The sequence below is a fragment of the Vanessa atalanta genome, chromosome 19 (genome assembly GCF_905147765.1).
Source record: "Vanessa atalanta chromosome 19, ilVanAtal1.2, whole genome shotgun sequence".
In the NCBI taxonomy this organism is placed as follows: Eukaryota; Metazoa; Arthropoda; class Insecta; order Lepidoptera; family Nymphalidae; genus Vanessa; species Vanessa atalanta.
The window spans coordinates 644453-888303 of NC_061889.1; the positions used below are offsets into that span (position 1 = coordinate 644453).

The 243851-nt window shown below is 33.9% G+C and overlaps 3 protein-coding genes across 6 annotated transcripts; all 3 read right to left on the reverse strand.

Moving 5' to 3' along the window:
* Window positions 1-18901: 18901 nt before the first annotated feature.
* On the reverse strand, window positions 18902-48659 carry LOC125071554 (protein unc-79 homolog). Its single transcript, XM_047681874.1, has 56 exons — window positions 47541-48659; window positions 45585-45704; window positions 45098-45259; window positions 44857-45027; window positions 44660-44752; window positions 44165-44350; window positions 43183-43342; window positions 41062-41134; window positions 40362-40444; window positions 39098-39229; window positions 38851-38976; window positions 38655-38776; window positions 38389-38578; window positions 38222-38321; window positions 37972-38127; window positions 37360-37459; window positions 36705-36826; window positions 36228-36333; window positions 35959-36057; window positions 35716-35885; window positions 34644-34724; window positions 33533-33670; window positions 33145-33291; window positions 32927-33063; window positions 32243-32425; window positions 31889-32045; window positions 31435-31657; window positions 31265-31387; window positions 31048-31188; window positions 30016-30148; window positions 29623-29754; window positions 28769-28874; window positions 26366-26506; window positions 26088-26286; window positions 25933-26014; window positions 25638-25743; window positions 25417-25509; window positions 24844-24923; window positions 24309-24412; window positions 24018-24128; window positions 23780-23942; window positions 23396-23487; window positions 22921-23002; window positions 22708-22847; window positions 22491-22592; window positions 21959-22097; window positions 21397-21551; window positions 21102-21229; window positions 20819-21031; window positions 20520-20748; window positions 20286-20452; window positions 20016-20203; window positions 19794-19935; window positions 19393-19581; window positions 19191-19313; window positions 18902-19111 (listed from the first exon to the last, which is right to left on the reverse strand). The coding sequence occupies exons 1-56, from the start codon at window positions 47599-47601 to the stop codon at window positions 18962-18964; spliced, it is 7551 nt and encodes a 2516-aa protein (XP_047537830.1). The 5' UTR covers window positions 47602-48659; the 3' UTR covers window positions 18902-18961.
* A 1331-nt stretch (window positions 48660-49990) lies between these two features.
* On the reverse strand, window positions 49991-54105 carry LOC125071378 (transient receptor potential channel pyrexia). The gene has a single exon (XM_047681596.1). It carries the CDS (start codon window positions 53152-53154, stop codon window positions 50239-50241), a length of 2916 nt encoding a protein of 971 aa, XP_047537552.1. The 5' UTR covers window positions 53155-54105; the 3' UTR covers window positions 49991-50238.
* Window positions 54106-66771: 12666 nt separating this feature from the next.
* LOC125071506 lies at window positions 66772-208918 on the reverse strand. 4 transcript variants are annotated; one of them, XM_047681787.1, is made up of 17 exons: window positions 208689-208918; window positions 172867-172898; window positions 142351-142529; window positions 107382-107582; window positions 102790-102929; window positions 77790-77922; window positions 75631-77283; window positions 73784-74101; window positions 73221-73556; window positions 72507-72671; window positions 71373-71438; window positions 70603-71063; window positions 69914-70034; window positions 69038-69157; window positions 68726-68817; window positions 68220-68374; window positions 66772-67948 (listed from the first exon to the last, which is right to left on the reverse strand). In XM_047681787.1, exons 3-17 carry the CDS (start codon window positions 142450-142452, stop codon window positions 67761-67763), a joined length of 4251 nt encoding a protein of 1416 aa, XP_047537743.1. In that variant the 5' UTR covers window positions 142453-142529; window positions 172867-172898; window positions 208689-208918; the 3' UTR covers window positions 66772-67760. The 4 variants fall into 4 exon arrangements, with proteins under 4 accessions (XP_047537743.1, XP_047537745.1, XP_047537744.1 ...); XM_047681790.1 differs by having other exon boundaries at window positions 66773-67948; window positions 75814-77283; XM_047681789.1 differs by lacking the exon at window positions 71373-71438.
* Between the last annotated feature and the right edge of the window lie 34933 nt (window positions 208919-243851).

Genomic DNA, 243851 nt, shown 5'->3' on the forward strand with positions numbered 1-243851 from the left:
AGTTATTGACCATAAATATTTTTTAAGGTCACACTGTGCTTAACCTAAATGTAGAGTAATTAGCTCCTTGGTTCCCCGGATTTTTCATGTATAATATTTATATTTCACCAATTATAAATTTTAAAAAAGCTCACGAGACTCTTGGAGTTTGATATGAAATATCTTGGTTGAATAAGTGACTTATACGTAAGTGCATTAACAACTGTAGCTATGTGTGAGCCTCTAATTTTTTTATCGGCCCTTTTTTACTCTTAAGTATAACGTCTGGAGATTACCACCATGCATACTTATGTATATTGGTGGGCAAACATATAAACCGTCACATACAGGCTTTCTCACAATATTTTACGTCACCTTCGAGCACAAATCAGCAAAATTAGTCACATCAATACTGAATCGTACTTATCCCGCTTTGAACCGATATATGGTTAGAGTCTACATGTTCTAACCAATAGACCAAGTAATAATATGTAACAGTAACAGTCTGTAAGTGTCCCACTGCTGGGCTAAGGCCTCCATTCCCTTTGAGGAAAAGGTTAGAGATTATTCCACCACGCTGCTCCAGAGTACTTAGTGAATACACATACGACATAATTTCATTGAAATTAGACACATGCAGGTTTCCTCACTCAAGAGTTGAATTATAAACATAAATTAAGCACATGGAAACTCAGTAGTGCTTGCCCGATTTTGAACCTACAATCATCGCTTAAGATGTACGCGTTCTAACCACTGGGTCATCTCGGACCAACAAACCAAGTGATATTAAATTAATTAAAGTGGATTTAATGTAAAATTACACGTAATAACATTATAATATTAGGTAATCAGTACAAAACCGTGATTTCTTAAATCATTGTTCAGATAATCTGATAAGCCACAGATTACAGCATCCGTATATTATTTTAATCAAATATGTGGATATTAAAGCGAAAAGATTCGCAGAAATCAGATGGCAACTGGGTAAAAATTATTAACTCGGTAAAATACCAGAAAGATGTAAAAAGATAAAATTAATACCGCATAGAAGTTCAGCTACATTGTCACCACAAGCCTAAGGTTGATGACCTCGATATATCGATCTATTTTTCAAATTCGATTTTGAAAAATGTATATATTATAAAAGTATGAAGTGGAGGTAATCAGGAGTATCTGGGATAATCGTAATCATTAAATATAGCTCGTACTTTCGATCAGACGCTGTAGTTGGAGATGGTGAATGGCGCGAAACTTAATCGGGATGCAACTCTTATAATGAGTGTACCGACGTTGTTTAAATTGAAGGTCTTGAAATTTCCACATCAATTTTTAAGATGTTCACAGTGAAGGTGTTATATGTTGTTTTTATTTGCACAAATTTTGCAAGACATAGTGCCTAAATGCATTATCTTCCAACCCTAAGAACATAGAAACATAAAACGACACCAACAGTAGCAAAGCTATTGGTGATAGAGCATTGTGCAAGCCCACCTGGGTAGGTACCACTCACTCTTCAGATATTCTACCGCCCACCAACAATACTTAGTAATGTTGTATTCCGATTTGAAGAGTGAGTTAGCCAGTGTAATTCTCTAGATAAAAAGCACAAGGGACATAACATGTTAGTCAATATTATGAAAAAAGATTATTATTTCATACAGTACTAATGTCTATGGGCAGTGATGAACACTTACAATCAGGTTTCCCATTGCCCGTGCTAGTCTGCCTAGCTAAAAAATCCAAGCTTTTGTAAAAGTAAAAAAAAAGTAAAGTAACGTTTAATTACTTTACCTCTGTTTATAAGTATTTAGCGTAAATCAATAATTACATATCAATTACATGCAAATTAATATTAATAATTAGTACATACTAAGCCGAAAGTTGTATAGTATGTATGTACATTTATGGTAGAGTAGGTATTTGTATAACTGTCTTATTGTTTTGTTTTTATTATTTTTTTAAAATAACACTACCGTCTGGAGTCTACGACTTATTTCCAGGCAGACATATATATACCTTTATACATTATACATATACCTTTTATACCTTATTGCGATAAAATGAAAGATAATAATAATAATTAGTCCTCAAACTTAAATTGTCTGGTTATAAAATATGCAGACACACAGCAATAAAAAAAAAAAAAAATTAAAGATACACCAAAGACACGGACGTGTATAACAATGAAATTTAAAAATAAAAAATTATAAAAGCCAGTGGTGAAATTTCATCCAAATATTACTATAAAATTATTAAATTAAAAAAGAATAATAATAAAATATCAGCTCTATCGCCTTTGTGAAAGGATAATCGCCGTTTTGAGCGAAGCATACGTGTTAACTTAAAGAAAAGCTTTTAAATGATGTTATAAATTTTCTTTTGCGAATAATTTTCATCGGTCCCCAAGGTCGCCTGAAGTATATCCCTGATAGACAATAAGAGTAACAGATTCTTGGTATTTTTTTATTGATTTATAAATTATATATGACTTGTATGTTAATAAATAATCGAAGGCTATATTTTTTATATTACAATTACTTTTACATATTATTATTGGTGTATGTTAAATATTCTCATATATGTTGATAACATTATTAGTCGCGATTAGCTCACAACCTTGCGCTTAACAACATGTTGTAGTCATAGAATAAAACTATGATAAATTTTAAACATCAATTTATGGATAACATTTACGGCCAGTAGACAAGACACAATTACAGTAATTGTTATGACGTCCATAAGCGTTATTGACTTTACTTGTCACATAAATTGTTAATTTAATCCCAATTTATAGTTAAATATTATAGAAAATAAACAAGTATTTCTAAGTATTGCTAAGTTTAAGTTTCTTACTATATTCTTTATTATATAATAATTTTATAATATTCGTCTAACAAATCTTAACGTCTAAATACGTCAGAAATTTCTAATAAAGACACAGAAATATGTGTGTACAACGGGAGGCTACATTGGGAGTGGTGAAATAAACTCCAAAGCCTCTCCTCGAAAAGAGAGGATGCCATAGCCCAGTAGTGGGATATTCATAGGCTGTTTTTATATATATTATTATAAAACAGCCTATTATATTATAGATATATATATTAATATATGTATCTATAATATAATACCGCCTTGGAATATAGATTCTCCTACATAGAACCGGCAAATAAAACTATTTATATTAAATTGAAGTCAAGTAAAAATACAAAACGAAATCGTTTTTTTAGTTACTTACTTAACATGTTTATATTATATGCGATATAAATAAAAACAAAATTAAGGAATAACTAAATTTATCATTGTATTGTTGAACTGTGATAATTAAATATTAAATAAAAATAATATTGATAACTGTCAGTCAGTTCACCGGTCAGACGAAGACATTGAAAGGGGCATCCATCTTGAGTTGTCACGGGGTTAAAAATTGAACTATCAGCTGCGTTCTTTATGAATTAATATATAAATGTATTTATTTTAAATGTTTTAGTAAATGGTTGATTATAATTGTAAATAAAAAATAAAAAGTAGACTTTTTAGAACATGACTAATTTCATCTAACTGCCTACAACACGTTAAGTAGACTCCAATACACTTAATTCATTGAGTTACTTCGAGCCGGAGATGACGACCTTAGCGTTAATAGGTATTTTTGTTTGTTATTAGGGTACTGTGGTATAATACGAGATTAAGGTTCTGTAGAAATTAAAATGTTGTAACTTTATACACTAAATCATTATTAAAAAAAAAAAAAAAAACATAAAACCAGTGGAGCCAACGTGCTCGACTCTAAAATAAAATCACCAACGATTTGAAAGTTCTACTCCTTTCCATGTTGCATTATCTGATCAGTTCGATAGTACCAAATTATTGTATCATCTTTTAAATTACATATCCTTGCAAAGATTCAACTCAAAACGAACGTTAGTTATTAATACTTGCTGGTAGGACGTAGTGTGTCGTCTGGGTAGATACCACCTACTCACCAGGTATTCTGCCACCAAACATCAATACTTAGTATTCTCTTGCAGTTTGAAGGCTGGAACATAACAGCTTAGTTCCCAACGTTAATGACGTATTAGCGATGTAAGGAACGGCTAATATTACTCACAGCGCTTATGTCTATGCGCGGTGGTGACCATTTAACATCAGGTGGCCCATTTGTCTGTCCGACTACCTATATGAAATTAAAAAAAAAAAATAGTTTGGTTTAAATACAGACTGTCTTACATACAAGTAAAGTTTATTTAAAACTTTGGTATTTTGTTGCGATTTCATTTATTCGAAACTTTGTATACTTTTTTAACTTCACATGCGTTCGCGTATCACTTTATCTATTTAATAACAGATTTGATTATTATTTTTGGATTAGCTTTAATATAGCTTCAAGGTGATCTTCATTCCTGTTTTTATAGGAAGTATACATTCAGGCGAATGTATGGAGTCAGTAATGTATGCATATGATATTACTAAAACCGAAACAGAAAAGCGTTTATTATAAGTGCAATGGTATAAACAATAACCAGCCTACAAAAACCACTTGCTCGTCAAACGATTATATATTACAGAATATAAAAATTAAATACTGATATAAAAACCTACTTATTTTTTTATATATATATATAATCTTGTGTATCCCAGATGAATATGAGATAATTTAATTAAACCATTTTTATAGGAAGACGTTAACACACAAGTAATGTTTTACACATTTCTATTGACCTCTTTATCTCACGTAACGAAGATACGAGATACACTTGTTTTATTGCTCCGATATAACAATGGGGAGGAAAGCGTTGTGTACGGACGGACGGTAATGAGGTTGTTACTTTGTGTATATGGACGATATGCGGCGAATTTTATGTAAGTTTTTTGATGATACATTGTGTCTTTCAATTTAAATAAAGAATATATTAACATAATGTATGTAAACACACGTTCAGTTGCTACAATATATCACATCTGTGAATCGCGCTGGCTATAATTAGTTTAACACTACCTTTTTTATATTATTTAATAGGAGGGCAGTAAGCCAAATATGCCACCTGTTGGTGAATGACCACCAACGCCAACACATTGGCGCTGTAAGAAATATTAGCCATTCCCGACATCGCCAACGCGCGATAAATGAAGGAATGAGGATGTGAGGTCCTTGACCAAACCAAACCCTTCCAATTGAAAGCAACAATACAAGTATTGCAGTTAGGCAGTAGAATATTAGAGGTTGGTACTTATCCCGGTGTATATGCACAACCACGAAGTATTTATCTGCTCAAATAAATTATAGTTTATTTGTGTGGTGGAAAGTACATCCTCAGTTTTATTCGCCATTTATCTCAATAATACTTCAGTAAATAATATACACATTTAATTTTTTTTAAGTTTTATGAAGGGCTTTCCAAGGGAAACTTATACTGATCAAATATATATAGTCAAAGTCAAAGTCAAAGTCAAAAATCTTTATTCAATATAGAAGTGTTTGCACTTGCTTATTGATTGTCAAAAATCTACCACCGGTTCGGAATTTAGCACCTCGGACCTGAGAAGAACCGGCGAAAGAAACTCAGCGGGATATATTTTTTTTCATTTTTTTTAACCATTTTCCATGTAGGTACAATGATAAGTATATATTAGTTGTTTGAAACAGCCTGGAGGCGATCATTTCATTCCCAAGGTGTGCAGTCAACTAAAAAGTCATTAGTGTTGTAATATCCTTTAGCACACAAACGCTCTTTAACGACTCTTTTGAATTTTATAATTGAATAATTTTGAACGTTTTCTGGGATCCTGTTGTAAAAACGTATACATTGCCCCAAAAAAGAGTTACTAACCCTGTGTAATCGGGTACTTGGAGTAACAAGTTTATTCTTGTTCCTAGTGTTAATAGAATGTACGTCACAATTTCTGGGAAAATCATTTATGTTTTTGCGTACATACATAACATTATCAAAAACAAATTGAGAAGCGACAGTCATTATTTTAATTTCTTTAAATTTACCTCTTAACGAATCTTTTGGGACCAGGTTATAAATTGCACGAATAGCCCTCTTCTGCAGTACAAAAATAGTATTAATGTCAGCTGCATTACCCCAGAGTAGGATGCCATACGACATTATACTATGGAAATAACTGAAGTACACAAGGCGTGCCGTATCCACATCAGTCAAAAGTCTAATTTTTTTTACCGCATAGGCTGCAGAGCTCAGTCTATACGCCAATTTATTTATATGGGGGCCCCATTGGAGCTTAGAGTCTATTGTCATACCAAGGAACTCTGTAGATTCTAAAACATCTAATGCTTCCCCGTTTAAACGTACACTCGTTTTGACACATCTTACATTGGGAGTAGTGAATTTAATACATTTAGTCTTTTTACTATTTAACATTAAATTATTAACACTAAACCAATTTACTATTTCAGGGAGAGTATTGTTCACATCGTCATATATTGAAAGACGTCTTTTTATTTTAAAAATTAAAGAAGTATCATCAGCAAACAATACTATCTCGAGTTTATCACCTAGGAGATGTGGCAGGTCATTTATATAAACAAGGAAGAGAAATGGTCCAAGAATTGATCCTTGAGGGACCCCCACAGTAACTGGAGACCCGGGAGATCTCTTTCCATTTACATCAACCCTCTGAATGCGATTGCTCAGATACGAAATCAGAAGACTGAGTGCAGTGTCCCTAATTCCATAATGACGTAGCTTCCTGACCAAGGTTTCGTGTTGCACACAATCAAAGGCCTTAGATAAATCACAAAATATCCCTAAGGCATCCTGTGATTCCTCCCAGGCCCTTTAAATATTTTTAACGAGCTCAACACCAGCGTCAGTTGTCGAGCGACCCCTTGTAAATCCAAATTGTTTCTTGTGTAGCAACTTGTTATTGTTAAAATGTACTAGCATTTGATTTAGTAATAACTTTTCAAAGATCTTGCTAAGAGACTTTATACAAAACATCCACTTGACGTGGAGAAGGTTTCGTGACCAGCTACACTTCCAAAACTGCTTATATATAACGAACACTAAGTTTAAATATTAAATATACTATTAGTAGTAGCTGTTGCTTTTAAAAACCTACTTGAATAAACTACTAACTTGATTTGCTGAAGTATTATTATTCACATAAAGCTAAGTACCAATATTTACAGGTTAGTTTTTAATACGTTTCTTAATTGAATTGCGTTCTTGTTCCTTTTTAGAAATATTATAATAAAAAAGCTTATTGATTATAAAGTTATCAGATCTATTGAATCTATCAGATTCGGCCTAAGAAATAGGTTATTATTAAACAAAAGGATGAATATGTTATCTTAATTGAATACACATATGGTTAAATTTTAAACATGGTAATTTTTACACTAAAATTATCTTCAGTAAAAAAATTTAATATACCATCGATATTAATTTTAAATAATTAAAAATATAATTATATATACTACACTTATATTATCTACTGAATATTAAATATGTTACCGTTAAATGTATACACGCAATCCACGACCAATACGACACGTGTGAGTATAATATTATTGTGACATACGTCACCAAAAACATACTCGTTGTATTTGGTAAACGTAAATATGTGTCTGAAAACCTTCAACTAATCAGTGTCACTGTCTGTCTGTCAGTTACGCTGTTCAAAAATATTAGTAAATTCAACAATACAACGTATGACATGAACATCAATAAAATAAGTTTTTTTTTTTTAATATAAATAATATTATAAATGATTTCCGTAAATGTTCAGTCATTGATTTGTTCATTGTATTAATAGTAAATATTATAATGACGATATAGAACTATATTTATGGCTTTTTCTGGAGATATATAATAAACCATTTTTTTATCTTACTAAGATACTTCTGTGGTAGTTTTATATTTCCAACAAAATATTTATTAAATTCTGTACAAACACGCGGAAAAATAACTTCCTATACATATTAATCACAAATCTTGTAGCGGTGTTATGATTTTATTAAATTTCGTATATGTCCTATTGATTTGTTAATAAAATAAAACAATCGGGAATAAATACTTGTCATATCAATGAAATCGCTGTGGATAACGTAAACTTTTTTTAATTATCCATCAACGTATAAACGTCCCCGAGAACGAATCCGCAGATACGGCAAATAATTATGAAATGTTTATTTAAGCAAATGGTAATGAAACAAACAGTTGTTGCAAAGTCGTCGTGAATGCCAAGAAATTAATTAATTTTAGCGGTTTAGTTGCAAATGAATACTCTTTCAATGTCACAAAATAGCAACGTAAATGACAGTTATTACAAGAACAACGCTAACATTACAGTCCTTGATGACGACATCACTGCTATCGTGACCGCAGCGATCCTATTTCTAAAACGAACTTTTACATTATCAACATAAACTTTAGACCAATGTTCATTAATTCATGTTGATTTTTGGTTTTAAATAAATGTTCATAATGCCGATGATATACACTAATTCATTTTGTTTTCAAAACAAATATTAAACTCATCATATGTAGTTAATAAGACAGCAAAAATCAAAATTTTTTTTTTTAAGTAGGTTTGTGCAAGTACTTTTAAATCGTCATTCTACAGAACTTCATTAAACGTAAAGCCGTTTAGAAATATAAATTCTACCGAAGAGAACCGGCAAGAAAATTGGTAGTTGTCTGTTAGACAAATATCTAACCTACCTATCCAACCCCATATATAAATAATGTTGATGTATCTGATAGAGATATATATATACTTCAACACCGTTTGAACTTCTTTACTGTTCAATTGATAAATTATAAAATAAAATAATTATAATTTTTATATTAGACTTCTCAGGTAAGTTAATTTTTTGACAGAAAGACAAAGCGGGGTCATTAGTTTATAATATGTAGTGATGGTATCAACGCCATTTTTATTTTTATATCTAATCAACGAAATGAAACTCAAAAACTTTTATTGTAAAATTTGATTTTACATTTGATTTTTTGAATCGTAAATGTTTCATAATAGTTGTCGCCGCGTCTTCGCTTGAGCTCTCGTCGTCAAATTATAAAAAGTAACCTTCCTTGGAGTTCAAGCTTGCTTCATAACAAATTTCATCAAATGACGGAAAGTTACTTTCGTATCTATAATATTTGTAAAGATGAAACTTACTGTTATTCTTATAATAAGCGGTAACTACCACCCAAGAGTCAATACTAGGCCGGTGGTGCTATGCAATGTAAGTAATGTTAAACACAGCTTAAGTTTGCAAACTAACATTGTAAACTAGATGGCGACAGAATATGTACGGGTGAAACCTATCCTAGGGTTTCACAGATAACATATTAAAGTTCCTATTTGTTTATTAATTTAAAGAGAAAATTACTTTTAAGGAACGATGCCATTTCTATCGCTCTCCGTTCCGTGAATGTTCCCATACAGAACCAATTATCACGGAAGTGAGATAAGGACGATACCTTACATAACTAGATGAGACGTGAGATTCGTAACGCTCCTAATTCGGGTCTTCGTCACTCGTCACATCCGCGTGCCAGTTTAGAGATGAAAGTTCAGAATCTAGACAATAAATGTGCAGACTCCATTCAGTCTTAAGATATTTTATTTTAATGCTCATAAACAATTGGTAATCTTGCTTCAAATGAAAGTTTTAAAGGCAAACTATTTCATTGGGCCTCCATGCAACTGTCCAGAGATTATATGTATTATATGGTCTAAAAGTTACATAAATTACGCTATAAAGAAAGACTTGTAAAATATTCTACCGCCAAACAGCAGCTTACTGATGTTGTGTTCCGTTTTGAAGGGTGAGTATGCCATTGGTACAACAGCCATAAGGGACATAGCATCTTAGTTCCAAGATTGGTAGCACATTGGTGATGTAATGGGTTGGCGTATTGGGTTGGTTAATGTTACTTACAGAACCATATAAGCGTCGATATTGCGGTAGAAGAAGGACCGACAAACCAATACACATTATCAATTTCATTGGTTTTATATAAGAGTAATTGAAAATAACTAAAATAAGTTATTATTTTATTTCCTACTTAAAACTATTGATATTTTCAATAGGTTCAGACTTAGAGAAACTAGTGACTAGAGTTTGTAGAAGCACTTTTGGATCGTCAATTTTAAGCGCGGATTTTAGGGTCAAATCCGGGTTGCACTACTGACTTTTCATGTATTTAATTTGTGTTTATAATAAACATATATGTATTCTCCCACCCTTAACTATAGTACGGAATAAGCTCCAACTTTTTCTTCGTGAGGAGTTGAGACTTTAGCTCAGCAGTACTTACAAGTATTCAATCACAGTGCCGCCCCTGGACACTCTAAAATGTTTGCTTAAAGTAGATAAAGTTTCGATAGAAACTTCTGAAATAAATAAAATGACTGAATATTCATTTGGGTTATTAGTATACTTTCGATAACGCAAAGATTTGTAGTGTAAATACGGCGCTGTTATTTGAAAAATAACTACCGTTCAAATAATCTTTAAAAACAATATTATTTTTTTATCACAATGTCTACACCGTTTCTTATGTTCTATCAAGTGATTTTTCAGAAAGTTCGTCGTTACTGTTGTTTATGTAATGCGTATTAAACCTATCTAGATCCTCGACATCTAGAAACGAGACTTTTACTTTTCACGAATTCATATTTTCAGCTTATTAGTATAGCACGTAAAGTTACGTCAAACGTAAACGAAAGTTTAAGGATGTAGGCACTTTTTAAAAATTTAATTTTAAGCTGAATTATTTTAAGTCGTAACTCAAAAGTATTAGAAAAAAAAACCCAAGATTAAGTTGCATTATTATTTACATTATATGAATAATTATTGCCGAGATGGCCCAGTGGTTAGAACGCGTGTATCTTAACCGATGATTTCAGGTTCAAACAAAGGCAGACACCACTGATCTTTGATTCATGTGTTTCATTCCACTGAATTTGTGTTTATAATTTATCTCGTACTCGGCGGTGAAGCAAAACATCGTGAGGAAACCTGCATGTGTCTAATTTCAAGGAAATTCTGCCACATGTGTATTCCACCAAACCGCATTGGAGCAGCGTGGAATATGCTCCAAACCTTCTCCTCAAAGGGAGATGAGGCCTTAGCCCAGCAGTGGGAAATTTACAGGCTGTTAATGTAATGTAATATGAATAATTAATGTATAGCCTATTATCGAAGAAGGAATAAAGGTAAAAAAGCCGTAGATTTAAGTATTCCATGCGATCGAGAATTAATGAAAGAAAGCTTATCTAGATGATATACTACAAGCAGTTCTCGATTAATGTTTCTTTTGTTTACAATACAACTCTTTATATCCACTTAATTTTACTCCAAAGTTCCGGTAATAGATTCGTACATCCATAATTAATGTCGTAGATTACATTTAAGCTCACGACCAATGTCAACACGTCAATTCGATGTCGAAAACTGTATTTAAATTTGATAGACAATAGATGTAATCATTTTCTTGCAGAAACTGGTAGTAAAATACTTTTTGTTTCATTCAACTGAATGAAATTATGTTAAAAAATATATAATTGAAACAATTAGTTAAAACTTCACATTTTGTTATTATTAATAAAAAAGTACCTAACGGTTATATAATTATAACTAATTAAATAAATTCACAATTTTATTATTACAAAATAAATTCAAAAACATGATACTAAATTATGTACATATATATTATGACAATTTTTAATAATTCTTAATACCCGTAAAAAAAAAATTTTAGTTAACTCTTACGAAGAATAATTCCATTAAATTCCTTCGTCGTGTTGAAACATCGTTCTATTCATAAATAAATGTTCTAGCAATAGTTTTAGTAAGGCGGAAACTTGTAGCACTTGCCTTGTCATAACTTTAATTACTTAATATTATTTAGTAACGACCTACATGATAATAAAAGAATCTTCAGATTTGTAAAACAATGTGGTTGTGATATCGAAACAAGCTTCATCACTCATTGCTGTTCTACTTTATAATGTTCAGTTAATTTATCATGACACTTGTAAGAAAGGCTGTTACAATACATTTGATAATGTTTAATAGTGCTGTGCGGTCGTGAGGTTGCTGTTCAATATCATGTATGACATTTCTTTTTTGTTAAATCGTGTATGTAGTTTATTTTTGACTTCATTTGAGAACTTTCTTTTCTTTATATAGGAATGGTTTCACGGCTGGATTAAGTCACTAATGGCTATGTTAAGGTCGTAAAGATGGATAGGTATTTACATATTTCGGAAGAAATGAAAAAACGAATGTCAACATTTTTGTTTAAAATTAATCTCAAACTGACGATATAAAAAGATTTTCTAGGTTATTCCACATGTACATCGAAAAATTAAAATCAAACATTATTTCATTTAAGCATATTTAAGTTCCTTCATAAATAATAATTTAGATTAGCAAGGGTCGCCCAACAAACGACGTTAGTTTTGAACTCATTACAATTATTTTTTTTTGTATTATATTTTGTGATTAATCTTTTCGAATGACATGATTACTGGTAACATTACGAAAAATTTAAATGTGGTAAAGCCATTTATTTAAATTATTTATAGTTAGTGTTTAAAAAACTAAAATTCCAAATTATATTGTATGTTATGCCGAATGATTAGCTTAATATTATTAAAGTAAAAAAAAAATATATTTTAAATTAACCTTTAGAATTTAATAAAAAAATTAACTTAAAGCTGTATTAACCTATTTAACTAGAAATTAAAAAAAAAGAAAATCAAGTCTAATAATCTCTTTTCTCGCGCCAATACAATGTAAATATATCAGTAATAAATTAAAAATATTAATACTTAATTCAAAATATGTATTTTTATTTATTTTGCCCAAAATAGCTTAATTATATTAATACAGTTGTTTTTCAACTTAAACTGTAATAATATAATAAACATGAATTGCCTCGTCGATGAGACATGACTATAAATAATATAATTCAATTTCTTTGAGGCAAAAAAGAATAAAATCTTTCCAGCTTGAATGAGACAATTTCGTAAATAACGCCATTGTGATCTTCTGCTATCTTGGCATACATCTTAACGAAGTATTTTAGCGTGATTCGCTACTCTATGTAAATAATAACTTAACTAGAAGAAATGAACTCGTTTTTGACTAAAAACGTGTTATCGTGGGAAATAGTGATGGGTTTTTATTTTGTTTATCGATGTTTAAAAAAGAATTATTAATTACGATAAATTTTTTATAGCTTCGTGTAGGTACTACATATAAAATTAATTGTATTTGTTTTATTTATTATTGTCGTAGTAGAAAGCTATTATAGTCAGATTGCTAAGAATTTAAATTTTAACGTAATAAATACAACTACTAACTACTACTCCTACTACTTTTTATACGAATGTTTTAGAAGGATGTCTGTAAGTTTGTGCTCAATGAAAAATAACAATCTATTCGAATCACATAATTTATATGCTAACACTAAGCTTTAGTGTGTGCTGTAACAGTACGCAGTAAATTGTGTATCCCCCTGTATATCCCCCCGGTCACACCCAGTTCAATTTATTTATAGCTATCAACTATAATAAGTATATCAAATATCTAACAATCATTCTAAACTAAACTCATCCGTATGGTCGAACCAATTTAAAAAAAAGCAAAGTCCTAATATCTAAAAAAAATATTTAAATAAATTATGCTAATAGCATGCATTAGCAAGTATAATAGTAACAGAGCTAACGGTTAATAAAACAGACATTAATTTTTAAATATTAAATATCGATATCTTAAATTGTCGCGTCACTAGTCACTAAATGTTTTCACAGGCGCTGACACGGATCCCGCATGCACAGAAGTAATGTAGCCTCAATTTATATGACTGTGATGCAAAGTCAACAGAAAAGCTGAAAAGAGATGACAGCAGGAAACTCGAGACAGTTTTTATGCTCATTTGTGATATTAAGATTCATTTATATTGATTGGAATATTCTAGAAATTAATTTAATTTTATAGTGAAATCAAACGATTAAAGTACGTTCTCATTTTCGTTTCACCTATAATCTATATGTATATAAGATTTTTTTCTGATATTCTTTTTTATTAGGACAACACAGTTAATGAAACACAATTGAGTTTCTCTGTAAAAAGAGATTTGTTGGCTAATTTTACAATAATAAAAATAAAATAAATGATTGGATTTACTTACTCATTGTTTTACAAAAATTATATTTACACACCTGTAAAAGAGAAACGACATTTAATGTTATTATTAACAATGTATGTTCCTAAATCACAAGACACTTTACTTTTCACAATCACGAGATTGATTCTAAGTTAATATTTTTCATGGCCTACAATATTTAGTAGCATGTCACTGCGCGTTCAATGACGGTTGATGCGCGGAATTCAAATTACCTAAAGAAAAATATATTTTTTTTCTTTACATGTGTAATATATTTTTATTTTAAAAATTTAGATTCTGAACCGATTATTATAATAAATGTATCATGATTCAAAGTATATAAAGGCACCTAAATCTTTTCTCATATTATGTAATTTTAACCAATAAAGAGTGAAAGAACTCCGTGACTGTAGTACTGTAAGTGTTACATAAAATTATTCAGTTAATAAAATAAAAAAACATCTAGTTCTTTTAACATGTTCTCTCAATTTTTTCATCGGTGTGAAGAAAGCCATGCCGATAACAATGTATCGATTAATTGGAAAATGTACGGTGTTATATAATATCGGATTATGCTGATCGATAATAAAATTAATGACGTTCTAGCGATAGAGCAATATCACACGATAAAACGATTAAGTTATGTGTAAAAAAATGTCATTGATTAAAATCACAAAATGTTTATAAATTAACATTTTGATATAAATTAACAACTATTTAAAAAAAAAAGAATATATTAGCAGTCCCTTCTGAGCTATAGCCTCCTCTTAATTTGAGGGGAAGGTTTGGAGCATATTCCACCACACTGCTCCAATGCGGTTTGGTGAAATACACATGTGGCAGAATTTAGTTGAAATTAGACACATAGTTTCTTCACGATGTTTTCCTTCACCGCCGAGCACGAAATAAATTATAAACACAAATTAAGCACGATATTCAGTGGTGCTTGCCTGGGGTTGAATCCGAAATCATCGGTTAAGATGCACGCGTTCTAACCACTGGGCCATCACGGCTCGGCCAAAAAAAGAATATCATCGTTTAAACACATAAATCAACACCTACACAATACATACTATGCGGAAGTGAATGCTTTTGTACAAAAATACACTTTCAAGAAAAAAGTATCAAAAAAGTAGGTAAAAATTTTGAAGGTCTTAATTGAAACGGATTTTAATGCATCTATAACAGTTATTTGTCCTTTTAAAGTTATAAATTAAATTTAAAGTCATGACATGAATTTATTTTTAGCTTAAAAACCTCAAGAAAATCAGCCATACACCTTTATTTATAATTACACGCACTATTTATTTAATTTCAGCTGTCATCTGTAGTGTTTTTTCTCGCTGTTTTAATAGTAGTATCGTTGTACCTTTTGCTTGATGTCCTGTTATCTTGTAGACCCCATAGGATCATTAATAATAATTTAAACAAAGATATTATATGAACAAATACTATGTGAATTACAGTTTTTAAATGTATTTTTACACTTTTGATCATTCTCCTGATAAAAGTAACGTTCGATTAAGATTAAGGGCAAACAACTCAAAAATTATTGATTAGTGAACTAGTTTTGAAAACGGTTCAAAAGTTAACTGGAGCTTAACATACACTTAGAATTGGAAAACATATTTGAAACTTGGTACACGGCTGTTTTGTGTACGGTTTCCATAAATGGACGGAGTGATTCATGAGGAAGGTTCAGATGTGTAATTGATTATGGTTTGGGTAAATTACCTGCATGTTGATGATTGTTAAAGTTGTCGGAAAAATTTTATGCCGACCAGTAGAGATGTATTTTATGATTTATTCTACCCGTGCTCGGATTAGCAGCTGGTAGTATAGTAATATATACCTTCATAGTAGCTTAGAGAATAATCTATAATTATAAGATTAACTACTTAGCCTTAGTCATAGTAGATCGCCACCAGGTCGCTCATTCGGACTACCGTAACGCCTCAACGACTGGCCTATATCTACAAGCCCTCGAAGTATCTTAAGGTAAGGTTTACCTTCCATAGCTCGGACTTTTTTTCTTTACTAGTTTTTTGTCTACTATCAAATCTCCATAGACTATCTTGGTGTATCTTTCTATTGGTTTGCTTAAGGGAAGCAGTTTGATGAACCAGGCAGCATCTCGGGATTACAATTTTAAATAAAAAAATAAAATTATATAAAAAATTGATTTCGGTGGAATACTCGATGACCAGGCCTAGTCTGTATAGTATTCCACCAGCCAGACCACAATGCTGATATTCCTGAACATTTTAAATTATTTTAAAAAATAACCGGTTTCCATTGTTTAAGAACGTAATAAAAGTCATATATTTTTTTATTTAAATTACATTTCTAATCTTAAATGAGGCATTTATATAATTTTATTACTCTAGATACAAAAGATACTAAATATATCACATAATTTATTTACTACTCAATTTAAATTCTTTAATAGCATCAATTTGCGAATAAAAAGACGCGTTCGAAATTAGCAACCAAAAAACTTTTGTACCGTGTCATTAAAAATAATTGTAATAGTGTTGCTAAACGCGCACAATAGCGGCTAATGAACGCATTTTGATGCGATTGCGTCGGAATGGCTGCGGATTTCGATGTGTTCGACCCGCATTGTCAGCGCTCGCCCCATTTCACCATGCGCCTCGCTGTGGGCGATGGACCTAATTACTCAATTATTAAATAATTGCTAGCAGATTTAAAAGATCATTATACGGTACATATTTATATATTATAATTATATATATTTATATATTATAATTATATATATATATATATTAGCATGTATATTTTACATGGAAAATACAACCTATTTTCAATTGCCTTACGAAAGCGCTGATATACATTCATATTGTCATATATGAAAACAAATACTACATCGACATACTCTTGAGATTATTCAATTTTACAAATTAGTATAAATAATTAAATGATTTTTAAATATTAAAGCGCTCTTAACACCACCTACCCACGGGTTGATATGGGTACCTTTGTTTTACATTGCAGACATTTATATTTTTCAGAGAACATTTTCAATCAATCCTTCAATCACCAGCATATTGTGGTCCACTCCTGGACATTAGCGTCTCAGTTACGTGTTACGCTAAATCAGCATCCTAGGGCTACTGCTGAGCATTGTTTCTTGATAGTAGGGCTTTGTGCAAACCCCTTTAGTGAAGTACCACTTATCATCATATATTTTAATGTCAAACATTAATACTTAGTATTGTTGTAATCGGTTCGAATGATGAGTGAGCCGGTGTACACAAGGGACATAACATAATGTTCCCAAGATTAGCGGCGCATCGGTTATGAAAAAAAAATGGTTAATATTTCTTATAGCGCTAATGTCTGTGGGCGCAGGTGCCCACTTATCATCAGACGGCACATTCGCCTGTCCGCCTACCTACATATACTATAGAAGAAAAAGTACTTTTCTAGGAACGAACGTGTTACGTTAAATTCCCAACTCGAAGAAAGCTAACTATTAATCTGACCTGGGATTTCTAGACTACTAGAGAAAAAAGCAGTTGACTTAACCGTGTAGTTAAGGATTATTATGAGTTTCGACTTATGTAATGCGATACTTACGTTAAGGTCGTTTCACACGCCGCGGCGCGCACGCGACGCTTGTGTGGGATGTGTCGCTAATTATGGAAACCGGCACATTTTCACAGAGTCGAATATCATGAAGTTCTCGTATCTTGATTTGAATTATTCCTCCGTATGTGTATATGTAAGGCCGATTTTGATGGTTTTTTGTTATTTCATATTAAGCCACCAAGGGACTCAAAAATGTAAATTATATAACATTCTTATGCCAACTGTAGAAAGTCGGGCGGGCAGCTAGTATTATGAAGTCCAATGATGCTTTATTTACAACTGATTGAACTATTTTGTCTTGAATATGTTGTTATTAAAATACAATTTGTTCTTGGTGGTAGGGCTTTGTGCAAGTCCATCTGGTTAGGTACCATCCACTCATCACCTGTTCTACCATCAAATAGCAATACTCAGTATTGTTGTGTTCCGGTTTGCAGGATGACCTAGTATAACTAGAGGCACAAGGGACGTAACTTAACTGCTAAGGTTAGTTTAGTCTCCTCTCTCTTTGTTTTTTAGGAGAATGTTTCGTGAGTATTTCACGGCTCTATTTCAATGTGGTTAAATGGACGCACATGCGACAGAATTTCAATAAAATTTGAAATATGCAGGTTTCCTTATATTTTTCGCAATCATCGGTAATCTCTCTTTAATTCATTATTTTTATTGTAACTTTATTTTTATTTTTAGAGGTTTATAATTGTTACGTTTTTATTAACCCTTAAGCCGTATCTTTTGCCTAAGTTTATGCTTGTTTAGTTTCTTTTATAATTATTATTATTAATTTAAGAGTGTATTACTTTTTATTGTAATTCAATAGTGCTGTAAATACCTGTAGTGGTGTATCACACTGCATTGGTCTGTGTACTTTTGATCGAATTGTTTTTGTGAATATGCCGATGGTGTTTTAAATAAATAAATAAATAATTCGGTAACTTATTTAGTACAATCATGAATTCTTATACAAAAAATGTTATTTATTAAAACTCTTTTGATTATATTAAAATATTTTACAAAAATAAATAATAATGTCGTGTCACTCGATGCCTATAATTACACTGGCTAACTCAGCCCGTGTACCGGAATACAGAGTATTGTCAATTCTCGACGAGTCCCTGGGGGGGAGGGAAATCTTTACAAGTGAAACGTTTTAATGATGGAACAATGTTTTAAATGAATTTAATATATCAATATCTCCTACGATAACAGTGCAGGGGCGCTCATATAAAGTAGAAGGAGTGCGGCTGCAGCTCCAGCTGCGCCAGGCGCGCCAGCAGGCGGTACAGGCGCCGGTGCTCCAGCGCGCCGCTCGCGCGCGCCGGCCGCAGCTCGCCGCAGCACTGCAGCCGGCTCTGCACGTGCCGCGGCATCTGCACACGCACACACACACTCACACACACACACACGCACGCACGCACGCACGCACGCACGCACGCGCGCCCTACTCACGGTGAACAGCGGCGAGTGCAGGATGGGCGCCCACAGCGGGAGCAGCTTGTTGAGGACGGTCGAGTTGCACTCCAGCAGAGACTCCAGGAGGCTGAGGAAGTGCAGGTTCACCGTTTCGGCCAGCTGGAATGGTAAGCATTCGTAATACCGGGAATGGTTTGCGAGAAAACAAGTCTGACCGATGGCAGCCGTTAAGTCGTACCAGTCGCGAGGCGTGCGTGAGCTGCGCCAGCGTGGGCACCAGCTTGCACCAGAAGTGCAGCAGCAGGTCGTGCGCGTTGGCGCGCTGCGCGTACAGCGTCCACAGCTGGCACAGCACGAAGGCGGCGCACAGCGCGCTCATGCGCTGCGAGCTCTCCGCGCCGGACTCCACGTACGACGACATGATGCTCTGCGGCGGAACAGCGCTCATCAGGCCTGGTACTCCTCAGGCTCACTCCACACCTCATATCGTACATAAGCATACATTCATACTTGTACTTTTAATTTGAGATTCATCCAACTACATCGCATGCAGTCAACTTGTGACGATTTTTATCGAACTCCGTATTTCGAATTATTTAACGTAATATGCCGACAGGTTGCGTGGAACGACGCGGGTACCTGTATGAGGTCGGTGAGGTGGCACGTGGCGTCGAGCGGCACGGGCAGCTGCAGCGGGTGGTGACGAGCGTTGCTGAGCGCCCCCAGCACCACCCACGACACCTGCCGCACCCGCCCCACGCACTCGTTCACGTCACGCGACCTAGCGACAAATACAGGATCACAAGCTGTCATCTATTATGGTCACATTTTTAAAAATATTTGAATGATAAGTGGAGTTACCCCGGCAAGGACGTGGCCAGCCACGGCAGCACGTGCCGGGCCGGGCCGCGGTCCTGCTTGCCGCGACTCTGCTCCAGCGCCAGCTCCATGGCCACGTACTGCGCGATGCCGCCCTTCACGATGGCGCCCAGCGTGTCCTCGTTCAGACAGATGAGGTTGCGATTCACTATCGACTTCGAGACCGAACCCTGATGGTGAAATATTAAGTTCAAATTGTCGCATAGGAGGCATTAATATTTGACGTCACTGAGACGTCGAGGTAGCGGCGACCTTAATCTTGTTTAGCAGGTGCGGGTCGTGCAGCAGCTCCAGCATGTCAGGCAGATGCGGGCGCATGCAGTCGACGGGCCCGCCGGCCAGCTCGCGCGCGTCGGCCCCGCCCGCCAGCAGCTCGCCCGCCTGCAGCTGCGGCGGCAGCAGCAGCGTCGCGCCGTGCCCTGCCAGCGGACACACGGCTGAATCTCAGGCGCTCGCGTCCCTCGCGGGAGGCGGGCGAACACTCACCCTGCAGCACGAACTGCAGCAGGATGAACAGGTTGTCGTCGGGCACGGTGGTCTTGGTGCGCAGCGCGTGCAGCAGCTCGTAGACCAGCACGCGGCACAGCAGCAGCTTGTCGCGGTCGCGCGCGAAGGCCCGGATGCAGCCGGCGCTCACCTCGCTCACCACGGACAGCCGCACCGTGAAGTTCTGGATCGCGTAGCTCACGATCTTCGACATCGGCTCCAGCAGGCTCTGCGGGAAGCGGGAGAGCGTCACGAACGTTCGGGCGGCGCGGCCGAGGGGCGTGCGGTGGGGGGGGCACCTTGTGGTGGGTGGCGGCAGGCACGCGCAGCGCGGCGGCGCACACGCGCAGCAGCGGCAGCGCGTCGTCCAGCTGCGGCAGCTGCAGCGCCACGGCGCGCAGCAGCGCCTCGAGCGCCGCCAGCAGCGCGCTGCAGGCGCTGAGCGGGCCCAGCGCCTCGGGCGCCAGGCACTCCAGGTACATGGCCATGTTGCCCGCGATGACGCCCATTTGCTGCGGCCGAAACGCTCGATCAGTATGATGCCGGAGAGAGGCGCGCTGTCGAGGCGGCGGCGAGACTCACGTCGATGGGCAGGGTCTTTTTCGAGTTGAGATGCTCGATGAGCAGCTGTAGCGGGCCGCACGGGTACAGCTCGTTGAAGTCCACGAACGCTTGTGCCACGCTCTTGAAGAACATTTGCCTCTGCTTCTCTGAAATTCATTTTCATTTAATTTAAAAAAAAAAAACATAATCGATTCGCATTTGACAAATATGAACACAAGCCCGAAAGTATTGTCACTCAAAGACACTTCCCAACGTCACGTCGAAACATTGATGTAATTTAAAAGTTACAGTATTTGTGTAACTTTTAACTTACCGGGTGTCCGCTGCAGGAAGAGCTGCAGGAACACGTTGTTGGGGGCGAGCTGGTGCAGCACACAGCGCAGGAACTGGTGCGCCACGAACACGGCGCTGCCCGGCAGGCGGGTGCTGCTCTCCGCCTGCCACGAGTAGCTGCCCAGCTGCACCACTCTGTCGACGAAAACATATTCATAACCTCCCAAAGGAATAAACCTTATATTTTACTAGTTATCGGCCGCGGCTTTACTCGCGTTTTAGAGGTTAGTCATTTGTTGTTAGGTATAAAAAAATATTCATTTATAATATTGTGTAAGATTATTTTAAAAGTTTTAATTATTATTTATTATCATCGACTTTTGACTTCTAAAGCCAACGTGATTTTGACAGTGTTGGACACTTTCGAGAATGTTACATACATTAAGTCTTCGCTGGCAGTTCCAGCGACGAACGCGTGAGTGTTACCCAACTAATTCCTAAGGGTATATTATAAGGAAAATCATACATTATGTCTCGATATAGCCGAATTGTATCTTGTACACATTATAAATTTTGGGGGTCACTAGCAACGTGTACGGTACCGCGTGACGCTGTGCAGTAGCGCCGGCAGCAGCGCAGCGGCAGCAGCAGGCTCCCGTCGCACGAAGGTGGCCAGCACGATCACACACAGGCCCAACTCCTCGTCGCTGTACTGCTCCATGGCACCCCCGCACTCGCCACCTGCACCGACATATACTCATACTGGTGTTCCACCGAGGGCTCCCGGGGGCTCAAACTCAGTCAAATATCAAAAGAGATTTTAGATAAGCGATTTAAAATAAATTTTAATACGTTTAAGTGAAGCATGCATTGTGTGCGGCGATCGTCCACGTTTTTGCTTGAATAAAATTGTTTTCCGACTTGGTGACCTCAATTACCTGAAAACCTCATTTAAATGAAATTTTTAATGACACAGAGTATACATCTGCTCAGTCAGGATTGGAGTTCGTCGAAAACAATTCGCATTAATTTTTTTCATTCATGGAGCTCTTCAAAATGAGACCAAAACCGAGACTATCGCGCCACAATCGCTGGGAAAATAGTATAAGTGAGGCTGGGCTTAGCGAGGCGCACAGCGGTAGCGCAGCGTGTGGTCGGGGCGGCGCGCGTCGGCGTGCGCGTGCGCGGCGCGGCGCGCGGCGCGGCGCGTGCCCGCCCACCAGCCCTGCCCGCTGTCTGCGCACACGCATACATTATTCAATTTAAATTTAATTACTTCATTTCTTATTATTTTTTATTTACTTTGAATTTATAATATATATATATATAATAATAAGCCAGACGGGCTCACAGAAATTCAAAAAGATTTGAAACAAAGTCGAAGTCTCCCGAGGGAGGAGGCGCGCCGTACCGACGGACACGGTGGACAGCGGGCGCGGCGCGGGCGGGGAGCCCAGCTGCGCCGCCTGGCGGGACAGGCGCCGCGGGGAGCTGCGGGTGTTCACGGGGACATTATAGGGACATTTTACACGCATTAGACCCTAGACGCCGGGAGGACACTCACCGCGGCTGCTCGCGCGGCTCGGCGGGTCGGGGTTCGTGGTCGCTGGAGTCCGTCCGCTCCGTGGAATCATCTGAAAACACGTCTTTTCCCCTGTTCAAGTCGCATTCGTCAAATGAGCAAGCTTCAGCTTAAAATAGACACAATAATATAATCCACGTATGAATGACTTCAGTGCTCACAGGATGTCTTAGGGTGCGTGAATGTAAAAATAAAGTCCAAATTAAATATATGCCATGCACGCCGATAACTTAACGTGGAGAGGAACGTCTAGGTGTGTGATACAAATCGTTGCTTACTCCTGTTATTAATTTTTGGTTACAAACAATATTTTTTTGTATATTCATAATTTGATGTCTGCAATGCATATTTGTCCTGAATAAACCTTGTCTTATTTCATTATAATATTGGGTCGCTCACTGGAATTGGAATATGCTCTTTTTTTAACAATTAGACTAATGTATAATTACAAACTCACCAGGAACATTGAGGGCCTCTCTCACTCTGTCTACGAGCGCGTTGAATACTGGGTACTGTTCCTTGTTAGGCTTAGGGCCGATGGGCAGAAGTCTGAAAAATAATTTGATATTATATGAGATGAGACTTAATTAGGCTATAATGGTGATTTGTTAAATTTATCACAAAAACTGCGTCATCGATTCCTATAACAAGTTTCACGCCTCTCGAAAGCGAGAAGGCCCAGTGGTTAGAAAACGTGCTCTTAGCCGAAGATTTGGAATTTATTCAGCAATGTGGTAAAATGTACAGTCGATTAGGCTAAGAATTGTTCGCGTTAAGCTCATACATCCTAGCCTAGGGTAGTACATCTGTTAAATAATTAGCTGATAGCAAGCGTCGCGACCTCTCCGGCGCGGGCGGCGCCATGTGGAAGGCGTGTATGTGCGCGTGCGCGTGGGCGTGCGCGTGCGCGTGCGACAGCGAGTGCACGTGCGCGTGGGGGGGCGGCGCGCTCCACCCCAGCTCCATCTTCGACAGCGGCGACTCGGGCGACGCGTACGCCACGCCTGGGGGCGACAAGTGTGGTGTAACATCGACCCGGACCGAGGTGCAGGGGCGGCACGGGCCCCCCGGGCGCTCACCGGGGCTCCGGAGCAGCGCGTGGTGCGCGGGGGGCGCGGGGGGCGCGGGCGGCGCGTGCAGCGCGTCCCCGTTGGAGGACGCCGCCGTGTCGGGCGACGTGCTGCTGCCCACTGCAACACACCCTGCTGTAACCTTGGCACTGACTCACTGATGAGCTGAACGAAAACAGCGACGGATAGGTAGCTCAGAGTTGAACGTATTTAAAGTATATACTGCAAATAAATAAATCAATTATTTGTCTTAAAGGTACTACCTGAAAGTTGACTATATCTTATAAAGAGATGACCCACCTACGATCCTCTTCTGTTTGCCGAGCAACCTAGTCCTCGGAGAGTTCTGGTGAAACTGATCCGGCCATATCTCCACCGAATGCCCGCTCATTGGCGTCGATTTCCTGACAACATTTACATTGGCATGTATACCAGTCCAAAGAAGTCCCACCAGCCTGCGTAAGATCGGCAATGGCGTTTCCAGTTCGGGTTAGTGACTAAACACAAGTGTGGCATAGTTGTATGCGTCACATGTTTGTGATGATATTTGCTTCGCAGTAAAGGAAATCATCGTGAGGAAAATTCCAATCTTCTCCTAACGACTCAACACTTAAATTTTGACTTTGCTCAGGAATGGGACTTTTATGGGAGTTATTTATATTTTAGGATTTTTTATCAGTGTTTTTTTCTACAACTACTGCTACTTTGTAAAGAGTTTTAAAAAGTTTTAAAAGAGCCAATTCGTTAAAAAACTAATATTTATATATACAAACGGGCGGTTTGATTCAAAAGTTGTTAGAAGCATAAAGTGCATATTGTACATTATTACACTTACAAATTTGAAGAGTCACTGCCGATGGAGACCGACGAGCTAGTTGAAAGCTGTTGAGCTGACCTCGACCCAACAGCAGGCTGCTGCGTACCCCATAGTATATCGAGTTAGGAATTGACATATTTAGAGACAAAACTTCCCAATTCGACAAGAGTAAAAATACATTACAAAAATAGAATGAGATTGAATTTTTCGAACTACTATTTGGCTTTTGAACAAAACCGTCTGAGTTACTCCTCAGACTTATCATATATTCTAGCAACAAGCAGAATTAATTAGTATTACAATTGTTATGCCTCGATTTGAAGGGTAAGTGAGTAACTACGGGCACAAGGGACATAACAACTCAGTTGCCAAGATTGTTAGTGCAGTACGCCCAACAGAAATGATAAAAGTAATCTATGTACTTACATATATTAATATGATAATGTAAGGAAAGGTTAGTAGGTATGTAACGCGTTACGTTACGAAGCGGTTTACGCCCCCCCCCCCCATAAGATACTATCACTTAAAAAAAAAGTGTAAAAATAAATGAAAGTTATTATTAATTAAAGTTTAACTATTAAAAGTACTTACGACTCTACTGATAGTCGGGTAGGGAGATACGACTGCCTGTGCGTGACACACGTTGGGCGGGTCTTCGTAGTGCGACGGCTCGTCAAACGAACCCTGCACGTTACGGAATTAATGTTTATATTATATAATATATAACACATATATTCAGAAGGAAGTTCTCAAGTTTATATTTCTTACGGTTACACTGTCTATGGGTGGTCTGAATAATAAGGAATACTCACAGGTGCAGTGCTCCCGTGCACAGTGGTGTCCGACTTGTCACTGGTCTCCGGGATGGCGATCAGCTCGCTCTCGGACGACTCCTGCTCCAGACTCCACTGCTGGTATCTTTAATAAAAAAATTATAAACCAAAAAAACAAAAGCTATTAACAATTTATAAATTGTTAAATTAGCTTTTGAGATTAAGTTCGTATTTTGTGACGAAATTTTGTCGTTTTATTGATAAAACGTACTATTTTATTTCATTTATGGTTTTTTTTTGTCTTGTCTAGGTGTCTAAGTAAAAGGCAACTCACTTAGGAGGTTCAGGCGGGTCTGGCCAGTGCGCCGGGGACTTCGTAGTCGCGTCTTCGGTCTTCGGCACCGGCTCGCGATTCTCTACAATCAATGTTTGATATAATTTAAAAATGCTCATTCAAAGGCTATCGGAGCCGGTGCAAAAATAACGAACCCCTCGCACGATGAGGCACGGTGTGCGAGTGCTGGGGAAACGGCTGCTGGTGCTGCTGCGGCTGGTGCTGCTGGTGCTGCGGCAGCAGCAGCACCGGCGGGATGCGCTTACACTGGTGGTGCTGCGCCTCCACGGACTGCAGCACGCAGCGCACCAGCGAGCCCATCAGCGTGCACAGCGGACCGTTGCTGTAGTGGTACTGCGGGGGAGGGACGAGGACACGAGACTTTGATAATGGAACTTCCACACGGTCCGGGTGAGAGAATGCGGGGCCTGACCTTGTAGAGCAGCACGAGCAGCGCCATGAGCCAGTGGCGGCGCACGTGCGGCTCCAGCGCCGCCAGCGAGTGCGCGCCCGCGCCGCCCGCGCCGCCCGCGCCCCCCGCGCCCCCCGCCGCCACGGCCGGCCGCGCGCAGTGCTGCGGGCGGTTAGTCGTCGGTTACGTCTAAGTCCACGTACTCCGAGGTACCTCAATCATTCAGCGAGAGACTTTGCCGGGTATCTTTTGTAAGCCATACGTGTACTAGTTTACAAATAATAATAACGCTCTAAATTATTATATAAACTTGCTCTAAACGATTAATAATTTAAACTTCCAACAGTAGAGATATTTTGGTTAACCCGATAGGATCCCTTTAAAACCAAACTGTATAAGCCCCGCAAGTTGATATTGCGATGGAACCTTGTCACAATAACAGCTGCGTGACGTCATCCGTCGCAAAAAAGTACAGATAGCAAAAAAAAAAATAATAAAAAGTAAATAAGCTAGGGTTATGGGTTTATTTGTAAGGCTCTAGAAAGACAGACTGCATTCCGACTGCAAAATTGCAGTTCATTAATGTGTGGGTTATGTGGTAAATAATTATAAATAAAACCAGGTTGGTATGTAAAAAGTGTATGTTTATTTAAAATATTAGCCTATTTTTTCAATCCCACTCATATTGTCTTCCAAATCAGAACTACTTTCTGTATCAGTTGTTTCAGATTCACTGTCGTCTGCCGTATTTATGATAATTAACTCATCAGTTATTCTATCTTTCTGCCAATATTCCTCTTCGAGTCTTTTCACGTGGTTTACTTCCTTACGCCAGTCACCTGGAGTTATTGATGCCAACGCCTCCAACGTCAAAGATTCAATTCGACTCTCTAACTGCTCCACATTCTTTTCTGACACCCTCATTTTGACTAGGTTCCAGATGTACTCAATAGGGTTGAGGTCGCAGTTGTACGGCGGCAATCTAACGACCTCATGGCCATTGTCAGCTAATAACTTGTCGATTTTATAATTTTTTGGCGGTTTGTGCTGTTTAATTAATAAATATAGTTCTGGTTTTGTACTCTCGCTGGGAAATTCGATGTTGTTAGCTTGTAGCCACTCAACCATCACCTGTTTTCTATTATTCATGTTTGGTGGCTTATTCTCTTCCTTACTGTGATAAGGGGCGTTGTCCATCACAATTATGGAGTTGCGGGGTATATTGGGTAGTAATTTTTCTATAAGCCACTTTGTAAAATTCTCCGCATTCATTTGGTCGTGATAATCCCCCGTTTTGGTGTCTGCCTTAAACATTAAAAGGGCATTGTCAACAAAGCCAGTTTCGCTTCCCGCGTGAACTATTATCCATCGGCGGCCGGGGCTGTCGTTCCATCTCACTCCAACATCGGTTGCTGTTTGCCAACATTTTTTTACTGTGTAGTGCGCGTGTATCCACGTTTCGTCGAGATAAATAACGGGTCTTTTGTTAGCACCAAGCGAGTCATTTTGTTTCATACGGCGTAAATATTTAGCCCTCCACGCTTGTATTTGGGGTCTTTCAATTAGAGCCAGTCTTTTTTGATAACATCTTTTAAATTGGTAGCCTAAATCACTTTTAATTATTTTTCTTAATGTAGTTTCACTACCAGTATAATTAAGGTCTACTTTTGCAGCCGCCAAGATTTTGCGCATTGTAGGAATTTCTTTTCTCACCGTATACATTGAATGAATGATATTTCTTAATGCTGTTAGTGAAAATCCGTCGAAATATTCCTTCCTTTGCCTTTTTGCTTTGGTAGGAGTTCTCATTTTGCTGCCACTTGCTGTTGCTGACTCATGCTCTCGTCGTAATTTCGTCACAGTATTTTTTGCAACGCCTGTGGCACAAGCCACCCGTTCCGTGACTTTGGTAGAATTTTGTAAAATATTCAAAATGTCTATTACTAGTTGCTTCGACATTAAAATGTCCTCAGTGGTGTCCGAAGCACTTTTTAAGGCACGGTTTATATTTTGGATAACTAACTTAGAGTCCTCTTTCTCTTTTACAAAATAATTGTCCACTTTAATTATCATTTCACGAGCACGACTGTTAATTAATTTCTTACTCATTTTAACGGGTAACAGGTAACAAAACTAAACAACAAAACTTAACAATAAAACAGGATAACAAAAACAAAAAGCTATAGGTAACAAGTACTCGATGCACGTAAGCGCGGGCTGGCCCTGCGAACGGTACTGACGGTGCGCGTCGACGACGTCACCAAAATGGCCGCCAATCGCAATATCAACTTGCGGGGATAGTAATTCTTAACTTAATACGTAAAAACATAAAACAGTTCTTGAAGTTCCTAGATTGGGAACGAGGTTTGTACCAATATTATCACCGTTGGCCATACCAGATAATTAAATAAACCGAATACCGACCTGCAATAACATCAGCGTGGGCTCAGCGATGCTGGCCCCCATCACGTGGTTCTGATCCAACACTTGAGGCAGATTCGCCATAAACGCGTTGAATATTGAAGACAGCCTAAAAAATTAAAACAGCTACTTATAGAATTACTAGAGATCTATTTATATTTAGAATAAAATAAAAAAATATAATTGCACTTCAAAAGATTAAACATCAGTCAGTCATAAATCATTAATGAGATTAATGGTATGTTCAAAAGCTGATGAGAACGATATCTTCCAGACAACTTTTGGATAAAGGAGATTAACAAAGCTCAAATACAATTACTGTTTAAAATAAATATTTATTGTAAACAATCTAACAATTTTTTCCAGGGTGCAGACTTTACTTGGAAATACTTTTAACTTGAGGCGATAATATCAAACGTGACTTAACGACTATAGTCTTTATCGCTGTTAAAATATTAACCAAAGATTAACTTATAAATAATGCTGTATATTATTCTTCCAAATGGAAAATCAATTGAGTCAGAAAGAGATAATCAGTATTTAACAAAATACCCACAAAGCGACTTTTAAGTAATTTCGTCTTCTTTTCCAAGTAATAGAGTTTGGTCAATGCACCTTCATTAGATGTAAATCTTCTCAGTTATCAGATAATCAGTCAATGTTAATGGATAGGTACAGTACCCGCTAAGCTAGTTCTTAAATGACCCATTATCCTCAAATTTTAGGGATCATTTTGGTTCAAGTTTTTTTGCACCACAGTATTTCACTACGAATATACAGATCTTAGTCAATATCTTCTAAAATACTAAAAGTTAGTAATAATGTGACTATTAATTTAGATGCATTTGAAAACTTACCGAAGCGTATGCGGCGATATTGTAAAATACTTTTCCACGGAATTATATCCAAGCAACAAGAACAGATGCCGTAAAACTAATTCCTGGGTCTTCTGAATCGTTTTGTCTTCAGTTGGATGAGCTTGATCCGATCTATAGTTACAATAATTATTTGAAATTTAACTTGAAGGTATTCATAATGGTGATATTAAATAATTTAGTTAAGTTTAATGTCAACAAAGATTGACTACAAAGTGTTGTATAAGATAAAAAATAATAATTTAAATTTTCGTTACTTCTTGGTCCATTTTCTATAAGTTTATTGATTTAGTTAATCAAAGGATAATTGTAGTATTTTTATAGTTGTTAAAAACTTGCACTTGGATCTTAAATTAGGTTGTTACAAACAAATACCTTGACAAGAACTGCATCAATAGGAAGACCAACAGATTAGTGGTTTCCTTATCAGCCTCCTCTAGGTCGGCTGCTTTGGGTACAACCGTTGTCAGGGTTTCTTCTGATCGCCCGGAAAGAGAATGAATCCCATCTGATAATCCAAAAAAACTTTCTTTTCTTCCTCTAAGATTGTGAACTAACTTTAATGATACTTCTTTATTATTATAATCAGTGTTGTTGAGGGGAATAAGGATGACATTGTCACATGTATAATTATTTCAACCAAAATCATTTCATCCAAATTAGATCGGTAGGTATTTAGTTAGATGTATGATTAGAATGTAAATATAATAAATGTCATCTTTCGATGTAATATTCTAATATTAATAAGCAATACTATAAGAACTTTATGTCCTAAGTTTTATGAAAGCTCCAGAAATCAGTACTAGGAACTTGCTTGAATATTTTATATTTGTATTCAACAATATAAGGATAATTTTGCTAAGCGTTTATTTGGATGCAACTTGTGATGGTGATTCCTAAAGCTTCGACGCTATGGATTTTTAATTTAGAGGATTTATGTGATGATAAATTCTTTCACATGTTATGGCAAATTTTGAGCTAAACTTTGTCGTCACCACTAAATCCCTTCGAGACATTTTATATTTAATAATCATAATGGGCCCACAATACCTTCATATAAACGAGGAGAAAATTTAATTCCAGAGCATTCGTAATTTAAAAAAATAGTGACTGCTATGTATACATTTTTTTTATTGTTATATCTGTAGCTCCACAGACACGTTGTCTGTGTCTTTGGTGTATCTAATGGGTAGTTTGTATTTTTTTTTAATTTTACTGTACCTGCATGTTTTTATTACTATGCAGCAACGAAATTTAAATTTGGGGACTACATTTTTTTGAGCTAAATATGATACTCTAAGTAAAATACACCAACCATTTATTGGTTTATGGCCTTCACTCAGGCGTAAGGCAATCGCCACCCATACTTAGTCTGCTGAGGTGGGTAGGGCCGAGCGCGAGCGTCACCTGGAGCGTGCGGCGGCGCGGGCGGCGGCGCGTGCGGCGGCGCGTGCGGCAGCAGGCCCAGGCCCAGGCCGAAGCGCGACGTCTTGCGCTTGAGCAGCGGCGCCGAGTACTGGCGCGCGTAGACCTTGTCGCGCTCGCCGCCTGCGCGCACGCACACGTTACAGGCGGGGGCGGGGGCGGGGGCGGGCTGTGGGCGGCGGCGCGGCGCCGTACTCACCGCGGGCGCGCGCGGGCGGCGGCACGGCGGCGGGCGCGGACACGGTGCGCTTGTACGGCCACTTGGCGCCGAACGACGCCGCCAGCGAGCGCGCCGCGCCCCGCACGCCCGCCGCGCGCCGCCCTGCGCCGCAATGCCCGTTAGCACGCCACGCCAGCCGAGCGACCCGCCACGCTCCCGTCGCCACTCACCTCGCCCGTTCGCCGCCTCGGCGCTCCGGTTCGAGTTGATCTGCGCCTCCAGGAACAGCGCCTCGAACCGGTTCAGGAAGAACTCCCAGGTGAGGATGCGTCGGTCGCTGAGGGTGTTGTGCAGCTGGTAGACGGACTGCAGGATCATGGGCCGGTCGACCACGACCAAGTCGAACTGCGTCTCCAGGCAGTAGAGCAGCAGCTGGTGACAAATCGATGGAATCCGGTACCGATTGGATCCTTTAACTGGTGGCAATTTCTTACTTCAATTGATTGATATCACTGTATACTGAAATCATATACCGAAATCATGTCAAAGATTTTTGGACAATTTGATGCAAAAAGTTGCTACGATTTAAAATTAACTTTTTAGTTGATATGAAAAAGCAATATTGTAAGTAAATTGAAGAACAAAAGAAAGAAACATGAATACATCGATGGCGTTATCGTGTATGGTGCCGATGTAAAGCGTGGCGCGCTGCGCGACGTACACGCTGATGTCGTCCATACTGGAGATGAGGTAGCAGAACGCAGTGGCCAACGCAGTTTGAAGCGGCAGACTTGACTTTATGGGAGAGCCGTCCATGAACCTGTGGAGGAAATAAAATTGAGACCAACATCATTATTACTATTTACATATGCATGCAGATGCAGATAAGGCAACCTTGTGGTTTAAAAAGCTTTGCAGTTTAGTCGTTTTCAGAATTAATATAATCAAGTGGAAAAACTAATCTGCCATTTGAATAATAAAATGTTTCCAGTCAGCTAATAAATGTCGTCTAGTCACCTGATGAGCATGGTGACCCTTTCGACGGCGGTGAAGCGTTTGGTGGGGTCGGGGTGGTGGAAGGCGTCCCGCACGAGCGCACAGAACACGTCGGCGCCGCCCGCCAGCGTCACGCAGTGCAGCAGCACGGGCACGGCCACCGAGCTGATGTGCGACTGTGCCGCGTCGCACACGTTCCACAGGCTGCGTAAGAATACGCCAGCATTTTGACCAAAGCTTTGTAAGGAACAACCCGTAGCCCTTTCTTACGTTGTCAATATCTCGATAATAATATTAATAATAAAATATAAATAATATTGATAAAATTATATACATCTCCTAAGATAGGTTCAATTGTAGCTTAAGCTTAAAATGTAGCATAATGTTTTCGGGCCGCGTAGCAAAGTAAAAATTCGTAGGATCGATTCTGACCTCTTGGGCTATTGTCGTCCTCACTCCTAACACAAATGATAAGAACAATTGAAACGATGGGGGAATATTATTAATCCTTAATTTATTTAGGGCGTTGCTAGTATTATTTTTTTCAAAATCTAATAAGTCATGTCTTCTTGGTTATATTAGTCATCTCATGCACACTAAGAAACTTTGCGCTAATACGACAGTAATTTAGCTAAGGGGGGGGGGGGGGGAGCTGCTTTGAAATATTATATATGTATAATATACGAAGTATTAACAGATACTCACTTGTCAATAAGTAGATTTTCCTGACACCATATTAAAAATCCTTTGTGCTCAGCGAGCGCATCGGTGTTCAACACGAGAACTTGCAGACACTGCAGCAGGTGATACAGGACGTCGGGCCGCTTAGTATTTTTTAACTCCTATAAAAAACAAGACAACACAATTATATAGTTTTAATTTATAGTGATAATTGGAGTCAAAGTGTAGGACCACACTTTTACCTGCAGTAATTGATGTATGTACTGCAGCTCTTGAGGTAACTCCTCAATGCAAAAGTGAAACTTTCCAGCTGACGTGGGCCAAAAATTTGTCATATCCTCTTCTACCGATTCACCTTCGTGATCACCTAACAGGTTTGGCGTTGACACCTTGAAGAAATTAATAGTCGGTTTTATTGGCTTCAATTGGAAGTCCAGCGGATAGAATATATATACGTGTTTTAAGAGAAGAAGTTCCTACTTCTTTCCTCGAAGAGAAAATAGTTCCAAATTCAAACACAGATAAAACAAAGCTGAGGTTTCGTAATCATTAGTTACAATTTTATTTCATGTCACTGATGGGAATTATTTAAGGGATTCCTCGAATCTTCAGGTGTGGCATGCAACTCACGTTGGCCGTGGCGGTGGCCACGTCGGTGTCGGTGAGCGTGACGGAGTGCGCGGTGGCCACGGGCGGCTGCTCGGGCGGCGGCAGCGACACCGCCATGTCCAGCTGCTCCGTGATCGTCTCCACCGTCGCCGTCATTATCTACCGCCACCCACTCACGTTCATACTCACGCACGTGCTACAATGGTCTACTCAGCTCTACGTCGTAGCGACGATGACTTTAATATTTAGTATGCCGTCGAAATGTACGCACATTGAATGGATTGTTATGCAACAGTGCTAAGCCAAAAGTCTAATTAATTTTAATGAATTCTGAAGCGTGACACAAACGGGTCTATATTCAAAGGCTCTATCAACGATACCAGTTGATGGAGGCAATATATTGATATTTTTCTATGTGTTCCTTTTCGGTGATTTTTATTATCGCTGCGTGCAAATTCGAACAAATTAAATTTCTATTTGTCCGACTTGTTTGAGCAAATACATTGTACGTGTATATTTGTTACACATAAATACCGAGGTATGATATGAACTCAAATGTCACCGATATATTATGTTATTGGATTTTTATATTTGCTTTTAATAGGATTGTTCTAGATAAATGCAGCATTTATTATTTCATTTTTTTAAATCTACTCTATATTAAAAAAAAAATCATTAATCGAAATAAAGAACATTCCTTTAAATTTTGGAACAAGACCTCCCTCTGAAGATTATTCATATCAACAATGTTCAAAGTGAAGTCACGATTAGTGTTATTCTTAATGTTTTTCAAGGAAATCATTCTAAAGAAATTATTGCATATGAAAAAGCTACTTTTAACATCAAACTAACCCTCAAGCGCATCAAAAGCATAAACATCGACAATCTATCGTTAGCTAGCAGCAGTTTAGCTACTGTAAATATATTCCATATATTAGCAACAAATCGATGTGTATATTTTTAGCGGTTGACAGAATTAAAAAAAAAAATGATAAAAAAATTGTAGACGATGCCAAAAACGATTCTTATGAACGTTATAATAAAAATCACGAAGACATTAGAATAACACCAATGTTAACACAAGTGGCAACCACGCGGAAGAAGCAAAATAATAAAAGAGGTCAAAACGTACTTGCGTATCGCCTGACGATTTAGTCAGTGTGGCGTCCGAGCCGACGTCGCTTATTAGTGACAGTTGCATGAAATGAACAAACTATACATCTATTATATACATACGCTCGAGCCTCGCAACGGGCTCCGCGAACGACGCTACACACAACGCTCCCCACTGACTCACTAGACATTGTTTCCGAACCTACGTTCGGAGCACTACGGTCGTTCCCGGAGACAGATTGTGGTAATTCATCGTCTGTCTGTTTACAAACAAAATATACCATCTAATCCCAACTTTTGTCGATTTCAAAATTATTTTGTTTATAATCAAACTTTATTTTGCAATAGCAACACAGGTCGACGTTTAAGAAAACTATACATGCTTAAATGGTATTTAATATGGCATAAAGCATGCATTAAGCGCCGTATTTACATACTCTTTGCTAAAGAAAATTAAAAAAAAAACATATCATAATACTATAAATTGAAGAATTATAGGAAGAAGAATGGTGGTTCAGTAAATTTAATTTTTAAATTCTGAACAGCTTTTAAACATTGATTTATTAGAGAAACGTGTTTTATTCATTGTTTAATTTAGTACTGTGTTGCTATTAACAAAATAATATCTAACACACATAATATACATCATAAATAAATTAGCAGCGGTCTTAAAATCGCTCCCACATATTGATCGTAAAACTTGTTGGATTAACGATAAACGATTTATGGTATATTCCAAACAATAGACACTTAAGCATCGTGATCCACATTTAAATTTGGAAAATGTAGGAGCGACCCCACTCGAACATGCAGCCATCAAGCTACAAATATATTTTCACAATTAAATTTAGAAGAAAAAGAATTCAATAAGGTATATAACTTCAACAAAATCATCAACTCAGTATCATGTGACACACAGAGGGATGGGTAAAGCGATGCCAATGTCTATATCGAATCATAACGATGAGACGCAACTATTTCTACGTCGAGTTAACTTTTAAACGACACCAAGGATCCGCTACCGAGGAGCATCGGACCCGAGTCATTATCGTTCCCAGTTCGAACATGATTGTCGGTCGGGCGATACTGACATGCGGCATGTGCACCAGCACGCCGCCCACGGAGGCGCGCTCGGCCAGCGGGTGCGGCAGCGCGTGCGGCGCGTCGGCGGCCGGCGTGTCGCCCGAGCGGCTGCGCTCGTCCTCCGACGCGCGCTGAGGCTCCGACCACTCCTCCACGGACGCCTGCGACGGTAGCGGTGCCCGCGTTAGTGTCGCGGTGGTGCACGCAGTGACCAGTGACTAGCGGCGGTACCTCCCGGTGCGCGAGGTGGTGCGCGCGCGGCACGAGCGAGCGCACGAGGCGCACGGCCAGCTGGTGGCACAGCGCCGCCGCCTCGCAGTACGCGCACGCGCCGCCCGACCGGCACTCCGCTGCGCCGACGCCGCGCATGTTCGTCACAATATTCGTACATCGGGACTGGATTTAAGCACTTAACCAAGGACTGCTACGGGGACTCATCTTAGGTCGATTTATATTCCTCTGGTGTACTTGTAGCGAAATCATTAAAAAGGGGAGTCAGGGAACTGAAACAAGTACCTACCGTGTTCGATGGTATTCATTTGATTAGACTTCAACATCAGACGCAGTAGCTTCGTCGCTTCGCTGCTGACAGTCTGTATATTGATACGATGATGCTGCAGCTCCATCTGAGAAATAAACGATAAAACGTAAGTTTATTAGTATTAATAATTCTATATTATATAAATTAAAAGAAAATAAAACCTTAAAATCGTATTTCAAGCCCTTCAAACATTTACTAAAAAAAACAATTATTTATCTTATTTTATTTATTTTACAGTATTCTAGCGCGGAACGACTGCGGGCTCTAACTCGCTTGCGACGTAATTCGACCTAAACGATCTCGATGGCCTATCCAACACCTCGTCGCATCCCTCGTTCGTTTTTTTTTTATTATTAACAAGTAGTTTATTTTCTATTATACATTAACTATATTATCAAATAAAAAAAATCTATTTCGTTACATTACTAGATTTAATACGTTAAATTGAATATGTACCTGTTTTAATATAATATCTAGCATAAGTATGCAGCAAGTTAGATTCTGCGGTTTGGTCTCGTCGTCTTTCGCCTTTTCTTCGGGCGGTGATTCGTTGCTTTCAGTTTTCGTTTTGTTGTCTTCTAAAAGAATTATTTTCTAATTAGATTAAGGACTAGTCACAGATAACTAGCAAAGTGCAAACAATTATCAAAGAGAACGATTAGAAATCTATTAGTAGTCTAGTTTTATTTGTCTTAATAATGTCATTGTCAGTTAAGAAAAATTATGATTAATATATTCATACTTTTTAATATTAAAATAGGGGGGGACTGGCTGATATTCACACTTTTTAATATAAACATAGGCGGGACTGACTGGCCATCTGATGGTAACTAAGATCTCTTGTGTCTTTAGTGAGACTGGTCCACTCAAAATAGAATCCGGAGCTCAACAATACTATAGCAGCTTGGGGGTTACATAGGTATATGATAAGTGTGTGGTACCCAACTAAAGGGGCTTGCAAGAAGCTCTAACAAACCACCAAAAAATGGAACTAAATGGTTTTTTTGAGGCTATCGTCACAAATTGAAGGTGCCAAAGTAGTAGAATTGCTAAGTTTGTCTTAAGTTACAAATAATTTCTTTAAAACTATATTTTCTTGTGTATATCATACCGGGCGGTTTACAAATCTTCTCAGGCAAGTTGATTACGCAATGGCTGAAGAGATCGAATAATGTAGACAGCGGGACCTTCACCTCCAGAAATGATATCGTCTGAAATTTTATAACTCTGTTTAAATGTGTATTTTGCAGTCCGGTAGCGATAGATGGCGCTGATTGATTACGTCCCATCGCGCCAGATATTTGCTAATGGGTAAATAAAATAAATTAAAATAATGTGCGCCACCATTTTCCCCGTTTTATTCATCTTCAACAAAGAATTATCTATATACTAATTATTCGACGTAATCAACTACATCAATGTGAATTCTGAATGAAATCTGTTTGACTTACTAATTCTCAAAGTAATTTCGAAGATTCACATATTTCACATATTGCTAATAGTTCCGGTATATTTGATCTTTATTTTTAATATAATACTGTTCCATTTAACCAAAGTTCCAATAACAACAACATTCGAAGCGCCATTTTTTCACCAATTCGTTATGAATACCATAGATTATTTTAGATCTCGATTAATAACGTTATGTCGATTCAAAGTCAAAGTTGTTCATTAATTTTTACTTCTCTTGCCATTAGAGGCTGTAGGATAATTTATACTGCACCTGAAACCATTCCAGTACTGGCAACACCGTGTCCGGCCGGGGTTTGTCCGTCACTCTGAGAGTAGCGAAGTTGTACAGGTTACGTTCGTCCATCCCCACCATACTACAGTCCGGTTCCAGGATCTTAGTCAGTGCTATTTTGAGGTCTAGCAATTCCTGCGTGAGAATAATCTGATTTGTTACAATTTTTTTTTTAATATTATAGTACTATAATTTTCGGAAAATCCAAAACTACAGACACTACACACACCTTTTCAGGTACGTCAGAGCATATCGCTTCCATCCAAGCGGGCATGATGAAGTCCCATATGGACTGAGTGATAATCCCGTACGGGATCAAGCAGTACAGCCTGCAACGCGAACGATTATAATAAGAATGTAACGTCCCGGGAAGGCACCGAGCCAGGTGAGGCTCACCGGTTGAGGCCGTCGCGCAGGTGGTGCGCCTTGGACGCCAGCGTGTCCCAGTGGCCGGCCTGGCGCGTGTGCTGCGGCGGGTGCGGCAGCAGGCACGCCACCAGCACGCGGCGCTGCCGCTCCGCGATGTCGCGCAGCCACGGGCACGCGTGCTCCGCCTTCAGCTTCTCCACCGTGCTCGCCGTCTCGCCTGCCGGAGCGCACCTCGCGTCAGTCGCACGCGCACGCACACGCTCACACGCACACACGCACGCAAGCACACGTACCGGTGTAGGAGTACGACGTCACGTGGAACCAGTGGAAGAGCACCGAGAGCAGACGTCCGAGCACCTCGTCGGGGGTGTCGGGGTTCGGGGTGCACAGCCCGACCATCAACCACACTCCGTATCTAGAAATGGGAAAAACCGTTAAAATAATCTCCTTGGTAGTGTTGTCTGTCGAATCCGATGTGGGATCGCTCACCGTCCGAGCAGCTGCCTGTCTTCGATGGATATCGGGTCCGGGAGACTGACATGGAGAGGTGCCTTCAGTTGGTCGGTAGTTATGTCGGGATCCTCCATGTTGATCGGTTTAGCTTCTTTCAGAAGGCTGGGAGACATAAAAAACAAATGATAATAAGGTGTTTTCCTGACAACTGATGCTAGTGTCATTAATTAAAAGGGATGCGGCACACACTCTCAACTCGGCAACTCCAGCACAGAACACCCACCTAATAATCGCCTCTACAAGATTGGTCTGCATGTCACTATCCATCTGCCAAGCCGGTGGTAGTCTCGTATGCACCACGTGGTCGCCACCACGGCGACTGTTGTGTCGATTTCCGTGGCATTGCTGGCAGTATCTGCAAGATTATGTTATATATGTAAGCGTTGTGTTGACATTCGAGTGATGGCAGTTGAGTCGAAGGAAAAAACGCATCATATTTTTTTAATGACATAAGAAGTGTCAGTTAATTTAAATATTTATTTAAGACTTAGTTATAAACGTATTTTTATTAATTAATTAGTGTTCATTTAGAGTGGAAAGGACAATTCCAGTTCTCTTTTAAATAAGGAAATAAAGCATGAACATTGCAATAGTCGATTCTCTGTTTTAGGTTTGTATTAGTCAGTCATTAGTATTAGTATTGTAAAACTTATTTGTTATTAACAAAATTAAACTCTGTTTTAGATGAATCAAATTGTATAATGCTTTGGAAAACCCACGACCTTATATATATCTTGAATGTTACATTGATTTATTGAATCTTAAATTTCAAGTTGAATTCGAAAAAATCTGGTAGTCGAGAATGTTATAGACTTAAGACATAAACACTATTCATCCCGAAAAACATATATGTACGTAAAAAAATAACAAATAATTTTAAAAAAAGTTAAGACTGGGATGAAGCCCAAACAAAACCAACATTAAAAAAAGAACAATCTTAAGCCATTACTCAATTCAATTATTTATCAACGAAATATCTTCTTTTACTAATAAGTATCATTAAGTTTTGTACTTTTTAACTCACAGTTATAAACTCAATTGACCTAATTCAGTCTGTGGCTCACCTTGACCTTGAAACTTATTTTAGTGAAGTGTAAGTTGGATCGATGATTCGTATTGGTATTAGGAGTTATCTGAAGGGCGAAATATAATCTACAAAATAAAAGGCATATAAGAAAACAAAAAAGAAACGAAATAAGGCCCATGTATGAAGGTAAATATATCCAGGGTTATTGGTAATTCGACGTATTCCCGTTAGGAGGTGATAGGGATGACTATTTGCGACATTTTTAACCCCCACACGGATAATACAAAAGTGAATCGTTTTTAAGTTATCACGTTTTTTAGATTTTTTCAAAATAACTCAAAAATGATTCACTTTTGCATCATGCTAATGGGGGTTAAAATTATCGCCAATAGTCACCCCCATCAGCTCCTAATGGGAATACGTCGAATTACCAATAAACCTGATTATCTCTTTATTTTACCTGATAGGATGGTTGCCATTGTAACTCGCACACTCGTTTGAGAAACAAATCGAGTAGGCCGCCTTATCTGTTGAGCGGCAGTTCTGGAAAAAATGTTACTCCTAATATAAAAGAACACGAAATTCTCGCTTGTCATCTCAATGTTTATTTAAAGAGGGGGTGGATGCGAATCGGAGCTACTAATATAATAATATCATATTCTAAAAACCTTCTCCAGAACGCGCTGTATATTATGTTATAAGTTTTATGTATTTAGGTTTTTCGTCTTATCTATTATGTAAAGTCAAGTCCAGCCGCTGAAATAATGCCTGTCGCACAGATTCATGATCGAATGGACGATGTAACCCATTCATTCAACTGGTCGGACTTCAGGTAGTACTAACTACCTTTCGAAGGTTGATAAATTAACAATAATGTTTGGTTTTGACATTAATATAGAAGGGCGATATGATAATCATAAGAAGGCTAAGTCTCGATCCTCCTGAAATAAATTTCACACTAGGGGTGTTAAATTGGATTTCTTGTTAGTTTCTTTCCGGGTGAATCTATATATTTCGTCATCTTGTTCTTTACAACGAAACAAAAATAATTAATTTTTGTCAGTACTATAGAATCATTGTAGCTGGCAAATCATAAATGGTTAAATTTAATAGACGAAAAAATGATTCAGTAAATTTGATGATATAACGACCCCACGTACCTTGTTCTCACAAACCATGGAAACTTGCTGCTGAGGATGTAGGATGTCATGGAAGCGTTGGTTAGGGTGTTCCCTGTAAATGTATAACAATTTATTTGTCGAACCAGAAACTTATTACGTTGTCTCGGGTGGCTCGCTGACATCTGTAGATGTGAAAAATTATTTGGGTTTGAATAATAAATAGAAGTTACTCCCTACGTGTCAGTTATGACGTTATTTTTTATTTAGTAGATATTATTTATATTTTACCTAATAATTACATTTTTATTTGTGCATGTAACTGACTGTCGGAAAATAGAACAGTAGTATTTATTTATTTATTTTATTTAAAAACTTTATTGACCAACAACAAAAGTTGGAACAAAAGGCGGACTTAATGCCTGAAGGCATTCTCTACCAGTCAACCTTTAGGCCAAACAGAAAGTCATGAAGGCGGTAACAATAAATTTTACAATAAATACTATAATAATAATAATAATAATGAAACAGAAACATAGATAAAATATTATATATATGCATGAGAATACACATTTATAATTAACAGAGACATAATAGAAATTTTAAAAACACAGCGTAGTGAGAGAAAGAAGGAGAAACTTAAGAGAGGTTTTTAATAAGATGATCCTGTAAACGACGCTTGAACAATGCCTTAGTAGAAGCCTTTCTAATTTCTACCGGAAGTTTATTCCATAATCTGACAGCTTGGACGGAGAAAGCGTTAGTTAGGAAACCAGAGAAGTGACTGGGAAAAGAGAGAAGGAGAGAATCAATAGAGCGTAGCTGTCGATCGTGATTGTCAGAAAGAAATTTGAATTTATCCTTTAAGTAATCAGGGGAAAGCGGGTCAAAAAGAATAGAAAAAAGAGAACACAGTAGCCGTAAATCTCTGCGTTGGCGGATAGGGAGCCATTTGAGTTCGGCTCGACAGTGGGAAATGTGGTCGAATTTTCGAAGGCAGAAGATGAAACGCAGGGAATTATTTATGAGGCGATCGAGTTTGTTTAAAAAAAATTCATTGAGATCGACATAACACACATCAGCGTAATCGATGATCGGATATATAAGGGCTTGCACTAGCAAAACTTTGGTTTTAATAGGGAGAAAATTTCTTAATCTATTGAGACACCTTAAGGTGGCGGTAACCGAGCGACTAACTTCATTAATATGCACCTTCCAGCTCAAAGTTGAATCAATGTGCAGTCCGAGATCTTTAACATTTTGAGAGTAAGGTATGATATTGTTATTAAACACGATATTTGGCAAAGAAGAAATATCGCACTTGGAAATGATACGCGAACTACCAACAATGATCGCCTGACACTTAGCTGGATTTACCATGATACCATATTTATTAGACCAGTTATATATGTAAGTAAGGTTTTGATTAATTTTATTTACAGCTGAATCGATATCCTCCAACTTAGTATGAATATAGAGTTGCAGATCATCGGCGTAGAAATGGTAAACAGTCGATGTTATAAGTAAGAAAATTTATAAAAATAGAAAAAATAATAGGAGAAAGGATGCCACCCTGCGGCCTACTAGTACTAGTTTCTTGACGGTTTCTCTCGGGAAGATCCACATTCGGAACCTGTGGTAGCTTAATGTTTATTTTGATCGTGTAAAATAATGATTCAAAAGTGCTCCCAAGAACCTACTTAAATAACGTATATTTTGATTTTTGATAGTTTAGTAATTTGAACGATCTTTAGCATATTTTTTTTTTTAGCATTAGCGGCCCGTAAATGTCCTACTGCTGGGATAAAGGCCTCTTCTCCCTTTGAGGAGAAGGTTTGGAGCATATTCCACCACGCTGCTCCAATGCGGGTTGGCGGAATACACATGTGGCAGAATTTCGTTAAAATTATACACATGCAGGTTTCCTCACGATGTTTTCCTTCACCGCCGAGCACGAGATGAATTATAAACACAAATTAAGCACATGAAATTTCAGTGGTGGCATGCCTGGGTTTGAACCCGAAATCATCGGTTAAGATGCACGCGTTCTAGCCACTGGGCCATCTCGGCTCTCTTGAACGATCTTGCAAGAAGACAATTCCTGTGCAGACATAATGACATACGCGTGTGCGTGCGTGCGTGCGTGCGTGCGTGCGTGCGTACCTGTGTATCTCGTTGGCGCACTCGATGCAGAGGTAGAGCGGCGGCGGCGTGTCGGAGGCGAAGGTGACGCTGATGCAGTGGTCGTAGCACACCTTGGCCGCCTCGGCCGCGCCCGCGTTGCCGCACATGTCGCGCTGGCACAGGAACGGCACCAGGTCGTCTGCGCAGCGCACCCTCTCGCTCACTCGCTCACTCTCATTCATTTTATTTGATGGTACCAAATAAATAAAGCGTTTCAGCATTTTACTTATAATAACGCCCCTGTATTAGACTGAGATAGCATATTCCGTGTTTCTCTATCTCTTTCACACAATCACAAAATGAATGTACCGATCAATAACCATCAATCAGCTCCTGACGAATGTATCTTAGCAATAAGTGTAATTTTGTTTTACACATGCTGCGTGTTTGTAATACAGAGCATAAAATAAAATAAAATTTAAGTCTATATTTATACCAAATTACAAATTTGATCTCACTTCGTGTTGTTTTTATTTATACCTATGTTAATGAAATTCAAAGGTATGGCTGCCTAATGGTAATAGTCAGTATTGCCCATTCGCACCGTAACGCATTTTAAACGTCCCTAACATAGCTAATGCCTAGTGCCTCTTGTTACACTGACTCACTCACCGTCCAAACCGAAACATAACAACACTAAGTATTACTGCTTAGCGGTAGAATATATGAGTGGGTGATACCTATCGACTGCCTTGAATAAAGCTCTACCAAGTAAAGATTTTTTACATCATCAATTGAATTCAAGATAAAAGTTATTTCAAAACAATTAACTTCTAACTAACCGCAATTTGATCAATAGAACACGTGGTCACTAATAACTTTTGATTCAGCAAGAGTTGTTTTGCAACCATGGTAATCATTTTTCTGCACTGTTTTCTTATGGTGTCCAATAAAGTATAAACAATAATCTCGGGACTCAACGAGCTTCTCTACCAATCAATGAAGAAAAAAAATGTCTCACTGGAGAACTTGCAAAGCAATCCCTTCCTGTCGAAGAGTTTCGCGTCGAAGGGTGGCCAGTAGTAGAAGAGGAGCTTCGCGGCGGAGACCCGGGCGCCGCACGTGCCGTACGCGATCACGCACAGCAAGTCCTTCACCACCCACTGCTTCATCGACATCAGGCATTCCAGCAGCTGGCAGTGGTGAGCTGGAATATTGACACGTACTATGAGGAGCTGAGATGGTCAGTTACTACGTGTAATAGAAGCAAGAACAAGTTATATGTAGTTAAGTGTCTTTTTTTGCCAGTTAACAACGTCGTGAGGAAACCTACAACTGCAGTATGACTTTTGCTCATAAGTGGAACATTTTCTATATAACATTGCACGGTTCTTTATAAGTGTTAAATTAATTGAATAACTTATATCTTTCAGGATTTAAGGATGGACTATGGATGCATTTAATAATTTTAGCTATCTTTCATTAATAGTAAGTTCATTAGCAACGAAAATATCACCAGGGTTATTAGAATGCTGGAACACCATCATTATAATGGCACCAACAGACTGAGACGCTTCGCTTTCTTCCTCTAACCCCGAGTACCGACGAGCTGAAAAATTGAAGTCCATTATCTCAAAATCAATTCTGACTGAAAGATATAATCATGACCAAATTCTTCAATTCTTCCTCTAATATAAAATGGAATTCACTTACTGATGGTGAATGGGAGTATATAGTAACATAGTAGGTTTAATATTTCCTGGTGTAATGTCGCAGGGAAGACTGCAACACAGTATGCCACTAGATACGGCAAATTATCAATCATATCATACTCCATGAAAGGCAGCAAACAACCCAAGCATTGCAGAACAGCTTGACCGAACGCTGGAATACACAGTGACAATGTAATATCCGCCAAAAAACTGTGAATTCCATGTTCTTGGGTATTTAATACCTTGTATTCCATATTGTAAGTGTGGAGCAGAATCGACGAGCTGAGAGATTGCATTAAATAACCCCTTGTAATCTAAATTGGGATATAATCCCATCCGCTCCGCATCGCAGTCCGCATCGCGGATCATTTCTAAAGGTGATCTCGGTACATCTTTCAGAACACCTAAAATTTATCTTATTTGTATTGTTATCTTCTGTTTTATATACAGACTTTTATTTAATATCACCCGTATGTATTCAAATATTGCAACTGAATTTTAAGCCAGTATCACCTAACCAATTGAGCCGAAACATTGCACATTTTGCTTTTGGGTGACAAAATAATCTAGTACATCATTATAATAGTGTTAATACCTATGTGAACTAAATAAAAGTTTGCGTTTTTATCACAGTATAAAATAATCATGACTTTCAATTGACTTTTATAGTTAAAACCATACAATACAATTCAATGCTAATATTTCGCACTACCTCCAAAGTTTACTTACTGAGAAGTGTCTGTGAGAAGTACTTGACAGTATTAGCGATATCAGTGCCTGAGGGTAGTGGCTGTATGTTGTGCATCAACCGGAGCTGGCAGTCGTACAGGCTCCGGATCTTCGCAGTGACTGCAAGGTTCTCAGGTACTCGTTAATACTTACTTAATGACCTTGACTTCAACCATAAATGAAAAGTCACAAGTGCATTTCATGTAATGATCTACTAGTGATATCATGATTATAGTCATAGAATTAATCTTAATATAAAATATCATTGACTTAACAAAAAGTGCTTTAAGAAGATTCCAGAATTCAATATTTGAATTTCAAGTTATGATAAAGTTTTGTAGTTTGTTTTTTTTTCTATGGGAACATACATGCAAAATCTACCGTTTCATAATCTACTGTTTCCAGGAAAAATAAGCTTTATGTTGTAAATGAATAGAATACTAAAAGCTTAACATCCAAGCAAAGAAAAGGTTAATAGATAGTAGTACGAAGGAGTAAATAAAACAAAATTCTACATATGTCCCAATGCAGAGGCCACATAGGTCGGATACATTTTAAAATAGCTAAGAGAATTGGTTGGTTCTTACCTTTCATTAAAAAAAAAAAAACTATACACATTTAAAGTATTTTTTCACAAAATATTTATATTCTTGTTTATTCCATAAATACATTTTGCAAAGTTTATTTTACTAATACAATTTTATAATATTGTTTAATTTTGTATTTAATCCGTCTCTAATTAATGGGATTTTAATTTTATTTACTATTCATGGTTATTTCAGTCCTATAGTACGAGATAATATGATTATACAGTAATCTTGATCCAAATCCATAAAGGGGAACTTGATTAAAAGAAAACTAATTAAGAGTTCATTTATTTTTAGCCATCTGAAGGAAAGGTGAGCTGAGAAATCAAATAATTTTATTACAAATAGAATTTTAATACTGCTTTTTTAATTGAAATTTTAGTGTATATCAGAGCTTTACAGAAAAACTATTTACAAAACCATCTATTTGTTGCTTTTGTAATGCCTATATAATGAATAACAATATAACTGTTCTAAATGTAAAGACAATATTAAAATATACTATTAAGGAACATAATTAACATTAAAAACTCGGTGATTTAATTATTTTCTATGTTATATTCCTGTATAACAAATGAGAACATTATTTAATATCTACTATATGGCTACAGTACATTTGATATGTTTATTTATAAATGTTTGATTTGAATAAACAAAAATGATTTCATTGTTAAAGTTTTTATTTATCATATCTTTGCTATACATCAATTGGTAAATAATTATACCATAAATGGAAGATAACAATAACGTTATTTAGAGAAATTAGGACATATTGGCTAATTATTGAACATTCTAAAATTTATTCTAATTAATAAACCACTCATTCACAACAAATTGTTGTAACAAAAACACCAACATTAATTTATTTTCAGTCAACGATACAACATCAACTCAGGGTCACATCAAAGTCAACATCAAAACACTGAAGAGCACGGGATCAACACTGACATACCTTTGGATCTTGTCGTGCAGCAGTTAGACAGCGACACAAAAACCATAAAGGGACACCCATAACAAGAAAAAGCTAGAATTGCCATCTCCATAAGCTCCATATAACATAATTGAGGTATTTGACATTAAATAATGATATATTTATTTTTTATTTAGATTAATTTAGTAATAAGTATCTTCTAATAGACAGCAACTCGAAAAAAAGCGATAGAAAATTCAGCATCTAATCTATAGAAATATTTGCGAAAATATAGATTGCTGTAAATTATGATTCAAAGAACTAGATGGCAAGACTATAATCACGAACAGGGTGAGAAGATGTCTATAATTCGTCGGGATTAGGCAAAGCAGTGTGATACAGGGCCAGAGGAACTCTGTGCAACACTTATTATTCAACCGCCCGTGTATACGAGCTCACCTTTCAGATTCAGCGGCTCCAAAACAAGCTGCATATTATCGAACGCCTGCGTGGACTGCATTAGGGACACACATAAAGCTTTCTCTATAAATAAGGCCGGAGAATCGAGTCACCTCTGAAAAAGAAATGCGTTAATGGACATGCATGCGGCGTAATCGAATATATGAGCGGTAAAGCGACGTTTCATCACTATTTAACTTACAGGCCGCTGCCCGTGTCCCCATGTTTATGAGCTGAATCTTAAAACTGCCCTGCATTTGAATGACACTCGCGAAATGGACGGAAACACGTAATCAATACACCAATTTAGGTACAGATCGGGTTAGGACGCTGTGTCCGTCCGAACGAAAGAGATGAGACCTAAATCTAGATTTTCTCTTCTCTTCAGGCTATTGATCGACCTATTTATTTTGATTCAATCTTAGCGCGCAACTCCTAAAATATTCTATGTTGCCATAATGAAAAAATAAATTGTCAAATCAAATATGCGTTACGATTTTGCATTGAAATCACAATTTCAGTATTTGTTTTTAAATATCACACAAATAATAAACATACTATCAATATATTTGCACTTAAAAAAATTACAATTCTTAATCTGTATATTTTATAAACTGTATCTTTTTACAATATTGTGTTAATATTCATTCAGTTTTGTCATTTTAAATATTAATTTATAAAATTCACTTAATTTAATGCTAAGTCCAACTTTTTATTTTTCTGAACTTCGCAACCACAACCGTAAGACGGCTGATATCATGTATATATTAAAAAACAAGGGTGTATTAATCTTAGGGCTTAATCAATTTTCCAATTGTATCATTTAATCTGAATGTATTTTTATTTTACAATTTTTAAAATTACCTTCAAGTAAAACTTCTATTTTACCAGGTGCAAACTGCATTGTATTTATATTACTAAAGCGTAATCCTCTGGTGGCTAATTGTGGAACTAACTTATGACAGATACATCATAGCATAAGATCACAGATAATACATATAAACTGAAACATAGGATCATTCATCATACGCCATACTGCCATACACTTCTAACATCTCAATTAAAAACAGAGCTAGTATTTTTCTTTTAATATTGTTTTATGAACAATTGACAATAATTTTAGAGATGAAATCCACGGTGATACTTCAACAATCTAACTGTTAAGAAAAATCTAATTCCGAATTTAACAGGAGATTTTCCGGTTTTTCATTTTGCCGCTTTTATAATAATGATTACAACTAGCAACAATCATTGTGTTTACTTTTTTCATTGATGATTTTAATAATTATAATATAATAATATAGATAACGACCGAATTTCTAATTATTGGAACGAAGTTCTTTTACACGGCTTACAGTAGAGTGGACTGGCATAAATCGTTAAGAAACAGTGTTATGCTGCCTCCACGCGAACTCTTTTATATAAGGTTTACTTAAAAAAAAATTACTGTCTTAATTCAAACAGAATTTTTAAAACCAGTTTTTCTTATCAAATGATGAAAGTATTCTCAAAACTTTTATTTCAATCTGTGCCGTCTCAGCATAAATAAAAATAGTTAATTGATTTAATTTTGTCTTTATATATAACCAGCACCAGCTACTTTGTTCGAACTAGGTATCCCCATAACCTCTCGTTTTTTTTTTTAATAACTCTTTGACTACCTCGGGTCGCGCTTCGAAAATGCGTTCTGAATGCCCAGACATTTTTTATTACAGACAACCACTAAATATAAAAAATATATTCGCTAATACTATTTTTCATTCATAAGTATGCCCCTAATATATAATTTATCAAATAAAATATTTTCAAAATAAATAATCTATTACAGTTCACCGCACTATAGCCGTTAAAAGCGACGACGGCCCTTGCTCAAATGAAATAATGTTTCAAATTAATACCTTGAACACAAGCAAAAAAATAATTAACAGAGAAACTTCTTTTGTTTTTTCTTTTAAGGTTTATATCGAAGCATTAAAAAGTTTAATTAGGATTTATTAATTTTTTATCGTACATGCTAGCAAAGTCAGTATGACGTAGAAGAACAGGTGAGATCCGAAAAGTGTCATAGTTGATGGAATATCATGTACATGCCTAATCCCTTTGATATTTATAATTGATTTTATATTTTTCATTTGCAAATTAATAAGGATAATAACTTAGAGATAACAAAGGGTTAATCCATAATCATATTTCATTAATCTATTTATAACTTAGCATAAAGGTAAAATTTATGAAATAGTAAATAACAATTTAATACTAATATTCTTACCAATGGCAACAAAAAAAATATAACTACATAATAACATTGTCATCACGTTAGAATTAATGTATTGAGACTACTTATTATGATAACTACTTATTCTGTTGTAAGAAATTGTAGTTCATTTTTTGTGATTTTATTTCGAATGTACATTCATGCGATGAAATGAAATAAATAAAAATCGATAGGCTTATGAAAAATAAATTTATTATCATGATAAATTATATCACAAAACCCTTACGCACTATCTCATTTTCGATCACAGCTCATCGTTTTAAACATAATTTACTCGACAACATTCAAATGCGAATACAAAAAATCGTTTACAATTTAAGTTCTTAACCGTCCACAAATCTAAACGTAAATATACAATAACCGTTCCTCATAGTTTATTGACTTGTACCGCTGGCATTGAAATATAAACGGCCTATTATATCATCAACGGTTGTCGATTGCGCCTGACAGGGCTTGTTGTATAACAAGCTGCTGTGCACTGATAAGCTTTTTTAACTCTTTCACCTCCTGTGTCAACTGTCGAACATTTTCTGAAGTTTCATCCAACCTCGCCTGAAGGCTTCCTAAGCCTGACGAATAACCATACTCCCGGTAGCCAGAATCATTGTTATTCTCGTATTTTTTGAAGCACGAATACGCCCCTGTAGTCGAACCATTTGATGATATTGTGTGACCATATTGTTTTCTCATTTTTGCAATGTCGTATGCTGCCATCATTATATCTCTTGGGAGTCGTTTCTCACTGGGATTCAACGGTTTCACACTCAAAACTACTCTATAAGCTTGCGGTGATACAAGGGCCGACGAATGTAATATCTTCAGGAGACATTTTGGCAAGTAACCATTAAACAGCGCCAGTTCCATATAGGATATTAGTTTGGTTTGTCTCACGAGTTTTGAAAGGCCAGCAGTTTTTCTCAATCCCTGTATATCGTGAACCGCTATACCCACGAGCAAATTCATAAGCACAACGGTGACGAACATGAGGAAAAGAACGTATGTTATTTGTGCAGAAAATTCCAACAAGACCGGCGGATCGTTGCCGTCTGGCTCGTTTAATAACAAATCCAAATTTAGTTCGCCGATCATCATTGTCAAGACTGTTATAAAACCCATAAAAGGATTTGCGAACGATGACGAATCAGGAAATATCACGCAAAAGCTTATTGTGAATCCGATAAGAATACATGAGTATGCCATCAATAGTTTCGCGAATTCTTTTTGTACTTTCTGATACATTGCAACGTAAGTTCCAAAAACTGGTAACTGACCGATCATCATCATTAAATTCGTCCATCCCGCGAGAACTGCGAAAGCCCCCACGTGATTTTGCCACGTGTATGTTATATTTGTATAAATATATGATATTAAGAACACACTTACGATAACAAACCACTCAATAATATTTTCTGATTGCATTAAATACTGTTTAACTGTCGAATAGCCAGCGATGCCGTAAACCTTCCTGAATATTTCGAAAATTGTTATGCCTGCTAGCACCCACCATTGCATTTCTATTACGAACGGATTTTTTCTAAGTAAATCTCCAAGTATGGATTGTTTTTGACACAGTTCTTGTTCTTGTATTGTTTCTTCCATGTCTTTGCTTCCATTATAGCAATTATGCGCGAGCGCAGTTAATACATACAAAGTTAAACAAAGAACGAATATGAAGCTTAAAAATAGCCGGGCGACATAATATTTACGAATTTTCTCCCATTTTATATACAGGAAGGCCGAGCAAAGAGGGTGTAGAAGTACTTCCTTCTGGCCTTCATCCACAAATGTATTAAGATAACTTATTTCTCGAGGGTAACAATGCTGAAGTATGCTACGGAAGTCGAGTTCAAGTTCAACCTCTCGGTTACTGGTTTGTGAGTGGTGTAAAGTGATAGCACAGTCCAACTTCCTTGTTATCATCGCAAGTGACGCAGGTGTCTTTCTGGCGATTACATTAAGTGCTGAGTTACCTTTTTTAGATCGCGTTGTTACATCAGCACCGTGATAAATTAATGTCTCCACGCAAGCAGAGAGACCATCAAGTGCAGCTAAGTGCAGGGGTGTGAAACCATACTCGTCCTTTTGATTGACATTTGCTCCCCAACTTATTAAGGTTTCAATTATGTCACAGGCACTATCAGACTTCCCTATGGCGGCGTGAAGTGGAGTTCTTTTATCAAAATCCATTGAATTAGGCTCGGCGTTTCCTTTCCTAAGCAATGATTCCACGCATTCAAGACATGAAGAGCGTGCGGCAAGATGTAAAGCGGTAAACCCTCGATGATTCTTTAAGCTGGCGTCTGCACCTTTGTTTAGTAGTAAATCAACACATTCAACGAAGCCACCGTCAGCTGCTAAATGGAGAGCCGTTGATTCCCGATCACCCACTCTCGTTCTTACGTTAGGATCGGCTCCAGGCGTCTCTATCAATATTGCAAGGCACTGAATCATCCCGAGATCAGCGGCGAGATGAATTGCATTAGTACCGCCTGGTTCTATTTGATTTACGTCTACTCCATGTGATATAAATAGTTTCAGACAGTCAACAGAATTAGCTCGTACAGCACAATGCAGTAAGCCTCCTTCACAGTTGATATATTTTACAGCCGCGTGGACTGAGGCACCACGATTAATCAGTAAATTAGCCACTTGTACAGAATTCCCGAACGCAGCACAATGAAGCGGTACAAAGCATCTCGGCATGTAATTAGGATCCGCTCCACAAGACAATAAATAATTGGCGCACTCCGTCGAACCACTAAATGCGGCCGCGTGTAATGGAGACAGACCGAGCGCGTCGAAATATAACGGGTCAGCTCCAGCTTCGACCAGCGGTTGTAAAAAATGCTCATACTTGAGATAGGCGACCCAAAATAAACATACATTTCTCTCGGCTTCAGATGCTGTTGTAAATGTGTTAACAGCGGTGTCTATTGTTATGACGCCGGATTCCAATTCGTCGAGCAGTCTTAGTCGTCCGCCGACTGCTCGCATTTGTTCGTAAGCACTCTGACGTAGTGAATCAGCGCATATGTGCGCAGTTAGGTCCAATGGGGGTTCCTCGAAGCTATCGTACATATTAGGGGCGCTTTCGGCCGGTGGTGAAGATCCAGCGAGAACATATTCAAGGTGACCCATGGATGGAAAGGCCCTTTCGAGGGATTCCTCATCGAGTGGCGCAGTCTGCGCACGTGCAGGGGAGCTGAGAACACGTGCGACACGCGGCCTTCGGTCCATGTTCTGGGGTTGGTTTCCGGTGGTGTCATCAGGCTCGTCTAACCGCGGGGCGCGGCGTGAGCGGAACCAGCGCGAAGAGAGGAGGCTACGCGTTGTGGGCATGCGGGCGGTCTGCGCGGGACTGACTGCCTGCCTGCTATTGTCCGTCAATTGCTGTGATGTGGATGATTCGCGCGCACCTTTGGTATAAAGGACCGTATTCACTGTTCGTTAGTGACATTATTTTCTAAAATCATTACTTAAAAAGAGTATTACATTTATATACTTACATATTTGTAACAAAGGGTTTATTTAATATTCGAATATAAAATTTATGGTACATTAAAAAATAACACACAACAATACAGATATAAATTTTACTAACATATGTACAAAGGGCGACGTTTGGGTAGGGGATGTGAAGTTAAAGTATATATGTATAATACTAATAATATATGTATAAAAACGTAGGAGGCGAAAAAGTAACCACAATAACGTATTATTTAAAATGTTTAAATAAGCGTTTACTTGATTTTTCAAGATGTGAATTGGTTGAACTCGTCCAATGTTAATGAGTAAAGAGTTTCACAAACGTGCGTGCACAGAAAAAAAAATTGTATAAAAGTAAGAAAAGTTTTAATTAAACCATAAAATTGTATTTCTGATTGTTAAATAACTGTCCTTGCTTGGACGTCACATACATTTTGAGAGCGCTATTATAGTCCTTGTAGGTAAAAATGCAAATTTGTGAAATTTTCATGAAATTTGCAACTATTATAATTTGGTGTATCGATTAAATAGCGGCTTCGCTAGAAAAGCATTTACCTTTTGACGAAAATCATCCTAAATCTGCATTCATCCCATTTAAAATTTACATTACTAAGAATAATCTAGTCTTAAGACTGTTAGACTGCAACGCAAAAGTTCGATCCCTTGGTACGCAAATTTTTCAACTTATATTTTACGCAAATTCGATTGTTGTGTCTTATTGATTAAAATATAATCAAAATATTATTTATACAAGTAGATTAATTAAAGATCTATTGAATCCTCATGTTACAGTATTGAATAAAATGTAAAGCGACAGAAGAACCGGCAGGAAACTCAGTAGTTACTCTTTTCCACAGCATGTCAATAAAGTACAATTGTCGATATATATATCTTGATTAAAAATCAACAAATACTAAGTCCACGTTTTTTTTTATCTATAATATAATCTTGTATTGAGTAATATCCCTTATATATCAATGTCTTTTACACGAGCTTTAATTTTTTTTTTAATGATCACTGATAATTAAAAGGTAGATGTATCTTGAAGACTTTATTTTGACGCGTAAAGGCCTTTTTTTATAATAGAATTCATGTATAATGTATATATAGTATTCGGACAGCACAAACTAGCACATACATCGCGAATTTTATGACGTCGCCAACACGACGACGAACGTGTGACGAAAGTTTCTGCCATTTGAATATAAAGGTAGCCGTAAATATGTGGAACTCACCAACCTGTTGGAGCAATATGGTGGAGTAAATTTTATCGAGGTTACTTCACCTATCATTGGAACATTTATTATAATTATTAAATTGCTAATTTACATAATAGATAATTTTAGTGTTTTGTTACAATAAATAAGTATTTAAAATGGGCCGAAAGGTCTTGGATCGTTGACTTATGAAATAAAAACAAATAAAAGCTCAAAATAAAATAAATCTTAATTGAAACTCAATGTCATGATTAATAAATAATACAGTTGACTATCTAACATGCACTTTTAAGCAAAGTTAAACATACAATTTACTTTTAGCTAATCTGTAAGATCCTTTACAACGATCAAACGCTATTAACAATGGCCGGTCGAGCGGCTCAGCTCCCAAGTCTTTTTGCAACTATTTACATCCATTTTTTCGTCATGACTTCATTTCGATGTAATATAATAGGCGTGTCAGACAGCAATTTTATATCTTATACATGAGTAACGATCACATTTATATTTAATTAATTAAAAACAATATAAATTTAAACAAATGAACATTAGGGCTAATTTATTTATTAAATATATTATCTTAATAAATAAAATCAATCAAAAATATAATCAATTTTTTTTTTAAATATATGTTGGTGGACTGGTCATGGGACACGTATGGTAGGTCGCCATCGTCCATAGACATTGCGCCTTAAGAAGTACATAACAAACTTAAGAATTATTAACGTTAAGCCCTTAAATATATACAAGTACAAATTAAAAATAGTTGCTGTGTAAATGATGACCGCGTCGAATGGCGGCAAGAATGATAGCAGCATTTCCCCTTTGAATCGCAATTCGGATCCTCTGAGAAAAAGACGAAAGAGCCCTCCTGTCACCGGTGGAGGCAATAAGGCGAGGTGATATAATTTTAATGAAGATTTTTGCACTACTACTCCAAGGTCAAGTGTTTCAACAGCAAATGGGACAAAATGTACATTGCCAATGTGTCACCAACTTTGGGAACTAAGATGTTGTGTCCCTTGTGCGTCACTGACCTTCAAACCGGAACACAACGATATGAAGTATGATGGTAAAATATCTAATGAGTGGGTGGTACTTACCCAAATGGTGGACTTGCATAAAGCCCTAAAACCAAATAGACACCAATAAGTGATTTGAAAAATTAAAAAAAAAACAAGTTCCATGATTTCGAAAATTTAGAGCTCAAGTTGTTTTTACAAAATATGACTACATACTGCACTTCTGTATATATATATACATAACGACGAAATACATATTTAAAAAAAGATTTTCTTTGTTTGCGCAAATACAGGTGCATTAGGTATTCCATCTCTTTCAAGAAACGATGTAACGGTAAACGACACGGTCGGAGAGAGCCGTGCTGCTTCGAACTACTGGGTACTTTATTTGCATGAAGCTAGCATCTCAGTACTACAGCCCTATAAGCTATCGGCTATATCTAAACACGTAAAATGAGCTGGATCTTAATAAAACACTTGAAAACGATTATCTATTGTTTAGTTCTATAATTATTACTTATAGAAACACGTGGGAAATCCCCTACTACTAATCAAACTTAATTAAAAAGGTTTTGTAAAGTATTCTTGGTGTTATCTAAGGTTTTTTTATACCTATCGTTCGTTAATTCTATTTTTAAATTACACTAGACGTTAAGCCGTAAAAACTAATAAATGTTTGTATTGAGAATTATATGAAAAACTAATTTCTGAATCACGCTTACGTTTGGTTCATCCCAACGTATATAGGATCTCGAATTTTGAAAGGGCGTGTTTCATTGCAATTACCACGTAAAGTAAATTAATAAAATAAGTGTCAACCGGAAATACAAAGTGGTTTTTTTAATCGTTAGTGTATACTTGATATCGTTTTTTATTGTTTAACATTGAATATGAATAGTCATTGTAAGGTATGACGAAGCTTATAACCTAACAAATTACAGAAGTAAGAAAGAACGCGTGACTCACTGCAAAAAAAAAGGTTTATAAAGAAGAAGCATTATTGGTATAAATCTATTAAAATCAAAATATACTTTATTTAAGTACTTAGTACTTTACAAGCACTTTTGTACCGACATTTAACAAACTAAGTAGGTATATTACATGTAGCTACCACCGGTTTGGAATACACATTCTACCGAAAAGAACCGGCAATAAACTCAGATCCATATTATCCGACTACCATTTGTTATAACGATTGTAAATATCTTCTATATAATGTATGCGTAAAAAAATACATTTTTTTTTAAATTAAGTAAGGATTATTTTTATTTCAGCGTCGCTTTTAATTTAAATGCGACTTTCATCTGAGTTCCCTTATCCAGCAGTAAGACTGCTCTATTAAGAAGTAAGTACTCGTAATAGTCTGTGAATGTCCCAGTACTGAGTTAAGGCCTCCTCTTCCCTTGTTAAGAATGTTTGGAGCTTATTCCAACAAGCTGTTCCAATCGAATTAGTTGCCGCAGATAGATTGGTAAATAACTAAAATTAAACATTTCAAATGACAATTTCATTTAATTTAGCATTTTTTTAACCAACATATGAACATATGACATAGAACCTTGAGATATGTAGATTATTTTAATTTATTAAGTCATTCATAGGTACACAAACAATACAATCAGAACATACATTACGGACTTTTGAGCTTGATTACATTCCTTTAGCATACGCTTGCTTGCTTGCTTGCATAGCAATTATATGAATTCAGCCAGGGGTAAAATAAATTAAAATCACAGTAACAGTCTGGAAATTTCCCACTGCTGGCCTAAGGCCTCCTCTTCTTTGAGGAGAATTCTTTGAGCATATTCCACCACGCTGCTCTAATGCGGCTTGGTGGATACACATGTGGCAGAATTTCGTTGAAATTGGACACATGCCGATTTCCTCACGATGTTTTCTTTCAACGCCGAGCACGAGATGAATTATAAACACAAATTAAGCACATGAAAACTCAGTAGTTATTGCCTGAGTTTGAATCCACAATCATCGGTTAATATGCATGCGTTCTAACCACTGGGCCATCTCGAATTAAATTAAAATCATGTAACATTAATAATTAAATCATGTAAATATTATTGAATATTTATTACAATAAAAATAATTAATATTAAAACAAAATTATCTAACCAAAACTAAATTCTGAAATATCTTTTAATAGATAATTAAGTTTTTAAAATCAATCATTGTTGGGAAATTTGGATTAAATATGTTTAATATGTCAATGTATTTTAAATGTAAATCGTTGTAAGTGCAATAAAATCTAATATTACGATGTATTTTAAAAGTGAACACTGAGCACAAAACTATTCAAGTGTGGACGACGAGATCTAAATTTGATGTTTAATATTAATATACGATAACAAGGCAGAAGAAGCTATTTTCGAGTGAATTATTTTGTATAAATTGAAGCCGTATTTTGTTTAAGCATGTTCAAACAACAGATTGATTAATGGCAACCAGACAAATCAAGCGGTTCTGTTGTTTTTCTCTCTCTCGAATCATCTTAGCATCTCAGACAGCATCTCAGTATCCTGTGCGTGTTTTTTAGATATACATTTCTAAAAACAAATTTACATTGTTTTTAGGTGCACATGTTTATATTCCAAGCTCGAATTTAAAATTATTGGAGATAGATTTATTTACTGATTGTTGTACGACTAATTCTTCGTTGACTCGGTCCTGGTCTTTTTTGAAGAAACAGGAACGATTATCCTCGTGTCCTCATCTGTGATCTTCCAATATGTACAATACTTACAATGCCTTAACCCAAACTAGAGCAAATATACCCAAAATTAAAAAAAATTGGCGTCCACGACGTCCGGCGGTGACTTCTTTATTGATCCGGAAAATTGTGTCCATTTAGCGGTTCTGGTTTAGTTACGAGCATAATGCTTAATTCCCACGTATACCACAAACTTTCGGTAACAACAAGTTACCAAACCTTTTCCAATGAAACAGGAAACGCTTTTGTGTATCAACAATGAAATTGGTCATAGTCGTATTGATCATTCAATCCTCCACTATAGCATCCAAGGCCGTGACGATCCCATGAACTTCATAGCGGGCTAAGTAGCAAAGTCCACTCGTTTATTTTTGATTAATTTCGGATACTATTATTGACCATTTACTGAGTGCAATTTTCGCAACGTCCAGTTCCGTTAGAAAATGGTTAAAACATAATTTTACCTGATGATTGCGAGTATAAACCCAGCAAAGCACAAATGAATTTCCATGGGCCGAATTTACATTAATTATAATTGGACCGTCTTCTGCAAAAATGTTTCAACCTACAGAGAAAAAATAAAAGTTATTAAGTTTTTAAAGAGAAAATCTCTATCTTTAAAATAATATAATAGTTCAATTAAACAGGATTACCTTCACTATGAAATTGTTTTCCTCGTTGAAATCTTAATAACTTTTATTTTTACCTCTTTGGGTTGGAACATTTCTTCACAATACGGTCAAACTCATCTTGTGTCCGTCGTTGAAGGAAAACACCATTAACACCAATCGCCACATCGCGCTCAATCGTTCAAGAGTATCCATTAAATTTTGAATCGATCATCGAATGTGTGTGCAGTATGGTGGAATGAACTCCAAATCTACTCCGCAAATTAAAAGAATACCTTAGCCCATCAGAGAGACATTAACAGGCTCTACTTTAATAATTCCTTATCCGCCTTCCGAGCCTATCTGCCATCCTATATAATAAAATGCAATTTATATTGTACGTGAAATTCAAATGAAACTTAACGAAAATTTGAATTTTCATTTGATTCTCTTATTCTATTCCGGTTCCCGCTTTTCTTCCCAACAGTACGAGCTATAAATAAATCACTCCGTGTAACCTTATCCTTAACGTAAGGTCAATTCCTGGTACGTTTAGAAGATATATCCTTACAAAGATAAGGAATAGCTTTAATGACCACAATTGTTCACATCCTCTGCATGGTTTTAGCAATACGTATTCTATGTAATCATTGCATTTGTTTTAATGTGGACGATTTTTTCTTTTTTGATCTTTGGTACTGTTTTTACCGAAAGTCTCATCGATCTAGTTGGTAAGTTTTAAGTCAGCTGATCTCGAAGTCCGAGATTTTAACCCGATATGTACAAATAAAAAGGTTCTGAGATAAAAGTTCATAGATTTTTAATTTTAGCTCCCAGGGTATTGGCTGCCTGACGTTTGTCTAGTGGCATAAGTTAGCTAAGTCCGAAGATCCCGTGGTCTTAGCCTTTAGCTTTTAAGCCCCTGCTATTGCCAATTTCTACAAAGGATTGGTTAATAGTAATGGGAGTATGATACCTATGAGTCCTGAACCTGAACTCTTTCCGATCACGTGGGAGTTGCAGTCCCATCGGATTATAAATGTGAGAAAGTAGTAGTTTGTGCTCCATAACAGTCCAGTTGACAAGACTCTTGATGATGACCACGGTCTGTAAGATCACTGTTTATAAGTTTACCACTGAAATAAGTGCTAATGTAATTTACTTAAATAATTAGGTTCTATTATGTATAAAAAAATTACGTTGGCTTATTTAAAAATTGACGAAACTAATCAAGGCTTGTAAATGGCACAAAAAGTAAGTTTACACAGTACAGTAAGTTTAACGGTTAACTTAAAAAGTGTAACTTGTTTTTTTCATTAACAAGAGTCAGTTTAGAATGATTGCATTTAATAAATTTAAATCGATGAATTTTAGAACACCTTTATTTATATTTTAACTACTTTCCTGTAATGTTTTTATTCATGCATTACCTACACATGTTCATTCCCGGATTTCCTAAAGTTAGCTAGTAGAGACTGGTTTAAGCTTTAAGCCCACCATAAGTTCAAGCATTAATATACATATATTTATGTGTTGTACTATTTATTACATATTAAATATTATTTTCCCCACGACCCCTCTATTTCGCCGGCGATTTTTCTGATTCGACGACTTGGGTTTCTCTAAGAACCTACACATTCCTTCAAGGCCGTCAAGCTCCATGGGCGATGGCAGTTACTTCATCAGATGAGCCTCTTGCCGATTCGCATTCTTTTACATTTAAAAAGAAAATAACAAATATCTAATCTTGTCTTAGATTTTCGCCATTATTACACATTGAAATAAAACTGGTCTGCCCGTGACCACGAACACTGCAAAGTGCTCGAAACGTCGGGATGTTAAAAATAATTAATTTACGCGATTAAATCCGTTAAAAAACTAGTTTTATTTCAAATATCTAATCGTCATTATCTTAAGTATGCTAGAAGCAATTAGGTATTTCTAGAAGAATGACGCAGATTCACGGTAAACATGTCAATTATTAAACAAGACTAACCAGGTTTTAACTGGTCAATTTTACAAGCGAGAAAATTACCAGTCATACCGAGTTTCATTGTTCACTGAAACGTTATATATATACCTAAATATTAGTATTTAATTGAGCCTGGCTGTTTGATATACCTACAATTAAAGCTGGGCCTTGTCGAAATATAATCTTATCTAAAAATAGTATCATTAAATTCACATATTAAAGTACACATAATGAAAATTAAAGTAATAGCTAAACCTACTTTATTCAAATAGACTTTTAAATGGACAACTCCTACTGATACGATGAGAGATTCAGCAGTTACTCTTTTCTACCTTTATATAATATAGGTGTAAATTAAGCAGTAGAAACCGCATATGTTAGGAATATAACCATTAGTACAAAGTAGTTAATATCTAAAGCACATTGTCTTGATTAGTAAGTATTTCACAATACGCCAAAAGGTAATGTTAGAGTATGGTCTATGCCGGAAACGGTAGCATGCGAACCCATGGCTACGCAGTACGCAGTACTGGGGGTACCGCTGGTTTTTAGTGAGTATTCCAGCGCAGTTGGTACCGATGCCTTCCACATTCACCCCACGTGAAATGGTACTGGAACTCACCGGAAAATATGTTTTTCCAACGACTAAGGGTCCATGCATGACTATTAATAGTTAGTATTTAGTACTATTACTAATAATAGTTAGTATATGTATAGTGTAATTAGTATTTTAACAAAATTAAAACTTAGTGATAATAATACTAGTCATAGTTCTAGTTCTTTAAGACCATGCTATTTTTAAAAGTACACTCATAATTCACGTTGATAACGTGAACGGATGCCACATGTAATCCTCATTGTTCGAATTGAATTACGTAGACGACTTTATTACTAAAGAGCTGTGCCTAGGATTTCCTTCAGGTACATTTTTTTTGTTTTTTTTTTTTTTTTTAAATCTCCTTGTAATAAGTATTTTATATATGTTGATAAAGGTTTACCAAACTTCACAAGAATGAAATATGAATTATATTTTAAAATCAATTAAAATATAATTCATATATCGGTATGGGATTTTTTTTCTCTTACAGAATCCACAGCTGTCCGGCATTATCCGGCATGGTATTATACCAATTATAGTTTGAGATATTCTTTTAAATTATTAAGAAATTCCTATCTTTAGAAACATAACTTTATTGTATCCTATTGTACCTTCGCTCTCAAGAGTCCGAAAATTGCAGGCGACTGGTAATTATTACGTTTATAAAACCGATTGTGATTAAATCATATAGTCAATCATAAGTTAATGCTTATGTCATCTGACCTATGTGTAACAACTAATTAGCCTCTCTTCTGAGTCAATTTTTCTAAGTATATACACCTGGTAGTTTATAATGTGCAACCAGGGCCGCCGTAAGCGGGCGTGCAAAGCGTGCACCGCACACGGGCGGCACGCCCAGGGGGCGGCAAATTGAGCAATATATCACGTACCTAAATTAAGTCATTGTCATAATACCTATCAATCCTTAAGTATAAAAATTTATTCATAGCATGGAAAAATACTGTACCGAATGAAGTTAACACAGCCACCTATTGGCAACCGTTGAAATTAAGACGCATTCGTAAACGTCCGTCGTCTATTATCCTATGAAAAATAGTACTGGCGAAGTTAGGGGAATCCCCTATAAGCTTCCTTCTTGATTAGTAGGTACCTAGTTACTAGTACGCATTCTGACAGTGTTTTGGTACATAAACAGTAACGATAACAAATTGAATTGCAATTATTTTGTTCATAGTTATTTTGACGTGTGTTTCGGGTGCGATTATAATTCAATCATAATAATCATAATAAGTACTTAATAAATGTTTATCTTCGTTAATTTTTATTTTATTCCCCACCATAATAAGGAAACATTATTTATCCTTTTTTTTTGACAAAACTCAATGCAGTCATAGGGCGGCTTATCGCGGCGGGTATCGCGTCGTCAGGTATACTGGTGGTCGCCCGAAATAGCAGAGCTAAGGGCGACGTCAAACCGGACGCAGAGGGCATACGTTCGCTGTCGCAGGCGAAGCGGCCTCAACGCAAACTTAGAGGGACAGCTGTGGGCCACATATCGCCAGTGGAAAAAGGAGTTACAAAAGGCGATAAGTTGTATCAAACAGAGAGCAAAGGAGGAGCTTCTAATGGGCCTGAACAGGGATCCGTGGGGGCACGTACCTATCGTGGTTTGCAAGGGAAGCTCTGGACACACGGAGCTCCTGTTACTGTGAATCGCTACCGCCAGATCTCCTCCTGCGACTGGTCGAGGAACTATTTCCTCACTCAGCATGTGTGCATGCCCCATCAAATATGGCCATTCGCTCCGTGCCGGTTAACAATGTTGCTCCACCACATATCACGGAGTAAGAGATGGAGATAACCCTGGATCGATTGAGGGCCAGAACTACAGGTCCAGACGGAGTTCTAAGACGTGTTCTGCGTGACGCCCGGAAACACCTAGGAAGGAGGCTTTGGACAGTGGACAGTTCCCGAAGCCTTGGAAAGAGGGAAAGTTGCTCCTGTTGCCGAGGGTGGGGCGTCCACAACTCTTCTTCGGCGTACAGGCCGATTGTGCTGCTGAATGGGACGGGCAAACTCGGCCTGATACACCCTGATTGAGTGTGCAGCATGGGAGCCTCAGCGTCATTACCTGGCGGCCATTGTATGATAAACGCTATGATCGACAGCGAATGTTGCTGGAAGGAAATCTGGAAAGGTCTCGTTCTGTGAAATCGTTATGGCACAAATGGAGGCCACGGAGCTGGAGCGTAACAACAGTGCTGCTGACCCGTTTCGCCAAAGAAGACCGGAAGAAGGCGTCTTCGCTATGGACGTCTCCTCCTCCCGCCATAAGTGTCGCCGGGGCTTGAGATCTCTGTACCCTGAGAACACCCTAGGATGTGGAGGCCCGCAGAGGTGAGGTATGCGCAAGTAATCCCGTGACGTCCCCCGAAAAGATGGAGTGGGTACAGTTGGTTTTACAGTGAGTATTCCGGCGCCTTCAGCGCCGGCGAGCCCCACATACTCCCCACATCATGTGCGGGAAACGCGTTACGCGTTTTACCAGCGAAAAAAAAAAACAAGGGCGGCATAATCGGTATTGCACGCGGGCGACGAAACAGCTAGCGGCGGGCCTGTGTGCAACTCAAATATCGATTTTCTCTCTCTGATCGAGCACGGAGCAGGTCCCGCTGGATTGCAGTAATTAGGAAAAAGAAACTACTATATACAGTATTTTTATATATTACCATATATTATTTATATATTATTTTAAATTGAAAAAATAAATAAACGCCAGTGTGGGCCACGTCTTCCAAGAAGACGACAAGCTCGAAGTCCAGCGAAGATCTGATGATGTTTAGTAAAAATATAAAATAACACCACAATTTATGAAAATAAAATGTAAAAAAGGTACGGGCAACTGTGAGCCCGTGGATGTTGTATATTAAATAAAAATATATATATATATCGATTTTAACCAGTGGCGGTTTAGACATTTTCCAAGTTTAGGTGGTTGAATGTTTACCACTCATGCTCGATGGAAAATTCACCATAAATTTTATATATGTCTTACATTTTTTTTACATGGAACCTGTTTATATGATTATAAAGGGCTTAGGCGAAGCCTTAAGTACGACTCGTTCTCAAAAAAATATTTAATTGAACTTCTGGTGTGCGTTACCGATGATCGAACTCTTGAACATATCAGCACCTGGGTTATGAGAGGCTTAGGAATAGTGTGTCAATTAAATGATTTAAACTTTGACGTCGTGTGACGGTTTAAATGAATAAGTACCGCATTACGTTCGTTTACTTCGAAAGTTTGCCGTCGAGTCTTAGCCGAGAACTGAATAAGATATAGGTCCTTGAACATCTATGCCACAATGACTCAAGCACATCTACAAAATAATACAAAACAATTATTCGTCAAACATTAATTAAGTGTCGTAGCGTGCAATTAAACACAGACCGTAACTTTAAACTTTAGTTTGATTTTTTGTTCAGGGAATTGGTCGCTTATTACCATCTTCGAATACAGATACGAAACGCAAAGCGCGACTTCTAAGCTCTGTTTGGCTAAACTACTTGATAAAATTTTGTATAAAGCATTTAGAATTTTAAGGCCGTCCTTGGCTAATAGGCTCCTTTTTACAACAAATAATGATGAACAACTATAAGGTAAGTAAAAAATATTAATTGTTAACGAAAAACTTATAAACGAGGATAATTATATGTTATGAAATCGATCGATTGAATTACACAGTATATTATAATATTTATGATTAAGTAACAGTACTTTATCATAAATATTATAGAAAAAACCCTATTATGTTTATATAAGTAAATATATTTCCTAGCAACTTAAGTCGGTATTTTAGGCACTTCATATAAGACAATTTTACAAATGGAATGGAATGCAAAGAACCGGCAAGAAATTCAGTAGTAACTCTTTTCCAACAATTAAATAAAAAATTATAACATTCAAATAGAACTAAATTAATATAATCTATACCGCCTGAAAATCAACAAGTACGAGCTTTTTATCATTTATACAATCTTAGGTTGAGTAATATTCATTTTTATTAACGATGTTGAATTTATCAATCGGCAACGTTAAAAATACCTGTGGAATTTTAATATAAAAACGAATACCTTACATCAAGAACTACTTATTGTTTTTTTTTTTTTCTGGCTTTTATTTGTGCCAAAAAGACACAGATTATTTCGCCAATGTCACGTGCGATGGAGAAGACACGGTAGAGATTGATTGGTGCGGTCGAGATTGCAGGCTCAATTTAATTTTGAAGGCATAATAGTAGTAGACGGAATTAAAAAACCCACAACCTAAAACAACACAATAATAATAATTAGATACAAAAAAAATAACTGCTATTTAAACACAGAAAAACAATCACAAAACTATTTATAGCTTAATCTTATTACGTTCAATATATTTACATAGAAATTTACAAAATGGACTAAACACAAACATTAATAAACATTCGACATTAATAGGGCGAGGAACTTTTGGAGAGAGAACGCTATTTATTGATTTTGTGGAGTCGAAAACTTGGCGTTTAAGGCTTGACGTTCATTTCAAATATGATTTATTTATTATATATGTATATCATTTTAATTATCTTAAACGTTCGTTTATTAAAATATATTACAAATTCAGTGACTTGGCACACCTTCATGAAACTATTGCCTTTGTATACATACACAAAAAAAAAAACTTTTGCCATTCTTTCTCAAGTTTGATGTAATTCTTCACGAACTGGTGTGTGGACCAATATAACTATATAAATATAACAAGGAAAAATATAAGCAAACATTAGATGTACATATTTCATGTGATTTACTAATTACTCAGATATATTTTGCAATACACACATACACACACACACCGTTATTTTTAAAATCACACTATTGCAGTAAACTACTCGTATGTACTTTAATTTTACTTCCAAAGATAGTTTAGAATATCAATGATTTTTCAACCTCTCCAGTGATACAGCATCAATCCAACGTCAAATGTTTTTTACTTGTGATTGTAATAGATAAGATATGGAATCAGGATTTTCACTACCGGTTTGAATATTTGTGAATATTAAAACTGTAAGGATATTCAAATTAAATACATAATAAAGTTCGTAATATTTTATTGATATACAGTTGTAGCTCACATAGATAATGTACAGGGTGATCGACAATTAACATCGAAATTTAACATAATTATAACGTAAGGAAAAATAATAATTAATCACATTTATATTTATGTTAAAAAACGTAAGAACTTCACAAACAAATAATGTTAGATTAACATACGTATGAAAATCATTAATATACAATAATAAAAACAATAACCATTTTTGGATTAAATGTTCTCTTAACGCTAATGTACTAACTATTAAAGCTAAATTAACACACGCTAACATAAATTAAAAATTATTTACAAAATTATACAAAATTCTATGTATTTAGAATACGTTCCTTTTCATTAGTTACAATTGTTATATTCTTTAACATTAAAGATAAAAACGAATCAAAGGGATTAAGTATTAAGAAGTCACTGCATGGCACAATATAAGTGAAATTCAAAATAATATTCTAAGAAAGAAATCTACAGAAGAAAAGGCTGTCAATTCAATACTTTAAATACACCGTAAACTTGTAGAGATATTCTATGAGGACTCGAAACAAAACTATCGTGAAATATCAGGTTGATAGTAATCATTAAAAAGTATGAAGTACAAACGCGTAGAAATTACGTATCAACGTTATTTTACAGAATAGCTCCGCTGATATTAATCAAAGTTATATAAATACGTCAAATTGTGTTCTCATAACGATTCAAACGAGTGATATTGGTCATCTAAAATTCAAACCCACGTGATAATTTCAGTTACAGTTAAAATATAAAGGTTATGATTTCAAACAGGCGTGCAAATATAATATTCAAATAAGGAACAAGGTATAGGAGTTAGGGGGATTTATTGAAAATCACAAGGACAGTGTCGCAGTCGATGGCTGAAAAAAGTTCCTCGAGGACGCAAAATTTAGTATTTTCGATCAAGAGAAAATATTTTGCGTGCACAAAAAGTACTCTCTCCAGCCCGACCAAAATATAGTACCGAATGAGTCTACGACACGGCCTCGGGGTGGGAGGGCAAACGAAAGCGTGCAATAATGGGCTCAGAGCGCGCTGAGGCCAGAGACGAGTCTCGTGCGCACGCGGGACGTCACACGTGTGCGGAGGGGGATCCGGTGCGGTATCGGGGAGGGATATAAGTTAGGAGGAAACTTTGACGTAACTTTTACAGACTGATTAATATTGAGAATATATAATAATATATTTATCACTTTCCTTCCGGCGGCTACACGCAGGAGTACTTGGAGCCGTCGTCGGAGGAGTAGCAGTGGTGGCAGTGCAGGCGGCGCGCGCGCACGCGCACGTCGGCGCCCGCGCGGCCGTCGCCCAGCGCCGCGCCGCACACCGCGCACGAGAAGCACCACACGTGGTAGCACAGCGACAGCGACTCGATGATCATCGCCGCGCCGCGCCCTGCGCGCCCAGCGAAACTTATTGCTGCGTTCCGCGGTCAGTGGCGCGTTGGTGTTTTAAGGAATGCTTTGTATTTCTGCTAATGTCTGTGGGCGATGGTGCTCGCTCTACATCAGATGGGTCATTTGTCCGTCCAGCTACATATATGATAAAAAAATGATCCCTGTTCGGAAATAATGTCTGTCTCCCGATTTGTGCATTATAGTATCTTCTGCATCATACTGCATTTGGGTATTTTATTGTAGTCCTTATGAGTGTAACCTCTGCTTACCGAGTTCCTCTCCACAGTGTGAGCATTTCCGCCGGCCACTGACGCTCAGCATTTTGTCCTCTCTGGGCTCAGCGGTGCGCGGCATGCCGGCCCTGGGTATCGGCTCTGGTCGCACGCGTCTCTCTTGGGGCACGAGGTGTTGACCGATGATCGGGCTGGAATTTAATGGAATTATTAATTTAATAACGTATATAAATACGAATACATTTATAAAATAGTAAATGATTTGTGAAACTTTCATAGCCTTACCCCATTTACCCCATTTGATATTTAATAGTCTTTTCAGGCTAGTTGCCTGTTTTACTTCGAATCTCCATACAATACAACACAAAGCTAACGGCTAAGGCCACGTATCACTTAATAATTATTGTTCGACGTGTGACCTAGCCCAGTATCACTGAAATTTGTTCAGCGAGTTCCACGCGCAGACGCACAGAGCTTACAAAATTCTATCTACCAAAATCTTTTTATCCAATTTTAAGGATTACAACAGTTACAAAACTCACTTGGCGTGCGAGAGGGGCGCGGGGGGCGGGTCGCGGGGCGCGCGCGCGGCTCGCGGGGCGCGCTGCTCCTGGAGCCTCCTTTGTTCCGCCTCCTGACGAGCAACATTTTATAAGTTAATCAAATTGTTTTCAATTCAGCCTCATTGATTTAGGGTTAATAATCGTAAGGCCATAACTGCCCGGGAGGAGGTGAGATAGCAGAAATCTCTAGCCATTATACAATAGAGCATTGAATTCTGAAAAAAATAAGTAGCTGTCAACTTGATGGTGAGTTAGTAAAAAAACAAAAAAAATATTTTTTGCTGACAGTACCTGTATCAGCCAATGTTGGTTGTAGTTGAAGTTGGCTGGTTTCTGCCTCGGCTTCTGGTTGCGTGTTTGCATCCAATCTGTATTTGAGATCAATTTGGGTGTAGGAGCCGCGCTCAGAGCCTGAAAATAGAGATACAATGATATTATTAAACCGGTTGAGTTTGGTCAATTCTTCTATTTTTACAGATAAAACAATGTTTTAACACATTGTTTTAAATATTGTACAAACGAACTAGCGAGCAGTCCCGACCGCATACGGGTAAAAATAAAAATGTTCCAGAGAACAAAGACAAAATTCCTCCTTAAAATTATTATGACTACAAACCTCTTTAGCGAACGCTTACTTAATAAAATAAATCTACATTCCAAATTTCCGCTTTGTAGGCCGAGTAGTTAAGGGAGTATGTCGATAGTCAAACACTACATATAATATTTTGAATATAGATTGACATCAAATATGACTAAGCATGTTTTTATTCAGATAATCATCCGTATGTGTTCTGTAGTTTGTCTAGTGTAAATATTATCAAAGTGTGCAAATATCGTGAGACTTGCATGACTTGTGGGAATTAAAGAGTATCATATCGGAGTTTACCTGTAGAGCAGTTTAAGCTTCAAGATATTTTATCTATTACTTAAGTATATATAAATTCATATCTGAGAAACTCTTCTGTTACACTGTATACGAATTAATATTATGATTGGAAAGTAAGTTACAAATATACAAGTTTCAAGGGGTACAGAAAATAGCAAACTCCCCCCCCCCCCTCCATTAACAAACGGGTGAAGCCGCGGGGAGGAATTAGTTCAAAACAAACTAGAACAAGATATATCTTACAAATAGTAAAATTTGTATCTGATTTGTAGGTATGTTACCTGTAACGTATGCCTGGTCATGGGGTGGTACTGTCCATTACCGTTGACAGCCTTCTGACGCATCTGAACGGCATTCCGTTCAACATTGACGTACTCCACCGCGGATGGTAATCGACTACTCCTGAAACATGGTGTCAGTTATTTTATTACACAATTATTATCAAAGTATTTTTTCAAAGAGTACAAAACTAAGAGCTCATAAAAGATATAACCTGTTGGCACGTATCTCTTATTGCTACTATTGATAGAGTTAATAATATACAAACAGAAAGTTCAATTTACTCTCTCTTCTCCTACAAAAAACAGCAAACAGTAACAGCCTGCAAATTTCCCACTTCTGGGTTAATGTCTCATCTCCCTTTGAGGAGGTTTGAAGCATATTCCACCACGCTGCTCCCATGCGGGTTGGTGGAGACACATGTAGCAGAATTTCGTTGAAATTAGACATATGCAGGTTTCCTTGCGATGTTTACTTTCACCGCCGAGCACGAGATGAATTAAACACAAATTAAGCACATGAAAATTCGGTATTGGTTGCCTGGGGTTGAGCCCACAATCAGCGGTTAAGATGCACGCGTTCAACCCAACCACAGGGCCATTTCGGCTCTCTTTTCCTAATCTACAGCAGTGTTGAAACAGTAAAAAAAGTATTTGAAGTTTTATCATCAACCATGTCAGTTGTAACTCACCTCATCGTGATTTCCCTTTCAATAGAATCGCGACTCCTTGGTTTTGGGGGAAGAATTGGTTGCGGAGGTCTCATCACATTGGGCACTGGTCTCCGAACCTCAGCGAACTTCGTCTTATCGTTGAACAACAATTTCCGACTTTCTTCCACGCCGAAGTGGCTCTGAATATGTTCTTCGGACACGAATGGTTTTCTCTTCATCTCTTCGTCGATAACTTTTCTCTCAACGACTGGTGGCACGTAGTTCTCGCTGACTAAAAGATTTGGCATCGAGTGTCTGTAGTTCTGATTTTTAGTCTTATTCACTCTGTGAATGATCGGCTTCTCTGGAACTCCCGCCGTTGAAATGTCTTGGACGGACTTTTGTATTATTCTGTTTTGGTCTCTTAGAAGATTCTCGCGTTGTCTTTTAAGCTCTTCTTGTTCTAATTGGAGTAGTTCTCGTTCGAATCGCAGTACCTCCTATTGGATTTGATTTGATTTAAATCATATTCTTTAGTTAGTCATTTAATTAGTGTGAGTTTAGTGCAAAGATTAAGCTCGCGTGCATTTAATTTTTTAATTTAATAATGAAAATTTTATTATTAGTTACTAACAATTTTCGGTTTAAAGATAAATAGTGATCGATATGACTTACCTTTATGTATGAATGTCTTTGAAGTTTAACAATATGATTAGCATTAAAACAGTTTTAGCGTTGTCTACTGTAGTAGGAATAAACCGAAAATTGTTTATTAAAAATTATTGTTTAGTGTAAAATGTGTCAGTCACCTTCGTATGAGCATCGTCAAAGAGCCCGTCAGGCCAATCCTCGTTAGTGCGAGACATTTGAGCCGCCTGGAAATTTACAGCCCCGCGGCCATCTTATGTTATTTACACACGACAAAATGGTTCATGATTTTTTTGTGAAACTATTACATCATTTATTAAATTCAAATAGTATACAAATATAATAGTTTCGATTTAACATAATGTTTGATATAATGTATGACAGTTATAGGAAAAGATAAAAACAATTTTTAAAAATAGCAACACTCATATTAAACGTAAAGAAGAAAAAAAATATAACAATATATACGCAAAACGTGCATCGTGCTAAACAAGCAGCTAACTACAAAGAGGTTCGATCAGCGTTTAAATGAAAGGCAGAATATATATTGAAATAAATAATATTTATTTTAGCATAAAATACATAACGATTCAAACTAAACAAATCTAATATATAATTCTTATATAAAACCATCGCGGAAATTTCTTTGATTGTGCGTAAAGTACAATACAAGCATTATGAAGCTGTGGTTATAGTCGCTTTACTTGATGTAATTTGTATTATACCAGAACCGAGAAAGGTGATATTCGTAGAACAGGGTTCAAAGTATCATGAATTTTTCTGTCCCTGTCTTCCGAATGTACAATTTACTTGATGAACCATAGTTATAGTTATAGTTATCCCTTAACCGTTTTTACAACCAAAACCGTTTTAAGAGGTTACTTTTTTTTTTAATTTTAACATTTATATAACAATATGAAATAAAGATTATACAACTTACAGGTGATCAATTAAACTTACGTAGAAACAATTTAATTATCTTATCAAAAATAAAGTATATTTTTATAAATAATTATGAATCAAAATCAATGATTTCGTGGGTCGATTATATTTACGATTTTACACCCATAACGACAAAACAAAAAAAAAAAAACTAAATATAATCTTTGATATTTACACAAAAATGCTGGACTAACAAAAATTTCTCTTCAATTATACGACGAAAGAAATTAAAGTAGCACGAGGCATCTTATATAATATTAAAGCCATTCCAACTACTTCTAGAAGAGTTCTACTCAAAACTACAAGATCGTGTGAAGGTTTACGGAGCAATCGTCTCAATTTTCGGACCTTACCTGTTGCTGTTGTAATTTTTTGTCCAAATGATCTATTTTGTTCTCATTCGATTCACCGTTCTCAGTCAAGCCTGTCAGTTTCGTTGTTAGAGCTTTCGAGAACACTTCAGAATTTCTTTTGGTGGCTTCTTCTTCGTCTGACGTTACCGTTATTTGAGTGTAAGGCTAAAAAATAACAAAATTAGTTATTAACATCAATTTTATATATATAATTGTATCATACAAGTCGTAAAAAGTCTCAAAAAAATATACAGTTTTATTCAATTCTTGGTCGGTTAAAATTATCTAATGTTATGAATCATAATTTGAACTTCAAGTATTAAAAGTACTGAAATACATTTAACAAAAACTTAAGCGACTTTAAAAGTATTCTTGGAAGTACTTCAAATGAAAAATATAACAATATCTAATATCAGTGACATTCAGATGGGACCACCTTGTAGAACTGAACCCAGTGCAAAAAGTATCGTAAAAATCCGATACTTAATATAAATTGTCATCAAAAAACACGCATAAAAATATACAGGCGCATTGAGAATGAAACGAGGTATCCCTAAAAGTGTAGCCGTGAGATTCTGGCAGAGGAAAACCGCTCCATTTCAACTGGGTGGATATTTATAGCCGACTAAAAGTAGTCTTATTTTTTAGTTGATCAGTTATCATCAATGCAATTTTAAAACATAAAATAATTAGAATCGGTAAAGCAGTATATACCTCGCTATTCTGTCTACTGTGAGGGTTAGATGTTTCTGGGGAAGATTGTCCTTTGTACCAGGCTTCAGCTGACGGACCTCTATCTATATCCACTCCTGAATCTCGACTGTCTCTTAGCTTGGCGTCCATATCATGGGATAACGTCTTTTTGTAGAGAAGTTTCTCGATCTTGGTCTCCTCTTGTAGAAACGAGGTGATGTCAGGTCGCGGAGCTAGTTTCAGATCGACGTCCAAGTAGCTATCGTCTACTTGTCCCTCAATTCCTAGGAAACTAGTGCGTTTGTTTCGGATCTCTTTCTTGATACGACGTGCTGAGCTTGTATGTTTGAAATTGCCCTAAAATAACAGTTATTGCGTAATTCTTTTACCTAAAAAATAATTTACAAATCCAAGGCTCCAATAATTGTAAATTTATTTAATATATTATCCATAATGATAGCATTATAATAACTTTCTTTTGAGTTTTAAATGTTTTCTTAAAATTCAGTTGTGTTTTTTGTAACATAAAATATCTGAAACGCTGATTATAAACCTGGAAAAAAGGTAGTAAATAGCACACTTACATTTCCAAGCAGTTCATCTTCAGGACTATCATCCATTGGTGGCGGAGGAGGCTTTTCTTTTGGTGGTTCTAAAGCATTTGTGGGCAGATCTAGTGGGAACGCTCCAACATCAACAATACCATTTTGATTAAATATATCAATATTTTCATACAACGGTGTCACAGACACTTTCTTCTCGATATCAAAATCAAGTAAATTATCAACTTTATCAACATTTCCCTCTGCGTAGTCTCCGTTATATTTGTTATCATCCATTGTAACGTTGACACTTTCCTCCGAATCCAATTCTTGGAACGCTAGTTCTAAAGCGTCAATGACCTGAAGTTTTGGAAAATAATTATATTAAAACGAATTATTTTAAATGATAAAATCACTTGCTTCGAAATCAACAAAAGAAGCTTTAAAGAAAAATTGACAAAATCATAAAACTGAAACCTTGTAAACGAATAATAGTTAAATAATAATTAACTAGAACGAGGCATATAAGATAAAATAAGTACATGCGTATAATACAAATGACACAGATTAGCAAAATATGCGGCGAAAATGCGTGTTAGATACGAAGCGCAACACTACACACAGTATGTCTTACCTTGCATTAACCCATCACCATAAGCCGAAGAAAGATCCTAACGAAAAACCTTCAATACAATAGAAACTTGATTAAATCGAGCAATAGAAATATGCCTACTTAGGACACTATCTATCGCTTTACTGAGCTATAATCATAAGATAGAGGCCAGTTTGCTTTAGATAGGAGCTCTTCAGATAACAGCATTGTTTTTAGTTTTTATCATACCTCATATTTCATTAACAAACACACTGTATTTTTCCTACTTACTCAAAACTACCGTCCTTATCATAGTTATGATCGCTCGTAATGAATGGCGTGTTGATGAGGATACATGAATATAAAATACATAAATAAAACCCATATATAACAGTTTAACATATATTTCGGTAATGAATTTACAAATATCACGTACAGAAAAAAAAATATTCTAAGATGCTATGAGTAAAATGGGGTCTACATCGGAACTTAATTATCTAGAAAAAAATGATATAATGATACGGGCACTACGTTTTACAAACCCTGTATAAATCTAGGCACTACGAATGATCACTGATGTCCGTCGATGAAACGGACAGTCTGGTGCACTAGAAATGTAATTCTCATTTAGCACACGGATTTTTAGACACAATGTAACTACTATTTATTGATTAATGAGTTCAGTACTGTTACGTGACCTATTGCATTAGTTTAGGGATTTATGAGGACCTTTATAAGACAAACAGAAGACCGTCATATCGACTTGGAAATAAAGAGATCATAAAATTTCTAGAAAATTATACCCATAACTGATATTCTCATCTATCTTGCATACTAAATGCAATACATGAAAATGCGTATGGGAGAAGAAATTTTGATATAATATACCTTTATTAGGCCTTTAATTGCTTGCGTTATTACCTTTATTATTACTAGAAGTGGTTACAGTTTTAACAGTTGTTACTTTATTATTTATAAAAAGTATTGTTTTTCGTCTGTTTGGTTCTAGACACCGTTTGGTTCTTTTTTGCCAAAATGGATTAGAATCTTGCGAGTTACTTACCGCTACTTCGTCTTCGGGACTGGAAATCGGGTTTTCAAGTGGTATATGAATGTGAGATGAATCACAATTGATTTGAGCCTCAGAGGCCACGTTACATGAATTGTCAGACGATGTTAAGTTATCTACGTAATTATGAAGCGAGTTATCGCTAGATGCTCTTATGTTAGTTTTAAGCGGTTTAATGGAATTCTTTGGTGAAATGTTAGTAGTAGTTGTAATATTAGAGACAGTTACCATTGGCATGCTTTTGTTGTTAGTAGAGTCATTGGAATATATTTTTTTAGTATTAGAACTGTTCCCAGCACCAGTGCTTAGATTGTTGCAAATTTCATTCAAGTTCAAATGAATAGTCATCTTCCCCTCAAATACAACCGTGTCGCCTTCCGATGTAGTTGACAGGGGTTCATTGAGACTTACACTGGAATCTTGGTTATCCAAACTCTTCAATGTGTCTTCATCTTCTTTGTCCATCTGAATTTCTGTCACTTCATCAGTGACACTAAAGTCTTCTGGCTGAGAAACTGCTTGAACGTAATTACTAGCACTATCACTGTCAGCCTTACTCTCTTGTTCATCCATTTCTTGGATGCTAATATCTTCTATTGTTCTTTGATTAGCTTCAAAGTTTATTTCCATGGGTTCTTCAATCTTAGTAGGCATTAGAGTCATGGCACCATCTTCGTTTGAAGAGTCATATTCAGATACTTCAGCCATAGGTTCTCCAATAGGAGAAGCTACTTGAGTCAAATCAGCAATATCGTCTGCTGGTGCACAAGAGTCTCTAGCGGTATGGATACCACTATCTTCAGTTTCTATGTCACTCTGAACAGTGTTATTTTGCATTTCAGCGCAATCAAAATCTTCAAGACTCTGAACTCTCTCGAATGAATTAGGAGAAGATTGACCATTTATGTCTAAGCTATCGAGGGAGCGACAGAAACTTTGCATTTGATTTTCAATTCCCGATAAGCTCATTTTGAGCGAACTGTCAGACAAATTTTCTTTATGGTCATTGTTATCACGATCTTCTTTTATTTTATTATTAATTGCTTCTTCGATTGCTATTTTTGGTATTTCCTTATTTTTTGCTGCATCAAGACATGACAGACGTTCTTTAAGGCTCATAGAGACTTCTTTCACTTCAGTTTTTGTCACTTTGATTTCCTCTTCCGACGTTTGTGATTTAAGACTTGATAAACGTTCTTTAAGCGACCGGGTATTGCTGAGGTCACCATTAGACATTCTTTTTGTTTTGTCTAGGTCTACGGGCGTAGATTTTACTTTTTCAAGTGAAGACAACCTGTCCTTTAGTGGTTTTACTTCGACAGGTAACTTACTTAAATCACTTGTTGACTTCTGAATTTGCATTTCTTCATTAAACTTTTCTAAGCTCGATAGCCTTTCTTTTATCGACTTCTTATTTGCCATATCAGGTAATTTTGGTTTTGTTATTTGTGGTTCTTGAGAATTTTCTCGTTCAAACTGTTCTCTTCGTTGATGTATGTTCACTTTAGGTAAATCCTTCTTGTTGTTATTCTTAAGATCGTTTGCTCTCTCTTGCTGAAAAGAAGACATTTTTTCTTCAATTTTGTTGCTTATTGACGTTCTGATTCTGTTGATGTCACCGTTTGATTTATCTGGTGATTTTTCTTTTAAATTATTATTAACAGCTGTTTTGGCAATGTTGCTATTTGCTTGTGAAATTATTCTCGACTTATATCCCTCTATAGCGCCTTCGTACGTGTACTCCTCGGGCTCGGGAGAACTGATGGTCGTTGTCGTACAAGTGTCGTATTCGTTGGCACTGGAGCCCAGTTTGCGATTGTTATCACAATTGGATATATTTTCCATATCTGAATGATTTTTTTCAAGATCCATACCGTCACTCTGTAAGCAAGCAATATTTTTTGTTAAATTATTTGCCAAAATGTGTAAAATGCAAAACTATAAATGTGACAACTTTTTTAGAATCTTACAACATTTAATATTGATAAGGACATCGAAGGTAATAAATACTAGACAGGACTTCTAGCATTAGCAGCCTGTAAATTTTCCCACTGCTGGGCTAAAGGCCTCCTCTCCCTTTTGAGGAGAAGGTTTGGAGCATATTCCACCACGCTGCTCCAATGCGGGTTGGCAGAATACACATGTGGCAGAATTTCGTTGAAATTAGACACATGCAGGTTTCCTCACGATGTTTTACTTCACCGCCGAGCACGAGATGAATTATAAACACAAATTAAGCACATGAAAATTCAGTAGTGCCTGCCTGGGTTTGAACCCGAAATCATCGGTTAAAATGCACGCGTTCTAACCACTGGGCCATCTCGGCTCTCTCTAACCACTGGGACTTCTAATCAAATGTTTTTTATTAAATCTATATAGTTACTCACGGCTAAGCTGTGCGTATCGCAGTCCTCGCTGAGGCTACTCTTGGTGCTAGAAGTGCCGATTCCCAAGTCGCTCAGGTCATTGCCATCATCTTCTGTATATAATGCTAGTGGATTTCTCCTTCTCCGGCCAGCTCTGTAACCAAAACATATACAATCATATAGTAGACATATTTGTGTTTTATTTTACAAATATTCCAGGCCTTGAAAGATTAATATTAACAAGTGAAACTAATTGTTAAAATGTGGAAACTAAGTGCTCCACCATGTTATGTAGTCTAAATCGTTCATTAATAAATTGATTATCAAACGCAAAAGATTTAAATTGAACTACTAAGGCCTGTTATTAGGGCGCATCGAACAAACACTTCAGCTCTATACTATTAGCACAGATATAATTAAACTATTCCTCGCCATCATTTATTACACCTTTTATGGCATTGTAAGGGTACGCTAACGGGTACAAAACATTAAATTCCCAAGAATTCAGTCATTATGCTGTATTGTTCCTTTAATTATATTGTTAAAGGCCACATCACGTCGGCTTTTGAACAAAGAAATGTACGTAACGATTTCCTAGTCTATCAGAGCGAGATTTCCTTTAAGGGCTCGGCCGGCCTCGGTGCAATGCATTATTGATAGATTGCAAGCTGTGATTGTTTCTGAAATCTTTACGTTTACACAACGCTGTCGTTTTCTTATGTCCTAAGTTCTCATGTCTCCTAGAAATGAGAAATGTGAACGTACCGAGAAATAAATATAAATAATTTTAACATTTGAAATGCTCTATCTAAAATTTATGTGTGGATTTATAAATTGCGCCTCGAAGCAAAACTAATCGATTCTTGAATGTCACAACCGGAAAACTATTCTAATAAATGAGGAATTTTTTTTGTAATGTCTAACCGTAATATATAAAACTACTAAGCCAATACACATAAAATTGACGTTTCGGAGGTTTTAGAATTGAATATTTTTATATAAATAGCTGCGCTTCGTACTATTTACGTGACAAGCGAGAATGTCATGTTTCCGTTAGTGAAATATCAGACTATTGACATCAGTTAATTGCCTGTTCCTCAAATAGTTTTGGCGCGTTCGTTTTCAATTAAAAATAACTACTGATTGTGTCACGATCACGTCATTTACCTAAAAGTCTTGCACCTATGTTTGTCTGTTAGTCACGCGTGACGTCATAAACGATGTAATTATAGGCGAGGAATATTGTTCCTAGATAACTGTGCGTAATCAGCGGGGAATTCAAGCAACGGATGTTTTTACTCGAGTTGAAATAAGCGAAGATGTTTTATAGGTAGGTCTAATGTAATCTAATATAAAACAAAATAAGTTTAAGCTGACTGACTGTTTCGTTGGTCTCATAGTTAGCATATAAAACTTTTCGCAATTATCGTTCATAGAGGAGTACCCGCAAGCACGATTGTGTGGCGGGCCTAATCATCCGTAGCCGTCGGTTATCGACTATGATCGCGGCGATACGTGAGTTATCGGAGTTTCGGGCAACATGACTACAGACGATCATCGCTGATTGTGAAGAGCCATAAGGCTGCAGGTCCCGAAATCCTGGGGTCAAACCTCGGGTTCGACTAGCAAGTTATGGTGGCTTTTTATCAGAGTAAGGGAATATAAGTGCATTTGAGTTCTGCGCATTAGCTATTCGCCCTTACGAGTGACCACCGTGGCCAGGATCGATCAGAACACTATCACATCAAATATAAAAAAAACTCAAGTCGAAGTCAAGGTTTAAAGTGCTTTTCAATATCAATTTGAATATTTTAATTTTGAATATTTTAAGCGATATATTGTTAATTAATTTATATATAAATTACAATTTTGCTGTCCGAACGACCGAACTTCCTATTTATATATTTAGAAATATATTATCGATAAATATTTTCGCTTTCGATATTGGTTCCTAAATACTTGCAACTGAATAAATTAATATAAGGGAGAGGATACACTTGTGAAAGTACTATTGAAATATTAATCGAATCTTTATTAAAAATGTGGTATAAACTTTAATCAGGGATATAATAATAAATGTATGTATATAGTTTGGTAAAATTTCATTACGTTTACTTTAAAAAGACTATTATCAATTAACAAAACAAGAATACTAATCGTCACTACTTTTATAAGGGACTAGGTCATTGACATCGCAATAATAATAATAGTCACTTTGATACTGACTATAACATAAACTAGTATTGTTACAGACAAAGTATTGTAACCGCAAGTGTGGTCACGGCATTACAGATTTATATAACAGATTAAAAAAACCAGCTCGACTTGTATTTTCAAGGCGAATGTCAATCTGTCCAGCGGACACTTTCCGGTGATAAATCTATATTAAATCATTGTCAACTGCTAATTTATGATTTTTAATATTAATTTTTTACTGCCTCGAAAGAAAGTTATTTGAATCAACAACATGTAATAGACGCTGATTTAATTGTAATTAATTAATTTTATAATTTGTTTTGCTATCCGTATCTCCTACAAACTTTTTTTTTATATTAGATGTTATATATGTATATTTAAATATTTATTTGGAATAATAAACATTATCCGTGTATATATTGTGTAAAAAATACAATTTATTGCTAGTAATTTTATATGTAGAGTAGCCTCTTAGATCCCCTCACCTTTAGAAAAGGAGGATCTAAATTCACCACGCTGCTCTAATGTGAATTGGTGGACACAAATTTTTGAAATCCAACTCATATCCCGCCCAATATGAAACTAATAAGTATATCAACAGTAATTACCATGTCAAAGCTTATATTATTAGACAACAATTTATTAAGAATACAAAAATGTTCACACGGGGTATAAAGTCAACACTTGTTCACAAATGCCCGGGTCAGATTCTGACATCGCCATGTCATGTGACTCGAGGTCATTACATCGACATCGCACGTTCACATACATCATCCACTTTAATTCGACGAAGTATTTAGTATATGAAACTAATTTTCGTTTTCGTTTACAATCTATCGTGTGCCTATTTTTGGACCAGTTGACACTTATAGACGTCATAATTTTTGGCTATTGGGTCTAGCGTACTGTACCTTAAAGTGTCAAATAAAACAGATTTTATCAGACTACCGAGATATTAGTGTCACACCGAAAAATAAAGTGACAATTATTGTAATCAGTATATATTATGAGATTAAAAATGGTTATTTATTAAAGAAAGTTGAAAATAATAATTGATTTATTCAAAATTCCATAAACAAAAATGAATTTTTTTAAATTAGCTATTTAAATATGGAATTTTATATTTGATATTTTTCAACAAATATGTACTAGAATTAAAAAAAAAAACAACTTTTACTGGGTTCCTTAACCTCTAGTAAATAATATAAAATGGATTTTAAAAACTAGTCAAATAGCCTATTGCGCGCGGTTTCTTTAATTTCCAACCGTTTCGATTTAATTGTTAGAATTATTACAAATGTAATTATGTTAGTGATTGTGTTCGACAATAGCCTGCTTTTTGTACACGTGTCATTGTTTAGAAGTACATAGTTTCTTAACCAATTAATGGAATTATCAATAAAATTAAAACGAAACAGAAATAAATATACTTTAATGACACTTTAATATATTAATATATGTATAATTAATAGTTTATATTAAAAAAAAAGAAATTGATCTTTGTGTAAAATTTTCAGTGAAAAACAAACGAAGGGTTAATGAAAACAAATAAATTATTAATGGCGGTGTTTTTTATGTCGGTATTATTATTAGTTATATTTTGGTGATTCAGTACCTCGTTGGTCCAGTGGCTTGATATGAGGATCAAACCTTAGATCGGGCCTATAAAGTTAATTTTTCTCTCGAAAAATTCTCAGTAACAGCCTCAGAAAGCACGTAAAGGTATCGGTCCTGCGCCTGATCTCTTTCCGGTCGTGATGGATTTGCCGTCCCATCGGATTTTGAGTGAGGGAAAAGAGAGAGAGAGAGAGAGAGAGAGAGAGAGAGAGAGAGAGAGAGAGAGAGAGAGAGAGAGAGAGAGAGAGCATTTGCGTTCATAGTGCACAGTGTCCTGCGTAGTTGCCTGATCTCCCCCGAGACTGTCCGCTATGAAAGATATCGGCCAAACGACATCAATTAAATTTGGTTATTATATATATATATTTTTTTAAATACAGCCATCGTTACACATATAGCAGCCACTTAGAACTAAACGATTCGTCGAGTATTATCCTCAACATCGAACTGAGTGATAGGCAATTCGTTGCGTCATATTGCTTTGTCATGTTAAACCATACTTATAATAATCATGTATTTTTCCTTGATTATAAATTACCTATTTTTTTTATGTTGCTTTATTTTCATTTGTTTTTATTATGATTTTTAACAAATTATAGATGTATTCCAGCGCGCTACATAGATTAATATATTTTTTTAATAAAATAAACGACAAATACATATAATCTTATTTGTATTTTTAGCTGTATTTAATCTTAGTCATCTCACGCCCACTCATCTTGTAAGCAAGAGCGTCACTCATACGCACCCCGATAAGTTGATAGATGTATGTGCATTGTTTATATGTTTACATTACATGTAGAATTTACTAGCGAATGTGTGTAATTTTAAAATTTACAACAAGATAATTTAACTAACAATAATTTAAAGTAAGATAGTAACATTTAATTTAACTATAAGAGTATTCCGTTATGAACATTATCTGTAGCCATCGTGGTTAACTACAGCACGAGTCAGATGACATGGACTAATATTTCGACGTGTTTTTCTAGATAATGTATAAGTGCTGACTTCCAATTTAGAAACTTACAATTTTTTTTTTACCATCACATTGTTATGAACCCAGGTCCCTCGCATACAGCCTTATGACCGAACCACTATACAAACGAGGCCGTCACAGCCTATTACGAGTGTAAAGAAAAGTGAAAATTTTAAACACGCATCTTGTCGTTCGCGTTTTAACTTTCGCCGTCATACTTTTGGACATTTGAATAGAAAGCCTTGGCGTAACATACACAACAGCACTTATGACGGACGCGATAATTCGTCGTGTATAATGACGCGGACATATTTATTGCGTTTTTTATTTATTACCGTGTAAGTAAGTAATTTGTGTTATGTGTATATGACATTAGTAACAAGGTCGTATTCGGATTAGTCTATGGTCTAACTCTATGTTTCTGTTTAATTAATTTATATTGAACTGCTTGTTACTCTAATAAAATAATTTATTCAACCAAATAATTTTATACATTAAACAAGTTCTATTGGGAGAAGTTTTCCTTATGCAATTAGACGAGCACTCCTCATCATTTACTAGGTGATCGAGTGATTTGTGCCTACCAAGGCAGATATAATACATACAATGGAATAAAATACATCAAATGTTTGTTTATACTGGTAACCCCATATCTTGAACAAAATCTACATCGTTTATCTCCTGGGTCATCTTAGCAGTAACTCTGACATTACCCACAAATGATCTCTAAACGATGTTACATAACCATAACGACCTGTACGAACAGTTTGGCAGACCATACGATCATTGCGCATGCGCAGATCATGTATACAAATACCGTCGCGTCTCGTTTTGTTCTCATGAGACTGTAATTATAGTTGTATAAGATGGAGAATTGTCTCATCGATACGTTTTGTGTATAAATGTGGGTTAATTTGTACGTAAGGCTGATATATAGACGTTATGTAATGTGATGATCATTCGTCTCGGTCTATAATTTATATGAATACATGTTGGTTTGTAGGTCTGTTTGACATTAATACTTCGAAATCGTTTGACCAATTATTATGGAAGAGGGCACAGAGTATGCAGAGAGGATAGTTTTTTTTACTAATATGCCTATTTACCCGTCTTTTTAAGCTTATCAATTTTATCAGGAGTGGAGACGATAATAGTCCAAGGGGTCAGGATCGATCCTGCGACTTTTAACATCGCTAGGCGGCCCGTAGACCGTTGCGCTATTGTCATTAACTGTTATACATTAAAGCGAAATAAAATTTATGACAGTTATTTTGCATTCTTTTTATGAATATGTTCTACAAAACAAAATGACAATCAAAAAATAAATATGATTACATTTTTCATGATGTAGACACGACACCCGCTTAATATTAAGTACCAATTAGCGTCGAGTCCATGACAACAGCGGAGACCAAGCAAAAATTTTTTGTTTAATATGTGTTAAAACAGCAAAGAGTAAGCAATTTTTTTTTGTTTAGTTAGTTATTTAATCTATTGAAATATATAAATATATTGCTATTATACAAAGGCAGTACAACCTCGGTCTTTGCTAGTAAATATAATAAGTATATGAACTGGTGCGTACATATGTACTTAATGATATACCTTAAAGTTATGTAGTTGTAAATTACAAGCAAGTTATATATATATATACTCGAGGAAAATTGCAAAAAACCTAGCCTGGGAATTCAGACGACGTGCTCGCAATTTGAACAGGAATCGAACCTGGATCACGCGCGTGGCTCGTGTATCACGAATCAATTTGGTGCCGAGGGTTGAGGCAATTGCTCCTGAACAAGCCTAATCGTAGTATTACTTTGATAAAACTAACTCCTTTCTCGGGTTTTACTCGCGTTGATATTTTCGTATTTTATAATATACTAGCTAACCGTTCTGACTTCACGTGGGTACGGGTTAGAAAATATATATACAACTAGTAGATTATTATTATTAATAAACTTAAAAAAAAAACTTATGTTTTTATTTGACTAGTAAAGAAATTCTCGGCTTTTCTCTAGTCGAATATTAACCTATATTTTGAAACACTCTGATTTTTTTAATAAAGTTTAAAAGATCTAAGCGTACAGCCATTGTGAAGCGAATTTGTTTCATACAATAATGTAATGTAATGTTATTTACGTACACATATCAAGATTAATATTCATTTAATTATCAGCTAAATACCTTTAAGTTTTACCAACAAGGCACTGTTCGTTTCGCCAATGAAGAAGACACAGATTTTTATGACAGTTTAATATCAAATAAGCACAAGCACAGCTTTATAATATTGGAAAATAATCAATTTTTAATGTTACAATTATGATAATAAGGGTGATAATCGAAAATTCGACTAACGCGTCACTGGGTGACCCTACCTTGAACTATGTATAGCCTTCGAGTTTATTCATGTCATTCGAAAGCGTTATCTAGTTCTTTATTGATATTTGTCGTTTAGAAATCGCATCTCATCGTATCAATCTTTCTTCCATTGGACGGCTTTTAATCAATAATGGTGATTTTGAGTGTTTTATTGAAATTATATGTTAAAGGTGTTTTTCATTCGGTCACGAATTCATTCATTCAAAATACAGCACGATATTCGATGCATTCAATTTTATAGTTGTAGAAAGCGATTAAGTTATCGGGAAATTGATTCTATTTTTTATGATAGTTTCCTCGATCGGAATGAAATTATGCTACAGTAAAAAACATCATTCCGCGTCAACAGGTTTTAATGAAATATTTTCTTGGAAAGTACTTTTGACGTATTTTTTATTAGATCTTTTACATTCATTTACATCCTTAGGATATCAAATCTAACTATACTTTGAAAAACAAATGACGAAAAAAAAAACAAAAACGCTGAACGAATTACTGTAACTGTAATTACGCTGACCGAATTAATCGTTATTTTGTTTTTTATGATATAGGTAGGCGGATGGACCACCTGATGGTAAGTGGTCCACCGCCTAGACATTGGCGTTGTAAGAAATATTAACCTATGATATTATTCCATACATCACCAATGCGCCAAAAATACTGAGTACTGATGTTCGACCTTCGAATATCTGATGAGTAGGTGGTACCTACCCAGACAGGCTTACACAAAGTCTTTCCACCAATTATCGAACATAATGTATTAATATTGTGCGTAAATCACTAAATCCTAAATAAAATTGTACAAAAGTGAGTTTTTTTATTTTAACTACTCAAACAATTATCATAAACTATATGTTAAAACATAAACATAGGGAACCAAACAGCTCCAACAGCTAGCAAACCACACGGACTAACACTTATTATTACTTAATAATAATCAAAATAATAAATCATAATAATAAGTTACAATCGTATGAGTATCAAATAAAATTACATTTATAAATCTAAATATATATTTTATATATATATAAGTATCTATTGAGAGATTGTTAGTTTGTAATTTGTATGCAACGTAATTGAACGATAAATTACTAGAACTGAGATGTGTCCTATTGAGGAATTGAGAACGTATTACGAATCGTACAAGCGTACAATGTGCTCCACGTGACGGACAGCCTCACGACGCTCACGTAAACGCGTTAATTCGTGGATTTTTGCACGAACAGCGCCGCGTGCACATTCTTTTGTAAACATCGGCGCGAGTTACAAGCAGACGTCGGCATTGTGAACTAATTGAATTGGATAACTATTTGGTGGTGGCAGGCACACACCACTACAAATTATTTTTAAATAGTGCCTCAATTATGATTAACATAATTGAAACAGTACATAAATATAAATAATGATGATTACCATTTTAGGTAGAATATAATTTTCTGTCAAAACCATTACACATAATCCGATTCAAATTAATTTATCGAAATGTTACTTAAATTCTTACTTGTACAAACAGAAGTGATAACTATATTAATAAGAATTTAATAAATCATTAAATCCTGCGTCTCGTGACTTACCCCACAGTCCCACACAACACTGACACGACCATTGTTGTACCGACAGCGTTTAATGTTGTAATTTGTCCGCACTGAGAATTTTTACCTCATAATGTATTGTTTGCTTTTTTGTATCCACTCCCTGGGAACTTTTAATAAACACGATATGTGTATACAATATAGATATAGTACTTTTTATCAATCTCAATGGCAACGTTAGATGGTAGGGTCCATTGTGGTCACGCCCGTGCAGGTACCACTAACGAGTATTTTTAATAACAACAAATTAAATGTAAACCAGCATGTTGGTTACCACAAAAAGAACTTGAAGACAAAATTAGGTATAGATATATTAGTTAATAAAGATTTATCTACATTATAAAGCTGAAGAATTTATTTCTTCGCATACATCAATATTAGAAATAATTAGTTCGATTTTTAGAAATATTTCCGCAAGCCTGTTTATTAAAGAAGGCTATATACGAGTTGCGATCCAAAGGACTGGAGCAGTTACAACAAACGTCAATCGATGTGAACGAAATAGCCATGTTCATTAAAAAAAAGCGAACCAAACCACAAGGTAATAATCATAAAGCAATACTAGTTGAATATCATATATTCAATGAAACAGTTTGGTAGACATTTGATATTGAATGTCCGATTTATAATGTAAGTGAAGGTAAAGTTCAAGATGAAGACGAAGATAATAGTTAAAATGATATATTTCCTGTCATTTCCTCTCGCAAAGCGTACGGCTGCAGATCCGGATCAAAAACTAGTAAAATCAATTTAACCAATGACGGAAACAATGTTTTTGCCAACGTAACAATAGAAGCAAGATTTATGATAAACAACCCACCGAACCAGATTTCTCGTTACGATAAACTGAATTCAACCGTGACACGGCTAGCTCCTGTGCTCATAAATATAGAGTCGATAATAGACATTATAAATCATAGCTATAAATAGCTACCTAACTTGCCCGTTTGTCTTGTGGCTAGTTTAAATCGCTATAGATCCCAAGGCCCTGGATTCAATATCTGGGTCAGGGTTTTTTTGACTTAATCCTAAGAAAGCACACAAAGCCTATCCTGATCCTCATTTCTCGTACATCGGCATCAGATAGCAATAAAGAATAATAAAAATCTTAAGAAATGTAATTTATACGATTTAATACATTCTCAATAATAATTACAACTCCACTAGTATGCTTATTCTAAAACTTGTTAATAGAAATTTCGATAAGGCAATTGACCAATGTAGATTATTTATCAGTAAAATTATTTATAAATAAAAAAAATACCTGTCACAGGAAACAGATTTCGATCATTTATGTAAGATTTGTGAAATCGCTATTCAATATGAAAATATTTTTAATATTCGTATTAAATATATGAGCATTCTTTAAATTTTAAAGGTGTTTTGCAAGTTACAATATTGGGTCCGTTTTTCTATTGAAGTCATACATATGACTATACGTAAAAATAGTTTTTTTGGTGATGCTTTTTGGACGGTATTTTTTTTATGGCTTTGGTTGGCGGACGAGCATATGGACCACTTGATGGTAAGTGGTCACCACCGCTGCTGGCGCTGGCGCTGTAAGAAATATTAACCATTCCTTACATCACCTATGCGCCACCAACCTTGGGAACTAAGATGTTATGTCCCTTGTGCCTGTGATTACACTGGCTCACTCACCCTTCTAACCGGAACACAACAAAACAGTGTACTGTTATTTGGCGGTAGAATATCTGATGAGTGGGTGGTACCTACCCAGATGGGCTTGCACAAAGCCCTACCACCAAGTGAATTATAATTATATTATTTACAATTATAATGTATTTAATAAATAAGTCAAAGATGATTTCGATAAATACGTATATTACATTGTTGGTGATATTCTATTATTTTTGATGGCCATAAATATATATTATTATTGCAATTCGACCGTATATCGTATGCATAGTGTCATGGCGTTTTCTAATTTGTGAACGAGATGTCGAATGTGACTCTTTTAAAAGAAGTGTTAGCTTTCAAACCACTACCATATACACAGCTATACAGGAAGCTATGGGAAGAAGCCCGGCTTTTTGTTCTCATGCGCCATGTAGGGTACATTCTGAATATTCAATGAAATTGCAACTTTATTTCTTTGGCTTTAAGAGCTGTTTGTTGATATTATTGCATTACTTCTTATATAGAAGTACTTGTGAATTCTGATTTTTAACATTAAATTGTTTAGTTTATGTCCTTATAAAAGTTTTTTTTTGTGTTTTGAACATTTTACTGCTGGGAAAGCTCAAGTATAATTACATCTGCAGTTAAGCGTACATGTACTAGAGTTTACTTAAGCCAAAACAAATATCCTTAAGATTGAGGACGTGAAATAAAGATCACATTAATTTAGAGCTACGGCTATGATCCTCATGATAGCATTTAAATATTTACTGTAATATGTTGACATAAACATTATATATATTGCATTTTGTTAAGCCTTATAATCTTATCTATAAATGAGCGGACATAGATTTATAAAAGTAGAAGTTTTACTTTACTTTTATTTTTAAATATATAGTCGAATGTCAAATTTGATTCTGACAGAATAGTAATGAACAATGCTATAACTAAAACTAAAACAGAAACATCAGTTAATCAAAATTAAATTTTTCTAATATTAACTTTAATCGTTTAAATATAAAATAAATTCTAAGATATTCGACAGATGTCGCACCGCAATTAAATGTACTTACAACATACATTTAAAATAACCTATTTGTCCTATATGGCTCGAAGTATCCACTTTACTTGATAATTTAAAATCGATATATCTACCGACTTTACGAGAAAGAAAATTAGTTTGTTTTTGCCAATATGAGGAAACATAAAGATTAAGGGCAAGTCAGTAAAGTTACTAACATAATGATTATTAATTAAAAAGACTATTAAACACAAATAAACTGACCCAATTACGACTTTCACAGTAGATTTAAATTAATTACTGTACAATTGATTACTAACAAAACACATTTCTTATACATAGATACGGATATGGCAGACTTTCATTAGAAAGATGTAGATTCTTTATAATATAGGTATGAGGACGAGCAAATAGTCCACCTGATGAGCGCGCGTAGAAAATGGAACTGTTAGATATATTAAACAATCCTAACACCTTGGGAACGAAGATGTTATGTCCCTTGTACTTGTGTTGCTGTTTGGCGGATAAGCAAGTATACCGCTTATATTGAATAAAGATTTTGACTTTGACCTCACAATGTTTTACTACAGCGATTATCACGACATTAATTTAAACAAGGATTTAATGGCTAATTTAAAGCCTTGCGATCGTAAATAGTGACAACGTCACGTCACGTCGTCTATATACGAGACTTCGGTCATCAGAAATGTTAACAAACTTAAATATATTGTTATAGTTACCATAACTATACAATGTAATGAATCTCTGTGACATATTATACACAGCAAGCATATAAATCAAGATATAAAAAGATAAACGACTTAAACAAATACAATAAACGACAATCACTCGCTTGCTTCACTCCTGACAGACATTTAAGTGCATATAACTGTAGTTATGTATTTTGATCTCTTTATTTAGCGATTTAATTATACACTCGGGATTGAGGCAGCCATACTGCCATATTACATAAAACTAGTATGTAACCGGGTCGTGTCAGACAGGTTGACACGCGATACTTGTTAAGTCGCTATGTTGTAATTAAATAGTACCTAGGTCACAGTTGCTAGCTTCTAGGTTAAGAAGTCTAAAACAGTATATGTATTTGGTTAAATATAAAAGTTGCGTTCTGTTTCATGGAACGTTTCGTAACTATATTAAAATTTAAGTAGAGTTTTATAAGCTCTTTTGAAACGGATTTGAAAGGATTATACTTAATGTAGAAAGATCCGGAATGTACATTCTAACGAGAACCAACAATAAACTCTGTAGTTATTCTTTTACAGAATTTCAATTACAATGTTATGTCAATTAAATACAATTACATTTTTGTATACATCCCGTCTGAAAATCCTGAAATAAACATCGATTTCTAGATTATAGTTCAAAAGTATTATACCGGAGTTTTTTTATGATATAGAACGGTCAAATGGGCCACATGATGGTGAGTGGGTCAGTACCGTCTATAGACATTGACTTCATAAGAAATATTAAGCGGTCCTCACATCGACAATGTACTACCAACCATAGAAACTAAGTTGTTAAGTCCCCAATGCCTGTAGGTACACTGGCTCATTAAATCCTTCAAATCGAAACACAACAATACTATTCAGATAATTACTAAATATATTCGTCTTTGTCACTCAAACTGTGATCATGTGTAAGAAAGAGATAAAACATTACGCTAAATAGACATTCATGAATAAATTTGTTGATATCACAGATTAAAACCTAGGAACTCTTTTGATCCGTAATAACTATAATTACAATAAACGTTGATAACTCACTTGGACACCGAGAAAATATACGTGCGTGATAAAAGGAATTAAATCCTTTTAAATGTAAATAGTGCTGTATTTATACGATATTACTTGTATCGATAATTTATAAAATAAGTCAATGTATCGACACGATAACGAGCTTTCTATCCTGCGGTGTTTCCTGTGGTTTTGATTCGTGAGAATAAATTGTTAATTATAAAGGGGAACTGTTATGTATTATTTATACTATTATGTAAAGTGTATGTGTGTTACCGCCAATTCAGACGTTTTAGATTTATTGTGATAAAACTTTCATTTTGTTTGTTTTTAAGTTAATACATAGCTAATACATTATTCAATTACCAGAAATTCAAAGTCGCGTGCATGTAAAATAACTAATTTTAGTTAAGATTTAATATTTTTTTATAACATACAAACACATAAATTAAATATTTTACAAAAATAAACTCGTGTATCGAAACTATTACACTTCACTACGATCTTCTGGAAGATTATTTGTAGTAGATGCCTCGTACTGCCTTTATCGCATAAATCAAATTCTCACACAGGGAACGCTATGAACGCAAAAATGAATGTAATTTTTTATACAGTCGACGTACGTGCTTTCGTAGTTTGTAAGAAAAAACTGACTCACCACACAATACGTCCGTTAAATGTCAAGTTGATTTTAATAATTAAAACACTTAAAGGATACGTATCAAAATAGCGCAGAAAATCGGTTTTCAAGATTTCACGACTGACAATGAGGTATGTACTAAGTCAACTTGAAACCATAGCGCGTATCTTAGTTTTTCTATGAATTGTATTAGGTATTGAATTTAATAAATATAAACTTAAGTTCGAATGGTGACGTGTCTAGTATCATGATTATGAGATAAATCTGCACCATATCGACCAATAGATCGTAATCCGCAGGCTTCTGGAACGCACGTTGAATTCATTTCGACGCTGTGCAAGTGTAAAACGGATTTCCTTTTTAATACATAACTAGGGACTCACCCTGGCTTCCACTACCCTGTAGCACTCAGGAATAATGTAGCTTTCTAACGGTTCATATTTTTTTAGAATTTTTTTAGAATCATATTTTTTTAGAAACAAACGAATATTAAATCTTTATAATATTAGCGTAGATAATAAACCTTTAGTAGTATTTGTAATGAAATTTATTTGTGACGTATTATACGGCAGGACAAAAGAATCTATCACAATGTATAAAGGTCCTGCGAATGAAAGTATGGTTCCGTAGATGAAAATATTATAATGTGACGTAGTAAATAAAAAAAATACATTTTATTCCAATTATAGTTGTAATGCTTAAAGCTTAAATCAAAATAAGCATCAAATTTCACTGAAGATACACAAACAGTACACAAAAAATGTCATAAGTCGCTGTAAGTACATCGCTTGGACACTGTTCAAACGAATATGGTTTATTATTAGGATTACCTTTCATGGGCAACCATCTCAGGCCCTGGTTACGGACCATGTAATACTTTATGGTGGATCAGCAAGAAACATGTACGGGAATGTCTGTTTTATGATATTATTAACATTTTTGTATTTAATTCATTTCCTTGTTGGTAAATATTGCGGACATACGTTTTAATGTATCCTTTATTAGTATTAGAACCGTTTCATGTGTGACGAGAAGTTGATTGTCGACGATAGACTATTGTATATGTAAATAAATATTTTTTTACAATTCTTAGTTTGTAGAATAAGCCATGAATTAATAAAGCAAATTATGATTAGTCCACGTTGAAAATCTAAACGCTCTACGTATTAGAATTTCGGGCATTTCCTAAATACAAATTATAATGAATTTTGGAAAACTTAAGTGTTGTTGCCTATTTTATTTAAGTGACAACACCAATGAATTGTAAGAATATATTTGAAACTTGATCGTTAAATGTGATCGATATATATTGTCTATAATAGTATAACATTTTAATAAAACAATTATTAAGTTTGCGTATCAACATTGTAAGTTATCAACATAGAATATGTTTCTCGCACAAAACTTCAATGCAAAATCTATTTCACTGTTAATAAAACTGATATAATTTTAAAACGATTTTGTAAATTGTGTGTATAAATCATTACAGACTGATAAGGAATTTATTGATCTTAGCTAATCCATGACCTGGCTATCTCGAATAAACAGTTGAGTAAACACTAGTTGCAGCGGTCATTTGATTGTTTGATAAATAATTTAAGCGACTTAATAATGGCATTTATTACGTTTTGCTTTTTTAATATAAAACGAGCCTCACATAAGTATGTGTGTAAAGTGTGACATCATAGCTTGGTAATAAGTAACGTTAATATTACGTCCTCTGAGATAAGGGCTTGGAACCGACGGCCAACATAAGCACCGCGCTTATTGGCCAAATCAAGTGGTGCGCGCATTCCGTACTTCCTGTTACACACTTCCGTCCCTTTTCACTAAATCACTTCCGCATATAGCGAAAAAGCGAGAGAAAAGATTATTACAGATTAATAACAAAATTAAGATATGCAATACAAGGTGTAAAAAATACTTTCTCGAATTCAACATGCCTTACATGTATTTATCACATCGAAAAGATACATAACAAAAAAATTATATACGTAAATCGTAAATGTCAAGTCGTATCCGAACAAACGTATCGGAAACCGAATATCATCTACGTCACATCCTGTATAATTAGCACTATGGTATTTATCTACGACTTCCAATGCTTGGGCGGTTCGTACGTTCACAGCGAACAGGGAAAGTACTAACACGGTAATTATTATCACTCCCCTAATGACAGATAGAAAGTTATATCGGAAACGTATTATCAGTTCAAGTGGCAATTGGACCCTGCCTCTGTTCCTGCTTGTGTGGAGTACTTGATGTGGTATCAACATGTGTCACGTGAATGACATTAATGGTACTTACCATCTAAAATACTTAGCTATTCCAATGCCTCAAAATATTGAGGAAATTACTTGAAAATAAATTATAAGTTCTAAATAATTTTATTATGTGGTCATGCATGCAAATGATCTTTGGTGTTATATTCTGCACGCCCTTAATAAAACTACGGCACACAAATTTAAAAAAAAAATGTCGTTGATTTTATGTTTTCATTCGAATGCGATAGATGAACGTATAGCACCAACCAGACCAACCAGCTTGCGCTAAGTCTTATCACCGTGAAATAATTAATTATACAAGCAATAAACACTCAACGGTTTTCGTATATAGGTTTTTTTTTTAAATGCAAACTATTTTTTATACCTTATACCACATTACATAAGTCAATATTAAAATATACTTTATTTAAATAGGTTATTACAGCACTTTGAATAGTAATTTTACAGAACTATATCAATTAAAGTTACCAAAGTTTCGGAATGTAAATTCTACCGAGAAGAGCCGGCAAGTAACTCAAGAAAATATACCGCAAAAAATTATATATAACTTTTGTTTGAAATTATTATAACGCTACCTTTTAAGGTTTTTAAGTAATTATATACATATGTATACTCGACTATAAATATTGAATACCTATCTATAAAGATTAATTATTCAGTGTTTATTTTTTAATTCAATAAGTACTATGCACTTACATCGCAGCTAATAATGTAGACGCGCCGCCGCCGGGGGCGTTGTCGGCAATTTACTTTTTATCTATTTACGATATGTTTCTCCACATTTTATTACTAAATTATATTAGCTAAATTATTTACTACATGTTATACCAGAAGTGTCTATCAACAAAGTTGTCAAGGGGAGGGATTACTGAGCCAGTGAACTGAGGCCTAACCTGCTCTAGGTTTCAGTTTAGTCCGTCTTAAGGGATGCCTGCCTGCCTCTCGTATAGCCGGCCAACGACTTAGATCGTCGCCGTAAGTAATTGCAAATGGATAGTTTTTAGTAAATTCTTCGAAACTACATATATTAATTCAAACTTTATTAAGCGTGATACAGAACTAATGACGTAAGGGTTATTAAAATACAATATCGTTTTTACTTCTTGTGTAAAGTGGATATTGCTTTATATAAATAACCCTTATTTGTAGCGATGTATTGTACAACAATTTTTTTATATAAAATTATACAAACTTTATACGGAAATAACATGTTTATATATGTATTATATTTGATGACTGGGTGGTACCTACCCAGGCGGGCTTGTACAAAGCCTATCACCTCTATTCCAACAATAACAGGAAAAAAGCCAATTAACAACATTTGACAGCAAATTGACGCGATATCATTGGTATAGACATATTAGCACGAATTTTATACATTACTAGCTGAACTTGCGACTGTCCCGGCGAGAAATTTATAAAACTTAACCCATAGCAGACAAACCGTAATTTCTAAATGATCAATGTTCTGTGGCGATTTGTCTAATTTAAACGAAAGTGCCATTTAGAAAGGTAAGCGTTATTTCATTTGTACTTTCATACCTGCGGGTTCGCTTTATTTAGGAAATCAAATTCCGTATTCGTTTGTAATAAACGTGCAATTTCTGAAATCGTTGGAGAATCGACTTGAGGCGAGATGACCAGAAATAAATTAGAATTATAGCGTTTGTTGTTAATAAAATTCAATCTAATGTAAAAAAAAAGATAAATAAAAGATTAATTAAGTGTATTAATCAATATACCTTTAGTCCAACCACAAAAGGAGTAAAGCAAATAAAACAACTTTGATAATTGTATTGCCGCGATATTATTGTCGAGATTATAAATAATATGCTGCTTGGTGGTAGGGCTTTGTGCAAGCCCGTCTGGGTAGGTACCACCCACTCATCAGATATTCTACCGCCAAATAACAGTACACTGTATTGTTGTGTTCCGGTTAGAAGGGTGAGTGAGCCAGTGTAATCACAGGCACAAGGGACGTAACATCTTAGTTCCCGAGGTTGGTGGTGCATAGGTGATGTAAGGAATGGTTAATATTTCTTACAGCGCCTTTGTCTATGGGCGGTGGTGACCACTTACCATCAGGTGGCCCATATGCTCGTCCGACAACCAATGACATAAAAAAAAAATCTTCGAGATTCATTACAGATTAAAAATTACGTCGAAAAATAAATAAAAATATCGAAATCTTGTGAGTAAAATTAAAGTGGATAAGTAGTGAAGTGGAATGGTGTCGTTTAATATCTAAAGATATATTAATCGAATATAATATTTTCGGAAAAGAGCAATTACTGATTACCTTTCCGCTCGCTTGAATCAACATTCCAAACCGGTGGTAACATTAAATGTAATCTTGTAACATGACAATTCAAAGGGCTTTATATTACATGAATAAAATATACTTTGATTTTTTTATAGAATTAGTTTTCTGATAAGACGTCAAGATATAACTGGTAATTAAAAACAGTTTACCGATTTTAGTAGGTGTATATCCCGTCTCAGTATCTATCACGACGTCGTAGGCGTTTGTTAGAAAGCAGGAAATGGTACTTTCAAAAATACAATATTAATTACATATTAATTTGCTATCGGAATCGTCACACATTTTTCCGTGTGAATGAACGTTTGTAAATTCGATACAATAAATAATACATAAACATAAAAGCGCCACCAACCTTGGGAGTTAAGATGTTATGTCAATCGTTCTGTAGTTACACTGACTCACTCACACTTTAAACCGGAACACAACACTTGTAGTAAAAAAGTAGTTTGGCTCAATAATATCAGGAATAAATAGTGCCTAAAAAAAGTTATTGAATATTTTTGTCCAGATATTGCATTGTAAGATTGTTTATAATACATGCCTCAATACACTCTGCGCCTGAACAATTTCCAGTCGAATCAGTCTAGTTGGTGGTAGGGCTTTGTGCAAGCCCGTCTGGGTAGGTACTACCCACTCATCAGATATTCTACCGCCAAACAGCATACTCTCAGTATTGTTGTGCACAAGCGACATAACATCTTAGTTCTCAAGGTTAGAGACGTATTGGTGATGTAAGGAATGGTTAATATTTCTTACAGCGCTATTCTCTATGAGCGGTGATAACCGCTCACCATCAGGTGGCCCTTCTGCTCGTCCGGCTACTTATATAATAAAAAAAAAGATTCGGGACTGCGCTCTGATCTGGTGATAAGAATGAAAGAACACGGAGTGCTCTTGTGGAGTTGGAGACTACACTTGGAGAGCACGCTGTCATGCGTTTTGAGACATCATACTTTGATTCCGATATATGTATTTATCCAATCAGATTATCTTTACGTTATGGCACAGATTATCTACGTTCGAAGTATTTCTGCGAAAGGCAATAATGATTTAGCGTAATAAATCCGTAATACACAGCCTAGGGTTTCGTAATGCGTACGTTGGCTAAGTGCAGCGACATTTAGACTGGGGAACACGTTTGTTTAATAATATTGTGAAACAATTAAACATTCGATATAACTAATGATCATTGGTTTTGGAAACACGCTAATCACTTTTATAATTATGCCTTAATACTACTAATTGTATTCAAATTAATTATTTAGGAAGTATAATAAAAATTATGAAATAAATAAATATTGGACAACATCACATACTCTGATCCCAATGTAAGCTAAAATCCGAAGTAACGACGGTACCACAACCAGTCAGACCCAAGACAACAGAAAAGTAATGAAATTTTTCTACATCGACTCGGCCGGGAACCGAACCCGGAGTGATGTGACCCAATGGATGGAATACGTGTCCTTAATAAATTTCGTATTCAAAACTAAAAAAAAATGTTTAATTTGTTTTTAAATTGTCTAATACAAAAGGAACTTTAGGATCGGAATGATTTATTTTATTAATTAGTTTAAAATCTAATCGTTTAATATCTTGCCATCTCATTCGCACACAATTCCCATATATACCGGAATCTTAACAATTGCAGGCGTAATCAGTTTTATTTTATACTTGAAACGAATATATTACTGTAATTAATTAATTTTATTTGCTTGATTGAAAGATATTATTCTATTTGCATTTGTATCGACAAAACAACAAAATCCTTCAGACATTACAACTGATAAACTAGATAAATGATAATAAATTAATAGATAGCATATTTGATAATCTTTATGTAGATTCTTTGTATCTATAAGTTTGCATAAAATAACAGGGTTTTAACGCTACTTTTCACGGTATATGTAATGGATGCTCGTAAACTTGATGCTATGTCTGTAGGCGTTGATTACATTGCAAAATGTGTTCATATAAGGGTACTAATACGGTGTAGCTATCATGAATGCAGAATGTTCAAGTGACCCAGCTAGTCATTGCGATGCCAGTTTTGGGAATTAAGATGTTATCCTGTGTGCCTGTAATCAAAACTCACTCACACAACTTAACAATAGAAATAAATATAAAGAAATAACCTGGCGACATCATCAAAGTAAATCTATATAATTAAATAGGTGACCATATGAGTGCACTACACATCGGACTTTATGAGACTATTTTAATCCACTTGGATGCAGTTTTATATGAAAAATCAAGCAAATTAAAAGCCAGTATTTTTATATAATAACGATAAAAGATAATAAAATCAGGATTTTAATCCATTAAGAACTAATACTGAGATCTTATATCGATTGTATGGTCACCCTATTCGACCTAGTTGCGGTCGACAGATGAGCCCGGGGTGACCAGCCGTGTCTCGAGCAAGGGAATTGCGGTTTTCTATGAGAAAATAAGTGTAATATAGTTGGATGAGATAGAGACAGAGGTCAAAGGCCCCTTGTGAAATGGACGGTGACCACATTAATTTGTGTTCTAATCTCTACTAATATACGTTGCATACGTGTCTAATAATAGACAGGATCGACATATATCCACAAAATTATCATAATCGAGATATGAAATCCATGAAATTCAAAATCCATGACAGTTCATATATGGTCGATGTTTGACGTATACGGGTGATTTTTTAGATATTTTATAATCACAACGTTTATGTTATATTTTATATGAAAAGTTAATGATAGACCGTATTTATTTAGTTCTATACATATATTTCCCGAGCGAAGCCGAGTTTTCATATAGTCGTTAGTAATTGTGTCAAAATCGTTAGGACTTTTCTATAAAGATCCATAATTACAATTATTTAGCAAAGAATCTCTCTTTTTCCCACATATAGAATGATGAATTGTTAGCATGTAACCTATATCTATAATTAGCGATTGTACCGAACGCCAACACTGATCAACTGCATAATGAACACGTCTTGATCTCGCATTATTTTTAATTACATAATGCATTAAGTAACAACATATTGCATATGACACAATGCCTTTGTCGAATTATTTGTAAAATGTACATTTTATTTTATTATTGTTAAATAATATGAGAGTTAATCGGTACACTTGAACATATAAATCTACACACACAAATACATCTAGTAGTGCTTCGCGACTTCGTACGAGTAAAATTCATACAAAGTTATTTTCCTTCTTAAAGTTGAAATATCCAAAAATCATATGTTAATCTAAATTCAAGTCAATCAAACATATATATATAGTTTCGGACACCTCGGGATGAGTGGTATTTTTGTTTTATATATATATATATCTTTTATATATCCCCATTATATTAGATTATATATATTTTGTCCTGTCTATGTTGTGTTTTTAAAAGTCCAGTTCCTCGTAGTTAATATTAAATCTTTCAATCAAGTCAAGGATAAGCAAGCAATGCATAATTATTGACCGGAGGATCAAACCACCAACCAGATCGACCACAGAGTATAAACCACAAGAATACAAATTACTTTTACACAGATAATTAAGATGCATATTGTTAATTTGATATCAGGACTATTTAAGATTAAACTATTTTTTTTTTTTGTTTAGGATATAAACAGTTCTTTATCATTTATATGCATTGGTGTCGGTTTGTTTAGCTCTTGCAATAGTTTTAGTATGATAGTTGATAAAAGTAGTCAATCTATAAATATAAAAGCGAAATATCACTCACTGACGAAATCTCAGAAACGATAACACCTACAAACTTGAAATTTAGCTTACTTATAGTTATAGGGCGCAGACACATGCTAAGAACGGGTTTTACTAAACTCTACTCCTAAGGGACTAAAACGGGGCTTGGAAGTTTGTGTTTTATAAATTTCGCGCGGGTAAAGCCGCAGGTTCGGCTTGTTTATTATATATATATAATATGCATATTAGCTTCTGTCTTCAATATTACAGAATAAACAAAAAGTCATATTACATATGAAAGTTGAAGTATTATTGCGTTTAGGGTTGTCAACTGGTTTGGTTGTTCCGAAATTTGTTTTATGGTTTAACGTTACGTTTGCATTTAAAACAAGTTTAAGCGCGTTTTTAATACGTCTTCAAGGTAGCGAGCTAAAGTTGCTTACCCGGGGAGCACTGAATGTTCATGTGCTTGATTTGTGTTTATAATTAATCTTGTTCTTTGAGGTAAACGATTAGGCTGATGTACTGAGACATATTTGTCGCATTTAATTGAGCTGCGAACCTTGCCCCCATTGGTGCAGTAAAAAATATTAACCATCCGTACAGAGTTACTGCGCCACCAACCTTGGTAACTAATATGTTTCGCTCACCTTTCAAACCGTAACACAAAAATATTAAGTATTGCTGTTTGGCGGTAGAATGTGATGAGTGGGTGGTACCTACACAAAAAGTTCCACCACTAAGTACACAAATTTAAAATCAACGACTTAACCTTGTCAGATACAAGGTTGAACGGTTTTTAAAATGGCAACCCTAGGCGCCTTTAAGCGACTCGCATCACGCGTTTGAATCGTTTTATTCAATTACAACTTTCACTCGATTCAAACCGACGTTATATAAAGATTTGTTAAAAGCGACAACGGTTTATTTGTTAAGATTAATTTGGCAACGTTTAATTTGTCGGATTAACAGCCGTAATTACTGAATCTCTAGTTCATCTCGTTTATTGTTTAATATGACTAGTCCTAATTTACATCTTCACTTTGATATTTATGTTTTGTATGGGAATAGAAAGTTTGTTTTTAATGAATAGTGGGTAAGTGGATTAACTAATATCCCAAGTAATGGTAAGTGGTTATCAGCAAATGCTTTAGAAATGTTGACCATCATTTACTTCACAATTATGCCACCAACCATAGAAACTAAAATATTATATCGCTTGTGTATGAAATTACAGAGTCCTTTCAAACCAGAACACAACAATATTAAGTATTGTTGTTAAATGGTACAATAATTGATTATCGGGTCGTACATATGTACGTAGACGAAATCCTAACACCAAGACAGGTACATAAATTTTTAAATTAATTGAAGAGCAACCAACAGACAGACAAACAGAGAGACAGTTACTTTCGTATTTGGAATGTTAGTGGATAATAATATGAACTGCATATGAGTGTAGTTATAGCTAATAACCAGTACAATAAACGGATAATTTAATATTAAACTTTCCACGAAACACCATACGCCTTAGATAAGGAGTGGAGCAACAGCTGGCTGCACATGCGCCGTGCTTGTAACCCGATCAGTCGTGGTGCGGCCACCGAGCGCGACGGACGTAACCGACACCTACCAACTCGCTCGTGACGAAGGAAAGTTGATTTCCTTTAGGGACATTTGAGTTACGCTCACAATTACGTTAGCTGTTTCTTGAGAATCTTAAACAATTACAGCATTCAAATAAAAAATAATACGATATAAACGTCATGTAAACAGCTTGCTCAAGTTCAACTGTTTAATTAATAAATATTATTGCATTTAAGTTAATTGAGTTTCTTTTAATATTGTATACATTTTTTTTATTTTTTAATCTTCTTGGCTATTAGTTACGGTCTCGGCACAATTTTTATGTACTTTTATAAATCAACCATGACTATAATTCAATTCCACATTCAAATTTATTCGAACATTCCTAATTCAAAAAAAAAAGTATGCTAAAAATTAAAATGCTAATTTTATTTAATAATAAAATACATAAAATTACAATTTTATTCATATGTAAATTTACATTTTTTAGGGCAGATGTGCCTTTGGGCCTTTGGATAGCGAGTTATATTTGCCCATAGACCCAAAGTCTAACTGTCGTAACAAAAATAATAAGCCGTTAATTCATGAGATCTAAGATCCCTTGTGTGTAGGCAGTCTACTTACCGGAACACAAGAACTCAAAGTATTGACGTCTCGCATTGCGCAAGACAGACAATAAAGTCATACACAAAGGCGTTTAAATTAGTTTACGAGTATTACAAATGTTCGTAAAGGTTTACAAAAAACGTATCAAATTACAAGGCATGGTTGATCGCTAATGGGATAATGCAATGCCTACGTAATAACAGGGCGAGTGTTGCATAAAATGATTGATTTACTATAAACTATCTGCGAGCTTGGCGTAGTTCACGTGTAATTAAGGACGTTTCGATTAAATTGGCTATATTGGTGCAAGACTGTTTGGAATATTGAGTAACTCGAAATTATTTAGATTCATCTCTAAAAATATATATTTAATCTTAGTTAAAGTTGAATTTGAAAGTTATTGGTTTTATGCTATTGAAAAACCTCAGTATCAGGCCGAAATTTGGAAGTTGGTAGTGTGTCCCTTGCCTCGGAAAGCACGTAAGGCCGTTGGTGCCTGAACTCTTTTCGGTCGATTTGCCGTCCCATCAGATTATGAGAGTGAGGGAGTAAAAAGTGCACATAAACTAAAGGGTTTAGTCAAGAATAGTTCTATCTCAGCTCAATTGATAAGAGTACAGTTTACGAAGTTACTGTTAGCTCAATTGAGTTATGATTCCATATTTAAAATTTAACTTATTACTATCTATATGTATATTATAGTACGTACCGTTCTTCCAGCATCTCGTTAAATGTCTTAGATTTGCCTCTCGGCTGGTGCGTTTCGTTTTCGAAGCGTCGCACCTCCACGCACCGCTCTATGATATGCTCGACGCGCTTCCGTCGCGATGACTTCCAGTTGTCCAAGTTCTAGAAAAAAATAAATGTATGAATTAAAATGTTCTTAAACAATTGCAGATCGAATCTATTTGAAATGTATAAAAACTCATTCGTTTAATGTTCCACCGATAGATTGCTAACTGTGTCAGAACAATGACAAAGTGTGAGCCAGTGTGATTAAATACAAACCAGATTTTGCAGGTTTTAGAACAATTAAACAATATTGATATATCAAATGTCCTTGAATATCCATGCCCATGGTCCACAGTAGTTACTACTTAATATCAAATGGTCCATTTTAATCGTCAAATAAGATGATTCTACTTCACTCATACTCTTATCTTATATATTAATAGCGTAAACCGATTTTTATCTCGGTTATTATGAGACGATGGCTGCATTTAAAAAAACGATTATAGTCTCATTTTGAAGCGCTTTAGCCGTAGATGTGCTGAAAATTAAAGAGGATACTTGATGGCATTTTACTAAATTGTTTCGATTTAACAAAGAATTAATTTTAGACAGCTGAAAATAGCTACTGGCCGCTTTGAGAGCCGTACTACGGCTGAGAAACGTATACGTATAAGAAAAAAATGAAATGTAATGAAAACGTAAACATTCTAACTGAACTAACGTATTAATTGATATAAAAAAATCATTTCAACAAAAGAGGTTTCATCATTTTCGTACCAAATGTAGATGAGTGACTTGCAGTTTGCAATGAAATCAAAACATAACCTGTCACAGATTTCGAAATTCCCATGACCTACTAGGATATTTTATTCCCCAAACCAAATAACTAATAGAATTTCATCAAACAATAATTATTCATGAACTTCTGTATACAGTTAGAAATGAGCTAGAATTATCGGTATTAAAAACCCATAAGTTTAAACGACTATTAGTTTTCCTTCCTCGAGCCATCATCAGTAATAACAAGTCTGAGGTAAGGACGGCTAATATCACCACAATTGCTACCAGCGATCGATAAATGGTCTCATTATTTAGTAACGATGTTTCAATTTCCTATTCAAGGAATGTTTCATTCGAGATAACATTCAACACATGTCAGATCGCGTGCGCAGTTTTTTTTTTAAATTCTAATTGTCAGCGACAATTTAGTAAAAAGGCGCAAATTATACTGCCTAATTTTTAACGATTTTATATTTGAAACAGATTTAATACTTACTATTTGAAAATAAATATTTATTTTCTTGTTTTTTTTTTCTCAATAATAATTCTATGAAAATATGATACTTTTCTTCATACATCGTTGGTTTCTAATGATTAGAAAACTTATTCGCATTTCACTTCCTTCCTCGGTACAATCTAAAAAGATCACTATTAATCGTCTTTGAAGAGTTAACCTTAATTATGTACACAAGCAAACATGGGTTCATTTACGTTTAAATAAATTGCAACGCTAGGTGTACTGTGTGCCATTTTAACCGAGGCAAACTTGTGGTCTATACCGTACAAGGTTTTCACGGAAAGTTGGCATTTAGGTTAATCGCTTGTTTGCAAATATTTTTTTACGTTACGACTGACTTTATATTCTAGCCAAATGGGACTTCTATCGAGGTTTTAGGTATTACGATAGAGTGTGCTTACGGTCATTGTTTTGATATTTTAATTTCATTTTTGTATCTGTTGTATTCGAAGAGTTGATTCACATAAAATAGTTAAATGCACTTTTGTTACTATAGCGCGGAATCCCTTTAATCTTTCTAAATGTATCATTAAATTTCAAGTTTTATGTTTACGAGAAATTCGCTTAAACAATTTTTTTGGCGTCAATCAATATCAATAATCCGTTCAAGATTTACAAATAAAGATTTCTCATGCAAACTTTATATTTTTTTTACTTTTGTTGGCCTCCTGTTGTTGTGGACGCCGCGGTAAATAGATATTGGCGCCATAAGAAATTTTAACAACCCTTACATCGCCATTGCGCCACCAACTATGGGAATTAAGATTTTGTCCCTTGTGCCTCGGAACACAATAATACTTATTCCTGTTTGGCGATAGAATACGCGTTGAGTGAGTAGTATCTACCCAGATGGGCTTGTACAAAACACTAACACCAAGTGAAAGAACTGGATAATTATTTATGTGATGCATGGGAATTCTATATGATGATATCTGTTGGGAGAGGTTTAAGACCTGCGTTGTATGGACAACGACAATGCTAATATTGTTGTGTTCTGGTTTGAAGTGACTGTAATTACAAGCATAAGAGATAAGGCATCTTTGATCCCATGTGACCGTGTAATTAGTGCTTTAAACCTCTAGCAATACCAGTGGATATTAGCAAAGATGACCAATCACGATCATATAGGTCATTGACTCGTTTGTCTTTTAAAATAAAATATAAAAATAGCACTTTATTAATTTACTAACAAATTCATAATGACGTCATCATCACCCAAATTGGGTAACGCGTTTAACTTAGATTATCCCAAAAACATTTGCGTCATGAAAATAATATCGATTTCGAGGAATATTTTCAAACTGCGGATGTTTTCGATTCGTTCATGATTTATTGGTTGGTATTTAGTGTTAAAGCAATAATTTATGGAGCATAAATTATTGATAAATATGACTGTTGTTTGAAGAATTCGGTTCGAAATTGTTTCCGTCGACATTCATTGTACGGCAGACGATTTAAAGTCCTGATCGTATTGGCGGATGATTGGAAATATATCATTATTCTTTGCCACTATGATAAAAATATTTTAATAATTATCATTTGTAATAAAATCTCACAGGCACTCTATAATCTTATACATATAAGATAATATTCTATTTCAAATTATTAAACGATAGAAGGAGTTAGTATTCGTTGATTAAATAGATTTCATTGAACGTAGTTTGATATGTACGTTTGATGTATTTGATTAGTGAACAAGATTAACAATTGAGATTCTCACCGCTTCATGAGAAGTGTTTACATACATTTCAAAGTTGTAGTTTTACGTTTAATTGTGTAAGCAAAAATAAAGTATATGAAACAGAATAGGCTGTTAAAATAAAATCTGACCACAGTACGAAAATATATGTCGTATATGATCGTCTGTGTCTTTTCAATAATACCAAATTTTATCAAATTCTTTTCAGTGGTTTGGTCGTGAAAAAACAACAGACAGACAGATCTATTTATAATATTATTATAGATATAAAGAACACAGAAGCGCGTCGCGTTATTTAGCCATGTAAAAAAATAGCTTCTAGATTCTTCTATGGACGAGTACGCATTTACAGATGAACTGTCTCACGGCAATTATGAAATATTCAAAATATGGTAACTATTCCAGGTTCTAACGATTCAATTATCTGTCGAACATTCGAGACATTTTAACGACTGCTATAAACGAGTGCATCTCTGGAATAGCCGTCACCGGAAGCGCCGGGGCCCGTAAGCGCCGCCGCCATGGCACGCCGCGTGTTTCCGTTCGTATTGACTATTTGTTGATTCTTGATAAAAAGTGAAAACAACGCTCGCTGCACGTAATTTCATTAAAAGCGCTCATCCGGTCTTGGGCATGGGTGATTGAGCTTATTCGTTAATTCCTCGTTAATTTGGACTTTTTGCAAACATGCCTTCGTATTTCGCATGCTGCTAGGGTACTTCAGATGGACCGAAAATCTTAAACGTATTTCCGCTTAGTAATTATTTGTTTATCTGATTTAACGAACGAATAATGTTGCTTTAGAATTTCAAGGTTGAAATATTCCTTTAAGAACTTAATTTAATTGATATTTGATTGCGATTCTATAACGTCTAGCTAGTAGCTATAATATTTCTTGGTCATTCCTAATTGTGTCTCTACACACTTTAATTTTTGTCTTAGTATTGTTTTGTTTCGCTCCGTTTCCTATTTTAAATCGTAATATACCGACACCTAAATATTATATAATTACATCTTACATACTTTAAACGTTACTATTTTTTTAAACGACTTTACGTGATAACCGTGAATAGAGGTCACCGTTGTCGATGTAGTTACTAGTAAGATTAGTTATAAATAAGCAAACTAGGCAGGGCTTTGGGCAAGCCACTCGAGGTAGGTACCCATTCATCACGTATTCTGACGCCCAACAGATATACTTAGTATTATTGTATTCCGTTTTGATGGGTGAATGAGACAGTTTAACGCCAGGCACAAAGAACGTAACATCTTAGTTACCAATGTAGGTAGCACATTGGCGCCATTGTCTATGATCGGTGGTGACCTACAGGTGGCTTGTTTGCCCGTCAACCACCGATATCATAAAAAAATCCAGTCAGCTTCTAGAAATCAATCATCAATCATTTACGCTTGACTTTGTCAAACCAGGACAAACAGTCTAGAATGTCACCCCTGTATTGTTAGACACTCATTCTCACAACAAAACGAATATTTTACAGCGGCAGCGTATCCGGTGGGTCGAATCACCTAGCTGAGACGACCGTAACAACATTAAAGGTAAAGTAGGTCTCACCGACTGCCAGTCCTCCTGCCTTTCGATACGAGCAGGCTCTGTCCTCTTCGCGAGTTCCGCTCGTCTTAGCTGTTCCCTTGCCCTCGTGCCGAGGTCTGCTGGACCGACTTTAATGAACTGTAGCGGGTTCGCTGCCGGCTTCCCCGGTATTACAGCGGCTGTGTGCGGCCGCGTCGCGAGAAAGTCCGCACTGTCTGTTGTCTGGAAAGAGTGATGGGAATTATAAGTAACATGTTAACTTTATACTTAATTAAACCTTAACGTTTAAGCGTGTGTGTGTGTAAACGTTAGTTCGCTGCACACATAGAAGTATGCTAATTTTTAACGTAGTGTAGACTTTCAGAAACTGTTATTTTTATGATTTATGAACTATTGAATAGACGGATGAAACTAGTACTCCTCATTCGAGTTTTTTTTTTGTATTTTTGTAAAAAGCTGCCATGCCATTTTTTGCTAGACAAAAAGGCAACCGTTATAAAAAAAATGAAGAATCTAATCTAAGTGTAAAATTACGTTAATAATGAATTAGACATAGACCTATTTAGTTTTAGAATTAAGTACGATGTGCCGTAACTCCATTGTTACAACACCACAAAAATATATTTAATTTTTAAAACGAATTAGAATTTAAGCCGTAACTACTTTTTATTATTATATAAGAATGATTTGTTATTTATATTAATGTTATTTATTAAATAAAAAAAAAACTTTAATAAAGAAAAAATGCTATCAACTGAAAAAGTATTGTTATATTTAAAACATCCAATATGTATGTTTTGAATTTCGTCAAGTACGTTAACATTGTAACTTGGTAGTATATAACTCGTCTTATTACACATCATTAATAACGTTGAAGATCGCGTCAGTGTTCATCGCAGGCGTTGCGAAATATTAAACAACTGTACGAAGTATGACCGACATTTTTCTTCCGTGACGAATTACACGTCAATTTAAAAATAATAATTTAACACGTAATAACAGCTTTGTGTTTATACTCTCTCTGCTTTTAAATACTTTTATATGATACTTTATATATGTATGTATGTATTACTTAAGATATATACGTATACACAAATTATTATTTGGAACACACTTTCTGAACGCACCCGTAAACGTCAAACATGGCCGCCCGTAGAACTGTCGTGTCATTGAATTTCTTGGATCATCGAAATATCTCAACTATATACGAATTTTGGGAATATATGTTATCGATTAAGTAATCATTATATTTTAACGATCTATAATTGTGGATAGGTTTCGATTAGGTCTATTGTAGACCTGCACGATGGTATTAATAAGGAAACGTTTTTTTGTGTTATCTTATACCAGAAGTAAACTTATACGAGAATATTCAGCGTGTTACGAAAAAGGTTTTAGTATTTTATTATCCGATAGTTTTGCTTGTAATAAATATATAGGTAATTTTATATATTCACCATGATTATCGTATTGTCGTAGTTGTAACTCCCTCACTTGAGGTAATAATTAAGAGGGTAATAACAGCTTTATATATTTTTTTATATTCTTGTTAATATGTATTTTCTCACATCATAACAATCGAAATAAAACCAAATCACGACTACAACAAAATAAAACATTCAAAAGAATATTAAAGGTAATAAAAATGAAAAACGTACATAATTTATTGCAAAGTTGGCGTTTAACAGCTCCATATAAATACTTAAACTTTCAAATTGGTTAATTTTATTTTTGGTGATACTTATTAAGATATATTCATTTTATGATTCTTATAATAAGACATCATTATAATCGTAATATAAATAAATATGAACACCAAAGGATATTTTTGAAAGATAAGACATTTAACAATTAAGCGTGTAATAACAACTCCATATAGACATACACATATTGTTCTTCCGTCATAGTTTAGGCAAGATTTTGTTTTTGAATGAACCGAGAACCAAAACAAATTAAGAGTGTATTTATTAATAACTAGTCGTCAGCCACGGCGTCGCTCGTGTTTTTGGGGTTGTCCGTAAAGTGTTAGACGTAAAGATTAGCACATGTCCTCCCTTGAAGTTCAACCTTGCTTCATACAAAATTTCATCAAAGTTTGTTCAGTGGTTCGGCCGCGAAAGAGCAACAGACAGAGTTACTTTAGCATTTATAATATTAGTACGGATAAATTATTTTTAGCGATGTAGTATTTAAAAGACTTTTCAATAACTAAAAACATATAAAACTGCAATGGGTCACTTTTGCACATAAGACATTTTGAATGTTCTTTAAGTTCGTTCGTTTTTTTATTTATGTATTTGTATGTATATAGTGTAAAAAATGCATATACTCATTTAATAAAAATAAGTTAGATACCGACATCATTTATAGATTTTTTTGTAAAAATAAATAAGTAAAAATTTACACAACACGATATATTTTTTCAAATAATTTACAAACATACGTACATATGTAAATAAAAAATTCAACTATTTATAGAGAAAGTCTAAAGCCTATTGTGTGTATGGACTTATTATTCGTAGTTCGTTTTATTACCTATTTAGTATGCTATTTATATATGAATTACTGACACGATTTTACGTAAGCGAATGTTTTAATATGGTAAAATATTCTAACTGTGCCGTTAAAATAATTTTAAGGATTCAATAAATTTACAGCGTTTCCTATGAACGATTTCTCTTCTCTTTTTCATCATTGATTTGTGATTTGAAAGCAGAATACATACTATTGTTTAACTAGTCACCCCATTAACGTTATTGGTTAAAGGGCAGATGGGCCATCTGAAGGCTGTCACCAATGCACTTAGAGATTGGCAGTGATAAATACATCAAGGCGCCGCCAAGGTTGGGAACTAAGGTGTTATGTCGTATGCGCCTGTAGTCACTGGCTCACTCATCCTCCAACACAACATAAGAATAATTATTGCTCTTTGGCGATATAATGTGTCATGACAAGGTATCCACAATAACACAAAGTATGTAATTGATCATTCTTTGGTTTTCTTAATCTTACTTAAACACAAAAACAGACTTCTTTAAATATGCATTACATAAATAAAATAACATTATTACAGATAACATTCGTTCTTTGCAAACAAATAATTATTACTTTGAATCTTTTAACAAATGAGAGTATAATTAATTAATTTTGGTTTATCAATTTTGTATCACATGCAATATATAGCACAAACCTCATAGACAAATAAGAAAGCGCCCTACGAAAGTTCAAACCAGCTGCAATGTTATATATAAACTGCAATGCGTTGCCGCTCTAAATTTCCACACATTAAATATAGAACCACGGACTTATTCACTGTTCACACTTGGCACTCGCGTCTATTTTCGAACGAACGGATCTCCGTTTTCGAGCTCCCGTAGTAACCCAATTTCGTAACTGGAATTCCAAATTTGAAAATATTATCTAATCATTATAATGTAATAACGAAACTACCATCAAATCAAAATTTCAAAATGTAAAATAATCTTTCAAATATGGAATTCAATCGAAAAAGTTTTCATGTTTAATTAATAAATTAAATAAATACTCCTTACGAATTTCGAGTTACAACGGTGTGTGTAATCTGTGCAAGTTACGCGCGTTCTCCACTTGAACAGAGACAAGCCACTGACTTTCGCGCTTTTCCACCGGGGAAAGTAAAACCTCGTCGTAATTAATACTGCATTATTTTTAATGCAAACTTAGTGAGCGGTAACGATCGATTAGACGATTACACGGTCATGACTATATCTTTAGGGTTCGTTTGAAAAATGGATAACCGATAGATATACGAAAAAACAACCAATAAAAATATTCAATACACATTCTGATAGAACTAAAATTTTAGCAAACCACTTTCTAAGACAAATCACTAACCTAAAATAACTGAACTATTGATAAACAAAATCATCACGGAACAGGTCGAACAAGTTACGTCTTAATTACCTTGAAAATAATCAGTAATTGTTACTGACCGCAATTAACGTACACAATTATAATTATATATTAATTCATTAATATATCTATAGTAATTATCGTATATTTTTAAAGCTGAGAATTGCTTTGTTTTGACCAATAAGTCAAATTAAAAAATAATAGGTAGGTAATATAGTCGACATAACATCACGCAACGTACCCAACGGGTATATCTCTCGTCGCTACTGACTACCGCACACCCTAAATTCGCAGTCAGTATAAGGTATCACTGGTTGATGGTGGAATAATTGATAAGTATGTAGTACCCAATATACCACTGCAAAAAAACAATCGGATGGTAAGATACGTCATCAGTCCTGTTTAGGTACATCTATTTGGTAAATAAATCATATAGATGTTAATTATATATGTTTAAAACTCAGGTCGAGTTACTCCGAAAACATTCTCAAGAAGTTGACAATTTACTTGAACGTTAAGATTCGGTATAATTAAGTCGTGGAAAGTGTCAACGATTCCATATGTGCAAAGAATTGTATGCAAGTTCCAGGTTTTAAGCGAAACGCTTATTTTTATGATAAAAATAGTTCAAGAAAAATTCCAATGCAAAGCTTAAAAAAAAGTTGACTTTTTCATCCAAGATTCACAATTTTCAAGAAAAAGCGACTCTAATTTTTTTTTACATTTGTATCTAAGTTATATGTACCTCTAAATAAGGATGTTAACCTTCAGCTTTCGTTACCTATATCATGATTAATAACGTGTTTATATTATATTTAAGTTCAAGAGAATTCTGAAATTTGAACCCGCAATCTACGGTTAAGTTTAGTATACTTGTTTCACCGTTGAGCCATATCGATTCCTGCTATCAATAAAATAGTTATTTAATAAAAGTCGTATCTTATCAGCGATCTGCCCACGCCGGCCCACGCCTATAACAAGTGTTATATAAGTTAGCTAATCAATATTTAAGCAACGATGATACAACGGTTAATCATATTGTCAAGTTGTTGCAAATTGTTTTTATATATATATAATTTTAGCTTAGCACGCGACATGTGTTTTGGATGTAGGGATGACGTCATTCGAAGTCATTTGAATTAAATAAATGGTGTTAAAATAATTCTATATAAATTGTAGAAGACTCTTAGAAGGTTTAGACATGATTCCACCTCGTTGGTCTACTACGGCTTTGTAGATGCACATGCAAAAATCATGATGTTTTCCAATCACGCTGAGTACAAGACGAATTATAAACATAGGTTGAAATAGCATCAGTTATTTTATATATAAAAAAAATAATTGAATTAATTTTATATATAAAATTTGTTAACGTATTTAATGTGGGCTTTCTGTCTGGGTCGGTACCAGCGAAGGTAAATAATAGGTATTTAGTATTATTGTGTTCCAGTTTGACATAACATTTCTTTCTTTTCATGCCAGAGTCTAAGGGCAGTTGAGATCTACCATCAGGTGGACCACTTGGCCGTCGGCCTACCTATATTAAAAAAAAGATTAACCGATAGACCACCTCTATAAATAGACGTAGTTATTTAATTCAACGCAAACAAAGCATCGGGCCAATGCAAAATAATAAAATAAAAATAAAAAAAAATCTAAACGGAACCAAAGGTTTAATATTGATAATGTTTGAACAACTTACACTCGCGTGTTTGTCCGTCATTATTTATATGTTGTGGCCACTCTCGTGTAACATGTCATCTTTTTCCGCTTGGTAATAAATGAAATTGTGAACGTCTAAATATAATTATATTGGTAATTGATGGCATTGCAATAACACGGGACGTATAGACAGACGTATTAAAGGAAAATATGTCGCGGGAAACTCGAATTCTAATAAGAATAATTTATAGAAATTACATTTTATAAATATAGTCCTAAAAATAGTTATTGACACACCTTTTTTTTCCAACATTACTTTCGCAACAAAAAACGCTCTACTCTACGAAGAAGAGATTGTGAAGTTTGTGAGTTCAAACCGGAGCAAGTATCAATAAATTTTCATACGCTTAATTTGTGTTTAAAATCAATCACGGACTGAAAGAAAACATTAAAAATGACAAAAGATGTAGAGTTGGATGAGAATCTGCCACATCTGTATCCATCCAACAAGCAGCGTGATGGTATGGGTTTATGTAATATGAGTTTATTTTTATTTTAAGCGAATTGCATACGAAATCTCTTTTTATCAATGAAATAAACTATTATAAACCTACTATCGGTGGGTTTAATAAACTTACTACAACCAGAATACAGCGAAATAATGTTAAAAAACTGTCTACAATGATACCCGTAGTCGAAAATTTCTTTGATATGTTTAATATGGTTACAGTTTTGTTTCTTATTGGCAATATTGATTTTTTTATTTAATCTTTTTTCCGTTGGCAGAATCACTTAAAACTTGAAATAGTGCATATAGTTTGATTAAATATGACACTCCGTATTATAGCCTCTACTGATGACTGTGAGCTGTTCATAGTCATCTCTTCAAATGGGGGGTTTGTCCCAGAGGTGGGACATTAACAAGGCTCTTACTTTACATTTACGAAGTCAAATGCACTTTAATTTTATCCGCTTCAATCATTAGTAGGTGCGATTCAAATCTTGCAATTGAATTTTTTAAGCCACATCCACGCAATCGAAGTTGTTCTGAAATTTGCACACACTTTTGGTACTGGCGACATTACAATCTAATAATATAAATCTTGTATTTTTATCTACATTGCCCCCAAATAAAGCCATTACTTTAACAATACAGTATTTCAAGAGACGTTATTCGACACTGGTAAATAAAATTATGCGATATATTATACCGTTTCTGACATAACGTTGTGGCGAAATCGTGAGACTTATACTTGTAATTAGAAAGGTTAGATGAACAGCTGATTAATTACGACTATTTGAAACTTGCCATTATATTTAAAGACGTGGTACCGTTTTATTTAAAACTATTTTTTCATGGATATTGTGAGTGTTAAACTTGATGAAGTTAATTTAAAACTAGTAGTCGCTAGCGGCTTCGCTAATTCGGTTCAATGAGTTCGTTTGTGCGTAACGGACAGACAGACGGAATTTTCGAATTTATATTTATAATAATTGAAATATTAAATGTCTCAGACCGATACTTTCAGTAGTTTTCACGTGATTGACGCATAAGGAAATTATTTCGATTCAAATTTTAATATTGTATGTATACAATGGAAAAATGTAATTATTTTCATTGTAAAATAAAAATACCGTTGCCATGTTAATATGCAATTAACGTAACCTTCGTCTATAATTGACATTTCCACGAGACTATTATCTTCACTCGTTGTATACATGGTTCAATGTTTCTGCCTAATTTTTTAGTTCTCCTCGAATCTTATTTTAACTCGAAACATTTGCACATACTACAACGTGACCATTTAATTTAGGTTTGTAAGAATTTTATTCGATGTAGTTGTTTAAGTAGGTGTTTTCGATTCGATACATATTTTTTAGTTATTGACAATTCTGAGACATGTATATTCTGATAAAACTTCCATTGGATGATTAATCGCAACTTTAAATACATATCTCCTCAATTATTTCTTTAGTAATATTTTTGATAATACACGCAGACTTACCAGAAAAAGACGATAAAAAAAATGTTGCACTGTTAAGTATAGTCGTAGTCGTAGAAGCTGTCGACTGGACGTCGCACACTCTCACAGTAGACTGTGTGGTGGGCACACGTTACGATGCAGGCTTTCACTCGATACGTGACTTTTTTTTAAAAAATAGTACTTATTCCCATGCGTTATCTGTAACGCCTGTTAAATAAGGCGAAGACGTTCAATTAAATTATTATTATTTTGCATCAAGATTATAACGAGGCAATCACTCGCGTCGAATTAGTAGGTTTAATTAAATAAGGCTTTTGAAATGAAACTTCCTTGGTTGCTATTAAGTGCAACGTTTCTATGTAACGTTTGATGGAAACTTTGGACTAATACTGTTAAGTGAAGTAATTTGAACGAATTTTAATTATTATAAAAACATGTTTTGTATGTTTAAATAAGATATATACAAAATTAATCATTTTGTGAATCATGAATATAATATGAAAACTCAATGTCATTTTTTCGGGTTTGACCCCGCAATCGGAGTCAGGGATACACATATTCTAGGACCTGGGACTCGGCTCTTTCCTTTAGAATGCATTAAATTCAATAATTGAACATGAAACAATACGATAATAAATTTAAATATATTCAATGAAATAAATTGTATTTTATCCATCTTCCTTTTAGAGATAGTACCCATTTTGAAAAACGAAACAAATAAAAGATTATATATAATCCACAACACAGAGATAACCTTAATTATTTTTTAAAGATACATCGTAAATCCGTTTCAGAAAATAAATTAATTAGTATTATTACTCAATTATTCTCAGTATGATATAAATGAATGCAGATGACGCTGATTTAAATGATGACCACATTGTCTATTTTCTAGTTAGTCCTCTATAGCCCATTCAAACCACAAGAGGATAAAAAAACAAATAAACAACATTGGGCATTGAATAGAAACGATATCACCGGTCGGCCTGTCGACGAATCTATCGGAACTTTGCATGTTAAATTAAATTGGACATTAGTTTTTTTATTATTATTAAAAATATATTAATCAAGAACTATTAGTAGTGCGTAATATAGCTGATTTATTAGCAAATCGCTTGGAGTAGGTTAATAAGGTTTATTTCTCTTCATTCCTTTTTAACCGACTTCAAAAAAATAGGGAGGTTCTCAATTCGACTGTATTGTTTTTTCAATACTTATAGCACTTGTTTTTTTAGAAGTAATCTTATATCATGTTCGTCTATATTTGAAATATGTATTCATTGAAAATATAAAAGGATAAAAATAAATTAAAGTTTATTTATTTAATGCCAAGTGTTTCTTCCACTTAACGGTATTACGCGTCTTAATACATTCGTTAAACGCGCCATACGTAACTCGGGACGCGGTGCGAATTGTATTTACTGTGACTAGTTTCAGCGACTTCATCTCCATCACTTATTGACTATAGAGCTATTCTGTTACAACAAGCACGAAACTCAGAGCTAGACACGATCGTGTGATGTCAGAAAGTGACATGCGATATCCATACTTCTAAACGAATATTATACATGAGAAATTAACTCTGTTTGTCTGTCTGTTATTAATTTAACGGATAAACCACTGAATTTAATGACTTGGTATAACTCCAGCTTGAACTCCAAGGAAGGACAAAGGCTAATTTTTATGTCTTATATCTAACGACCAAAACCTAAAACGCAAGCGAAGCCACGCGCGACAACTCGTAATACATAAAGACAGTTTTCCTATAGAATTCGTTAATAAAGAAGTGTTATACATTCGGTACCTACTTATTACTAAAATAACAAGTTCGATTCCTGATTAATAAGTTCGTTCTTAGCGTGTATAAAATTAATTAAAATCACAATCATCGACGACTTGTTTCCTTGACACCAAGGCAATATCATGTTGTAACGGAATTTTATCGTCGTCATAAATTATATTTATTACCGTCAATGAAATTACTCGATTTAAAATCCTCAATTAAGTTCTCTAATTGCAAAAGACACTCGGAAAACTAATAGCATTCATAATGTCAGTTAAAACCGAGGGCTATATCGAATGCCCCTCAAACGATTGGTGGCAAGACCATAGCGTTTATACTGAATAATCATTAAAATTTAAATTTACTTTACAGTAGGCTATATACGTACTTTCAAGTAAGCTATTACGAGCTCTTCAAATTGACATTTCACTTGATTAAATTTAATACTGGTTCTGAATGTAGATTCTAATGATAAATTTAGTAGTTACTCTTTTTTACTTCTTTCGTTGATTGTTACGAGTAGTAACTCCATGGTCGCTCATCACCTATACCATTTTGAACAGAAAAATCGCAATTAATTATTGAACTTGGCATTAATTAGTGCTTAAAAGCATTAAGGATTATAGCTTCTGAACATCTTAAAATCGGAAACATCTTAGATCCTAATTTTGTTGATGCATTGAGAGAAATGTATTACTGGCCAATGTGGTGGCCACATCATTCTTAAATTAAAAAATATACAATGAATCATACAAGAGGTGCCGACTGCGGCTTCACTAGCGTTTTAGTGGTGATTGTGGAGATCGTAAGCAAAAAAAGAGTTCAAGCTTGCTTCATCCCAAATTTCATCAAAATCGGTTCAGTGGTTTGGATAGACAGACTTGCTTAGATAATTTAATTATGTTTATATTTAAATATTATGTTGATATCATTTCTAAATTAGTTAGACTAGACCTTAATCTTTACTAAGAGCGTTTGACAAAATGCATTGAATACGTAATGTTACAAAACGAGGTAAAAGTCAAACGGACAACCGATATGACTCAATTCGACATAAAAAAAGGTATTCGCGACCAAGGTTCGGGTTCGCCCACACGCGGCCGGTCATCGGTGACACATTATGAGACCTTGAGGTTATACATATATAATATTTTTATTTTTGTTTATGTCATATAGAAAGCACTATTTTTCGCACGTCACATTGGCGAAATAATCAGTGCATTTTCGGCACAAATAAAAGCCACAAAACAGAAAGACAATTTGATTTACTTGGTTGTAAGGCTTTGTGCGAGACGAAGTTTCAATCATTTATTATACCGATTTATAGGGTTACGGGCAAAAGAAATATAATTTCTTAGCTCTGAAGCTTTGAAAGATAACTAACAATTAACTCAATTTTCACGTGCTTGTTGGGCGATGAAAGAAAACACTGAAGAAACCCACACGTGTCGAATTCATGTTTATCACCCACTCGTGTTGGAGCAATGTGGTGAAATTAGTTCCAAACGTTATCTTTAGAAGCCATTGCTTAGCATGACATTTACGGCGGTGCGTTTAAGTACTATTGCACAATTTATGGAGTTGGGGGAGTCGATTTGAACAGCGAATCTCCGAATAACAGAGCTGCATACATATAGCCTATAAAGGAAAAAAGGTAAACATATCTTAGATTTATGTATTTCATGCGATTTGCTAATAACTCAGCTATATTGTGCATTACTTACAGTTCTGAATTAATATATCTTTATTTATAAAACAAAAGTATTACATTTAACTACTTATTTCTACTTTAATTTTACTTCCAAAATTCCGATAACAGTTTCGTCGACGTTCAAAACGCAATTTTTTTATAGTTATTATATTTAAAAAAATTGTAGATGTGAGCAATGAAAACGAAATTAATTTAGTAATTAAGTTACACAAGAGCACGGACGTTTAAATAGTCCATGGAGATTCAATGAATGTATATTAAACTAGGGATCCGCCGCTTCACGGATGAAATTTATTTATATAGAAACGTATATTATATAAATATACTTTTATACTATAGCCCTCAGAAATAATGTACCTTTCTACCCGTAAAAAAATTGTATTGGATCGTAAGTTCTGGAAATTATCCGCTACATAACGAGCAAATTTAACCTCTTCATAATATTAGCATAGATAAATATCTCTATATATCTCAAAATATGACAAAGGTATTAATAGCAGCCGTATCGGCATCTTTGTAAACAGCGGTTTAGCAACGTTCGAAATGGCAGATGTCTTCGAGTCACTGATGACATCCAATCAAATTTTAAATTTAGAAACATAAATAAATCCATCATTTATTATTTCGTAAGAATTTAACTATAAAATTCGCATCGAGTTACGCAATTTGTGTTGAATAATTAATTCAATGTTTGGTTATCTTTGTAATTTAATTATTTTGGATGTTTGTTTCCATACAATATAAAAAATAACCTATTTTTATAAATATATTTAAAGCTCCACTGACTTAACGTTCGTGCTTTTCTTTATTAGATTTCTCACAACACACAAGTGTTATTCTTTTTTTTAAATTTTATTTAGCAACAGATGAAAGCCAAATGAGATATTTGATTTAAAAATTAATATTTTGTTAGCAATACGTTACAACGAACTACGAGTCTTTGTTTCATTAGATGTTTATCATCGTTATTTCAGGTCTTATCATGAATTCATAGTTTGCTTTCCTCTTCAAACAATAACGATACACCGAGCGTAGTTCAGATTAACAATAACTCCAGTAAAGTTTACATTAAAGTTCTATTGTACTTGCTCATTCTAGTTGTGTATTCGTAATAAATTCGATTTGTTTTAAGTTACCATATAGTATTTATTAATTTATTATGTTTTATTTAGGTAAGCAGATTGGCAAATGGGTATCTGATGGTAAGCGGTCACCACTGTTGAAATTAGCACTGTGAGAAATATTAAATGGCCATTACTTTTGGGAACTAAGATGCTATGTCCTTTTTGAGATAGAATGTAACTACAGATAGTTACATTGACTCACTCACCCTTTACGCCGGAACACAACAATACTAAGTTTGTGGTAAAATATACAATACAGGCTTGAACAATGCAATACCATAAATAAAATTCTTCTAAATTATATGCAACACTGTATGCCTTATCTGTTATATGGCAGATTACATCCAAAGATTGTCCTTTGGGTTAGGACATTAGAAAATTGAAATCAGAGTGGGTGATGTATTTATTTACACATACATACTATTAACAAAATTCAAGTAGTTATGACATTAACATCATTATATAAGTAAAACATTATTTCGATAATAAATTATTATGTGTATTTATGTTATCAAAATCAATTGCTTTTGTGAACATACAAATGAAAAAATGCATCTGTAAATATTTAATAAACTTCAACATGATACACAGATATGAGAATTAATTTATCTTTATTCATTCGTCATACGAATGGTAACAAGATTAAACTAAACATTCATCTTATAGCATCCCATCCGCTAGGAACGGTAACAAGATGTAGTATCGAGGAACAAACACAGACTGACCGATAGCGGGTCGTCGACCTCGACCCACGTGTTCATTCTCTGCGACCGGTGAGATCGTATTAATGTCTAAAATGGAAACAAAATCGAGATTTACTATATTTTTTATTAACAATAACGTTATATTGTTTGATAGACATTTATAGCGTTGTTTAACATTATAAAAAATCCCACAACAAAGCAATAAAAAAAAAAACATTACCATATTCTGTGATTTTTATAGTTAAGAATTAAGTGTCATTACTTCTGTCCTTCGTGATTAAAAACTCGTAAATGTTGCATAATAATATCCTCTCTCATTGAGAAGAGAAGTGCCCTACGCCCGTGGTAAATATTACTTGGTCGAAATTGCTCATACGCAGAGTAACTAACATCGGTTTGAAAAGAGCGACGAAATCTAGCTCGTGAGTTATACGAACAAACTTTATTAGCGAACAAAATCTAAAACATAGGATGAATTGATGTAACACAGGTACGTCTTTGGTTTACTGTACTTGATAATATAGCTCTTGAATGAAACGAAGGCGTTTGCTCAGATTCGACACAAAGATCTTTCGTACATACGAGTATAATACTATCTGAGCTTTCTCGAATCTATTCGTGTATAAATAATAAATATTAATGTGCAGGTAATACTATCCATTGATTATACCGAGATCAGCCTGAAGCACCTTTTCTCGCCCACGTACTTAACAAAGGATTTTTTCACGCTTAATTAGCTTCAATCGATTCATAAACATTCGAAACAGATGTTTGTAAATTAACATTTAAATTGATTAAAATTCATCCATTGTATTTAAGTATTGAATAAAATTATGGGATAACGAATGCGATTCAACGGGGAAATGCTGCTAGCATTCTTGCCACCATTCCACGCGGTCATTATTTATACATGCAGTAATAATTTTTAATTCGTATTTGTATATAATTAAGGACTTAATGTTAATAATTCGTATGTAAATAAATGTTATCTCGGAACTATTTAAGTTTAGTATTAAGACTAAAACCTAAGTAAATACCTATTCTTTATAATTTTTCCTCAAAGAATCCAAGTTAACGTTAGAAAAATATTCGATATATTAATTAAGATTAATTTATTACAATCAGTCAAATATTAAAGGCTTTATATATGATAAAACAACGCGGAAATGAAACATTGTTTTTAAGTTAACAACACGTAGGTTTTTATCAACTAAATATAATTCTACATTGAATAACGGCTTGATCTTTGACTTTCATTTACAAAAACTTTAATGACATCTAACTTCGTTTCGTTTACATTGAGGGCCCAAACAAGTGTAACATTCCTAGCATTTTAGTTTTCTAAATCTAGGAGCTACAAAAGTATCTTTCTGAGTATTTAAAAAGTATATTTCTGTCCATCTGTTGCTCCTTCACGGCCAAAACACTGAGCCGAATTTGATGAAAACTATGAAACTAGTTTGAGCTTCAAGGAAGGACATACTACTACGACTACGACTTTTTTATGCCACCTGAATGCATAACAATGAATGTAATCCCAGTAGGAACTAATAGTGTTAATAGTAGAGTAGTCGTTAGAGATCAACAGCCGAGCTAAATAATACATGTTCATTGTTCGTAACAGGAATCAAACTGGCGATCACCTTACACGTTATACTCGTACGACGTACGTGTACTATAAAGTATTATCTGAAATATCCAATTACCCACCCTCATTAGTGCAGTTGTAAGGTTTGTTGACGTGTTCGTACACGATCGATATAGTTCAAGGCGGTTGGTGTAATTTACACCGTTTTATTGTGATTTATAACAAGTTGAAATAGATTAACTTGGATTGGATTAGCGGTAATAATACGCTGTGTTTTTGTGTCTTCTCTTATACGAGTTCAAATAAGGCGATTTTCACATAGAGCGACGTCTTTCTTGATTGATAAAATTGATGTACGATAAAATTTCATATCACCTAATGTTTGGACTTTTTAATGTTTACTGTTTAAACTTAAGTTCATGTATTTCATCTTTAATGTCTCATTAGTGTCCCTTTTCTATCTTTTGGTTTTTTCTTTATATAATTCCAAAGTAATCTTTTCTAATGCTATGAAGTGCTAGAATAGAAAGCTATGTACCTAATATTATCACTGAAACTATATTAACATAACAAGGAATGTTCTAATGATAATGATAAAATTGCAATGTTATCTTGTAGAATTGAGGTGACTGTTTTTAAATGCAAAGTTTAATGTACTAATTTCTAGAAACCGCTTACGACTGTTGCGATAAAATTTCTTTACATATCAAACGTAAAGTTAATTAATATTATAATATCAAGACTCTATAGACAACTACCTCCTTGGTACTAATGTTTGCGTTTATAAAGCAACAACTATGGATAAATTTCTCACTGCTAGGCTTCTTAGAGCCAGATTGGAGATTATTCCACAACGCATGGATTGGGCATGTTGGTGTTTGCAATTTGTAGCAGATCATCCGGCATTTAAGCTTCCTCACGGTGCTTTAAACACAAATAAAGTACATGAAATCTCAGTAAGTTTGAACTCGCAATCTTAGGTCACGTTTAACGTATTCTTACTACTGTGCCTAGTCATTAAGACGCTGTATTCGAGTCAAATAAAACTTGAATGATCGATCGTCAAGTCACTGGTGAGTGATGACTAACTAATATATATTTAATGAACATTTACATCGCGTATATCTCCAAGGAACTATCCTTTGATGCACATTTAATACCAGTTCAGTCAAGGCAATATTTAAACAGTCGGAACATTTTGTTCCAAAACAACACGGTTGACAAATAAGTAAGTAATCGGACCCAACATTGGTAGGCCAATAGACACTTTCAGTTTAAGATCGAGTAAAATGTGGTACCCGATTATATTCTCGGAACCAGTTCAAGTAAACCACGAACCAACTAATTCCCATAGCCGAACAATGCACAATAACCCGACCTTGGTGAAAGTTTCATTGGCATTTGCCCTCATTACAGCACGCGACAGTCGCTATTATTATTTTTTTTCACCGCTGATATCATTGGCTTATTAAGATTCTATACAAATCATATCGATCACGTGTTGACAGCGATTTCCGTATCGCTTCTAATCTGTTTAGTGGAAAAATTTAGTGTAATTGTTATTACCTTCCTCGTGATAGTTTGTTGAACTTTAATTAGCTAGACAGAGCCTTGTTTGAGATTTAGGTTGATTACATAGAATATATAAATTCAAATTAAACAAATAATTATAATACCGAAATGGCCCAGTAGGTTTTTTTTAGATTCGAAAAAACTGTAGGTATAAATCCCTAAACGCTCTAATAAGTTTTCATGTAATTCAAGTACCTACAATTTTAATTGTTAGTCTTAATACCCGTTACACTGGTTCACTTGCCCTTCGCTCCGTAACGCAGATCATTGTTGCTTGACCGTTAAGCATAAAACTCTTTAAGATATTGAACTGCTTACGTTTAATTGTTCAAAAACTATTATAAAGAAGGCATATTTTTCGATACAAAATTATATTGATGATAAAAAAAGCGTGGAGTTAATGCTTATTGACTTCCAGGCAGGAGACATAACATACATATATAATAGTATTTAACTAACATTACTGTATTTTTAGATTTTGAAAAAGAGTAACTACTGAGTTTCTTGCCGGTTCTTCTCGGTAGAATCTACATTCCGAACCGGTGGTAGCTTTACTTTAAATTGTTAAAGGACGATTCAAAAGTGCTTGTAAAAGCCTACTTTAATACAGTATATTTTGATTTGATTTGAGTTACTAGATTAACTGTTACTTTAATGTAATATTTAATCATTATTTTTTTTTTAAATTATTTTACACATTGTATTATATGACGTCTTCAACAACTGTCCTCACCGTCACCAACCATGAAATACAGCATGTCCCGCATTGCTCCTGTGATCACTCTTCTGACCGAAAAACAGCAGTACAGGGTATCAATGTTTGGGAGTATAATTGACAAACGGATTACTATTCCTATTTATATATCCTCCCACTAGGAAAATATTTTACATTACATTATTACATTAACAGCCTGTAAATTTCCCACTGCTGGGCTAAGGCCTTCTATCCCTTTGATGAGAAGGTTTGGAGCATATTCCACCACGCTGCTCCAATACGGGTTGGTGGAATACACATGTGGCAGAATTTCGTTGAAATTAGACACGTGCTGGTTTCCTCACGATGCAATGTTTTCCTTTACCGCCGAGCACGAGATGAATTATTAACACAAATTAAGCACATAAAAATTCAATGGAGCCTGCCTGGGTTTGAACCCACAATCATCGATTAAGATTCACGCCTTCTAACCACTAGACCATCTCGGCTCTCTCTGGGCCATCAAATTACAAATTAGTTTACCTATATCATTAAAAACTTCATAAACAACGTACAAGATTAAATCCGGGCACAACATAACATTTAAAGCATATATTTTTTTAAATTACTTGAATAGAAGCGTTTTTTTTTTTCTTTTACGCTCCTGGCGAAGGAGCTAAACTATTTCTAGAGATAAGTTTATAATTCACTGCGTGTTTTGCGACAAAGAAAGTATGTGCAAAAATTCCATTGTCCTCACCATCGAACCACGTAAGGATTGCATTTTTCGAACAATAACATAACTGAGAGTCAATGGGAATACCACGGTTTTATTTCATTAAAATTGCGAAGTTCGACTTCTTTGTTTTTAAAATTATTATCTGACATAATCTACTGCAGGCGCGAACCAATAATACGCAATATAAATGCGTATTATCGGTCTGTATGTTTATTAGTTAATAAAAATACACTTTAGTCAAGTGGGGAAACCTACAAGCGATTTGAATGGTCATTTTACAAGTGTAAAGCTATCAACGGACTGGAATGTAGATTCCACCTAGATAACAGCAAGAAACGGGAATCATATACAATTAAATTTATTATAATTAATTAAAATCAATGATTACGAATTCCACGCTTTCTTATCTTCTATATAATCTTGTACCGTATAGTATGCATTATTTATTCATACTTTTTTTAAATTAAGATTTTAATTCAGTAATTGACAAAAGCCGAGATGGCCCAGTGGTTAGAACGCGTGCATCTTAACCGATGATTTCGGGTTCTAACCCAGACAGGCACCACTGAATTTTCATGTGCTTAGCTTGTGTTTATAATTCATCTCGTGCTCGGCGGTGAAGGAAAACATCATGAGGAAACCTGAATGTGTCTAATTTCAACGAAATTCTGCCACATGTGTATTCCACCAAACCGCATTGGAGTAGCTTGGTGGAATATGCTCCAAACCTTCTCTTCAAAGGGAGAGGAGGCCTTAGCCCAGCAGTGGGAAATTTACAGGCTGCAATGTAATGTAATTGACAAAAAGTAGTACTTAACATTGCGGTGAGCGTGCCAATGCAACTGCAGGCCCAAGGGCATCAGACCATAGCTCCCAGGTAAGTGCGACAAGGGGTCTTAGGGATGTGGTGGCTAAGCACATTGTCTATGTAAGGAATACTTAATGGGCGTAGTGTCTATGGGCGGTAGTGACCAGCAACTATCAGATGGCCCATTTTCCCGTGTGCCTAATTATTTCAAATAATAAAAAAAAAACAAAATTAATTATTAAATGAATCCTCATATAAATGTTTTACATAATATTATCTTTACCTCAGCTTGATTAAAAGAATTTAGAAATAAAAACATTATTCATGAGTATTCATCTCGTGAGTCATTCGATATTTAAGTAATTTACATTCGGTCAACAGAGGTTATCTGGCGTATTTAATTTAATTTCCTTGAAAACTAGTTATTCGAAAGATATCTATTGAAATATGTATAATAAAATGCCACTTTAAAACAAATCGTAATTATAGTACTATACGAAATCTTGTAAGTTTGTTGTTTTTAGATATCAACACACAGTAGATCCTTATTCCAGTAGGCACTTGTAGGGCCTACTGGAATGTAGCGCGGACTCATCAGATATTCTACCTCAAAACAGTAGTGTCTACTTAGTGTTATTGTTTCGATTCAAAGGTGAATGAGCCAATGTAACTACAGGCACAAGGTATATGTATAACATCTTAGTTCCCAAGTCATAATAGATAAATTTTTCTTACATTGTCGATGTCTATGGGCGGCGATGACCAGTTACCATCACTTAACAACAAGTGGCCCATTCGACTACCTATTCTATTAAGAAAAAAAAAAACCGAATCATTTGTTTAATATTTCAGTTGTTTTGTATATTTTAAACTAGGACGATATCACATTACAAAAAGGAATCGCCATCATGACGATAATTTCCTATTATACGGCGTTTTATTAGTACTTTCGCAACGGTAACACTGCTTTCTTGATTTTAAAACCGCTCGATTTTATCTTGATAAGAATATCGCAACGATTATCCAAATGTAATCATCGTATTTTTTTTACAAATAACAACAGATTTCGTTTCCATGCATGCATGAATGAGATGCATTCCGTGTACTTTTTTTTTTCATTCCTCAGCTAAAGAAACCCGAAAATAAGTAAAGCTTGATTAATAATAAGATATATTAAAATAGACCAAAGAATATATAGTTCGACTAAAACAAAATTACTTGTTGTGATATAAAGTTAATAACTTTATTATTACACATTTTAAATAATAAGAATTGCATTAGTGTAATAAGTTAATTATTCCAAGAAATATTTTGAAGTGAAATTAACTTGTAAGCTACAAGTGCGGCGTTTCTGACGGTTTGAATCAAATGGGTCTGAGGCTCAGTGACCACCACTGCCTATACACATTGGCGCATTATGAAATTTCACCTTCGGTTACTCTTCAAACCAAGGACACATTTAATTTTTTTTTTTTTTTTATATAAAAAAAAAATTAACTTAAATACTTCGAATATAATGTTGGTATATCTAGAAGTATTTATACGCAAGGTCGTGCAGTAACAAGATGGAAAGATCAAGTGAAAGACTCATCGTCCTCCAAATTTGACACGGTCACACAGGACGCTGGACGAAGTCGATAAAACTGACGACACTTCTCACGAGCAACTACAAAGAGATATTAGCTATTTCTTTCTCATATTGAAAACTAGTTGTTGTACGCGGCTTAGCTCGCGTTTTAGGTTTTAGTTGGCTGGTTAGATATAAAAAAGTATCCTACGTCTTACTTTGGGGTTCGGTTCAGTGGTTTACCGTGAAAGAGCAAGAGTCAGAGCAAGACAGACAGAGTAATTTTCGAATTTATAATATTAGTATAGATAGTAAGCAATTATAACATTTTCTATCTTGTCGTTGTATTTTCCATTGATTATCAAAATTGTAATTCTTTTTATTGGATAACGAAATTTGATTTTGAATATAGAATGAACGTAGCTTCCATAGTTTTACTCCACGGTAAATTCCGTTTGTCATATAAATCAATGTGTGTTCGGTGAGCACTCAGCCTTAACCTTTGTCAGCTGACCGCGTAGGAATTCTGCTGATTGCGTGTGACTTGTGAATAATTTGCTATGTCTTTGTTGATAAATTTATCGCTTTCGAAAACATTAGCTGGCTTTTATTACGTTTTAGTTTTGGTCACTATTGTTTTAGTTTTGGAAAGGATCAACTTTGTTAAAGCGTAATATCTTTAAACCCAATGATGTCATATAATTGTATATACTAGTTTTCGCCTGTTTCTAAGGTTGGGGAGGGGGGGTGTATTGTCACGATTGTGTTCTTGTGTCAGGTATGATATCCTCATCAATATGTTTAACAACATGTCTGCAAAATTTCATGATGATTGATGAGTTGAAACATGAAAGTGTAACAAAGATATAAACAAATTTTCTTACGCATTATAATATCAGTTAGAATTTAAAATACCTAGAAGTTATTAAATTACGATCTAGCAGCTTCTTGTAAATAGCACAGAAAAAATAAATTTCGATTGCGATAAAATATGTTTGATCAACCGACTGACGCAATAATTAGCAAATAGTTTCTACGCATATCGCGAGTTCAGTTCCTGTTTTTGATTCCTAATTATAATATTTACTTTTTTTTCTTGAATGCAACATCTTACACAAATAGTAAAGTATTCATCGACTGCTTGGCGGTGTTAAAATATCACGAGGAAAACTGCGCGTCGGATGAGAGGCATGGTGTATAAACTTTAACGCTACTCCTTAAGAAAATGCTTTTTCCCAGAAGTGTCACGCACATGTTTAGTCTTACTTTAGAATTATGAAATGGTTTAGGCGTTTTTTGCTACGGTTAAGAAAAAATATCTCTTGCATTTGTGAAAATAGTAACTTTTTGCGTGTGTATTGTCACACACAACTGATTCAGCTATTGTTAGTGAGTATTTACGTAAAGCTGTTATTGTATGTAAAGTTTGTATTGTAGACTTACAACTATTATAAAGAAGTTAATTTGTGAAAAGTAAAGTTTACTTGCGACTTGTATTATTGGTAATCGACATCTTTTGACATTCTTAAGACTAATTCATTTCATCTTACAAATGGTTCAATGTTTGATATATCGTCTATAGCAAGGATATATCGTCTATAGCAAGGATATATATATCGTATATAGAAGAGCGGAAGCGCCGACGTGGTGGTTTAGAAAATTAGGTTGAAGGTTTTTACTTTAAATCCTAATATACTATGTTGTTAATTTTTAGTAACATATATATAGCACTCGGGAATAATGTAACTTTCTACCTGTAAAATATTTTTAGAATTGAATTATTTGTTTCGGAGATACTTCCTACATAGAAACAAACAACTACCTCTTTATAATATAAGCGTAGATTACAATAAACTGACACTACTGCTTGGTAGAAGCCTTCGCTTCTTTTAAAAAGATTTGAGTTTATTATCAACTCTGCTTCAGTGCGTCGAAAAACATATAAAAGAAATCCTTAAGATTAGATATAACTATACATATACAATAGGGTTAAAAATATACTACCATTGATCTATATTCCACATTATTACCGGTTAGCTTACTGTCTAATTAATGACCTACATGGGTATTAATCAGATGTAAATATATATTTAGGTAAAGGTCACTAACGTCACTGACACACGACGGAAACGCAAATAATTACCTTAATTACATCGGGTACAAAGGACACTTATTAAATTATTGTGCGACTCTCCTTTTAACCCGATTAAAAAAATAAAGGTTTTTATTATTATAATAGGTATTTCTTTTATTCATCGCCAGACCTTTTTATTCGTGTGTTTTTGTTTAATGAAAATAGACAGGCAAACAGGCAAATAGGCCCCTTGAGACATTATGACAATGATCTCTTACATCTCCAATGCGTCACCAGCCTTGAGAAATAATATTTAAAATCTCTTACGCCTGCAGTTACACTGGCTCTCTCACCATTCAACGGAAGTCTACCTGGGTGGTAAGAAGGTACATACACAGGCGGACTTGCACGAAGTCCCACCACTAAAAGCCTCATTGAGCTACTTTTTATATATTATAAATGGATTTTTAACATCAGGAATGTCATTCTCTTTTAGAAACATTTGTTAATTTATGAAAAACTAGCTGAGACTAGGGATTTAAACAAGTCACATTTAAAAAAAAAAAACGTATAGCACACAAACCAATGATGGTTTGTGTGCTATACGATGGGGATGACCCCATATACGGTCTCGAGGTGTGAATTAAAAAACTAGTCGATGTCCTTCTCCGAGATTCAAACTATCTTCATATCAATTTTTATCTATATGGGTTCAGCAGTTTAAACGGTACCAGACAGAGTGACTCTTATTAATAATATTATTATATCTATATCTATTATTAATCTATATTTATATGATAACAAACTCAAAATAAAAAAAATCTTTATACAGATACGTTAAATAATCACTTTTGTATCGTCATGTAATTACTGAATACAATGTAAATGTATCAATGTTTACAGATTCCAACGAGAATCGATATGGATCTCAGTAGTAAATTTATGTAAACAACGATATTTATTATTAATTTAATTAAATAAATAATACTCAAACAACAAGATGTTAAGCTACCTAATTAATTACCAGATTTAAGATTTAACGACTAAAAATTTCTATCCACAAATTTCAACTAAAATACATTTGTATATAATTGTAAACGTATATAAGAACGTATGCTCTATTAGTAACAAGTATAACTATAAAAATAGATAAGTTTTTATTATGTAGAAGGTAGACGGACGAGTAAATGGGGCAACTGATGGTAAGTGGTCACCACCACTCATAAACATTGGCGCCGTAAGATATACGCCACTAAGCTCAGGAGCTAAGATGTTATGTCCCTTGTGCCTGTAGTTACACTGGCTATTACGGAATGTTTACCCCTGTTTATTAGAATTCATAATAGACTTTGACCTTCTCGACTGACGCAACGTTTTGCAACCATACTGATCGAATGAATAAGACCTCGTAAATGGATTTCTTATCCGTGATCTGTTATAAAGGTCTTGCACTTGTCACCACTGATTGTAAACTTATTACAAATATATTAATCTAAGTACTAACTAATGCTTAGTCACTGTGTAGATTAATGTTTGTTGTGTATGTGTATGTGTAACTGTGTGCATTAATTGATGTTGTATTGTATGCGTTTTAATAGGTTTCTAGCCGTGAACATTTGCTGTATTTTGTACGACGTTTTGAAAGAATATGTTATCTGTATAAGAAAAAGAAGTTAAGCGTTACTAATGCTGCTTTGTCTGCTTAATTATCTTTTTAACAAAGTATTTTTTTTTTAAGTAATATGTAGGTGGACGATCAACTGGGTCACCAGATGGTAAGCGGTCATTATTGTTCATAGACATTAGCGCTGAATGAAATATTGACAGTTGCTTATATCACCAATGCGACACAAAACTTTTGAAGCTATGTTTTGCTGGATCTTGTGCGACTGTCGTTGGTCTGGCTTACTCATCTTTCAAACTGCAACACAATACAAAGTACCTAATAGCGTTTCGCCGAAGAAAATATGATTAGTAGGTGGTACCTATAAAGACCAACTAGTGGTACTTATGGTTGCATCACTATATGTTTACAACAATATTAATAATTAATAATGATGATGAAAAAAACATTTTATTAAAACCTCCTTAAGGCTATAGGTTTCTAAAAGAATATTTTACCCAACAATAAATAGACAAATCATATCATTTTAAACAATATTATACATATGTATATATGATATAATAAAATAGGCAACTCTAATTCAATCTTAGGTGGTCGTTAGAATAAACGAAGGGATTGTTGTCAAGTAGTGAAAAGTATGTCATTCTTTCAAGCAAAGGTATTTACAATCAATTTAATTTAATTTTGTAAAGCTTGATTATAAATAATATACTTTAAACTTAATTAAAATAAATATATTTAGATTTAGAATTATGTTTAAAGGATTGTGTAATCTCATTTTTGTAATTTTATCTTCTTACAGACATTCGTTTAAAAGAATTGTATGTTGCATTGTTTCGTTTAAGATTTCGTCAGTTTTCGATCCTTGGATTTCCTAACGCAGCTTCTGATGGACAGATAGTAAATGTATGTTAATAAGATGTCAAAGAATTTGTTTAAATTATATAAAAACCATTTAACGAAACCTTTGTGTTTCCGCCGCGAGCTGTCACGATTCTTGAATTATTTCCGACCTTCGAATATGAGGCACGGGGTAATGTGTTTGGTATGATTACAAAAAAGAAAAAATTACGAAATAATTTCAAATTAAATATAATAAGAGTTTTGATGGATTATAATTTAAGGATCAAGATGTCACAACGTGTATCACAAAGGCTTCAATTAATGGTCATCAATCCGCTTCAAAGGTTGGCGTGTAGTTCTTTAGCCTAACCTAGCATAGGTAAGTCCTGTTTGTCAGTGTTAAATTTTAAATAATTCTGTGTTCTTCTATTTTATTTATAATAACATTTAAAACTTACGATATCAAAGAATTTGTGTGTCATCAACACCAAGTGCTATTATTCAAATGGGAAACGTGTTGAATTCAACAATCACGTATCTACAGAAATATATATGTATGTGTAATAACGTAATATACCTAAAACTGTAACATCATAACTATATAAAAAATGTATATATAACTACCACTTATTATATATACAGTAAATAAAACAATATCATTAGTTTGGAGTTTATATTAGACTATTTATCGCCCGCGGCTTATCTCGCGTTTTCGTTAGCGATTAGGGATAAAAAGTAGCCTATGTCCTTCCGTAAAGTTAATCATATTTGGTACAGGGGTTTGCAACGAAAGAGCAGTCGACAGACAGAGTAACTTACGCATTTATATTAGTATATAAATATATGTAAATTTTTACTCTTAAACTAAAAAATTGTAACAAAAATTTACATATATAGATATATGTGTTTTATTGGTTAATAGAATCTAATCCGTCCTTTATGACACGTTGACATGACGGTCATGAGTCGTACTTCAGATCTCTCAATCACATGTATGTACAATTGCGTCGCAGATGAATTTATCTTCAATCAAGAAATTTCCTGACACTGTACTGTAATGTATGACTCTCGTTGGATCATATGATTGAGAAGATCGGTAGGTAATTAATTTTATGTAAATTCTAATATACATAATACAAGGAACTTACGTATATCGTACATATATATTTATATATATAGTAGGTATTAACCGACTAAACAAATTATTTATTGAAATAAAACTAGTTTTTAACTGATTTTAACTCTGCAAAGTGCTCGAAACGTCGGGATGTTAAAATAATTAATATACGCGATTAAATCCGTTAAAAACTAGTTTTATTTCAATGTGTAATAATCGCGAAAATCTAAGACAACATTAAATTATTTATTGTATTATAAATGGTTGTAGTTTTTAATTTGACAATCAATAAGTAAGTGTAATGCATTTATATTTAATTGATGATTTTGATTTGATTCGAATTGAACTATTTTATGGGAATTGATTTCAGAAAACGTTTAGAAATAAAAAAAAATGTGAAGAAAAGTTGTTTTACAAAGGTTATAAGGGTGGAAATAATCTGGCTCGTTATTCTGCCGTACACCACACGCCCTTTCAAAATCCCAATGCAACAATTCAACGAAACAATACGAACGAAATGAATTACAAATATTCTATACATCTATCTTTGTTGAAAAATTAACGCATTCCATTAATTATAGATTAGTAAAATTCTACAACCGTTTCGAACTATACCTACGTAATTATATTTAAGTAGCAAAAATGGTGGCAATTTTTTATATTAATATTTATCGCTTTACTGTTATCGTGATTTTGTTCGTTTCGCATTTATTTCTTATCGATATAAAAATATCTAATATTATAATATGCTTCTATAATAATCATGCGTGAGTTGGAAGCAAGAATACTAGCCGCATTTCTTTGTCTTGTGAAGTTCCGGTTTGAATGTTGGGTGACCCAGTGTATTACAGGCACAAAGGACAATGCATACTAGATATATTCCGTGGTTGACGGTGCATTGGTGTTGCCTCCTCTAGAGAAGTAGTTTATATATCTTACAAAATCCACGTCGTTGCAAGAAAATAAACATTATTAAATTAAAAAAAAAAAGACAAGAAAATAAATAACTCAATATAACACATCGACATTTTCAAAGTTGAGAACGAGTCAAAAAAATAAATAGTAGACAACATTTGGACGCTACACAGACACACACACACAAACAGACATGGCTGTCACTCACACCAAGAAAATAAAATTGACCCGTTTGTTTTAATTCTTTTGTAGTGCGACACTCTATCTAAATATATACACATAAGTCTCTTAAATATTAAACAAAAACATTTTGATATACATACGTTTTGAAAAAGTCTTTAACGTACAGACATCACTTGTTACGGATCTATTATATAGATTGACATCTAAATAGATACAAACGACATTCGTAGACATTTAATTATTCGTCTCGTGTATAATTAATTACATTATACATTCATTTTATTGACGATAATTAAATTTTATATCTCAGTTGACTGGTATTATGGAATTTATGTATCTAATACGATTTGTTTATACAAGGAATTGCGTTATTATACAGTCGTTAGCTATATATAATGTATTATGTAAAATCATATATTATATTAAGTTCGTATAATATAACTAGTTTATTTGTTGTTTATAAGGGCAAGAATAATTTCAATGATTGATTTTGTTTTTAAATTAGATAATTTTCGTTTGCAACAGTGTTACCTGATCTTGGGTACAGGCGCAAATAAGGATATTGGAATGAAGTAGGATTAGGGCTACCAAAATCGACCCAGTGCTTATGTATTATTTATTGATTAGATTAATAAGATCGTGTATCCTGAGAAAAATAATGCAGGGCTACCTAAGATATATTTATAGATCTTTCAAAAATTAGTAGTCTAAAAGGACATAGACTACTTAATTTTGAATCACCCTCGATGGGGTAAAATTATGGTGATGGTTTATGTGTATAGGTAAAGTTTTTAGATTTCGCGCAGATAAACCCACAGGTTCAGCTAGTATTCAATGACACAAAAAGTACTGAAAAACTTATGAAAACTAAAAGTTAATTCACCTCTCCTTCCATTCAATTTTATCTTTTAAAATGACCAATCAAAAGCGATTGTAAAAATTGAATTATTATTTGATTTTCATTCGATTCATTTTAGTAAGTTTGTGTTAAGTAACAAACATCTAAACACACAAGCAAGATTCGTGAAAAACTTATCTTCAAATATTTCACAATGATTCAGGCCGGTCTACTTAGCTTGTTTGCGCGTGCGCATTATCACGTATGTGGATCGCTGTGCAAATATTCGATTTGTGTCACAATATATTGAAAAAGATTCATTGATTAAATACTGTATGATATTTGTACGTATCATGCGGAAATCGCTGATAATAGTTATTGTTTAATATTATATACCTCAAATTTAAATACTAGGTACATTTAGATTGTGTAAATATATATTATTTTCTACTAAGCCATTAAAAGGGATTAAATATAGATTATTCCGAGAAGAACCGTCAAGAATCCCTGTAGTTTCTTTTAAATGTATAAAGTCTTAGTAGATCAGTGTTAAGGTATAAGTGTACATTAGTCCACTAAGCCTACCCAGCTCTTTTATTTAAAGCATATCTATTAAATCTCTATCTTAATCAAAACCGAAACTAGGTGACAACGATCAGGAAATACAGTAACGCACTTGACCCAAATATGTAACTGGTTGAATGCTCCAATTAAACAATAATGACCCTTAGTGCCATAACAATAGCTGTCACTTAAATAATTTGCATTAGACTTATTTACAAACATATAAATTGAACCTTATTTCTATTAGCGTAGAAGCGAATTAAATTGTCGATATTATCAAACAATTGTCAATAAACGAATTTGCATAAATATGGTTCTATGTTATTTAATATTCAACCTTATGTTCATAATATTAAGGGTTAAATTTAAAATTATAAAATCATGTATTATTTTACAGTTAGTTCCGACTAATTTAAATCTTATTTCTATGAAGTTAAGGTCGTATTATTGCGATTTATAGTCGCAGATAACATTATAAATGAATACTATGATTGAAAGTAAGTGATAGGGGAGGTAGGTAAATCAGACTTGGTATGCGGCCATGAATCTCTTACTTCCTATATAGTAAGGTTTAAAACCTACTTAAGTTTTATATAAGATGAATAGTTCATTATTTTATTATTTTTCAAAAATGGAAGCCCCGGAAATTTTGCACGAATATACGCTTTAAATAAAAGTTCCAATATACCAATATATTTAACTATACATACACAAGTTATACACGGACATACATAATATACATATTTGTAATAAATATCTACAGGCGAATTGTGATACACTTCTTTTTTTATGTTAGTTACAAAAACGAAAAATAATTCTCGCAGAAAATAAAATTGTTCTAAATACGCTTTTAATATGAAACATTTGAATACTAATTAATTATTGAAACTGCTTGATTACCTGTCTGTATTTTTTAATATTCTAGTTCTACTGAATATGATTTTGTATTTATAGATACGACAATAATTGTTTTAAAACTGCGACATTTTAATGGTTCTTGGTCAGATTTGAATCTTCAACCTTTGCTGAATCGACATGTGATATCTCCTAGACCACATCGGCTGCAAGTTAAATATACAACAAAAAAAATCGTATAAAAGCTATGGAAGTAATGCGACAAGTTTAAGAAAAATAAACGACAGCCTTCCGCGTTACGTTAAAGTAATAAAATACAAAAGTTCATGGCGCAAAAGTGGGCAACTGGACTTTCGTATGCCTTTGTATTGAATAAATTTAACATTATTTTTATAATTTATTATGCGGATGGCTAGTGAAAGGTTGTTGACCATGAATTGATTTATCGAAAACGCCTTTACACCCTTTATTTTGACGTCACGAGTGCTTTATGGGATGTCTCGTTTCATCACTTGTTTACACTTTACGTAAATGTTACTTGACTTTCATATTAAAAGGTTACATACATTTCCGGGGTTGTGAGTACTATTTTTTTGTGTAGACATAATGACTAACTTTACATAATAAGTAGTACGTGCGTTAAATGTCATTTTTGATTGTTTTCACTATCGCAGCTGCCAAAATGTTGCGTGAACAGTCGTTAATATATGTAAATTGCAAATTATAACCGGACCCAAATAACGTACAATAATTACAAGCATCATTATAAGAATAACACTCGCTGTATAAAATCATGTAGGAACTACTTAATCATTTCGAATCATATTTTAACATGAGATATGACGACAAAAGACGTTTGACCTTTAGGCGACTTTCATATCAATTTCAACTACATAATTGTTTTCAACGTCCATCCATAACGAGCCATCGCTGGGCTCTCCTCTTAATAGACGGTATAGACTTTACTCCACGCTGCTCCAGCTTAGCTAACAATCATTTTTCATAACTTCGTGCGATACACGCTGAAGCTATATTTAGTGTTAAATGTCTAGTAAAAAAAAATCTTTAAGTTAGTCAAATTAAAAAAAAATAAAATTGCAGTAGATATATTCTACATTCACAATGTTAGAACCATCTTTAACATTTCGCTTTACGAATGACCACCATATTAAGGATACAAATATATTTGATAGGAAATTAATCTCTACACGAAAGTAACAAGGAGTATAATCGTGTTATCTTAATAGATACGAGCTTGGAGATAAATCTGTAGGGTCGTCGAAGGTCGCCCGGCCGAAATGTCAGCTGCATGCAGACAGGTGGTAACAAAAATATGTTAGGGTTGTTACACATTGACACAAATTTAAAAGCGCGAATAAATAAGATCGATTAAAATACATATAATTGGAAACATTTTCAACAGCGAGCATTTTACGGTAATGACATTAATTAACGTGACTTTTATTGTTTTTTTTTTTTTTTAATATAATTACACAAAGACGTTTCAAAAACAACATAACGTAATTATAAATTCACCAATATTATTGCGATTTATTTTTAAAAACAATTTAAATGTATATATTTTTTAAATAATTTAATTTTGCACTTCTAGACTTATAGTAGATTAACATTTATGTTTTGTTGAGTTACATCTACAGCTACAATAACGTCGTCAAAATATTCCTCTATTGAATAAGGGCCTTATCTGTTGTTACGGTTTGGAGCTGTGTAAAGCTGCCGCAAGCTACAGCGCTCAATTATAAGATAAATAATAAAGAAAGATGAGATACAGAATAGGTTTTTTTTTTATTATTATCCGTTAGTTTTTTCTTTTGCCGATCATCTGCTAAACCAGTTTGAATTTGGTGTTCAGACAGTTTCAACTCTTCGTAAGTGGTATATTATTACTTTTACTAAAAATGCAGACATAACACCTTAGATTACACTTGAATTGCCTTTACTTTCCGCCATCTTGTTTATTTCTTGACGTCATAAACTATGAGATACGTGTCAATACAATTCGATGTCATGTTATGAATGTGCATTTGGTTACTCATTGTTGCAACTGAAACGAACTGATGAGTGTGTAACTCAGCCAAGCTTTTAAAAAGTTTCGACTAGCATTGCAATACTTTAAGAACTTACTTCGCATCTCAATCGTGAAATGTTGAAATTTGACTTACGGTGATACGCTATTTGGATGCTTACAATATTAAAACGATTATGACAGTAAATGTCGCTTATCACTTTTTGACATTTCACGGTCGTGTTCTGTGGATAGTTTTGAGTTTGTTCGAACAAAATATTTTTACAGTTATTGATCGAGTAAATCAAAAATATATCGAGCATAAATGGAGAGAGATATATAACCTATGCTGCAATTTTGTAATAAAATATGGAATTTAATTCAGTCAGAACTATATTGATATATAGAAAAGCACGTTCGTATGTTGTAATTAATAGAAAAAACGCAAGTTTTAATACTTATTTAACACGTATTAGAGTACACTTGAGGAAAAACTTAGAATAATTTTATTATTAAATGTTTTCGAAACATATTAGCCTGAAAAGATATATCGTAATGTGTATGTGTTTTGGTGGCGTGTGAACGTCACTTAGGTCTTCCTAACGGCATCCGAATTTGATATTTTTTTTGACATATTTGTTTGGGTATCTGTATGTATTGATTTAGATGGACCCTATAGGTGGCGCTGCAATTGGATTCGAAAATATTCCTTTCGAACGAGATCGGGGCAGGTAACTAGTTTAATATAAAAAGTTAAGCAAGTAATGTTATACAGGCGTTTAATTCTTGTGTGAATTTTAAAACTTATCGTTCATTGTTGAAATTTTGCACATAATTCTTATGCTGGTACATAATACAAAATATTTTTCGTAATTTTTAACCAACATATAATATATTGATTTTAATTTATTTTTTTATCTCATTGAAGAAAACGAATGAGTCATTAGCATGACATTCGACACATTAAACATTTTTGTCGCCCTTGGCACGCGACACTTGTAGCGAAAGGCTTTAAAAACTAATCATTAATATCACCTATATTTCTATAGCAATAAGATTTAAAATTATCAACTGTATCGTCTTTAAGGTCGTTTTAGGAGAATTTATCGAAATTTGGATCTTGGACAACAGACATAAAGTTCAATATGTAATAGCAAAGAGAAGTTAGCGAAGAGTGATTTGTTATAGCAAGCATCCTTACCAAACTATATAAGGAAATGTTTATTTAATAATAAATTATTAAGATGAAACTGCTTCGGGAACGATGAAAGTAAAATTTCAAGGTCGAATATGATTGCAACGATTTTATGTAACATTTTTGATTAAAACGGTTGGTCGAAATATTTTTGTATTAAATCTCATCAGTTAGTATGTGTGGGTCATATTCTGCAACTGGAATTTAAACCAGTTCCACCTTTTGGTGTTCTCGACCAAACAAAAGATTACAATCTACTAAATTTTATGAAGCCGGAGACAAATAAATTGAGGCATATTTATATATTTCGATTAACTCAAACGTAGATAGTGCAAGTATGTATAATTGTATATTTTTAACAACTTTCCATACGTAGTGTTGTGCACATTATATCGATGTTATTTTTTAGGCAGGCATTAATATAAATAATATAAATAATATTAAAACAAAAATATCTAATCAGTTATTACCTCTGCTATAAATTAATCATTATTACACATACGAGCTTTTGTAATGACACATTAAATTAACATTAACAGTAGAGAACAGGCAAGCAATAATTACTTAGTTTACTCGTTTTCAACTAAGTTACCTAAGTAAAACTTTTTTAATATACAACCTGCATGAAAATGAAGAGCTACTAACTCAAGGCTTTTTTATTATTTAAATAATCTTATGTTGTAGATGTAATAATTAATATTTTTTTAAAGTAAAGTTAAGCTCATGATTTTACTATTTTATATCCAAAAAGTTTACATTGATATTTCATCAAGCGTCACATAGATCCTTTTCAAACTAAAATAAGTAATTCAAATTTCGAGTTCTTCGAAACATTTATTAAAAGATATTAGCGATAGCAGTAAAAAAAACAAGTCTTCACTTGAAACATCGGAGGCCAAATAATTACATTTTTTTTTAAATAATAAAAAAACCGTTATTGACCACGATAATGAAAATGAAAGTAGTTCTTTTAACGCGATGGCGAGATTTTTTTTATTTCGTTAAATATTTTTTGTATAATATACTCGATACACATAAAACTTTTAGTCCAAGTCACAAGCAACATAAACGTACAAGTGGAAACGTACAGGTAGATAGTAAAATTAGATGAGTAGTTTAGCGAAAAAAAATATTTTTATAACGTAGTGTAACTAATATTACTTTCGTCATTCATAAATAGTGTTTTATCCAGTCAACACAAGAGTCTTTAACGCAAATTTTATCCTAAATATAAGTCTATGTTGTTTGAAATCAATACAAATATGGCGTTAAACTGAACATATCAGGAAATATTTTTTTATATACCGTATTGTTATATATGATCACATACTATCAGTTGGATCAGTTGCATTGCGTTTGACTTTTTATGATTTTAAAATTCCAGTCTATAAAACAAAAGGGAAACGAGCGCGCGGAACGTTTAAGTCGGGCAACAAAAGCGAATACAAATTGGCTATAGTACAATTTTGTCAATAAGTTGCATTTTTAATTTTGTATTCCGCGCGTTCAATCTCGAATTCAAATCACGTAAGCATGGTCGCGTGCAAAAGCTAGATTGAAATCATAAGTCAATGCTACCGAGGAAAGGTGTAAACTTACGCTATAGCCGGACTAATGATGTTTTGTCTACAGATAACAAGTCTAGTATTTATCTGATAACCTGTGTAACTCTAATAACAGCTATAATTATTTACTGATATGCAAAATAAACACATTTGATAAACATTGGTTTTCTTTCAAAACAGACCGAAAGTATATATGTATGTATATATAGTGGTTTTTGTGTTCCGGTTTGAAGGGTGAGCCAATGGACAGGCACAATGGACATAACATCTTAGTTCGCAAAATTGGTAACCCACTTTGAGGAGTGACCACTTACCATCAGGTGGTCTATTTTTCCGCTAATCATAAAACAAAACGTAAGTATCGTAGATAAGTTGATCACTGCTCCATTGGTTTACAAGACTACAAATGTAAACCTTTTTTGCTCATTCGCAATAGAATTTAACCAAATCAATTAAACGCCCGATAAGTTGCTTCAGAGCTCGTGACCCTCTATAAATGGTATCGTGTTTCAATAACGCGGCAGCGACGCCGAGATAGTCTACATGTTGTAATCTTAACAATAGTATTCAAGTGGAGGGGGTGGTATCGGTGGTCACTGCCTCACGTGTGATGAAATAGACAATTACGCTTCAATGATTTAAAATCGAAAAGCTCGTCACTTTCTTCCAATATGAATGTAGGTTAGATTATTAAGATGGATTAACAAAGTATCACTGGTGTACAATATCACTAACACTACGATGCGTTTTGGTCGGAGTTGAATCGAATTATTAAGAACGTATCTATAAATTAACAGAATTATCCAGATTCAACTGAGGATTCGTTTTGTGATGAATACAATCCCGAACGTTTGACGACCTCCGTGGTCGAGTAGTGTGTACACCGGTTTTTATGGGTACGCTACTCTGAGGTCCCGGGTTCGATTCCCGGCCAAGTCGATGTAGAAAAATTCCATTAATTTTCTATGTTGTCTTGGGTCTGGGTATTTGTGGTACCGTCGTTACTTCTGATTTTCCATAACACAAGTGCTTTAGCTACTTACATTGGGATCAGGGTAATGTATGTGATGTTGTCCAATATTTATTTATTTATTTAGAACGTATCGTAATCGTTAAAATTCGAAAGTTTGTAGAATTGTCCCCTGTAACATATATTACTGCTTTGATCGATCTTGTTTGTACACTAAAAAATGTAGTGGACTTATTCAATTATATTTACGCAATTTGCACAAATATGGTAAATAACGCAATTAAGAATCATTGTAACAAAAAAAGTATCTATGTACGCCTATCAGTTGTGACGAATTGGTTCAGACAAATAAGGTACGTTAAGCAAAGTCTGAGACATAATTTATGTACTTACCGCTTTAGAATAGCCGCTACCTGCGCTGCCATCAGACGAATTGCTAAGCCTCCGTTCGCTGGGCGCCGGTGGTGACCACGTTGTACCGCTGTCCGACGGCATGGTGGCATCACATCACTGAACCGTCACTATGTAACACTTCACTTCACTGAACGTCCCTACTGTTCATTATGTGTTACCTGAAAAGAGAACACGTGTTTTTTATTATATTTAATACTCGTTGTTACCTGCGGCTTCGCTCGCGTTTTAGAGGTTGATGTAAGATTTTAGGCATTAAAAATAGCCTTTGTCCTTCCAAGGGGTTCAAGATTGCTTTATAACAAAATTAAATTAAATTCTGTAAAGTGGTTTGGCCGTGAAAGAGCAACAGACAGACATACAGAGTTTCGTATTTATAATGTTAGTATTAGAATATAATTTAGTTAATAATTTCTATAATAACGTCTTCAGACTTTGTCCTGCGTTTATAGGTATATATTATACCAATTGTCATGACAATGGCCTGAAAAGTATAAAAGATGAGGTGCCGCAGCGTCATAGCGACGAGTTAAATAATATTGATAGGATGAATATCTCCATAAAAAATGAGAACCCTGTACTAGTTCATAAAAAATAAATACTATATGTGCGAATCTTTATACCAATCTGTTTAACGGCGACAAAGTCGCGCAAATCACTAATAAAATTGTAGAAAAAAAATTAAACTTAAAACTAATTCCATTATTTCCAATAACGTCATATAATTATAGCGAAATACGCTGTGGTAATTGAAAAATTTTAATGAATCCAGATGAAAGTTTATATCGTGAGATAGTAAATTGCTACATAAAGATTAAACAATTTTAAAGTGATAATTAAAAATTAATTCCATGAACAAACACTAACAAAATCGATCGATTTATAAAACTTAATTTATAATTTATTTAACGAGATAAACATAAATTTAATAATTAAAGACTTTTCAATTTAAAAGCGTTGTTGTATAAATATTTATCAAGATGTTTTATATACGCTAAATATGTGTAGGTACCTACTGATATATAAATACAATTTTTTCTATTCCTAGAAATATATAAAACTATGTTTATTCTTGTTTTCGTTATCTCACGAATCGATTTAATGATGATGAATATTTGAGTGTCACTAAAAATACAGCAGACGTCTTGTGTGTAAATGTTACTGTAAAAGCTCGAACTAGGGTAAATCCTAAGATTTTCCAGTAAAACTAAGATTTACCAGTAAAATCTAAGATTTACCAATTCTTAATGGCAAATGCCCAAAAGTTTGCGATTCGAACTTTTACCACCATTCACTTAGTAAATCTTAGGATTTACATTTAAGGCACTGTGAACCTTGAAAAAAATCATGTCATAACGTATTATAAAATAATATCCGAAATGAAAATAATTTAAATAGGTCAGGTGAGTTATTTAATTACTATCGTTTGATACCTAAGGTTTTGATTAATAGTTAATTAAAATAAGTGATTAAGAATTACTCATTGTTTTAGCGTCCCTTTATAATAAATAATTACATTTACCAACTCATATCGGTAAATCTTAGGTTTTACTGGAAAGTCTTAAGATTAACCTTAGTTCAAGCTTTTATAGTAACATAAATATCTAATTGAAATGACGATCAGTTAAATCTTAAAGAAGATAATGACAACGCAATTTAGTCATAGTATAAAAACCTCATGAATAAATATCTATATGTTCTATCAGGGTGATCGGTCAAAAGATGTCAAATTCTACAGACATACTAGCTCCCATTTGATATATACCTAATATACATAGATACCGCCAAGTGCGAAGTCACACGAACACGCTAAGAATATCATAATGATGTTTCGTTAGTTAACACGCCCATCATAAAGTTTATTATGTTTTTTTTTTTTCTTTATTTACATCAAAACTTCACACAATCAGGAAGTTACAAACTAAATACGTTTTATGTAACGAGTAATGTTTTAGTTACATAAACAATTGTTGGCGAGATTAAAAAAAGGTTTATGTAAAAGCAGACTAGTCGGTGTACTCTAACGAGTTTTTATATAAAATAATTAATTCTGGTCGTTTAGAAATCAATTATAAACTATATTAAAAAAAATGTTTTTTTAATTTATTTGAATTTAGAATAAAAGATACGCAACACAAACTCTCATTATCATACACACACACACATTTTTATAGAGTTTATTGTTAATGTTAAATGTACACTGAATTTGTTACGAAGGACGAAAAAAGAAGACACAGGCCTGGCCTATTTTAGATGTCAGTGAACACCGAATAATGAATTACATTTGTTGTTATTACTAAATTAGTTGTAATTAAAAAAATAAAAACATATATTATATTTATTAACTGAAAGTGTCCCAAGGGTCCTTTATGCCTGTCATTATTAAATAGTATGTTGTTCAAAACACATCGATAACATAATCAATAGTTTCTAAGTATTATATTGCTTAGAATTCGAATATCATCTCAGATAGTATTGAATTAAAGATAAATCGTTATCATTCAGCTGACCTTATCGCACTGTGCTCATTTTTGATATTAAATATATAAAAGATCGGGTAAATTTCTCAAACCAGATAGACGATAATGCTTTTACAGAATTAGATGATGGTTCTCGCCACCACACCCGTATTTGGATAATATTAATACACTTAACACAATGTTTTAAAAGTATTAAAACATCAAACCGTCCCGAGAAATTACAAATGCTTAATCACCAAAATGGTACAATTGTTAAGTTAAATCTTCACTTTCCCTCCTCCTTTCCACTGATAACATGAAGTACTCATTAGTTTTATTGTAGAGAATTCCGAGATCTTGGGATATTGATTGGACGTGTTGGTAAGAATAGTTAAATCGAACCTCGGCCATTGCCTAATTCTTATATAGAAGATCGAAATCCATTATAGAATAATAAAATAACCGCTAAGATTAATTCGTCTGGTATTTCCGAACTGCCTTGAAGGTTTTGAGTATCAATAAGAAATTGTATAGCATTACAATATATTGAGTACAGATTGATTATGATTTTTTATTTTAATGGATTGCTCAATAGAATTTACGTATCTATTTTATTTGCGTAATTCGGGTACTTATCACCTTTATACATGCGATTCGAAATCCAATGAAAGATATTTCAATTTATTTATCTTTTTCGAGTCTATTTTTTTTATCTATTCATATAATATCAATCTTATCGGAATTGTTATATTTTTAAAATTCGAACAGAACACTGCCGTAATAAAACTATAAATAAGTTATCACGACGAAATTACGAGTCGAATATTTATTGCTTTAGTAAAAGAAAGTTAATATTTTTTACAGACCATATATCGGATAATACACATCCGCGTTGAACTCAATATCGCATGAAACAAGACACTGGCGTGGATTATGCAACACAATGGCAAATAAACTTTAATTACGAATAGTATAACCAGCACGTAACGCGGTTTAGCGCACGGAGCCACTATCTCTCAATAGTCGTACGTCCGCTCAGTACCGCGTCGCGATCTACACTGACGCTCGATCGAGATCAATTACGTTGTTTTTTTTTTTTCTTTTTTATCTCGTGAACAAGTTCTCTTTTTGATTCGATATTTAAATTTTCATTGTTTGTACTTATATCTTTAACTTTACGGTTGGATGAGTTTTTCCTTATATAAGGTGATGCGGGAAATTGAAATGGATTTAAGAGAAATTTTTTACAAAGCGACATTTCGCCTTGTAAGAAATATCTCAGAACATTTAAAATTAAATAATTGTAGTGTTTAATGTTTAATGCAATTTCATATAACGCAAGTCCGTATCTAAGAATCCAGACTAGATACATGTCGTGATTGTAGGGTTCATAATTATGGAAAAATTATTATTAATCATAATATAATGCAGCGATTGATTTATTAATCGATGATCCATCAAATACGTCAATTAAAACTATTAGAATTGAGTCACTTGTATACGTACACACGTAAAGATAGACTATTACGGAATCATAAAATTACAATTGGAACCGTAGTATTAAATATATTTATCAAGAACAGATGTTTTTATATTATTTTCTGTATATTAATGAGATCATCACGTGACAACCAATTAATTTAATTCAACGAAAGGCAGTATAATTATAGGTTACTAATTCTCGGCCCCGATTTCGCGCAAGTAATATTCCTACTAACGAACACAAATCCCAACCCCCTGTTTCCCATTTGAAGTTGAAATATTCAAAAAATCCTTTTTTCATCTACGCGAAAGTTTTAAGTCAATCAGATCAATACTTTCGGTGTTCTCTTGATGAGTCAGTCGGTGGTAATTCGCTTTCATAAATAGGTATCAACATCTTATTCTACGTATAGGAAAAAAATAACTTTGACAAATGATTAATTTCAAAGGCTATAAACAAAAAATGGTAACTCCATATTTAGATACGCGAAGTCTTAACAACGCTTCGGCTCTTATGTTTTGAATTACATTATCGTATTTAAATTACAACCTTTATAATATATTTTAATAAGAATATTGTCATGTCTGAATAAAGTATTAAGTCCTTTCATTTCCTGGATCTAAAAGTAGATTACATTAGTTCTTCCGGTATTTCCTACAGTTACCAATTGAGTAATGTATTGAAATGAATCTTTGTATCAAAATACATTGTCTAGTTAAGCTGATACTTGTGCTATTCGTAAATAACCATTTGAAGAAGGTAATATTTTAAATGTATAACCTTTTCTAAAAACAGGGTTATCTGCGTGTATTTCTTCATTGAATATACACATATTAATCATTGTCTTTTAAACAATTCTATTTATAACTGGGGGAAAGACTCGTTTTCCTGTTATAGTATTCGGATTATCATACACCACGTCACTTTATGTCGGGATTCTTCCGCCATTTTTAAACAATTTTACTAGCTTTATCTATCCGTTAGAGCTGACAGATACCAAACATAGAATGTTTTAGTTATATATTTTTTTCAATTTGCTTTGATGTATTTACGAACCGCTAAACCATCGACAATTACAAGTATTTCAAGCCAGTATCCTGTTCGGTTATCAAGTATCGTGACACATTGAGATCACTACAATGGAACAACCGCAATCTAGAACTAGGGGAAAGTTAGGGTGACTAAGTATTTAATATATATCTGGACTTCGACAACCTTTAGTTAGCAGTACATTAATATATAATTATTGATTTTACTAATATCTTATGGCTTATATCAGGTAAGACATAAGCACCTTCAACTAATATTGTTCACGCCGATGTACTATCGGGGGTTCAACTGGTGAACGTAACAAGAGAAGAGCTTTCCACAGTTCACAACTCTAATTTTATTTGATCGCTTCATACGTTATTCCACGCTATGTGTCATTTTTAAATCAGCGCCATCTATCGCTAGCGGCTTGTAACATACGCAATTATACAAATATTATAAAAGCAAAAGTTAGTTCTTATATATCTTAGCTATTCAACCAATGATCTTGAAATTTTGCATACATGTAATGTTAGAGAATAGAAGAAAAGCTACTTGAAACTTCAATAATATAATAGAAATAATTATACTAACAATAAAAATGATTAAAAAGTTTGAAACTATTTTCAAATTGAATTGTTGTTTTTCGATATTTCATACTTTTCATAATTAAAAAAAAAAAACGTTACAGTTGTAAACAACCTTGATACTTGTATACAATATTGTGACAGCACATAAGTCTTGTAATGTAAGCGCGAACGGCGAAAGGCAATCAACTGTTAATTATATCAAGGCTAAGTATTTTCCGACAATAATCCTGTTGAATAAATTAATATTAAAAAAAAATACTCATATTTCTTACTTTAACTGCAATTTTTTTACAATTATTTTACCAATAATATACATACACTAGATACATATCGGATAGTAATAATCAATGGTATGGCATTGATACTATTCATCGATTCTTACTACCGAGTCCCGATTCGCATCTTTATATGAAAAATACAGGACAGTTTATCTGAATCCCAGTAAGACTTACTGAAGTAAATCTGAACAGATGAATTCCATTTATTCTATTATATCATGGTAATTGGTCTCCATCGCCATATACACTGGGCCAATGCGCCACAACCTTGAGAACTAAGATGTTATGGCCCTTTTGTCTCTCGTTACACTGAATCACTTACCCTATAAACCGGAACACAACAATACTAAATATTGCTGTTTATCGGTAGAATATCTGATGTGTACTTGGCATCTACTCAGACAGGCTAGCATAGCCTTACCACCAAGTATTCGAGGACGTGCATGATTTACAGAAAAATATGCAAATGCCAAAAACAACATTGACCTCTCCGACAGGTGTACTGCTTATATTGTTCTGTTCTTATTTCGACCACTGAGGCCAATTTGAAGGATTATCTAGCTGAGAGGGAGATATTCTATTCAACAAGTATAACAAACGGCTTTGTCAAGTACTTTATCTATTCCCTGCTCTTATAATTCCGAAAGATCAAAAGCAGCCGATATATACCGACCAGGGATTTTCAACCAGGAATTCATGATTAACAAGCTAAGTAAGTAAGTAATATACAAGTTTTTGGAGTATCATATGAGTTAACGTATAACTGACACGTGTGATTAACTATTATGAATGCACTAAACGTTTAAAGATAAGATAGCGAAGCGTGAAAACAAATAAGTTTTATTAAATTAAAAAGGTAATACGGAAATTAAATCCTAATTAATCTTAAAGGTTTGTCACCCTATCCCGGGACACTTTCTACTTTGCAACACGACACGGGATAGATAGGCGGACCGATCAATCGAATAGCCCTTATTACATAGTGATAAAGTTTAAAATTAATTGGACGTTTCGGTCATTGTTCAAAGGACGAAGGAGAAATTACTGCGACCTAATTTGTACATTTGTTATGATTCAGTGCGCTATACTAACTTACATAGAACAAGCGGCTCGATCACTTCTAACACACTCAATCTTGATGTTATATTACTAATAATAATATCATACTTACAGCTCGTGACTAAAAAGTGAAAATGCTGTTTATAGGCTATGATTGAAATAAAGTATTCTAACATTATTGGTATCCTTATAAACTTGTGACAATGTAAGTAATGTTCGTAACAAATATATATTTAATAAGCAGTCGAAAAAATATTGCAAAGCATATTAATGCGTTTAATAAACTGAACAAGTGAAATAGAGAACTATCTAAAGCTGCCCCTCTACTAAGAGGGTAGAAAATCCAGACTAGTTATACTACTGTACATTTTTGTTGGTGTTGTCTAATGGTCATTAAATTATATTGTGATATAACAACTTAAATTAAAAAAAAATCTAAATCCAAGCTAAACAACGACTGCTTGGTTTTATTACTATAGAGTTCCGGTTCGAAGAGTGATTGAGTCAGTGTAACTATAAGCACAAGGGACATGACGTTTTAGTTCCCAAGGTTGGTATCGGATTGGCGATAAGAGGAACGGGTTAATACTTCTTAAAACTACCAGTGGTCACCACTAACAATAAGGTAGCCCATTGGTTGCTTAGTTAAATTACATTTTGTTCAACCCTATATTGTACTTTGAAACCTGACGCTGTGAATTGCAAGGAAACAAAACGTTTAGACACGTGATGTGTACATGTGTATGTATTTTCGTTATTCAGCTGCATTAGCCATGTCGATAACTATCTGAGACATTAGAGTGGAGTGGGACATATGATACAGGGTTCCCACTTTTTTAACATTTTTATTAATTCATTACTTACTAGCTGGGCTTTTAGCTTCGTCCATTATATTCAGTTCGTGAGTATATAAGTATGTTCATACGCGCATTGACCAGCTCGGCAGTTTTTTCTTCACACTTGTTTTCCGAAAACTATTATTCCAAATTTAAATCTTAATATTATTAAAATAAAATATATCCGATGTCACTTACTTCTGGATAAAGAAACTTTCTAAAAATTTCTAAAATATATCAGTAGTAAAGATTACATCGAAATATTTTTTTCAAATATAGATACTACCTAGAAGAACCGATAAGAAGCTTAATAAGCGATAGTTTATTTCCCTACAATATCATTTCAAATTTATATAAAGAAATCGCTACACAATACAGCGCTATAAATATGAATTATTAATATAATTATAAATCAATGTTAATTTATACACATAGTTTTACAAATAATTAATTATATCGTTTAATACAGGTTAAATAACTAACATGTAGTATATATAATAGAATGAATAAAATAAATTAAAAAAATATATGAAAAAATAAATGTTGACCAGCCCTATAGATAGCTGTATTCGTCGCAAAAACGCTAGCGTAACGGGACGCGCACGCGCAGAGCATGCCAGCGAACGAGTGACCACTCGCTTTTTGTGTTGTTGGTGCCACGACCAAATACCGCATTGATGTCGTGCATAATAAAGGATTTGCGGTTACGTTATAAAAACTTTTTTCAAGGTTGCTCTTTTCCTGGTATTTTTGGAAGTTCGTTAAATATCTTAAGGATTAAAAAAGAAGAAAATTCTTTGATTTACATTCCATTTAGTACACAAATAATATAAATGCTATATATACGATTTATATATAAATGAAATAAAATAATTGTTTAAAAGTAAAGTATACAAACGAAGCTTATTGATGATCCAATGGTGGGCAAGGCGCTACTCTTGAGTAGGACCTCATTCCACCATGCTGCTCCAATCCAGGTCGGTGGAAACGGTAGCTAAATCATCAAGACAAGAACGGATTTCTTCGAGATGTTTTGTTTGAACAACGATTAAGCATATGAACACTTTGTGGTAGTTGCTGGGCCAACTCGGCTTCTAAAAGATTGTCGGTGATACTTTAATTTACAATTAAGTGTATTTGCAGGTAAGTGTCAACTTCATAGAAATATGTCTTAGCATTCTAACAATCTTTGTTTATGAGGTGACTATCTTCTAAAAATAGCACAAACAAACTTACAACACGACATTCATTACACTCCACGAAGTGCCACATAACACCAGTATGTAATTTTTTAAATTACGAGCGCCACGAGAGCAAAAAATCTTGTCGGAATACATGATGAACGAAATTATAGCGGTGTATTACAAAGACACGAGAAAGATAAACTGCCTACATGATAAGACATATTATACTGAAATCTGTCTTTTAAAAGCCAATAAAAATGATATACTTACGTATCGAGCCCCAAATAAATAAGAGCCGGATCTAAAATACAGGTGTTGATTGGAACACTCACTATCTTTTGTCAAAAGAATATGTGCATTAAACTAAGATCTACTTAATGGTAGGGCTTTGAAGAGGCCTCTCTGGGTTGGTAGGTACCGTTCGCTCATCAAACATTCTGCCTCAAAACTTAACGAGCCAGCCAGAGTATTTGTGGACGTACAGTATAATATCTTAGATCTTATTGTGTAACGGTCTAATATTTTGGGTCAATTGCGCATTGAAAATATATGGGATGCTTAAGTACACCACTTTTCAGTGTGTACGGGCAAATGGAAGGTAACCATATAAAAATAATACTATAAATAAATAAAACTGATCAGCGCGTGCCAGGAAATATTTGTATAAGCCATACAGATTTGTCAACCTCGGTTCCTTCTGAATTATACCCCAAGACAAAAAATGAGGAGGGTCTTTTGTCATTTAAATGAAAAGTATACGAATTACGAATCCTACGTCAAATAATAAACACGATCCTACGACTATATTGTTCCAGGTACAAGATGCATGGTCTACTTAACTAATAATATGCTTTCAAGGTCACAGGTCAAGATTTCAAATACATTTCCGAATTCTCAACGGAGTTTCATTTACAGATTAACCTTATGTACCGAGACAAACGTCTAATTATCGAGTTAGGAAACATGCGGAAAAAGCAGCACGTTTTCGCGGAAAACGGAGAAAATCTAACTAAACACTGTAATAACGCTAAGAATACTTGCATAATTTACATGTTTATATAATGTATAATTCCAACTACATGATTATAATCATAGAAATGTTGAGCGTAATTTAATTATTGCTTCAGTTAACAGCAAAGTTAGCGAGTTACAAGCGTAATCATTATTTATGTTGGGTAATGAATAAACGTTGACAATACTCTATACGTATACCTATTACTTATAGTGTTGGATAAATTATTATTACAGCTCTCTAAGCATATTGACTTGAGAGAGATCATTGGACTTTTAATATATAAGTGGACTACTAAGACTTTATTATATATGTATATAATTCAGTACATGTACAGAAAATAAAAAAAAACGAGGAGTACGAAGAACCAAATAGCTGAATCATGACGTGACAAGCAGTTAAAGGGCACTTTTGCAAAATGCCTTATGCCTGCGTTATAATAATAATATATATGGTCATTCAAAAAACCTAAAACTATTTTTTAATCGGAGAGAAGATGTTGTGATGGAATGTTATGATTTCCGTTTGATACGAATTCCCATTATCTTCAGTCATGTCGTCGTCATTCGGCGAATATCGCGTTGGTAAAATGGAACAGTATTTGTAACATCATTGCCACTACAAGAATGGATGCGTGAGACACAACAAAGACATTTGGCAACATTTTATTGGATATAATTTGCACAATGTATCACCTAGCTTACATCTAGCATCTGTAAGTTATTATCTCTATAAATATCTTAATTGAGAAACAATGATTCAATCATAAATATAGTTCGAATCACAGAACTACGTGTTCTTCAAACAGGTGACATGTTTACGTGACTAAAGATTGAATGGAGTGAGAATAATTATTACCACCATCGGATATTTCATCATCATCCACAGCCTTCCTTATCCCACTTTTGGGAAGATGTTTACGAGATTATTATGAAAAAAATATATAAATAGCATTGAATGAACCTAATATATAATTATATAAGAAAATATTCTATTACTTGTAAAATATTGTTAACATTAAGAGTAGTACCAACCGAAAATAATAGATCATACTATACCTATAACCTTTTCTATGATTATAGATTAGGGCGAGGCAAGTCGGAATTTATTTAACTACTTTTAGAGCAAGGAGTACTTAGAAAATAAGTACTCAAAATCGTTACAATATTATTATTAAAAAAATACTTTTTTTCATTGACTTCATCAAGACACAATTAAAAATATCTAAAACTAGAAAAGGTAATTTGGGAGACAACGAAAATTACCCAGAATTTCTTAATTATTCTTTTTGAACTCTAAGCTAAGATGTAAAATTAAGGTGATCTTCGACTGTAGTATTTTGTACGCTTTCGAGTTATCTCATATCAAACAAATACCGTGATAGATTAAAATAAATATTTAATTATTATGTTTTATTCAAATTCAAAACGTTTTTCAGAATCAAAGGAATTCGTTGACTTCTAAAAAGCGAGTCACTTTCGATCTCGATAAACGACTTTCGCTGCCCACTTTCATGAAACCGCAAGTTCGACCCTTCGATCCGAAGTTCCAGACTACACGATACTGAACCATTAAAATTCAAATCAGTTAAAAACTACTACTTTCGTTCTTTATATATTCATATAATAAAGCCCGGCTGCGACCGTGAGGGAAGATAGTATCGATACAGATGAGATAACACGATTTAATTTTATTTTAAATTAGCTTTCTTTTTTTATTTCTTTTTCATTTTAAGAAGGCAAATGAACAATGATAGCTACCTGATGATGAGCTTATAAAATCAGTCAGTATAAACTACTGCTTCTTACTTTTATTCCGCCACCATCATGGGATCCAAGATGTCACTTGTACCTGTAATTACACTGACTAACTCATCCGTCAAACCTAAACAAAACATTACCAAGTACAGAAAACGACACTGAACTTTGCATTTACAATTCTAATACTTTAAAAGGCTCGTTTGAATTCATAATGCTATGCTACAGCTAGCTTGCAGCAGAAGTCTGGATGAACAGAAACCATGAATGTATCTTTAAAGAAGTTTGAAATAGCTAACCACCCAAACTACACTACAGCTTCATTCGAGGCCAGAAAATAAATCCAGGCAAGTTTTTATCGTTATTAAAAAAGACTAATTAAATTTATGCGTTGCTTAAATAGTAAAGATTAAATTATAAAAAAAATATATATTCTAACATGCGAGAGCAAGGACCTGCTTGAATCCAGAACACGTCTAAGCAGATTAGCATCATAAGAACTGCGCATACATTAGAATTATATCTTATTATGAATATTCATTTTGGTTTCGATCGATTTTACTAATTTATAAATTTACAAGAATTCCAAAAGCAGGATTAAGAGACTATTTGAAAAAATTGAAAGAATTTAGAAAAAAAACTGTAAAGTAGTAACTTCGTTTTTGATAATATCATCTTTTGGAATGAACCTAAATTTTTTCTCAATGGCAAGTTGAAACTATTAAAAAATAATTTTATTTGTACGAATTTTCTCATAGCAAATCTATAAATATTAAAACCGAGCTAAGCGACTGAATTTTCTAACTAGAAGTAACAAGGGCAATAAAACTATTCCAAATAGAGTAACCCTCGAAATTCCTCTTACCAGTCCTTAAGAAACTCGGGCAGCTTATTTTCAGTTCCTTACAAGGCTTTGGCACATGTCGCCTCTCTAGATACTGGTATTTGATACTAGACATTCCGGTGACGAAATACTACCTGCTAAGCAACTAGATACTGGTTTAAAAACATGTAGCTGACGCTGAGCGAATTTAATATAGAATTTCTCGATACCAGCATTGTCCAATTAAGTTCAAATCTATACATACAGTCAAACTGCTAAAGCCTTTCAATATGAAATATTATGAGATAAATGTTCAATGGTTTGTTAATTTATTAGATAAAAGGTGAAAATATTGTAAAAGTAATCAAATAAAAAATAAGCATATATGTATAACTGCAACAGGCGCCGTCATGAATCTAAAGGATGAATTCAATAAAAAATACATTAATTAACTAATATTTATATTATGTTGAAGTAAAATTTGCTTTTGATAAATACTCAATATTCAAATGTACCGTTTTAGAAAATATATAGTACTACAACTTTTAAATACATTTAAAATTATAATAAATATAATTTATGGAACTGGAAAGAGCTTGCATTGCTATAATTTGCCACTAAATAACGAACAGGAAACACAAATCATTGAAGCTCCAGACGAAACCTAACCAGAACACGCTAAACAGTACAGACGATCATCTCGAGTGGTATACGTAACCTATCATTTCAACTTTAGAAATAAAAACATTTGCAAAAAAGAACATTATTCATGGCCTCGATGACCTTTGAAATTCCAAATGTCCAATCAAAGGATATTCTATCGTATTACGTGGAGTTTGAGTCGATTCTTGAACAAAGAAGAACGGGATTTATGACGTTACAATCATAACGTGGAAGAAAGGTGGTACAAAAAGAGAAGAATAAGTTTGTAAAGCGGTACACAAACGACCTTGGTTTTTACTGTAGGCCACATGCCGGCTGTTGCTCCTAAGGACGATGGTATGCATAGCCGGTTTTGTTTTTGTAAGACCACTCCCGTCTTGTTTTGATGGATTGATTTTGGGGCCCTTGATTTTGAAGACCGTCGAGTTTATACTTTTATGTAATTTCAATTACAATTTCTGTAAATGTTATAGAAATGGTAATTTTTATTAATCTGTTTAACGGCTATACTATTTTAAAACTTTCTATATATATCATTATTAATTATAGAATTGTTGTTTCTTCAACTTTCTATCTGGGCTCGTTTATGATAATTTTGGCCCTGAGCACGCCCTGTCCACCGACTCTATCCAGCTAAACGCATCATTCTATGCAATTATTAACTTTTACTTTTTAATAGCTACATGACTCCATCGCTTAAATTTCGTTGACGAATATATTTCTTATATTGAAATTCCTCAATTTTATTGATTGACAATTGACATGAAAATGGCATGTGAATGATTTACGGTGTTATCATTTTATGTCAGGCAGGCTATGGTTAAACATTTCATAATAAATTCGCCATTTAATACAAAAATATATTATCAAATAGAACGTGAGTTAAGAGTCAAAAAAAAAATAAAAACATCAGTTTTATATTGAAAAATCAAAACGTATATTTGAAGATTTTCTTAGTCCATAAATTCTGTACCCTTTAACCTACAAACATTACCTAAAGTTGTCACGAACTGTTCCGTAACGTTGTACCGATAGTTTGCTGTGGAGATATTTTTTTTATTGTAATTACTTGAAATATGTCGGAAGTTTCTAGAAAGTGTGATCGTGCGTTACCAGACTGTGGTGAAATTTTAGACCACCGATAGTCATCTAATGTTTACATCGTGTATGAGGTTTGAGGTTATCACGGTAATAGAACGCCATGTATTAATTTCCAGCAGTAGTCGGGTCACGTTTGTTAACTAGGAAATGAAATTTCGAAGGAATGATGGGATCCGGGTTTAAAAGCAAAAAGAGTATGTAACCATAACAGAATATTTGGAGGACGTTTGGGTAATTTACGGCGATCCCTTTGAAGATGAAAGATATGGTACAGCTCAAGATGTTTCACGTTGAACACAAACAAATGCAACACTAATGGACTTCGTCGATGGGTACGTTTTTAAAAGAAATATTTTCTTTTGTAAGCGCAAATGAGACTTATTAAGAAAATCAGTTTTTAAATGTATTCATTTATTTTCGAATATTTTAAACTATTAATATTTACATATCAAATAAAATTGTTAAAATTCCTTATACAGTTATAGCTTAATTACAAATTCAACTACCGAGATGCAATTTCAACAATCACGAAACGTTTCATTCCACGCTTCTGTTCTTAAACGTTTAATTTGCATAAGCCCAAAGAGTCTATTTCCATACAGCCAGCGTTTCTAAAATTAGAATCCAACAATCAACTAGTCAGGCTATTACAATAAACCAAGACCGAACCACTGTTCCTAATAAATAGTCATAGACAATAGAGGCTAATGAAGCGAAACTGTGGAATTTAACAATGTCCTAACCAAGTAAGCAGAAATTTATGAGGCTGTTGATATTGAAACAATTGATGAAAGGAATTAAGGTTTATCACCTATTAACACTAATAGAAAACAATTATACCCAATCATATTTGATTCTATTAATACTGTTCAAAATATCAACTCGACTAAGGCTATGATTCATGTCTTTTCAAACTTCACTAGTCAAAGGTTTTGAAGTAAGATTGACTTCTTAATCTAATTTTACATTTCACAACTAGACCAATTTATTAAAATTAATGTAAAAACTTTCCAGACTATACTTCCAATCCAACAGTGGAAGGTTTGATCCCTATTTGGAATAGACAGATACTCTTCCATTTAGGTCACCAATCGCCACGATTATCATTACTAAATTTTTCAATATGAATTTTTATATAACTACATATTTCTTATAAGTTATATTCTTTAAAAATATATGCAAATTAAATTATGTCTGTAAGATGTCTTTACGTTAAGCATTAGAATTGTTATTACCTTGAAAGTCTGAAGAATCTACGCGACCTGTAATTGTAACAAATGCATTTAACTGATAATATCAGAACGTAGGGTTAAATGGCGAAAAGATTATGTCAGTGTTTGGGCATTTTGCCATTTAAATTGCTTACAACACCCCGTGGTGTGATACAGAATCTCAACCTGAATACGAATAGATGTTTAAAAACAACGCCTTTGTTGAATATTTCATAGCAGATTTTGTAAGGACGCGTCAGATTGACGGTAATTGTGCAATCATTGTTACATATGTATGAGGGAATTTGGAGCAGTATTTCATCAATGTGTCGATGTTTTAATATACTGAATAACAAGATCGATTTATTACGTCATTTATTCGAATATGCCGGCTTATCAGATCTTGATATCTCGTAATAATTATGATCATTAGCGTCATGTTTGCACAATGATCGAAAAATTTATTAAAAATATACAAATCGGTGATGCGTTCTACGAACTAACGAATCAAATAGAAGGCCTTTGTATGGTCATGCTCTGTTAACCGACCAAACTAAACAACAGTCTATGGTCAAATATGGCTACCAAGAGCAATGACCTGACCAGCGTTCGCAACAAAAATTATCATTCTCTATGGCTGGTCTACCGTCATTAACAGAACAGATCAAATCAAATTGTCCGACATTTACACCTGGAGGCGTTTTGATTATTATTATTTTGTTTAATCGTATCAACCTTTTAATAATGTCTACTGGATTCGAGCAGTTCTTAATTGAGATCGATTAATATCTACTTATTGCATTTAGGGCTAAAACATCGATGAAATTCATTAAAATTTAATTTTTTTTTAAAAGTGTTAAACATAGTCTACGTGTTTAACGTAAACATAATAACTATATCAAACACAAAATACACTAGGGCAAAAAAATACAAAGGGAATCCGCTTGTGAACTTTTGTTTGTATTATATTTAACGTGTAATTAAGATTAGTATTAAATTTGTGTTTTCATTATTAATTTATTAATTAATTCGTAAATTTCATCATGCACACAGTTGTCACTAAGTTCGACATTAAGTCACAAAGTGTGCTGCTTTAAAAAACATAATTAAACATCCAATTATAACAATATGATTATTTAGACGCGGCTGTCACGTCGTGATACAAAATTGAAATAACGATTGATTTCTTTAGTAATCTATGTGAGAGAATGATCTTTCTATTAAAAGGCTGCGTCAGATTTTAAGATTAACCTCCTTCCCAAATGAGAGAAGGCTATTCGACCGAATTAATTTTCGGATCATGTCTTTAATCCTTATAAAAATGAAAGTATGAACGAGGATAAATAATCAATAAATATTTTGAAATTGAATTCAAAAATATTCTTAGCTGGAATAGACATGCTAAAAGTTCCATAATATATAAGTGCGATGTTGAAAATATTCTGTAAAGTATAGAAAACCTACAAATCTATGTGCTTCTATTTTAGACCTTAAGTCAGATGCAGTAAGACTAAAATTATTATTTAACTCATGTGTAATAGCCAGTGTCGCAAATTTCATTAGCGTATCCACATTCCTTCTTAAAATTGAAATGCCATATTTGTGTCATGTCCAACTATCCAAACTGTATCCACCTTAACTTGCTACACTTAAGGGTTACATTCCCGTAAAGCTTTGTATATATCTCAGCAACAATTTACCACAAAATTTATAGTTTTAGCTATATCATAACATGCACAATTGGCAGTCCTATTACCTTTCTTAAAGAGAGGTCTTGAGACCACGTGTGGGTGAAATTTACTTCTATCATATATTTACTTAAGCAGCCTAACAGTTAGCATTCCATGCTATGCCACTATCGACTTTATCCCATTTCAATACAGTTTATAAAGGCTTACAAGATTTTGGTAGATAAGAGGGACTAGTAGATAAGACTCGAGTCTTAAGGGATGTACTTGACGTTAATAGACAAGTTGAAAAATGTCAACCTTACTTACAATTAAGTGTTGTTTTGAAAATATGATACGAGATGTCTATTAAGAGGAGAAACAATGGTTTGAGATAAGAAATTGCTGGAATTTATTATTCGATAGGCTTTCTCATACCGATTTCAGTATTGTGATAAAATTTAGATAGTATTATTTACATTTGTGAGGTGTAGTTTGCAGTAGACGGTGTTTAGGCATAGGGTTCGAGAGCTCAAGATATATGTACGTGTTCTAGCGGAACCTGATACCTTTGTAACCTTTGACATGGCATTGCCCTTGTAATATATTGCCTTTAGCTAGCTACCTAGCCTGACTTTCAAGCGCAATAATGTTAAATATGAAATTGTTTTTTAATTATAACCATATAAGAAAATATCAGCACAAGCTAAACAATTAAATTCTGCCATAAAGTAATTAATTCATTAATCTGATATAACTTTTTTAGATACATTTTAATTCTTAACCATATTGGAATGATGTTATATCTAAAAATATTTTAAAATAAAATTTACACATGGCATTCGTACAAAACTTTCATTAATTGAAATTTATCACATATTTCGTACCATTAATATTAGTCGTGAAATTCCATCAAGCTTCTCAATGTGGTTTGATGGGTACTCTATGGGCTTTTACGATGAGAAACCACTTGAAATATGTAAGTAAGTAAAATCTAGTAACATAAATGAACGAAGTTGCTTATGCTGCAAAGGTATTGGTTCATTCAGCATCTTCATTACAACATTACACTGACAAAAACGGTCGCCGCCAAATAGTTTTGCAAGAGACTTTGTTTCATTTTACGTTTTTGAGTCATTATAACATTTGGTAACGTAGCTGATTTGAATCAGTCGATTTTCGACTTTAATACATGGTGATAGATATAATTATTGGTATTTATAAAAGCAATAACAAAAGACTAAAGATGAATAGACAATATGTTTGTCTGGTGTAGTAAAATTAACTTTAGTGTTTTATTCGGAATATTAAGTAACCGTTTATTCTCCGATGTGATTCAGAAACATCCGATTATTTCGTTTCGTTGCTTAATAAGAGTTGTTAGAAATATAGTCAATTGGCCAAGGGAATCACAATTTTGTTAAGTTTTTCCTCATGCGAATAAATTTATGGAACAAACTATGTGTGGAATATAATTGTGTCGTGGAAAGTACCCTAGACATTCGATGACACAATTATATTTGCTTTTGCACTCACAATTGAGTAATTGAGCGTGTTTTGACTAGAATGTTCCATTTAGCAAATATGTTATCTCTCATTGCAGTACTAAATCCCAACATTATCCAATGTCAGCAACTGTTGAACGACAATCTAACTAGATCTTAGGTATTTCATCACGTTACGTAAGCTTGACGGCCGTTCACATTGCTTGTGACATAATATTCAGGTACTAGTAGTTCTATTTCTGTAGTTATCATGACGTTGGAATCTAATAAAACATACGCGTTTAACACTTATGCTGATAGTGGAACCATAAAGTTTCCTCTAAGATATTCCAAAAGATTCTGGAGAAAATGTCATACTAACGTTTTCCTTGCACATCCTATGCTGATTTTCCGAAAGATTTCAGAGAATGTCCTGCAGTACCATTTTATTTACAGTGTTTGCTTACATTATCTGCATCTAAGTTGTTATTAGTGTTTAAATTCTACATTTAATTATAGATGATTAAGATTAAGCCTTAGCATTTTTAAACTAGCTTGCTAGTTAAGTTGACTGAATTACTCATGTCAAAACAATATGCATCCTTAAAAACTGTCTGAAGAAGGTAAATCTATCAAAGTATTATATTCAGTCAGATATTAATTTTCCTTTTGTAATATATTCCGATATTTTACTGAACAACTCAAAATAATTAGCTTAGTAAATAAACTATTTTGACGACTTTAAAGGTAAAGTCCGCTTGATATTTAAATACATATTGGTTGAAAATTAAGTTAGAATGAAAAAAAACTATCATAAATTTATTTGCCTTAGTCAGCAGGCTTTTTTAGATAGTACTTTTATAGGTTTGTCATTGCAGTTTTATGGCAAGGTATGACATGTTTAACAACATTGATAGGCGGTGTTATCTATAATATTAATTACCTTGTAAATGTAAAATACTGAAATTGTGAGTAGCTATTAATAAATATACATAGATAAAAATTACATTACAAATATTGTAAAGTGTTGAATTTTTGGTACAATATTAGCTCGATGCAACGTTATCATAACTGAAGTATGGACACGTCAGATAAGGATTACCAATCTCATCACTCACCAAAATCTAATTGAAACTGTTTAAGCAATTTTAGTTTTTATATTCAGGTCATTTGATTTGTTTTTGCTTGCATTATACACGCGATAAAATAGTTTTATATCCAAACACGTAATACAAGTGAATGTTGTATCATTTGTCAGATAACTACAGAAGTTTATCTATGATAAGAATTTATTTCGAAATTTCTCCTTTCTTTACGTACTTAAGAATAGATCAAAGTACAGGCAAAAATCTAACGTATTTATGTATATGTAGTCTAGTATGTATCATCTAGTATGTGGCACGAATTGCTAGATTTATCTAAATTTTGCAAATTAAAATTATAGTTTTGACATGAGCGTTATCTGTTTTCAAAGTTTCCATAAAATAAGATATGATATGTTATATAAGTAATAAAAGAAATAAAAATGATAATAAAATATTAACATAGTCACAGATAGTGCCAATTAAAATTAATTAACGATATTACAATAAAATAGGCATAAAATTGGTGAAATCAAAGAAATATTTACATCGTCATCACCAACAATCTGTCGCAACTGGCTGTCGGTGCTAATAAGTATCGACCCAGAAAAGGGAGTTAAAATGCAACCTACTTTTGTAATTTATTTAATTTTGTCATTAAGACTGAATATTTTCGCAATTTTTTTATGTTTTGTTTATGAAACATTCTATTAATAATTTCTACGAACATTTTTCGACACTAATATTTTATTGAGTTTTCAAATATGGCGTAATTAAATCAATATTAAAAAAAAAACTATTCTAAAAGAATATATTTTTTATAAAGTTTCTGACTCCGAGAAGTCTATAAGAACCTATTTTCGTGGAAGCGGAATGCGATATTTAAAACAAGATTCTAAAATGGTTGAAAATTACTTTACAAATACTTAGTAGATCGTATAAGAATGATATTCATATATAAGCGTATGTACAAATTTCAAAACTGAATGTATGTTAGCAATAAGAGCACTTATCATTATGCAGTGGGTTTGCAAAATTAACGGAACAGGATATAAGCGCAATTTATGCATAAATTCAACAATTTCTAAATGTTAATTTAACCTAATTACAGAAATACACAATAATAGCTATTGATTTGACGAAACGTGCTGTAAATAACAACCACGACAAATTCCGTGTAACCAATGATTGCTGAATCGCTTCCCAAATAAGACGAAATTTGATAATTTAACAGATACATTGTTTAAAATGAAATGTACTTTATTCCATATAGCTTAAGAACGAAATTATAAACATTCCAAAATAACCAAAGATATATTTAAAGCCACACCTAACAATTTCCATACCGTATCACGAGTAGCAATAGTAACAACAAAGTATTTCGAAGCCGCAGGTCAGATCTACGTACGATCTATTAATATGTACTTGAGTTTAATTTGCATATAATGGAGTACTAGAAATATATCTGGAACGGGAATTATGTGATATATATAAGACGGAGAAGTATAATACAAGCTATCTTTTTGCCCGTGTGGAATAAGCAATATTTAATTCCCAAAAGGATTATAGCACTGTTACACACTCGCTTTCTACAGGGAAATCTGAATAATATATATGATGACTCCAACATAATTAGTTCATAGATTTGTTGAATATAAGTTTACTTCCTATAATCCAACATCTTTCAATAAAAGGGAAAATATTCGCAGTTTAAAGGTGAAAGTATAAAGCGAATTAATCTACCACAATTTCTAGTATTATATCTATCGAGGTCACTATAAACGTCATCGCGTTACAAAGTTACAAATTACCCTTACATATAACTGCTCGTTTCCCAAGACACTAATAATCTCAGTAACATACTATTACGAATGAAATTGTTCCATAACTGCATGTTTTCCGATTTAAGATAATGCTACTAATGTTGAACGATTTTATTTATCTGGATCATTTAATTTCAAAGAGAACATTTTTTATGGTATCATATGCGGGGAGACAAATGGCCCACCTGATGGTAAGTGGTCACTACTCAACATTGGCGGAGTAAAAAGTTTATTACCATTCCTTATATCGCCAATGCGTCACAAGCCAACTTTATGCCTGTAGTCACACTGACTAGAACTGAAACACGACAAGCAGCAATACTTAGTAAAAGTAGCGGTAGAATAATTTTAAACTTTTAATTCGACAACTTCCAAGATCTTAAGAATACTTTTAGGATATCACTTTTTCATAATTCGAGTCTACTATCATAGCATCTATAATGGTATTCTGTAAGAATTTTCTTCGTCTCTCACTCGTGAAACATTGAAAGCTGACTTACGGTGATACGCTAAATTGCTCTGAGTTTCGGGCTTCTTATTACTTAATATGATTATTATTTTCGGAATATTTGACATTTACCATATTTGCCAGTCAGGATCGAACATTACAAATAACAAATAACATGTATTTATATTATAACCCGATATAAAAGTAATTTTATATTCAAGTAATAACAAAATCTATTCAAAACGGAATCTTGTGCATGCAACTACTTCCATCACCTCAGACGGAATTCTTGGATCATCGAGTATTAAATAATGATAGGGTTAATTTTAAGTTACGTATTAACATATAATGGTATAAATCGTCCTAATTTGCAGTTTATTATACATTCAGAAAGTGTAACCTTATGTATTTTTATGTACATATTCATCACACACATTGTCTCGTAATCGTGTCGGACGTTCAAAGCGAAGAGCTACATTTGTAATTAGGGTTGACACCTGTGAAAGTATTTCACAATAAATTAAATATGACCTAGCTGGCGTAGTCTATTAAGGAAATGTTTAGATATAATAAACAAGTTTAAATTAAGAATAGTGATTGCTGATTTTTTTTTAAATATTTATGGCAGCCCTGGCATAAATCACGTTCGAGCTCTGGGAATAAGAATTTAATACGCAATGGCTCGCTTAGAAAGCTGGAATATTGTTTTGGGCAAAGTAGGCCGTAAAATAGATGCAGTCGGCATTTAGATTGCAAAATTGATAATAAAAACATTAACTATGTAGTTAATTATATTATATTAAATATTTTGAATAAAAGAAACACACAATCAGATCATTGATAAACAAAAAATACTAATAAAAATGTTGACAATACCGGTGTGGTTGACATCAGAGCTTATTGTGATTCGTCGGCGGCTAGCGAAAGTACAAAGTCAGAGGTGCCCAACCATTGACAACCGTCACGCAGTCTGATTTGCGCAGTTGCCGGAACGTACAGATAAAATATCATTGTTACGGGTTGGAGGACGATTTTTTAACCACCTTAATTGTCACGTACTTGTGAAAAATCAATCGGAGTTTATTTTATTTTCAAACTAAGTTATATCCATAATTTAGATTTCTAGCTAAATTGGTCTCTATTATTTTATTTTATACGTGTAGTATGAAGTATTAGCACAATATTTTAGTTCTTAGTAAAAGTTGTTATGTCGAGGGAAGTCTTCAAAATAAAAGTGAGGCTGTAGGCTTAGTCCAACAATCAAATTCACGTTCTACGTTTTATTAGTGAATTGCATAAACTCACACTTAAAGAGAGAATTTATGCAATTGTAAATATTCCTATAATCCTGTTGATTTTTATGATACCAGAATTATATTTCTTTATTGGTGTGTTTTAGTAAATTTTCCATTTCTGACTCATTTAATTCGTCTAATTCTGTTAACTAATTGGATAAATTCATTTGAATTATATAGTTTACGTACATTGCGGCATTATCATATTAATAAATTAAGACACAAAGTTAAAGGATCGGAACCAGAATAGGACTTAGTTTGGCATCTTAAAATTTTCTTACAATGAAAAATCTTAGATAACCTCAAACCTCATCTCATCTCATATCTTGGATAACCTCAAAGCACCACGATAAATCAGTAAATGTCTATCTAGTTAGCTTTTGTATTGCTCGTAATATTTATACAATGGATTGAATTTAACGACACTCAAACATTCTGACTGCGTACGTGTAAAATACACTTACCAAGCTACCCTTCATATCCCTCCATAATAAATTCCCAAAAAACCTTTCTTAACGGATGCTAACATTATGATATAAACCTATAAGTATTCAGCTTTTTTAGCTTCTTATTTTGTAGCGTTAGTTGTGCCTTAATAGTCAATCCGGACAAACCATTTTATAGCATAGATAGATTAAGCAAAAGGTTTCCATAAGAAAACTACTGGCTGTATATAGAGTCACTGGTCATAAAATTAAAACGTTTACGCAGAAACAATGAATGAGATGATACAAAGGATGCTTTGCGTTAATGGAATTCAAAATAAAATAATTCAATGTAAACACAAAACTATAAACACGTCTTGTTTACTCTTATCCGTTTGTTTGCTTTGTTCGATGTTTTAGCGGTCAGCAATGACTATTTGAACGGTTTATTTAGACTCACAGGAGTTTGGTATGCGTAACGGCATTCCTTCATATTAACGTATTATTAGATATTCAAGACATCTGCTTGGTTGTTGGCCTTTGTGCAAGCCCTACCCGTCTGGGTAGGTACCACACACATCATGTATTCTACCACCAAGAAAAACTAGCTTTAAATTTAATACGAATAAACAAATTTCGCAAGTAAAAGGTAAAATAAACCAATGATTTATTTTTGTGTAATATCTGTATTTTTGATGTCACTGTAGTTTTAACGCATTAAGGGTTTTACTATGATTCGCTTAGTCAGTATTCTGTAAATGCACCCTAACATATAACAATTAAGCTAGGATCTTAAAATAACACCAGAGTTCAGAAGTTAGTAAAGCAATTAACACCTTAACGATCCATCCACCATCTTAACGACCATTTTAGTTGCGCTGTGTAAAATTATTTTTCTTTGAAACTTACATTTAAACCTACGTACAAGTCAGTGCTAAAATACTTGATTACATTATGCTAGTATAACTCTTATTGTCTTTACGATAAAGGATACAATTTCTTTAACGAATTTAAATTGAGCTTAGATCGATTTGAGCTACCATACATCTCGTGGACATAGCGTTTAACTTTTATTAAGGTTGTTATATTTTAAGCCTCTATTTAAATAATTAGTTGTAAAATGCTTTTAAAACTGTATATTGGGGGCGTTAACTGGCGTACAGCACGCGATGTTGTTTGAAAATATTATTGTGGGAACTTCTATATTAAAAATAGTTATTCAAGTTAAATCCTCTTTACTCGAGTAAGGAACTAAAGGAAGAAACTACGTGAAAAGACAAAAAATTATATATGAGTAGACGTTTTCATTTTTTGTAATACTTAATAATAAAAAAAATAATAATAATAAATAAAATACTTATAAAAAAATAATAAAAATAATAATACTTATAAAAAACGGCGCACTGCGAGCTATGTATATATTTGATAAACGGAAATCATAACTTATTACAAATTATAAACCAAAGCAACACATCTAATTAAATCGAACTAAAATTGATTCAAGATAAATTTAAAACAAACCAGACCTACATATTAGTCTAGATCTGTCGCAGTGTTTGCCATTAATTTTTACCAATACTTCCAACGAGCCAATAATAATTGAGAACACGGTCGGAGTGAACTAAATGAATGGTCCTAGAACAAGGGTTACTACCTAAAGGAAGAAACTAATGAAAACATTACCAAAATTCGATTTAAATGAAGTTACAAGAACAGCTAGTGAATGTTCCATAACTGGGCAAAGATGAGGTTTGGAGTTTATTACGCTGCTTCGATGAGGGTTGGTGGCACATGTGGCAGAATTTTCGAGACATGCAGATTGGGATCACGATGTTTTCTTTTTCATGCGATGAATATATATAATAAACATGCATTGCACTGTAACGTGGTAAATTAACAGATTTTTGTTGGTAACTACAGTTTACTAGTCACTAGTTTGCTATAGTAAGTATCAACAACAACAACAACAGACCCATTAGTAGTAAAAAATGGCTCTTCTGTTACAATACAAATTTAAGTTTCATGACAAATATATCACCATATTACAGAACTCTTGCGCCGAGCAAGTTTGAAATGACAGATTTGACAGCGGAAAGCCAGAAATAAAAGGTAATAGGTAATTCAAAACAGTATTCAAATTAATGGAACAAACTGTTTAGAAAATGTATCCCTTTATAATACTGGGAAGTAAGCAACCCTATACAACAGTGGCAGATGTTGGTACCTAATGTTTTGGAGGTATTTACCGTGAAGCCAGCCGTATGGTGTACGGATTTAGCCGTCAAAATAAACTTTCAAGGGCAATGCACTGCGGCCGACTACCGGCTAAAATTAATGTACTTTATCTCAAGCCAAAGTAATGAACTTTGTACTTCTTATTCATGAATGTTTCTATTCATAAATCTGAGCTCATATTCTGTTCAATTACTGATTTTAAAAGGCAATATTCATACGAAATAATTTTGTATAGTAAATGTTTGTAAGACATGTTTCTGACAAAGTAATTCATTTTTGTAATGTTCTCTTGAAATTTGCTCCCATGATATCCTAATATACTTGACCTTCATCCTTAAATAGACACGTGTAAGTGTTATTTTTGATAGTCTTAGGTTATTAAACTGAACTAATATTTTATAATCTAAATATTTAATAACATGATTATAAATGTACGACAATGTTACAAGGTATAAAAACGAGATGACGAATCGTACATTTATAAATATTTCTTGTTTCAACAAAACACTCTCGGCTCCATTCTTATCAATCATCAGCTTTGTACTTCTCATTCACCCATTCAGTAAAATAGAACATGTAAACTTCAGTTCGACGTAAACAATGTTAACACCGCCTCCGCTAATTTGAGTACAGAGCTCTTTGTACGCACCAAATATTATACAAAACTAACTGTATTTAAAATTGCTAGTTCTAAAGATTTACTTGTGATATCTTTCTATTACAATTGCTGGTTAGGGTGTACTTAATTATCTTCTACATTGTTATCTATATCTTTAGAATCTTCTTCTATTTACTAATATGCTTTATTATACGTATATTTAAATAACAATTATTAAGGAAAACTAAATATTTTATTTATTATATATATTTTAGAGTATAATCGTGACTGTTATTATTATTCAACCTAAAATTAATACACTAAGCACGGTATTTACTTCCTAGTCTTCAAAACCAAATAATTTATCGATTCTCGAAACGTGATTGACAAATCATACTATTTTATTTCTTAGAAGGAACCTTGTCTTACGAACGCAGTACTTTTACTTCTCTTTCTGATTACGTGTCAAATAAGTCTTTATCGGTTCCAGAGATAATCTATCAGTGACCTATCGTCCTTCTATAGTTTTGTTAAGACATCCTCGTCCGAGCATCGAACGTGGAATCCATAATGCCTGCGCAGCTGGAATAATGATGCAATGTGTCTTGAGTGCATCAGATTTATGGTCCTTTCTTGGTATATCTGTAGCGATTCTAATTGATCCTATATGTTGAATAGATCCTTTTGCTTAATTCAATTCAGTAATTAGCACTTAACTTTAGCCTACTTTAAAGTAGAATATAAAATCCTTTATTTCATCTCATATTTGTTTACTTAAAAAGGAAATAACCTGATATCTCTTTCCTATTTAAGTTTTCGTCTAATTAGAGAAAAGTGTAATCTTTACTTTTAGTACAATTAAATTTCAATAAAACATCCACTTATCGTTCGCCTTTGATTCCTTTTCAAATGTTATCCTAAATAATATCGTCTTGGTTGTCACGTTTCTCCGTTTTCAATTCGAATGATGATTGAGTTTAAATCCGAGGCAATATCTCATAAATTGGTAACGATGTCGCACGTACAAAGCTGGCAGCGCAATAGGATTTATTGGGAGTATTCAAATCGGCCCGTATTTAACGGAGATTAAGTACAGTTAGGCATTTACTGCGACACACTTGAGGTTTACGTTTAGATATATTTGTATAGAATTAACGAGATAAAAACATAAAAGTGTTTACATTGTATTTTAATAACGTCACTTTATTGCGTTATATGTAATTGAAAGAAAAAGGCTCAAAGCGAAGCCTTGAGAAACTCCTCATAAACATTAAGAGAGGATTCGTAAAATTTCCACGTATATTGAATAATATTACAGTTCAGACCTTCAATTAAACTTTAAATCGTAACATAATATTCATTCAATAGGTACACAAGAGCGTTAGAGAAGAGTCATAGTGCACATAATGTGTAACATTTCAAAGCACTAGATCCGCAAGGTCACGGTATAGTCGTCACGCGTTCTTTCATTTAAGAGCTGGCGCAAGTAATTTCATACTAGATTTAACGAGTGAATTTAACAATGGGAGTGAAATTTTAAGTGCTTTATTTTATTACAGAGAAATTTCATCACTCCAAATAAAGACATTTTGTTTAAAATAAAAATAATATTACTCATTCACTCTTTTTCTACAATGACGATAGCAATGTTTTTATGTATGAACATAAATTTTGTTATGATTTTGTATACGTAACGTAAATGCTCGCAAGTATTTAAATTACATAAAATGACACGAGAAAGCCTCGTAGAGAAAGAGAAAATTATACAAATATAAATGTTCTTAAACAAACTTCACAGATCAATGATTATTATTTATAATTTTTTTTTAAGTGTTTGCCTGTAGTGATTCAAGTATCTACTAAAGAAGACTCTTGCACCCACTTGGTCACAGATGTAATACTAAATACATATACAGAATAGGATAACGCGAGTGCGAATATGCTATGCATCATAATGACTCTGGGCTGAGCTTGATGGTGACATATCGTCCATTCCTTGATCTCATAAACGCTCAACCTTTAGATAGCATCGCTACAAGTCTAGAACATTCGCTCGTTTATCTCATGAAATATAATGCAGTTATGCAGTAAGAAGCCTTTGCCCTTGCGCAACATATTTATAGACCCAGGACTTTTATGTTCTTTTATAATTTATGATTGTTAAAATAAGTGTAATTTATGTTTTCACACATTACCACCTACACACCACATACGCAGAATTTAAGCTCGTTTAATTTGTAGATATATGGTTTCAAAAACTTCTATAAAATAACTTACTTTAACTTTTTGGACTAGTATTTTAAGTAGTTTCATTGACCATGGTAAAAGAATATTAAAACTGTAAAGATTTTCGGCTGTGTCAGCTTGGATGATCGCGATGTCTACTGGACAGTAATTATAAATTTCACTGAAGCGTCAAGAAGTGTGACGTTGAACCTGAGAGTTACCGTTCCCATAACGGTGCGGTCGGTAGCGTATGAACCATAATTAGCGGGAATTATTCGCTTCTCGATAATTTTCGAGGCTACTGCGTTTTTAATGGTTCGGCTATTGTGGACAGACGTGATACTTATTTTTGATGTGATATTTTTTAATTTATCTATATACATTAAAATGTTAAACTATATTTTATTACAGTAACTTAGTTTATAAAACTTTAATGTTTCCGGATTGTGTTATGTCAATATATTTTTCGTTGAGTTTGTCTGTCTGACTGTACACATAAAATTTAAGCTGCTGGATAGATTGTTATGTAAATCGATACCCCGCGGCTTATTTTCTGGGTCATAGAAGATTTATTTCAGGAACAGATAGTTCTCAAATCCCTTGCAACTATTATTTCTTTATGAAATTAGACTTATTGTCTTGCTATCTCAATAAAATTGCTATTCAATCAAATTAAATTAAATCATCCAAATATTCATATATTTTACCTCAAATTTTCAAAACCAATAAAAATAACAAAGTGGTAATATTAAAAATATATTCAACAGTTGAATTAAATTTAACATAAAGACTAGGAACAAAAAATTAGATATTTTACTAAATATTTTGAGTCTGGCTGAACTATCCTGATTGTTATATTATAAAACATGTTTATCAGTAAAACAGATTCCATCTGATAGTGATGTTATCCTGCGACTATCCCTGGTAGAGCGGACCGTTAGACCGGTATTTGGGTCGGCCTGCCCGTAACAGTATGCCACGAGACTTGACGATGTTATTTATATCAATTAACTGCCCGTCGACGAATGATTTTTATATATTTGTCCCGCTTGTTAACATTTACTGGGTTACATTCGCTTTATAATAATAATACTAAACTTCATGATATTTATCCGTATATGGATTTGGAATATCGACGAATAATAAAACTGACGACTTTATTTAAAAAAAAAAATGTTCATTTGTTTACAGATACTCGTTATTACTCTTATAAAAATCATCAATTTTGACAGTATCCGTTTCATTGAACACGGATAAACTTTTAGTGTTTATAAATAACAGACAGATATAATAGCTACCACTGTTTTTTTTTTTACTTCCTACTTCTTGATTTTTGTACAATATCCAAGTATGAAACAAATATGTTCCAAGTGTCGCCTGTTCGAGGCGATAGTTTTCCCTAATGTCTACATTTGACCCGTAATGTAGGACGTCACACTACGTGACATATGATTGTCTGTGATGGAATGTCATCGATTTTGTCATTTATGCGTGACGACGCTTCCAATGCCATTGTGTCAGCGTGGTTTGAATCTGGTAATATCAGTGAATGACCCCCTTGGCAACGCTTTTACAGCTTTATGAGAAACTGCTATTTCTGGTAATCAAATAGCTGCTACTCAATACTTGAACACTGACGCAAGCAATGTATTTATAGTTCGAAATTACCAATGTTTTAAGAATACCGATGCTATCTAATTGGCCTATTCTTTTATAAAATATGGACTTACCCTTTTCTGTTAATCTCTTGAATGCCTCCTACCTGAAAATAAAAAGGATTTATAAGATAACGCTAAATAATTATTATTACTACGGATAACGAAAAAGCTTACAGAAAATATTGATGGTTTTTATGACGTTTTTAAAACTTTCGAACGTTTAAAATATATTTCAGAGCTATAAGATCCGAAACAAAAAACAACCGAACTTATAGTAAATAACCTTGTCTTATCCGTTATAAAAGCAACATGGAACCATATCGACGAAATTAGGTTTATGGATAAATATATGTGAATACTGGTTATAAATTCTTGCACATTTAAGTAAGATATTTCGTAAAGTAACAGAAATGCACTAAATTGATAAAGATCGATATGTGCGTAAATTAGTAGCGCTGTTTTATAACTTTGAACAGTCGACAGGAAGCGGCAGTAGGTCGGTCTCATCTTAATATAATTAGCAAGACATAAACATGACTCCCAACGGTAAATTACTGTCTTCCATGAGAACTGTATCGGTATGCAAATTGATATAATAACTTAAAATTAACTTGGAATATTTAAAGAGTATTTATGAATTTGACATTTATTGGACTTTTTATGTAAATAAATAACCTAACCATGTTTCACTTGAGATGTGTTTAGGTAGTATTCAGGTCTGGCCATACCAAACAGAAGCCACATAACGCATCGAAGGAAATATTTATTTCATCAACAGCGGCAGTTAAATCGGATTCCGAGATAATCTTGTTATGTGCTTCGAATTCCGTAAGCTGTACCATAGGTCTTTGACCTTGAGATATTATTTTGACGTCATTATTATTATATCAAACATGATCAACTTTAAATATAACTGTTGCAAATTAGAATATCCTGGTAACAAATATTTGTCTTGTAACTAATAACATATGCTCTTCTGCTTTGAATTACTTATTTTTAGTATGAAAAATGGAAACGATTGATTTTGAATGCCTCTCGGTATTTTTTTTTTTATGAAATAAGTTTTTTGGCAATATAAAATGTTGGATTACATACTTTAAGACAGGTTTTTTTTAGTAATTCATGTTTATTCGGTATTTTATAATTCAACTCAAAATATTGTTAAATTTAATGTACCACCGATTCGGAATGTAGATTCTACTGAGAAGCGCCGTGAAAAATCTCAATAGACATTTTTTTTTTTAATTAAATTTAAAATATATACTTGATATACCATTGAATATATTGGAAAGGAAGTCAACGAGCACTACAATTTAACATCATTTATACATATTATTTTCTTACAGTATAACATAAACAAAATTATACACAATCATCCTATTTAATTAAGTGTTCATATATTTCTTTGAACCCCAACCTCTAGTCAGAAAACGATCTAAAACATACAGAAACTAGTATACCATGATTTGTAGCACATGGCCCATAAATGGGATTGCTGATACTAATTCTAATATAAAGGTCCATCGGCTGAGCTGATACCAAACCAGCGACTGGTTTGCGCGTCTATACCGTCTGATTTATTTCGCATATTAACAAAACTAAATAAGTCTTCCATGCTTCGTTATACCTCCGCCTTGTTCCGCTCATAAATCGAAATCAATGACATTGACGTATTAATAGCGAAACCATGAGACGCTAAACTGTATCGCAAAATACTATTCCACTTTTTTCCTGTCATATTGATGGAAAGAGATGGATATATTTCGTATTTCGTCTTACAAATGACTTTGTTAGCATTGATAAATGAAGTCATCAGTTTCAGCCACATACCAACTTTATGCACGCCAATTTTAAACTTGATAAGTTATGGAGTTAGAATTCTCCAAGAGGTACGAGTTTGTAAGAATTTAAACGGAACTATTATATTCATAAAGATTTTATCTTCTAGTATTTTAGAAATTGACTGACTGATTTATATGGTAAAATATTGTTTATAAATGATTTAGTACAAAAAACATACTCAGACCCATTTCTTTTTATTAAAAATATTTTTAACATAGTATTATGAATATAACTGAGAGTTATTTTTAAATAAGTTTCCAAGTGTAAGTTTTGTAGAAATTTGAAATGAAAACAAACGTGCGTCGAATTATCCATGTATTTAAATATTTAAAATTTGAACGCTGGTCTTGGGCGAGTTTTTTACATTACATTTACATTAACAGCCTGTAAATTTCCTGTAAAAGGAGGCAGACCTCACCTTTTTGAGGAGAAGGTTTGGAACAAATGCGGGTTGATGGAATACACATGTGGCAGAATTTCATTAAAATTAGACGCATGCAGGTTTCCACACGATGTTTTCCTTCACCGCCGAGCACGAGATCAATTATAAACACAAATTAAGCACATGAAAATTCAGTGGTGCCTGCCTGGGTTTGAACCCGCAATCATCGGTTATGATAACCACTGGGCCATGTCGGTCGAGTGCAATAAAATATTTCGAATTAATAATTATTCAAGTCATGTTTGTAATAAGTATTCGAGAAATGTTATTTGAAATCATAAATACGACTCACAATAACAACAACACAGATAATTCTAAAAACACAGCATCTGTTTAAGATGACCCTCTACGAGGAAGTGGAACATCACAAAGTCCGCGAGTCCTACAAACTGGCAGATGCGTTCCGAATGCTGTTAGACCAATTACGACGTACGACAAAAAGTTGCGCGACGATGTAAGCCAGTGGGCTCTTGGAGTTGAAAAACGTAATGAGTAGGTTCGACTGTGACGTGAGAATGTGGGCTTGTCCTCCTGACCATCATCCTACGCAGTTCAAATGCAATGCATTTTATAAAGTTATGACCACGAAAATGTCAAATGTATTAGTAGAGGATTTTATTTAGTACCTATCAAACTATAGTAACCAGAATGTTTAATCATTATTATTGACAGTTAATTAAATAAATACAAAAATCTATTCCAACAAATTAGATTCTAAGCTGATTTATGTGTATCATAAATTATTTGTCGGATAAGACAGGAGCATTACGATTTTATGGTCAATCTAAATTCATTATTTTTTTATTAGCAATCTAGAACTCGATAATTTCAACGCATAATTGTCTGATATCTAGCAAGCGTTTAGATATACAATAAACGAGATACAATAAAAAATAAATGGACGTGCGCACGCGCCGCACTGGGTCAATCCGCGCGACGAATTGTACAACACGAATGACACACCGGCCTGGTTATGCGAGATTGGGTGCACTGTTAGCGGCATAATAAGCGGAAGAGGGAGCGGGAAATGTAACTTATTAAAGAGCCAAATGTATTTGACAATGTCTACGCGCTTTGAACTATAATCAATCTTATTACCAACCACTAAGGTTTAAACGTTCATAACAATTTTATATTCGGAATCGAACACATCTACATGTTCTAAGGAAAACTATTCCATAAATAAAGTACTATTAAAAAAAACTTGAGCAGTAACAATTTCTAATAACGCTGATAGTAATGCAATACTTATCCACTCGGTATTAATTCTATTACTTTAAAGTGACTGAGTAACAGTTAGTCGAATTCCGGAGTTATGAGAGTTTGGCACGACATACTGTTATGTGTTAGTGGCGCTTGTGAATTCGGGAGCAGATATGATTGATTGGAGTGAGCTGACTGGTATTGAGAGCGATGTCGACACGCAGAGTATCTTGTGGTTTTCATTAACAGACACACTATGGTTTACCGTTAAACTGATTTAACGAGCTACTTTATAAATGATATAACAAAAAAACGTCATATCCTTTTGAAATCCATTAAAAAATATTGTCAATGTTATTGTTGTAAAAAAATAAAAATAAATAAATATTGGACAACATCACATACATTACTCTGATCCCAATGTAAGTAGCTAAAGCACTTGTGTTATGGAAAATCAGAAGTAACGACGGTACCACATTCACCCAGAAGACAATATAGAAAACTAATGAACTTTTTCTACATCGACTCGGCCGGGAATCGAACCCGGGACCATGTAAAACCTGTGTACACACTACTCGACCACGGAGATCATCAAAGGTGTAGGTATTTATTTTTGACGTATACGATGCTAAATATCAGCTAATTAGAATTAGTAGGTAATACCGCAGTGCATTAATTTTGTAGCCTTTACTATGATACATCAAAGGAAAAATGAGAATTTTATCATGATTGATGCATATGCCTATAAGAAATTATGGTAATCATAATCTGTCAGTTCAATTTACAAAGGCAACCTTTCACATTAGTATAGAAAATGAAGATCGACCTCACTATTCAATGTTTCATTGATGCCCACTTATCTCTCTCTTATATTCCGAAAATTAATTGGTTGTTTTTTGACTACCGGTTTTATTATTTTCTAACGATCTTGGGTTCGCATAGCTCAAAGTTTTTGAATAATAATCGTCATCGCTACATTCAAAATTCAATATCGGGTCGTTATAATAAAGGGATAAACAGATTTTTTAAAAAACAATTGTGAAGAAAATAATATATTTGAAGTTATAGAATGAACATGAGTTATTAAAATAGTACTTCATAAAGTCATCAAGAATCTAAGTAACATATCCTGTAGCTGAGATGTCATCTGTCATTTTTTACGAGTGGTGTCTTTTCATTAATGGGATTCAAGAAATTGAAATGGTTTTTTTAGTATCCTGTGTTATTAATAGATTAAATTATTGCTATAATATATTTTGGTTTACTAGCTTCACCAATCACATTTAGAATATTCAAAATGTCAAATGTATTTAACACGTACGTCGTACATACCAGAAACAGATATTAATGAAAATATACCCAAAAAGAGAAAAAAATATGTAGATCTACAAAGAGAGAGATACACACAAATATATAAAATTTAAATTATTGCATACAAATCATGTAATTATTAAAATAAAACACAGTATTAATAATAATTAAAGCCTATAATGTCGATTAAGTAATCGTTACAATAAGCTGATAAGAGATACAATGAGAAACTCTAAAAGGGCTTATTAATTAGGTCGCTTTAAGTAGAATTTGCTTGCCTACTTAAAAGTAAGCTAATATCTTTGGCATTTCAATATCAGTTCACGACTGAATGCTGATGTGACAAGGATTAATCTTGATTCGGTTTTCACTGTCACAATTTTCATGTTAAAAATTACATTTGTTTTTTAATGTTGTACTTCTGATTCACCAATGGATAAAGACAATTTATTTTAAGATATATCTGATGCTATCGTTAAACTACGGAAATTGGTGATTTTATTTGATTTTTTTATTTTTATTCGTACCTATATCATAAAATTTGGAACGTTAAATGTACGATCTTGATAAAAATCGCTAAAACTGATTTCGTTCAGAACTTAATCGACCTAATTGAAGTCAAGGTTGACATAACGTTATTTTTAAAGGACTTGAAAAGTTTATTATGTAATAGGAAATTATTTGATCGTGGAATGTCAAAACATAATAGGCACGCTATATGGATGATTAATAATAATTGTTGTATTCGGTGTCTGTTATCAACTGTCTTGATTTGGCACGACCATAGCTTTCGTACAAAGCATAAAAGTTGCAACATTTATTTATTTTACGATACAGTTTATGTTGAAAATAATTCAAAATGATCTTATACGTAAATATTCCTTTTAGCTAAAGACCAAGAAGCAATAACAAGAATCCCATGTAGCGTTAAATTTTCCAAACATACCTCAGTGTCATATGGTCGATGAACATTTCGCTGGAAACCGGTCCAGCAGCTTCGTATCCAGCTCATCGCATTATATCGTTCCGAATCGACTAAATTACTTGACTAAAAATTAATTATCATTTTTTTTATTCTAGAGATCAACGTGCTAATACCTATTTTAAAAATAGTGGAGATTTTAATAGATGTATATGAGTAGACATCCATCTTATCTTGGTATCATATGGCAATTAGGTACTCCGTATATTGTAATACTTACATCTTATCAGTATCTAAATCGGATATTGAACAACAACATGGACCAATTTAAATTGGACTTTTCACCGCTTACTTATTTTGGAAATTGGAAAAAGAAATAATTTGCTAAATCTATTAATATATTTACTACATAGAACAAAATCAACAAATAATTTATTTATTTTAATATCACTCCATTTAAATCAAGTTTTTTATATATTCAATTTTAATAGCCGACTCCATTAATATTCAGATGAAGTAGCATGGCAAACTTGACCGTAAAGTAACTGTTGTTTAAAATGTTGACAATAATCTACTAATATTTCCTGCTATAATAAACTGTAATTTAGAGCATTTAGAGTTAAGTGCGTACCTTAATGTTGTTTACAGCTTACACACCGTAGATGAAGATTTAGAGTAAAGCAGGAAGGTGGCGTTGCGTTGAGCATGCTCGTTCGTAAGTTAAATTTGAGTACATTCGACTAAGTAGGGTTTCGTTCGATTATTGAAAATGTAAATGTATGCAAACGTATTTAGCATTATCTTAAACATTGCAATAGACACGTGATCAATGATTAAGGAATGGAAAATGCTTGGACGATGATTTATTTTCGCTGCACGTTTAATAATACTACCATTAAGTCATTCAACTATTCGCCATAACCGAAAACCTAGACAATTTAAGATATTAGCAATTTCAAATACCTATATTAATAAGTACGCATATATAAAGCGTATTGAATTTTGTCTTGAAGTCTTCAAGAACGCATTAGTCGTGGTCAATATATACATAATATAAATGAAATTAATGTTAAGAGTAGCGACTTTGTCACGAAAGTTCGTTGTTTCGCAGATGTAAATATTAGCGCAGATGTTTTTACGCAAACTTTAAATTTTACTTGATTGGGCTAAACACTTTGTCGTCATCTTCTCATTGGTGGATTTAGTTGTAATAGTTTAGATATTGATAACGGAATCGGCATTAAAGTCTTTAGCATTTAAAATTTAATTTAATTAGCTTTATTTATAAAACATAAGGTCACTGTTTGTTCAAATTGAATATTTACGTGGAGAGCGAAACATAACGACACTCAACTCGTAAAGATTATCATCAAACACATTTTGTCAAAGCCCACACGATTATAACCTGCACTGATATAACGATACACACTATGATGCCACACCTAGAATCAGATAGAAGCATCAAACGAAGGTAAAATTATTATGCTAGGTATTTACATATAAGTAACTCATTATAGAAAACATTAGTTCTCTCGATAGTAAATTGTTTCCAACAATACAAGAAAAGTCACTTTCACGCAAAACGTCAATCGGTATAGTGTTCATCCATTTGGAATCGATGTTTGTTGATCGATTATATCAAACATCGGCGAAAGTTTGTTATTTTAATCGATATTAATTGCGACGACATCGCATGGCTGATGGATGTGGGTGTATCGTATTATGAGCAAAACAAACAGTTTAATATTGTCTATTTTCATTTATTCAAATATATATTATTAAGGGTTTGATTGGTTTTTGAGAATGAAATTTTTTTTAACATTAACGTGTGCACCAATTTTTATTTCTAACATATATTAAAGGTATTTTTTTCCAATAGTGCTCACTAATAGACTATGATTTTTAACTCCAATACAAATTCTATCAACGAGTAACTCTTGTATAATCTTCGTACTTATTACAGATAAAATCAATACAAAAATAAAAGCAAAGAAATGCCGGCCGATAACCTGAGAATCATCTATTTATAGCCACGGCATATTAATTCAACTAGGTTATTTTAGCTCCTAGCTGTTCTCAGGTCAATCTCGGTGTCACTTTTATTTTTCACGCACTGTGATCATACTAACGAGACATTGCTTTCTTGATATAATTTCACCCTGATTTCACTTCGACTGAGGTTTTTATTCGACTGATTGAATTACTCGAGTATTGATTACAATATCGTGGCACCGACTGGGAATTAACAGTATATTTATAGATATGCTAAATTGGGACCTATTCAGCGATACGTAACGACGATAATTGGGCGCATAAATTAATCATGAATGAATATGTTTTTTGAATTACTATCGTTTATAATTAGCTTTTTTGTGTATATTTAATGAAGCATGGTTATAAGTACTAATTCGTATCACGACACGGTACATTTTGCATTTAAACTTATGTTTGAGTAACCTTCTAATCGAATTAGGAAATTGATTCACCGTGACATAAAAAGTTTGTTATTCTTATCTTATACAATTTAAAATTATTTCTATGCTAGGTTTCTAACAAGACATTTTACCATTGGACTTCCCCGTCCTACCTCTTAGTCCACGTTTCCAATTATAGCTGTACTGAGTGCAGTGCTAAGTTAATTTCAAGCAGGCGTAACCGTAAGCCATCTTTTTTTAACATTTTTAAACGAACGAATAAAAAATTGGCGCCATACAGTTTGACAGATGTCATTAATTTTTTTAAGCGCGTTCCGAAGCTTCAGCACCAAATATACAGCCGTGTTAATCAGGTTGTTGTGACAAGGGAATTGAGATTTAAGACTTCGATTTATTTATTTAAGCGATTAAATTCGGTATTTCAAAACGGTATTTTTTAAAACATTTATATGCATACTTGTTAGTGGTATGAGATTTAATTAGCTTGAGGAGATTGTTCAAATGAATCGTGTTAATCGACAATTGATTTATATTTATATGAGAAACGATCAAACGAATTTTATTATAAAGAGTATATTCAGGTATATTTTATGAAATAATGTCCTTTTTAATTTAATAGTTTTTTTCCGCGCTCGTATATTAGGGATTGGTTGTCACGTACAATTCCCACAATAATTTTATATATTATATGTTATATTGATGAATAAGCTATATTATTGTATAGTTTCATTAAAATTCATGCAGTAGTTTTTGCGTGAAATAGTAACAAACATCCGTACATACAAACTTTCGCCTTTATAATATTAGTAACTTATTTAGTCTTATGTGTAGTCAGCGCCAATATGGACCAGTATTTTAATGATACCGGCGATAGCTTTACTTTAAATAGTTTGTTAAATGACGATTCAAAGTGTTTTTAAAAGCCTACATGAATAAAGTTTATTTTGATTTGATTTAATCGAAATTTGCGGGTTAAAACCTTGTCAAGCACCCCGAGTTTTCATTGGTTCAATTCCGATAAAAACCTCCTGAATAAACTCACATGTTTCGAATGAAATTATGATTGATTGAACGTGATGGCTTCCCCTCACGTAGGGAGTCCTTTGCCCAGCATTGGGGCGTTTACAGACCGTTATTTTAATTTCCTATAAGTACTGTGTGTATTCAATTACAAAAATCAATTATGAGTATAAATTGCTTAGTCGTAAACAGATTACAAAATGCATGCAAACGTGACATACGTCAAACGTGTAATATAATTGAAAACTGTCAGTGTGCTGTCAGTTGGTTTTATTTTAGAGATATTAGTACCCACACGTCTGCCAAGTTTTTGTCGACTGACATTGAACTTGATCTTCAATAATAATATATCACAGTGGTGATTCTTTTGTCCACAAATATATTGCCATACACGATAATATTGTATATCATTTGTGAAAGGTTAGCAGATTAAATATAGAACGTTTTTAAGTGTATAATATTTTAAATTAATAAACTAGTAATAAAATTACACCGACAAAAAGAAAGGCATAATAAATTATTTGTGCAAGACCGTCGGGTAGGTCCGACCCACTCATATATTCTACCGCCAGACAGCAATAGTTTTTATTAGGATTGTTGTGTTCCGGTTTGAAGGGTGAGTGAGCTAGTGTAACTAAAAGCACAAGGAGTTATTAAAATTTCTTACAGCGCCAAGGATAGGATAGGATCTTAGTTCCCAAGATTGCCGGTGCGGTAGTTTAGGCAGTATGAGATTGTGGTATTTCTTAGTGTCTAAGTTGGCCTTGTTATACTTGTAGATTACAGTTTAAAGTCCTGGACTTGGATTTATAATTCATCCCGTGTTCGGCGGTGAAGGGAAACACCATGCAAAACTGCCTGTCAAATCATACTCGGTTAAATGTATATCCACATTGTGGTGGAGGGGCAGCTCCAAAATTTATCTTTTGTAGGATATTTTTTATTGGTCACATAACGACCAAATTAAAAATAATCCAAATCAAAATATTATTTATTCAAGTAGGCTCATAAAGTCACTTTTGAATCGTAACGTTACAATGTTGAATTAAATTTAAAGCTACCAGCGGTTCGGAAAATAGATTCTACTGAGAAGAACCGGCAAGAAGCTCAGTAGTTACTTTAATTATAACATCGTTAATGACATCTAGACTGTTATAGGTATTAGAAGAAATTCATAAGCAAACCTATTCCAATAGCATAAAGATTAGCCAAGATGTATTGTTAATTCCTTGAAATACCCAAATAGGTTACGATATCTAATTCATGATATCCTCAATGTAATAAATCAAATTTCTACTGTCCATTGTTTTGGATTGAGAACGAACGGTTACAATAGTCCATTTTTATGCAATACGCTCCGATAAAATGGTACAAGTTACGAGAGGAAACATAGTTATAGTATCATCTTTTATATTTGAAGATATTGATATCTGCTTATTAAATAGATTTTACCGAAAGACCCGTTTACTTTTAAGAAGAAAGTTTAGAGTAATCACCAAGCATGTATTACGAACATGAGTTAAAATATAAGTCCAGAGGTTAGATCAATGGTCTTAAAAACCCTGATAGTTCGACTTAAAAATCTGAACGATTAATTACTAACTCGTATGGCTAGTTTCCACACGTGGTTTTGAGTGCTTGTAATGGAGAAAGGAGACGTGAGAGCGTCACAGACTAGCTTACCCTTGTATTTACAATATTTGTTAGGTTTATCATTTGTTAGAAGCCGATCACAAATAGCGACTAAAGTCCGGTGCTTTTCGTACCATATTACTCAATGCCTTAGATTTTCCGGTATCTTTTGTTTCTGCGTTGTAACAAAAACAGTTTCTTGTTACGTGATTGCACTTAATGGCGTATACTACATTTTATATTTATTCATTTTGAGTCTAAAAAGGGTATTAATTAAACTGATTCCAAATTCTATATATATATACAAATAAATGATGGTATGTTTTTTTGTAGCGCTTTACTGAAAAAAGCTCCTAAACCAATATTCGTAGTATTTATATCGATGTTACGATTTTGATGCTTTTTTTTGGACCCGGTATGTGGCGCTGCAATTGGGAAGAAAATATTTTTTCATTTCACCCGGATAAAGTCGGAGCACGCGATCAGTAGATCTCATAGTTTCATCCGCTTTCAATTTAGACGATTGACTTGACAAGCATAAGTAATATATTCTTGTATTAAATTAATATTAACAATAAAAATATATTTGCTTACAATATTATATTAAAACCGACAAGTACAGTGTGATATTTAATCATTGAACGGTTCACTTCAAGACATTTACAATACTTCGACAGCTTTGCCAACTTCCTCACTGTAACGAAGGTCGACAGCGATGGAATGCATCATATTTATTGATATGTTTATATATAAATGGTAAGTGGATTTCGGTCTTTATTAAACTCGTTTACTTTGCAGTTTATTTGCAGTGTTCATATTAAACGTCTTTTTGGAATGCCGGCTTTATGGGCATAAAATTGAAGGCATTTTTAAATGCGGTATGGCAAATTAATGTATTGATTATATTTAGGTATTTTTACATTGACAGCGGACGAATTTAAACAGTATGTGCGCAATGAATGTATACGAGAGGTTTTTTTCGTAGGTTGGCAGACGAGCCTATGGGCCACCTGATGGTTAGTGGTCACCACCGCCCATAGATAAAGGCGCTGTAAGAAATATTAACTAATCCTTGCATTGCCAATGCGCCAACCTTGGGAATTAAGATGTTATGTCCCTTATGCCTGTAGTTACACTGGCTCACTCACCCTTCAAACCGGAACACAAGAATACTGAGTACTGTTGTTTGGCGATAGGATATCTGATGAGTGGTTGGTTACTTACCCAGGCGGGCTTGCACAAAGCCCTAGCACCAAGGTTGCAGAATATAATTTTTTTAGGACATTTTCATAAATTAGATAAGGTAACAATTCATAAATAATTAATTTGGAAATAGTTAAAGCATTTTTTTTTAAATATTATATGTTTAAATTCATAACAAAAAAAGTCATCAGCACTAAAATGCGCATCTTTACACCCCTGTCCCACTAATTCAGCAACAGCGCGATCCCTAATGGCTCTTCCTTTCTTCCACTTCAATATTCATAGCTTCATGCATAAATGCACCAGACACGATTTAATACTTTCAGCTGCTCTGGTTCCGTGGTATCTCGTAATATTAATTCGTTTTTAATAAAAGACGAGCAGTTTGTAGGAAAGCGATGTGCCTATCGCTCCTTATCCTACTCAGTCGGTCAAAGAACTCTTTAATAACATGCATGAAGCTCGGTGCTTCTAACATAGGCTTGCCATTTTTAAGTGTTAAAAATCAGGACTCAGCAAAGGTAACAATATATGATTGCCTGTGAAAATTACCACGAATACTCACCTAGTTTAGCAGATAAATCGCAAAAATTACGCAAAATTTAAACGTAGTTTGTGAAATACAAAGTTAGCAAATATCCTGCAAAGACATGACGGGTGGTTGCTTTAATATAGAATTATGAATGCTGTGCGCGTCGACGTCTTCGCGTCGAAAATGTTTGTGTTTACATAAGTAATGCCGTCTTATTGTCACTCGGAGAAATATATTTTGTTTTGATCACTAAATTGTATTGAACGCTACGATATGTTTATGCTGGAAGCCGTACAACTATTTTTTTTTTTAATTTTACGTAACGAAACTTTATATTAATTTTCTACAAGACATTAATTAAATTGATTTGTAAATAATGCGTAATATTGTTAGGTTAGTAGCATCGTTTAAAATCAGAACATTCAATTCGAATATTGCGTTTAAGAAATGAGTAATAAATGTACTTTAATGAATCATTATTAGCGTCTATACAATAAATAATAAAAATATATATATGACTTCTTATTATGCAACTGTGATGGGATCAATGTCATTAAAACCAACAAGTTCCTCAATTTTGATACCTATTACTATAGCGCTAAGTGACGGTTTTCTTTGTACATTCACTTGTTCATTATTCTCGTAAACTGTAAAGATCACGTACGCAAATACATCAAACTGTTATGAGCTTTATTATGATAGCTAAAAGAACTATAATGCTATGGAAAATTTTAATGCACACCCCAGTCTGTCTCGAGCCCATCAATGACATCCTGGAACAAAACCACGGTGACATTTGCTATTGTAACAAATATATTACCTTTTACAATCACACAAGCGAATATCAACCTTATCACAAAAACATAAAGATACAAATCTATTAAATGGAACATCAATTATCTTTCATACGAAATTAAACCTTATGTCTTAATATTTAGGTTATATTTCCATTAAACATTTATTTAGGTAGCAAAAGTACGTGCCTAACAGCTGTTTTGTCTGGAAAGTCTTTGTTTAACAATTTTCGTCGGCGCTAAGGTACAGAACGCTAGATGCTTTGTAAGTCTGTAGGGCCTCTAGAGACGTAGCGAAATGAGTATGTTCTGAATAACCCTTTAGTGGAGGGTTTTGATGTAGCGTCGCTGAAGAAACAAGAGAATTTTTCATTTGCAAATGAAAAGAGCTCTCTTAAGAACTCCAGCGGGATATGTATCCCTCTTTGAATGTATTCACTTATGTACGTACAAATACACCTTCATATTTCATACAGACATGGTTTATGTCACGACTGTCGTCGTCTTACACACACACACACGCACACACACGCTCAAACACACAGACATGCGTCCAATTACACTTCGATTACCAAATGAATTAAATTATTCTTAAAATAGGATCTTGTAAATTTTAAAACACTAACTAAATTCTACTATCCCTTTGGCATTACTGTAAAAAAAATACAATATGTATTGCAACATTATAACACTGTTGAATTACCAAAAAAAAAAACGGATTTACTTTTGTCGCAAATATGCTGCCCTTATACTGGTTTGACGAAATTGGGGTCACCTTATACCAACATCAGGCGTTAAGGGGGACGTATAAATTGCACATATCTGAACTAAATCTACACAGGTAATGTGGGAAAAATTGAACAAAGCCAGCAAAATCAGGAAGGTAAAGCTGATTGGTTTAATGACTACTTATAAATATCACTATCACTTGAGCTCATTAATCTTGAGACTACTGCAGATTCCGGGGTACTGGGCTCGAACATCCAGAGGGGCCAATGAAATCGGTAGTACTATGCTCCCGTGCTTCGTCTTGTACCTAAAAAAAGTATCTATTGTTGCGAATTGCGATGATAGTGAAGGAATAGAGAATACATTTGTGTCGGTCTATATTTGTGGACTATATAACTCTTGCACAGCTAGATACATTCCGTCAGAAATAGTCTTTATAACAGACAGACAAATATACACCATTCCTTACACTAATGCGATGTCCACCCTACTATAACTTCTTTGTTCTTGTAATTAGAAATGAAACGCAAATAGAAATATAACGTAGTGATATTTGGTAGTAAAATAATTAAAGAGTACACAAGTCCCACTATGACGAATAGTAGTATATGTAAATTTAAATCATAAAAATTAAATATTAGCTTTTTCTGTATTTTTGTTAATCTTTATACATTTAAAATCAATTCTTAGAGAAGAAAGGACTGAGTTTCGACGGTCGGTACACGCGAGCCAGCCATTTTCCTAATTACATTTTAACCTTTGGGAACATCGAGTGTAATTTAGATTTCAATAGTATTGTTACAATATTTTTTATTGTATTGCCGATTACAAATTCATATTTCCAAATAAGACTTTATTTTTTCGTCATGATTGTGTATGATGGCGCCAATAAGTGGGTATAATTATATTTATTAGGGCAAATTTTGAAATAGACTGCATACTTTAATATTAAATGAACTAAAATTTTGAAATGAAGCTTCTTTGGATGTGATGTGAGAAATCTAAGGTCAGATTTGAGTGCATCATTCATTTATGTAATATCCAGTCTTAACGTCAATTTCAACACAGAATTCTTGGGTTACTTGCTGGTAGGGATATGAGCAAGCCCACTCATCAGATACTCTACGGCCAAACAGCTGTACTTAGTACTGTTGTGTTTCGGCTATAACATCTTAGTTCCCAAGGTTGGTGGCGCATTGGCGATGTAAGGAATGGTAATATTTCTTACAGCACCATGGTGACCACACTTACCTACATCATTAAAAGTACAAAAAAAATATTTTGATTAAATAAAAGCCTATTTTTGTTTAAACGCAGTTTGAACATCTATATTTTTTGAACTGAATTTCGATCAGACTTTCTTGACATTGAAAATCAAACTAATATTTTTCGCCCAGAATTTGAACCAAGCTCGTCACTTGCTTTAAAGGCTCTATACTAACGAGGCAGAATATTATCAACACTCAATTATTACAACATCAAATACATGACACATCATCAACATGACATTATAAACTATACGAAACGGTAGGTGCTGTCTGTTTCCCACCCACACAACTTTATTAGTAAGCGCTAAAATTGAATTTTCCTCCATTCAATATAGCAGCATTAAATTTACTTATTGACAATCATATCTAGCACTTGGACGGCGAAAAAAATAACTTGACCTGAGGGAAGAAAATACAAGGGAATCAAGATTGTCTGATTAGTAATATACGTGTACGTGCAAGTTTCATTGCCTCAAAGGTGCTTATTTGGCATAGAATTCGTAACCTCAGGTTAAGATTCTCGCCATTGAATCATTTCAGCTCTAGCAATGAGCAACCAGTATTGTCAAATTACTCTTTACATTAAACACTTTTGAATCTTCTTGTTTCTATTAAATTAAATGTAAAGCTCGACCACCTCTAATTGTTGATTGTATCGAGAAGAACCAGCAAAAAGCATATATTATTCTGCCAGGAAATCAAGAAATACTAAGGCCACGCTTTTTTATCATGTATTGACATGAGATTAAATTTTATTTAAAGACCAAATTAAAAATATCTATGGAATAATATTGTTTGAGGATCCTAGATCTTAACATAACCCCTACGAAAAGTTGACGGCATACCATTGGGACAATCTGTAAGTTAATCTTTAATAAATCAATAAGCGATAAAATACCGATAAATATCAACGCAATGTCAACGAATGAAATAACTATGTCATCTTAAATCAATGTAGATTAATACCTAGGCCAAGAGCGACAGGCTGAATAACATTATTATTACGTAATTACAGAAGCATTCGATCGAATAAATATATAAACATAAGACCGATATATACATAATACTAGAATTACTAAGTATAATAGTTCTAAATGTACCACGGGTGAGCAGTCTCTCTTTTAATGCAGGCAAAGAGATTATGTGAATAGTCGGTGTTCGGTGCGGTATGTGTTACGGAATGACATCAAACAAAAGCAGAACATGTACTATAAGAACTTAGTGGTACCCTTGAATCATAATCGCAAGGATACTAGTGACTGACCCGAAAATGTGCACGTGTTGTAATCAAATTCAACCACCAACCGTTGATGATGATGATGGTATGAAAAACGCGAGTGTATCCATTTTTGAAGTATAATTTTTTAAAGACGTTGACAGGAATCATCCGAGATGATCTTTTGTTTTGTAATTTTCTCAATAGTACTCATTGTAATTAATATTCTTATACAGTTTTAAATCTCAAATGAATTTTAATTATTTAGACTAAGATATAATTACTCTTAAGAGGACTTAATTAACCTTAGCGCCGACGAAAATTTTTAAACAAGACTTTCCAGACAAAACAGCTTTTAGGCACGTGCTTTTGCTACCTAAATACATGTTTAATGGAAATATAATCTAAATATCATGACAAAAGGTATGAAAGAAAACAAAACGAGTTACCAGGCTCAAAAAAAATCCTTAGAGATGAATTGTAATACACAAACAAATGTCTCTTAGTTAATAATAACACTTATTGGTAATTTTATTTCGAAATCCTTAAGATTTAATCGTACTGCACATAAACTTCCTATACAATAAGTGCACAATAAAATTAACTGGGATGCACAAATTCCATACCTAAAGCGATTATGTTCGTTTCGGAATGTCAAAGTTATGAATCACCGACGTGTGAAATACGGAAGACAATCGAGTTTATTTTCGTCCCCCCAATCACAACGTATGAGTACACGCTATACAACGCTATACAACGCTATGGTTATAGCTCGGTGCTATAGCGGTTAGATTATAAGGCCACAAATCCGGAAGGCCTGGAATCAAACCCCGTCTGGAAGTTCCGTGCTTCAGATATATTTGCCATCCCGTCGGAATATGAAAAAAAATGTCATTTGCCGAGAATCTCGTATGAGAATGTCACCGCGTCCAAAATCAGTCAGGAAGACTTCATAACTATCATGTTAATTGCCTCATAAGTTGACCTCTGGTTTTCTTGGGTCGAGACAACGAAGAATTTGGAGGATTTCCGTCAACACATTTTCATTTTTCCTTCGGTTTTAATGGTTTAACTTTATGTACAATACAAGGAATTCAAGTCGTTATTCATTGTTACGACGCAGAGCATTTTCTGAATCACGCTGTGCACTCTGCCAATTTAATTAATTAATGAAGATTCTAAGCAATCCTTAATTAAATAACTTGATTAATAGATTTCAGTAGTGCCAAATGGGTACAGATTTTATTGCTAATGTCATAGACGTATGATTAACAAATCGTATAATTTGATACAATAATTAATTTCTTGCGTCTATATAAGGATGCGCCACTACTACCAATCTTAGAGGGTTTCGTTTAAGTAAAGCCTAGTGGTCTTGTATGAAATGATATCACATAGATATCAAATCAATCTACATAGGTGATAAGTCTTTGTGCTTGGCTGCTAATGCTAATGCTTAACAGTACTTCTTTGTATTGCTAAGTTCCGGTTCGAAGCATGAGTGAGTCAGTGTAATTACAGTCATAACTTATTAGATCTCCAGATCAGCGGAGCATTGACGCTGTAACAAGTGATTTACACTTCTCAGTGGCAGTGTCACTTCGTAAAAATGAACATTAATCATCAGCCAATTTGAGCAAATTATTTTTATAAACGAGTACTCTAAATGAAAATAAATCTTGTTAATAAATAAAAGCGAATGTCTGTCCTTGACTACAAAGGTATTTAAACTTGTGTATGACTTGTGTATAGCTTGTTATAGCATTCGCTTAGCTAGTACGTTCGAACAGCGGTTTTATTAAAACAACCCATCGACCTTGCCATTATACCTACCGCACCTCTCTCTCGCAATTATGACCATTGAGCGATGCTATGCACATAATTATTCAAAATGTTAATATCACTTATTCTACATCGACAGAATATTACTGAGATTATAATTGTTGTATAGTATCATGTAGAACAGGTAATGGATCAGACATGACATCCAGAATATTTGTACCAACTGAAAAAAAAATAAACGTATAGGATGGCCCACACCAGGAGCATTGCTGTGTAAAAACAAATGACTCGACTGCAGTCTTGCTCCGAGTGAGGAATCGCTCTTTGACAAGAAATCAAAGATCATTTTAAAAATAATTTGTATTCAAGTAAATACATATGCACTCTTGAATCTTCACGTGGCAAGATTAAATTGAACATTAAGTTACCACCGGTTCTGTTTTGAGATTCTGCCGAGAAGACTCAAAACTTTCTCTATTCTCAAAATCTTCTCTGCCGAGAAGACCGGCCAATAACTCAATGGTTATAATTTTTTTTTTTAAAACCTTCAAATAAAACCTCCAAGCTATATTATATATAGTACAGTTTAATAAGCATAGCATTTAAAATTATTAATATTAAAGAGTGTAAAGTATATATTTTTTTATTGTAAAGATTGATGGTGTTACGTTCATTTTATGTACACAGACACAAACCTTGGATGAACACATACTACTTCCATAACCTTTTGTTCTGAAGCTATAACCATAACACAATTTAAAACGGGCTATTAACGAAGTATGCAACGACCATTAAGCTACACCATCTGAGTCTATCTTTTGATTTTCGTAGAAAAATCTTAATTCGCTTTGAAACAACATCAATGTTTTTAACTTTTAAAACAGATAATAAAATTGTACAAAAGAGTATTTGTATATATTCTTAGATAATTAAATGAAATAAAAATATTAAATACAAAAATCATTCCGATTTCGAATATCGATATACGATTCGAAATAAATTTCGAATATCCTGAAAGAAAGTCAGTAAATTACAGATCAGCAGGAAGACTTACTCCATCACCAACCTTTATAGTATCTTAATGTTTTTTTATCAAATAATAATAAGTGTATATTAAAGTATTTCCTTACGTCGAGATAGTTGTGTAGCAGTCGGTCAAACCCTGGATCAAGAAAATAAGGACATTACACGGAATCACTTGAACAACATAGCGTTAATTTAATTAACTGCCGGTTAAATCTAGTAAACAACAATTAAGCTGATTATAGAAATACATGTAATTAAAGACGGTTTTCAGTGAATGGCAAGCTTTAGAGAATTCTCAGCAATGTTAAGTTAATTAATTTAATTGTTTTTAGTACTGTTTCGTAAATAATAAAGTATTTTATGTTAACTTTAATATACGTTCAGTGCTATAAGATAATAAGCAGTTATTAAAAATATTGACGTTATAAATTTGAAAACACGCTAATATTATTTTGCTCCATACTTTTAATAACTCGTACGATTATCAACTTTAATGTTTTGTATTTTTTGTAATATTAATTTGGACCACTTACGGTCCTTACGGCTTCTAATTGCTTGTGTCCTTCAAACAGGAATTCAGCGATCCGAATTATTACTATTCGACGAATGACTGGAACCAATAGTATTTATACAAGCTCTCATCGCTAGTTTTAAAATAGCTATAACATTTAATTTATATTTAAAACTATTGATCATCTCTAAATCTCCTCAAAGGAGATCCAAAGAAGCCAAGAGGCCCAAGAGTGGGAAATTTTCAGGTTGTTAATTTGTTTTAGTTTGGTAAGTTTTTTATGCGAATGGTGTGCAATAAAAGAATTTTCCATTTATCTATGTGGTATTCTAAGTTGTTTTACATAAACAGATATTAAAGCTTGTTTTTTAATCAATATACCTACTGCCTCGAAGCAACTTCACACACAAAAAAATACGTTGATTTAATTATATTAAATTACAAAATTGATACAATTAATTTTATTGGTATGTGATTTACTATTTTTTTTCTTTGAATACATAATTATATACTAACGTTGATACGTATTACGCAATGATCAATACGATATAATTTATTTTAAGTGTTCTGATTTAAATACTGTTATTTTTTAAATGGTAATTTAAGCGTCTGCATTCTATAGTGAATTATTTTTTTAACAAACGAACGTGTTTATAATATTTCTGAATAAATACACATACATTATATTGATTGTCTTTTAAATTTTACTGAATAATAAATATTTAAATGTAAAGTTACACATAAGTTGAATTCAGAACTTCAGCTACCTCTGATCGACGGCTACTCGACCTCAAAGCTAGTAGTTTCGCCCATTGCTTTGCTCGCGTTTTACTCATAAAAAGTAGCCTATGTTCAATCTTGCTCATAACAAATTTAATCAAATTAATTTTAGTGATTAAACCGTGAAAGAGAACAGACAGACGGAGTTACTTTCGCATTTATAATAATAGCATACATTAAGAGCTTTAAATAAATAAACAAACTGGTATACCACCGGCACATTTTCGGAATACAAATTAATTCGGACAAGAAACACGGTAGTTAAATTTCCTCGACTGAAATACAATTAAAATATATTTATCCTCCAATAAAATATCCATGTCCAACGTCTTTGTTAATTTTACCAGACATTTACGTATTAAGTAATATAATTACTAGGAGGAAACAGGATCGTAACTCAAGTCGATTCCGATGCAGGGCTTCCCAAACTTCACATCTCGTGTCCGTTTTCCGTCGAACACATGGCATTAAGACCGTGTCTCCACGTGCTCGTAAAATCTATAAACACCCCGACTTCCCCATAGCCTCGTGTACCGTTCTAAATATAAACATCTGGTTTGTTAGCGAACATGATTAATTTAAAAGATCTTTTCATGTTTAAAATGTTTACGGAATAATAATAATCATTACAATGCCAAATGTGAACTGTTAAGGAAGAGTTTTTGTGCGTTTGATTGATGTACGTTTTATTTCGTCGTAATCGTCGAACAATGACGGAACTGAAATTTTGTAGCTTTAAAGCGCTTTAAAGTTTTTATGTAGCTACTAACTAGGGAATGCAGTGCTGCAATGTAAATTTAGAAGCATCGTAAATCGCTCGGATTTTAACGAAAATGCAAACAAAATTAGTCTTTTTCTCTTGATGAATATATCACCAGTAATTGCAGACGGGGCTGTGCCGATAATTTTCAATGTGTGAAATTGCAATCATGGTACCGATTTGAGTATTAAAAATACCGTTCATGCAGAATAATCTTCACATTTCAGTTCAAAATTGCATTTCATAAAAGTTATTACAGTGGGACTGATAACAGCAGCTATTAATAGGTTTCGTTTTAAAGACTGTGTTTAGTTATTAAGGTAGTAACTAAATAGTATTGCAATTATATAAATATAAGGTATATATACGAGTACATAAATATAAAATAAATAAATAAATATATATATATAACACAGCTAAAATGGTTGTATTTCACTCAGATATTTCCCATATGCTTAATATAGAGAATTATAATAATCTTTTATTTTATAACTGTGACGAATGTAAACATAAATCATTATTTACGCCGCTCGCCATGTTACAAGTATGATTGCACATTCGATGTAATTACTAATATAATAAAAATAATATAATTTTGACAATCACGATTTATTTTAAAATCATACATTACATACATTACATTAACAGCCTGTAAATTTCCCACTGCTGGGCTAAGGCCTCCTCTCTTTTTGAGGAGAAGGTATGGAGCATATTCCACCACACTGCTCCAATACGGGTTGGTGGAATACACATGTGGCAGAATTTAGTTGAAATTAGCCACATTCAGGTTTCCTCACGATGTTTTCCTTCACCGGCGAGCACGAGATGAATTATAAACACATGAAAACTCAATGTTGCTTGCCTGGGTTTGAACCCGCAATCATCGGTTAAGATGCACGCGTTGTAACCACTGGGCCATATTGGCTCTCATCATTAAAATCATTATTTATTAAATTAAAAACATACTATAATTTAAAGACATTGAGATGAGTCTACGTACACGATACCTAATGTACAATAAATAATTTCTCAAATACAAATCGATACAACAAACTAAAAATAATTTCAAAACAAACATACGAAGTTATTGCGGTTGCAATATAAAAACCGAATAACCGCCAACTTTCTTAATCGCTCCGTAATTCAACACGCGAAGAATTAATTTTATGCGCGCATAAACTTTAAAAACCTATACGGATTTCTCCTTATTGTCACGTAAATTGATGACTTCAAAGAAACGCCTAAAAATTTTCAGTTTATTTTAAGCTTATTAAGGCCAGAACGATAAACCACAACGTAAACCTAAATTCAAATGAACGTTGAAATAAAAACTATTGACGACAACGAAGACATAGATTTATTAGGCGTTAAAACGAAACACAAGATATGAAGAAGTCAATTACAGCTACAAGACAAGTAACATTCATCTCACTTATCAATCAAATCAAATCAACAGTTTGTTCAAGCAATAATTTTACAGAATAGCTTCAAACGTAAAGCTACTGCCGATTCGAAGTGTGATTCTACCGAGGAGAATAGGCAAGAACTCAGTAGTACAATATGTTGCTAATACTATGGCATATAAAAAAAAAAACATTTTAGGTCTATTATTATACAATCTCAGATCCCGAGGTCCTGGGTTCAAACCTGGGTTGGGTATAATAAAAGATTATTATGATCTTTTGGTCGCGATATTTTCAATTTTCACTCATTTTTGTTTTCGCAGAAATGTGTTTTTTTGAACAAATTACAAAAGGAAATTTAACCGTTGACATCTATCGCCCATTAGTGGTCAGTTCGGTTGACGAGGAACAAACAACGCCCACCCCTTCCGGTGTCGACCGACGTGAAAATTAAATGGTACACATCGTAGAACAAATGCACTTTGTCGCAGAGAAGACCTTCAATATGAACTAACTATTATTTATCGCCACACAATAATAAATTCCTTTTAAACAATTTTGAAGAAGAACATTTTAAAACTTCGCGATCAATCCCATGTTGTATAAGATATCTTATTATTATAGAGTTGCACCTATCGTAACGCCGTGACGTCACGAGCTAGCTATTGTCAGAAAAAAGGCATTTCAGGTAAGAAGAATTGTAAACGGATCGATTATAACTCAATACTATTCCCATCGTTTGAGAAATATTTATCAAAACAGGCAAAAACGTGTCATATGTCAATGTAAATAAAAAAAAATATAGTATAGGAGAGTAAGAAATGATATTTCCTAAGTCCAGGATAGAATGAAAGCAACGTAAGTACTTGATACAAATCAAATTCCCTTGTTAACGCAAGGCTCATAAAATGATTTCGGAAACGATAAGTCGACAGGCGGTCATAAAACCGAGGGCGATGAGAAATATTTTTATCGACGTTAAATAAATCGGGATTAAAATGATAAAATTGTACTCTATTAGGATAATATTAATTTCGTTGAATGTATCGATGATATAGCCTACTACGTATGAAGACTTACAAATAACGCCTTTGCAAGCGACATTGAAAAGTTTTAAAATTTAAATAATCACATTTGATTTCATTCCTTTTATCTTTAAAGCATCGAGAGAAAGGTTGTGCGTTTATTTTAATATACGAGCTAATTACATCTACTTTTTAATTTTATATCGATTACAGAATTAAAATGATGTTATGTTAAAAAAATATATTTGAATAATTTTACATTTTTAATCTGTCAGCGAAAATATTTAATCAATTTTTGAGTTTAAGCACCAATTTCGATTATACTAATTACGTATAATGAACAAAATTAAATTGAAATATTTTTTGTATTTTTAGAAGAAATTTCGATGAGTTGTCTCTAAAAAACTAAGAATCATTTTGCACGAAAACTCCACAAATTCTTTAAAAAATACTTCATGTAAATAGCATATCCTTATTTTATATTCTCACGTGAGACAGGAGGGATACAGGTGGATAAATTATTAACATCCTATTGTTAGACGTTTCCCACATTGTTACTTGTGACGACTTTGAAGTAACAATACGAATGGATTTACGTAATACGTAATTTTCAATGGTGCATTAAATTAGTTGAAAAATAAACCCTTATTGTGATAGATTTAGAGGTGAGAATGCGTTACCATACTGGATTACGACATTTGTTGCTGTCTTGTCACATATTACAGAATGGAATGTGCTTTATATAACGGAAGTCATTTAACTTTTTATTCACTTTATATATAAACATGAATGTATAATGAGTTACAACTAACGTGCATTTTCTGATTATATTCAAAAGGTTCCTAGCAAATAGTTTTTAGTGATCAATGTTTTATGTGTCAATATTTTTTACGAACCGAGGGACAATTCTACTAATTTTTATTTCAATTGAACTTCGACTATTTCTCACAAAAATAAAACCTCCGCTGAATCGGAACTGGGTAATTCTACCAATTTATATGATATATAGTTCTCGATTCTATTACCATCGTAGTGTATTAGTAGAAAACGAGTAAACGATATCGTTTCGATTCGATTGCGATAAACAATTCGTTAGTGGAATTCTCCCTGTACAAGGAAGATAATGAAATACCATAAGTTCGACGTACGATCAGAAAGGCGAATATTTATGCGAAATGAGATAATCGTCGTGGGCGTCACCTTGACTCGAAGCTGATGTAAAAAACACGTTATCTTCCAAATTAATCTTAAACTTTGACCCAACTGTGGCTTACTTTTAGATACACCCAAATTTTTAACAACTGGTTTTCCAGCGGTTCCCTTTTAAGAGTAAAAGATTAATTCCTTTGCTCATTATAATACATAATTGTTATGAAAATTTTAAGGGCCTTAATTATTAGATACAATTAAATTTGATCGTAATTTTCTTTTATGAGTCTTGAAAGCGTCGATAAAATAAACATTACGACTTTGCTTGCCATATGTGGGACTCATCTTGAACCAAAAAGCAATTTCGCTTACTCGATACACACTACGTACAAGTTTCTATTAATTCTTGATCCTAAACAAGAGCAATGTAAACTAAAACTTGACTCCTTACAATAGATCTCAAATTCCTTCAGAGCAGATCTCGGTGCATCGGTGATAAGAGAAAATTATTATTGGCCTGAATTCATAAGTGATTTACAGTCACTACTGGATATTGAATGAAGAGCATTATTCTATTATGGCATTCGCTTTGTACGGAACGTTCCATTTTCTATCAATAATGATAGACCTAATCATGAAACTTGAAAGTAAGAGTCGGTAAATATCCCAAAGCTGGGCTAAGGCATATCAATTTGTATAGACTTTTCATCACGCAATTCCACGATTATAATGTATAAACATGTGGCAAATTTTTCCACTTGCAGTTTTCTTCACGTTTCGATAAGAATTATAAACGCAAATTAAGTAACGGACCGGGTTTCGTTAATCGTGCCCTTACGGAAGATGAAAATTTTCTAAGAAATCTAAATTTCTCATTCACATGGAAAATGTGTTAACGCGTTCGAAGCAATTTGAATAATCTAAATAATTTCAATTTGCAGCGAGGAAGGTAAATTAGAATATTAAATTATTCAGCTATGATACAAAGTATGAGTTCGCTATGAAGTATTTGCATCACGGCAGCTTGAAGTATCACCAGCTCCATTTATAGAAGAGTGCAATCATGAGACCATATCAATAAACATAGTGGAGGTGGTAGGAGCATGATGAACTTCGATGTTTCTGAGCATCAATAAAGGAGTATATATTCAAAGGAAATCGATAAAGTATTCATCATATCGATCAATCCATCTTTACACATATAAACGTCTGGGTGAAATATGTTTTTTTTGTGTGTTACACCAAAAAAAAAATTTTTCTATTGGACGAAGACGGGAGAGGCAATGCCAAGTAGTATTTAATAAGGTTGATAATTATATGAAGTTTATTTTGTTTCTTTCTTTGGAGGCTAATTTCAGGATTGCTAGATCATATTATTCGGAAAAAAAATTAAAATTGCGTTCAAAAGACCATTTATTGAGAATAATTTTAACGGCATAAATATATAACATTACACTATGACCTCAAGGGGTGGCGTAATAGTGTTTAAGGCGCGTGAAATCGCGCGTAGCAGCTTGCATAATCTTTCGGCACACATAAAATGTTTCCAATTTTAATTTTTCCAAAATATCGTTTGACTCATAAAATTGTATAATTATATAAAAGATCACGTATTTTTCCAAATTGTGACATTACTCATAATTTTTATTGGTACAAATTTACATATATGAATAAATTCCCTTCGTTTCCCATAAATTCATCCATTGTAACTTTCTCTTGCAAATGTCGCACTTTACATACAATTAAATGTCGATTTTCCTGTTTAATTTATTCTTTCCACAAATATGCCAGTGTCTTAACTCAGAGTTACAACCGAAAACAATTTAATCACTGCATAAAGCGGTTCATCTTGGTACGCAATTTCGTATAGCATCTGTCAGAACATTGTTCAGCTCCGACGACCTGGTTCGCTAGTTATTAAATGCGAAATTCATCTGTCGACATATTTATTACATCGTTGATTGTAATATGTTTATCATCAGAATCCAGCGTTGTATTTAACTTGTTGGTTTTTAATTATTACTGTCGTTTCTTTAAATCGTTATTAAGCTCTCTGAGATCAACAAATTTGAGTAACTGTATTTATTTTGTTTTATTTATTTGCATATGCGGTATGCCCGGATATTCAATTTAACGAATCGTTAATCGGCGTCAGTAATTCAATAACCGATTGGTTTAAGTTTTTACGTCGCATGACGTAAGCCATAGATTTTGTAATAGGGCCTTCTGTAAGCCCATCTGGGTACCACTTTGTAATCAGATATTCTACCGACAAACAGCAATGCTCATTATTGTCGTGTTTCGGTTATATCAAGGGGCATAAGGAGCATAACATCTGAGTTCCCAATATTGTTGACACATTGGTATTGTAAGAAATGTTTAGTATTTCAAACGGCGCTAATGACTGTAAGAACTAAATTTCAGACGCCTATTACCCGTCAATCTATCTTTATTATAAAAGAAGAGAAAACACATTGCTTCTGAAATACCGTCACATATCATTCATTTCAATTGTCGAACGATAGTTTTTAGACAAGATAGCTCAGTGGTAAAAGATTTCGGGTTCAACTCGATCAAGCACTTCTTTATTTTTACATCCAAGGACATTTCCATCATGAGGAAACATGCATGTGTCGAAAAAAACTAATATATATGTGTCCTTCAGTGGCTTTAGCCTGTTACGAACAGTTTATATAACAACGATAATATTTCAAGGGCATGCGAACATAATATTTCAATAGCGCAAAACAACATTTGAGTAATTAAATCAGACGTATATTGATAACAAATGATTTGAAATGTCTTAAGAGCCAAGATCGTAGCAAGGTCGCATGTTTGACCGACAGCAGAAACTGGTGAAACAAAAAATAAAAGGCATTATGAACGAATAAGGAAGGCCTGATGATAACTACTGCCCATAGACATGGGCCATAGAAATATTAACCATCAATACATCGCCAATTGTCGCCAACCTTGGGAGCCAAGATGTTAAGACCCTTGTGCCTGTAGTTACATAGTTTCGGTCGTCCATAAAACCGGAACACAACAGTACTAAGCATTGGTGTTTGGCTTGCAAAAGTCCCTCCACTAAGTAACATACATTAACGCCCTTGCAGCACTCAATTGTCTCTGAAGTACTCGGTTATTACTTGTGTACTTTTAAATACAATAGAAATTAGTGTTGATAATTCACACGAATTAACCAATTACCGGCTTAATCTACCTGCGATTATAGATGGTTCTTGAGATATCTTGTTCTTACGTATTTTAATATATTAATGGTATGTCGTCGAATGTATTAACATTCTTCGGAAAGATTTTCAATTTTTTTTGCTAACCCTACATTAATTTCCGTTCTCTTTACCTGGCCACCGACTTTATTATAACCTTACTGGCGCAAACAATCATAACTACCTTGATCGTATTCCGAGTACTCATTGTGGACAATTACGGTGCAGAAAAAACGCTTCTGCTATGGCATAATTCCCTTTAACAATCTGTAAATAAATCTTTCTAGAATTTGTGTTTTACACCCAACTCTACTTACTTACTTCAATTATTTAATGGCGGACCATTGAACTACTAAGTACCTACATTAAAGTTCTGTGTAATTTCTATAAATAGATTAGCCCAGTTATTTCTTTAGCCAAGTAGACGCTCATTAAGAAGTATTTGTAAAAATTACAACTAAAAGGGCGGTTAAATAAGATCGGTAACTTTAGATAAATTGCTCAGTACGAGGCTTTAGTTAAATATAATTTTAATTATGTAGCTATTAGCTGAAGAATATAAGGAAAATAAAAAATATATAATACCTTTATTATTATTATTTGTAAATATTTTAATAATTAGCAATTAAAAATACAGATTTTCCGTGATTCAGCCTTTATGGCTTAGTGGATAGAAAACGTGAATCTTAACCAAAGATTCGATGTCTTAGCCAAACCAAAATCGTCATACGAAGACTCTAGTAGCATATCTTTTATGTAAATTTAATAAGTAACTTTTGAATATTCAAGAGTTACCTATTAAAAATGAAACTCGATTTTTTTTTTTCAACAAAATAAAAATTTGCATAAATAAAATATGTCCATGAATTGGCCTAGTTTTAACACGCGCATATCTTAACCGATGATTGCGGGTTCAAACCCAGGCAACCTATTTTAAGTTAAGTTATTCTACCGTTCTCAGCGGTAAAGGAAACATCATGAGGAAACCTGCACCGTGACGTCATAACGAAACTATATTACTTCATAGATAACATCTCATTCTCATTGGTGGAATAATCTCCAAGCCTCCTGCTCAGGGGGGGGGAGTAAGGCAATGGTTGTTACAATACATAACACAAGTTGATTTCTACAATGGAACAGGCACTTGATGATTTTAATTATATATTCTGAAACAGTTTAAAAAAAACAGTCATCTCATTTACATATTGGCCTAGCTCAACAGAAATTATTTTAGTATTTTCTTTTTTATATAGTTTGGCGGACGAGCGAATGGACCACCTGATGATGTAAGTGGTCACCACCAATAGACAATGGCGCTGTAAGAAATATTAACCAATCCTTTCATTGCTAATACGCCACCAACCTTGGGAACTAAGATGTTATGTCCCTTGCGCCTGTAGTTACACTCGCTCACTCACCCTTCAACCCGGAACACAACACAGAGTACTGCCAGGCGGGGTTGTACAAAGCCCTACCACCAAGTAAAATAATACAATATTTTTATTTTTTTAGTACAATATTTGTGTACTTTAAATACAATAGAGATAGGGTTCGAACCTTACACGGTATTGTTTGAGATAAGCCTAAAATAGGATTTAAGAATATTGGCCAATGTTCTACGAAAAAGATAATAGTTCTAACGGTATGTCAAGGCGAAATTAGAATAGATTCGCGGATTACGAAAAAAAAACCGAGTTACCGCTAAAAATCATTACGTGATTTAATTTTTATTTTTAGGTATTTTTTTTATGTTCGATAACCGTTTTCTTTGACGCTTTTGACGAAATTTTTCTTTTTGTCGGTCTTAAAAAAGTTCTTATGCTGTTTTTGATATTGTCACATTTTTTGTCAAGTCACGCCGTGTCGTAATATTCGTAACCTTCATTCCGATTTTGTAAGTTGGTAAAATAAATTTAAATTTTATACGAAAACGATTTAATTACCTTTTGTTTATAACCTTCAACATAGTAAAAATTCAATAACATAAATACTTATTTCTAATAAAATTTATTCGGATTTACGCTATTTATTTTAAAATTAAAAAGAAAAAGGACGATAAATTTTACTTTCGCGTTTGTGTGTGATGGGATATGTGTGCGTACGCGTGGGAGTTTTAATATAATCAGTACATAAAATTACATGAAATAATTTTGGTTACCATGGTAACCTTTTCCTCGTGCAGAATTATTAATTATATAATATAAATTGTTCAAAAATCGTTATTACTTCAAATACCTAAATAATTATCGTCCAATACAATACAAATTATACAATTAAATTGAGTCACAATTACAACATGATAACGGCTACGTGTGTTTAACCCAGTTCCCATCGATAAAGGTAAATTTTAAGTATTTGGTAACTAACATTTGTATTTAGACAAAAGTTCGCATGATATTAGTAAATAAAACATTTTGATATAATATTACTTAATTCTGGAATTATAGTTTTACGAAATATATATCACACACTATGTACTGAATATTTTTCCCGCTTAATACACCTTAGCCTATTCCAATGGAAGTAGGAAAAAAAAAAACAAAAACCATAGATTTACGTATTTCATACGATTTGCTAATAACTAAGCTATATTACGCACGACTAAGAGTTTACGATTAATATATTTTTATTTATAACACAACACTATTGCACCTTACTACTTATTTTCACTTTAATTTTACTTCCAAAATACTGATAACAGTTTCGTCGACGTTCAAAACGCCATTTTGTTGCAAATTCATAGTGAAAATCATAGATTAATCAACTCTCAAGTTTCGACCAATGATATCGCGTCATTTCGCTGTCAAGTGTTGTTTATTTGGCATTTTTCCTGTTATGGTTGGAATAGAGTATATATGTGTTCATTCACGAAAGCGCGCCCCTCCACGTTAAATTACTATCTGCGTGCATTAGTATGAGTGAGTGTCGCTCGTGCTTACAAGATGTCTAGTTGATAAGTGTGCGTGAGACGAATAAGAGTAAAGACAGCAAAAACGTACAAATGATACTATATTTTTCATGTTTACTTTAATATAAAAAAAATAATTGGACGTGTCGAGGCGCAACTTCGTGAATGAATAGATATTTACAATTCTACGCATGTCAAACACATTATGCATACATTTTATTCAGTGTAGTCCCATAATATATTGGTTATTAAAATAATAAAACATAAACAATTAGCCATTATAGTCCCAACCCTTTTCACCTCCCTCTTTGCCTTACACGCCGAGAACGATGGTTACTTAGACCTACAAAGAAAATTAGATGTCAGTTCGGATTTAAATCCGCAATATTGATTAAGATTCACAAGATATACCTGATTCATACAAGCTGTTTTACAGATGCATAATTAAAAATGTATCCAGTATTAGATATTCCGAAAAAAAAATCGTCAATAACTCGCTTAGTCGTCAGACATTATAAGCCACAAAGACAGACGTTCCTGTATTCGATTATATGAGATGGCATATTTTACTTTTTTAGTTGACAAAAAGCCAGTATCTATTACAAATCCCCAACATGAACGACGATATTTGAAAACTAAAAACGGAATTAACATCAAAATCCAAAAAGTGCTGTAGCAAATGCCCAAGAAATTGTAATTGCTAATTTCTACATGTTTCCATAAACGGTTTAGTTTGCTATAGACGAGATACGAAGAGCTAGAATAGCTAGATGAATATATTATATACCTCTTACCGGATATTAAATATAGGTAATGTTTATAATTGCAACCACAATTAAAAATATACTCAATTAGGTTTTTAGAAGAACCTTTGAATTGTCATTTTACAAAATTAAAATTTAAAGTTGCAACTGCGTTCGGTTGAAGTTTTCCCGATATCAACCAGAAACAGAAAGAAGTAACGAATAAGTCGTTACTTCTTTCAGAGTTCCAACCCTAAGCCATTAAAGTTGTAGAGTTTTTAAAAATTCTCAATCTCCGGATACTAGAAAGCACGTATAACGTCGGTCCTACGACCGAAGTCTGTCCGGTCAGGTCGGATTTGCTGTATTATCGGATTATTAAAGCAAGTGACTAGACAGAGCATACTATGCACTGTTTGCGTACACACGTATTTACTATAACAAGTCTTGCCCAGATAGTAAACTTACCACTGCGTCTAAAATCTGACCAAAGGACATCATCAGTAGAGCATGAAAAATTTCATATTTCTTATGAATCGTAATTAATATTCTCTAATGCGTTTACAAATTTCCTTTAATATTCAACGACACGCCTTACAAAAAATGTTCCCTCAATACCATTCATCGGTTTGGGACGTATTTGCAAACAATGGTTTGGATGCACGCTGTTTGGGTTATAATTGTCTGTTATAAATTGCCTTTTCTGTACGAACAATAAACTCGAAGCATAAATTTCAGACGCAATAACCGCAATGTTTTCGTGCACACGAATTATCAAATTTAAAATCATTTGACGTGATGATTTTATTAATTCGGAAACCATCACGTGGAACTGTTTATGTACGGTATAAGGTTTACCTAAAGTATCTTATTTCAACAATTTATTATAACTCTCTGCAATTAGAATTTTCTAGTAACTTTTAATTCTGCTAATATATTTTTTTATTAGCAGTTCCGTCCCCGCTTCGTTAGCTTCTGTATCAGCTTTGTTAATTGAACTGTCCTCTTGTCATTAGTGTATTTATATCATTTAAGCGTTAGAAATAATTAAAGCGGAGATAATCTTAATTTTTTATTTTCAAGGGATAATACAGCACTAGCAGGTTGTTTTAATTTTAACTAACCACTCGAATTTCAGGCGTTATTCTACCTGAAAACATTTCGCATTAATAATGTTAGTATGATTGACAGAGTTAAAAAAATAATACCTTTCCCTTTCCGTCAGTGTTTGCTGTATGAAACAACAATATAATTCATGGAATTGTCAGCTCGATATTGATGGGAATTGGGTTAATTTTTACTAAGTAAGCGCATTATCACGCCATTGTTATCACGCGATTGTTTTCAATTATTCGCATGATCACTTTGTTTATAATTATGTACATATTATGTATAAAACTTTGTGTATTTAATAAGATAATTGAAAATTCGAATTGTGTCATTAACGCTTAACGCTGTCATATATTTTTTTTATTAATCTACCTTCAGAGAACCGTAATAGGAGACAACTCTTCCCAATAGTTGCGTAATTTTTTACTTTTTCTTAAATAACTTCGCTAATTAACTTATTTATTTTTTATCAAAAGTAACGTTGTTCTTTGTTGTTGTTCTTTTTCCCCACCTTTCCTGTAGTCTATAACCTATTCCAAATACAGTAGAAACAATGACAAAACAATAATTTCGACGTTGAATTGACGTGATACCATTTATTTGTTCCATACCATTTTGTTTCATCTTAAATAATCTACGTAATTCGATTTCAAATGACAAATGCGTTTTAAAAATTTCGAAGTTGCTTGTTGTTGTTGTTATATATTAATTATGTAATGTTTGTAGTGCATAAAGTAATAGAGCTTAAAGAATAGCAATAATTAAATATGTAAATCTAATATTTGTTTATCTTCATCGATTAGAATAGGCAGTACAGCCTCACGATAGCATGCGAAAGCGGTCCCGTGTCACCCGCCGAAAGACGGTGGTTTTTTAGTGGGTATTCCGGTGTTCCGGGGCGCACTCGCAGTCCAGGGCACCGGCGAGCCCCACTTCACATCACGTGGAATAACGCGTAACGCATTTTTTCAGCGAGAAAAAATAAAATAAAAAAAGGCAGTACATAGCCTATAAACGTCCTTGTAGTCTACAGAACAATTTATCGAAATGTAAAGAAATATCACCCTGAACTGCTTGACGTGATAAGTCTTCACGACGGTAAACCTAAATGACTTTGAATTGTAGTCGTAGCTCCTAACACAACTGTTCTAATTGCATCGTTGTTCACAGTAATGACAGAAGGCGTGGGTTACTGATCACGAAAGGTTACATTGGGCTGTAATCGGCCAAATGGCAATCATTGGTGTTTGTTTCAAGATTTTGCCAATCTCCAATATATTACGTCCCACCTATTAAGCTTTTCGGTTTGTTAATCATGCCAATATGTTATATTATAAAACTAAAACCTTGAAGTGAATCAGGCATTAAAGTGTTAAGCATAAAAATCAGATAATTTATGGATTTAAGATAAAATTAAAAATACATATAGTATATAAATGTAATGAATTGTTTTGAAAACTTCTAGAAACAGGACAGGCACAATGACTGAAGATTTTTTTTTTAAATTTACATTTGTGTTTTTTACACTTTAATATTAAGGATCCCATTACGATGTTTAATCTTATACTTACAAAAAAAAGGTTATTTTTTTTTAAAGTAACTTATTAAGTATTTCACTAACATAAAATTCAATATGTTCTATTAACAGACGAATGGTTTCAAAACAATAACATAATTGTTAGCTTTAAACGAAGGCCACATTCCATACCTTTATTTATTTCGTACTTATATTAGAAATCTTGATAAAATTTGATAACAGATAAACAGAACACAAACATAAACTTGACGCATAGATTAAAAATAAAAAAAGTTGCATGTCACTTGTCTAATAAAAAATAACCTTTAAATATCGTAATAAGCCCACGCGAACGGTTGCGTTCTAACGAAATGCAATAAAATTGCTTAAGTGCTAACGAAAACTGCTGTAGTTTGTTTTCTGATGGATAGCCGAGAAATATATACGTCGATATTAGACTTTATATTATACATCGATATCGATAAAAGTTGTATGCTTCATAATACACTACACTTCTAAATGTTTGTGTATTTTTAATCTGTCCTTTATACGGCTTACTTGAAAATCGTATTTTATTATTAAGAATAGATAAACAAACATAAAACAACGTTTGCAACGCAATATAAAAGTATTTCGTTATAAAATAATAAGACAGTGTAGTCTATCTATGTATTACATCTTAAACAAAATGATCAGGTAATTATAACACTCCTTGGTATGAAAAACTAGGTTTCGTAAATTTGCGTAATGGCTGTAGGTACGTGAGAAATAGCGGAAAATGGCACGAATTATGAAAATACTTGCGTTAAGGTATTTTAAATATAGTATTCATTGTAACTGACTTATATATTTTCACTATTATCGTAAAAAGTAAATGTGAAATGTAAAGCGACTAGATTAAATCGAATCGAATGTCCAACTTAAATTAGTCAGTTAATAAAACCGTCATTTTAACATGTAGGTATAAATTAGGTTTGTATATCTATTTCAAAGTTATTTGTTTTAATTTCATACTTAATTACTATGTTTAAAATGCTAAGGTTAACTTGCAAATACAATTAGTTTGTGATGGGTCATTACTAGGATTGAGTACTTTAAAAACAATAACAGCGTAACGTACATTACAATGTATATCAAATGCTATTTACTGTTTCCTATCCCTTTCGAGTAATACGAAAACAGATGCGTCCGGTTTCGAATATACAAAACATTGTAACATGTAAAATTGATGCGTACATTAGCCACCAGGTAGCGACCTAGATCTAACATTTTACACAAAACAACCCGCCGTAGCCAATCATTCGAGACGACAGGTTTTTTTCCGCGAATACGCACCTTAGAACCGGCATAGCTCGACAAACCATGGAAGGAAAGTACAGTTAAATAACTTTAGAATACTCACGCAAAGATAGCCGTAGATGTTTAGGAGAGATTATGTTGCAACGTATTTTTTTTTTGTACACACAAGACACACGAGTTCAGTTCACTGTTATGCGGCACAGAACGTTTAATCACGGTTGTATTTGTTCACAGGTCAGTTCTAAATTAATGCGGTGTGTGGAATCGGCGAGAGCGACAATACCCCCACGTATAGTAAGCGCGACGGCGCGCGGCGGACTGCGGGCAGGGGTGCCGGGAACCGGCGGGCGGACAAAACGTCACGCAGCGCGATCTTGAGATCTCCCACTCACCGTTCGGATACTTCTAAGGTTTCTAAACGTGTGTTTGAATTATTTTGTTATTCGATGTGAATTCATTGCGATTTTTTTTATGGTTACGTATCTTTTAAATACGTTTAACGAAAGTGCGAATTGAATGAGACATAAAAACTATTTTAGAGCTGTATAACATTTTTTTATTTTGTGTACTACGTAACTTAGTAAACAAAATGTATTTCGGTATTTTTTACAAACAGTTACGGTAAAATTATTCATACTTTTGACGTGTTGAAAATAAATATTACGCTTCTACATAAAATTTATTTGTTTAATTTTTTTCGATTTGTATATTTCGATTCGATTTATTGATTTGATTTATTTGAGTAATAAATGTAATTAAATACTCTATTGTAATATGTTGTTGTAACAGTATAGGATATGGGATTTTTTTTACCATTTCTCAATAACATTATGTACCTAATCTGTCTTTGCATAATTATTGCATTATTTGTGTAACTAAATTTTATATAATGATTTAAATATATTAATACCTACCAATATCACCCGCACGTACCCTCATATTCGTAGTATTGCGTAATAAATACAATTACATTTTGAAGGTGTTTACGATTATAACAATAATTAACCTAATTTAATAAAATTGCTACCTACTTAATATAATAATTGTTTAAGAGTTAAAATTACTTATAAAAATTAAAGTTTTCTGTGATCATCGAGTTTAATTCGGAATACCAAGGAACAGAGAGCTATGATTGTAAGTACAAATCATCACTATCGCATATATATTTTACGCCATTGGCTTTTAAGGACATTACATGTTAGAGATACAATTTATATTGCCAATTTCAAACCTATCCAGTAATTTCATTAGTTTAGGCGTATTCTTTCGATTCGTCTCGGTAGTATGCGCAAACGTTACCACGGAGTAAGTACTGCTGGTTTTTTAGCTGGTACTCTGGCGCATTCGAAGCCGGTGAGTCCGAATTTAGACATATTATTTTATACGAGGGAAACGCGAAAATGCATATAAGCTGTATCTGAAAAAGATACTCTTAAAGCTACATATCTGATTTTTACGTCTAATGTATAATTTATTATTTAAATGTTTTTCTTGATTGTTGATTGCTTAATTGTTGTAGTACGGAAAGGGACGCGTCGATTTAAACACGCAGCTTTTGCATACATGCAGAGAAACAATTAAGTAGACGAAATTAAAATCGCGGCTAATATTTATTTCGATATTATCTATTATTTTATGTTTTATGGACTGGACTCTGGTATCTCTGCAATCATTGGTTACCCGAAATTACCGACGAGGCCGTGGCAGATTTTTCGTTACTTTACTATAATTTTTGTTCTTTTTTTATACTCTTTAAAAAATTACCTTATGTAAGTAAGGTTATTTTTTTATATAATAAATGTCCAAATTTGTAATACCATTGATATAATGAAAACCTTACATCAATAGATTGACGTATCCAAACAAACAGTGTTCTCAAAAAGAACGTATTCCGTTTTTCGGAAGTTCATTCGTTTCATTTCGTTCAAATTATCAATATCTCAAAAATGGATGATTTACCATGATTGAAATTTTCTATATTAATTTTTGTAAGTAGATTCTATATTAATTTTTCCTGCGTTCGGGTTTCAAATAAAATATTATTAAAATTAAAATATTTTTAAAGTTGGCATTCTGGTGCCTCGGACTCTCGATTGTTAGGGTTTCCCCTGCCATCGAGGGATTCCCCTGCCGTCGATTTATAAAAATAATATTATAGAGAGTGCATATATTTTCACACATACCTGTGCATTATAATATTGCTGAACTATCGAAAACATCATGATTAAAAAATAAATGTTTGCTAAAGGTGAATTCTAAAAAAAACATTAATTTATAAGAAATATTAAAATATAATTATAATTGAAAACAAAAGCCAAGGTCGTAAGATATGCTAATTCAAAATATATTCAAGCTGAAGTAAAGACAATGATTCAAATAATTATTGAACGATTGATAACATTCGCGGGAGTGGGTTTAAAACATGCAGACATGTCGGTCACCTTGTGAAGCGAACGGATCATACTATTGGTTATACCTGATATGATAAATTAATTTAAGTGTTTGTTGGAACATAAACGATAGCCATATATATTACAATAAAGTAAACCGTGTACCAGCCGTGTGTGTGAGCCGAGATGGCCCAGTGGTTAGAACGCGCGCATCTTAACCGATGATTTCGGGTTCAAGCCCAGGCAAGCACCACTGAATTTTCATGTGCTTTATTTGTGCTTATAATTCATCTCATGCTCGGCGGTGAAGGAAAACATCATGAGGAAACCTGCATGTGTCAAATTTCAACGAAATTCTGCCACATGTGTATTCCACCAACCCGCATTGGAGCAGCTTGGTGGAATATGCTCCAAACCTTCTCCTCAAAGGGACAGAGCCCTTAGCCCAGCAGTGGAAATTTTACAGGCTGTTAATGTAAGCCTTGTGCTAATCGTTTTGAAAATTATATTACTGTAGCCTACGGGCGTGACTAAAAAAGGTGTCAATTGGTGATGGGGCTCTGTGCAATCCTCTCTGGGTCACACACATAACCAAACACTCATCATTTATTCCTCCGTCAATCAGCATAATCAGCAATACTTATTATTGTTGTGTTCTCGTTTAAAGAGTGAGTCAGTCAGAGTAACTACGGGTACAAAGGATATCACAGCTTCCCATGATTGACACGTTATGAAGGAATGCCTAATGGGTAGTGTAGGTTACCATTCACCATTAGATGACCCATGACATATTTCATCGTCTATAATGATATCAATTAATAAAAAAAACTTTGCGGGTAATTTAAATAATATACAAAACTTTAGTTTTTGTTTTGTGCTGGTTCTACCTAGGGTCTAAGACATTTTTTTCCGAAACGATGGTGTATTTTTGACAATCAATCAAATCTTAGTGAAATATTAAGTACGTTGGCATGAAATTCAAACACTTTTTGTTCTCACACTTAAGTAATCTGTCAATGTAATTCACTATACATTAGCGTTATTATTAAACGCTAAAATGATTTACTGCGCTGTTTACGACCTACCAGCTTGACCCGCATATTCTACATCTATTTGATAGAAATTGCTAAACCTCATTGCTAGAAATATATTTTAAACGAGCTAATGTACGCGTGACTTCATTGGCATCAACGACGGACAAGTTCATTTTTTTTACTATTAGCATTTTAGATTTTTCTACTTAGTACTAGTTAATAATTTTAATAAGAAATTCGTTAATCGGTCTATAAAATCAAAACACATATACAAGTTTAAAAACGAATAACAAGATTAAATAAATTTATTACATGATACATTTTAAAACTTCATACTGTATCGCACGGGTTCGGAATATTTATGTATCAATAAAAAGTCAATACAATAATTTTCAACCATCATATAACTTTCATATTATGTTTCGACTATATACAAATAAATTAATACCTATGTAATGAAAATAAAGTAGTACTTAATAACTGAATACTGTTATATACTAAGGTGTTAAGAGTATATTTATAAACACGCAGAATTATCTTACCCCTTTGTATAATAATATTGCTACAATAAATGTAAATTAAGACACGAAATGTTATTTTAATAAATGAACAATAAACTTATTTTTATTTAATTATTGTTATATAACTATATATGACATATCGAACATAGTATGTAATGCTATTATGTTTATGCGCGCATAAAACAAAAAAAAATCTTTATTGTGTGTTCAGTGGTCAATGCGGGATTAAAACATGCTTCGCTTTGTATAAAAGTTTAGTTATGAAAAGAATGATGAATAATTTCTATTCGACAGAGAGAAATCCGCCTTTTTTTATAACATGGTTTGGCGAACGCCTGATAGTAGTCACTCCTGTTTGCATATTGGTGCGCTAAGACATGTTAACCATTCCTTACATCGCCAATGCGCCACCATTACGCCATTAGTTGTAACTAAGATGTTATGTCTCTTGTGTAGTATAACTGGCTCACTCACCCTTACAACCGTAATTCAATAGTACCAAGTATTGCTGCTTGGCGGTAGAATATATGATGACTGGATGGTACCTATCCAGACGGGCTTACACATGGTCATCCGCCCAAATGATTGATTATTACGAAAATTATCATCAGCAACAACTCCAATATTTCCAATGGATTGCTAAATTTTAATATTCCATTCCCCTTTCGTTTATTTGGATAACCCTGAATATGCACCTGATATTCCTCGCTTATCTTCTATACCATCACATCATCTGTATTCTGGTATATAAGTGATCTCTGCAGCCATTATGTTCATCGTTTACTTATATATCCGTGTATATTTTGTCTGACAAAAATATAGTTATTAAAAGTCATATAAGGGTTATTTAGTGATACTAGAATTTAACATATTCTAGACGGTAAAAATAAACAATCAAATAAAAATACATATTCACGATGATTGAGTTAATATTGTCTTCAAACTATTGTCAACCATAAATTTTTGCTGTACTGTGTAATGTTCATACTAAATATACTACGGAATGTCTTACAAAGTTCGCAGCTTTATTGACATTAGACAATACAAACCGCTATGTCCCTGCGTTAAAACCTCTAAAATATGCGTTTCTCTACTATATTGTGCATGTATTATACATATAAACCTTACTCTTGAATCAATCTATCTATTGCAAAAAAACCGCATCAAAATCGGTTGTGTAATTTTAAAGATCTGAGCATACATAGGGACAGACAGCGGTATATTACTACTACTATCGTCTTCATTCTCATTCATCTAAATCACGTTTACGGTTAAGGCAAACCTTAAAATATAAAACGACATCCTCCTCAACTCACCTGGGAAATTTATATTATTAGAAAATTAACACATAACTATTAATGTAATGTAATTATTATTATTAATGCAGGTCAATGTCAGCTGGCTAGCTTGAATCATCTAACGTTGGTATATCGAGGCCATTAACTATCAACGTTGCACTTTATATATAATTTATAACGGTAAATACGTTCAGCACCGCACATTAAAATAAGTTTGTGCTTAAGTTAAAACTAGTTATTCATATATATAATTAAGGAAATATTATGAAATCGTGTATAAAAAGCACTGAGCGAACTTGATCACAAATTTAGAACTTGGGTAATAAAAAACAATCACAAAAACTGTCTTGTTTATGGCGCATTGGGTGACGGATTTGTCGTTTCTATCAAAGATGAAATAGAATATCGTTCTCGTCGATTTTGTAGTATCCACTTATCACTAATTCTACTGCCAAACTGTTATACTTAAGTAGTGGTGAGTCAGTGTAAATATAAGTTCCCAAGGTTGGTGATGCGTTGGTAATACAAGGAATGATTAATATTTATAGCAATACATTGGTGGATAGACATTGGTCTATGAGCTGTGGTGAGTGCTTATCATCAGGTGGTCCTCTTGCCAGTCTACCTGTATGACATAAAAAGGGAGAACTAAACGTAGAGAAGAACCCAATAACATTTTAGCCGAGTCCAAGAAAAGGGAGGCTATCAATTCGGTTGTATTCATTTCGTAGTGTTTGTTACCACAGATCTTTGGAATTTATGAACAGATTTGGTATTTTTTTCTTTTTATTAGGGTATATTAGTTTGGTTCCGTTTAAAGTTAAAAATAACAACTATTTTAATAAGCCAAGAACTCATAAGTAATCCATACGAGAACACTAACTAGTTTTTTCATTAAAAGAATTATATCTCTATAACACAGAAGCTATTGTCTCGTAAGTACATGACACACGACAAGAGGAGACAGTGTGTAGTAGGTCACGAAGACACTTTGTGTTACCAGAGAATTGACTCTTAGGAATAAAATTACGTAGACTTATTACTGTCCGAAAATACGATGCTTCCCTGCTGTATACTTATTTTTTTAATTCTAGTTAATAGCTGTTCTTTTCCAGTGATGAAAAATGAAATTCATCAAAATGTTGAAGTAAATCAGTATCAGAAATAATATGTTTAGATAAATAGCGGTTTTTCAATAAATTAATCTAGTCATTTATATCCAAAATTGTATAATTTCATTTAGTAGCTTTGTTAAGCGACTATCTTTACGTCGATGTGGTAATAAAGCTATCATTCTTTCCTTGAAAACCTCTTATATAAATAAATAATTCTCAGCGGAGAAGTAAAAATTGTTAGAGAGTTATGGTATAAAATGAGGTCATAAATGTCTTCACGAACTGACTCTGGGGCAGCGTAGTGGATTATGCTCTAACCCTTTTTTAAAGGAGTAGAAGAAGCATTTATTCAGAAGTGCGACATTTACGAGGTATTCTTTTAGTTTTTTTTTATGACTTTGTTTTAAAACATCAAATAGTGTGTATCTGTAGTGTTTATAATACACAGTCACATTTTTATGTACGAGTATGTATAAATAGGATTACTTTCTCAAATACGCAATGTACAGTAACGACCCGTTACATATCTAATATACGCATATATTAAACCCATCTTTTACGATTTCCTCTCGGACGTTACGATTTCCTGCTTTTTGTATATTTAACCGTTAATTTGGTATATTAAATTTATACGGATTAGAGATATTTAAACAAATATGGATTCGTGAATAGACTGAGCCGTTATTACCCACCATATTCTACATCTTTAACACTAATTTACTAATAATAATTTTGTTATAAGACTATTCGTCCAGTCAAGTATTCAAAGTGCAAAGACTTACTGTTGTATCACCAATGCCAATGATTGAATAAAAATCAAAGAAATTCATATATCATTAATACTTCAAAGGATTAAAGGCTTTTCAAGCTTGTTTTTCTCCTTCTTTGTCCTCTCTTAATATATTTAAGCATGAATTTAAACTTAATAATAAGTCTAATAAATGTAAACACTGATTGGGAAGACACTGCCCCCTAATATACTAGTTCTCCTAGTTTAGGGGTCAGGGACAGGTCCTCTTTGATGTATTAACAATAAATATATTTTATTTGACTTTGATTTTCATAATCCAAGGATTTCTGACATTTAAGTTCTATCGTTAAGTAAACGTAAGGCTATCGTTACTAAAGTCTAATTTCGAGTAGTAGTATGCGATCCGAATGAGAATAGGGCTAAGTTTTTACACAGTTGTGACGTAACAGTTGTCAATACAATCCGGCTAGGATTGTATTTATGTAGCGAAAAAATTACTACAAAAAAATATTTTGAAAATTTCTCTATCATTCACAGATTAGTCATCACACCATTGTCATTAAAAGATTTATTTTTTTAATATTAAATCTAGAATAAACATCTCCCAATTTTATATTAAGACATAATTTTTTTTATCTTTTCATTATTAAAATCTGTTACAAAATAAGTGTTTTCTTTTTTTGCAGACCGTACTTTTCTCGCCGTTAACATTTCTTATTTGGATCGCATAATACATGAATTTGTAATTTAACCATACATGAGCTTAGATAGAGTCCTATTATAAAACACAAACAGTCATTCGTATTTGTGCGAGTATGTATACGGTTACGGTTTACTGATTCTAAGATGATTCGTATAGATGCAAACGCTACCTAATAAATGTTTCTAGGATGCCATCCGTCAAAAGATAAAATATCCTTTTCCTGTTGATGTTCTATCTGTATCCGTGGATGAGCATTTTACAATCGATGACTTGTCGATATCACTCAGCACGTTTCAAAATAAATATTGTTTAAATTATTAGAATACGATTTTATATATGTACCGTATATGAAACTAGCGATATGTCCCGGTTTCGCACGGGTGTAATTTATTATTCCAAATGCAATGATATAAATATAGGTAAGACTAGTTATTATTATAGTATGTTATTATAGCTTCCAAAAATACTAATTACCTAATGTTGATACAGCACACGATGATTTTCCAATGAGTGAGCAGGGAGTAATAACATTTAAAGCGGTAGAAACTACGCTGAATAACTAGTGTATTTACATATTATAACGCACCCTGTATCCTAAGCCTTTTTTTATTGTAGACTAATATTAGTAATGATTATACAGCTTCGTTTTTATTTTCCATATTTTAAAAATATACCATTCGCTTTTTAATATTCCGTCTGGATCAGACTGGATGAAAAGGGGTTTATTTTTATTGCAAAAAGTCAGCGCGAGTTTTGCTTGTACACTTCAGTTAAGCGGTATTCAAAAAGCTGCTAAAATTCAGCCAGACTTCCGCATAGAGTTCCGCAAGTCTATAAGGCTTAAGAGTTTCAGAATATAAATTGTGAATATGTTTTGTATATTTATAATTTCTGAGTATAATGTACATATTACATATTCTATCTTAATTTACGCTTACATAACTGTACATACAACCTAAAATAAATACACGCGACATTAAATTACTTAAAATATATAGGCAAAAATAAACTAGAAAAAACTGCAAACGTTTTTCTGACCAATTTGTATTACCAGTTTGTATTACCGACATACATATATTTAGAGAAGTAAATAATTTGTCGTAGAGCCGTTAAGCTGCCTGATTTACTGAAACGCTGATGCTGTTCAATCTAGAGTCAGATGAACTTAGTTTATTATCATATTACATATATATTTTAAATGTCATCAAAGATATCTATCATACATATTACTATAAATATACTAAAACTATAAACGCAATAATTTATCGTATCAATGAACATGGGCCCATGTTCAAAGTAACTATAAATTCGACAGATAACACAGATCACGATGACAGAACGGAAATCGAAAAACTGGTAATGATTTATAAAACTATATATAACATAGTAAATATAGATAAAGATAGATTGAAATGCGAATTTAAATTACGAGTCGCAATCAAGGAAGCAGGGAAATTACATTGCACGGTTACGAAGCGCTCGTGATCACTTGCTGTAGTTTTAATTTATTAGATTAATCATCGCCACTTCGATAAACAGATCTAAGCGCATCCTTCATTAAGGATTAATATTATAAATTATGTTTCATTACCTTACAAATAGTTATTGCTTAGCGAGATGGCAGAGGAAATATTATTTATATGTCTGTTGGATGAAGTTATGTCAAACATCTACTAGCCCGCAGTGTAGGAGCGCCTTGACATAACTTTCAAAATATTTTCATGTAGTGGAAAGGGTACCTTAGACATAACCAAGTGTCAACCAGTGTATATGTTCCTTTCTGTATTATTGAATGTTTAAATGCATAATTTAATGATCACCATTAAAGCGTTTAAACGTTCGTTAGAAGTGAAAAAGAACTCATATTGCATTTATAATATTATTTCGGATAGTATCATTTTATTATTATAATTCAAATCCCTGCTGTGCAAGCACTTTTGAATCGTCGTTTTAGAGAACTATATTAAACGTAATATCACCACCGATCCGGAATGTAGATTTAACCGAGAAGAAGAAAGTCAGTAGTTACAGTTGAATACAATAATACATAACTTTTTCTACCTAAAAGTCAAAAAGTATTCGCTTCACCCTTTTTATCATCTATATAATCTTGTGTTGAATAATATGCCCTATTTATTAATATATTTTTTGTTAAAATTAATTTTTAAAATTTGAATTAATGTTTCGGCAAAATGAAAGATATTTTTAGAAGGATTTATTAACTTTGAATATTGGCTTATTCTTACTTCTCGTTTTCACACAAAGATTATCACTCGATACTACTGTGAAAGCCATTACATTGTTGTAAATATATTGTGACGCACCTGTAAGTATTCCTACTTTGTCAAAACATCGAGTTTCTACCTCCAAGATTATATAGACCAATCACCGGACAACTCTCTTTTGTAAATTGAAAAAAAAAAGATCTTACGTGAGAACATTTCGATAAACAAAGTCATGTTCAGATGCAAGTTAATTGAATTCCAATTGAATAACACAAATATCAATTAGTATGCTGACAACATAAACTGCAGAGGATAATTTTTCTCCCACGACACAATAAGTGAGTCAACAATGATTTTATGTAAGAGTTATGTATTACTTAACAACGCGTAAGGGTATGTGTTCACAATTCCGTTGCGAAATATATGTTTACAAATACTTCACTTATAGTGTAAAACGTTCGCGTTAATGTCACGTTTAGTGAAAACTTAAAATTGGGAATTAAAAATAGTTTCTATGTAAAGGAAATATTTTTTTTTTAGCATTAGCAGCCCGTAAATGTCCTACTGCTGGGATAAAGGCCTCCTCTCCTTTGAGGAAAAGGTTTGGAGCATATTCCACCACGCTGCTCCAATGCGGGTTGGCGGAATACACATGTGGCAGAATTTCGTTGAAATTAGACACATGCAGGTTTCCTCACGATGTTTTCCTTCACCGCCGAGCACGAGCTGAATTATAAACACAAATTAAGCACATGAAATTTCAGTGGTGCCTGCCTGGGTTTGAACCCGAAATATTTTATTTTGTATTGAAAATTTAGAACAAGATAAAATTAATCTCTATGAAAGATATCTTCCAGTTTCAGTGTCTCTAGAATGCAGGTAAAACTTACTTGGGTATCATGATTTTACGTCCTCTTTGCTTGTATAATACTGGTTCACTTAACTTTTAAGCAGGAACACACAAATACAAAATTTTGCTGTTAGGCGCTATTTTATATGATTTATCTACCCAGTTAAGTTTGCACAAAGCCCTATCACTACCAAATAATACACTTTACTTTTCAAAGGTATTTCATACGGAACCTGTCGTAACTACGTATAATGGTTATCATTAGGTTATTGGCGTTTCAATCTCACGATTTTTTGTCACGTAGTGCTGTGCTGTTATATAATAAGTAAAAAAGGATTTATTTAGTAATTTTTATCTTATTCTTTTGTGTTAACTGTGGAAATTAGACCTTTTTCAAAGTCAGCTTTGTACTTATTGTTGGCTTCAGCTAACAATAAATAAGTAACATCGATTTTTTTTTAAATAATATTATTAAAAACTCCTTTAAATTAGTATAATGTCAATGTGATAGACAACATAATGTGGGCAAATACATGCCATGTAGATTTTTTTTTAATATTTAACAAAAAATTAAACTTATTTCTATTTTTTTGCTGTCTTTACATTTCCTCGTCTTACGCACACTAAGACATCTTGTAAGCACGAGCGTCTCTTATACGCACGCCGATAAACAATTAAACGTAGAGGGGCGAGCCTTCGTGAGTGAATAGATCTTTATTTGAATTCTATCGGTTGAGAAATAAATATGGACCCAAAAAACATTTCGGGATAGTCATGATCGCTTTAGTGTTCTATTAGTTTTCGTGTCAATGCATCTGTCAATTTAGCTAATTTCATATTAATATAGTTTACTAATAAGTCTATACTTATATTATAAATTCAAAAATGACTGTGCGTTTTCACGGCTTAACCATTGAACTGAATTTGATGAATTTGATATGAAGCAAGCTTTATCCTCAAGGAAGGACATAAACTGTTTATATCTAGATGAAGACCAATCCCTAAAACGGGAACGAACCCTCGGGAGATAAGTAGTTGTTCATTGTTCGTTAACAAGGATCATTATGAAATTTTGCATTTACGTTGTCAGGGACGAAGGGTATATAACCCAGTCCCCCTACCCCCTTCCATATAACTATAAGACGAAGCCGCGAGAGGCAGTTAGTAATAAAATAAAAATTGCGTTAAAAACACTATATGGCACAATAGTCATGTGACTATTGGCCTTTGATAATAACTTGCGAGTAATTTTAATAAACAGTATGACCTAAGTCTTTTACGTTGCGAATTATTTCCTTGTAATTTACTTACATTTATCTCAATTAAAATATCTCGAAGAAGAGTCATCATAATCACCTATCGTGTCATCAGCTAAGTCACAATCACTTTTGTTATTTGTCACAACACATCGGTCTAGTGGCTCGTTTCTAAGCAGTAAAATATTATTAGGTTTATCCGTCGATAAATTCTCATTTAAAGTCTCGATTATGGAACTTGACAATGTCACTTCAGTGCTGCTCTACGTATTATGTCGTTTTTTCCACTGGCTTTAGTAAGAGACTTATTTGCAACTGTGTCTTCTGTTTAATACCAGTACATTGTGTTAATCATTTAATGTGGTTTAAATGGTAAAAATACTGAGGTAACACCTAGTGGATTAAACATAATCAATTCCTTATATAATTAAATTAGTATATGTCACTCTGGACTCCATATCCAGCTTTGCTGACCACGTGGGCGATTGCCTACCTTCAGACGAGCACACTATACAGATCCACAATCTATAGAACGCTGGGGTATAAGCACAAACAATTACAACATTTTACTAACACAAATAAAATAAACTTGCACTATATAGAGTATATATAATATACACATATAGATGGTAGAGAGACAAATCATGGGGGCGCATAATTCAAATCTTGTCTCATGATGCTTCGAACCTGTCCATAGCAACTTAACTTTGTCCTTAAATCCTGTAATTTATATGCCTATATCCGAACTGCAGTCACCCGAATATCTAATTTTTTTACGATGAGCTTAGACCTGATGAAGTAACAAAAAGACCTCTTTTTGCAAAGGATTAAAAGATCCAGTTTTTTGTTACCCATTTATAATATCACTCTGATTTATTAACAGCATAATATCAATATCAGAAACAAGTTATAGACGATCCAATAAGTGGTACTACCACAATTTTTTTAATTGCAAATCTGGTCTAGACTAATTATCAGATACTAATGTCTAGACGTTTGAAAAAACGTTTTCTTCTTAATCCTTACATCCTTGCGTTCATAACTCTGTAAAAAAATTAAGTTAATTAACTGTTATTAATATTAATAACTCAGACTCTTAATTAATGATGTCAGGCTTGCTGGATGCCTCCTTAATTGTTTTTGTTAAAAAAAGGTTTAATACGAAGCGCTGCTTTTTTTAAATGTGTGCCAGAATTTTTCACTCAATTAATAAAGCAACTATACAATGTTTCAGCATTCAGGTGATTTATTAAAAGAATGGAACGATACAAACAATGTAATGTTGATTTATATATATACGTGTGACAGCAAAATTATCTTCAAAGGTGAAGGTTTTCTCAAAAGGTGATGTATTTTTTATATTATATAGGTACGTGAGCACATGGGCCACCTGATGGTAAGCGATCACCACCGCCCATAGATAATGGCGCTGTAAAAAATATTAATCAGTCCTTACATCGCTAATACGCCGCCAACCTTGGGAAATAAGATGTTATGTCTCTTGTGCCTGTACTTACACTGTCTCACTGACCCTTCAAACCGGAACACAACAATACTGAGTACTGCTGTTAGGCGGCTTATGACATCAGTGTCGGCCCTAATATAAGCAGATTTTTTTTAGTCAGGAGGGATATAATCTCAAATGTAATGATTGCCTTGTTGGCTACAAATACCACACACATTTTCTCACTGTCTTGCATAAAACTAACCAATAGTTTTGTTTGAGAACGACCGCTGTGGACGATATCGGTCTACTATATATGTATGTTCCGATTTGATAATATTAGCCGTCTCAGATGCCCTAGAATGACCATTAAATCATTAGTTACTTTTATAAAATATCTCACATCTAGATAATATTTTAATAGTATCGTGGTTTACCCATAAATGGTCGCGGAAGCTAGCGAATGCTCTGCATAAAGTCTACTTACTTATGCGACCTTTAAGAAACAAGAAGATCTTGGCAAATTGCCTGGAAAAGCCTAGAAAGATAACGATATAGATGCCATGATGGAATTCTTCGAGCATTTGTAGAAACACTGACGGTATAAACATATTACGGTTATTACTTATATAAATCTACGTGACTCATTTTTTTTTAAATTTTAAATATGATGGTGAGTAGACATCATAGGCCTTTTAATCCTTTCACCAGCAATGTGCCACCAACGTCGGGAACTACAGTAGTTACACAAGTGCACTCACCCTTTAACATGGAAGAAAACTACAATCAAAGTATTAATGTTTGGTATTAGATTACATATGTTCTGTTTGATGAATGGGTCCCCCATATTAACGGATTGGCGAGTAGACTGAGTTCTGCGGCATTAGCGGTAAAAAAAAAATAGATTATTTACCGATGTTGATATGTTCATGCTCGCTTAGTATATTTCAGATTACATATGTTCTGTTTGATGTAGAAGTATTAATTAATTACACTATTAAAGTATTAATTACACTTGAAAGTATTAATTTTCGGCGTCATATGTTCCGTATGATGAGTGGGTTTGCCTACCGCGACGGCCTTATATTTTAATATAATTGTAGTTTTTTTACAAGAGATAGCGCAGAGAATATCTTATTGACAGACACTATACGTTGTTTCAACCTAATTTTAATTAAAAATCGCTGATACAATGGAATATATACGATTTTATTTAAACAGTGCTATAAAAAAATCACCAATTTCGACCACACGCGATATATGTCATTTATAATTAGTTATTAATTTTGAGGTAATTATCTCTTCCTGTAAGTAATTATATAAATTATTAATTGAACTGCAATTGAACGATCTGTTAACGTTCGTTATCTTATAATGTTTATTTCTTCCTTCCTGTGTTTTTCTTAGATTTTATTTAAATACTTCGTTGGTCTTGTGACTGATTTGTAATGTACATCCTGAGGTTATCAATTGAAACTTCGTGTTCCATAAATGAACCGAGCCTCAAAGGGAGAGGAGGCCTTAGCCCAGCAGTGGGAAATTTACAGGCTACATGTTCCATAAAAAGTTATAGGATTTTATCGTCATTAAATTCAGTAAATTTATACTTGGTGGTAGGGCTTTGTGCAAGCCCGTCTGGTTAGGTACCACCCACTCATCAGATATTCTACCGCCAAATAACAGTACTCTGTATTGTTGTGTTCCGGTTAGAAGGGTGAGTGAGTCAGTAATCACAGGCACAAGGGATATAACATCTTAGTTCCCAAGGTCGGTGGCGCATAGGTGATGAAAGGAATGGTTAATATTTCTTACAGCGCCTTTGTCTATGGGCGGTGGTGACCACTTACCATCAGGTGGCCCATATGCTTGTCCGCCAACAAATGCCATAAAACAAAAAAAAAACTCAAGGAGTAACGCTGAATATTCATAATATGTTACTTCAATAAAAATCACTCGACAAAACAATTTAAACGCCAGTTATCGTTTTTTTTTTTTAATATTATAATGGCTTATGTATTTTATCTGTAAAGTAGATGTGATGTTGGATGATATGGATATTTTAAAAATCTGCAAAACCTAAACACGAAGTTTTTGTATTGCTGTTATAGATTTGAAAAGAATATTTTTTGATTCGATTGAATACATTGACGTAATAAGCTACATCACATAAAGATAACAAATACAAACACACTCCTCTAAAATGTATAATAAAATTCGTCATCATCATCAGCCAATTACAATCCACTGCAGAACATAGGCTTCACAAAAGACGCGTCAAAGCTACCGGTTTCCCTTCCGCATCCAGTCGAATTGCACCTCCTTCATATTCTTTAGATCCTCAATCAAAATGACTGAAAAACGCTATACGCTTGCCGTTGTGCAGTTTCCATTCTACGAGTCGTATGTTCCGACTGCCATCGCTCATGGACATCTTTCCAACAATGCAGTCTGATAATTATTGAAGTCAGTAACACGGTTTAATGACAATATTATAATAGCTATATACTTTAGTACATAAGATAAAGTTTAGTTTATTTAGTAGTTATCAATTAGTTATTACGTGAATCTGAAATAAAAACATACTAAAACTTACCTCTTTACAACATGTGTGTGAGGTCCATGAGTTTGTAATATGTTCAGACAATGAAACAAAATACCTACATATTAAAAAATAATGATGAAAAAAGTTAGTGTAGCATAATATTCATAGGCGTAAACGTCAAGTTTAGTAAGTTTTAATACTCAAAGGTAATTTAAAACGTAATTGAATATCAGTAACGTTTTAAATGACGTCCATTATTTAACAGCACGGTTATTTAAAATTATAATCTTTTGTGAATTTCATACACATATAAGTAATTAAACCCATAAGCGAAATCAATTGCTTGGTTTTAATAATTATAAACACGTTGGACAGTGTGTTTGTGTGTTGATACTCTATAATCTATTACTCTGTCTGCTGTTGCTCCTTCGTGGTCAAACTATTGAATCGAATTTGATGACATTTGGTATGAAGCAAGCTTGAGCTTTTCTATGCCTAGCACCTGACGACCAACCTAAAACGCGGCGAAGCTGCGTGCGACGCCTAGTTCTGTATAATTCCAAGTTGCTCTATTTGGGGGAACCAGAAAATTTGTGCCGCTCGTTGTGGCTCGCCTCGCTGTTGATGGTGAAGTTTTGTACGATCGGTGATGCGCCCCAGAAAGTTTCTTTAACATATTTTTTTGTTAGAGAAGATCTCCAATACACTGCTACAATACAATATAATACAACACAAAACAATTCAATACGCTTGTTGTGGTTACAAGAGGTCTGCGTCTAGTTACTTATAACCTTTTTATTGGGTTTGTATGACAAGGAAGTCATCATCATTATCATCATCCTTTTAAGTCCATTTAAAATGATTTATATTAAAACATCTAAAATATTTGAATTGATATATCAATTTAAATATTAGTTAATATTAGTTTATTTAGTTATTTAAGTATAACTTCATTTAAAACTGATATTATAAAGTCGTATCACATTAATTGTACAATTACAATTGAGCAAAAGTATGAAAATGCTTAAATCAAATGGACATTGGTTTTAAGATTTATTTATGGAAATAGGACAATATTAAAAGTATTAACTTATATGAGATTAGGTGAGAAAAATATTTGTGTGAAGTATCCTCAATAAAACAATTTAAATAAAAGTGTCTGCTAATCTGTAATCGCTGTAGCGAAAGATGTAGACGTTTATATTATCATAAATGATCAAAGTCGAGTGTAATCCCTTGTATAGACCCATCCTCGCGAAGGTCCGTGGCCCGTGTATTAAAAAGTCGTAAACATCCATGATGCGTGCCCCGAGACGAATCAAACGGTAGCAAAGCTGTTAAATATGCAAATTGCGTACACTCACCGACACAAGTTGTTACGAGTTTCGAAATTATATTCGATTTTTTTCCTTCATGATTACATTCGTACAATCGTAGCGTACTGTAACCATATTAAAACTAATTACATATTCAATATCATGTGATTTCAAATCTATTATATTTCTGAAATTATGTTCAAACCTAAATATTGATATTTATTTGATTTTCAAGAAAATTCTGACGAAAAATGATTAAAAACTTAAAAGATAAATTTACTCAGAAAAACAAGTAATGATGATAATTCTAAGTATAAATTAATGTTTTAAAGCGTTTGGTTATAAATTACTGTAATCAAGATGAATTTCGAAGACGTTAGCTTTGCGTTAAATACTACATTTATAAATTAGAAGCTAAATCCTTTAAATCACCATTTAACAAAATATTGTTAGATAAGGGCAGATTTTTAATATTCTTTCATGAAATTGAAGTAAGTAGACTTCAATTTCAATTAATTAATACGTGTACTGTGAATGACTTTTGTCGTTCACAGTACACGTATTAATTTTCTTACAAAAAAAGTAAAAGTCAGTTTTGAATACCAAATCGATTGTTTATTAATGATTTTGTGAGAATATGTGTTACTCATAACATTGGTTTATGGAATAATCACTAACTAACTACTTTTGTTACTCGACTGCATAGACTCAGTAATTCTTTTGTAGGACAATGTATACGGTTTTACAGGAGTCGTTCTAAATGCTTCGAAATTAAAAAAAAAATGGTAAAGAACGCTTGTGTGCAAAAGTTAATTTATTTTACTATTAGTGAGACAAGTGATAAAATCAAAACAAACTCGCTGAGTTTCTTTCGTCGGCTTAAAAATTCTAGTTTAGAATTTGACAATAAGGAAGTGTAATGGTTCTATATTGAATAAAGTATTTTGATTTCATTTGATTTGATTAGAGCCCATATGAGCACGAACGATATTACGAAGATAGTCGAATGTTGTAAATATTACGAAGATTGTAATCAAACTTGTATATTTAAAGATTATCAAATTCATACAAAGATGAAGCGACGAGTAATACAGTATTTTCTAATCGAAGATTGAATAAAGATAAACGAAATTTTGATAAGAATATTCCATTCCATATGATTGACTAGCTGGTGTACTGCAAATAATATATCACTTGGTGGTAGGGCATTGTGCTAGCCCGCCCGAAAACGTACCACACATCATAAATTCCACCGGCAGCTATACTTAGTATTATTGTGTTCCGGTTTGACGGTGAGTGAGCCAGTGCTGGTCCTAAAGTTGGCATGGTAGCGAAGTAAAGATGGTTAATATTTTTTGGTCGTAATATCATATACATCCCTATTTTTTTTTGTATGCCCGTGCTTTATCCCGTAATTTTGGTTTCGATTCACTTGTCCTAATGAATGTCCTCATGAAGTAGATTAAAAAAAGTAACAGCCTTTGTATGCCTGTGTATGTGTATCAGGCCTTTCCATTTCAAGAAGGATCTCGGTTTTTGAAACCTTAGACAAATTACGTTATTTAATAAATTATTCTTAAAACCTTAAATTTAAAATCTTTTGTATGCGGCTTGCGTTGCTACGAGATGATTGGTGATTATAGCTGCGGGATCGAATTAATTATTTACGAGACCTACATTTCGAGCAATGTTAGTGGCTAGGGGCAATATGTATATTCGGTGAAGTGATGGCAATCAATCATGTTGGAATTAATAATTTAAAAGTTCTACCGAAATTAATTATTAATAATAATTCTTTATCTTACCAGGGATCTAGGAAAACTTGAAGTGATGATTCCAAAACTGGTTCTTCTTGGTACTACCTATCTTCATTCGAAACTAGTGGTTGCTTTACAATTATGATTCAACAGTGCTTGTGAAAGCCTATTTTTATAAAGTTTATTTTGATTTTGCGTTAAAAGTAAAGTATCAGCCTGTACACTGCAGGACAAATTCATCCCTTGCTTAAGAGAGGAAGGTGTGGCACTTCTTCCACGTAGTTCAATTGCGGGTTAGTTGATACAATTTGGTACAATTTTTTGATATCAGAGGCATAGCTATCATAAAACGAGACGATCAGGTGAAAAGGCCTCAGAGGAACGTATCAGAAATATCGCAATTTGAATTTAATGATTTTATTATTTAATAAACAAATGATGCCTATGATGATGATGACTGTTTCTAAAGTATCAATACTCTGCTGAATAAAGATCGTTATTTTTTTAAGCGCTATTCATTTGTTTTGATTCTTTTTTGCGTAAAGAAATATTATTTTTTTTTACAAAAAATTATTCATTTGATGACCTGATGTTAAGTGGTAAATACTACCTATAGATAATGCCGCTGATATAATAACTAACCAATTTTTACATCGCCAATGCAATACCCCATCCTTCGGAACTAAGATGTTATTTCCCTTGCACCTGTAGTCATGCTAGCAATACCGAGTGCTACTTTTTGGCAGTTGAATTTCAGAATGAGTGAGTGGTATCTATCCAGACGGGCTTGCACATAATCCTTGCACCAAGTATAATATTAATAGTATGTTAAAAAAATGGTGAGAGTGACTAATTTTTGTTCAATTCAATGTCGCACCAGTCCCTTTGTCCACCTACCACCATCTGACATTACCATGTAAAATTTTCGAGACGAATTAGCCAAATAAATTAAAAAAAAATATCGAAAATGCAGTGGTGTTGGCCCTGGTTGTCTTCGGGTGTCTTCGTTAAATTTTATAACTATTATAGACAATATTGCATATTACTTTCGCACTTTTCACGATCGGGCAGTGAGTTTCGTGTTCTTTTTTACAGATTTTTTCTACACTTATTAAAAAAGTTGCACACTATACAATTGACGATGGCTTACTAAAATATACGCAAAAACTTCACATTACCGTTCAAAGTAGTTCAAAGATATTAATATAGGCTTGAAATGTTATAAATTTACAAAAGGATCATACTTGTTACCCAATCGTGGACTTTCAACGGCTTAAAACTGTACAATTAATAAGGAAAGATCACTATAAATTCTTCTCATATTCAGCATCCAGTTCTGTTCCTGATCTCGCTGCTCTGGAGTGACCATAAGTCCATCCCGAGTGTCGTATTAGCGTGCTATGTAGACCATCCTTCTGATTTATACCGTTACTTAAAGGTGGTCCATGGTAGAAGCGATTTTAGGTTGCTTATTTTCTATTTACTAATACTAGATGAAATTGCCAACTCTATGATGCAAAGTTAACTAATGGCAAGATTAACAGTACTAAATGATATAATAAATGGAATGGTTGCTTTGTATGAAGCCTTAACTCAACTGATCATGAATATTGTATTCATGTTGTAAGGGATTCAAAAAAGGAACGGGGTAGTTAAGCTCCCCCCCCCTACCGCACATATAGGCGAAGCCGCGGAAACTAGTTCCACGATAAATCACTTATTATCCTGCATCCATCGCATTTTATTGGTATTACCTATGTAGTTTAAGAAAACTAAGGATATGTTTTGTCTGTACCTACCAAATTTGTCTAGACCAACTATTTAAGACAATATCCCAATTTTTTACGTACCTACCCGTATAATTTATCTGAATACAGAGTTTCTTAAAAAAAAGCAGAATAATAATCGAAGTAAAGTTTTAGAAACTTTTCCTTTCGAACATATACGAGTTCATTCGCAACTGCGATGCCTTTATAAAAACTCCAACCGCTAACGGACCTATAACTTGCGCCACGGTCGAACTAGTACAAGAGTCGCATACTCGCATCATTCTGTCAACGATGTATATCGCTTTAAAGTCGTCGCCGTGTTGAAATGCTAACGGGTTATTACGTAACCGAGGAATTTGGATGGATGAGTTGAATTTAGAATTAGATTTTAATGATTATACTTAGATAGCATTAGATCTGCAAATATATCACGCTGAGCGTGCTCACGTATTTACTTAATTAGGTTTATTTATATCAAAGTACGCAGACTGAGGCTGTAATGTTCCTAATTCTGTTCCTGTGCTGGGTTTCTATTGAAGGTGAATCTTATGGTTTTATGAGTTGGTAGGTGATATGAAATGTATACATGTCAGCTTCCTCACAATCACTTATCGGATAGTTAAATAATAAACAACTTGGTGGTAGGGTTTTGTGCAAGCCCGTCTGGGTAGGTACCACCCACTCATCGTGTTTTCTACCACCAAACAGCAATACTTAGTATTGTTGTGTTCCGGTTTGAAGGGTTGAATGAGCCAGTTAACAGGCACAAGGGACATAACATCTTCCTAAGGTTGGTGGCGTATTGGTCTGATGTTACGAATGGTTATTATTTCTTACAGCGTCAATGTCTATGTGCGGTGGTGACCACTTATCATCAGGTGGCACATTTGCCCGTCCGCCTACCTATTACATAAAAAAAAACAGTTAATACTTTAGATTACAGTTACAATATAAACATAGTTATAGTTCCTGCGGTTGTTGTGTACTGGAATTGTACACTTCGAAATAAATAACTTTCACCATTAAATGTGTCAAATATATATGTAAACATTTAATCAAAATATGCTTTATTAATAGATTATATTATTACATATAAAGTTACCGTCGGTTCAGAATGTAGATTTGTACAACAAGAAAGCGACAGTAGGTCTTCTCCAGCAATACAATTACAAAGTTACATGTTTTTTTAATGTTAAAATTACACAAAACCAAGTAATAGGTATGTACTTTGACGGAACGGAAACAATAAGTTCATATAAAGGTTTTAAAAATATATATTTTGTTATCAATTATTATAGATATATATTAAAATCAAGAGATATTACCAATAGTTCCGCATTCCGTTAGTTCAATACAAATCATTTTCCAACGCCATATTCCATTGTCCTAGCAAAAACGCAGGGCTGCTACTGTTAAGTTTTACTATTTATTTGTCAAAGTTATTTTATTTTTATGAATTAAAAATTAAAAAAATTAATTCGTTATCTGTTATTTATTGGATAACTACTGAAAAGGACATTAAGATACAAATAAGTCGAGATGCAGGTATATCTTTACTCGTTCAGCACTAATTCAAATGTAACAAGACGAAGTAAAGGTTCATATAATGTCTTATTATTTCAAAGAATGTCTTTACACTTATTGATAATATAAGTATTTTCTAAAAGTAAAGTAAAGTAAATTTATAATTACGCTATAAATAATAATTATAAAAAAATACATATGTTGGTGTCAACCACTCATCCAATATTCTACCGTAGATTCCACCGCCAACTATACTTACAGCTTGATGGCTGAGTGAGCCAGTGTAACTACAAAGCGAGGCACATTGCATCTTAGTTCCCAAGTTGGTGGTGAATCGGTAATACGATGAAATATTAAAATATCTTGGATTTCTGTCTACTGGCAACAACAACAACTGGTAACCAGCTATCATTAGGTTGTCCATTTGCCAGTCCACCTACCTAGGACATAAAAAATGTGTACAATAATTTCATAATAAATTTAAATTGAATATGAGTTAATTATAGACTATTTAATAAAATCAGCGAAATTGTGTATATGTGAATGCATCCAAGGTATTGAGAAAAAGTATCAAGACTGTTCATATAAAACATTTTCATTCACTACGTCCGGAAACATTATTGCTATAATTGCTTTGTATTCTATATAACACAAACCAAGTATTTGGTTACAAATTCACTCTAGAAATGCGATACGCAAAACATATTGCTCCATCCCCCGGCTCTCTAACATATTGCACACCGCGCTTGCAATAAATTATAATTTGCACCTGCCAACCCTAAGGACCCGAGGCGTGATACTATCTCGCCTGGATAAATTGCGATTGATTAACGAACTAGTTACTTGTTAGTGGATTTGTTTCTGTTATTTTAAATAGTTGCAATCAGTGCCTATTTATTTTGTATTAATTAGCATTTGATGAACAACGTTCGTGTAATGATTCCCCGAGGGAAGGGGTTTAAACGCATTCCTGATTCATCATCTATGTTCTATAATATGAGGCTGTATTGAATGTTTCAATCACAAATCACCGGCTTTAGCCATGGTGGCTATTTACTGTGCTTAGTTCGTCTGTCTCTGTTACAAATAGCTACCGATTGGGAGGCTGATATTGAAGACATGAAAGCAAACATACGTGTTCTCTCTATTCCCTTACCCTTATAACCCAATGTGACTAATTCAACACGGAAAGAGAATAGGTAGGATCGACTTTAAGTGCTTTCCGAGAACGGTTTTAAAATGTGTGTAAAATTGCCAACTTGATGAATTCAGTAAGGTCTGAAAAGGGAATATTTATAAGCGTCCGTATACCTAATACAAATAAATATCACGATGGGATTGAACACGTGAAAAACAGCTAAACCAGTAACTGTTACTACTTAACTAATCAGCCAGCAATTACAAAGGATTGCTGGTTAAATGGGTTTGCCTTATAACGAATCATATCTGTCAATAAGGACAGGATTCTATTAATGGCTATTCAATTTATTGTGAGTGCGTTGCCATGGGGTCTATAGCTGTTTTCTTTGAGTAATTACACGTAGCCATCTTTCGTACCAGTAAATGAAAGCTTTGCATTCTTTCTTGGTAGATTTACTGAAGTTGCTGCACTTTTAAACGACGCGACGTATAAGGGTAATAAAAAGTTAACGGGCAAACTTTCGGCTAAAAGTGTGCGGTTCATTTGCTTTTCTATAAGAATTACTCGTAATTATTCGTCAAATATAAAAAAAAGGGTTTTGAGGTTTTAAGACTTTGGTGCCTTTTTCGCTTGAACGTACTGATTTTATGAAACATAATCATGACATTATTGATATTCGAAGGTCTGTGACATCTATATGTATGTCATTTTGTTAAGTATTACTTGATGAAGCAATATTTTTTATTTTGTTTAAGTTCAATATCGAGAAGAAAAACATAGACAAAATATGAACTACAATGTTTTAGATTTTTAAGACACCCAGCTTTGTTAGATCAGTTCATGGCCATTGAAATGTACGAATGGCCCAAATGGCTCCAACTACGTACGTGGACTAATTTAAAAATAAAAAGCCTGTTAAAAATTCGTTGCCTTAGTGCGTTTTCGATATTTCGTACAAACGGACACTCAGGAGTTCATTCGTATTGTGGTATATTGACTGCTACTTTCGAATGCCCCGTTGTGTTTATCAGTTGTTTTGATAATTTACGGTTATCTGTATTATATTCTATTACTTAAACAAAGTTGCAACTTTCATAGCAGTATGGTAACACTACCGTTCCTCCGAGCTCAGTGATATTGGACATAAACTAAGACTTCCCAGAAGATAAAATTATTTGCATCCTGTTTCATTACTTACAAAGTCTTATAAAATATTCAACCAATAATTAATTTTAAAATTGACATCGGATAATAATTATTTTCTTAAACATTTTGATCTTTGTGCATGTTCTGTGTTTGTTGGTCGAATAATTCAATTATTTTCCTTATGATATATGTAGTTTTTTTTTAATCGAACAATTATATCCATGCTTTTAGAATGGGAGACTCAAAAGTATTTAAAATAACAGAAGTGTCGTTTTTATAATTGAGAAAATTGATGAAAGCATTTTTGCGACATTTTAACAATTAAATTAAATGTCTAATTTGAAATGTAGCACATCTAACAGCAGTTAATTTTTCCAAAAATCATATTAAAAGTTCAAATCATTTACAAATAAACTTTTTTTTTTATTTACATAAAATTATTAACATTAAGTCCTTAACAAATAAACTTATAACACTTCGATATATAAATATATATTATCAGGCCAATACAAGTTTCTGTATCTAGCAGGAATGGAACCCACGACAATTAGCATTGAAGGTAAGCAGGCGTTGAACCGGGAAGGTCATCAAAATCATTATTCCAATTCCTGACGTGAAAACTGAGCCAAGTTTTCATTAAAATACCAAGTAATTTTATTTCTAGCATTGTAAATTTTACGAGCGCTATTGAAATGAGAAATGTTTTATTGATCCGAAAGCAAATATATTAACAACTAGTTAAGCCAAAGAAGAAGCTGCGAGCGACAATGAGTCTTTGGCGTATTGAAAACAGAGCCTATAAATTCGTTTCCATTGAAACGTTAGGATGTAAGGCCAAGTTCATAAAAATACCTCAATTTTTATTGATATTGTGTAAAAATTTAACCATCGGAATAAAAACGTCCCATTGCTGGGTTGCTATATTGGGTGGAGAATTTAGAGTTTATTACACCACACTGCTCCAATGCGAGGCTTTTAATTCTTATATGCAATTCTCACGATTTTCTTTCACTGCCAAACGCGACGATATAAAATTAGTATTAGTTATTATTTTAAGTTTTGGCGCTGTTTTACTTTTAGTATCTAAGTATTTAACGCTATACTTATATTTGTATGGGTCTCTCTCTTAAAATTCAAATTTAATCGACTAAACTTTAACATAATTTTTATGAAAATGTTATTATGGAATATTTCTTTAAATTTTTTATAGCATTTTTTTAAATTATTGTAAAAAATATCTGAGGCGCTTACGTACTAACTTAATACTTACATTAGTCTTTATAAATAAAAACAATTGATTATATTACTGTCTATGTCCTATGTGTTCCTTTAGTCCATTTATCCGATTATAGTGAAAATTTGGTGGCTTTTTCTACTTACTGTTAAGAAGGTTCCTAGCCTAAAAAAACAAAAACGAATCTTTGTATTTTTGTCATTCAATTTTAACGGTTTACGAAGACACCTGTCCGTGCAAAGGCATTGGAATAATATAGGAACTGGGAAATAATTTCATATTAAAAATACCGCCGAAAATATATCTAGATCTATTATATTTGTATTAAATATATCTAAAATAGTACAAATAACTCAATCTTTTCTTTTTTTAAATGTTCAAGATAAAATAAAAATGTATTATTTTTATTACTCAAATTATTTTACTCACTTACTATTTAGGTAGTAATTAAGACCGGTAAATAAATTTAACATATAAATATTGTCAAATATAAAAGCGTCCAATTTTTTTGAACTTGTCTTTACGCACCACCGCACGCTTCGATATTCATCAATACAATTATATTATATGTATGTATATAACGTCAGCTCGATACAAGAACTCATTAATTGCAAATTATCATTAGGTCCGTCATAAAACGAATGAATTTGTTTCATTGACTTTCAAACGTATACTGAGACATTAATTAGCTTTTCATGTTTGACACACTTTTCTAGTTTGTATTGTATGTTACAATAAATTTAAATATTCAAATTGACGATACAAATTGTATTATCTTAACTTTAATAAGATAATGGGTACTCGGCGGCAATACAATACAAATATGATTTACTGTATACCAATAAATTAAATAATTTGCTTTGAGCGATCACTTTAAGATAATCTTTGGGTGGACGTCATATAGTTGAATATAAAGGTTTGATGTACATACATATAAAGTGTACACACATAATACCGTAACATATTTTTACAGAAACAAAAATGTAAATTATAATATTAGGCATATATATTATATATATATTACTCGTTTCTGGCTCCGTGAAAAAATGGAGTACCAGTATGTCCTTTTATGTAAAATTTCACCATCATGATGATTATTAAATTGTACCAGTGATGTGACGACATGGCGCAGTGCATCTTAACCGATGATTTCAGGAAACCTGCATGTGTTTAATTTCAACGAAATTCTGCCACATATGTATTCCACCAACCCGCATTGGAGCAGCGTGGTGAAATATGCTCCAAACCTTCTCAAAGGAAGAGGAGGCCTTAGCCCAGCATTGGGAAAGTTATAGGCTGTTAATGTAAAAAAAATATAAAAATAGTTATGCCGTTAAAGTAGGCTCACCCATGGACATCTACAACACCGGCTTTGGTTGCGTTGCCGGCCTTTAAGGTGTTTAAGCTCTTTTCTTGAAAGTTCTCAAATCGTATCGGTTCGAAAAAACCGCCAGCGAAAACTTGCTCCACAGAGTGGTTTCTGGCAAGAAATTCTCAATAGCCTGAAGGTAAATAGTCGGAAGAGCAACGTGATTTATTTACGTGATATGTTTGGCATAGATACTACGTACACGAACGTTACCACCAAAATACTTGTGGACTTCAATATCTCCTACGTAGTTAAAGTCAATATGATTAACCAACAATACCATCAGAAGGACTTTACAATTTACAGTGTAATATATTTTGCAAGAGATATAATGTATGACTTTCACGGAAGACGGAGAAAATGGGTACTAAACGCGTTGTAACAAAATCCAAGCTATCAGAACCTATAAATGAAATTAGTTTTATATTTATTGGTTTATTATCCTGTTTATTAATGGTATAAAAATCATAAGTGCTAAATTCATTTACTGTAATAAGAATAAATAGTAAAATTTAATTAAATTGGTACTAAATTGCTTGAACACTGATGATAAGTAAAAACTACGATATGCTTTTATGTTGCATTTATTTTGTACTTTTTATATGTTGTGGTAAGATCCTTTGATACTTTGTAATGAACATAGATATAACCAAAAAACTATTTTTATTATTACTTTTTTATTTCATTTCTGAGATAGTTATATGCAAATTCCTTTTATGGTTGAACTATATATGAACGATAAAACTTGGGTGGTTTAGAATCAAAGCGATGTGATTTGAGCAATAGTTACTTAAAATCGACGTGAAGTGGTAGCTATGTTACCGCGTTTCGTCTGGTATGTGAGAGTCCCGGAGGCCCGATACCCCCCCCCACCCCCCTTAAAAATGATGGTTGTGCAGAATTTGGTTACATTACCCCAGGAGGGTACCATCAGCGACTGCGGTGGAGAATCCCTCTCTGGGCATCCATGCTCAGGACATACACCACCTGAGCAGGGATGCCCAGGCTGCCCTCCGAATTCTGGGGGGGGCAATTTTGCGCTCGCCACTGTTCGGGGCAAGCGGAGCAGGCATCATAAGGCAACCCCTACCACCCTCACTGTGGACTTCTGCAACATAAGGGGACTCAACTCGAACTTGAACGCCGTCCACTTTCACCTTGAGACGGCGAAGCCGGCCTTGCTCTTTCTTACCGAGACTCAGATATCTTCTCCTGCCGATACGACTTTTCTTTCCTACCCCGGGTATAAATTGGAACATTCCTTTGTACCACGAGCTGGGGTGTGCGTTTACGTCAGAGATGATATCTGCTCTCGACGCCTCGGCAGCCTTGAAGGACAGGACCTATCAATTATCTGGCTGCGTGTAGATTGTGACGACCATCCGCGAATCTACGCTTGCCTTTATAGGTCCCATAGCGGTAATGCCGAAACCGACCGACTGGTTGAGCACGTCCAAATGGCTACAGATTCCGTACTGCAGCAGATCCCATCCGCAGAGATCGTTATTCTTGGCGATTTTAATGCTCACCATGCCGAATGGCTTGGATCGCGCACTACCGATCATGCGGGTAGATCTGTTCTCGACTTCGCTTTAGCATATGATTTGACACAACTAGTCCCCTCGCCAACGCGAATACCAGACGTGGAGGATCATACACCTTCCCTGTTGGACCTTCTGCTGACTTCCCATCCGGATGGCTACCAGGTTATCGTCGAACCCCCTCTGGGCTCGTCGGACCACTGTCTCGTCCGAAGTACAGTGCCGGTTGCGCGTTACTCACGACCTCGTTTCGTGGGCTGCCGCCGAGTGTGGCACTACAGGTCAGCAGATTGGGATGGGATGCGGTCCTTCTTTGCATCCTACCCATGGGGGCAGGTTTGTTTTTCGCCGGATGATCCGAGTGTTGTTGCTGACTCTGTTGCCGATGTGGTACTTCAGGGTATGGAACTATTCATTCCGTATTCTGCGGTCCCCATCGGTGGCAAGTCCCAGCCCTGGTTTGGTCGTTTCTGCAAAACGGCTTCACGCAGAAAATGGGAACGCTACCAAGACTGGGCTAACGCATCAGCGTCTCGTGATGTAAATACCAGCGCAATCAGAAAGGAATATAACTCTGCCACTAGGTCCTTCAAAAACGTGATTGCTAAGGCGAAGACGGAGTACATTGGCAGAATTGGCGAGAGACTGGTGCGCCTCCCTTCAGGAACACGTGCGTTCTGGTCTCTCGCCAAGGCTGTCTTAGGGAATTTCTGTCAGCCTTCCTTACCATCTCTGCACAAGGACGGTGAGTCATTGGCCCATACAGCGAAGGAGAAGGCTGATCTTTTAGGCTCTCTCTTCGCAGCGAACTCGACTCTGGATGACCGAGGAAAGTCACCACCAACAATCCCGCGGTGTGATACCACGATGCCGGAGGTTAAATTCCGGCAAAGTGCAGTTCGTAAAGCACTTCTTTCCTTGGATATTCATAAGTCGAGTGGACCCGATGGCATCCCTCCAATCGTGCTACGGACTTGTGCTCCCGAGTTGGCGCCGGTCTTAACGCGTCTTTTCCGGCAATCCTATGCATTCGGCGTCGTCCCGAACTCCTGGAAGACTGCTTTGGTGCATCCGATCCCTAAAAAGGGCAACCGCTCAGACCCGTCCAATTATAGGCCTATAGCCATCACCTCCTTGTTCTCCAAGGTAATGGAGTCCATTATAAACTGCCAGCTCCTGCGGTACCTAGAGGAGTACCAGCTGATTAGCGACCGCCAGTACGGTTTCCGTCGGGGTCGCTCAGCCGGTGATCTTCTAGTTTACCTTACTCATAGATGGGCGGAAGCAGTTGAGAGCAAAGGGGAGGCATTAGCAGCCAGTCTGGACATAGCGAAGGCCTTCGATCGCGTGTGGCACAAAGCGCTTCTTTCGAAGCTTCCTTCCTATGGGCTTCCCGGGAAATTATGCAATTGGATTACCAGTTTTTTGGCAGATCGGAGCATCAAGGTCGTTGTCGACGGTGCATGCTCTGACTTAAAATTCGTCAATGCTGGTGTTCCACAAGGCTGCGTTCTATCACCCACTCTGTTTCTTCTGCATATCAATGACTTGTTGCAAATCAGTAACATTCATTGCTATGCAGACGACAGCACCGTAGACGCCTCATACACCGGCCGTGCTAATATTTCTCGGGAAAACGTCGAAGAAAACCGGAACAAACTTGTATCTGAAATCGAGTCTTCGTTAAACAAAGTCTCGAACTGGGGTCGGCTAAACCTAGTTCACTTCAACCCCAAAAAGACGCAAGTTTGCGCGTTAACTGCTAAAAAAACACCATTTGTCGTATCTCCACGATTCGAGAACATTCCGTTAGCCGCTACAGCTAGTATCGGAATACTTGGCGTTGATGTTTCGAGTCTCGTTCAGTTCCGCGGTCAATTGGAAGGCAAAGCCAAATTGGCATCAAAAAAGCTTGGTGTGCTCAGCAAGGCAAGACAATATTTCACGTCGGCCCATCGTCTAAGACTATACAAGGCGCAAATTCGGCCTCACATGGAATACTGCTCTCACCTCTGGGCGGGTGCTCCCCAGTACCAGCTCCTTCCATTTGACCGTATCCAACGTAGAGCGGCTCGAATTATCGACGATCAAGCCCTTTCCGATCTGCTTGATCCTTTGGCTTTGCGTAGAGATGTTGGATCGCTCTGCATCTTCTACAGAATTTATCACGGGGAATGTTCCGAGGAATTGTTCGGATTAATCCCGGCTGCTGAATTTCACCTTCGGACATCTCGTCAAAATTCCAAATATCACCCGCACCACCTAGATGTCCGAAAATCCACAACAGCGCGATTTTTAAGACATTTTCTGCCTCGCACAACCACTCTGTGGAACCAACTTTCGCCGGCGATTTTTCCGAACCGATACGACTTGGGAACCTTCAAGAAAAGAGCGTACTCTTTCCTGAAAGGCCGGCAACGCACCTGCAAGCCCCCCGGTGTTGCAGATGTCCATGGGCGGTGGTAGTCACTTTCCATCAGGTGAGCCTCCTGCTCGTTTGCCACCTTATGACATAAAAAAAAAAAAAAAAAAGTTGTTTGCTGTACCCCAGTATCCAGGAAGATGCCCCGCGAAGAGGTGGAGTGGGTACCGCGGTTTATTGGTGGGTATTACGGTATTACGGCACCCACCGACGACGTGGATTGTCATGCGGGGGATCCGCGTAAATACGTTCTTCCGCGCGATCAAAAAAGCAGTTGTTTGGTGTATTCACCACGTCAGCCAGTCGTCAAATTTGAAATATTATTTCCTACGGTTTTTAATTGATCACCAAGAAGCCTCTTTCGTATTAATAGTGAACATAAAATTAATCATTTACAGGTGCAACTGTATTGCCTAAACGTGATGCAAAGTCGAAGGATAAACTTCAAGATATAGATAACAGTTTGCTAAAAAAATATCACGATAATAATTTTACTCAAAATGATACACTTAAATCTGCAGAATCATTCGATGTACATAAATCGAATAATTCAGAAGAAAATCAAATAACGATAATCAATGAAAACAAAATAGACAATATTATAAAACATTTACTTACAATTGGTTCATTAAAAATATTAGCTTCGATTAAATGTATTAAAAGAAACCTGCAATCTACCCAGAACATAACTAAACTAGCAGAGACTTCGATACAACGCTACAGTTCCCTTTTTAATGGATTATTCGAAAAAATACCAAAGGCTACATACGAAAACATTATCGACAAGGAATATATCATATTGAACTTAGTAGTGACAGCCAATGAAATAGTTTACGATATTAATAGAAATATATTACGTAATATAATCAATGGAACAAAGACTAATTCACTTGTCGATAAAAAGAAAGCAAATGAAACAAAGGTCAATCTAAAAGAAGAACTATACAACAATTATGTCGAAGATAAGAAAGAATACATGGAATATGTATGTGAAAATTATAATATATGCAGGATGTATCCAGCTTATTCAGATTACATTGCGGTTGTCATAAATGAAATACTAAAATTACCAACGAACAGAATCAATTATTTCGTAACGAATTCTATAATTCTATTAAGAGAACAGGTCAATTTCTTTAAAACATTCTTAGGTGATAAATTAGTCACGAAAATCAATGATAAATTCGAGGACATATTTTATCGTGATATTTCATATACACGCAAGATGTTATTAACGCTAAAAAAAATATTGTTCGGAAAACATAAACTATTATCACCCAGTAATAAAAATAATAAAACTATTCTAAAGGCTATTGTTATATTAATAGACGTAGTCGATAAGGCTTTTGACAATGACGAAAGTGTAATGTTAAATATATTTTTCGATAATATAATTATATCTTTTCGGAATTGGTCAAAAATTGGAGAAGAAAATATGGCTAGGACAATGGGAAATTTCGTTCGTCATTTTGTGAATACAATTAAATATAATTGGAAACAGTTTGTAAGAAAGGAGGTTAAGACGCTAGTTGATATAATAATCAGAGGAAAAACTAAGAATAAAGACATATACAAGTATTTATTTACTGAGGGTTCGAGGTATGTGAATTTAAAGCGTGAGTCGAAAACTGATTTGTAAGTTAAATAAATAAACACAATACTATAACAATTTTTTATATTGATGTAAAACAATGAAGCCTTAAAGATGTTGACAAATACGAAAATTATAATAATGACTTTAGTAGGAGTTTTATTTTAAGAGTATTAAAACTTTATAGGGAGAATTTTATTTATTACTTTTATAGCTTCAATTTTTATTTTAATAAGAATGTATAACACTTAGGCCTCAATATAGGCCTCTTATATAAGCAGCATTTCTCCGTTGAATCCTCTCAGCAAAAAATCAACCACCTTGTCTGAAAATCACTGGAGTCAATCAGACCAGGTGTTATACTTTTAATGGGTTTTGCACTGCTACACCTGTAAAGTGTCTTAAGATCATTTAAAATAATATCAATTTATTTAAATAATCATAAATTATTTATAACTAAGAGTTAAGGTATAATTATGTAGTGAAATAACAGTAAGTAGGTAAATTAACCACAAAAGGGTTCCATTGAAAGACCAGGTTTCGAGCTTGCTCCACCACATTGCTCCATGAATATGTGATGGACTTTTATTCGACTTATATTAAATAAATAAAAAATATTATTTGGTGCAAAACTATTGCTTGACATGACATATAATATCCGTCCCATTTAAGAAGTGTGTATTTTTACAATTTACTCCCGTTGATCAGAAAACATTAATTAACCGGGTTATTTAAAATGTACTTTCTGACTTAATATTATTACTATTTTTAAATGAAATTTATCGCATAAAATCGATTTACAAGTCAACCCTTAAGTAAGGTCACATAAATATAAAATACATCGAGACTCGGCACGTGCCTAACAATGGGGTTTTATGGCCAGCCAACGACGGAATTTATTTACTACAGGTTTGCGTAAGGCCTGTGACCACATCGAGCAGAATCTTATTTCATTAAATTCATGATTATTTTTTGTGTTCCATTTGCTAATTAAAGCCTAATTTGCTCAAACTCTTACCAGACTAGTTTATAATTCAATAATAGTCGTATATTAGTAATAATAGTAGATCGTAATAATTTATGAGATTTTAACGCTTGAAATAAGATCTATACAATATGATTATATCTTGTTCACCAAGAGACACACTTTATTCCATAGTTATAAAATTTGTTAATAACTAAACTACAGGACCATGCATTGGCTAAGTTGAACAAAATTTAAAATTGAGTTTCGTTTAGATACTATACTATTGTGCAGTTTATATTGGAATATTACGGCAAAGTAAGAAAATAATATCTAATACGCAGCTTAAATAGACGTCATTTATTTTTTACTTGGTATAAGGTTGTGCAAGGCCGTGATCCTAAAGTGATACAAGGAATGATGATGAGAAATTTGTTACCAATGGTGGAAGTGGTGATCAGATACCATCAGGTATCTCATTTGCCAGTCCGCCTGCACGGCTTTTGATTTTTTATACGCTTTTGTTGCTTCAATATAATGTTGCGCGCGCGCCAATCACTTTTTGTTTAACACCTTAAGCCTACATGCATGTATTTATCAAATCAATTCAATTCGTTGTTTACATAATGTTTATCATTTTTATAATATTGTATTTAGAACTAATTATTGATGGTTTAAATATTAAACACTAACAGACAATTTAAAAAAATATTAGTGTTGATTTTTACTATCCAAACGATACTTTGCATATCATTCACCTCTTACAATTTAAATAAACATTTCAAGCTTGAATCAAACAGGTCAATTTATAGATATATACGATTGATGCTTTAATTAAAACTAGTTGACATCAAGCCAAGACAATAAATATAAAAATGGCAACACTAACAGTGTGGAAACGCCGTTACCTTTAAGTATTGAAGTTTAAACCCGCACGGAACTGCGGAATGTCGGTCCTTGATTGGAAACCGATTTACAATCAATTGTTCCTTTTTCAATAAGAATTTAAAAACGTTTCGTATTAAGAACTATGGATTTAAACATGCGGATATTCGTCTCATTGAAGTCGTTTTTGGAAGTAAAGACTGTTTAAACAATGGATTTGAGTTTTGTACTCAAATAACTTGTATAACGGAATAATGACAATATTGTATAAGTCTCCTTTTCATTTTTTTATTGAAACATGTCTTGTATAGTAGCTGCTCGAAAGTAGCTGTTTCTATGTGTGCTATTGTCAGTGTAGGAAACATGCGCTTTTTTGTTAGGAGTTAAAATAAAATATTAATCAAAAAATTAGCAAACATAACTATACTGAGTTTGCTGTGGATGTTTCTATAAAAATTCTATATTTAGAACCCGTGTT

Bases quoted from the DNA above. Each gene is read 5' to 3' on its own strand.
- LOC125071554 (XM_047681874.1), bottom strand. From the start codon at position 47,601: ATGCAGTCCACGCAGGCGTTCGATAATATGCAGCTTGTTTTGGAGCCG. The intron at 41,135-43,182 runs GTACGCACGCAC...ATACATTTACAG, and splicing joins TGCGCCAACGAGATACACAG to GGAACACCCTAACCAACGCT. The intron at 26,015-26,087 runs GTTCGTTATTTT...CATTGATTGTAG, and splicing joins CGTGCCTCATCGTGCGAGGG to AGAATCGCGAGCCGGTGCCG.
- LOC125071378 (XM_047681596.1), bottom strand. From the start codon at position 53,154: ATGCCCACAACGCGTAGCCTCCTCTCTTCGCGCTGGTTCCGCTCACGC.
- LOC125071506 (XM_047681787.1), bottom strand. From the start codon at position 142,452: ATGCCGTCGGACAGCGGTACAACGTGGTCACCACCGGCGCCCAGCGAA. The intron at 102,930-107,381 runs GTGAGACCTACT...ATTTTTTTCTAG, and splicing joins GGCAGGAGGACTGGCAGTCG to AACTTGGACAACTGGAAGTC. The intron at 71,439-72,506 runs GTAAGGTCCGAA...GTAAATTTCCAG, and splicing joins AAAAATTACAACAGCAACAG to GCGGCTCAAATGTCTCGCAC.